This window comes from Rhamphochromis longiceps, linkage group LG11, assembly GCF_057381845.1.
Source record: "Rhamphochromis longiceps isolate RC_006_pf linkage group LG11, R_longiceps_female_GT1.1, whole genome shotgun sequence".
NCBI classification, from domain to species: Eukaryota; Metazoa; Chordata; class Actinopteri; order Cichliformes; family Cichlidae; genus Rhamphochromis; species Rhamphochromis longiceps.
Genome location: NC_140567.1, coordinates 20,338,095 through 20,568,745, shown reverse-complemented (window position 1 = coordinate 20,568,745; position 230,651 = coordinate 20,338,095). Strand labels below are relative to the sequence as shown.

Sequence of the window (230,651 nt, the reverse complement as noted above, 5' to 3'; positions counted from 1 at the left end):
GTGCGATTTTACACACACACACACACACACACACACACACACACACACACACACACACACACACACACACACACACACACACACACACACACACACACAAACAAACAAACTGCATTCCTAGAAACTGTGTAGTACGGTAGTTGGCTATATAGTTCTTGTAATGCTTTATAGGAAGTTGCTTTTTGAACAGTTTGCCTAATTTAACGCATGGAGTTTGCACACTTGGCTTGACTAATTAATAGACATCGTCACTGCAAATATTTTTCCTTATATTGACTTATTTGTATACCTTTTCTTTCAGTTTTCAAATTACCTTTAATTAAGTGCCAGGTAGGATGTGCGTCACTTCAACAAACTAAGTGTCTGCCTTCACCGGAATCGTATTCTAGAACTGACTGATGCTTGTTACATTTGCAATTATGTGCATATATTTTGTAGTAAATGTGGGTAATTAATAAGTCGTGCTGTGAATTCCACTTTGGAGCAACAAGTAGCTTAAGAGCATCTAATGGCCACAGAGCGGCAGTATTGGCCAGTGAATAAAGGTAAGTCATGTTCAGTGGATTAAAGGTCTCCCAGGACTATCTCTAACTCAGCCAACAGTATAGTCCTACAAGAGGTTTCATCCTTCCTAAGGATTTTATTTTTATATGTTTTTTTTCCTACTATCAACAGCACTTCACATGCCTTGTTCTGCAAAGTGATTTTATTTTCTGAGGTAGTCTGAGGTAGAGACAGGCTGGAATTAAGTGCATGCTGCCATTTTTCATCGTTCATTAATGCATAAAATCAATTTGAAAATGTGCACAGGTTCTGAATAACTACAGCATGTGTACGCTACATTTAATTAAATTACTTGTCAGAGTAACAGATCTGAAACATTTTGTGCCTTGTCATTAATCTAATCTGGAGCTGGTTTTCTTCCCCCCCCCCCCCCCCCCCCCCCCCCCCATCTGACTGTTTTCAGGAGAACAGAGTGACTGATGCAACAACTTGTAAGAGAGAAACACGGGTCTCTACAATGTATATGTGACAATATGCAACAAATGTTCCTTTTTAAAGAGGCAAAAAAGTGAGTGGAAGAATTCTTTAGTTACTTTTTTTGCATCCATGGACTGTGTGGTATCTTTGAGTCTGTGCCTGATGAATGTGTAATGGGTCATAACTGGGCTCATCCAAATTTCAGACCAGTGATGGTAAAACTTTTTTCTTTTCCAGTTATGCATGAGAACACTGTGGGATATTACTATGAAAGCATTACATCACTCACAGCTTCTTGTTTGAGGAAACTGATGGGTTTCTTTTAAAAATCCTGGCATGGCTTATCCTCTGTTATTTATTGAAGTTTTTGCTTGATGGGTAAGGCTTCACCTAATCATTACTCTTAAGTTTAGAGATGAGGTAATAGATATGTTTGGGATTCTTTGGGCTTAGGATGTACTGAATAGACTGTTCAACCTCACTGTGGAAACACATGCAGGCAAAGTCACGTTTAATAGCTGCTCGTAAGTGACCAAACCCTTCTGTTCTCTGGGAACTGCCCAGCAAGTTTGAGTCAACCAATAAGATAATTTCCTCACTCCTACACTCTACAGTAAAGAAAGGGCACCTCAGTCCTTCTGGCTTCATTTTTGCATGGAGTGGAGACTTATTTCAAACAGCTGAAAGTGAAAACAGCTCCCTAGGGACTTTATTTCTAACTCAAATCATCAGTGTGTTTATTTAAGTGATTTGTAATAGGACCGCGGGTCCCGCAAGCCAATATAAATCATATAGGGATGACTAACACAATGGAAATACCACTCACAACATATTATCCATGCAGTGTTGTAATGTAATCTAAAGGTGTTATGATAGTGTTATTGTTAGCCTCGCCATATAACATTTAAAAATTGTTATTGTTAAAAATGTTATTAATAATCCCCTTTAAGTAACACAGAAGACAAGTTCATATATCATTAGACTGATAAACTTTCTCGCAAGTGCTGTGCAAAAAGATTATCCTACACAATTACAAATCTCCATAGCTTTCACTCAGGCACCACCATTTATCGTCCACCTAATGTAAATGTTATAGGGTCAAGTGTTTGAGCGAGAAAAAGCCACTAAGGTTATCTACTGAGGACCCTCCAGAGTATATATTTTGTTGGACAAGACTCCCAGGGCCATTAGAAAGCTCAGCAGAGATAGTTGACATACCAAGACAGAAATTACTGAGTCTTGACAGTTTCAAACCACTAGCTTCATTTCAGTATTTCAATGATTAATCTGAATGCTGAAATTTGAGTAACTCAGATGTTGCAGTGCACAAAAGTAAATTTACTGGTTAAACAACTGCCTGTAGAGTAAAGGGTTTTCTATCCTTATTTTGAAGTTTAATTGCAAAACATCCCCATAAACCAGTATTGAATTTTTTATTACTGTATTGTTGTTTTGCAATGCAGTGAATTACTGAACATTCTCATTTTTCAAGTAACACAAATATTTCTACTTTTTTTCTTTTACAACCCACAGACCTTGACATTGTCAGAGTGTCAACACTGTGATATTCAGTATGTCCTGAGGTTTCCCTCACCACATAGTAGTTCCTGATCTTTAACCACTGAACAGCAAACACTTGGAATGACATTCCCACCAGTTCAGAAGCAATGTCTTTCAATATTTATAGTCAGCTAGGCTGGTATATTTTCCTGGCTTTGTAAAGATATGATTATGTTTTCAAATCAGACAAATTAGTAACTCTACATTATTTATTTATTTATTTTTGACATTCAGACTATATACCAATTTATTCTGTTAAGTAATTTAAAAAAATAGAACATTTCTGAAGAAAGTTTGAATCTGTCAACATAACTACTGCTGTGGAAAGCCCAGACTATCTTCTTTCAGATGCCAGTAAAATTGACTTGGCTGCTTAGGTCTTATCTTACATCTTTCCCTCTGCCACAACAGTCATGACTTGCTTGGTCTTAAATATGTGATAAGAGTTCGATGGTGAAGCCTCTGATTGAAACGTAGCGATTTTAAAACAAACACACCACTATGGATGATCTCATCTACAGACTAAAGTGACTGCTTTGATATATTGTTGGTTAAAATCAGAGTTTTAGAAGTTTTTTTTAACCCAAAATGTAAGGTGAGGATGCACCAGTAGTGCGTGAAAACAAGAAAACACCAGTTGACAAAGACCTACAATCATTTGTTAGTTTTATATTTCTATTTTCTATTTTGCTTTTTCTACCCCAAATTTTGGAGAAGTATTTGCTTATATGAGCGGTAACAGATAACTAAATATCTTAGATTTCTGTTGTTGCACAGTTACTAAGAGCTTTATACTAATATCTCTTTGGGCGTAGTCATCTCTGTTTGAGGTATGAAGAGCAGCATTAATCTGGACATCTATTTCCTATAGCTGACTGCTTTGCAAAGTGGAATATTCATTAAAGTGCTTTATATTTTGATGAAAATTGAAAACCTATGAGACGCTTTTGTTATTAGCCTCCTTCACCTTTTGCACCTGCTACAACAAAGCATCATCACTGGTCCTTATCTTCCCAAGGTGATCTTAGCTAGAAGCATTGCACAAAGGCATAATAATAAAAGGTTTAGTATAATATAGATCAAGTCCACTTTAGTGTGGGTCACTGACCCAAACTGTATCGGCTCTTTCCAACCTTAATAGTCTGCTCCTCTGGGAGCATAATGTTTGGATTGGTTGGGAAATATATTGGCAATAAAGAGACAAAAGGATGTCATAAATGTTGATTAAAGCTCTGGTTAAAAGACAAAGGCGGAGAGGCTCTGAGTTATGAGGGCTTTTCAGACTGCGTTATTGTTTCAGTGACAGAGCTCTTAGTGTGTCTAGTGGAGTGGCGAGTGGTAAACATTTCTCAATGTGTGAGGAGTCATTAATCCCTGGAACCGAGGATGGCTTCACTACCAGTGTCTGTGGCCCAAGAAATCACAGCCAGTTGGCACCAGCAGGTCGTGCAGAGCTCCAACATAAATGCTTTGTATACTTCAGAGCTGTTTAAATCTCTTCTATGTGCTGTAGCTAAGGCACACTTTAGAAAAGGCAACAGGCAACACTCTGTGTTTTGCACATTCAGTTCATTTGCCAGTCAAGCTGTTGATGATGCATTGAGTCCTGCCAGGTTATAGTCTCACTGTGAAACATAAGCAAAAAATGAAGCCAGTTTGACGAAAACATGTTTCTAAGGCCCTGACAGTAACGTCAGGGAGTAATACAGTATGCAGATTGTCACTGAGGCTGAATCGTAATTCTGGCAAAAAGTAACTTTCCTGTTTCTGGAGTCATTAGACTTGGTCATGTATGTTTATTATAATTTATTTTGAAGAGATTCCCAGTTTCATAATTACTTTAGGTTCTTTAGGTTTGTAGGTAGTTTTCCCAAATTCTACTTGAATTTTTGAATTAGCAAATCCGAGGACTACAAGTCTGAGAAAATTTGTATTCTTGCATGAAAAACACTTCACTCATCATGTCACACAAGCGCACACAAGGTACATTGTAAAGGTCAGTTTCTGCTTGGTTCCTTTTAAAGGGGGATTTTGTTGTGTTTCCTTGTTTTCTCGCATGTACATAAATAGATAATACTGCCATAATCAAAGCTCCTGTGAGAGGAAACAGCCCTAATATAGTCATCCCAGTCATCTAGCCTGATGTTCAAGCCTTCTGTTTGCAAGGGGGAGTCAATCAATAGAAAGCTGGCGTAAAGGAAGTGTAGCTTTTAAAAGAGGAGTTAAAACGTCTTGGTTCAGCAGTGGATTTGCTGTGAGGCTGTGGCTAATGTTCAAAGCTACTGAGTCCAAGAATAAAGATATGGAGCTGGAAATCAGCAAATAGTAGAATTATTTTTATTTACTTGTAGGGAGCTTCCTATTATAAAGTTTCAGTTTTGTTGGTTAAAGTTTGCAGGGTCTTGATTATACTTCACGCGTGGGACTGTTTAGCAGGTTTTCCCGTTTATCGCTCTCGCAGTTGACAGATAGAAGCTGCAGCACCGCACGTTTATTTGCACTCATTGCTCTGTACTGGCGCTCCAGCTTTGGACCACACCCACCAAGGGCCAGCGGTGTTCATACATGCCCCTGGGCGTGCATTTGCAAACTCCGCCCCCGCTGGCTCCACCCACCAGCGGACCACAATGATTTAGAAGTTCAGGAATCCCACGTGACGTCACCCAGGGTGACGTTATGCTCTCTAAATAGATCGTATTGTAATCTTTTCTCAGTCCAACGTGGTTTCTTCTGAGAGACTGCTTCACATTTTCTGCACTTGTTTGGTAAGTTGAAAGCCTTGCCACCATGCAGAGGACCGTGCACGCGCCTCTGCAGGTTTGTCATCTTTTTATTTTTATTCTTTTAAAAAGCGATTCTTCTCACTTGTCCTTCTCCCTTTTTCATGCAACAGCTTGTTTTCTCGTTCGCTTCAGCAGTCTTTCTAAAGATGTGATTTTGTTTTATTTCTTTCACCTCCTGGTGTCTGCAGCTTTGTGTCGTGCGAGTTTTGTTTGAGTGAGTGCATTGTCATGTCACTTCGCGCTCCGTGTGTTTGGCCTGTCTCTTACACTGTTGTTGAAGTTGAATCGCGGAGTCAAGTGCCGCTGCAGCTCGGTCTGTCAAGTAGCAGCTAAGGCAAGTCTGCAGAAAATTATCTGAAAGGACAAAAACACGAACATTTTTATTGCAACGGGCGCTTTTCGTTGCACTTCACACCAATTTGGCACGTCTTCTAAGTTTTCATTTAGCTCTAAATCTCCGAAGCTGGACCCCTGCATCATTGTCATGCCTGTCCCATCCAGGGATACGCAGAGCAGGCTAATCTTCGGGACTCGTGCGTGCTGCGGTTCACCAATGACTGTCTGGAATATAATGGGCCGGTGGTTACGCTGTTACCCCAGGGTATCCTTGTTTACGTTAAATTTATGTTCCTCTTTTTCTCTTGAACAGCAATGTTCATCAAGATTACGTCATTCTGCAGGCCAGTCGATATTTGATTAAGCGCTAAGATGTTGAGGGTTACTTTGAGTAAGGTTGTGCTGACGGTGCGCACTTTGTGACGGAACGGCTTTTTTAAAAAAAGAGAAAGATGCTTTAATTATTTGATTGCTCTCCGGCCGCTATCATTATGTTTATGTGACAGCACTATCAATAACACATGTTTCTCGTACACGATTCCACTTATTGTGCCCGAGTTTTTATTCGGTGTCGTAATAACGCCTGTTAAAGTGTTATTTATGCCTGTTGCGACTTTTTTCAGCATTTAATGTAGACTGGGATGGAGTTTCTTTCTATGAAAGCTTTTGCAATAATTTGTCTCCATAAAAATATGTAGCCTATCAGATTGAGTAAAGTTAACTTGCTGGACAATTTTTTTTTATTTTTAAAGCAAAAATACATAATCCAAAAATAGTTCATAATAATTATTAGGATTTACATAAACTTAGACCAAGTATCATAAGCTATAGTTAATGCATTTAAATTCACTTGTTTATTCTATAATAGTGTTATTTACTAACCTTCATGGATATATGTTTTTTACATGTTAAGCTGGATTGCAGCAGTAAACTGTTAGTTGCATTTCTTGTGCTTGAGGTACCCCTGGTAATGTCTCTACTAATATAGAAGGTGTGAAAAGGTAGCAAACATAAAGGCAGTCTCAAGTCTGAGCAACAAGTACACCACAGAAGTTAGAGCATTTTATTTTAATACTAGAGCTTTCTTTTCGCCTTTACCTGCAAAGTTCTGCAAAGTGAATGCTAAGAATAATACAGTTAGAATAATGTGAGCAGTGCTAATCCCATGCTAGACCTCTGAGGGTTAATTTTTTGATTTATGAGTTTATGTTGAGTCAGAGACCAGTAATTGAAAGCTTTTGAAGTTTATATTTCAGTCAAACCAGTCTTCTAGTCATGCATTGAGTTTAAGAGCAGAAGTTCAGTGCAGACATTGTCAGAGAGGTCCCGTGTACGTTGTCTCAGGGTTCGCCGTAATCCTTCCTTCAATTTGTACTCTCAAAAGCCCAGGTTATGGCACTGGAGCTGGAGAGTTGAATTGCTGTGCATGTTTGTGCTTGCTTTAACCCCATATGCCTTTGCACCCCAACCCTTCTTTTCCTCACCATATTGTTTAAATTCTAATATGCGTTCTACCTGGAGAGTTCTTCCCAAGTTCCTCTTGAAATCGAATGCCGGACCCTAATCCTTCCCCTCACTCACATCAGGATGCAGTTAATGTAAAGTGTAACCAAATTTCCTCTGCTAAATGAAAACATCTATATTAAATGAGAGCCAAGTGCCCTGTCCAAGGAAAGGGCGTTGAATGCTGATAATTTGAAGTGTGAAAGCTATTGGATAATTCGCAGAGGCATTCGCAGAATTAATGGCTGGAAGTTTTATGTATCATATGGTTTGAATTTCCTAGTAAATGTGAGGGAATGATCGAGTCCCGTTTTAGAAACAGGAACAGGAAGGTAAACGTTTCTGTTTTTTACAGTTATGGAAACAATTTTTCTCTTATTTTTTTAATGCCTTGCTTTAAAGTTTTTATGTTTCAAGAACTGTTTCAAATTCATACTGGCAATCAAGAAGGGAGCTAGTAAACAACAGTTCCAACAAGAGTTGAAACACAACAGCTGATTCATGCTGTTTCATGAACATTTGGGGCCTTTATTTAATACACGAGTGAGTAGCGCCATATCTACAGACACTGTTTTTGTCATCTAGCGCTTAGTTTTATTTAATGATCAGCAGTGTTGGTCGTGTTTGTTGTGTCAAAATAGACCAGGTGAGTTTTTAGGGGCCCTGTTTTAGAGAACTGAACTGGTGATAGAAAGAGAGACCAGGTCTCATTGCTCTCTGACAGTGAGACCCTTTCCAGACCCTGTTCAAGCGGGCTTGGTCATGAAGTACAACTTGTTAGGAAAACAGGACTGCTTAGCATAACACAATATTTGACTGTTTTGACTGCGCTTAAGGAAATAGCCTGTACCTATGAAAAAGACACACATGCACATAGTGTATGAAAGTATTCATGCCTGACACTTGACATGCCGCACTGACTTATTACAGACTTATTACAGAATTACAGATGTGGTGCGGTTCTTGTGAACTGGTAGGAGGGAGAGGTGATAATAATGCAAGCGATAAAAGGAAATGTTTAATGTGCCATTAAATAAAAATGATGTGGTCCAGTATCAGTGTTGTAAATACTGCAGATGTTTTAGTTGTACTGAGAGGACACATGATAAACCACAGACCTATTTGATGATCATCAAACTCTTAGTGTCTTATTAAACCCCCTTCTCTGATTACATTTAAGTTGTGCAATAAAAAGCAGATAAAACTAAGCAGAAAAAGTTTTGTGTCTCATTTTACGTCATAATGCCAAATTTTCTTTATTTAACTGCAATTCTAAGTTATTGTAACATAGAAGAAATAGGTTTCTGTGAAACTATCATGCAGCCAAGACTCATAAGGCTCATAAGGCCAAGAATCATTAAATAATTAAATACAAAATCCATTTCTTATATGGCTAGACACCCCAAGCGCTTTGTGGGCTTTGCATTGAAACCACACATCAGCCAAGTGTGGTTTCCATGTGTGGGGTGTGAAATAGGGATGCAAGAATGGTTAAGAAATTTTATGTTAAAATAACAACTTGGAAAGTACCAATGCAGCATATATGGGTTTTTTTTTATCGGTATGTAATAATTTGTGCCGGGAGACAATGAAAACTACATTAAAATCTTTCAGTTCTCCACAACTTGGTAAATGGCAGCCAGCAAGGCTGATATAAGCCAGTACTGATGTTCCTTATATATAATGGTGCATCCCTGTTTTGCATGTTTTGCATGTTCATGTCCACCTTCACCCTAAAAGACAAATAATCGTACTTACTTAACATCTGGTACGACATCCGTCTAAAAGTGCTTGGCATTTGTGTTATTGAAATGTGATGACTGCTCAGAGGCTCTTTGTTAGTGTTTATTAGAAGAATAGTTTATACTTTTGCACTGTAACAATAATAAGATCTCGAAATACTAAATAAGCTGCGAACCAAGTATGATGTCGCAAAAAAAAGTACAAGGATTGCACAAATAATATTTTTTGCTCAGTAGTTTGCAGACTGTGACGAAAACCGTTTTTCTCTTTTACACAAGTGAGATAAATTTCTGTGTTTAATGTTGTCTAAACACAAAGATCTTAACAAAAATTGTTTCAGTAAAAATGCAAATGCAAGCAAAAATTTAGCTCAGAATCTGACCAAACTTCAAGTATACTGTGTGTGTTGCCTTGGTAAGCTTACAAGTGGTTGGCATCCTGAATATCACTTTTAAAAAAAAGTCAAACGTCAAAATAAAATGTAGTAATAATAATAAAAAGATATATTCCTTCCTATTCCTGCCTAAAATAATTTAAAAAAATTATTGGCAGGAACAATAAAGTAAGATGCTGTAAACCTGTGCAATATAAATGTTTGAATGTGTGCGCTCCATCATGTGGATATCATATTTCACATAGGTGTTGTTTAATGCGTTTGATGTTGATCGATATATTTTAAAATCCAACTGTTGTTTCCGTAATTTATTTGAAATGTATGAAAAAAATACAGTTGAAAATTTTGACTTCTTTAACTGGTTTTGCCTGATTGGGTTTTTCAAAGTTAAAAGAGGAAAAGGATAAAATTTGAAATCATTTGTAGAGGTTTATTTTTAGTGTTTTTATCTTTTACCATCACTTGTCCCATTTTGCTTTGAATTCTTAAAGTTAAAATGATATGGGTGCACTGAGAAGTTCCTAAAGTGCACGTTAAAAAACCTGAGGCCCGCTTATTTTTAAGCTTTAAAACTAACACCAACTAAAGTTCCTTTTCTTCTTTCTATCAAATAAGCTGCACTTTCTGACTGTGCACGGCTGCACAGCCGCTGCTTCCTTTTCTTGTTCTCACTAAAAGATGTATAACCAGCGAATCAATTCATTAAGAAACCGATGACTGTATGGCTGAAACTTAAATGTGGAGCTATTTTTTCCAGATGTAAGTGCCTTTTATTTAAAGTCAATTTTGTCTTACTACATAGCTGCCTTAATAAAAAATATATAAGTACTGAGAAGCAATGTCTATATAGATACATTTGTTCATTTTGTTTATTACCAGCTTTAAAGTGTGTTACAATCTATGTGGTAATGTGCAATAAAAACGTGGATATAAAGAAAATCCATCTATCGAAATATTTAAAAGTTTTCCCAGTGGTTGAGTTTTGCTGAAGTTATTGGACCCAGTGTTTCCACAACCTCAGCCTTGATGTCATTTTAGTGGAGCCCAGATTACTGTAGCGTGAGAAAACTAGTGCAGGTGCAGTAGCAGTTTCATGTCTAGCATGACACGAGCGTATTTTCCCTCGTCTAAGGAAAGCAAAATTATTCAGCTCTCCTCACTGCTTTCTTCTTTTGTCTTTTTCTGTAGTTTTATGAGAAGTTGGCCAGAGTGATGAACTCGGACCAGGAAAGGCCGTTCGTGTGCAACGCTCCTGGCTGTTCTCAGGTGAGACTGTCGTGATAAAACTCAATGCGTACATGTGCATGTGTATATGTATGTCTGCCTGTGATATCAATACACCAAAGAGGGATTCGGAGTAGATTTATCTCTCGCGCATGAGGGAGAAGCGCAATACCATGGAAGTGCTTGAAACACAAACTGTGATCGGGTCTAGTGTTAAAATACCTAAAGAAAAAAAAGTTTCTTTTAGGATGTAGTCAAGAATGACTACAATAACAGTGAATGTTATTTTAGGGTAGTGCTTCATTTCCTATCAGTTACTCATACTTGTCTCTTTACATATGTACAATTCTTTTTTTTTTCAACAGCGATTCCCCACAGAGGACCATCTAATGATACATCGACACAAACATGAGATGACCCTTAAGTTCCCCTCCATAAAGAACGACAACATGTTATCAGGTGAGTTATGCTCCTTCAATACAGACTACCTCACTATTTGAGCAGGGTTTGAAAGAAACTTGGAGTTTGTTTGCAGCTGTGTCTTTGTGACTCATGCACAGACACACTCGTCTATCATCAGTATGCTTTACAGTGCCTCCAGAAGTTGTTTGCAATAATGTAAATCATATGAGGCATGCTACCCTACAGCTTAGTGTCATTCACAATGAACACTTCAGTAACATATAAAGAAGCTGCCTGACAAAAACTGGACAAATGAGCATTTTATGTGTGAGCTTGTCTTTCCTGTTACTTCATGTGATTTGCGCTTTTCTGTCACTCGGTGCGTCATCATTCTATATATCACGTCGAAAGAAAGGAAGTTTTACAGGGTGCAAAAGCCCAGTTGAGCCGCTGATCTGGACATTAATCTAGAGTTTCAAAAGTCCAGTAAGAGTCAAACCAATAGTAGCGGCCAATCCAATAGTGTAGATCTCTACTCCTTATAACATTCCTAATGCATCAGCCATCGTCTAGTAAAAATTGCTACAGCCAGACTATTCAAGTAGTTTCTTCTTTATTGTTTACACTCGGTAGTCAGTAGGATCAGATTTTCTAAGCCAGGCGTCTTTATCGCTTTTCGCCTGAGTTACAACTATGACTACTTTCTTACTGATACACTGAACTCAGGATAAAATAATCAGTGGTTATGCAGCACACAAAGTCACACCTCAGACACACAATGTCACATGCAAAATTGTCTACGCTTAACTTTTAGTACTATAATTCATGACCTAAAGTTGACCTGCTCTATTTGCTTTGCATTGACTCGACTAAAAACTGACATTACTCGGTTTCTTAATAGAGCTTGAGTAATATCGTCAGTCTCTGCAGATCGAAACGGCGCTGTATATTTGCAGAGTAAAACTGTGTTTTGAGTACACACGTCATGACGAAAGTTTGAGTCAATCCTCAGTCTAGCCAGAATGGATAAACACGCCATGGAGTATGCTTTTAGCCTTTGAAACAACTGTGATCCCAAAATCACCTTCAACAGTCTGAAACCCGATCTGCGTGCACCCCCCACAATGTCAAGCTGAATACCACAGCTTGACTGAGCTCGACAAATGAGACCCCACTCTGTAGGTGGGATCTGTACTTTGTCAGCAAAAAACTGGGCTGTCAAAAGTAGTGTCTCTCATCGGCTAAATACAAGTAATGCTTACTTAAAAACACAATGTGCAACAACAGTGTACGTTCATTATTCTTTTTGGATTGGTCTCCATTAGCTTGCTTAAAGTGCATGCTGGTAAAAACTTTGGCTCACATAATTGGACATCATTTTTTTAGAGTAAGGAACAATGAGGCAGAAAATACAAAAAATACAAGACATAAAAATCGGAGAGTACAAGAAGAGTCACAGAATCAAATTAAAAGTTAGCAGTAAAACTATCCAAATTATCAGAATAAAACATGCTGCGCTGTCAAAACAGATTTAAATGCTTTCTCGTGTCTCATTTAACTTCTTGCAGACATGGTTCCTGTTTTAAATACTGTTGTGCGCATATTTGCATTTTGGTTCATTTTGCCTGCGTAAGTTTTTACATTGTATATATGTTTCAGGTATGCAAATGAGAATTAGGCATACATCTTTTACAAAAGCATCACACAATATCACAAAATGGAAAAGGAAAAAGACAAATATGAAATCAACTTTTTCACGAAAACACTACGCTTGCGGATATATTTTGCCATTTGGAACCCCTTAAAACTCTTTTCCCTCTAACTTTTAAAGGTCCACATTCTACTTTTAAACCTGAAAAACATTTTTTCTTCGTTTACAGACCAGACACCTACGCCAACACGTTTTTTAAAGAACTGTGAGGAGGTGGGCTTGTTCAGTGACCTGGACTGCTCAATTGAGCAGGAATTTTGCAAAGCCCAGGAAGAAGAGGACAGTAAACAGGTACTGGAACAAAAAGGAAAAAAAACTCAGACTAAAAAAAACAAAACAAAAAACAGATGAGACCAAAGCCACAGAGGTTAGGTGGTTAAGAGCTCTTATCTGGAGTGATCACATGAGTAATGTCGCTAACAGCGGCTCACACTGCATGAGCTGATAACACATTTTTTTTATAGACTGGAAACACATAGACCTCATGCAACCACATTCTGCCCATTTGTTCAAAAATGGATAGCCACAAGTGTTTATTCACCGCTAATATTTCTGCTATATTTCTCTCTTTTATCCAAACTATATGTTCCCTGTCTAGTTCTCGTGATGCCACTAGTGCCACGCTGCTTTAACCTCATCTGACTTGTCAACAGTGACAGACAGGGCTAGCAGGTGGAGATTTGTCACCCATCACAGATGAGGACAAAAGATATCAGGTTCTCCACCTGCAGCTTCAAACAGATCTTCATCGCTTAGAGAAGGAATCCTATTTCTCCCAGACAGACAGACCCCTGAGACATCTTTTTCAGCAGTAATCAGGAAAAAATACTGACCAGACAGTCTTGTATGTGAGCAGAGTCACAAACACTGACGTTTGACAAAGAACATGATCATTTATGCATTATACATCTGCCCTGAAGCACCTTGACCTGAAACATGGGTAATAGTCAAATCACCACAAGACAGACTGCTTATCTAAGGTCTGGGAGTGTGTGCAGTCCCTGCTGCAGCTAAGCTGTTGTCTCTGTGGTTTGGCTCTGGAGATCGTGCGTGCTCAGGTCAGCCATGTCTAGGCTGCCCAGCCTGTGTGGTTTATGATGGGAGGCTTTGCCAAGTCAGCAGGAGGCGAGTCAGAGCAAGACTTGCAGGGAGTGTAAAGCACAACAAGATAAGAGTTAAAAATTTGAAACTTTAAGAAAACACCAAGAAGACAGTATGAAATAGTCTTATTTCCATATCCTGCAATATACTATCATAATGGTGAAGATTAAGTAATTGTACTGCAATGCAAAATACTTTATGGCACTGTAAGTGTGTGAGAGATACGTGAGTGTGAGTATTCTATCACTTGCAGCTATTTTAGTATGAATATTCATAATGTGACAGTTAAAAACTGTTGGTAAAATAAAAATAAAGGAAATATGGTCATCAATAAACTCTCAGCTCAGCACAGAAAAGCTTGTAGATGATACCTTACTTAGTTCCTCATTACCCATTCCCACCCACTGAATGTGTGAAGTCCAAGGCCAAATGGTTGAAATGCTTGTGTTGTTTTGCACTTGAAAATGCTCTTTATAGAGTCCTAAACCTCTATACTGTGCTCACTCGCCTCCTCTCTTCTCTTTACAGAACATTTCACTGCATGGCCAAGCAGGCCAAGGCCAGCACCAGCAGTCCCACTCACGAATGGGCAATCATGATACCAGCATAGTGATCCAGCAGGCCCTGCCCTCTCCTCAGTCCAGCTCTGTCATAACTCAGGCTCCATCAACAAATAGACAGATAGGGTAAGCAGACCGCAGTGGCCGAAAGATGTCGTGAAACATCAGCAGCGTAAATACAAGTAACAGGTACAAACAGGTTTTATGAAACTTGCTACTGAGAGAGGCATTTTCTCTTTTCTGTATGACATGAAACAGCAGTTGTTGAGCACTGCTGAGAATTGATGACAGACTGAAAACCGCCTGACAAGCGCAGTGATCTTTGGGGATTCTCTCACCTCAAGTGTGCCCCTGTTATACTGACAGCCTCAGTCTCATCCTGGTCCCTCTGTTTCTGTGCCAGCTGTCATCCCCCCCATTGTCTCTGAGGCAATGTCAGTGTTTCATTACATTTGGAGCAGTGTGTGTGGGACTTGCCATTCGTGTTTTGCTGTTCATTCACTGTTGTCCCATAGCGGAGCATGCCAAAGAGGGTCCCAGAGGATAAGATGAAGTCATTGTTGAAGCCTAAGCCGTGACCGCTTTTACACAGGTTTAGCATTTCATGTTCTAAAATAGTTCTTTTCACAGTATGGGAATGGCAGCTGCCTTAGAGCTCTGCTTCTCTGGAACCTTTGCAGATAGAGAAACCATATTAATTACAATGTGTGTGGGTTGCTTCTTTGTGCTTATTACTTGTATATGCACACTGTACGTAATGATTGGGGTATTGCATTGGGTATTGATTGCATAAATTTTGCCAACTCTTGCAGGGCTGTCATCTCTTTGAGTGAAACGTCTTTCCCTCTGCTGCAGTTCTGTCTTAATACGTCAGTGACATAACGGTTATAGGAAACGCACACAAACATTTATGCACCTTTTTTCCCACATGAGGACTCTCCACTGACCTCATTCATTCCTTGTGCTTTAACTTCAGCCACCTTCAAATCTGTGCCAGGGCTTTGTTACTGTAAACCAGGCCTGTGGCAAACTTGTTAGACATTGAGATGGCTCAGAGTTAGGCCAGCCCTGTGTTGAGGCTGTCTTGTGTAGATTTACAGCTTCGGGAGCTAGTGAATATTGGATGGGAGGCCCATCACTAAGTCTGACTGACACCCCATCAGGCTCTTTGTTGAGGACAGGGATGGAATTTCAACCCCTTGGAGGAGCAGCAATCACTGCCAGTAACAGAGACGTTGTCAGGCCTGCTTCACCTGACTTTACCTGTCATTGTAAACTCTTTACCTGACTCACCACTTCACTTCGCAGCCCTTTCTGACCACAGAGCCCTTACCGGTTTGTTGAGAGAGCTGTGTTATTGTTTATTGTCGTAAAATCGCATCACTCAAAATTCAGAGACGGTATGCCATGTGGTGGTGGTTGCCAGCCACAGAACTGCACCAAGTTGCCAGCTGCAGTGATCTGTCACACATGATCTGAGGCAACCTCTGAGCAGCAATTGTATGGTCTAAAGTTGCAGATGCGTCACTTGTTTACGAGGATGGCGGAATCCTGAAACATGAATAGGATGGGAATATTCACACAAGAGAAAACTGATCTGGAAATGTTCACATCAGCAGGAAAATGGGCTGAGGAAACCCCTCCACTGAAAAGCAGAACTTCCACAGGAAGCCATTAGGGCTCACCAAAGCCTCTGTGCACAGGGTCTCTCCACAGGAACTTCCTACATAGAGACCATGCTGGACACTTCACAGACTGGTGTACTCAGTCCAACACAGTCCAGATATTAGCCTGTTAATTCATGAGAATTGTAGGCTTCAATATGTTTTGATTTACTGTGCTTTTGTGAACAAGGTCATCATGTAAAACTAGAAGCACAGTTAGGTTCCCGCTATGTAAATCTTTGTGTTTAATTTGAACCATAATAACCTAAGAGACTATTAAAAAATGGTTATCCTTGTCACGACTGGTAAAGGTTGTGTATCTGATCATTGCAGGTCTATAAATCTTTTAGTATCAACACACTTTATGGGGCTCTGTGGTAAATATGTCTCTAAATGAGACAAAATCACCAAACAAAATCAGTTTAATCTCACTTCCATCTGCTTCTTCATTTTGTTCCTCTGCTCTGCTGAGTGCACAGCATGAGCATCCAATGAATTAGGATAACAAGTCATTTTCATTGCTCCACAATGTTTACTAAAGAGCTTTGAGGCTTGGAATCAATTAGGATTGGCTTTCCTCAAGTCCATTTACTTTAGGATTGAGCTGGGCCTGCAGCTGTGAAACCTGAGGACCTCTCTCGCTCTCGCTTTTTCTCTCCTTCCCTCAGCTCTGAGTCCTTAAAGGAGGTCTTGGGGGAGCTGCACTGACACAAACCAGTGTTAAAACCAGGCATAAGAAACAGCCAGCAGATCTTAATGTCACGGCTATCATTATCATGCAAAGTGAAGCGGTGTCCAACTGTTCTGAATGCTCTCTGCTTTTCAGTTACAAACATCTGGTGCTGAGTTATGTCAGAGTTAAATGTGTTGGACATTACTAGTCAACCATGTGAGATACAACATTCTGTGAAAACCTCAGCCTTTTCACTTGTAAGTGGAGCTTGCTGGGTGGATGGGTGTGGGCACAAGGCATTAAAAAATGACATTCTTCTATTTTGGCTGCACAAAGGAATTCAGCCTGATTGTTTCCATTACATAGCACAATCAACCTGAATGCATCTGGGCTACGTGAATACAGTACAGATGTGGCAGATTTCATCATCAGTTGCCGATAATTTGATAGTTAAGTACTGCTTTCAACTATTATTTTTTTTTTGTTAAATGTACAGTACAGATGTCTAAACCTACTAAAGTGTTAAAGACAATATTTGAACTTATGAGATGCAGCCCTCAAAACCACTAACTGCTGATGTCAGGCAGTGTTGGTTTTTCACCATTTAACCAAAAGGTTTTTCAATTTACCTTCAATAATGAAAATAGAACTTTGTCTCATTTTGTTTTTGTACAAATGTGACAATAACCACATTAACTTTAAAGCAGCTCTTTCTATGCGGAGAGTCTATTCGCTTTTCTAGATTGTGGATTTATCTTTAAACCTATACATCTATCATTTGCGGTGTCCCACCCTGGGCGTACTGTGTGCAACTTGTAAGTTTGGCTGTCACATTGTGCACAGGTTTGAAGGAAGTCAATTTGTGGTTGTGTTTCCCATGCTGCTTTAAATGCACAATATTTTTCACACCTTCAGCACCCTTCTACTTGTGGTCCTTGTCTTTGCCTTTAAGGGAAGTAGCAGAAATAGATGTTGGTCTTCATGCCTTCTTAACAGCAAGGTTTCATGCAAAGTGTAGAGTGATATTAACTTCCTGTGTTTTTGCAAAGAGATTTGCTAGTGTGCTGATTGATCATGAAGAACCACTGGGTAGAAGATTTGGTTTTAATAGACTGAATTGTAGCAGTTCAATTTATTAAAATGTATAAGTGTCTGTGACAAAGTACATTTGCATTTCTATTTGATTGCGAAAGCTTGCGATCATCCTGTTAATCCACGATCATTGTCAGATATTATAGCTAGTGAGCACTTATTGAGAACAGATGTTCACGTCTAAACACAATGTGTACATGCTCTTTTACATACAGTGTAATCTGATACTCACTACTTCATCAATTGTTTAAAATAGCACCGCTGACCTACTATACTGAATTAATATTGATACAGTGGTGCCGATAGGTGGTTCATGATACACACTGCATATCGTATAGATTGCATAATAACTCTTTCCATGCCTGTAATAACCCAGTGGTGCTGCCTTCTAAGTGCACTGCACTGGTGCATGAGCATAGAGAGAAAGGATGTTATGGGCTGTTTATGGATAAAGTTTGACCTCATGAACTTTACAATTTAAACAAGATGTCTTTTATTATTGTTTATGATTAGATTGCATTCACAAAGTTGTGATAAGGAGGGAGGTCCGTCCTGCGTATACGAGTGTGTGACCTCTACAGAAAGCTTAAGTTGCCCCCGTGCTCGAACTTGTTAGTTCTCCGCAAAAAAAAGTGGCTATTGGCTCCGAATAAATTGTAGAGCTAATCCAAATAGAAAGGAAGGAGGTAGACAGAAGAGAAAACTGGTAAGCACGGTACAGACGAATAAAGCTCAAACTATGTAATCAATTAAAAAAATAGTGAAAAGACAAAAAGAAAGAGAGAGAAAGCAGGATGTACATCTGACCTGAATTAAGATGAGCTCATTGTGTACTGCACTGGGTTTAATAGTGCGTTTTTAGAGGAACGCCCAGACTCTGTTCCCTCTCATTCCAGCGGGTCTGTGTCATCCCTGCCCTGGGGCCACCACACATGCAGGCTCCTGCACAAGCAACTCACACACAGGGATGTGCCTCAGAGCTCTGGGGAGCACAGGGATCACAATGTAGGGAAGTGTGGAAAAGAGGGATCAGAGGTGGACAGAGTAGGGGAAGAATGGGATCAGAGGTGGATGGAGGAGCGGAAGAAGGTATTAGGAGGTATAGATGGCGGAGAGGAAATGACAGATCCTGGGGGTAAAGGAGAGAGAGTGAAGAGTGGCATCAGATGGTGAGGACATGGATTTTGCTGGATGGTGTGTACAGAATTAGAGGAAAAGATAGAAGCATGAAGAACATGGCATCAGAACAACGTGGGTGTGGGAAAAATGTATGGAGATTCTGAAAGAGAAGGGAAGATGGAAAGCTGAATGAGAGATGAGACTGACAGAAGACAGGAATCAGGTGGCAGGGTGACAGGAGCCTAGGTTGGCTTTACAGCAGAGACATAAACATGTTAATAAATAGTGAAGTTTTAGTAGATGAAAAGGGAAAAAGATGAAGTATCTCTGAAAGTGAAAGGGTCTGTTTATGCCAAATGTTACAGCACCAGTCAGGTGCTGCTGACAGATCCCAGGGTAGCTTGTGACAAGATGACTCATTAGCTGCTGAAGAGTTTTTCCGATTCACCGCTGATATGAATGCACTGACATGCTTTCGTTAAAATGAAAGCCAACCCATCTTTGCTTTCCTCAGCCAAGAGCATCTGATGATTCAAAACAGTATCATATTTGGTGAATAAATACCGCAACACTTATACTAATTTGCTCCAGAGTGTCACTCCCCACCATTCCTAAACTGTGCTTTGGCATGCCTTAACTCAGCTTGAGGCACCCTAATGTGAGGACACCCCAGCCCAGATCCATTCCAGTGAAGCACCCTCCCAGCATCCATCCCTTCTCTAGAGCGCTAATAAAAGTCAGCCTGTGTCGTAACCCATTATAGCTGATTTATTTGATCAGATTCGTATTATTTCCTCAGTCCAAACCCCATGGCACTCTCCTCCCACCAGTGATTAAAGGCAGTAAATCAGGGGCAGGTCCTGTGTAGTGTTTACTCAGAGAGCCAGGCAGCTGCAAGCTGTTTGAGGCCCTTGTTTCTCCTGGTATTTACCTCCGTTCCCATGGTGACTGCACCACCATCTCCCAAACGTCTGGAACTTGGCCCTAGGCTGTTTTGGTTACGTTCAAAAGTTTTTAGCTGCTGTGTCTACCCAGAGCTTGCAGTGACTTCACCCAGCGAGGAGTGAGTACAGTGATGCTGGACTGAGTTGAGGAGGGAAAGAGAGGGAAAAGTGAGAGGAGGATGGGAGGGAGGGACAAAATCTGGGGGTAGGCAGGCACAGGGTGGGGGGAGGGCGAAAAACCAAGAGCATTACATCATTGCTGGAGCCGAGTCAGAAAGGGAAGGATATGAGTCAGTGGACTCTCTCTCTCTCTCTCTCTCTGTTGGATGGCAGCCAACCCCCTTGTGTATAAGTCCCCAGTACTTGAGTTGGAGTTGGGACTGTTGGGATTGGGACAGTAAAGCACAGTGTGTCTACAAAATTTGTAGATTACACACAGTAGATCAGGGGGACGTGGGTTTAGGCGTGGACACCATGAGGGGTCCGTGGTGGAAAGAAATATCATAATGATGTGGACAATTAGAAATAAGAGAGCACAAGAAAAAGTAAAAAAGGCATAAAGAGGGATGAAAGTCTACTAATGATGTCATGGTGGAGTGAAGATGGGTGGGTTTGGGCGGCGGCGGTTCTTGGGCGGGGATTGTGGAGGAGAGCTGGGCTGAGAGCGAAGCACTCAGTAATGTGAGAGCGCAGGGTCAGAACTGCAGAGTGTCTACCTGCTCTCCCCTGGGGCCCACAGCCCAGGCTATTATCAGTCCCCTCAGTGGAGCCGAGCCTGTCATTATTCACTCACACACACACACACACACACACACACACACACACACACACACACACACACACATGCATATGTTCACACGCAGCTTAATGCAAAAGTCACACACTCACATATGCACTTATTCACATATAAACACTTTGAGCAGGAGGATGTAAATACACAAAGCAGGAGGGAGCATGAAATATAGAAAGTTTCTTGTTTAACTCTTTATACTGTATTTGATTAGTGCCTTACTGACGGTGTACGATGGTGCTATATTAAAATGCATTATTTTGTAGAGTATAGTATTTATCAGAGTGAAAAAAAGAATAAATGGTTTAGTCTGTAAAACGCACAGGAAAAGGAAAGAGTGACACAATACTACATATTAAGAGTTCATCAGAAGCAGGAAATCTTTCATTTTAAGTTGCTGGAAAAAGCTAGAAAAACAAGTTCAGCCCTTTTTCAGAACTGTTGCTGAGGCGCTTTACAGTGTGGTTCTGACACTGTAATGCATAAGAAAAGTTGCCATTGTGTTCACTTCAACAAGTAAGTTATATTTGTTTCTTCTAGATTTTTGGATTCACCGTTAGTGACTTTTTGCCAGCTGTCTGAAATGTCTTTATTTATCAGCAGAGTCAGCACAAAGCTCGGGTTAATCCCTTGAGGAAGTGCTGTCAGATGTTAGTGTTGTTTTTTTCTTCCCAGTGGACAAGCAGGTTGTGTTTTGGTGAATGTGGTCGTGATGGACAGAGCGTTCGTCTAACAGACAGGTACAGAAGTTACGGTCTTCAAAAGGAGCCTTTATTCTCTGTGTCACAGAGCCTGTGTGTCTGCGTGTTTTTTTTAATGTTGTTGTTTATTATGTGGCTGCCAGGATTAAGGATGAAGTATGACTGAAATAGGGCTAATTAATAAAAAAATAAACGTATAAAGCTTATCCTTCTTACAAAATACTGTTTGTTTAAATTAGTAGAATAGCACACATGATACATGTGGGAAACGAAAGCAAATACTGTGACAGTTTTAGAACAAAAATACTTTAAATGAGCCAGTTTTGTTTAGCTAATTGACACATCATAATGAGATACAGACGTGCTTCAAGTTAGCATTCGTTTTTACTTCAGTGTGTTGCAAAAATCTGTTGAGAAAACTTCAGTCTGCGTCTGAATGAAAAATCGAGTCATCACGTAGTTATGAAAAAATGATGTAGTCTTCATCTACATAATCAACAGCATGTACCAGCATGCGACTGTTCATCCTTCTGAATGCTGGCAAAGTCTAAACACTGAGGGAAACTGTTGATGCAGCTACACTGCATACCTCATTGTACTTTCATGAGTTTTCCCATGTGGAAATGTTTGAATTCGCTGTGTTGCTCAGATGTCATACGCGCTGTTAAATGAGTGTGATTGTGATAAATTGGGATGTTATACTGGCATGACACATCGTCAGGATGGTAATAGTCCTGTGTGTGTGTGCAGCAATCTAAAATGTCTGGAGCATAAATGCACATATTTAGGTCTGGAAAAATACAGGTATTTATTCAGGTGGTGGAACGTTTGCCCTGTTACCCCCCCCTCCATTAGGCCATCACTCCTTCACCACTCACTATTACCGTAATCCAGGCTGTGATGTGGTGAATTGATTATGTTAACCCGTTGAACACAACTAACCTAAATGCTTCTTGTTTGCTTGGAGGAAATGGAGCTTAAATAGCTGGTGAGTGGCAGCGCTGATTGTGGCGATACAGATAACTGGAGATTTATTGATTCTTCTGATGCAAGTTGTTGAAGAATCGTGCGGTGAATGCTGCTTTTAGATGTGAGGATTGAATAATTGCTGCATTCATGTGGGTGTTGCAGCACCTTGCAGCTGGGAATTGTTGTTCTTAGAAGCAGGGATTTGGTGACAGTTGTATAAATGATGTCACCGAGCGCAGATGTATTGGTCTGGGTATTTGTATGGCCAAGGCCTTGAGCCAGTGACTGAGACAGGACTGCTGTCAATAGTTTAAGCTTAGCCTGGGCCCTCTGTACATGTGATTTATTGATGTGGCCGTGAGTGTGGATAAGCCCGTTGGTCCGCCCGCTCTTGTGGTCACTGAAAGAGATTTTCCCCACAGGGCTTCCATTGCTTTAGCAGTTTCTAAATATGATTCTCATCATGCTCATCTCATGTGGTTGTTATGACAAATATTAGTCATTTATCATCACCAAAATCATTATTCATCCATTGTTTTTGGATATACTTTACAAAAGTAAAGTATATCCAAAAACTCATGAGATGATTGAAGTGCAGCATGCGCACAGGCTCACTAATGTTTTTTTTGGGGGGGGGGTGGTTCTGTTCTGAGTTTGTGGCTGTAGAAAGAAGAGCAAACTAAAAAAGAACGAGCTTGCGGAAAGCATTTTCTCTCAAAATGTTAAATTTACTTTAAAGTGTACGAATAGATTTCCTTAGCCGCCCCACTTTGTAGAATTACGATAATACAATAGTTTTTTTTTTTAGCGTGCGCGCTTTCAGCTCAGGGCTTTCCGAGAACATGGGGCAGCAGCCAACTTGCATGTTTGGAAAGTGATTACACTTTTAACCAGAAATACGAAAAATGAAAGCAATTCATTGCATTCAGAGACTCTGAATCTTTTGATATAAGCACCAACATTTCTCTCAGTATCTATGACAGAATCAGCCCCTTTAGTCTAAAAGGAAACACTTGATGAAGTTTTTTCTTTATTATTGTCAACGGAGCCACAGACCCTTAGTTTTTATAAGCACATCAGTGCGTCACATCAGGTGACAGCAAAATACCTAATCCTCTAAACTGCGATTGACAGAAGTCCCCTATATTTTTTATATTATTATCATGTTATGAAGTAATGTAATATATAATGTAATATATAGTAATATTCGTGCTCTGTTTTTGATGTTCCTGTCTTCAGAGTGAATGAGCTTCAAACCAGAGAGCTAGAATTGAGTATAAAAGTTAGACATGATCACCAACTATATCAGTGGGTAATCAAATTCCCTTTAGCAACTGTAGTTTTTAAACATACAGTTTTTAAACTCACAAAGGTGACTTAAGCTAAGCTTGTCGTGCATTTTTTCACTTGCCTTCTTTCATGCCTTTGTATATTATAGTAATAATTTATTTCAGCACTTAATTTGTAGGAAATATAAAAACAGTGAGTCATTTATATCACACTATAATGTATAATACAATTATTCATACTCTGAAAGTACAGAAAGATAAAATTAACTGAGAATTAAACTTTTTTGTGTGTGTAAAAAAAAAAGAAGAAATTAGTAAATGTCCATTAATATACTAAAAAGGGATGTTACACTATATTATCACTTCTTTCTTTAATATATGCTTATACATTAATTTTGTGCTTATTAGGACACGTTAAAAACTAGCGCTAAATTTCATGCTGGATTTGGTGCTGGTGTATGAAACAACAAAGAATAATATTCTTAGATTGTGTGTAGCAGGACAAACCCTTAAGTTCCTTGTCTGTGTCCTTTTAGGCCCGTCCCCGGCTCGCTGTCCTCACTACTGCACCTACGAAACAGACAGAGGCAGCCTCTGCCAGCCTCCATGCCTGGAACTCTGCCAGACCCGACCATGCCCGGCTCCTCTGCTGTGTTGATGCCTGTGAGTACCACAACAGATTACAGAGCATATTCACTTACAGCGGCGCTCACGCATGCAGAAGTAGACTCGTTTACTCCTGTGATGACAGTGCACTGTACATTCAGACTGAACATAAGCTGTGTTGGTGTTGCTGTGCAGTTTCGACTCTTCCTGCAGAAATGAATGGTTTTTTCCTGTGAGTTCAAAATGTAAATTTTCACTACAATTAAGCCAACTAAATTCAGAACAATCACATTGTGTAACAGGAAATGATAACAACATAGCAAAAGGCCCTCGTATCAGGATTGCAATGATACAACATATGTTCCGTTTGTAACATAAGACGGCTCAGTTTTATGGTGTGGAAAAATCCTTCCCATGTTTATTAAATTAAGGGCTAAGCGATTTTTGGGAAGATTGACGGTTCAGGAAAGGGGTGCACGTTTGGGTGATATTTTTACACAAAACACACTTACTGCAATTAAGATTGTGTGTCAGGTTCTAGACCCAAATCTCTGTGGACCAGGGGAAGGGGAGGGCAAGGAAAAGGTCCAGCCAGGGGTGGGGGTGAGAGGGCCCATGCCTCATGGAGAGCACCGCAAACTTCACCAAAACTTCAGCAGCTAAGAGGCCGCAACACCTTACACGCACACATGCATGTAGATGTTCAAGCAAACATATCTTCTTTCCTGTTTGCACCACACGGTGAACACGGGTCACCTTTCACCACATGTCATGTGAATTCTTCACATTCAGGTCTCAGCTATGACACATAACGACCAGACTAGAATCAATCAGAGACAGGTAGTGAGCGCATACACACAAAGACAGATGGTTAGAAATTTGTAGAGCTAACTAACCTATGTCCTTATTGAAACATCCTGCAACTAGACGACTTTGATGTTAGTCTGACAGATACTCACCAAACTGCTGTTAGAAACTCTCTCACACACACACACACACACCCCAGTTGCCCAGCTTCCTGTGTTAAGTCCCTGCATGCTGGCTTCCTGTTTTGGGTCAGCTCCAGTTATCATCACACAGAGCTGTGCACAGGGCAGCCTGTCATGTGAAATCAGGCTCTCATGCGTTCTCATCTCATGCTCCATAACCTCAAAGGATAGGTCTCACACTTAAAATGCTTAAAGGTTTTTGGTGCATACCTGTGAGAAAGCAGTGATTGCATCTCTGAAAAATCACCACTCTTAGCATAAATAGTACAGCATGATTGATATGTGTTTAAATAAAGCCCTGTTTACACTTGCGTGATTGTTATTGTATTGTTGTAATCTTCAGATGGAGAGACAAATGTCCATGGGCTCCAATATGATGGGCATGCAAAGCCCCGCCCACAGCAGCTCCTGCTCCTCCACTCACATTCCCTCCATGCACTCAGAGGCCAAACTGGTGAGTATATGCAAGCATTCACATGCATACATACACTTTTATGCCTGCACACACACACAAACACACACACAAGCTGAAAAGTGTTGCAACCTTCTTTTCCACTGGGCTCTGCCAGCAAGGCTGCACTCTTAGGCCTGTGTGGATTTCATCATTTGGTGTGTAATCAAAGCTGTGTCTGAACCTGCCAGTGCAGCACCGGAGACTCTGGCTGGAATAAAGGGCCCTTTATGTGGTTGTGGCTCGGCTGCCCACCAACTGCCTGATGTATATCTTAATGTACAGAACATGTTCTGTAGGTCCTGCAACTTGTTAGCACTAGTTTAACACAGCAGGGAAAAAAATCAAATGACCTCATCCTTTCACAAAGCATTTAGTTGTAGAAGTTGGAATAATATGTAGGCACAGGTTTTGAGAGTCAAAGAAGGACTGGCAGAAGAAAAAGCTCAAAAAGAAAAGATTCTTTGCACTGTTCTTGATTTTGAATGCCAGTACTGCTGCAACACTGGTTCATGACAGCGCACCTCTGATTAATGAAAAATAGCTAAAAAGTTACATTTAAGGTGACATGAATTGATTAATGCTGTAGCAACGTGACCAACTGCCAACCTTTGTTTTAAAAATAAATAACTGGAGTGTCATGACATGGATATCGAGAAAAAAGAAATTATAAACCATAATGAAAAGAGTTGGCTGCTCTTTGTGTTTGGAAAGGTTCATAGATAGCTGGGTTTACTGGAGAGAAACATCCTGGAGAGGCAAAGACACACACATAGACAGAGAGAGAGGGAGAGAGAGAGGGGTAGCAGAGGTCATTAGAAGAGTTATTGGTCTGATAGAGGAGAGCGGGAGCAGTCCCAGGGCATTTAATTCTCCCTCTTCCTCCCGTTCTCTCAAGATTGATCGCCTTTGTAGTCTTTTGAATCTCTTCAACTGTTCCTATGGTAACACACTAGGGTAACACAATATTAGTGTATTAGGCTTATCTCTCCCCTGGCCATCATCCAGACATGTCTTACTCTTTTTTTTTCTCTTCCTATCTGTGTAATTGAATTGTAAATGCTCTGTTAGGCCTCCTATAAACATATGCAGTCACTAAATGGCTGCAGGCCCCCTAACCATGCAACTTTCTGGTTAGTTGGCCATTCGGGCACGAGGCACAGCAACCCAATGTGTATCAATTGAGATTCTGCTCCCTGATGTCTGAACACAACTGATGGAATTTTGTGATTGTGGACAGAAAGTGAGAGACTAATTGTGTTATCCGGGTGCGATCTCCAGCGTGGGTTTCATAAGCATAGACGGGGTCTCTAATGTCTCCAATATCCTCGCCCGGGCCTGGTCGATAAATACGGCCTCGCTATCGGATAACTGGGCCATGATCAGGCCCATGTGTCCCCTGCGACGATCTCAATCCGGCTCTAATCGCATTACCCTGACCATGTTGACTTTCCGCCAATGGGAAATCTTCGCACTGTAACCCCACACCTCGGAGGAACGGATCTGGATGCACTCTTTGTGCTCAACGTTTACATTGTGAGAGCAGAAGAGGGGATTGAGTGGGACTTTGATAGACATGAAGGAAACGGACAGACAGGCAGAATAGGCAATAGAATTAAAAGGCGAGAAGCAATATTGATATACTGCAAGATCAAACAATGAATAAGAAGGGAGAAAATAGAAGACTTCTTAGGGAAAAGTAGAACCAGTTTCCTTTGTCTTTTCATGTTTGTGCATGCATGTATGGCCATATGGGTGAGCTTGCTGCTGTTTGATATTTTGTGGTAACTGGAGGCATCGGTAGCAGGATTATCCCTCCCCTGTCAGAGAAAGCATGCCCTGAGCCTGGGCTAATGAAGGCTAATTGATTTTGTGGTGGGCCAGAGCAGTAGGGAGGCCTGTCTCTGGTGTAAATAGTTAATGAGCCAAAGGACTGCTGTGGCCCCTTGGGGACTCATATCTTGCTCTAAGCTCTCTGTTTGTGCTCTCTGGGCTAAAGACTGTATCTGCATCAGTGCCCATCTTTGTTCTTCTGATTTTCTACTTAAGTGCCATCATTTAAGTGGTATAGCAAAGCTTGATGGTGGAATAATTGATATGTTTTTTTTTCTTAATGCTTTTAGTTTGTTGCCTGGGAGGGTTGCTGGGATTGGAATGTTTTATTAGTTTTAGCTCAAGTGTTTTTTTCCCCCTTCTTGTTGTGAGGGACTGGGTGCTCTTGGTGCCGGGTGTGGTTGAATTCTGCTCTGTTGTGGTCTGGGGAATTGAATAGTGAGTGTTGTGTGCTGGAGCTTGTGGGATAGTTGACCCTCGCAGCGTGGAGGAAACGCAGTACAGAGGAGGCCAAGTTCCACAGCATGCTGGCCAAAGCATTACATCACCACTCCTTACGAGCGCACGCACACACACATATATGCACTGCGTGTGGACCAGCACTGTGTCATCTTGCTTGTACAAATAGCTGCAAAATCATGCACACACGTGCACCCACACATGCATGTACAGGCAGCCAAGACTACTTGAAAAACGACTGACAGATGAGATGCACACACAGAATACATGCATGCCTATAAAGGAAAACTGTAAAACATTTCTGAATACTTGTACTGTTTTCTACTCCCCACACCTACACCCCCAACCCACCCCAACCCTCACACACCACAGACCCCCTATGCTTAAATTTTGATATTTTTGTTCATGCAATGAAAGGTAATTGCTATCATTTTTCATCTGTAACAAGAAAAACCCAAACAAGCCCTTATCAAATTTCCCCTAAAAACAAACTCGAGTCTATGAATGCCCGCTGTGGCGCATGGCTCATGTCAGTGGCACTGTTTTCAGCATGGTGCACTTTGGCATTGTTTTATTGTGTCTTTTAACTGAGTCCCATGCTTTCCACACATCCTGACTGCTTGCTAATTTCAGAAAGAGGGGCCTTGAAAGGGCTTTGTGCTGGTGTATGAAAATGTTTTATTTATTATCTCCCAATTATCTATTGTTTATATTGTTACTAAGGACAATAAATTTGTCACTAAGCATCGGGCTAGGTGCTGAGATTTTTATGTGGTAAACAATACTATATGTTCTTTCACTGCAGCCTGCTTGGCTGTGGAGCTGGCACTAGATTGGTGGATGACATAATTCCTGGCATGCTCTAAATATGCTCCTTTTTACTTGAAGGGGGGGAGGGGGGGCAAGCAGTGCTTCTCTTAAAGGAACATTTCATAGCACACAGGAGGGCCAATAATCAAAGTATTCCACGTGCACTGATGTTGAGTTTTCATTTCACTTGCACAAACCTTGCTGTTAGTTCTTCAGGGTAACTCTTTCGTACATGTTCACTGTTTAGCGAAACGCTTGATCTTTAATCCTGATAATCCAAATACTAGTTGCAATTCAGTAACTGCACTGCACTGCACCTATTTTGCTCACAAATTCCAAAAAAGTGAGGCAGCTGCAGATGTTACAGTTTTCATCTCTGCCATGTCATGATTGATGAAATGATTACCTTAGTATAAAATCATTTGTAAGCAGTTAAACCATTAGCATAAACTGTAACCCTGTTATGTGTTCCATTCATTTTCTTTCACCATAGTAGGGGAGCACCTCTGGCAAATTCTCTTGTTGTGAGGAGGAGCAGTACACACAATGAGAGTCTAACTACAGGTTTTGTAAGCAACATCTGTATGAATGGTGGCATTGTCGGGGTATGATGTCACTGAGCAGAGACGCTGAGCTAAGAGCACAGCTGAATCTGCAGACTGCTTGCGTTAACTCTAGCTTGTATGTACATTGTGTGTGTTTGTATGCATGGTCATGATTGTGTGTGTAAATGCCTCTTTTTTCACTGCACTTGGCACCCCGTCTGGTACTCATTGTCCTTGGAGCCAAAACACATCTGTGGACAAAGTGGGCTAAAACAAACCATGAAGTCAGAGTTTGCATATGGTTTGTGATACAGATCAGTTATATGCATATGTGTGGTTAGTTAAGTAAACGTGGAAGATGTGCAGTCAACTAGTGACAGGGTACAAAGGACACATAGAGAGAAGGTTAAATATTTTGGATGCAGCAGAAGTTTATATGACTAGTGGTGGTGGTGGTGGTGGGGGGTTCTACAGAGATGAGTCCTTTTAGCAGCGTAGAGTGTGACGCAAGAGCTGCTGGATCAGTGCAACTGCCACATAAACCAGAAAGGAACTTCTGCTTCAGTGCGACTAAAATTGTACTTAGATAGATAGATGAATCATCAAAAACCTCACGACACCACAATTTATCACCTTTTTCAACTATAAAATATGCCTGCCAACATCTGTTTACAGAAAATCCAGAAGAAAACATGTTAGATAAAAGTTATAAATTGATTTCCATTCCACTGAATAAACCCAGCCAGAATTTTGGTTCCCAGGATTCTCTGTTGGATGTACTTTCAGCTGAGCCGATTTAACAAAAGTTTGCTCGGCCAACATTATCTCAGATTGGTGGTGAATTAGATGAGCCCTCTTGTTAACAGTATTTTGATAGTGTTTTAATGTCCCTGTAAAATCGCCATGGAAAATATTGGGATACTACGCTATGAGTGAGAACTCAACAAAACAACTCTATGTTTATATATATGTGTGTGCGTGCATGTGATTGTGTTATTGTAAGATTATATTTAGAAAACTCATATTCACATTTGAATAGTGAGTGAGCGTGGCAGGAGGAATGAGTAATGTGTTAGTTGATGAGATTTCCTTCCCATTCTGTACCATCGGTTAGTTAGAAAACGATTTAAAGGACAAGTTCATGAAATTTACGTTTCATGTCTATTAGTTTATCGGTCTTTTAAGGACTTTACACAGTGGTGTCTGTGAGTGTATTAATTTTATTTATTTTTTTATTAAATAGCACTTTTTAAAATCAGAGAGCTTGACTATAAGAATAGAGACAAATTACAGCAGAAGCACGTGCACAGTTACAACAAAACAAAACTTTGAAATAAAAGATTTTACCTGATAATTCAAGCACAAATCCACTTTGTAAATACAAAGGGTCTTGAGCTTTGATATAGAACACAACCCCCAAAATTTGCTGACCTGATTCTTAGGGAACAGATCCACAGTTTGGGATCCTTTCTGTTTTCAAGGTACAGCCGTACTGACGCATATTCATCTTACAACGTGCATGCATCCATACTTTTACCACTTTATAACCATTAACAGATACTTTTGGAAATGCAGCTGATCAAGTTTTAGGTTAAAAACTCTCATTACAAAACAGTGACAGAGAGTTTGTTTTCTGATTGTCATTAAAATGGAAAAAACCCCACATTATAGTTCTGCTCATATACCTTTGCGTCGGTACACATTTGTCATCACCATAGTTTTCTCTGATGATGGATAGCGCTCAAAGCATCACTTGCTTTGAGACAACAGCTGATCTATGATTTCTGCTGCCATGGCTGTTTTATACTAATGTGTTATATTTCGCTTCACTTCCACTTCATTGTGGGGCCAATCAAAATAAATGCATTAAAAAAATAAAAATCTATTTTTATACTTTTTTCATTTCTGTTTGTCTGTTTTTGTGTTGTTGTGTTTTCTAGAAATAGCTGACCTTTTGCTTCATTTTTACCCCAGCGCTCATGTGACCAGTGTATGTGAATGGTGATATATGTGTAACTGTAAATGGAAAGTATTGTTGAAAATGTGCTAAAGTGCTTGCCTGGGCAAAGGATTGGTGTGAAAGCTTGTGCAAGGTACTACTAGTATGATTGAGGGGCTGTAGGGGGCCTAGCAGGAGTAAAACATGTTCCTGGCTCATAATACACTCTGAAGCAAGATCAGCAAGCTTTATGGAAGAGGAGGAAACTTCTGAGTAGTTTTGTGTGTGTGTGTGATTGTGCGCTTCTATGTTGGGTTGAGTTTTCGTGACAAGAGTGGCGTTGGTGGCACAGAGTGTCGCATCTGTTTGTCTTTGGATGACTGCTTGTTTTTTTTAGGTGTGCTGATGGGTGGTGTATGTGAAGGCCATTTGGTTATGGTTCAGGGCCTATGAATGGGAAGGGACACAAGCAGAGCCAAGCTTGGGTAAACCAGCTGCCATCAACACTGCGTGATCCAGACCGGACTGGTCCAGCCACCATTAGCACTCCTGGAGCCTGAGCAAAAAAAACAAGACACTCACACCAAAATAACTTTAACAATGCTGAGGAGGTGATCTGAATCAGACAAGTTCGTGCTTCATGTTTTCAACAATTACTTCTTGGAAATTTTGGCATGTCGAAACACAAGTGGCTTCTCACACCTGTGGGTGTATTGACAGTGCGGGTAAAGAGGGGCTATTTATTATCAGAGAACAAGAACCAAAACTCAAACCATTAATAAAAAAAAAGCTATTGTGAAAGATTTGTAACGGCCAAAATACACTAACATTAGAGATCTGATATTTTAAACATCTTTCAAACTACATTTGATTCCACTTACGTTTATCGACACAATGACTCGTGATGCCTCTTTTAATCCCACAACTTAAGAGTATGTAAGTGTTTAGCATTGTATTCATGCTCTGTCTGTCTCTCTCACTCAGGGGCATTGTCTGTATTCAAGATTGTGACAGTGGGTGTAGTGATAACCATGTAGGCTGCACTCGAGCAGGGCTTTACAAGAGAGGGAACAGTGGGGATATGCAGACTGGAGTCAGAGGCCCATCCATTAACTTGACAGGCTGCAGAAGCTGCCAAGAGTATGAGCGCATGCTTTGGAGCACACTTCTCAGTGGGCGTGTGTCTTGCTGCACCCATACTGCCACGGTTCCTCCGAGCACCACCGGAACGTCTGGCCCTGGCTGAACAGTCAGTCTATGTCCATCTCCATGTCTGTGTCTGGAACCACAGGGAAGCTCTGATCAGCTTGGCCCAGAACCTGAGAGAGGAGAGAGGGGGCGATATTACAGCCCAGCACTCCCATCAGACTGTCTGCCTCACTGTTCCCTGAGGAAATCAGTTTAACAGTCCCCAGCTCTTGGCAAGCAGAGGGAGAGGGGGTGGAGGAAAAGGCAAGAGGTGTGTGTGTGTGTGTGTGTGTGTGTGTGTGTGTGTGTGTGTGTGTGTGTGTGTGTGTGTGTGTGTGTGTGTGTGTGTGTGTGAGAGAGAGAGAGAGAAACAGAAAGAGGAGAGAGAGAGAGGGGGTGGTAGATGTTACTGCCTCTCTGGGTGAGAGGGAAATCTAATAAAATTGAACTAATGGGGGTATGGGCTTTTTAGGGGACAGAGAGTGGGTTTGTAGACAGGCACTGGTGGGTAGTGCTGGCGGTGGAGATGAGGAGGATGGAACAGGATCCGTGGAGTGCTTGGCAAAGCAGCAGAGCCAAACTCCTGCTTTCAGCTGCAGATGGTGAACCCGGGTCGGGTTTAGAGTGCAAGGTAGGGGGGCCGAGGCATATATAAAATACTCCCGGAAAGTTACAGCTTTGATATATTATGCAATTAGAAATGCTGTGTGCTTACTCACGATCACTGTGCTTGCCTGATGTTAACAAAGAAGCTGACAGTGAGAGACAGAAGCTTTAATGTTTCTCTGCGGACCCTTAAATGTGAAGCGAAAGAGCACCATTTGAATCTTTGATCTTTTTGCAGTTGAACTGTGACTCCACAGACTGATCAAATCTTTCAAACCTACTGTGAGGCGCCAGAGGGCCACAGGTCCCCTGATAGTACAATGCTCCACTTTTAAGGGGAATAAAAGTGCTCACCCTGACCTTGCTAGGTTTGATTTACCCATCCTTAGGCAGGCGTGGTCTCTTCCCTTTGTACCTGCTTCATGATCATGGTTTCTCCTCCCAGGGTTAATAGACATGAAGTCATCTGGTGAGCAGAAACCTGAGTGTGTTCTCAGGATGTGCCCAGAGCACTCACAGGGACATCACTCAAAGCCCCTGTGTCAGAGAGGACACAGCCATTAATAAATATCATTAATGGATGATCACCTGGTATCCCTGAAACCACATAAATGAGAGAGGCCTAAAAAAAGGAGAGGGAGTGGAGAGGTCAGGGGGCAAAGGTCTGAGAGGAGATAGCTCCCCTCTGGGCAAAAGATGGCTGAATCAGGGATGGTGGAAAATCAATAGCACTGCTACTTTCAGTATACTGTCAGAATGCGTGTATTTATGCTGCTACTATATAAAAATTATTGTGAAGGAAGCTGACCACTTTCTAATGGTGTCACGGAGACTTCATTTTCCTGTTGCAACTTGGCAGCAGGGCAGACGGTGGTAGAACAGGATGCATACCGTCCCATCTTTGAGCGCTCTGCACAGCCGCAAGCTAACACCTGCACTGATTTAATGACTGTTTTCTGTGGCAGCCATGTTGCTGCAGGAGAAATGTATATGTTTGTGTGTGTGTCATTAGAGTAAAATGCACATGGTGGTTAAGTTCTTGTGCTTAGCACAGTCTGGGGAAATACAACCATGTGTTAAAGAGTCATTAAGGGGCTGATGAAGGTGTTTGAGAATCACAGCCTGCTCATCATCACTCTGCTAACGTCCCTTAGTTGCGTCACTGTGGTTCTGGATACAAAGACTTAAGTTTTGGCTGAGCTGGGTTTAACTGAGCTGTGTCTCGACTTCAGATGCAGGAGAGGTAGACACTTGTACAGAGCTAGCTTCAGGAATAGGGTTATATCACGGTAAGGGTTTTCTCTTTTAACTGTGTCCTTTTCTTTAAACCTATCAGTTTAAGGTGGTGCATTTATATATTCATACTGCCTATTTAAAGAGCTGGATTTTCCATTATTCATCATGTAAGTGGGAAGGTCCTGCCAGCTAATCCAGTCAAAGAGAGTGGTTTAATTTCTATGCGTGTACTAAAAATTTAAGTTGTATGTTGTCAAGATGTTTCTGTAGTTCTTTGATTGATTTTGTTATGTGTAATAGCTATGCTGTCTCTGTTGAACTGTATTATATTAACTTGTGTTGCATTACATTCAGTTACTTTTGTACTTTGTTGTGTATATAACCATCGCCACTAAGGCTTGTGCATCGGCCCCTTGGCTCTTTGACCTGCAGTCCCTCTGTACTTTGACACTCGCAGGCCGCTTTGAATGCAGGCTAATTGAATTAATATACAGATAGTGCCAGCTGGACAGCTCGCTGAGACGCTGACAAATGACTAAATGCTGTTTCAGGCTAATGGTGTGTGGGGAAGAGACACTGGAATCCATCTAATCTCTTCCCACCTCTAGTCTTTGTCTCTCTTAATACTCCCCTTCACCATTTATGCTCTCTGTCTTCCACCTGGCGTCCTCCCTTTCTAGAAGGGAGTTTCAGTGACACCAAAAGAGCATCTTACCGGCCATCAGCTTACTAAACGTCTTATAGAGACTACAAAGGTAGACATGCTGCCAGCAAACTCCTCTGGCTTTTATTCATTTAGGTGATTCCCTGCTTGAGTGGCAGGAGCTTGCCAGACCTTGATTGGTTTTCTCTTGCACAAAAGGCGTGGGTCTCACCTCTCTGGTTCATACTGATCGACTGCAGGCTGCAGGGAAGGTGCTCAGTGAGAGCTGTCAAACTCAGAATTCATCCTGTGATGTACAGAAGATGTCCTTGTCAACACTGGTGACTATGATTGATCTGTAAGCACTTTAAATCCCTTTTCTGTTTCAGCTGCATGTCAATTAGCTGTCGTGTTTTAAGATGTTATTTCCAGATAGCTACCCTTTGCAGATTGTAACTATTTGTAGTGTTTGTAGTTTATATTGCCAGTGTGTGAATGGGTGAATGACTGAATGTAGTGTAAAGTGCTTTGGGGTCCTATGGACTAGAAAAGCGCTATACAAATGCAGGCCATTTACCATTTTACCATTTATAGTGTGTTAAAGAAAGTCAGAGACTTCTCAGTGCATCAGTAAGACTCAGTGTGACTATGATGCCGCTGACAGCTGCAGGCTTGAAGACACTCGCTGTGTGTAGACTGTGGTATTTTAACCCATGTCTCTCTGGTCACAAAAAGGAAGGGTTGTGGCCCCTGAGAACAATTCTTAGAGGTTTTGGTGAAGGCCGTTAGTGGGGTTAGGGTGTGATTATATTGGTTTACGATGTGTTATCTATGACATTAGAAGTGTAGAAGTTTAAAATAACATTCATAGTGAGGTACAACAGATAAAATCTCGCGCTTCCAGAAAAGTACCTGCTTCAAAGTGTCAGGCATACCTTTCTGTGACAAACAGAAACTATAGTCAACTAAAACTGGCTCGACAAGGTCATAAATTCACTGTGCCGGTTTCATGTGCAATTCTCTGCATCCCACACTGTCCGTAGAAAAGACAACTAACTCCAAACGCACACACACACACACACACACACACACACACACACACACACACACACACACACACACACACACACACACATATAATGTGTAAATATGGTAAAACACAGTCACTTTTTTTGTTCCCAATCTTCTAAAATGATTTATTGGACTGTGCTGCCTTACTACTTGTAAAAAGCTTTCCACTCATAGACAGTGTGAGCGGGAAGTGAAGGGATGGTGTTGTGCTCTGCTTATGTCCTAGCATTGTGATCCAGACCAGCTGGATGCCATTCCCTATGGGAATCATGAATGTGAAGGTTGTTAAAAGATATGGAGCCTTGGACTTACTGACAGCAGCTGGGAGAAGGGGGAAGGGAGCAGAGAGGAAAAAGAGAATACTGGGAAAGGGAAAAGAAAACGTGGAATTCACAACAGTAGCCTTAGACACAATGTCTTTCTTTTCATTTTTGCTGCTAACTTTTTACTAAACATGTCTCAGGAGATCAACTGTAAAAGGAATAATTAATTTCCATGTATTTTAGTGTTAGTGTTTTAGTGTAAAAAGGTTCTTCATTAAATAAGGTTTTGCAACCTGTTAAAAGCTATTAAACTGTAAATATGTCATGCATTTTTTATTTATGTCTAGGTTTGTGCTGGGTTTTTGCGCTTGCGGTCGTCTTTATGCGGTGCCCAGAAAAACACACTCTAGTGGAGAGGTGTATTTGGTAAACATGAGGAACACAAGTGCACTTTTAGTGTGCTTCTCTCTGGTTCTCATCTCAGACTGCTCAGAGACACCGTCTCAGTCAGTGCTAAGTAGACCACACAGTTAAAGCAACAAACCTGTTGCTGGGTCAACAGTAAGGGAGCGTTCTGAGGTCTCACACCTTACCGGCGATCTCATCTCACCAGCAGAAATGCACAAACAAACACACGTGCTCCATAAGAGAGAGAGAGAGGGGCTGTTGTGAATATGAAGAGCAGGGACCGGTGGGATGCAGTCATGAAAGGTAAAGAGCAAGAATGACAGGACTGAAGGAGAGATGAAGGACAGCCTAAGTGGCTTTGACTTGTCCTGCTGACATGTGGATTTATGAAGCCATTTGTCACGTCGTAGTCTGCGCTTAATCATCACACTGATGGAGGCGAATATGTACAAACATAATGACGAAATACTCCCAGAGATTTATATTAAATGTTGTCTTTGGTGTCCACTTTGTCTCCTTTAGAGGCTAAAGGCTGCACTTTCACACCACCCCGGTGCCATCGCAAACGGCAACATGAACTCCATGGGCCACATGATGGAGATGATGTCATCACGGCAGGACCAAGGCGCTCACCATCACATGCACTCGCACTCGCACCCGCACCAGCACCTGCAAGCCCCTCCGCACGCATACCAGCACCACGGACACCACCACCACAACCAGGGCCACGCTCAGGGTGGACACCATCACCCGCAGGGACACAATCCCCATCACAACTCCCACAACCCCCATCTTCATCCTGGGCACCCACATCAGACATCACCGCACCCTCCGATGCACTCTGCTTCACAGGTAAGCAAATCGTCTCCCCGAGAGAGCTGAGAAGCTTTTAGGCAGCCCAAAGGCAAAGCCACAAGTTCAATAACACATTAACTACACTGCATATTAAAATCACTCACACAGCTAGAAGTCAGCGTGTATGCAGCATGACTAAAACAAGCCAGTCCTTTGGAAGGCTTTTGAGTAGTTTTGAAGTCAGCTATTAGTGGTTTAGTATAGAAGCATGGCTAAAATGATGCTTAGAATTCACAGCGAGTGAGTGGATGAACGCATTTTCCCTTGCTGCATCCTTAATAGCGAGTTTCCTGGCACCCGGCGCAAAAGTATTTTTTCCTTTTTGTTTGGTCAGCTACAGGTCAGTGTTGGATGCCTGCCATGGAGAGAAGGGGTCACGAAGAGTTCAGAAACGGTTACAAAAGGATGTTCAGGACTGTCTTTTGAAAACTTTGCTCCACTGCACCAACCACTTGCAATTATGTAGTCACGGCATGCTTCAAGCGCAGAAGAAGTTTTACAAACCAGAGGAACAGATAGCCTTGGCTTATAGTTCTGGGACGTCTTATCTGTGAATATACCTGTTTCAGTATTAACTGACAGTATTGCTCACGGCATTAAAAAAAGAGGCATTTTGTCCTTGCGTTCTTTGAAGCCTTTTTGCAGCACAGAGTGCCACATCATGAAGTGCATTTCACTATATGTTTTAAATGTACCATTAAAGCTTTAAAACAACATTGTCTGTGTGTGCAGCCGCCATTAAAGTGGCGTGCATTTTCCATGCTTCTCATAAAAATGTAATGTTTTGAAGACTGAAAACACTTGACCTAGCCAAGTATATGTCAAGATTTGTCAGTGCATAGAAATGGGCCTTTTGACTGCGTCTGGTGGTGTTAGTCTGAGTGGAAGTGGGCGTTGGAAAACTGCCTCCTGACACCTCTTTAACAAGGTGGGCAAGCTAGTGAATCAGCCCAGTCAGTTAGTCAGTCATTCACTCCTGACACCCACAGCCCAGCTTCTTAAGGCGGTACAAGCAGATGTTGTTTTTGGGGAAGTTGCCAGACATAAAATACCTGCAGGAAGTAATGTATATATTGTTGTTTAGAGGCAGGAGGCTCTGAGGCAGCATAGCGGCTGCAGCAGACAGCTGACTGGCTGCTTTCCAGCTGTGTCAGGATGCTTACATATGTGGTCGGATCGTGGCAGGCAGGCGCTGCCCCATCGGGGACGTCAGTAATGTTAATGCCATTTTCCCGTGATTCAGATGTCACCTGCAACCCAGCAGATGCAGCCCACGCAGACGTTGCAGTCTCCGCCACCCAGTGGTGGACGGCGCAGACGAGTAGTGGACGAGGACCCGGATGAACGTCGGCGAAAGTTTCTGGAGCGAAACAGAGCGGCTGCAACAAGATGCAGACAGAAGCGAAAAGTTTGGGTGATGTCATTAGAGAAGAAGGCAGAGGAGCTCACACAGACCAACATGCAGCTTCAGGTAAAAACCAAAAAAATCAAAAAACACCTTTAGAGCCTCTAAATCTATGTACAGTAACAACTGCAACTCAGGGCCATCACCATGGATTTTGATTTGTTTATATTGGGTAATATGACCTGGGTATTTTACTGTTTGTTTTTAGGTAGTTAAGGATGGAGAGTTGCCAAGAAATGTTGATTCGCTGAAATCTGAAAATATTTTTCTTTTTCTCAGAATGAAGTCACAATGCTAAAGAACGAGGTGACACAGCTCAAGCAGCTTCTCCTCACACACAAGGACTGTCCCATCACCACTATGCAGAAAGAGTCCCAAGGTTACCTCAGTGAGTAGCTTAAACATAAACACACTCACACACCTTTAACTGTGTGCCTTAGCTCTGCGGTGGAAAGGAATAAACCCTACAGACACAAGTCTGATGGACACACAGTAACTGGCAAGGCTTTTCGTTCCAGTGTGCTGGTATCCAGCTCCCACGCTCGCTGCAGGACTCTTCCTTTGACATATGGGTGTTGCACACTCTGGTAGCTGGCTGTCTGAATCCCTTTTGAGACTTATTTTTTCCATCTCACAGCAGCTCTGTGCACAGAAGCAGCCGTGCCTCAACGTGAGAAAGACATCACAGTCTGCACGTTGACATCACAGCCCTAATGGATGCCTGGGATCTCACTGATTTTTGGACTGTGCTTCAGCTCAGCCGTACATGACATCAGAGCCCCACCCTTTGATACGGATTCGAGTGACATTTCCATGTAATTAGGATAAGTCACCTCCCTGTGCAGCTTTAGGAAAATAAGGCTCACGTCCCCCCTTGGCTGAATGGCTCTTTTGTACAAGAGAAAGCCAACTCCCAGCCTGGGCTGGAATGACTTTCATCGATGAGTCTAACTGGTGTAAAGATGTCACCTACAATGTGTCCAAAATCCATCAGGCGTATTTACGGAGTGGAATGATTCACGTTTCCATTTTTGTGTTATCCATTATCGTCTATTTTGAGATGGAGGATGAGACATTTGGTGTAACCTTAGGTTGTCACATGTTTGAAATAAATGCTCTTCTGCTAATAAAGATTTTTTTTGTAATATAATGAGAGATCCTGTGTTTATTTTGCTAGATTTTACCATTATGCATACTTTATGTATCCCTGTGTGCAGCTCCTCGGTTCTATCTTTTGTACTTGCACTCACACATGCGTGCTTTACGCATCACTTCTATCTTCAGTGATGTCTCTGCTTTCTCCTCAGGTCCAGAGAGCAGTCCTGCAGGCAGTCCAGCTCCAGTGTGCTCCCAGCAGCAGGTCATCCAGCACAACACCATCACCACCTCCACTACGACTGTAGGGGGCAGCAGTGTGCACGGGCAGACCAACCACTGCACAGACATTAACCCCATCCACTAGGGACGAAGGAGACCGTAACCTCGGCTGCAGCCACGAATCCCCCCCCCCCCCCCCCCCCCCCCACCACCACCACCCATGCTTTTTGAGGGTCGCCAGCTGCACGTGCTGCTCCTCATTCTCCATCAAGAAAAACCTCAAAGGCCTGTGAGGCTGTTCTTTATACAGTAGCTACAGTATCTATTTTTATAGACCAATCCTATTAACGCATAAAACTTTTATGTTTTTTGGCGCGTTTTTTTAATTCTGCTTTTTTTGTGCTTAGTGGAAAGACATTTTTGTTAATCTCATGCACCATTTCAGTGACTTTTTCTGTTTTGTAATGGTACAAAATTGATCACGATGCTCATGAAACCAGAGGACAGAGACGCGTGCCTCAGACTGTCATCTCTTAAAAAACAAAAATACAGGTCTTACATCTCTATGTGCCCAGTGGACTGAATAAAGAGTGACCGTAAGCTGCGTAAGCTTGCAGCAATGTGGAAGACACTGAAAAATCTGAAAAACTGAGGGGGACGTCGCTGCGTTTTATTTGTTGTTTAAAGTCAGACTTTGAACACGGATGTCTTGAAGACAGGAATATGCAAGCAGGTGAAATGACCCTTTTTCTTTTTTTCCAAGAAACATATATGACTGTTAACAATCTTCCCTGTCGGCAGTATTCTTTAAAAACAAGCAAACAAACAAAAAAAGCTTTATAATATACGGCGTGACAGTGAAAATACCATATGCTCAGACGGAAGCAATACATCACAGTGTTGATCATCTTTTTTCTACTGTACGCCCACATTAATGATCAGAATGGCCAAGGACATTTGATGCTGTTGCAGCGACAGAACTGTACACTGTGATACCAGTGAGGCAGCTCAGCAGCGGAGATCAGCGTCCTCCGCTCTCCAGGACCAACTGAAGCTTTTTAATCGTTGAGGCCTCTTGTTGTGTGTGTGTGTGTGTGTGTGTGTGTGTGTGTGTGTGTGTGTGTGTTGTGCATTCAGACCAAAATGAAATAACATTTGATTGAGTGTGTGCACAGTCTGGCATGTGAATATTGTTATATATATATTTGTGTTTTGTCCCTCTTTCCTGCTGCAGAACAAAGTTCGACTTGTATTAAGAAAGAAAAGTATGTGAGAAAATATATATCTGTTTATCTTTTTTTTTCTCTTTTTCTTTTCCACCACCACAACTTGCAATTCCTGAAGAAGAGCAGCTCGTGTTTGTGCTTTCCAAGATATCACAATGTGCCTGAATCTTCCTTAAAAAGCTTTTCTGGCTTATTATATTTAATAGCTTCGTTTTAATCACCATAATTATCTCTGCTTTTTCTTTTGTTTTTCTATGAATTTTTGTTATGGGCTTTCTTACAGATGTCTGTTACACCTAAGGCCAAATCTCCTGAGTTTCTTACAGGCGACCTTTTCTACATCCATCTCCTTTAGGCTGCAGCGCCTCTTTATTTCCACTTCCATATGACCAGGAATGTCAGTTCATGAGCATGATGACCACAATGCACTGTGTTTTTACAGTAGGACGGATGAAATACTTTCCACGCACAGGTGGAGCGATCGCAGAGCTGTCTATGCACTTTGTCCTCTGTTATGACGGAGGGTAGAATAGCCATATTAAGGTCAGAGGTAATTCTCAGTGATCCCCCCCCCCCCCCCTCCCCCCAAAAAGCCCTCCTCCCTGTCTTCACACACCAGCGACAACCTGTAACTATGTTTGGCTTTATAGAGAAAATATGCCTGGCTTGTTTCACATGCCCATAAAAAGAATAATGGAACCTGGAGCTTGCACTGCCAGGCATGATTAAGGACCTGATAGCGTTGAATTTGTTCTTTCCCGTTTAATTGAAAAATAACTTTCCCCATAACGGACCACATGGTGGTTTTTGTGAAGGCATTTGATGTATTCATGTTGTTTCTTACCCTTAAAATCTGTGCGTGCTGTTTAGTGTGTGTGTGTGAGATGATTATTGAGTGACGAGTCTTAGAAAATCCTTTGTAAAAGGGCTTTGTTGCACCGACCCTCTGAACTGAAGCTTGCCTTAATTTTGGCTGTTTGTAAAACCCTGTTTAGATCAGACCATTCCAAATTAACCTCATGCATGTGAAAATATGTTTATGACCTCATCGCGCTTTCAACTGGAATTATTAGGAGTTTTCATTTCTGATAGTGGATCCATGTTCATAATAAAAATGCATTTGTTACTATATAGGTATACAAAAAAAAGGAGCTATGGAAGTACAGCGTGAGTGTGTCTGTGTGTGAGAGAGAACAATTCCTACATATTAATGATGTTGTAATTGTATTATTTTAAGTCTAAAAGTATAAATATTGTACATAATATTAATTTCTATAATCCTGTACATGTAATGCAACCACCTTTCTTTTAGAAGGGAGAATAAACGTGTGGTACGTTTGTAAATAATGTTTGCACTTGTTGCCTTTTGCTGTACGTCGAGGCTCACCCCAGCGCTTAAGTACATTGTTGATATGTAACAAACGGATGGGATCCATTCCTGCCTGCATATCCTTGTACATTTTTTTGTTTGTTTCTTTTGGTCCGTAATTACATTGTCTCCATTTTATTTTGCATTTGTACAGATGTTAAAGTATCACTGCAGTTACATTACGGTATGAAAATAAAGCACTTGTTCTGTAACATTCATTCGCGCGACATGATGTCATTGTTTCTGAAACCCAGGAAAGTAATATTTCAATCAAAGGATCAACAGCATTTGCTGATGCTTGTCCTTGAAAAATGACTGCTCATTAAATAGTAAGATGCTTTAAAGGTTTAGAATGCTCATTAATTATTGAACTGTCTAGACAGCTTGATAGATGCCCGATGAAATAACATGGCAGTTAACTTCAGTACACAAACATCTTTGTTGAATCCTGTCAAAATGCCAAATCACTGCCGATGCAGAGAGACAATTAAATCTTAGCCACAACAATGAAACAAATAAGCAATAAAAATAAACATTGTTGTGTAAGAAATTCATTTCCGGCTGCTACTGTGGACACATGCGGAGGGACCTCTTTAAGTAATGAAGAGGACTTTTTCAGGACCTTACTTCGGATGATCAAGAGCTCCAGTGATTTCATTTTCAAAGTGCATTTAATGACTGACAGCAGTTTGGGGAGGCAATGATCTATGCCAGTTAGCAGCCAAGCAGAGACTTGTCTTTGGAGTATCATGACCCCTGGTGTACAACTTATTCACTTTCCCAAACAATACTTTCACATCGAGCAATGTTTTCAAATCCCACCTCAATTGGTTCACTTCTCAGTTTAGTTTCAGACCCACAGGGTTTTGCTCGCTCATTTCTTCTACTGAAGTTATATTTCTTTTCCATAGTTTCGTTTTAGTTTTCAGGGACTGGAAGCTATCCCAGTGACCAGTCACACCTTGGACAAGTTTCCACTCTATCGCAGGGTCATCACGCAGAGTTGAGAGTTGAATCCAGGTCCTTCTTCCTGTGAGGTGACAGTACAAACCACTGTTCCACAAACAGCAACACTAACCAGATCTGACTCCACTTCCTCTCCAAGATAAAGTGTGCACCACCATCATTTTTGGCTTTTCCCCGTCTCTCATCTACTGGGAGGTAGACCACAATATAACACAATGATAAAAACACTTAATGGCCTCAAGCAAAAGGTTGTAAGTAACACAATGTGATGTTTTAAAAAAGAAACATCTTTATTTCAAGTAATTTCAACACTTAAGGCTTTACAGTCCCTTCTGACTGTGACAGACATTCAAACACAAAACACAAACTTTAAAAAGAATTGGATATATTGAAGAAAAAGGTTCTTTAATACAAATCAAACTTGTGTTAGAAAAAAATAATTCCACCTTTAGTGACTGAAAACAAAGCATGCATTCATAACTGGTAGCAGTTGGACCAGAAACACCTCCAAGCTTTATTCAATCACTTTGCATATAATAACCTTTTATCTTAGTGTAAGTGCCACAGGAAGGTACAAAGAACTGCTTAGAACCTTTTGCTTCAATACATGAAATCATTTAAAAATTGTATGAACCGTTTTAAAAGTTCTTTTAAAAGAAATCTTGATATGAGTGAAATGTGTTTTGGCTGCATTGAATTTCGTCTCCGAAGCGTGCACTGATTTCACACAACATTCATTAACTCATACTGACCCGAGAAAACAAACAAACATGAACCCCTAAAATTTAAGACGTTAACCTGATTTATCAGTTTTACGATTTCTGTTTGCAACAATCCAGATATCGCATCCAAGCTAAGAGTGTGCATCAGAGAGCACACGCTTAGAAGAAATGTATCCTCTGGTTTTTAAAAAGTTCTGCAAAAAAATGATGAAAACAAAAACTTGATTTAAGTTAGCTGTGACAATCAGTCTTAAATCAACGCTCTGTGCTCGATGTGCTCTCTAAAGTGAAGGTGCTTGAACATTTGCACTTCTCCACCCGTGCTTTTCATTTCCAGCCCTGAGTTGACAAGAATCTGTCAATCATGTCAAAGGACCTCTGCGGTTGGTCGTAAGGCAGAATGTGCCCTCCTCCTCGTATGATGACCTGCATGAAGAGACAGACAGCGGATAACGGTAAACCTCAATAACGCCGAGAGATTTAAGATCATGCATTTGGCCTTTTATTTCACAATCCGCTCACCTGATAAAACTCTCCAACTTGCCGAACATAACCCGCCACCTCCGTGTCAGTGGGCTGAACCTTCCAGTGGAAGCGAGGGGCTTTTTTGTACTCGGCAGCCCCGGTCCAGTTCACAGTGGGCAGGAACCTCTCAGTCAGTGGAGCAGCCACAATCACATCTAGCTGACCACTATACATCAAGACCTGGATAAATACATTCAACTTGTATCAGTTAACTGACTCCATAGATTCACACACACACAGCAACTGTTGTTTTTGATATCAGACTGAATCCTCGTCACCCGGAGACGTGCTCTGCTCTTCTTCAGAAACAACCTCTCAGCGGCTCTTTCCTGGAAGTGTTGCATTCCTCCACCTTTCTCTTTAAAATACCCCAGAGTTTTCACTTCTCTTTTCTCTCCCCCTCCCTTTCACTGCGCTTTGAATCTTCATCAAGCTTTCCTGACTCAGTTCTGGAGACTGCGAGTCATCTCGTCATCCAGTATTGTGCTCCATCGACGGTCACGCCTAGTGTCATCTGTAGAAGTCATCCCCCTAAGCACTTTTTGCACTCACGCAGCGCTGACACCTCTGTGCTTCACACCAACCAGGGGATGAACAAATTTATCTTGATCTCATTGACCGAAGAATGCGCTTCCAGTTTTCATCAGGCTTCTTTTTGTGCTCCTACAGTCTTCTGTAAGGTTTTCCTTTTGGACCCCATCCATAGAAGATGATGTAACGAAGTTCAACAGTGTCTGAGTTGGGCTTTTTTTTTTTTAAGATTGTTTCCTGTTAAGACTTGAGAACGATGCCCAGTTCACTTGTCAATAAATAAATAAAGTGATAAAAGTAAAACATTTGTCTCACACTCTAAATATAAAACATCATGAGCAAAATCCTGATTTTTTTCTCCCCCTTCACATTTTCCCCTTGTGCGTTTTAGATTTAAAAAAAAAAAAAAAAAAAAAAAAAAAAAAAAGGATGACCCTGCAGTTTTTACCCTGTAGTTGTCCATCAGCACCCCCAGCCATGGTTTGATGGTCTTCATGACATCCTGCAGGAGGTGCTTCTCCACCTCAGAGCCATCGTGGAACGTCAGGTTGCCCACGTGGATGGCACGTCGCACTTCAGGCAGGGTCACAAACTGGGAGAAGTAGTCCTGATCCTCAGGCTCCTGAGGAACACAAAGGAAATTTGTGAGTTCTTTAAGCTGTTAAAAAGCAACAGTTTACAAAAAAGAACTTCAAGGAACTCCGAGTACCTGACATATCAAGTAGTTGAAGTAGTTGGTACAACCTGTTGCATTTTGGAAGAAGGAGGGATAAGGATCTACATCGCCATTCAGCAAACGATCAAAGACCTGAAGTCAGACGATTGAAATTGAAATGAAAAAGGCATCCATGACAGGTGTGCCTTCAACAATTAGAAAATACTGCAAATGTAGATGACGAACAACATCAACTCATTACCTCAAAAGCCTCCACCCACTTCTCCTGCTGGATGAGCTTAACTCCATGGTCTGTCTGCTGGTCAACGTATTGCTTTTGGAGTTCATCTATCATTCCCGTTTGGTACAGGAACTCACCGTAGCCACCCAGCATCTGATGTGGAAGAACAGTAAACTGTCACTATACTGTCACCTTTCTGCATCAGCATATAGGAGCAGATGGCATCAAACATGAGCAAAGTGGAGGACGAACGTACAGTGTGGACAATGAAAGCAAAAGACACAGCAGCCTGTGTTTCAATGAAGACACACATTTAGACCATATGAGGGAAAAAATGTGTAAGTCAATGAGTCTTGTTCATGAAACAGATGCTTTAATGCTTTATTAAACTCTTTCTAAGCCAACTCTAGACTTTATCCAGGAGATTTTCCTGCCGGTTACGTAGGGATATGGCAGTTTAGGTCACACATAAGTCCAAGCCTTTAGAAAACTCTTTTTGTTCTGCCACACCTCGCTCACCGCAGCAGCACCAAACCTTCTCTACCATCGTCACGATCAGGTCTTCTAAAGAGTTTGCTTTTCTGTTGGCCGTTTTCCGACTGCACCGTGAGTTGCGATGGCATTGTGCAACTACAAAATTGCAACACAGCTGCTTAAGTTCTAAATGTCATTCCTGCCTGAGCAAGTTTTATGATTAAGCATGTCTTATGAATCAAACATTAGCACTTTCAGGAACAATCTTAGGACAGAGTTTACGTCTAAATAATAAAATTCTTCTACATACGCACCAGCTCTGGATCACAGAGTCCATCGCCAATAGCCATCCCCTTGAAGTTGATTTTCACCTTGGCAGTAGGGTTGTTTTTATGAATGTAGTAAGAAACGGCAGGAACATACTTCCCTGCATATGACTGCAAAGAGAATGTATTGCATGGTGAGGAGGCCATCTTAACAAAATAAGACATTAAAATTTCATTATATTTTGCAAAAAGTATTAATTGGTTAGCATGGTAAGCATATATCTGCTAGCCCTGTAATCATGTTGCTCTGTTTAAATAGCTACTCGTGTCATACTGCTCTGTGAAGTGTGGAAAAATTATTTTCTGACCTCTCCAGTTGCGTAGAACTCATTGGACTGATATTCAGGAAAGATCTGGAAGAACTGTGTCAAAGCACTTATAAAAGAAAAGAGGAGAATAAGAAAAAGAGTTAGTAACGATCATTACTGTGAAGATAAATGAAATGACTACATGCAAATTAGATGGTCATATTTTACTTGTACAAATCTCTGCCAACATCATCCTGGTCCTGAGCGAAACCTCTGTCATCTTCAGTGAAGCTGAAACCTGTTCCAACCTAGAGAGAGAGGAGAAAAAAGAAAACAAAAAATCCCAACACTTCCTCAATGTTTCAAAAGCACCAAGTGAAAATGACATTTTAAGTAATACTGCTTTTTTTTTTTTAATGTGATGATAAATCAGAAATACATACTGGATTATCAATGTACAAAACTGAATATCTGGCTGTCCAGGCATAATCCCTCGGACCGACTGCAAAGACAGAGGATATAAACTTTATAAGAAGGTTTAAACAACCTGGGAGTCTTGCTGCTGCAAATCAGTTCTTACCCGTCATGTTCTTGTACACCACATACGGCCCATGTTCCACAAAGAGACCGAACATGGACGTGCCACCAGGCCCACCTTGCAGCCAGAGCAGGACTGGAGCTTTCTCCTGGTTTGCCTATCAGTCACATCAGAGCAAGCACAAAGTTTAAGAAACTAGCGCCACCTAGTGGACTTTTACCGCCATACAGTTGTTTAAAATTATGATTTTGGAATCTGCAGTGTTTAGAAATGGCCCCAAAAGACCTTCCTAACTTGTGTAAATCAATAATTCTCCTTCCACCGAGTTGCTTGGACTTTCCCCATTGTTCTGAGCATTGGTCTGATAGGTAGTGTCAAACTTTTTCCTATTTATGTTGAGACAGTGAACCTACCACTTGTCATCAATCAACCAGAAGTTAATAGGCCTTGTCAAGTTAAAAGACATTGTAGAACCTTCAGCGCTACTTTTTAAAAGATTTAAGTGAATGAATAGATTTGAACCTCTATGTATACTTTTGACCCAATTCCTGTTTTTTACGTAATTATAGATGTGTGTTGCACAATCATTCCACCCTAGAGAAAAAACAGTGCAAAGAAATCATGTTCATAGTGACCCTAACATTCATGCTCATTTTTAATGTGATTTAAACTCCTGATCACAGTTGTATATGTATTCTGGTCCAACAGGGGTAAAAGGAAGTTGTTTAGAACCTTTCCAGATTCTTTTTTTCCCTGGAGGCTTTTTAGTAAAAAACATTCAGTAAGATTCAAACTTTACTTGCTGTCATTAAATGCGTCAATCTCCACTGCTCTGGAGCATTTTCATAAATAAAATTAAAAAACTAAACAAAACACTCAGTTAATGATTAAAAGACATAATAAAAAAGGCACAAGTGTAAGTTAAAAAGTAAAACAAGCTCTCTTCCTGTAAGGATTTTTGCTTTAAAAATCAGCAAAGGAAAACCTGGGTATTCCTGGTTGCAGCTGACTAAATATCACAACTTCACAGAGGGACTAAAGATAAAGTTGACTTCTGAAAACCCCACACAGATTTGATCCTAAAATCTCTCCGTCCTCTCAGTGATTTCCTGTCACACTGCACAAATAAGAGTACTGTAAATTTGGGAAGCCCCTGTGGTAAAAGAAGTTAGGCCTACCATGGAAGCAGGGAAGAACCAAAAGAAGAGGTTGCTGTTGTATTTTTTGTTGACTGTGAGGTATCCAGCATAACTCTTGACTGACTTATTGCCTCCTGGCAGGTCTCCCACCAGACTCAGTTTCCTGGCTGGAAGAACGAGATATCGCCACATTGTGGATGTGCAACACAAAAAGCACGAAGCCAATCTATAGTACTTTACTTCGTAGTAACACAAATACAAGTTTACCTTCATCTATAGCGCCCTTCTCCAGATAAGGAGTGAGAAAGAGAGGGGCACCGGGGTCGACTCCGTTCAGGCCGCTGACGCGGGGAGATTTTCGGCAGAAAAACGACGAGCAGCCCCCGAAGGCGGCGGAGTGCAGACAGGCCCACAGTAAGAGGACACCCAGAGTTTCTCTCAGCAGCCTGCCAATATATGTAACATAGATATCACAATGCGGGCCTGGCCAACGATGTGTGAACCTCAAGCACCCCCAAGACACTCAGATTTCAAAACAGTGCGACCACAGCGAGGCTGCACGCCCCTGACTGCGAGCATGAACTTATCGTCATTCTTTCAAAACTCACCTCATTGTCGCAAACACCGGCAGCAGCACAGACTTCACCTTCTAACACAGGCGAAGGCAGGTGGAGTAACAAATCCGGTCTCACTGTGATTTTAGTCACATGATCGGCTCTGTGCCGGTCACATGAGATACTGGATCACGTGGTCGTTGTTGTTTAATCAGCCCTCAGTCGTGCCTAGCAGGAGACGCCATTCGACTGTGGCTTTAATGGCCACATGTGTCATTACACCAACGTCCCTAGACAGACCTTAACAGTATAATACAAACTACACCATGCAGCACCAACGCTGGCATGTTTTCTGTTAGTCTCCTGGTTGTAAATTGCAGACAGCAGTTCCTAACTTTTTTTTTTTTTTAAAAAGCACTAACTGACACTTTTAAACATACAGAAAATACCCTGATAACGACTGTGTTTAGTCTGTTCCTTCCCATTCCCTACAAGGCCACCAGGGTTGGCTGGAAGACTGTTTACTTAGCCTGGCAGGGCGAAGGACACTGTCTCAGCTGAACTATGGACACGCACACACATACATATACTGATACTGATAAGCACTCACCGACGCATCACCCTCCCTACCCCGGATCCAACACCACCTCCAACGCTTACCTCCCCTCTGATGTGGACATCGGGTCAGTTGGAGGCGCAGTCGAAAGATTGCAGCGGTCCCAGATCAGATGTACACACTGGAACTGTCTGTGTTTATTGTGCTATGGTGTGTTGATATCTGTGCATTCCTGTATTATCCTTTTGTGTTACACATTTCAATGTTTTTTCCTCGCCTGACCTGTCTCCCCAATGTGATGTTTGTGTATTGTATGTACGGTCGGCAAGGTCTGTCATCTCGGTTGTGGGCAAAAGACCTGCAACTGACAAATAAAGGCTATCTCATCTCATCTCCTCTCATAATTTGTTCACAAAGTTTCAAAGTAAGACAGTTTTCAGTAACTGTTTTGGTTATACTTTATCCACTGCTCAAAATAAAATGTAATTAGTTCTTTAAGTGACTACAGAGTAGATCCAATAACACAAAGTCAGTAAAACTTCAGGGATTTTACTCTGTCCAGTACACATAGCATAAACCACTGTGGTTAAGTGACAACAGCTGCACTGGAGAAGCAACAACTCCCAGAAAGGGAATGGTTTTGCAGGTAGTGTCCCAATCCCTCCTGATTTTTTTTCCTGTCAAGCTCTGGCAGATCTCCTCCTGGTCCTCCTCAAACAAAGGAGCAGTTAACAGTCCTGCTGTTGAAGCTGATGGTTCTGTACAGCACTCGTGTAACAGGGTCATTCTTACTATTCGGTGCCATTTGAGTCCTAATGACATAATATGGTATATTTAGTGTAAAACTTGTCTAATGCTTATTTCTAAACCATTTTCTTGTATGTTTAACCCCCCTCTACCATAGAACACATTGATATATACACAGGATAAATACATTAAAAGTAAATTACTTTTATTTTAGCACAAGTCACTAAAGTACTATGTCCCCAGTCATGCTTGCTCGACTTCAGTTACAAATATAACTTAAAAAAAAAAAAATAAATCTAGATTTTTCATCATTTCTGGATTGGCTTATTTCTAATGTTCCTCATCAAATGTTCTTTTTTATTATTAATGCATGTTTAATACTTAAAATCTTTAAAAAATGTTGTGTCCCTGAATCAACTGTCACCCCTGTTACTCTGATAAGAATTCCATAGAACACATCACCTGATTATTCTTTTAGTCACATGACACTCCCGGATGTAACATATTTTGGAGGGAAAACTTTCAAGAAGAAGACGAGTAAGTACCACTCTTTAATCAACCCTTTTTTCAATGTTTTAGCAAGATTTTGTAATGTGGCAAAGCATAACACGTCCAACCTGTTACGCTTATAATAGTGGAAACAATTTTTTTTTTGTAATTTTTATAATATGGCTAATAAACATGTTAAAAATGGTTCTTAGTGGTCACCATGTACTAGCTTGTTGTTCATCATACTAGTAGTAATGGCTAAGTTTAGCATAAAATCTCCCCCCTGTTACCGTCACCCCTGTTATTGCTATGCACTGTAACATGAAATTTCCTTGCAGATTTTAAAAAGGGACATTGTAGCTTTTAGAAAATGTAAATATTACTATAACTGTGTATTCAAAACAGTTATTAATAGAAAATTGAATGTCCTGTAACAGGGTGGACATTTGGCACGTCATGGGTAAAGACTTTGATTTTAAAAAATATTATAATATAATATCCTTAGCTGGACCAATACATTTTTCTTATAGGTTGAAAATCCCTCTTTTAGATGAAATGTTAAAATAATTCAAAATTTTGTATTTTTTGATGAAGAGTGATCACACTGAAATGGCACCGAATAGTAGGAATGACTCAACAGCTCGTGTCCTGGTTTCTCCTCAGGACTGTCGAGACTGCGCTGAGAGACACAGCAAACCTTCTGGTGATGGCACATATGGATGTGTCATCCTGGAGGCGCTGGGCTACCCGTGCAACCTGAATGTGCTGCAGGCAACATTTCATGCTGACAAGGACACTGACAAAAAGAAAAACCGGGCACTCTCCAGGATATCTGCTGTCACTTTTACTTGGATAAGAGCAGATGAAATAATGGTTTATGTTTACTAAGTTAGTTGTATACCTAAAATTTATTTTATGCTGTAATATATAATATACTTAATTTTTTTGAGCACTGTATATTTAGCCTTTGCCAAGGAGGTGTTTTAACCTTCACATAGAAAAATAGCAATGCACTGGCCAGCTGGAAAAAGGTGAAGTGGAAACTAATTATCTGGTGTTTCTGGTGAACACAGATGCAAGTAATAAATCTTTGAATGAGCCTAACAGTACTGCAAACTTGGGCAACATTTAAAATAGGAGTAATAACTCTGTTCTTCAGAACATTTTTAGTTTATCTGCTTTAAAGCATCAACAAATAGCTTGCACTCTATATTATTTGGTATCATGAAACAGGAATCCTTTGGGTTTGTTTCTCACTGACATCTGGAAAGTGCTTGGAGCTGATGTAAAGTGAAAGTGGCAGGCACCAGGGCTGATGTGATAGGTTGAGACAGCTGTCCATCAGATCTCAAACGGTTCTCACCTATTCCACAGCTGAGGGACTGAGCATTGTTTTAAATATAGTGATATTTTGCCTTTTGCTGAATTGAGACTCACTTACTTGGCGATCATTTCTGTGGAGGAGACCAAACCAGAGCTAAAAGATTTGAATATGGTGCTTAAACTCGTCGGCGTGTGAGCATCAGTCGGCTATTCTAGATGATACAATCAGTGTGTCAATAACCTGTAAACAAAATCACTCATTCTTTAACACTGATTGATGGTTGTGTTATTATTGTCCTGTTTCCACTATGAAGGGGAAAACTATTATTAATAAAATCATTGATGGCTGCTCTCTGTTGTTCAAGCAATGGCACGTGACAGTGAGCCTGGCATGTATCGTGCCAAGGACAAGTATTCAAACACACAACTCTGAAACAATGATGGAAATCTCTTGTGTGTGTGTGTGTCTGTGTGTGTGAATGACTGATCCTTCTGCCTCCGATGCAGTGAAAAAAAGACGGTACAAGGAGCTGCTTGCAAAAGGTTTTTGGAAAGAGCTGATGGTGAGATTTTTTCTGAGGCGGTTGTAACGTCATTAACAATCTGCTTTTCTATCAATTTCCGGTGTGTTTTTATTGACTGTTTTGCTTATAGTACACAATTCTGTCTGCAGGTGCAGCCACACTGCACACACCCTGCTGTTGGGCAGAGGTCAGGGTGAAGTCGTGAGCATGTAACTGGTGGATGTGCAGAAGCTGTCAAAATAATACAAAATGTAAGCCAGTTGATCGTTTTCTCCATCGCTCTTTTTTTAACTGATAAAAACGTTCATTTCTTCGAGCGATATATATTTTTGCACCACCAGATGGCGCACAGACACCGGGCTCGCCACAGCTGTTTCATCAAAAATGAAAATAAGAACTGCCAGCTCTGGAATAATACAATTTGCCCATTTGTGCCTTTTCATGAATCAAACGAGTGTGGTTTGAGGAAGAAAGTTCCGTCTGTTTGACATTCCGCAAGCGGAGCTGAGCTCTGCTGTTTTGGGCTTGTTTTTGCCTGTCAGGACTGCTTACATCTGGAAAACCTTGCTCCACAAAACTTTCACTTTAAGAAGGCGCGTCTAGGCTGCGGTGTGGTGTGTTTATTGCGATCCTTAAAGTGGCACATGGACGCCGTGGCTGGGCTCTGCATGGCACGACACTTTGTACCTACAGGTTCGGTCCATTGTGGGGAGGAAACGTTTTGACGAAACCGACCCACGGAGCACGTTCCTGTAGTCTTTTTCATCTTTCTCATTTATTTTTGAATCCACGGCACCCACGGTGTATGCGGCAGCGTGAACTCCTCGCCGAGGCGCGCAGCGAGGCGAAGGAAAGGATCAGCAGATTCAAACGGACGGACAGGGGTGGTGTTGGTGGGGTCGGGATCAAACAAGACATGAAATGATCACCAGTCAGGCGTCAAAGGTGAAGCACACTGGGGCGTGAGGGAAATGGAGGCACCGCCAGGGACGAGCTGCTGTGAGCCCACCTTGGCCAAACAGGACTAACCGAGTCGTGAAAGTGATTGGGATGGCAGCATCCAGCAACTCAAGCCTCTCAGGTTCATCTTTATCCTCTGGTAAGAGTTCAAATTCTCCCCAAACGAACAGACACAGAAGCTTTGCACTAAATAATAGAAATAATAATAGGATTGCATTTCCTCTTGAGAAGTTTCTAATGCTTTCGTTTGGCTTGAATCAAACTTTTCTCTCCCGTTGGCTTGTATACAACCCACGCATTATCTTAATCTCTATTAATCTGTCTCACAGATTCCTTTCATTAAACTTTCTCGAGGTGGCAGCTGTGATAATATAGAAAAAAAAAACCCTCTAAGTGGATGCAGCTGTGGAGGTACTGGGGTAAAAGGAAAGCCCTTCATGTGCACAAGGATTATAAGGTCGTGAGATGCAGTCAGTGTGACGCTTGGTTTTGGATGTTGTCCTTAACGTTGCCAATCATTTCCACAATTCCACTATTGACTTTCCACTTGGCTGTCTTCTGTGATTATCTTTGGCCTCCTTTGTCTACCATTTTCCAAAAATGCAACATCAACCAGGCTGAGGTGTTTTCTGATATTTTTTTTTAATCTAATATGCCCAGTTGAGTGATTATAATACATCTCAGACTGCTTCAGTTTGCAGAAAACTCCAGCTAAATCCCCTTTGCATAAACAATGGTATAGCTCAGTGATTAGCGCATATTATTTGTCATTTTTGTGTGCTTTGCTTTTCACAGAAGGAAAAGCAGAATGTTTGTCAGCAGCTGTTCAAATAAACCCTGAAAATGCAGTGGGAGCAGCAGAATGCTTTCTCTGCGCATAGTCCCTTGTGTGTTGATAAGGAGTAGCTCGTATTTGCCAGAGTATAAAGTACAACCTCCACTATCGCAGCACTGCTTGATGTGGAAGCCCCACCAAACAACCAGGGGCGAGCGTGTGTGACAGAGGGATGAGGCTGTTTGTAACGCTGAGCCTCCGCACGCGTGGTTTATGTTTGGACTATAAAATCACATCAAGAAAATGTGCAAAAAAGAGGGAAAAAAAAGCTGCAGCAAAAGTCAAATTCAGCATTGCTTTGGTGGATTTTCATTTAATTTATGGCAGGACGAGGACATTCCATAAAGTGTTTGTTTTACTTTCTCACTGTCTCTGCATCCTGACCACACACCAGCGTCACATTTCCCAAGGTACTGCCCAGTGGGAGGGACAGACAGTCAAGCTGATATAGCCCAGGGTGACCACAGGCTTCACAAAGCATTATCTCATGTGTGCGTTTCAGAAAGAAGTGGATTTATTGTTTGACCGCTGCTGCTTTAAGAGGAAAGTCTCTTCTTTCTGTGGCATTGGAGGGTTGTCATTACTGTTGGGCTCTCAATATAATTATCAGAGGTTACAAGCTGCACTGTTGCCAGGGATGGAGTGGTTGTCGCAAGGGTATTATTATTTTCGTGCAGAGCTCTTTGGCAGCCAGATGCAACATTTGAATAATCTTGTCTATGAGGCATATGACTGAAACATGAATCTCTGTGAAATTCCAGCTCCATATTAGGTCTTCTGTTCTTGCTGCAAACAAAGTGCTTTGGTATATTTGGCTAAATCCATCATATTTGTAAATCTGCACAATCGAATTGTAACTGATGGCAATTTTCTTTTATTTTCAAGTAACAAAAAGAGGTAACTGGGTTGATTTGTTTCTTTACTTTCTGCAAAATATCTACAAAACCCAATACAATGGGGTATTAGATTGTATGCAAATCACCAAAAAGCATGTTGTAGACATTTTTGAACTGAATGTTTAATATACAGCTGGAAGATAATAGCTATAGCCTCTATTCTTTGAAGTTGATTATAGCAATAGACAACCAAAATGATTGCCATAAGATTGCAACATAAATGTTGCAATCTCATCCTTTCCCTGGAAACATATCCTCTGGCTTTCTGTCTAAATCGGGGAGATTCCTACACATTCTTGGCGTGGTTAGGCATGGAAGCATGTAACTGTACCAGCAGCACACCATTTGGCAGACGGCTTCAGGAAATGAAGCTTTGAAAATGTTTTGTGAGGGCTACAGCATGAAAGTATGTCTTTAGATCCAGCCTTAAATGATAAAGTTGGTCAGGGAGGCAGACATGTCGCCATGCATTACAGACAGGCTGACTGTTAAGTGCGATCCTACACATTTCTTACAACATATCTCAACATATTTCTGTTACTTCTTTATTTTTCCTCATTTATTTGTTAATCTTTCAGGACTAGATTTGTGTCATGTTTTACTTGCATGTTTTCATTCACATTCTCCACAGCAGACTCAAAGAAATGTCAAAATCAGGTTACCAAATGATATTTTTCCTTGTTTAAACTCGCCTACACTTCTTTTTAACAGCCAGCTTTCCCTAAGGGTGTCTATGCCAGCAGCACACAAACACACTCCACAGAGAGAGAGACACTCTCCTACCTGTCACATGTTATTTGGTCAGCTAAGACTGTGTTGAGATACTTGTTTTGGATCACTGTAACACACAGATGGTCTCCCTGCTGCAGCTCTGATGTATCCCACTGACATGCTTGTGTGTGCAAGTATTTTTGTGAGGTACGCACACTTGGAGATCTTCTCCAGAATGTGTCGTTTCTTAATCCTCCTTATGCGTGTGGATAAATCTCAAACCTGTAACTAAAACTTCAAAGTGTTTTTTTTTTTCCCCACAAGTGGTCAACAGTAAAATTATTTTTCACAGTCACCTTTTGTTATGTTTATGAAACGGCCTTTTCTGATCATACATAAGCATCTTTACAGTCTTCACGAAGAACAGAAATAAGAATTTCTGTTCTCTTCATCTTTAGATGGTTAAAATGAGGAAAAATCAGATGGTATTTGAAACTGTAGAAGATATTCAAAGGACTTGAAATTAAGGACTCCTCCTGCCAGAACAAGACCTTGAAAGGTTTAAAAAAATAAACTAAAAGCAGTCGTGTACTGTTGGTCCATAATTTGCTTAAAAATCCCCACAATTTTTCTAGTCTGTACAATCAGCATGTGATTGAAGTCCGGTGAATAACTATTTTGGAATTACGGACGTTTTTATACACAGTGCCTGATTTTCAGAGGCCAGAAAACACCTAACAGAGCCCAAACAATACAAAAAAATCTTTAGATAAACAGAACAAAGCTGAATTTTTAGCACAATGATGGTAATAAAAAGATATGAAGGAAAGAAACGGCTCATGATCCAAACTATACCACATCATCTGTCAAACATGGCAAAGGGAGTGTTATGGTTATGGGCATGTATGGCTGCCAGTGGAAGTGGGTCACTAGTGTTTATTGATGATATGACTGCTAACAGAAGCAGCAGGATTAATTATGAAGCATACAGGGCTGTACTCTCTGCTCAGATTCAGACAAATACTGCAAAACTGACAGATCTTCACAGTGCAAATGAATAATGACCCAAAGCATAGTGTAAAAGCAGTAGAGTTTCTTATGGTAGAGAAATGGGATATTCTTCAATGACCTAGTCGATCACCTGATCTCAACCCGATAGAGCATGCATTTCAATCGCTGAAGACAAATCTGAAAGTAGAAAGACCCACAAACAAGCAACAACTGAAGATGATGCAGTAAAGGCCTGGTGGAGCATCTCAAGGGAGGAACGATAGCATTTGGTGATGTCTATTGGTTCCAGACTTTAGGCAATCAATGACTGCAAAGGATTTTCATTCAAGTGATTAAAATAATCCTTATATTCAAAATTGTTTTAATTTGTCCAGTTTCAGTTGAGCCTCTGAAAAATGGGGGACTGTGGATTAAAAAAATGACTGTAATTCTTAAACAGTTAATGAAGGAAAGAAATCCTTGAATTAAAACTGAAAGTCTGCACTTCAGTCACATATCAGTTGCTTGATTTAAAATCCACCGTAGTGGTGTCCCACAAATTTTGGGAGCTGACTATAAGCTGTAAAAAGGACTGCACAAATCAGATTTAAAGACATCTGCACGTACGATACAGTGACAGTGGGTCCCAGTTTCCAGTGAAATTACTGGCTCCATATTACCTCTGCAGATACGCCCCCAGATATGCAGCATTGCATTGCATGTTGGGAAACATCCCATCAGATGGTCAGGTATTGGTCTCATTTCTCCTTGTAATTGTAGTTTCTGTGTCACCTTCACTGTTGACAACAGCAGTGAGGATTGTGCACAGAAATCCTGTCTTAAAATACTCCAAAGTTGCTGTTGTCAGCCATGCATTCAGTGTACATCAACACAAGTCATTGTTTTAGGCGCTGAAGCGGAATATTTCTTTTGCATTTTGCACAGACAGTAGAGCGGACGGTATCTTGGGGGATAAAACTCTTAGCTTGATCTTTATTCATCGCAAATTCTCTTTGTCATCGAAGCAAACACCCGCTGGTAATTATTTTATTGAATGCTTCTGACTTGGTGAGTAATGGAGGGCAACGCAATTAATAGCTGTTTCTTCGGGGGGGAAGAGCCCTCTGGCTGCTTCAGAATTTTAAAATTCTCCCTGATCATCGTCAGAGAGACGCCACACAAACTCTGAGCCACTTGGAAATTCTTTTTGATGTTCTTTGTGTGTGTGTGTGTGTGTGTGTGTGTGTGTGTGTGTGTGTGTGTGTGTGTGTGTGTGGGGGTGGGTGGGTGGGTGGGTAGGTATTTGCACATATGTGTATATTTGGGCAAGTGTCTGCCAGTGTTTGCATCTGAACCAGCACTTACGCGCTCCCTCTTTTGTAGCCAAAGCTGCTGCTCAATTCCAGGCCGAAATGCCATTCGTCATTATTAAGAATTAGATTGAAAAGAGAATATTTGGCAGCCCACCAGATGAAATCACATTCTTTAAATAAGCTGCAGTGGAATAAATCTTTCAGGCTGTTGCCAGTGCAGTACACAGTGACAAAGCGTCAGTGTTGAACAATACATTTTCCAAGGCAGCTTAGCCGCGCATCAGCAAATGGAGCCCGAAGGTTATTTGGTAGTGTTGGAAGGCAGACACTCTGTGAAGGGCTTCAGCAACAAAATTTATCGGGGTCGGGCTTGTTTGCCTTTTCTTTTTGTCATTTACATATTCAGCTGTTAATTGTGTGCACCTGTCTTGTTTGTGCCCTGTAATAAACAGAGCTCTTTGCACAGTGACTGTGCCGCAATGATGAGCTTTTTATTTTATTTGAAAATACTGCAACCAGCCTCCAGTCAAACTCATGCTGCCACCGCTCGCAGAGAAGCCAGCAGGAAGGAAGCGCCCTGACTGTCTGCTCTTCAAGTGCTGTCAGACACAAAAAAAATCAAAGAGGAACATAGAGATGTTAGTGGAACAGTTTTAACACAGATGCACTTCATATGACTAATGATTTTCAGTTTAGCTGCCTGGACCTCGGTGGCCATATCCAGCAAGTGCTCACTGGTTTTCATTATCTGATTCCCATCCCCATATGAGGTGTGTTTTATTACTTTCCTTCCTCGCCAGAGGGGTGTGGTGCGGATTTGCTGATGAGTACAAAGGAATGCTTTACATGTATCATCTGGGCGCAGTTGGGTAAATCTCTCTCTCTCTGGCACTGGGAGTGACATTGCTGGCTATTTTCTGCATTTGGCATGAAGTCTAATCTGCCTATGTGATAGCTATAGGCCACCAGGACTGATATTGTATGACTGAGTCAGTGTCACAGTGTGCATGCTGAGCATACCAGGCATTCAGTAATTTTCAAACATGCAATTAATTGTTTCTTCTAAGGGAAGAAAATCTAATTTTTATGAGATTTTTAGCTGTAACTGGTGTCAAATTAGCATCTTTTAACTGACTGCAATTTAATAGATCGTGAAAATCTTCAGGTTTTTGTAATTACAACCTTGTAACACGATTAAAAAAACCAAACAAACAAACGTTTGAGTTTGAAGGTTGAAGCTTGACACGACCTAAAAGTCCTCGCCAGGAGCGCTGATTTGTTTGGGATCTTGCCAGACTGCTCTGCAAACACAGTCAAAAACAACAAAGGGATATCAGTTTCTACATCATGAAACTGATGTGTACAAGTAACAAGTTGCTGTGCAAAAAACAAAACCAAACACTCCAAAAATGGATTTTGCACAAATGTATTAAGTTTTAATGTAACAAACTGTTTATGGGGACTATATCAGGAAAACTGAAAATATATACAGTACTATAGTGTAACGCCTACAGTGCTGTAGTGTGATTTCCCTTTTTGCTGTACAGTAAAAGAAAACCTGACGATGTATATTAGCCATTCTTATGATTACGGGTGTCAACGTGTTTTTATTTTTTATGACTTACCTTTGGCCACATTTTAATTCATTCGGTGACGTTTTCTCAGAGTATTACAAGTCATTTCTTTTCTCAGTAGGAGTAAACTCTGACTTGCTGCAGAGAACTTACTCCACCTTCTCTGAAACGTTTCCTGAGCTAATGTAACATCGTGCTCCATAATCACATAATCATATCTCAGCCACCACATTTCCCACGGGGATGTCTTGCTGTGTGTAGCAAGATTCAAATTGTATTTACTTCTGCTAATTTTGATTGGCGTGTTTGTAGTCTCACCGCAGGGCAGATGGGTGCTGTCGGGGACCTTGGTGGTTGTTAATATAGATCAGGTGCGTGCCGACACAATGTTTAGCAAGCGGACATCAGCCCGTACCGACTGTCCTTGAAGCGCAGACGCTGATTAGAATTGTATTCACTGGTGCGTCTCAAGAGGCAGCTGCGCAGCATGAATCCATATGCATAATTATAGCGGAGAGATAAACAACAGTGACATAACAGTGGTAAAGGGCGCACACTCATCCCACTGGGAAAAAGCTAGAAGTGGAGTTTTTGTAATGAGAGAAAACAGGAGACTTTATTAACACAATCATGAGTTTGTGACAAAAGCCTGTTTTTGTATTTTTGTGTTTTGCAGACCCTGAGGATTATCAGCCACCCATATGGAAGTCTTATTGTGAGTAATTAATTCCCTTTATACACTGATTAGCAGTGCTTTCACCTAACTTTGCCTTTGGTGTGCTTCACCTTTTTTTTTTCCTGCTCCACATTTCACACAGAAATGTTTTCTGTCCTTTGAAGAATTAGGTTTGGTTTAGCATAACAAAATTAGATGCACTGCAGGTTCCAAAAGGCCACGCACACACGCTTTAAAGGCACACACTGAGAACACACTCGCCCACTGAATTCATTCACACAAGCGCAAATGCAAAGCAGCCAATTCCTGATCTCTGAGTAAAATAGGTTACCAGCAGCTAGGAAAATAGGATTTTCTACCTGCTAAAGAGCCTCATTTAAAACGGGGTCCTCAGAACGCCCACTTCATTATGCAGTGTTTTTACCATGTGGGAGGAAACGGGTTGGCTCGTCAGAATAGAGGTAAACGCACTGATTGAAGCTGAGCTGAAATCGTCTCTGCTGGGGAAAATGTCTGTCCTACATTTTGCTTAACTAATTACAATTTATAGCTTTTTAAAATAACTTCCCCTGTAATTAAATGTCTAGTCTGCGTAATTTTACATTAATGCTGCTCCCGTCTGACTCCTCTCGTCCTATGTTGAGGTATTTTTGGATTCCCTCTGTCTTGGGAATGGATGATGTCCAGATCTTGCTGGTTGGCTTAAGTCAGCCTGACAAAACATGAAATTTCACAGTCAGGAGAGCCTTCCCCCTGCCTGGAGAATCTGCTGCGGTGAAGACTTAGCTCAGCCTCACACAGCACTTTCTTTAGCACTGCTTGCCAGTAGTGAGGACACTGGAGTGGAGCCGTCATCCACACACAAGGCTGCCAAACGATGGGACTGAGAGCATTAAAACAGGAAACATTTTTGTTTGTTTCATTTGTTTGTTGGCGATTTTGTGAAGTTTGCTTTGGTAAAAGGGAAAGTGCACTTCTAGACTCAGTAGCTAACCATGATTTTTTATGATTCTGATTCTCTGTTTTGGCTGCTCACTTTTTTTTTAACAGCTAATTGAACGTGCTATTTCTGGGAGGCGGCTGAGATGTTTGTGCTCATTAAATCCCTGCCACAAATCTCTCATTTCCATTTTTTCCCCCGTTTCACTACTAACGCTAATAATAGGCTTGCACTTGCACCACGTGTGTAAAAGTGTCTTTGTGTTTCAAAGTTGAAAGCAATCTATGGAGTTATAAGTGCACATTAGGTAAACAGGTCCCAATTCACGCAAATGGATTTCAGATATATGGCCCTGTAAAACACTCACTGCTAAGCACTGCACACAAAAGCTAATGGCTCCTTATGTACCTGTTACTTCTGCTCTCTGAGCAGCGGTTAGAAGCTTCTTCCACAGGCTGCAGCCTATTAAGTGGAAATATGGCTTTACTCATAGCTGTTGTCCTTTGTGTAAATGCTGCACAGCACACTTTATTTCCTTCCTCTTAACTGTGTATTAACCACGCTTCTATTTGGTGGAAAACATGGAGCCTTCATCAATATGCATGTTTCTCTAACAGTGTACCAGCTACAGCAGGAAGCCCCAAGACCAAAGAGGATCACATGTCCTCAGGAGGTATGTGCAGCTTTGTGAACAACTGCATAGATGCTGAAAGGATCATAATCATATTTTTGTCACTGTAAATGTGAAAAACAATTCTTACCTCAGTGATAAATGATAAACAAATTCAATGCATTTAAATTAAGAAAAAGTCCAAATTTCTGAAACTGCTTGATTGCTCAGATAATTCATGTAGGCTTGCATTTGTATGGTTTAAAATTTCCAACGCACAGCAGCAGCGAAGCAACAATAAACGTTCTGATGCGAAACTAAGCCAGAATACAAGCAAAGCATGAATCCCATCTGTGATTGTATTCATTGTTTGTTTATTGCTGCCAAATGTCCGATATAACAATCGACCATATGGTCAGGCGCTGGAGCTAACTGACACAGTTATCGACACCATCAAATTCGAATTTATTATTTCTGAGTGTCTTTCCCTTCATGAGTCAGTCTACCACGCTACATGTACACCACTGCTCAGTTTTCACGCTCAGGTTTTTCCCGTGGAACACATTCGCTGACAAGTGATCGAGTCTGGCAGCTGGGAGCCAGACCACTCGGTAACCTGCGGGGAGCTGCTTGTTGAACCTCCCGCACCCAAAGTGTAACCATTTAAACTGCAAAATAAAAATTAAATAAGTGACGCTCCTTTCCTTAAAGTTTGTTTAGGAGCATTTTTTTCAGGGACTTTTTAAGGCAAAATTTAATGATATTTCCAAATCAATTACTATGTCGTTTTAGCTTGCACAGGGTTTGATTGTTCTCTCAATCCCGTGAATGAAAGGGCCGATTGAAGTGCTGCCATCACCTATAGTGCAGCTACAATTGCACATTTTATCCTATAAGAAACATCAAGATGTGTTACAAGTGTAGAAGAGAAATTCAAGATCAGGGGCGCTTTCGAAGGAGACTGCAGATTCGATCCCTTCAGTTATGTCAGGAAAGCTCATGGAGCAAGTTGCTCTACTTTTTACTTCCCTCGCAGAAAGATCTGTGAATTTTCTATTGTATAAGCGTCCAGAAATGATGCGTGTCTCATCCTATTTTGAGTCTTGCCACACTTTGATGAGCTAAGCGAAGCCTGTGGGCTGCTATTACTAGATAAGTAGTTGTCCAGTAATTCACTACAAAATGATGTTTGACATATTACCAAATCCAATGTCGTCATAGCTATTATCTATAAAAGATTACAGAAAGAAGGCCAGGAAAGAGGAAGAAAAAAAGAAGTCATGATTCACCGTGGCAGTGCTATAAAAGCTCAAATCTATGACATGAAAAAACCCCTCTTGTGTTATTGCAGGCGATCACTATAGCGATATCTGTGGTTATATTTACATTCAAGATTAAAAATAGGTTTAGCCATATCTCTTGGTAGACTTGTAATACATAGACACTAACAGGCTTAATATAAATTTTTGCAGCTGGCCATCTATCACCAGCTGTTTTAGTGCTTTGCCTCCAATTCATCTCCACAGTGTGTGAGCTGAATTTGTGGCTTTGGTAGCTGTGAATAGACACGGGGGTACAGATGGTAATCTGTGCTGTGGTGTTGGGCCTTTTATCTTTCACACAGGCTGTAAGAACAATTTGCAAAGCTATTTGATTGAGCTTTCATGTTATATTGCTGCAGCCAATATTTCTTCTTCTGGTTTACAGATGGAGAGCAGACCGAAATACTATGGCAGAGAGTGAGTGTAACTGAATTTCTTTCATCATTTCTATGTTGTTTTTCCCCCCGCGACGCACAGTGAATGGTTTTCAGTCGTAGATTATAAGTGGGTGTGGATATGTATCTATTTGTTTGTCTTTTGATCAGCATTCAATATGTAAAGCTTCATGAGTGAGGAGGAAATCACATTGCAGGACTTATATACGTTTTTTAAAAAAAAATAGATTTCATGGCGTGATCTCTCGAGATTATGCTGATGAGCTGCTGGTGGGAACAGAGGGTGCTTACCTCATCAGGGAGAGCCAAAGACAGCCAGGGACATGCACCTTGGCCTTAAGGTAACAAATCCATCAATATGCAGCACCGAATCCCTGAGAGGTCGGCTCTACCAGCATCCCAACACTCACCGAGTCTCCACTTTGATCGCTTTTACTCACCCGCTCAACCTCTAAAACGTATCTACCGACTACATCCTCATTCTCCATCCAGGTTTGGACACCAGACCCTCAACTACCGATTGTTTTACGATGGGAAGCACTTTGTCGGGGAGAAGCGGTTTGAGTCGGTCCACGACCTTGTGACGGACGCCCTCATCACTCTTTACATCGAGACCAAGGCAGCAGAGTACATCGCCAAAATGACCACTAACCCCATCTACGAGCATCTTGGTTACACGTCGCTGCTCAAGGACAAAATGGTGCACAGACTGAGCCGTGGACGCACAGAACCACGCAGGGTCACCTTCCAGAGAGATGAAAAGGTGGGTTTTATGACTGGATGTTGTACTGCGCTCATCCAGTTTGTAACAAGTGTATACCATGTAGAGTAAATAGAAGTGTGTATGTGTGAGATTCTGATCCTAAAACACTATCAGGGTCTCTGAGTCATTCAGAAACTGTGGGCATTCAGACTCGGAAAGAATCTGAGTGGCAAGAAGAATAAGAAATCCTACAACAAACTGTGTAGCTCCGCATCCCTTAATCAAAACATCTGGAATTACACGAAGAGTCAGAAACTTCTTAGAAGTTCCCCAAAGCTGAACTGAGCTCTACAAAATACCTTCAAAAACAATGTTTAACTGGGGGAATTTGTGCTGAGGGTGGTCCTGCCAAATATTTCTTTGTTTTGTGCTGCAGATTTTTGCATTTTGTGGATGTGGTACATGCGGTAACTGTAATTAGATTTTCTTTGAATTTTGCTTCTGTGGATTGACCTAAGCAAGCTAATTATTGACTCTTGGCTTGGGTAATATTCCAACAGGAAGGGAGCGGTGCAAAAGAAAACTTCTCCATTATATTGTTCACAATTCTGCATCCAAATGGTATAAAATACTAAAGAAGTATAGTAAATAACAAACAGACTTGTTTTCACTTTTTATTTTTTTCATCCAAATTATTTGGCTGCCCATAATCTTTCAAAACATCCACAACAAGCCAGCATTATTGCAAAGATTTAACGAGTTGCAGATTACAGTAGCTGGTATTTATCACCAGCACTGGGTAAATACTGGGGTTTTGATCCAGTTCCATACTACTTAACATTTCCAGTACATTTCCTGTAGAACGAGAGCATTCCTGAGAGGACACTTTGTCCTGTGAGTGAGACGTACATTATCCTTGCTGCCTCTGGGTGTGTTCACTGCTGCCATGCTTCATTGCCTTCACTGAAAGGTAATGATGACCAAGGGGACTGGGACTTTGCTCGGCCTGCCATCCATATCAGACACGTTGATCTTGGGTGAGACAGGTTTCACATTGTATTCGTTGGCACTCGCAAGCTGATGTCAGATTAAGGTCTGTAAATGATTTCTTAATCAGGATGAGGAATGTCTGCCTTCTTCATGTTTTTTAAAAGTGTCCTTCCACTAGGTGGCAATCTGAACTTAGTTCTTGTGCCTTTTTTAAGAGGTGATGGCAGCCAGAGTCACAGCCGAGCTTTAATGTTTACATTTATTTACTATTTTTATATTTCTTGCTGTTTTGCTGTGAGCGCGTGAGCTGTATCGTTAATGTGTCTCTCAGCTTTGATTTATTCTGGGATATTTTGTCTTGAAAATGTCAGCTTCTAGTTCATCACTCAGCAACAGGCAGATGGCAGCCTGTCAGGAGGACCATCATTGCTGTGTTAACATCATCAGTCTTGAGTTCGATTTCTGTAACGTGAGAGCATTAATGCAAGCATTGGCTGCTGGTCAGCGAGTAGTCCATTGACTTATTGCTGTTTTAAATAAACTTTGACAGATACGGCTACACCGAGAACTCCTCTAAGATGTGCAGACACGTCTGCATCTGCATGAAAGGCAGCGCTTCATTGAAAAGTGTCCCTCGTGTGTTCGATCCACAGCCTGATTTTTAGGTTTGAATGACTGTGGACTGCATTCTGTAATAAGCATCCCATTTGGCAAGTAAAACTGGAGCATGTCTCTAGCTAAATGTCAGATTTTCAGCTATCTGTGTGTCTTTGAAAAACTGACTATGCATTCCTCCTGCCAAGTATCTCAGCCGGTGACAGCTGTGATAATGGCAGACTTTGTCAGGCACCGTTTGAAAACCACCTGCCAGTCTCTTCTCACAGAGAGACTGTCTTCTGTCGGCTCAAATATTCCGCGTCTGAGAAGCAGAGACCTGACCCGATGGCTTGAATCTGTGGTCGCTTTTAAACTTTGTGTTTACCAATTACACAGCTCCACCCCGAGGCCTTTAACAGCCACAGAAGCTTCACTGTACACTCAAAATTCACGCGTGTTTACTCGGTGTCGGGTTGACACCTATGTAATACCGTAACTGTGAATGCTTGTGTAATTAAAACCCTCTCACAAGGTGAAAGGGGGCACTTGAGTGAGCCATCACTCTCCTGAGTTTCTTTGCGTGTGCAGGAATTTACTTAGTGACTAAAGCCTCTCTAAAGCCACATTGCTCCTGATGCTCACCACACTGGTTTAATCTCAGTGGCGCTCTCAACAAGCTGCCCTGCGTGCGTGCCCAAGAAAGATTTTCAAAGGTTTCGCCATGTTTTTTTTGTTTTTTGTTTTTTTTTTTGTTTATTTGTTTGTGTTTTAGGATAATTACCTGTTTGCTCTGCTATAAAAAAAATGCAAAAACAACTATTTATGTCTCTTTAGTTGCAAAATGTCAAAACGCTACTTAAACAGTATTTTTATGTGGTACTTTTCCAGAGTGTGATAGATGCATGTTCGGTGGTCCTAGCCCAGACAAAAGTGACAGTTTCCTCCATTTTCAGTATCTTTCAATACTGTGTCCTTCACAGTATGCCTATTTTTCCATTTGTTAGAGCAGTTTTGTTTTAGTCCCCTTTGTCTCACTGTGCCAGTGTCCACTGTGCTGTTTTCCTACAACTCTAATCATAACTGAGTTCACTCAGCTGCATTCTCACAAAAGTCCTGAGGGGAATAAAAGAGCCAAACTGCTGAAAAGAATGCAGAGCTTGTTGTGGGACCACCTTTTGTGTCCTTTCTTCCAAGCTCTTCTTTAAGAGACAAGAAGCCATCTGCCTGCAGACAAAGAGCACAACCCTTGTCTCCCCCTCCCTTCCCCTGCCTCTCCTCTCCTCCCCTCTGCGCGGCTAAAATATCACGGAGTGGTCTATTCCTCATCTGTCTATACAGACTTAGCTGCAGAGTTAAATTGTACCGTATGGTATGCGTAGGTTTGAAAGAATGCTTGTCACAGTGACAAATTTCTTCACCTGTCTTGTCCCTCTTACAGCTAAGGCCTAGTTTACCCAACAGATATCAGAGACATAAAGGAACAAGCTGGTACACAACATGTCCACTGCCTTCCCCCTCCCTTGTGCTTCTCTGTCTGTCAGCCTAGCTTCCTACCCCTTCATTTTATCTCAGTTTTGCAGTTACCCTTTGGGTCTTTTGCTCTCTGCCTCGCCACTCTGCTTTTGCACCAGCTCTTTATCTCACAAATCCAGTGCCTACGGGCTTTCCAACCTTTGCAGTAGCTTAATAAATCACTTTTTTAATGATGTCATCCAATAGATGGACTGATCTGTTTTGTAACCTGGAAGCTGCTGGACATGAAGTCTTGCTGATGTTTATTCGGAATGTCATGTGATGTGTCGTTTGTGTGCAATACCTCGTTTTAGAAATTGTGACAATTGGAAGCAAGTCTCGTGGTGCTGTTTACTGGCTAATAACGAGCACAGCTAATGGGGACAAATTCAGCATGAACATGGCAACAACCCCCCGCCGGCAAAAAAGACGCTGCTGCAGACCTGCAAATGAGCTTCCTATGGGATTTTGCTAGGATTTGGGCACTCCTGGATTATTCCCTGTGTAAGGATTATTACAGTAATCCCTGTGAATACCAGTTAATGGTCTAGCTCTGCTGGTCTTCTGACACAAGTGATTGTCACAGACTGGAGTAGTCAGGGCAGTATAGTCAGGGCAGTGCAGTCTGGGTGTCTGGAAGATCTAGTTTGGATTGCTGTGTGGGGAATTCCACCAGCTGACAGACACAGCTAGAGGTCAAGATCTGTTTGAGTTATGACAACACAGCCTCAGCTCTGACAAGGCTGACAATCTTGGGTCTGTCTCTGAGCAGGCGAGTGACCTGTTTAAAGGATCCAGTGCTGAGTGAGAGCTGCTGGCAGTGAAGTATTATCTGCAGTTAAGTGAAGTGGAGTGTGTCCGGAAGGCACTGTGCTAATGGGAGTGTGCTCAGTGCTATAAAGAGGGCGTCTGCACTATTGATCCTGCTTTAGAGAGCTGTTGAGCTGTGTGAAGTGGTCCTGACAGCACCCGGCTGCCCTCACTCTCAACCTTCTAGCCCCTGCCCATCTAGGACCCTGCTCTATCTCTCGCTCTCTCCCTTTTCCTCCCTCTCTCTTTCTCTCCCTCTTTCTGGGTGTGTGAAAGAGGACCATTGTGCAAGGCACACTCCTGCCCTCAGGCCGCCCACTACCAGTCCTCTTCCCACTGCTGCTCTTGCTTACTGCTGCCACTGGATTCAGATCAGATGCAGAGTCGAGGCTGCGCTGGCTGTCATCAGTCGCCCTCCTGGGTCACAGGGGAGTGGAGTGTAGCTGCTGCCTCTGCTTTGGACAGTTGCCGACAGCGTTTGCTGCACAGCACTCACGGATCCCCTTCACACCTTCCCTCAGAGGAATTGGAGAGTCTCTGGGAGCCCGATCAGTCAAGCATGGAAGCTGAAGAAAACATAGGTTTAGCAGCCGAGCTGATTACCCACAAGGCTAAGAGACAGGAGAGGAAGCGCCAGGAGCTGCTGGCTTTGGCTCTGGGAGTCAAGCTGGGGAGCAAGGGGACTCTCCTGTGGAAGCCTATTAAACTGTTGGCCTCTTGTCCTCAGATCTCTTCACCTCTGGTGCGACGGAGTGCCTTGAAAGATATGCCGGAGAAGCAGTGCTCCTATGAAAAGATCCACAACTTCAAGGTGAGCAATTTCTTCTTAGACACAAGGAATGAAATGAGTCAAAGTGTCAGCTGCTGACAACATTGTTAACATTTCTCCTAAATGACTATTCATTTATTTTGTAGTAGCTCACTTTTGTTTTTCCTTTGGTTAAGCAACTCTTTAGCGAGATGCATCTCCAGATCCGCAGATGTGTTTGGATCACAGACCACAGTGTGTGTGTGTTGCTGTTTTGATGAGAACACATGCAGCTGACACCCATATGCATTGAGGGCAACTAATGGATACCACAACCCATTAACAACAGAACACATTGATTAGCATTGATTTAAAAGCTCTTAGATCTGTTTTTGTTTTAAGCTTCTGATTTTCTAAAAAAAAAAAGTGTTAGAGTTGCATGCAAGTGCAAGAGTTATGGCTCTCTTAATACACAAATGAGAACTTGGACATACTTGCCTCTGGGCACCTTAAAATTCTTGCAGTGGTGTCTTGGGTTTCAGTTAAGAGGTGAGCTACAGTGATCCCCAGCTTTTTGTTTGCTTTGTCTTTGAAAACCGAACAAAAACTATCCACTCACCACCTGCCATGTGCCCTCTGCACTCATTAATCCACTCCTACCTATTCAAAGTAACAATGAAGGTGTGTTCAAGTGCACATCAGTGTAACTCCATTTGCCACCTTATCCTTGTTCTTACCATAGGCGTACATCTGTTATTTTGACTTTCAGGCTTGCCTCTGTGCTCCCCCGCATGTATCCAATTGCTCAGGACAGATGCCAGACGCTGTAGTAAATCCTTTAATCTGCCTCGTGTATACTACAAATGCGCTCATTTGGTGCAGAGTTCCATCCAGTATGGCTTGGCATCACAGTGTAATCCAGCGCATCAAAGGTGGAGAGGTCTCCTGTGTGAACTGGTCATTGACTTGCGTGTGTGTGTGTGTGTGTGTGTGTGTGTGTGTGTGTGTGTGTGTGTGTGTGTGTGTGTGTGTGTCTTCCCAGGTACATACCTTTCGAGGGCCGCACTGGTGCGAATACTGTGCTAACTTCATGTGGGGCCTCATTGCACAGGGAGTCCGCTGCTCAGGTACTCTACGCACTTCAACATAAAATGTTGCATGTGGTAGACTGTTTGAAAATATCCTGTCCCGTAAGTCGGATTACACGAGGCATTATAAGATCTGCGTCTTCTCACGGATGTTTCAGTTATTTAGCGTGGTGGTGGTGGTGGTGGTGTTATGTATTTTCCCTGTTACATCTGTGGCAAACAAGATGACATCGTCCTGTTGCTGACTCATCAAAAGACATTTAAACACAGTGAGGAACAGACATCTTTATAGAATCACAGCTTTAACTGTTATCACTCCTTCTGAGCACTCCACTCACTAATATTTTGTACCACTCCCACCAAATAATTCTAATAAATGTTATTCCACAGCACTCCGTAGCTGCTTAATAACTGCCACTGTCCAAACTAATTCATGCTGATAGAATTTATATCCAAATGTAGGTTATGTCAACAGTAAATGCTACAGATAACCTATGACATATAAAACTCGGGTCAAACACAGGCCAAACGCGGTGTCGCTGTTGTCCAAATATAGCAGCATAACTGCAGGTTTTCAGGGCCTCCACGGGGTTGTTTTCTTGCACAGACGCAATCCTGGGGCTGATGTGCGCTCTTGTGGACTCTGTTGCTCTCTCCCTAAACAGAGAGTTTGTTGTTTAGACATTTGCCATGCTGATAAGCCAGAGGCAAACGGCGGTATCATCAGACACCTCATGTGCTATGGGAAGCAGGAGAGACTTCTTTGTCTCTCTCTCTGTCCCTCAGTTCTCTGCTTATCTCCTCCAACACTGACTGAGAACGAGGACCCCAATCAGCCGACCGGCGTTAACGCTGCTCGGGCGGTTACAAACAAGTTTGTGATGAACGATTTCAGAGTAACATCCCCCAACCTCCCCCACACCCCCACGCCGCCTGGTCTACGAGTACCACTCCTTCAAAAACCTTTATTTCAAGCTGTGCTGCCACACAAGCAGGCATTACTTTTTACACACACTGCTTTTGCCAGCTGTCCAGCACAATCCACGTGACCGAAACTACAACAAGAGCCCCCCGCCAGTGCTGCCTTGTCCGCTGATATCCACCGTTGGCGCAGTACACCGAGACAGCTTAACAGCAGCTGCACTGTCTGACAGTGCAGTTTATCACTGACTCTGGGAAACCTTTTCAAACTGCTGTCTTAAGCCTGGGATGATGGTTGTGTTATCGTCTCTCTCTCTCTCTCTCTCTCTCTCTCTCTCTCTCTCTCTCTCTCTCTCTCTCTCTCTCTCTCTCTCTCTCTCTCTCTCTCTCTCTCTCTCTCTCTCTCTCTCTCTCTCTCTCTCTCTCTTTTTATCTCACTTTTGCTCTGCTAGACTGTGGGCTGAATGTACACAAACAGTGCTCCAAGCTTGTTCCCAGCGACTGCCAGCCGGACCTGCGCAGGATAAAGAAAGTGTTTAGCTGTGACCTCACGACACTTGTCAAAGCTCACAACGCAACGCGGCCCATGGTGGTGGACATGTGTATTCGAGAAATAGAACTCAGAGGTAGATCCATCACTTATTACTGGTAAAGGAAAGTAGAATACACAGTTATTTCTATTCCTTTACTCGTTTGTAATGTTTAGAAATGCCATTGATCCCTTTTTGTACAAAAGACGCCTGCATTTTCTTTGATTCATTTTTATGTTTTTGTGACAAAGAAACAGACACAAACCTTCCAATTTTCTCTTGCAGGTATGAAATCCGAAGGTCTCTACAGGGTGTCTGGCTTCTCTGAGCACATTGAGGATGTGAGGCTTGCTTTTGATCGAGGTTTGTTGACAGTGAATTCCTTTGCTCTATGCTCTGGGTTTTAGTTCAGAGGTTCGAACCTTTGAGTAAAGTGTTTCAGCTGCAGAGGAGCGTGATACAGTGCTGTATTTTATTTTGGAAATGGCAAAGGAAACCTACAGCAATGATTTTGTATTTTGAACAAATACAAAACGGCATCTTAGTCATATATTTTCTGTTTTGTGTCAACAGATGGCGAGAAGGCTGACATCAGTGCCAGTGCCTATGCAGACATTAACATAATTGCTGGTGCTTTGAAGCTTTACTTTAGAGACCTCCCCATTCCAGTCATTACATTTGACTTGTACTCCAAATTTATTCAAGCTGCAAGTATGAGTGCTTTGCTTTTGCTATTCCGCACCATTACTGTGTTAGTACTTCTCTGCAGGGCTCTGATACTAATCATTTTACTAATGTGATGCAGAACTTCCAAATGCTGAATCCCGACTGGAGGCCATTCACGAAGGTTTGCTGCAGCTCCCTCCGGCCCACTATGAGACCTTACGCTACCTGATGGCTCACCTCAAGAGGTAACTTCGCCCACTAATCAGTTATGCTGTTGCAAAACTGACAAAAAGACAAGCTGTGATTGGATGACACTGGGTTTCTTCGTAACCATGAATATGGGCACTGTAGGTTGTTTTGAGTCAATCCTACATACCTGTAAAGATGCTCCACAGAACAAACTGTGTATTAACCTGCAACTGAAAATAGTCTCCAGTAAATGCACTATTTACATAAGTTTATAAAGATTTGTTGAAAACTACAGTGTCTGCCTAAGATTCAGACTTTTTTTTTTCCGTCAAGCTAATCTGTCCACTAGCTTCCTAGCTACTGCAGGAACCCCTCCTCCCACAAGGTTCATGTGCCCTGGCTGGAGACACTGAATGAACACATGGCTCAAAATAAAAACATGTCAAAACAACACTCGTCTGGATGCTTCATAAATCTGTTCCCTGTGCAAACTTGATTTTTTTTTTTCTTATTTTACAGGGTGACAATGTTTGAAAAGTACAACTTAATGAATGCTGAAAACCTGGGGATTGTCTTCGGTCCAACTCTTATGCAGCCGCCGGAGCAGAACGCCTTGACAACCCTGAATGACATGAGGCAGCAGAAGCTAGTGGTGCAGCTTATAATAGAGCATGAAGATGTATTATTCTAAGGAGCGAGGCGTCCGCCCATTACAAAAGAAGAGAAGGACAACTATTTATTCTATCAGAGGAAATTCAAGCCACCTTAATTCTAGTGAAGAGTCTGAATTCATTGTCGCATGACAGTTTCACTTTGTCGGTTTTAGTGTTGACATCGTCTTGTTACTGTAAGTTTTGGGTCTCTACGCTCAGCCAAGACCATCATTTAGATATTAGGAAAGGATCCTGTGTTTCTAACTACCTACAGTGCAGTTCCCTCCTCTGTTTAATTTGAAGACTGTCACTACCTGGTGTAGACTCAGTCATAATGACAGTGCTGTGTGAAATCTGCTCTGGGCACATTGTCAGTCAGTGAAAGCTGTGTAAACTAAGCCTCACAGATCAGCCAAGTTAATGTTTCTAACATGAGGTGTGCATATGTTGTACTGTTTGCGAGAATGCTGGTTTAAAAATGGGATAAAACAATGCAGATCCTGTCATTGTACATAAAATCAGATCATCCAATGATCGATATTTTGACTCTGTGTACAAACAAAGAGAAATAATAAGAAATGAGACAATTGGGCGCTCATAAAGCACTTTTTTGCAACGTGTGTATAGATTTATTTTGTACAGATGTTTATTTTTGTGTTTCTGCATTGTTCTTTGTCACAAATAATATATTCTGTCGGGGCCGGTTGTTTGTGGACTTGTTTGTGTCGATGCAAAAACGGTCCTCGAAAGAAGAGTACTGTCAGAAAAAGCAAACGTGCGTGGGTGCACCATTTCGACTTTCATTGTATTCAGTGTTATGTGAGGAATACACATGTGGATTAAACACTGGTCATTTATTCATGTCCTATTGAAGACTGCAACAGATGAGCAGAGCTCCTCTGTATACATGCTGGTTGCTCATGTTGCAGTGTTTCAGTATTTCATGCTGTAATTTGGAATATTTTCAATAATGATCTGTTTTTTTTCTTCTTTTTTTATTGCCAGTAACATTGCTCTGTGCAGCTTGAGTTGCAGTTTGCTTAACTGTCATACTAAAGCTGTACCGGGCGTGTTTCTTTCACACTTGGTTCGATTGAATCCTTTCTACAAATCCATTTTATCAAATTGTATTTTTGTGACAGTTGATAATGTAATTTATGAAATGATGATGATTTATTAAAGGTTTTAAAGCTTGAGTTTGAAATGGGGTGAGCTGCTGCAGTTTAGTGTTTTATAGGGATAGTCTGCACTTCAGTAAGTTGCAGTAGAAGTGGTTCAGGCAGAGTGAAGGCCCAGCCCTGTTGCTAGTGATGATTGCTTATATCCTGAAGCGCAGTGATTGGAAGAGCTTTTTAAAAAAAATCTCGGTTAACCAGTAACGCTACAGTGTCTTAACATTTAACCTCATTCTTGCTACATAACCCTCCCACTGATCCACTTTTACCTGTAGGTGTGTTCAGCAGGGTGGAATTTTTCTGCAGTGAGGGGGAAAAAACAGTCGTTCTCTTTGTGAGAAAGGACATAGTTGCACCACAGTGTTCACTTCCTGTTTGGTTGCTTAAATTCTCTCTCTGGCTTCAGAGCATATCACTGGTTCATGGCAGCATTTTATTTAACTGGAACTACATTTTAGCAGGAAATGATTGCTATAAAAATATATCGTTAATCCATCACAGTTTATCTAGATCATTATTTGTAAGATTATTAAGCGATTAGTTATAAACATCTAAAAAATTGTGGCGTAAATTACTTGCGCTTTATTCATGCATCCTGGAAAGCTTTCTGCACAGTATCATCAGATAACTTCTGGAGCCGTTGAAGCTTAGATTTACTGACAAGATATATGCCGATTTGATCCATGCTAAGCCAAAATGACAGCACTGACAATAATTAGTGACTTCTTTCATCTGTGAAGCATTGTTCTGCTGCATAACAGATTGCAACTTAATATTACCAGCCTGCTGAATCATCCCTAAACTAAACTTCTGCTCAACATCCTGTATGGCTTAAATATCCTGCAAATGCCGTGTTCCATACTGTGATACTCCATACCCACCATCCTATCCAGGCCACACTGTCAAGTTAACTAGTTTAGTAACAGTGGCCGCACTTACTGTCTGCTTCTTAATGACAGCCGGATTTTGTGTATATATGATTAAATATACACTGATAAGTGCTGTTGTATACTTAGGATTGAAGAAACACTAAAACACATTTTAGGCCTCAGCGCTGAAAGAAAATCAGTACTGTGGATGCCACTAATATAACATGATAGTTATTGAAAGCTTAGTAAATATAAATGAACTGGAAAAATATGAAGAGATAAAATTATTTTAGCCTCACCACATGGAATATTTATATCAATCATTATAAGTGGCTCAAACTGCATTGCAACTGTCTGATGATTTTCTCTCGACAGTAAGCAGTGCTATATGGGACTGTACTGCTGCATTCTCATTTGGGTAATTAGGCAGCCAACATAGAAACTCAGGGAGAACGCTGGCTTTGTTATTTGGAGAGATTAAAGAGTTGCAAGCATTCAAGAAAACAAAAGAAGGACAAGAGTGCCCTCTATTGACTGCTGAACAAACACACAGAAGAAAATACAGACATATACTCACGGGCCTCTACACAGGTTCACCTACTCATTAACACAAACATCTAATTGGCCAGTCACATGGTAGAATTTCAACATGTTCAACACGACCTGCTGAAGTTCAAACTGAGCATCAGAAGGAGGAAGAAAAGTGATTTAAGTTACTTCTTACACAGCGTGGTTTGGCGCTAGATGGCCTGGCCTGAGTATTTCAGAAACTGTTGATTTACTGAGATTTTCCTGCACAGCCATCTCTAGGGTTCACAGAGGATTATTGAACAAACAAATAAATAAAAACATCCAGTGAGTGGCAGTTTCCTGGATGAAAACGTCTTGTTGATGACAGAACAGAAGTCAGAGTGAGAATGGACAGACTGCTTTGAGCTCATAGAAATCCCGAAACAATTCAAATAACCCCTTATTACAACCCAGGTATGTGCAAGATACAAAATGAATCCAATACTGAATGCAAAACAAGTTGAACCTCATTGCAGATGGTCTACAGAAGCAGAAAACCGCACCAGGTGCCACTCCTGTTAGCTGAAAACGAGAAGTTGAGGCTATAATTTGCATAGGTTCACAAAAATTGGACGATAGAAGATTAGAAAAACGTTGCCTGGTCTGATGAGTGTTGATTGTTTTGTGGCATTCATACATTATAGGCTATACCTTGCATCAACAGATCAGGTTGTTTTCTTAATAATACAATAAAGCCTTGTTTAAACACCACAGCCTACCATTATCATGCTTTTATGACTAGAATGTGCCATTTTCCTGATGGCTACTTCCAGCTATGTCACAATATACTTTTTCGGGGCATTAATTATAAACGTAGTAAAGATAAATTAACAAAGATTTTTTTTATTTTCAAAATAATAGTTTAATGAATCCAGAACAGTGACCTAAATGCATTTGTGGTGGCATTTTCAGTGTATGTACAATAGAAATATAAATTAAAAAGTCCTTTTAATATAAAATAACACGACATCGAGCTGATATTTTCAAGTTCAGTCACAAAAATATGAGAGTGGAGTTCAAATAGTGTGAAAATATTATTTTAAAAAAACTGATAAAAAAAAAAAAAGTCTTTTACAGTTCATCGTGCTGGTAGGTGAACTCCCTGGCAGATATAAACCCATCTTTATCTTCATCCTCGTTTTTGAAGATGTCATCCACCATAACTTCATGATGTGTGTCGTTGGGTGAGTAGCCATGTTTCTCAAATTCCTTCTTCAAGTACTCTTTTACCTGAAAGGTGTGGAGAGAAAATAGTAATGACAAAATAGATAGCCAGATAGCCAGGCAGACAGATCGCAAGCTAGCTAGCCAGATACCTCCAGTCTGGAGAGCTTCCAGTCATCATTTAGATCCATATCCCGGAAAGATTCGTGTGACCTGGGCCCATTTCGAATCTCCATGAGTTCAATGTCAAAAATGAGGGTGCTGCCTGGAGGAATTTTCCCTGTAAACCAATAAAAATGTCCAAGTGACAGAGATGTAACAGTGGAACGTTTTGTTTTGTTTTTTCTGTATGTGTTGCACATAGTTTGTGTTACCTTTTCCTTCCTTGCCATATGCCAGCGATGGAGGTACAGTCAGCTTCCTGCGCTCCCCTGTGCACATGTTCTGCAGACCCTTATCCCAACCCTTGAGCACCTCTCGGATCCCCAGGGTAAGCCACACAGGGTTTTTATCCCCATGTTTGCGGCTATCAGGAGTCAAAAAGAGACATGCAGTCAATATCCGGATGCCATACAGAGGACTGATATGCCAAATGTAAGTGGAATGAGGGTTAAGTGAGTGCCAGCCAACTATGTGAGGATATAAGTGTTGAGTTTGACTGTACAGCTGCACAAACGCAGAAATATGAGATGCTGCACATGTTCAGCGGCGTACAGTTTTAATAAGCAGTTGAGACTAAAGTATATGCAATACATGCATCACTGTTACATTTATTACCTGGAATGAAACATGGTGCCATTACTCTCCAGAAATCCCTCGTAATGAACAAGAAGCATGTCTCCGTTTTTTGACTTGCGGTGACACATGAAGGGTTTGTGTATCACCTCAATTTTCACTTCGGGCTCGGGCAGTTTTCCCCCAGTGACCAACACAAACAGTGATGCCAATAACGAGCAGAGAGAAAACAAGATCATACTTATAGATAACAGCACTTACTCATGAGAAGTGGATGAGATAACTTCAATTTCACTCTCTCTTTCTACAGAATTTAAAATAAAGACATGTAAAGAATGCCATACGTGGCACCCAACTTCTGCGACGAATGCACCCACTGTTGAGCTGTCTGCCCTCCTCCATCTGCAATTGGATAGCGTCATTCCTAAGCCCCGCCCTTTCTTTAGAATCTCTTCTTTCATTGATGCTTCCATGTGCCAATCACTACAATCCACACCTAGGCTACTTAAACCCATATGACGAAGGAGGGGGGCGGGGGTGTGGTGAAGAAAGGCGATAGTAACGCTCAGGATCGGCTAGTGGCAGATTCACGAAAAAGTTTACGCACTTTTATCGACGTAGTTGGAATGCAAAGCGGTGGACGTTACTCCGAAAATCACACTCGGGCCCAATGGAGTCGCTACAGTCAGCTGGGCATCACGTCCTGTTGTGATAAACAAGTAATGAACGGGAAAAACACGCAATTAAATAATGGAAGGAATGCTGTATAAGTGGACCAATTACATAAGTGGTAGGTTAACACTAAAGTCTTTGCGTGCTTTCCGTTGTAGAGCTCGTTTTGAGGCTGCTAGCTAGCATGACAGCGAGTTTGTGACGTTAAAACGGACGAGCTACCGTTAGCTGCCCGCCAGCTTTGGTAGCGTATTGACCACTAGCATTCCTATCTTTGATAAATTAGCTGTTCAGTGAATTAGAGTTGAGCCGTTACGTCAGTCTTAGCTAGCAGCGCTCGGTCATGTCCACCACCTGTCGTTATAATCTGACTTCACAACCAATTAGTTGTTGCTAACATAACTTAAGACTCGTCAAGTTCACGAAGCTGGGTAACGCTGTATGTTGATGACTTTTCTAATGCTAAAAACTAAGTGCAGTTTACAGTAATGCCACAGCATTGATTCACTTATTTTTCCCATACGCTTTATAGGTTGGCAGCCTCGCTGGTTTGTGCTTCATGGAGGAACTTTGTCCTACTATGACTCTCAAGAAGATGCCTGGAAAGGGTGCAAGGGCAGCATTAAAATTTCCGTTTGTGAAATCCAAGGTCGGTGTGCTCCACTTTACTCTGTGCACGGTTTAACCAGAGCAAGCATCCTTTGGGTGCAGTACTGACAGGCATGTTCCCTTGCTTGCTGCTGTTTTTTTTTTTTTTTTTTTAGTTCATTCCTCTGACTCTACACGAGTTGACCTGACCATACCAGGAGAGCAGTACTTTTACCTCAGAGCCATCAATGCAGCAGAAAGGCAGAAATGGCTGGTGGCGCTGGGAACAGCCAAAGCTTGCCTTACAGACAACCGAACCAAGAGAGAAAAAGGTATTTGGATACTTTACAAGATACTGTTGCAAGTAAAAACAGGGTAAAAGCGTTTAGACCTGGAATAGTACAGACCATACTTACATACAAGTGTTGTAAGGCATTTGCACGACTTCTCAAACTCTGATCTGCTGTCTGTGTGCACAATGAATACAGAGCTTCAGGAGAATACAGAGGCGCTGAAAACTAAGATGTCAGAACTCAGATTGTACTGTGACCTTCTCCTCCAACAAGTAAACAAGATCAAGGAGAATGATGAGCTAGGAGACACGCCAGAGGTAAGGTTAAAGTTTGGATGAGCTGATGAAATGTGATATGCTGCTGTTAGTGTGAAACTGCAGTATAGAGTAGCTAGTTTGCAGTTGCTATGTACGTATTAATAGACAAGAAACAGTTGTTGTATACGTCTTGAATCTTTTGGCTTGGATTTCAGCAGATTTCGTTAGCAATCTACACCCAACATGTATGTTTGTGTTTCCTTCTCAGATGGGTCTAGACACTGGGAATATGGTGAAGTCTACATGCACGACTTTCCTTAAGACTCTAGAGGAATGCATGCAGATAGCAAATCGTACTTTCACTACAGATTTGGCAACACAGAGTCCACCAGGAACTCCTCCAGTAGCACCCATCAAACCTCAGAAGGTATACTTCTCTCACCAGCTCTGTGTGGGCAAGCTAGTATAATTGCTCTGGGATTGTTTTCCAAAAATCAAAATATGCGTAGTCACCCAGTGTTTGTCTGTGTTGTGCTGTCTCCACAGATTAAACACAGCCATCATTTAAATCAGAACCTTGGAGAAAAGTAGGTGGCTTCTCTTACTGTATTGAATGATTTTATCGCTCATGAAGTGCCACGTAGGTGCTAAAGGTAGCACAGAGCAAAGAGATGTTCAAACAAAAATACAGTTTCAAAAGGTTTCTGTTGATATTCTGCCATTGTTGTTGCATTTTGTCAAGGGCATAATTTCTGTCCCAGCTTTTTAGAATTGACACATTGTCCTGAAACATATTACAGGTGGAAAGATTTGTCCGAAACCTCAGGAGAAACAATTGCACATGACAGCCAGACCCTTGACTCCGGGCCAGAGGGACCAGATGAGCCAGGCAGACCAGAAAACCAATCTTCTCCATCAGGTAGGTCAGGTTGCCAGCCACTCGCTTTTCTTGCTGGGGAAGTTCCTGAACTAAAAACCATTACCGCATTCCACAAAGGAAAGACTACACAGCACTCAAGGGCCCTGGTTGTTGTTTGTGTATTCTATGAACTGAAGTGAATAGATTATTGTCTTTTAGTGAGTACAGTGATGGATGACTTGTTCCATTATTACATTTCCCTTAGCAGTGACAAAGCCTTTACACAAAGGGGCCATTGCTGAGAAATAAGACTAGTCTTTTCATACTTTATTACTTTGATTGGGATCTATATAGTAAGTCAATGGAGATGCAGAGGTTTTTAATGTTTATTTTCTTATATTGTATTTTAATGTAGCATAAGAAAATAAATTAATATATGCAATATAGCCATTTAAAAAGATAGCTGTCTCTTTGTGAGTGCTCGTATTTCTTCATATTGTCATCTCAGCTATACAGCTCTGGCTCTGGGTGCAGCTGCTTCACCCACCTGCTATTCAAATCTTCTATTTGCAAGCATCAGCCAATAAGAAGAAAGTTGTCTTACAGGGAGAGATGAGGAACCTAAAATGGCTTGAGTTGCTGTACCAACTGTGAATTTGTGATGCTACTGGAGTAGCTTTCTCAGGGTCATAGGTCGTGTTTAATAAAAAAAATGTGTAGACACTAGACTGATTTTTGACAGTCTAATTTGCAAAAAGACTCATGCATCGTTGTTTCATGCAGACACTGAAACAGCCAGCAGCTCAGAAGTCCACAAGGATCAAGTTAATCCTAGCTTACCTACTACCCAGACCACCCCTGAGATTGAACACTATGACCAGCCAGCAGAGGGGGATGACGAGAGTGAAGATGATGAACAAAAGCAGATAGGACAAGAGCAGATGGACAAAGTGGACCAAAGTCAGACGCATGACAACAACAATGGGGACGTGAAGGATTTTCGACTTCAGCACCAAGAAGAGGGTGAAGAAGAAGGCGAGATTCCCAGAAAGTCAACTGAGTCAGAAGACACAGAGCAGGTGGAAACATTCTTCAGCACAATGAGTCACAGGTATGAAAATGCCACTCAGGAAGCTCACATCCCTTAGGACACTTTACTTACTGTGGGAATTTAAGTATACAATTGTCTGTGATATTTCACTGCTGCAGTATTAAACTCATTTAATTTATATGTATAGTATATTTGTAACTAAGGCTCTGCGCTTGTGCTGTATCTTCTGACTAGACTGCACAGTGACTTAGTTTGTTAATAATAATAGTGCTGTAGTATTGCACAGAATAGTTTAATAACAAGTTTGAAAAAGTCAGTTTTTAAGATCTTACAGTCAAGTGTTTTATATCAGTGTGTTCTCTCTTGATCACATGACACAGAGAGGCCCTCGTCTGATATTTGGGTTTGTAAACCTGTTTTGTTAACTTTTCTTTCTTTTTCAAATACTTTTTTTTTTTTTTTTTTTTTTTTTTTTTTTTTTAAGATTCTGAGAGTGTAATCGAACATGTGGCTAGAGTGTGATTTACATCTGTACTGTTTGAGGTGAATGTTATTGTAATGCAGGAATCAAACAAAGGGAAAGATTAGTGAAAACCACAGCTCTTTTAAGTTTTAGATGAAGTAGTCTTGGGTACTTTTGTCAGAGTTGCATGATGTTTTGTGTGACTTGTCTCTCTGGCTTGGTTTTGAAATGTATGCTCCTCTAATTAGTGTGGATGTTGATTAAGCATCCACAGTATTGTTCTTCTAATCTTTATTATCATGTTTTCTTTCTGTTTGCTTTTGGTCAAATAAAAACTGATATGGGATAGCTTCCCTCTAATATATTCTGCTGTTTGAATCTATTCTACTTCTTGTTTTTTGTTTTTTAGATTTAGTGATATAAGACTGGATGACGACAATGGTATCCCTACACAAGAGTTTTTGGACTCATGCTATGCAATAGTACCTGTATTAGGTAGGCCGGTTACTTTAAGCCTCTCTTCATCTTTATCTGACACCCTGTTCCTAATTCTCATGGTTCCCATTTGCATTTCTTGTAATCTCAGCATTTTTAACTCCGATAAAGAAAAAAAAGACAATCACTTTCATTTGCTGTTTTCCCCCTCTTTTATGTACATGTTCTGTCCTTCATAATCTTTGCAATTAATGAGGTGGCAGCTTTCTATCACAGGTTCTTCATCACACTTTTCCTTCATGTCTCTGTTACTTTCTTTTTGCACATGTATGTCTGTCTTTAGTTGTTCTTTGTAGCCCAAAATAATATCATATGACAAGGTTAATCATAAGAATTAGGTCATGCACATTTTTGTGCTGTGTGCACACTTTGTTACTCACAGTGTATTACGTCATGATAAAAAGTCGCCATTCACAGAATTACAAAGTGAAGAAGTGCAAGACCTGAGTAACATGGAGCCAAAAACATTGTTTTTTTGTTTTGTTTTATAAAAAGGGTCTGCCTTGTTTGTCAGAGTTATTCCTGTGTTAACAAATACCAAGGCTGAAGTAGGATTATTAGGAATTATCTTTAAACAACAGCTTTCAATTAGCACACATGTAAGAGGTCGAAGGGAATGTTAGTCTGTATTTCACATGAACTGACATCAGTAAAGGTTACTTACAGTGAGCTGTTTTCTAAAGTTAAAATTACTTATAAGAGAGAAACTTGATGTATGTAATGGTTGTCTATAGATAAACACATAAAACATCTCAATAAGCTTAAATTTGTATCTGAACTAACGTGACCTCTTAGCTAAAGCCTATTCCCAGCTTTGTTTGAAAGTTTACAGCCCACAGTGATGGTAACCTATTTTTGTCTGTGTGTGTCCTATACTTAATACAGTCCAGTAGGTCTTAGAGTGCACCGTAATCCCTCATTTCAGTGTTATATTTAGTTTAAATCTGAAGGACATCTAAGCAGCCTGTTATTACTTAAAAACATCAAAACATTGTGCACTCAAAGTAGGACACAAGTTGAGAATCTGTGCTTCAGAACCAGCAAAAAAAAGTTATCATAGATTCTCTCTTCTCAGACAAACTGGGATCCACAGTGTTTGCACCAGTTAAAATGGATTTTGTCGGAAACATAAAGGTAAGAGCACATGATTTTGGTTAATCGAAGGAATAACAGTGAAGTTGGTCTTTAAAAGTTGCTCTAAATTATTCAATCACATTTTCAAAACTGCATTAAAGAGTAGAGTCCAATCAGTCATACAGTTTGTCAATAATGAGGTATTTATTTCATTCCCCTTTTTTGTTTAGCTTTAGTGTTCTGTCCATTTCTTGTTAATATTTTTTGTCAACAAGCATATTTAACTATATACTGTGTATTAAATATTCATTAATTGCAGTTAGTTGTTGAAAGTCAGAACAGTCTACCAGAGTAGAGAGTACTATGTCACAGTGTCTCGTGTTCTGTTGTAGAAAATTCACCAGAAGCTGAGGTCAGACCCTGAGAGCTTTTCTACACTACAGTCTATTGTGCTGCATGAAGTAGAGACAGATGTTGCCCAGGTGCGCAATTCTGCAACAGAGGCTCTGCTGTGGCTCAGACGAGGGCTGAAGTTCCTCAAGGAGTTTCTGTCAGAAGTCAACGCTGGAGAGCAAGACATCCAGGGAGCACTAAGTAATGCATTTCTGTTTTACAATGCACATCTTAACATAAGTTCAAACACGTAAAAGTGTTGAATTGTTCCTTCTTTTCTTTCACCCAGACAACGCTTATGGGAAGACTCTTCGGCAGTACCACGGGTGGGTTGTCCGTGGTGTATTTGCTGTAGGTATTTTTATTTTTTTACCCAGTCCAGTATTAATACCTTCTGAGTATATTTATTCTTTGTGTGACAAGTACTTGACTTTTTTTTTTTTTTTTCCCCCCCAGTTGGCGCTCAGAGCTTCCCCGTCTTATCAAAGTTTCACAGCTGCTTTAGTGTCAAGAGAAGGTGACAAGCTGAAGAGCGATTTTATCAACGGCATGCACAGGGATCTGGGAGTGTATCTGCCTGCCATGGAGAAGCAGCTGGCCATTCTTGATGCATTATATGAAGAATACAACCTTGAGTCTGACGAGGTGGTGTGAAATAAGAACAAGAGATGCTCACGGTTCAGAGAAGAACAGAGCCCCTCTGAATGGGCAGAGTAGTGGCTAACTGCTGGAAGAAAGGTGTACAAAGTAGTGTGAGACTGTCTCGTGTCATTTTGAGACGTTTCAGTAGTTTTTAAACTCTACAGCAGGAGAGGTTTTGGTATGAAGAGGGTGTTCATGTGTGTACTTACGACCCGAGAAGGGTTTAACTGAGCAGTACAATTAATTAAGGTTGGTTTGAGGAGATTTAAATTCCAAGTCTTGTTCCAGAGACCGGTGACAGCGAAGGTGTTTCTAATCTGATTATGCAGACTCCAACCATAATTATTCATTGTGACATTTGTTTCTGGTTGTTGCTGTATTGTGGCTTAAGGCGTACTCTACATGCTTTAAGGTATTTAAGCACAGGGTATTTGGTTCTGGTCAGTTCCTTGTAAAATTGTTTGATTCCCTTTGAATTGATCAGTATGATCAATATGAAACTATTATCAATGTTGTTTTTTTTCTTCTTGGCTTCAGTGAGATACGATGATGCTTCCAACTAGCACAAAGCACTATTTTTTTTTTTTTTTTTTTTTTTTTTTTTTTTTTAGCGCAAAAAAAAAAAAAAAAAGCAAAAACTATTCCCAAAATGTGTCTTAAGTATGTGATTGAATTACGTACTAAGCTAACTTTTAGTCAGTTATATAAATATTTTCCTGTACTTACTATAAAAGCTTAGTAAACATTACTATGTGTATATATTTTTCCCTGAAAATGAATTCAGATTGTGCAGTTTGACAATGGATTTGTTGTGTTTTACATAATGTCATTGTGAGCTGTTGCTCAAAGTTTCCAAGTGGACCAAAAAGGAACTGTCATGTGAATGGCTTTAGCCTCTGCTGCCTACAGTAACTGAAAACAAGAAAGGAAACCGCATAGCTGTTAAAAATATTGACAACTGCTGTTCATGTGGACATCTGCACAAACCTATGCATTTTTACAATGTCTATTTATTATACCATAAGTTATAAAGTTCACATTAATGACATGAATTGTTCTGTCCAACTTTTGTGTGAATGTATGGACATTTGTATTCATAAGGCATGCTTTTTACTGCATGTTTGGTGTATTTAGCAACAGGTGCCAGGCCAAGGGCTTGAAGTGAGTAAATGAGTAATCCTAAAAGTGGTAGTTACAGAACAGTAACCATTTTCAGCTTATCGTCCATGCTATTGTACATACCATTGTTAAGTGTTGTTACCAGGTGTACTTAATATTTTATTGATGTCCAATTAGTGAAATGATCAGTAAGACTGCTCTTGCAGGCTGGGTTAACATTTGACTGCAAATTCACTGAGCCATTTGAAAAAAACAAAACAAAAAAGCAGGAAAATTATCTTAGGGCTTTAAAAAGAAGCTTACCGGATAGTATTTTCAACTTTATTATTGTTATTTTTATTTTAAGAATGCAAACACTTAAAAACTCCTGTACAGTAAATAAGTCATTTGCAGTAGGTTTACATCACAGGTGTGCAATAGGCTTATTTCTGATGAGTTTTAATATTAATCCTTTAGATATTCTGTTGTAATATTACAACAAATAATTGTTTTTTCTATGGATGTAAATAAGATGCTATTTGATTTTTTGCAAAATAAACATAATTAAGTTGCAGTTTGTCTTCTGTCATGCTGAAGTTAAATATGCTACCATGTGGTTTACGTGCCTAGAGGTAAAGGCTCTTTACTTACTGTGCCAACTATACACTCACTGTCCGTTTATTAGGTGCACCTGTTAGTGCAGATGACCTGCTGAAGTGACTTGATTTAAGTGACTTTGAGCGTGGCATGGCTGTTGGTACCAGATCAGAAACTGCTGAACTACTATGACTTCCAATGAATTTCCTATTTTGCATGACCATTTCTGGGGTTTACAGGGAATGATCTGAAAAAGGCAAAGACGATAGAAGATTGGAAAAATGTTGCTTGGTCAGATGAATGCCACTTCTTTTGTGAAATTCACATGGTAGAGTCCCTTGGATGTTTATTTTGCATGAAAGCATGCATCTATTCTCCCTTCCAATGGTCATGGCAGGTGGTGGTGGTGTAATGATGTCGGTACACTTTGGGCATGTTAGCATTGTTTCTGACCATGTCCATCCCTTTATAACCACAGTGTACCTAACATCCGATGGCTACTTCCAGCAGAATAATGTCCCATGCTACAAAGCTTAAATGAACTCAAACTGGTTTCTTGAACATAACAGTGAGTACACTGTACTCAAACGGCCTTCACAGTCACCAGATCTCAACGCAGTAGAGCATCTTCAGCAACATCAGTTCGTACAGAGCTTGGGAAGAAGGCATTGTCCTTTTCTGCCCTGTCTTCATGCAGTACATTGCAGAAGCTCTCTCAGTTGATTTCACTTGCAGACTTTAAAAGACATACAAATGTTTTTATGAAATCATCTCTGGGAACTTGTTCATGTTTTAATATGACTGTGTATGTTATACATATTTAGCCATTTTATTGCTTTTTTATTGTTGTAATTTTAATATGTTTGTCTGGAGCAGGTCTCTTGGAAGTGAGACACTCAGTCTCAAAGGCTAAATTAAAAAAAAATCTTTTGGGGTGTTTGGCATAAAAGGAGATTCTCATCACTGATGTACAGCTGGTAAATCTGCAGCAACTCAGTGATGCTATTATCAATTTTGACCAAAAGATTTTGGTCAAATTTTTGAAGGCAAAATAAATTCCAACCCAGTGTTTTCAATATGTGCCTAACACAGTGACTGTTGAGTGCAAATAAGAAACAGATAGTAAATAGTTTGTCGTAACAACTGTGGTACCAATCTTAAATAATACTTCTGTATATCATTTTCTGTTTCAAGTGATTATTTTGCATGTGCATTAATCAGCACCACTGCACCCAGGATACCAGCAGTTCTTATCTATAGGTCAGGGATTTTCACTTGGCTTAGGTGAAGCAGTTGGGTCTCTGCCAGCTTCCTGTCCTGTGGTTTCCTTTGCATCGCCCCATGTACCACAGCTGTAATGCTACACCAGTCAGTCTACACTAAAATAACCTTGTAGTGGAAAAAAAGAGTGTCATTTTTCCATAGGTATCATTTTAATACCTATGTGAGCTGAACATAGACCAAGCTTGCTATAAGTTACACTGCATGAATAAGTTAATAAAATGCATGGGATACAGCTCATAAGTTAATTTGACCTTACTTCACAAATGGTAAACTTCACTTGAGGGATTCTTCTGTGACCACAGCTCATCTTTTCATTACAGAGCCAGTAAAATCAGGTCAGCCCTTGAATTTCAGTGACATTTAGTGCCACACTGGGACATTTGTTTGACAAATGTGATTGCCCCGGTCAGGGCACTGCACATGATGGCATAAATACACCAAGGTAAGGTTTTACTCTGGCATCTCGGTAGACAAATTGCCCTGATGTGATTTAGAAGAGGAATACAGCATGCTAATACAGTTATATGGTCTCATCCTGCTTCAAACATCTTGGTTGCAACAGTGGCCGGCTGGTCTGTCCCCAACCTGTATCGCTGTGCCTCATCTCCAGGCACAGATTCAGCTCTGAAAGGCTTCATTAAGATGGAATAAAAAGCCGAAAAACCCATTGCCACGTCTGAGAAACAGCAAGAGTTCACTGTGTGGTCTGCTTTGCATTTAGACTAACGCAGCACTCAGCAAACGGCTGACTGCTGCGATACTTTGATGTCCCCCTTACTTTTTTGTCTGAGTGTTGTATCCTAAGAGAACATCAATAGCCTCTCCATCAATGCCAGTTAGGTTTGGGTTTTTTGTGTGTGTGCTTTTTTTCCAATAACAGCAGACATGACAAACCGCTAACCAAGGTTTAAGTTTAAATAAAGAGAGTGACTTAAATATCACTTTTATTTGATCATTTTTTAAATAGTTCACAACTACTGTAAAAATCATATCAGAGTATTAAAACAAAATGAACTACCCCAGTCACAATGCTTGCTACGCTTCATAAAGCCTTACAGCACGTCACCACATGCACGTTTCAGCATTGCTGTACATAGGCAGTCTAAGATAGAACACAGCAGCACAGGCCACAGACACAACACTCAACATAGTTTCCAGAACGGTACTCGAGCTTTGTGCATGGCACAGTTCATAACTTTAAGGTTTGTCATTCATACAGTGCTTTGCTTCTCTCTGAACAGAGCAAGACTGACAGTTCTTAAGACACCTGCTATGCTGATGAATGCAATGATGATTTACAAAACGGTATTTGACAAAGGTGAAGCATTAGCAGAGTTTCACAAGCATGCGGACACAATATATTAACAGTCTTCATCTTTTGATTGCTTTTGTAGGCTTTATAGACCTGACTACATCTAGGTATGTCTGAGAAAAGGTCTCCCTTGGCACCGCGACTCAAAGAGTAGCTTATGGAAAATGTCAGCTTATATCAGCACAGTCATTTTCAGCATTTGTGCCCAACACACAGCGGACTACACCTACACTGTTAAGTTTACTGTTGCTGTATATACTGTAAGACAGAAAGACTGGATAAAGAGGTATCAGAGTATTTACAGTAATGATCAGAAAACTGACTGCGATATGAGTTCCTCTCCCTCCCCCCTTTAGCAGCTACAGACTAGTCCAGCCCTTCCCGTGCACCGAGAAAATTAAGGACATAACAGTTTCAAGCCTTCGTGTACAGTATATTTCATTTCTCACTGCAGCACAGGAGGGGAAACTGAATCCTGCAGTACTGCGCATTGTTGATGCGTTAAAGCTTTTGCTTGAGTTGCCTCAGTGTACAGTGACTGCCGCGTAATTTATAAAGAGCAGTAGAGGATACCTGTAAAAGGTGCTTTGTTTGTTGAGCTACATTACCTGTTAGCTAGTTCCTGAGAAGATTTGGGGATTTATTGAAACCTTGTCCAGACTAAATGTCCCTGTCAGTACGGTACCACCACAAGCTAACAAAGCTGGGTCAACTTCTAGGCTTCAAGCCTCCTGGAGTAACAGTCTCACTCAAAGATTACAAGTGCATAACTCGCTATATATACAGTATGTAGTGCACTATAACCACCTCTATCTCCATCCCTACCTTTGTATCTCGACATGGTAGTGAGAGGACACAGTACGAAAGTTGTTTTGACAGTAATAAGTAAACTGATAGGTTACATGCTTTGATAGTGACAGCTGCTGTCGTGGTTTTAGTAATCCCAGATACATGCAAATGCTGTGCACTGTCATTCACACTGCAGTAGAATACCTCGGGCCATCGCTCTGGATGTCCTACTGCTTGTTATTCTCAACAGTAACTGGGTCAAGATTAATATGCCTCTGTTCCAGCTACTGCTTCTCTGCAACATCGTCCACTGGTATGCGATTGAGGCTCTCAACTGTTGCGTTGAAAGGCTGGTTCGGGTCCAGTTGGGTATGTTGAGGAAGCCAGTCCAAATCCTTCTCGTTAAGACAGCGTGCAGTCTTCCTTTGCATTTCCAGTGTGCGGATTTTCACCTTCAAAGACTCAAGCTATAACCTCCGGGATATGTGGCATCTCAGCAGCAACACAGATGAGTTTTATGTATGTTTGTATATTTCTAGGTTTTGTTCTTTCTTTCATAACAGAATCACTGGCAGCCTCCATGTTTTTGCTTGGAGCATTGTTGTCTTTTCTTTTTTTTTTTCTTTTTTTTTACATGTTAAGTCCCAAGCAAATAACACACAGAGGAGCCACAGCACTGTCCAGACAACTCCTCAAGTAAAGTACTTGCAGTTTGTTGAGTCAATAGTACAGTATCTTGTGCACTTGAGGTGACCATATGACCTACAAATCATAAGAAAAACGTTTTCAGGGTCAAGTTCATAACCTACATCTTTTCATGCAGTACAAGGTTGTGTACCCAAATGCTGTATGCTTACCCTGGAAGATATGAATTACATGTCTGGTATCCAAAGTCTTTTCCATCACACTCCTCAGCCCCTTCATAGCGGTATCCGTCTCCACAGTAGGCATGTTTACACTCTATGGTAACATGAGACAGCAGGGGCACAGGGGGGTCATGTTATATGTGCACAGCAAAGTACAGCTAATGAACTATAAAAGGACCGGTAACATAGATGCATGACTTACTGACGCAGCCATCGGTGACAACTCTGTTTTTGTCATCACACTCCTCCCCGGTGGAGATCTGCACTATGCCGTCCCCACAGTAACCTTCATCATCGGGGGCATTTTCCATGGACTGGTAGGGCGTGATCTGGAATGGAAAGGTCTTTTGCAGAATTTAAAAAATGTGAACATAAAAGGAAAAGGCTGTTTGAAAGTCAATATCTATTGTTTTTTTTAAGGACACATTGCATTGTTGCTACATGCATTTATACCTGGATTGGCAGCCAGCCATCAATGTCTTTGAAATAGAGAGATTTCTGGTCTTTACGGAATGCAAGAGCGTTATCTGTGCGGAGGCGCTCCAGTTCCTCCTCATTGCTCACCACAAATATCTAAATAAAAGGCAAAATAATAGGGTTCCGTGCATTTTAGCACTTTATGAAATAACATTGAAGACCATCATTTGTCATCCCAGCTGGTAACATTTGTCTGCAAGCATTATCTATCTCTCCTGTAAGTGTACTTTAACCTTCCTTTTATCTTTCAAGCTTATTTATTTCCAGTTGTGGTCTAAAGTTTAATAGATTTATCACAGGCATGATGCTTTTAATGATATCTTTGAAGTGTTCTTTTTCTGGATTGGAATGATTGTACAAAATCTTTTTTTTTTTTTAAATTTTTGTATTTTGTATTTTCTCTAATCCACTCACAGCCAAAAGTATAAATAAAGGTCAAATATATACTTCTAACTTGATCCCTAACTTCTCGCTAGTTATCATGATTGACCTCAAAAAGGAGTTTCTCTTCACTGTCTTTGTTTTATAGCAGTCATTGGATTGACCAATACTTGGAACAATAGGAAAATCCAAGGAATTCTGTGAAGGTCTTAGAAGGAGACTTTTAGATTTATACAAGTTAGGAGGGTCTCTTGAAGCCATTTTTAAACCACTGCAGATTTTAAGATTATCAGTTCAAACAACTTATTTGGATGTGTCACTGCTTTGTCCAAGAAAAACCAAATGTCATCTGCAAAAACGTTTTATGGTCAGATCAGATAAAGATTGAGCTATTTGGCAAGAATACCAAGACATATGTTTAGAGTAAAGGTGAGGCTTTCAAAACTAAAAATACTGTACAGGCTGTCAAGCATGGTGGTGGTAGCATCATTCTGCAGGGCTGTTTTACTGCCAGTGGTACCAGTAAATTGCACAAAGTGGATGATTTTTTTTTTTTTTTTTAGCTCAAATCAAGAGCTGAAACAGCCTTCCTAAAGCCATTAAAGGTCTATGTTGTACAATCACTCCACCCTGGAAAAAGAGGACGGCACTGCCGTCATTTAATGCACTTCCAGAAAGCATTCGTTTGCAAAAGGTTATTAAAAAGCTACAATTACCATGGCATCGATGCCTATGATGAGCTGATGTAAACTTCTGACCACAACTGTATTACCCTTTGAAACTCTTTACATTTTAATTTGGTGGATTTTTCACTGATTTCACAGATGATTCTATATTTGACTGCAAACCATTCATCTCTCACCGCTGGCACTTTGAGATAATTTCCTGTAGAGGCATAATTTTCAAATGGAGGACTACTCAAAGAGCTGCAGCTACACTTTCCAGGAGGCCCTGGTGGACCGCGCGCACCCTTTGCTCCAACCATGTAGACTCCTGCATATACAGGAAGAGGGGGAGAAAAAAAGGAAGGATAAACAAACAGTGGGTCTATATTTAGTCCAAAGTGACAGAATATAGCAGCATTAATGAGTTGTGTACAGCCTACACAAGCTGATATAAATACCACATGTCAGTCTAGCGTCTTTGATTTATCAATCAAGAAGCAAACACAATCAGGATAATTCATACAGGAACTTGATCAAGATAACAAATGTCATCTTGATGATGTGCTGACATAATATTTGTAAAACTGTAGGCTTGCCATCTGTCAATCCATTTTAGCCACATGATGTCATGCTGAGAGAATCCTGTTTCAGCTCGGGGGGATTCGATTTCTCCGGTGCTAAATAAGACTACTGGTGTTACCTCGTACACAGTTTCAAAGTGGGCTTCCTTTACTCACCGGGCTGCGAGCTTTCCCTTCTCACTTTCAGCACAAGTTTTCACGCGCTCACAACGGAAAAAAACACACGACCATCCACAAACTAAATCTCTCCAGCAAACACTTAATTATGACCACAGTTTTCAAGAGTTTTAAATCTACTTTGGGATTTCACCTGTTGCAGGTGGACCAGGAGGGCCGGGGTGGCCTGGAGGTCCCTGCGGGCCTGCTGGCCCTATAGGACCAACGCTTCCTGTGTCTCCTTTCAGTCCCTTAAATTCAAAACAGTGCAGGGTCATTTCCTTACACCACATGTCAAAAAGTACAACTGTCTTGCTATCACTACTGTAAAACAGTGCAACCCACAAACTCCTCACCTGCTTGCCTCTCTTCCCCGGTCGGCCAGTGGGTCCTCTGTTTCCTGAGGTTCCAGGTTCTCCTTTTGGACCCATTTCACCCTCAATAACAGAAAAAAAAATATCTATATTAGAAAAATTCTGAATTCAAATACATGAATTTAATTGGTTAGCTGGTTAACACTGTAAGGCAGAACCCTTACTGGCGTGAATGAGGATTACTCACTTTTTGTCCAAGCATTCCTGGGAAACCCATTGCACCCTGCGAGTGAGGAAGAGTACGTAACATGAATTCAGAATTCTTACAAAGTGTATGTACAATTTTCCTGATACACTCTCCCCACCTTGTCTCCTTTCATCCCATTCTCGCCACGGTCACCTCGGGAACCCTGACAGAGCAGATTACATTCATTTAGTTTACTGTCAAAGTAGTTAATCAATAAATCCTACGGTATTTACAGCTGAATGGTGCCACTTACCTTTTCCCCTTTATACCCAGGTAAGCCCTAGGATTAAAGATTTATAACAAGCATGAAACACGATGAAACAAAACTCACTAAAGATCACTAAACAGCATATGTAAAATTTTACCCTCGGCCCAATTGGTCCTCTGGATCCAGGCAAACCCATCAGCCCCGGGTCACCTTTCTCCCCCTGACACAAAGGTAAACATGAATAACCTGAATGAGCTTTTGTCTTTAAAATAAGAAATGTCATATGCGGACATTGAACGTTAAAGGTTCTTTTATTACGTTTACAGTAAAGCGTTCACCAAAGGAAAGGCTGTTTGCATGTTACATAACTGGTAATCCAGGGTTTTAGTTTATTTGACTGCAAATCAGACTTGTGTAATAAACCATTCTGGTTCTTATTGGTCTCATATATTGACATATTTTATAAGATCTACATTATGACTTACTCACTTTGGCCCCACTTGGTCCTGACCATCCTGTTGGTCCTCTTTTCCCAGGAAGTCCAGGAGGGCCTGTCCGACCCTGACAGGAGACATAACTGTTTTTTAAGTTAATGAAATCAGAGCCTTTTATGCCTGTTTGAACATACATATATATACACATATATATATATATATGTATACATATATATATATATATATATATGTCTGAATGAATTATTTGCTGCATTAGCTGACGGCCAGCTCACTACAGCATTTTTCAGACGCTGCTGCACATGTAGGGGGAGAATGGCTTTAACGAGCCCTGTCACTTTGCTCTCTTTAATTAAATGATGGGCTGTATATAGAACAGGAGTCTGTGCTTGTGGGAAATAAAATGATTAATAACCTGGCTGAAACACTAAGCTAAATTGCTCTGCGGTGCTGCAAAGCTGCTCAGTCAGGCCGCTTGCAAAGTGAAGCTCCCCCATTGGACAGCTTTGATTCATTTAGGAGGACGCTACTCTTCTACCTGTGCTCATCACATAGTGTGTCCCGAGCTTTCAATAAAGCTTTATGTTAGGAGAAGGAGGACCGTCGGACAGGCTAGCCTGATGCGGAATGTTGATAGGGAAGCAATATGCTCCGCTTCGGTGAGAGAAACAGACTGAGAGCATGTAAAGTCCCTCAGCCACAAAAACAGCCTGTCTCAGCAGCCCTGCACCCATTTGCCTCCTGTCAGTGTGTCTGTTCTGCCTCCTGTCAAGGTTGTATATCCTCACAATTTCGGGATGTACACAAGCAGGCACTGGCAGCACTGTGACTTACAGCGAGCGAGCAGGCGGAGGCATTGTATCTCATTTTTTGAGTAAATCCACTTAGCAAAGAACATGGAGTGATTAATGGAGACTCTCACCTTTTGACCAGGTCTTCCTATTTCTCCCTGACAACAGGATGTGGAGGAGGGGACAAGGACGGCAGTCATTTAATGCACTTCCAGAAAGCATTTGTGTGCAAAAGGTCAGTTGCACTTTAGCTTATTAGAATAATAAGCAGACAGTCTAGTTTTATCTAATTTCGATAAGTACACTCCTTACCTTTTCTCCTTTAGGCCCTGCTATCCCAGGTAATCCAGGGGGACCCTAATGAACATAAAAAGAAAACATTAGATTTGTGCTATATGCTCCTAAATCACAGAGATAGCCATCTAAATTCATTTTATTGTCCACAGCATCCCACCACAGATCTGTTCTGTTTCTGGAAGCTGCAGTTTCAATTAGCTAAAGGCTGAGTGGCCACTATTGATTTAAAAGCTGCCTTGTGGGCCTCCTTTGATAAAGAGAAATGCTGCTGCGGTTGGACCTCTGATGAGCAACCGCAGCAAAAGCTTTAACAATCAGTTGGTAAATCTGCTTTCACTTATGAAATGCTGGAACACAGTGGAGAACAGTGGAGCAGGTTGGGTTATGAGGGCCTTTTGAACCGAAAGGTCTTTGCATCTTTCAATCACTAGAGAACACAAACACCTGGACACAAGCATGTTTTGGTGAGCCCTGGAATTTACGCGACCCAGTGCTCGTTTCCAAGCAGACAGCTCTTCAGACAGTTTCTGAGAATGATGTGTGGGACACTGGCAGCCGGTGGAAAAAGGCTATTTGTGTCTCAGCTAAAAGTGGAGCGTTAATAGGTTGCTGTGTTGCATGGGCCAGAGAAATCCCCATCTCCTGCTATACAGGAACTATCAAGTTGGAGAAGACATGCGGTTAATATGTAGTTGGGGTACTAATTTTTAACACCTTAAAACTACGTAGACTCCAACATGAAACAGAGACTGACGCTTTAGTTATAGTGGTGATGAATCCTGTTACATTATGAGAGATTTATTGGAAGAGTCCAATAACAGTGGCACGGTTCCAGATACAAAAGGATAGCCATGATGTTTTAGGAATAGCCTGGTTTCCCACCTGAGGTCCTGGGGGGCCAGGAGGCCCCGGAGGGCCTGCTGGGCAAGAAGAAACTTTATTGTTATTGTCCACATCAGACTCGCGACCACCACGGGAATTTCCATCACTCTGTAAAATATAAATAAAGATGCAATTCGATGACTTCTTCGGTCTTGACAACATTTGCAAGAGCAGGTTTGATGCTATTCATACAGTTGTTGACATTAAATTCGAGAGACTCTTGACCAGGGGTCAAAAGGCTGTAAGAAATGTGGTGTTTTTGGATATAAATCAAGGACATGTCAATAGTTAGAGATTCACAATAGAAAGTCACATGACTTTGACTCACATGAGGGTAGAGGCGCCAAAGTGAAGGGGGTGGAGGAAACAGCGGTGGTGGAGGCGGACTCACTAAACAGCATGGGTTGAACCTCTTCTGCTGATCCGGTGATCTGAGAGCTGCGCAAGGTGGGCATGCAGTCACAAATTAAACAGGGTATCAAAGGTATATGAAGCCAGGAAGGTTTTTTTGTGTGTTGTTTTAACTTCTGCACCCGCGATAATGAATGCGAGATGAGAAAAACTTCATTTACGACAAATTAAGGCGGGACAGATCAAAAATTTGACAAACTGAAGCAATTACAGCATGCTGGAGCAGCACAAGCAACAGAGAAACAGGTGCAAACTATCAAATCATGACACCCATCCAGCAGAATTCCTAGCACTGGACGGATATGAAGCCCATGTGCCTCTCACTGAAGAGCCGGAGCTGTTCTCGCTATTTATAGAGGCCTTTCCAACCTACCTCATGGACAACAAGAAAATAAAAACAAGGGTATTATCATGAGTGCCACGTGAATCTCAAATTGAGACTTTCAGAATCCGTGCTTTTGCAGCTCAAATCCACCAGCTCCTGTGCACGCACAGTACAGTATACAGTGTTCAAGCTCAGGATTAAAACGCTCTTACCTGCTGGGAATGAATCAAAGTTGTCCAGAAAAGAAGGCTGAGCCAGGCCATAACAAAACCACAATGGCAGATACAGTCCAAGTGTTAGAAGAGTCATGCTGCTCCGGATAGTTGCCTGACTTTATTTCTGATCCACAGCAGCTCTCAAGCTGTCTTTTTCCACTCCCTCTTTTCTCACTGTCCTCTCTCTCTGCCCCCCTCCCTCTGCGTTCACTCTGCTGTGTCTCCTTTACGCCCTCAGAAGAGGGTACGCTGACCAATACCCATTAAATCTTTCCTCTGCATCAGTGTGCACTAAAATTACAGGAGACAGCCTGCCAGCTGCTCCTGGTGCCAATATTAGATCTCTACTACTGCAGTGGGGGGCTTTTGTTATTGTCTCTCTTCAGGGAAAGTTGTGAGACTCCCTGTGTGCTTTTCTGCAAGACATGCTGAGAGCATTCTGAATGAAGATGTCAATATGTTACAACTTTCTTAGATGTATCAGTCTACAGTCTAATTATGTTTAGATGAATGTGTTTTTTTGTGATGAAGTACACTGTGCATCAAGTTATTTAGTGCGCACTATACTGCTGTGGCAAGTCTTTTACACAATGTCAAGTGTCTGCATTTCCAAAGGACCTAGAAAAACAGACTCCATTACTTCTCAGCAGCACTTTAACCTCCTAGGACCTGGCGTCCACATGTGTGGACATCACATTTTGGGTTATTTAGACTAAAATACTCAATTTTGCTCTACATGGGCCTGATATCCACTTACAAGGACATTATACTGCTACTGTTCTATCAAAATTTTAAACGAATATCCTCATATGTGGCTCTGATTTTTCTTAAAAACAAAAATAAGGTAAAAACAAAAATCTGGTAATTCTTTGTTTTTACATTCATCGGGCCCCAATATGCCCAAATATCAAAGAGAAATTAAAAATGCATGCTGGGGAAGAGTTCAGGTCCTAGGAGGTTAAGATAAATTATGCTTTTTCTTTATATAAATTACAAAAAGCAATCATGTCAAGCTTGCAACTTAAGAGATACAAAGCAATGCAATTTTCTACCAAATTATTTTAGCTTGCATTGCTTTTTTTGTTGCGCATTTAGGATTTTTCAGACAAGTTGTGGAAAAGGATACAAAACTTATGGAAATGAGAAAAATCCTGTTGATTTCATCTAAAGTTTCCCCATTACTGACAAATCTCTACATTCAACTGTAAAGATTAGCTGGTTCATTTGCAAAAAGAAAAAAAAGTTTGTCAAATGCGTTTATTTTCTCCTTTTCTCCAGATTTAATTTTATTACATTTCATTAATGTAGGCAATACTCAACAGGGCAACTCACAGTTGCAGTCCAGATTAAGAGGGGAAAAAACTGACATAAAGAAACAGCATGCACTCTGTGTGAAATGTTTTATTGTAGTCATATTTTTCATATTATTCACAGTATAGTAATAGCAAAATATTAGATTAATTAATGGAAACAACCAGAAAAACAAAAGCAGTTTGATATTTTCCAGGAGAAAACCGTCACTGCTGTTCTGAAACGCTCTGGAAATCTACAGGTTGGAACGTGTGAGCCAAGGAAACTCCTGCAAACAGACAACACAGTGTTTATATTAGCTATACGGTGTAATAAGATCTAGAGGAATATTGTACTGTAATGGAGATCTAAGCAGTAAAACAGAGGTTTTTCCAGGTAATAAAAATTAACTAAAAGTTTTCTTCAAATTTTCAAAACTAAATCTTGTCAGCTTCAAGTCTGACAGGAATGAATTAAAGTTGGGTGTCGAAAGGTAAAGGCGCAACACTAAAAGTCAGGGACAAGTCTTTCTGCTGGCACAGCCGTGGAGCTCAGCGCTGTGGATACATTACTCAATACAACCTTCAACCGTGTCTGCAAAAGGTTGCGTGGATACGTTCAACATAAACACGGAGGGCCTTGCTTTCTAATTATGGGAGCCCTGAAATAGAAAGGTCAGGTTGGTGTTAGGTGGAGGGATTGTGAGTGGAATACAACAGTTCTGGTGCACCTGGAGCAGGAGGATTACGGCTCAGCGAGGCATGTTGGTAACATAGCCCTCAAAGGATGAGGAAGAGTCAAGTAAACATGAAGCTGTTTATTGTATGCAAAGCAGAGACCAAAGAAACACTGGATTAAATCAGGCTTGGCTTTACTGCTGTGTCTGCTGGTGTCACTCAGTCTCTTTATGCCTTCTGTGGTGCACCAGGACCAAATACTAAAAACATTCTGTGATCTGATTTGCAGCCTTTTGTCATATAGTACCGCTTATAGTCTGCAAGGACTCAGGGCTGCAAAGGTGTAAAACATGCTATGAGATGAGATTTCTGATATGAGTGATATATGTCAAGTCTTTATTCCAGACTGTGTTAACATGTTCGGACCGCCTTAGACCCTCCATGTTTCTCCAGTGTACGGCAAACGCTCCACAGCGCAGAAGTCCAGATATTTGATAGAGCCACAGAGATGCTCTGACTATGGTAGGAGTTGTTATTACAACCGTGACCACAAGGTGGAGCATTATTTTTCTAGAGTTGCCTGTGCATGTAGAGAATTTTACTCCAGGTGCACCTGGGAGACGCTCACCCTCAAGTCTGTCTGGCAGGCAAGACGTGGTTAATGTTGTTGCATACTTTATAAACATGCAGACTCTATAAACATGTGCTCCTAACAGTTGTAGTTACCTGCTGCTTCCTGTCTGAGGAAGGGTCAATGAGCACATTGATGAGACTTGGTCTCTCCCAGTCACTCAGGCTAAGCTGTAAGGCACTGCGCAGCTCCTCCACCGTCCTCACCAGCAACCCTCGACCTCCGAACGCCTTCATCACCTCATCATAGCGAGCGTCAGGTAGAAGGGACACGGGAGGGGCCCTACAGTGTGACGATGTAAGACAACTTTTGCTACGTCATAGCATAAGACATCAATAAAAACTATCAGTGAATTCACTTTATGATCATTTTCTCAAAAGTATCTCACTCACACAGAGGTCAGCTCTCCCATTTGTTTCATTGCTTTCCATGTTTCAGAATCTACTCCGCTGTAAATGCCGTTATTATTGACCACAATAACAACCACGGGTAGGCTATACCTGATTTACAAAACACAAAGAGAAGAATGTGAAGTCAATAGACGGTTAAACTGCAAATACTAAATAGAAACACTGGACTCAGTTCACCTGCACATGGTCTCAACCTCCATACCAGAAAACCCAAAGGCACTGTCTCCCTCCACACAGACGACCCTTCGGCCGGTGTTCTGGCTCGCCTCCACAGCAGCTGCTGCGATAGCAAACCCGAGACCTACTCCCATTGTTCCAAAAGTGCCTGCATCCAGTCTGAACATCATCAAAATTAGTTTACAGCAATCTAATAGATATACATTAACTCACAGTTTAGTCTAAATTGATTTGTTAGCATAAAAAAAACAACAAAAAAGTCAGTGCGCTTGACTGGCTTACCTGTGTCGAGGTAGGTAGTTATTTAACATGGTGCGTCCGATGTCCATTGTGTTTGCACCCTCGCTGACAATGATGCAGTCATGTGGCAGCAGCTGGGAGATGTGATGAAACACTGTGTAGTAGTTCAAGGGCACTGTAGACTGTAGAGCAAGTGCCTATTGGCAAGAAACACAAAAAACAGAGACAACATCTAAATGGATTAAATATATAATTTAATGTCATCGGCAGGCTGATACAGTGTAACCATGCACAGAACAACAATGTAAGCTTTCCATTGGTGGTCCAAATTCTAAGGAAGGATTAGAAGAACTTTGGTGAAACCCACCTTTGATATTTTTGCATTAGCAGCAATCTTGCTCTTTAACGTGCTCCACCACTCAGCGTTAGAGGGGTATTTCCAACCATCTCTACGGACACACAGTAGCAGCTGAAGAAAAAAAAACAAAAACACTGCTATTACAGTTGAATGTTACTGTACTCGTGTCACTGATATAGAGAATATAGTCGAGCTAAAAATACAGCACAAGACGTTTCAAAGAAATCATCTGGTCCTTACCTGGTCTTAAAATTTGGTAGATGCAACCTCAGAGGAAGAACAACCCCATGACATTTAACACAATGTAATCGTAATAAAATGCAAAAGCGGTCTTGTGAATGTCCTCACTGTTTCCATAGGAACTGAGAGAGAACGTAGAAGCCAGGTGCTGCTAATCAAATGCATTTGATTAACTGATCATCAGCAAGTGGTCGTGTGTGAACACAATGCCGAGGAGGAAAGACAACACCAATCTCAGCAAATGTTGCTGTCCATTAATCTGGGAATGATTATAAGGCCATTTGCAAACAATTTCAAGTCCATCATCGTACTGTGAGGAAAATTATTCACAAGTGGAAATCTTATTAACAAATTCACCCCAAGGTCAGACCATGCAGCGCTCAGAGAAACTGCAAAAAACCCAAGAAGTACATCTCAGGCCTCAATTAACATATATTAGCAATTCAAACTCCTCTGTATATGAAATACGCTTTGTTTTTGCCATTTTGCTTTTTACAGACATATTTTTTGTCGCATATTTCAGTCTGAAAATTCAGTGAGAGGAGCAAAGAAAATATAAAAACAAACAAAAAACTCTGAACAAAGTGTTCAGACCTCAGTGTCGTCAGGCTTAAAAACCAATGATTAAAGAAGCCATTAAGAGCTGCACAAGTACAACCAGATCTTATGCTATAGTGAATTATCTATGAGAGAAAAACATAGTTCTACACAGGTTCTTACCATTAGCGCAAATGTTGATGAAACAGGTTTGCTTTTGATTCCTAAATTAACGTTATGGGAAAGACATCAAAGAGAAAGATGAGCCAATGGGCTGAGTTGCTGAAAATGTACCTGAGTGGCAACAGCACTGATATCTCCAAGGAGAGCAACAGCTGGCCTCACGTTATTGCCCATCTCCTCAGCACAAAGGTCAACCTGCAAACAGATCACAGTGGGGTTATATCATTACAGCTTTTGCAGCACCAGATTTGGCAAAACTAACTCTCTCATGACAAGGCAAAAGATTAACAACCAAATAGACTACTAGCTTTAAACCAGATCTTTTAATGCTGATTTTTCTCAAACCATAAACTCGGTCATTTACATACCTGAATGATCTTAACATTAGGGTTAAATCTAGGCGAAAGACCAAAATGGAGCATCCAATTTAGCCTGGCTCCAAACAGAAGTATGACATCAGCCTGGAGAAGAGCTCTGGGTAACAAGGGAAAAAATACATAAAAAACAAACAGCAGAAGAGGTCAAACAATGGATTCTCATTAAACAAGACTAAAAATTTTAGATCCTGACTAGTTAGAAGATGCAGAATTTAGGAGCCAGATAGATGACCATGACACAAATGTTTGTTTGCCATCTAAACATGTACTGTCAACTATTCTTGGCCTAAAAAATATAGAAATAGAAACTTCGTGCCACTTCTCCCTTAGGCAGAATGTTTTTCGATCCTAATAATGCATATAGAAGGTGAATTTTGTCTTCTAGCTAAAAACACATTCAAAATAGGAGCTGCACTCAAAACACATCCGTCTGTCTGGATGTTAGACTGTTTTCTTTTTTGAAAAATCTGACCATCGCTTTTAAAAAACAAGTACTTTTATAAGTGTATTATTATACACTTACCTAACACTTCATTAGGTACACCAGTTCAACTGCACATTAATACCTAACCAGCCAATCAGTTGGCAGCAGCTCAATACATCAATACAATCATCAAAATTGTAAAAATGTTGCCCGGTCTGATGAGTCTGGATTTCTGCTGCAACATTCAGATGGCAGGGTCAGATTTTGGCACACACAGCACAAAGGCATCAATCCATCCAGCCTTGTTTCAACTGTTAATATCAACTGAGCATTGATTAAACCCCAAAGCCTGCATGGGTATTGCTGAGCATGTCTATGCCTTCTACTTCAGGAAGATTAAAACACACTAAAGTTACAGAGTTCTGCTGGACTACTCTATTAAGGAGAAGCTCTACAGATTGTTACAACTTTGTCTGGTTACTACCAGGTGTGATTGTGCAGTGTGAGGCTTACCTTGAGCGTGCAGCAGCTACACAGTTGGCATGGTCATCAGGAAGAACCCCTTTTCCCATCGGGGTGGGCAGGAAGGGAAGGCCACTCATTTCAATAAGCTCCCTCAGCACAGTCTCTGCTCTGCCGTAGGCTGCTCCTATTGGCGGAAAAACACAGGTTGGTTAGGCTTAGTTAATTTGAAAAGAGGTGGCAATTGCTTCTTTTGTTTCAGTTACCTTTGCCGATGATGACCAAGGGTGTCTTGGCTGCTTTTAAGACAGATATGGCTTCTGTGACTGAACCCTGGTCAGCCAAACTCACTGGTGGAGGCGGACAGCAGGACACCTCTCTGAGCGAGAGACACACTTCTCTGAGAGTCTATACACCTGATGTTTAACGAGTGATACTGTGCATAAAAATGTATTTATTTATTTTTAAATCCAAGAATGACAACAAACCTAACTTTGCTCCTCTCCACTTTAGCATTAACCATGTCGCCTGCAATATCCACATAACAAGCACCTGGACGCCCATAGATGCTTGTGCGGACCGCCTGTGACCAACCAAATACCAGAAAACTTTACACAGACGTGATGAAAATAATCATCATCATCCAGATCTGTTCGATACATTAAAAGAACAAAACAGACAGTGTGAGGGCATTGTTATACAACCTTCTCTATCACTGAGGGGATGGCTTCTAGACTGCTGGGTCTCGCTGAAAACTTGCTGTACAGGCGGCATGCTTCCACCTGGCAACATGGAGAAACAGAATCAGCGTAGAGAAGCGGTGTCAGGCAAAAATCCACATCGAGACACGTGTTACCTGAGGAAACTCCTGAAAGGCTCCTGCAGTTTCCTGATTTCGATCCGAAGACCCTCCGATAACAACCACCGGCCTGTGCAAAGCCAGCATCACTTCATAAACACCTTGTTAGTTGTACAGTACACAGCAGTGGTTATGGAGTCATACCAGCAGTTCATGTTGGCATTGGCCATTCCACCCAGGGCATGGATGAGCCCAGGTCCAGAAACCACAAGACAGGCCCCTGGTCTGGATTCAGATAACCACAGGAAACAGCAACATGTGAATAACAGTGCTGGGCACCAGCTGTTCACCTTATTCGGTACAGAATTAGATTTTACCTCCCAGTAATGTATCCGACGGCAGACGCTGCATAGCACGCCTGTTATGCGACAGAAATTATTTGATGTCAGCATGGCAGTGCAATGCTTTTGTTAGGGATTACTAAGGTTGTACAAAACAACGAGTTACCGCTTGCTCGTTGCGCATTCCTACGTATCTGATTCCTGCAGCCTGAGCAGCCATGGCCACTTCGATAATCGGAACTCCAACTATCCCAAACATGTAGTCCACTTTCTGCAGGGAGATTGGTTGAACGTTGGATTGAACAAGTTTTGTAAAAAAGTAGCATTATTAATAAGAGGGGGAAATGCTTTTATGAAAAGTTTAGTGATCCTGACCGCACCGCACTTGGACTTTGACACATTGCTCAACAGTTACATCTGAGCAAAGACACAAACAGGGAGAATATTTCTGTTGGAGTGCCACATGTTTGCAGACGACGTCATTCCTACCTGAGCCTTTAGAGACTCAGCGATGAGCTGAGCTCCTGTCACTTCGTCCATGACCGTGAGGAGACAGCAGGCAGCGCAATGTCAAACCGCACTGTCACAAACCACAAGGTGAGGCTGGACTGCGACTTGAGCAAGTTTGCATCAGAGCCCTTGAGCAAAGGTCTCTGCTTGGTTTGTTTTTGGACCTGCATCCGCCCCCTTACTTCCACTTCCGAGTTACGAGCCAATCACGGGAGCCAATGCGTGTGACCTCACGTCCTACCGAGAAGTGCAAAAAGAAATTCAGTTGTGTAGACTAGATACTATATTTTATTTAGTTATTTCTAATAAATATTAGAATCTAGAGTTTAAGCATAGACCTTGTAGTCGGTCTTTGGTTTAATGCATCATTTTAAATAAATTAATAAATATGGATGGAACAGAATCATGCAGCTCTTTTCATTGGCTGCCAGTAACATTTCTACACCATAAAAACAGCAGTTGTATGATTTCTATATTTGTATGACAGAATAAAAAACAAAAGTATAACTAATAATAATTGAATGATGGTACACCAACAGGCCCCTGAACTGCTCACTGCCTCATCAGAAATAGTCTCAGTGGAAAGGTAGCTGTCAAAACGTCATTCTTAAAAGTGAGAAACAGTAAGAATAGACTGTGGTATGCCAAATTACACAAGAACTGGACTGTAAATCAGTAGCATAAGTCTTATAGAGTGATGAATCGTCATCAGTATTTACAGAGGTCAGGAGAAAGGTACAACAGTGTCTACAGCCACCTGTAAAACACAGTGTCTCTGTCATGGTCTGGTCCTGCATTTCTGACAGCGGTGTTTGGGATCTTGTCAAAACCGATGACATTATGAACACAGAAAAGTGACTTTCAAGCTCATTAGAATTATGCAAACTCTGTTTTTACCTTATATACGGTACTGTATTTCCATATGTTTTTGTACACTTGCACCCATTTTCCCAGCAAAACAAAGAAATGGAGATAGTTGCAATCAGAAATAAAGACAGCATTTAACAAAAAAATAAATCAAGTTCATCATTAAATAACTCATTTCTTTATTACTCATAAAATATACAGCAATCTCAGTACTGAAAGAATTCATTGGAACTTGAATTCACAGTCATTTTCCCTATATACATGCTAGTTTCTTTCCTCTTCAAGAAAAAAAGCAAGGAAAAGAAAAAAACACTTTTCCATACTAATGAAATTAGCGAATGTATTTTACATAATTCCAGTTAAAAGCATTTGTCAACAAACAAAACTGTGAATTCTTGAATCAGGGTACAATCGAGTGGTTTCTCTCTCTTTTTTTGAAGTTAAAGCAAGCAAAAGTCAATACTTTGACTAAGATAACAGCAAAAATATCATTTAGACAGAAGAAAAATCAAATGCCATCCTATCATTGGTTTACAGTGTTTCTCCTCGCAAAGCTCAGCCTAAATACCTCAGTAAGGGATCAGTGCTTCTCACAAATGTTTAAATACTTACCTAGTGTGCACCACTGTACTTTCACAGCTGCCTCTACAAACCCATCCTTTCTCAGTAACTAATGAAGGCACAAAATGAACACATAAAAAGGGACCAGAAGTACACAAATAATTTATTCTTCAAAGACTAAACCGCAATGGACAAGTCAATGTACAAAATTAAGGTTGCTCGACCTAATAATTAACCGGTGCACATATCAAATTTTTTGAAATTACTCAGATCATTAAAACCTGACTTTTTTTTGTTTTCCTCTAGAGGATAAGGAATTTAAGACATGAAAAATGGGTTTAATAAAAATTTGATCTCAAAAAATAAATGATCTTTTCCCCCAGTATGACTTTTACAGACTTGAAGGACAAGTGCATTCTGAAGGGTGTAGTGTGCGGATATAAACCCATGAACCCCCCCACCCCTCCAAACACACGCGCGCACACACACACACACACACATTAACAGAAACAGCGAACCGCCGATGAACCCAAGCCTTCTCAGTCTCATTTGCACAGTTAAAACTGGGTTAAAATGTATCCATGTCTCTTGGTCCCTGTTGGTTTAGCTCTCTGTGATGTGCAACCACCAGTCTACAGCATGTTATTGCCTTAGAAAGGTTGCCGTCTACCAAACGAGTCCAGGTTTTAGCACTCAAGAAGTCCGTGTTGGTAAAGCAGTGGTCACTGAGGTCCAGTATTAGTTGAAAGGACACCTAGTGCTGGATGAGGTGGTGATGAGCGTTGGCCAGCCTGCTGAACCTCCTCCCTCACTTGCTCGCTCTCTGGTGGTGGTGGTGATGAAGGGGTGGGGTGGGGTGAGGGGGACTCTTAAGGCTCCTGTGGGGGCTTGTGTCTCATTCTGCCCTCCCAAACTCATGGTGGATGATTTTTAAGACACAGCGTGTGTTTATGCATTTATCACTTTCGCCCTTCCTTCAGTACGTCTCTGAATCAGAGTCGTTGAGCTCCTCGTCTTTGTAGAAGCCGTCGTGGTGGCTGATGTTGTTGAAGCTGCAGTATGAGCTGTGCTCGCCACGCAGCACGGGCAGGCTGTCGAAGGTGACGCTCTTAGAGGGGCTGGTAGTGTAATGGTTAATGGCACTGAATGGGAGGGTTGGTGCCGGGGTGCAGGGAGACACAGGCATCATGGTGGCCAGGATGAGGGCTAGGCAGTCTGCCACATCTTTGTTGGGGGCACAAGCCAAGGCGGGCGTGTAACCTGAGGAAATAACAACACAACAATATTTTATGCTCCATAAAATTAATGCAAAGAAAACATTTGCAGTCAGCTTCTAATCCTGCTGTGCCCAAGGATGCACACCAAAACCCAGAAGTAAGACAAAAATAATAATAATTTAAAAAAAAACTACAGTGAATTTACCATTTTCATCAACTGCAAGGACACTGGCTCCCTTTGCAAGCAGCTCTTGCACTACCACAGTCAGGCCATTTCTTGCAGCCACGTGTAGAGGCCTTAAAAGACAAGATAAATCTTTGAAATCGGTGACAAGCTAGTCAACACTTACTAATTTGTTTTGTACATTTTGACATTAAGAATTCAGTTATTAACAATAATGCACTAACAAGCGAGGTACTAATATGATATGAGTGATACGTACGTCTGTAAGGCGGCATTAGTGGCATTTATGAGGTTTCTGTCTGTAATCTTCTCCAATATCAACAAGGCACTGGTTTCATGTCCCTATGGATGGGTATAAAAAGAGCCACACAGAGTGGTAAATGCTCATCCTTTCTCATATTTAAACACTTCGGCAAGACACTGTGCATACTAAGAGCACAGTGCCACCATATGGTACTACACACCTTACTGCAGGCCAGGTGTAGTGCAGTGTTCTTTGCAGCATCTTGTAGAGTGAGATCTGCTTTTGCACTGCTCACCAGCACCTCTAATGGTGACATGATCAAACACAGGAAAAACAAAATGAAGTTAATTCAATAAAGTAGTTTATTAATTCAATCCTCCACTTGATTATTATGTCCCGCTGTGATATTTGCCAGGGTAATAGTTAAAGCCTTCGTACCGACAGCGTTGGTCTGGCCGTTCTCAGCAGCCATCATGAGCGGTGTCTTCCCCACGGCGTCGACACTGTTGACCTGAGCGTTGTGGCTCAGCAGCAGCTGGAGACACTCCACGTGGTCAGTGAAGGCTGCGGCGTGGAGCGGGGTCCTGCACGTGCAACATCAAAGCAAAGCTCAGTATTTATTCAGTGATATGACCCTTCACTTCCTTACGCTCGTTCCCAGAATCAGGTGCTTTACAATTCTATTCAGGCTTGAATTAATATTTTTCTTGTAACATCATACATGCCTGTTTTTACTGTCTTTGGAATTCACAATTGCAGGGCCCAGTGTGTCTATCAGCATCTCAGCAGCACCTTCGTTGTCATGGATCCTAAGGAATAAAAAACAGCACTATTTAATCTGGTAGATGCTCCGTCCTTACACAAATTGATCGAGAGAAAGCAGCTCTAGGTCTTACACAGCACAGTGGAGGGGGCTGAAAGAATTGCCATCAGCCTTGTGGAAAACCTCTTGCTCCAGCAAAACCTCCACACACGTATCGTGACCTGCAAGAATGAAAACATTAGCTAGTTACAGCATTAACATAGCAATAATGACCAGGATGTGTCAAAACTAGCCTAAGGGTGTGCATAAGAGACCTGTGCCAACGAGGAAGACTGTATTAGTCCCCCTATGAAATGCAAAGTTCGGGTCAAAAGCTTCCCAAGTGCCATTTTTAACAGAAAAACAGAAATTTCAACATAGCATTTCTTAACATACTAGTTTTCTTTAGAAAGCATGAAGGATTTCTATTTGTGCTGCATAATTATTTCACTTTTTTTGTTTTAACTGAGCCATAGCACGAATCACTGCCGTGGAATGATGTCCTTTAATTTACAAGCTTTGAGCAGCTTTGAGCACAGTACAAAAAAAACTTCAGCAAGAGTTTGAGTTTGAGAAAGCATAATACCAAAACCAAAACAAATCAGTTTAGACTTGAGGAAAAGAATTGTTGATGCTCACAAAGCAGAGGAAGGATATACAAAGTTATCACATCATTTCCAAGTACTGAGAACTGGAGTGAGAAGCATCAATAAGAAATTCAAAGAGAGCCACACAGGACAGAAAAAGTCTGGCAGAGGTAGGAAGCAAAAGATTTCAAAATCTCTGAAAAGGAAACTGGTGAGAGATGTGTCTAAAGACCCCTTAGCAACTGCCAAAACATGAGTGAATGTTTTAGCTAAGCTGGGAATTATACGCTCAGAAGAGAATCACTAGAACCATGCAAAGGAATGGACTGTGAGATTGCACACCAAGAAAAGCCAGACTGAAGTATGCTAAGGACAACTTGGAGAAAGAGTATGCATACTGGAAGTGTGTCCTTTGGTCAGATGAGACTAAATCAGAGCTCTCGGTCCACAGAGACACTGTTTGTGTTCGGGGTAAGAAGCATCACGGAGGCTAATAATTTTAACCGTCTTAGTTTTTGTGAAATCATTTAATCTCTGTGTGCAAAGTAAAATAATGTAGGCATCCAAAAAAAACAACTTGGATGCTTGAAAAAACTATAAAAGAAAAATTCCTTTCTTTGTTTAACAGCACCTGGGAAACACAAAATGTTTAAAGACGGGACTAATAATTCTGTCGCCATCTGTATGATGAGCAAGCAATAAACATGGAAAAGATGTGCTTGGCTATATTCCAACCACATTTACTTGGGTGCTTCATTATACTAATCTACTGCACTTAGTGGCAGGCTTGCATGTTCTAACCATCACATGTAAATGTCTTTATCTACACGGAATGTCATCAAAGCCCTCTTCTCTGTACCATTGTAGCAGGCCCAGTGCAGTGGGGTGTAGCCTTGGTTGTCTGTTAAGACAGGGAGTGTTTCCACTGATTGGGCAGCATGCAGAAGGCCTCCCAGTACCCCTATGTGTCCACACGCCGCTGCCAGGTGGATCGGTGTGCGCCCTTTACAGTCTCGCACCAGGAAGCTGGCGCTGTGCTGAAGCAAAGCTTCCACACATTCCTCATGGCCAGTCACCGCCTGAGAACAGAAAACAGGTTTTACCAATGACTGGCTTACATCCTGAATGACAACATACAATATGTAGAAAAAAAAAAAAAAACAAGGTTTCAGAGAAACCTCTCAGATACTCGCAGCACTACCCAGTTTTCACAATATTTCCTCCATGAGTGTTGCTTCTTTTTCTTTAAGTTGTTTATTGTACATTTTGAGGGTCTACGTTGGGTCACTGCACTATAGTAGAAGTCAGCCTCTTTTTACTTTCAGTATCTTGACTGCCTTTTGGGCATCCCAAAGCAGAATATTTCCACATCGATTCCTAACATGATGCCTACGTTGCCTTGATGGCAAGGTTTTCTTTTCAATATATGCTGGCATGTCTGTTGTCCAAATAGAGCATATTTGTGTAGAAAGCTGGCACAGTAGGAGTGTTGTAAAGTCATACTGGGTAGAGAGTTTTGCGTCTCAGACTGGAATTCAACTATCGACCTTTCGCTTGCCAACTAAATGTGTAAACCCATACATTATGGAAAATCACACAAGGTCCTTTATATAACTTACAAAAAATATTAGTACTAAAACATTCCAAAAAGCATAACATTAATGAATAAAGAAGATATACAAGCAATAGACAAAGAAAGCAAAAGTAAAAATGTAAGAAAACAACATGTAAAAGCCAGTCCATACTTTCCTGAAGTTCGTTTATTTATTTCTAAATGGGGAAATGATTGTGCTGATAGAATTGCGAGAGGAAGTTTGTTCCACAGAACTGGGCTAAAACAGTTTACCATTTGTTTTAAGCCTTAACTGTAAAATATGTAACAGCAACTGATTCTGAAGGGTCTAGGGGTGGTATGAGGTATTAGGAGCTCTAACGTATCAAGTAGAGCCAAAATCTTGGGATTCTGAAGCAAATGGGAAGTTACTGTCGTTCTGTGAGTGATGTGTTCCCTGTGATTAGTGTGAATATACTTGCTGCTGTTTTGTACCAACTGTAGATACTGCCGCATCATTTAGGCATGTACACAATGACTTGCAACTATCTAATCAGGAGAAAATGAGGATGTTGACAAGCAATATTTCGAAAAGCGAGACTGGACTACATGTCTGACATGCTGGTTGGTTGGCAATAAGTGAAATGTGCCTTGCAACACAGTAAAAAACAAAAAACAAAACAAAAAAACTGTTGTGATTATTGTGTTGTTGCGATATTTGAAAGACACACTCATTCCACAAAGGCCAAGAAATACACATGTAAATTCTGATAGTGGTAGCAAGATTTAGGTATCCATACTGAAAACTGTGAATAAAGTTATGCACAGAAATATGAGTAAAAATAATGACATTTACTTACTCCTCTGTGCAGGGCTGTCCTGCCCCATTTGTCTTTGGCTTCTACATTGGCTCCTTTATTTAGCAGAGAATACACACAATCTGTGTGTCCACTCAGGACCGCAAGCATGAGAGGGGTTCTAGGAGATATGAGGCAATAATGTTAGCAATGACTTTAGAATAAGAATGGAAATAAAATAAAAAGATTTTCATTTAACTTACTGTCCATTCCCATCTTGAATGTCTACTGCACTTTGAAGATCAGCATTTCCAATGAGCAAACGTAAACACTCTGAGTGACCATTGGTAGCTGCGGGAAAGATTAACTTATTACTTATGTTGTATTTGGGTCTGAATTTTCAGGTTCAGGAAATTTTATTTGTAACTCCACGTCTAACATACCTGCAGCATGTATAGGTGTTCGCTTCAAGGTGTAATCTTTCACCAAGATGGAGGCTCCCTGGTTGATTAGGACATCCACACACTCCACATGCCCTTTGAAGGCAGCCAGGTCCAGGGGTGTGCGCCCTTGGCTGTTTCTCACATCCAGATCCAGCAGAGACTGCACCAGAACCTCCATAGCTTGATGGTGACCATGGTATGCCTGAAAGGTGGATTCCCCCATTATAAAGTTACTGCTGACGCTGGTGACATGTACTGCTCACCAGAAGGATAAAACCAAGTGTTTCAAATTACTCACAGCAAGATGCAGGGGGCTGACAGGGGCTCTGACATCCGCGTCGTTCAGGATGTCTGTCCCTGAGGTTTCCATTAGCTGAATAAGCCAAGACACACATGAGAACCTGATTCAGATATTGTTTCCTTTCCTACTGCATGACTCTGTGCCCTATTTTATATACATAAAAACTACAAAAAAATATGTCAAGCCTTGATTATACTCTGTTATAGACAGAGTTACAGACAGCTGGAGACATCACAGCAGAAAAATCCTTCCTGTTATACGTCTTTGAAGTTTGGCTGAAATCTGTTGCTTGGGGCTTTTGTATTGTAATGAAAATGTTTCTGCAGATGAGTTTGGGCGATCACAAACGAACATCTGTAGGGACCCTTGTGCTCACTGACTAATGAAAAAAATTCCATCACTTGGACTCAACCAGACCCACAGGTCCAGAAAATAAGGCCTCAGTCATAGAGTTTTGTGGTACTTCTTGCTAGTTTTATGAAGAGACTCCTCAGTTGTGAGGCTTCTTCTCTTCTACGAACTCAAGAAATTAAATTTAAAAAAATCTATCAACTAAAGGGATAAAAACATCAAGGACACCAAAAAAAAACAGGTTACCATTCAACCGAGGGAGATAGTAGCCTGAACACTGAAATTTACCAGAAACCCACCATAAACTCTGAGTCCCACCACCCAGTGGAACACAAACTTAGGGTTATCAGAAGCTTACACAACTATACAGAAAACGTTCCCTCCAAGGTAAAAGAAAAAGGAACGCACACATTAACAGAGTACTTTTAGTTATCAGCAAAGAGGCATGAGACAAAATGTCAGACATTCACCAGGGGAGAACCAAGACGTCATCCAGAGAACACAGACGATTCAAGGAGGAGTAAAAGAAGTCATCTATGCCCAAACAGAACAACCATTTCAGAACAGGTGGTTGCCTAAAACACCAACTATAACACACTTTTGAGATCCCCTCCCAGGTGATTCACTCACTCACATGTTGAAATGTGCAACCCCAATAACGTAATAATGATGACAACAACTCTCTGGACTAAGTCCAAGGTGAAAGCACCACTAGGGGCTGAATAGCTCATAATCCCCATGATAGGATTCTTCACTGTTATAACTGAAGAATCCTCTCAGACAAGAGGTGAAATGTCTTCAAGAGCCTAAAAAGAAGAACTAAAGAACTAAAAATCAACTTACCACATCTAGGGGTGTTTCACTTGCAATCTGTTAAAGAACAGGAAAAAAACACAAACAAACAAAAAACAGGCAATTCTTTAAGCAGAATTCCACAAAACACAAATATGAAAACAGGGACATGGTGGCTGTTAAGTGTCATGTACTCTGGATTGAAGTTCTTACCAGCTCCAGACAAAGGCGATGTCCATACGCTGAGGCGTAGTGCACAGCATTGTAGCCCTGATTGTCCCGGATCCCTGGATTTGCATCATTTCTCAGTAAATATTCCAGGCACCTGCAGACACAACAAAAGCGCTGTAGTCAAGGAAACAACATGTTGGCTTCTAGTCCTAAACCACTACTCAGCATAATGGATAATGCAGGTGGTTATTTTTACTTTTATCTGTGAAAAACTACAAACATGAACCACCTCCCACACAACATCCACCATTTTTAATAGAGAGAATTTACTGACTTTCCATCTGTGTCAGACGCAGCGGCGTAGTGGAGAGGAGTGCAGCCCCGCTCGTCTAGGTCATTGACGCTGGCCCCAGACCCCACCAGAGCAAACAGGCACTGGTAGTTACAATTGGCAGCAGCGTAGTGCAGAGGGGTCCTGGAAAAGCAAACACAGCTCAGTTCCCTGTTCAAATTTGACTCTTGATCCAAATCCACCAATAAATACTACAAACCTGCCAAAGCTGTCCTTTCTGTTGAAGTCGGCCCCAGTGTTGAGGAGAAGATTTAGACATTCCAGGTTTCTGAGGGGTTAGACAGACAGATAGTCACTTGATTAAAAATTACACAATACTTTAATACTAAAGGCGATATTCAGCCATCGTGTACTGACCCTCCAGCAGCTGCAGCATGTAAACAGGTCCTCCCAAAGTCATCAGGAGTATCAATATCAAAGCCTGCACAGGGTAAAAGTGATTATGAAGGAGACACATTCAGGATATATTATAAAATGTTTTACATTGCACATGATATATTTTTGTACTTTTTTTCCTGTCAGGAATTTCTAAACTACTTAAACGTGAGCTTTGTGTCACGTTGCACTGAAGGTTGTGACAGGGCATGAGTGCCGTTCACCTGAAGACAGGAGCTTTCTGCAGCAGTCAGAGAAGCCACTGAGAGCAGCTAAATGCAGTGGGAACATGCCATGGATTCCTCGTCTGAATGAAAAAAACAAAAAACTTTGTATCATACAAACAGTACACAACAATGTTGCTAATGTGGGAATAAAAAAATGACTATTACTAGCACATTACCATTTATATGAGTTACACAACAGATACTACATGTGTGCTTTCAGAAGGAAGGCTCTTCAATATATGTTCTAAGACTTGACTGAAAAATCAACAGAAAGGCTCACGTACTTAGCTGTGTCAGCTCTGTTGGAGATGAGAGTGTTAATGAGGAGTTCGTGGCCGTATCGAGCGGCAATGTGTAGTGGTGTATTTCCGTTCTTGTCTTCACAGTCAATCTCCGCACCTTTAGGGGGAAAAAACAAAAATCAAAGCAAGCATTTAGCCTCTGTTACACTAAAAAGCAGTTTTTGCTTCTGGGTCCAGCATGAGAAACAGCTCACCTTTCTCAATGATTGCTTGAGACCTCGAGAACCTCCCATGGATCGCTGTCATGTGGAGTGGAGTCTTCCCATCTTTACTCTGAATTGAAACAAAAACTTATTATCTGACAAGTTATGCCTTTTTACAGTAAAGTTTAATCCCCAAGTCAATCAGCTTCCCTCAAACAATGAGAAGACCTATCACATGTAGGAAGCAGGCACAATAATACACGTTTACACACAAGGAAGCAAGACGTTAGGGCTGTGCGATTTTATACGCTATCGTTTAATTTGTGGTGTCGCATTTTTTCATTGTTTGGATGGCCACCAAGTGAATGCAGGTACAGAAAATACCAGCATGGCCAGCGAAGATGAGGCAGAACCAGGTAGCTCCAAACAGAAATACTAAACTAGGGGCTACCTCTGTAGCATGGAAATGGTTTGGTTATGAAAAGTCTGACACAGACCAGAAAACTGTACTATGCAAATTATGCCGCAAACCGGTCCCCAGCACAAACTCACACACGACAAACCTCTACCACCTACGCAAGAATCATGTGAAAGAGTATGGAGAGAGTTTACGGATGGGAGGCCAAAAGGAGCCGTCAGGTGCTCAAAATAAACCTTAGACTCAAAGGTTACAACAGGCTTTTCCCCGCAGCATGCCATGTAATAAATACTCACAAAGAAAATGGTGGTCGTTACAAGTTATATCTAAAAATATATGTAAATACTTAGTTGTTTAATAACAAGCTTTGCCTGGTTTTTACTCACTTTAATGTTGACATCTGCCCCATTGCAAACCAGAAGCTCCAGGCAGAGTGCTCCGTGACGCGAGGCGGCGGTGAAATGCAGAGGGGCAAAGCCCTTCTCGTTCACCTGGTTGACGTTGGCTCCACAGTCTATGAGCTCGTTCACAACCACATCTTGCCCGTTGTAGCAGGCCACGTGGAGGGGTGTGTTGCCATATGCATTGGGCTCATTGATCTAGAAAGTCAGGAAAACAGCAGGCAATTAAAACAATTAGAATAAAGTGCTACAAATAAAAGAACAGTTACAGTTAGAACAGTTGTAACACACAATTTAGAGACACCACTGAAAAATATCTCTCCTGTTGAGCTCATACAGTATAGCAGTGTCTACAGTGCGATGGCAAAAAGCTTGTGGGTGGAACCTACATCCACCCCCAAGTCCAGGAGGTATTTAACAACGCTGATCATTCCACTAGAGGCTGCCGCATGTAGGGGGGTGTAAGATTTCTTATCTTTGCAGGCCACCTCAGCTCCATGTGATGCCAGCAGCTTCACCACTTCTATGTGTCCTGAAGATAAAAAGAGATTTAATTACATAATGCTTACACAAAGATATTAGACATGTTTTTTGTTCATATGGCATCTACTCTAATGTAAACATTTAAAAACATTTTAACAGATGATTTTTATTCAAATAAAATTCTGCCATTTAAGTTAATATTGACCACAAGAAGAAAGGAATGTCTAAAGTTGCATAAAAATGAACAAATACCAAAACGTAAAAATCTCTATGGCTGCATTATTTTTTACCCATGTAGGCGGCCCAGTGTATCGCACGGCGGTCCTTCTTGTCAAAAGCATTGATGTTGGCCCCTCTGGAGAGCAAGAGTCTCACCATCTAAAAGTAGCAAAAAAAACAAAAAAAAAACAAACAGGGGATGAGAAAAAACATCAGGGGACGCTGCAACATCAACCTACCTATCTACCATTTGCAATAAATGTAGCAACTTATATACACTGCATGCAGTGTTTACATATTAGACATACGAGTTCAGTGACTTTATCTTAGCGCTCTTGGATCAATTGTCTTGTCAATGTATGCGTATCTTCACTTTAATATAATAGAAATTATTTGAACCTGCAGGGGTTTCTAAAGTTATTTTTTAACTTGCTGAGCAAACATGAGTGGTGAAACCTTGTCACCCTTTTGCACAGATTCTGTGCAGGTATGCCAACCGAACAAATATAATTAAGATTAAACAAGAAAACATGCATTTCCAAATATCCTGTCTTGTACAGCCAGTAGTGTGGCATTCTTCTCTTGGAGCATACCTCCATAGACTCACCTTTTTCATATTTATATGCTTAACTTGAATCCACTGTATACCTAAAAGATGCTCCAAATAGCTTGTATGCACTTGCATTCATTTGCATGAATTTTTGATAATTCACTTTTAAGATAGCTAATTTGCATGCAAGTACAAGATTACAATGGGTAATTTGCATCCAGACACATGATTGGTCAAGCACTATCTGTGCATCCAGCACCCTTAAGTATGCGACCACAATTTATGACTGCATGCAGAGAGCCCACTCAGTCTTAAGCCATGTCTGAAAATGCAGTTTGTGCTCTTTAATTCAATGTAGCTGGCTCATTAAACATTGAAAAGCTGCCCTCTTTAACTTAAGAGGGTGCCCTGATGTCAGGAAGCATTTGGATGACTGGACCAGATTTTGCGCAACTGAATCCGGGATCAAACGGTCGGGTCGGTTAGTCATGCGCTACTAAAATTCAGCAGACCTATATGTGGATGTTGCTTGTCTCAACTAACACTTGTTAAATGGGCAAATAATGTGACCATTATTCTGCACTGCATGGCAGAGTGCCCACCAGTGTTTAATCATTCTTGAGGCAAGCAGAAACACTTCTTAGAAAGAGATCGGGAACTTCTAATAACAGTCAGGTAAACACACCCAGTAATGCTAGCATACTCTGACAGTTTGCCAGCAAAAACAATCTATGTAGCACACAGCAATTTAAATCAATCAATATGAGGATTACTGAAGAGGTTATACTCAAAGACAATGCACACTTTACAACCACAAAACCTCACCAACCCTCTACATTAACACTCTGCTCCTTAAGAAAGCTGATACCAAATGTTCAGCTGCTATTTCAATTCATTAACGCGCAACCACATCGATTCCAAAGATGTTAAAGTGCCTCCTTAAGCACAGTTTAATCTAACAATGTCTTAGGGTTTAAATTTACCTCCAGATGACCGCTGAAGGCTGCATGGTGCAGCGCGGTGCGGCCTGCTCTGTCTGACACATTCACATTGCTGAGTAGTGGCACTAGGGCTTCGGCGCAGCGGACCGCCTTATTGGCGGCGGCGATGTGAAGTGGCGTCTGCCAGTTTTTGTCTCGGGCATTTACATCAGCCGAGTGTTTCAGCAACACCTGGACAGCATCCTGTGAAGAAAAAACAACAAGTAGGTTTACATTGTTTGGATATGCAAACCTGTGTCTTGTAGTGTGTATGACAGAGAACAAAGGGAAAATTCACATACCTCACTGCAGGAGGCCACAGCTCGGTGCAGGGGAGTGAGCCACTTGTTATCTTTGGCATTTACTCTTGCACCTAGAAGTGAAGAAGCAAAGGCTATTTAAACTCATATGGTTTTGCTGCATATGGTGCAACGTTTCGACAAGAAGGTATTCAACAGTTTTTGAAGAGACTAAATTAGAAAAGTTCAGAAAAGGCTGAAAGAGGTGTAGAGACATTTCAAATATCTCATCATACTGTATGCAGAGGAATGATTGCTTGTATTCCACTTTGCTATTAAAAGGTGCCATTATGTACACACACACACACACACACACACACACACACACACACACACACACACACACACACACACACACACACACACACACACACACACACAGCAGTATGTCATGTGCTCCCAGCATTAGGAAGATAATTATAGGCACATCTGTAATATTTCTAATATTTCACATTTTAAGAGCATGACTTATTTTCTCTGATTAAAAACTGTTAGATAATCTCTCCAGACACCTGTGAAACTCTCATTTCTACAATCCAAAATTCACCCAGTATTTGTGGCTTCAAGCACTTTCTTGTGATCATTGCATTAATACTAAGAAGAAAACATACCAGATAGAATCAACAGCTCTATAATTTCTGCATCTCCGAGATAGGCGGCAGCATGCAATGGAGTTCGCTTCTCATTGTCCTGTATTAAGTGAACAGGAAGAAACTGCTGAGATTACAGAGAAACAAAACAACTTGCAGTAAACACTGCAATCTGTCTCTTCATTACATGTGCATTGGTCTGGTGTAGCAATACAAAAACACATTTTCCTTAACATTTGCAACACTGTAGTGTTAACAGGAACAAATATTTACACAAACACCACATTGTGGTTTTAACAAATTAATAAAAATAAAAATAAAGAAAAGCCTTGCAGTGAAGGACGAGCGAGTACAAAACAGCCTTATTTTGAAACAAACACCACCACTTGAATATGTAATATTGACGAGGAATGCAGTAAAGAAAAAAAAAAAGAAAAAAGAGGCAGGTCATGCAGTGCTGTTCTGTATGCTACAATATCTGTAAGAAAGAGCTGCACGAGGCCTTTCAAGGACAACTGCACATTAGGCCCCCCCCAAAAATAACAATAATATGAGGAAACAGATGCAGATATTTGTAACTGTTGGGCTTACCTGTGCATTCACATCTTCTTTTTTGAATATAAGCGAACGTACTTCATCAGGATCTACATTGAAAATAGCTTTCAGCAAAGGAGGCTGTAAAAGAAAGAAAAAAAAAAAGCACACAATAAATAAAAAGGACAAAATTATCATGATTTTGATACTTTTCTTTGTGGACATGTAACACCATCTCAGATTCCATCACTACAATTTGCATACAGAGCAAACCCAATGAACTGCGAGTAACAATCTTGTCTGTCTGACGGGTATTGTTGAAATCTGAGAAAACCAATAATCCGCCAAACTTAAACTTAAGGACTTCAGCATGCTTGCAACACAGGACATACACAACACTCATCTGAAGACCAAATATTGGCATTCAACAAAGCACAAATGAAAGCAATGTAAAAGAGCATTATTCTTTGGGAGAAAGAGAACAAACAATGAAACGATGACTCCGCATGTCACAGACTGCCAAGGCCACTTTTTAAACACCGTTCTGCACTTTCTGTCTGTTGATAAGTAAACATGCCATGTTAGCAGAGATAAACATCGCAGTTTTTGAATGAAGACATTAAAAAAGACAGACCCAAACCTTGTACTCAAAATGAGAACTGTGCTGCTTACTTTCACACAGCCAGGAATCAAAAACAGGAAAAAAAATAAAAGTACACAGCTCCTCTCATTCACCACATCCAACATGATCACAAGATCAAGTTATGGCATAAAAATGAACCAAAGTTCTTTGAGAAATCTCTCTTGTTGATCATCGTGTAGACAGAGTGCTAGCAGTGTGTTTTTCAACATGAGTGTATAATGGAATTTTTTCCATCATAACACTTGGGATGTTTCTAAAAAGTGACAAAACATGTGAACACAATAAATTTCAACCTAATAGACATGTTGGCCATTGAATTGGCAACACCTTATAAAAATAAATTGCTGCTATGCTCATTTTCTCAGTTTCATACTGATGACTCCTCACTTGTCCAGTTATGTATAAACACTTGCTATGTGTACATAGGCTTTAAAAACATTTTTGCTTATGCTTAAAAAACTGCTATACCCTTCACATTTTATACATATTAATAATTGCACAAATGCTTTAATATAATTTATACTATGCCTTCTACATAATAAAGTTATGAATAATAAAACTGACTTTGACTTGAAGAACTGGCAGTGTTGTGTATCTTTCTATGACTTCAGTGCAAGCCAAACTCTAAATGCCAAACTCAGCATTTAGAGTTTGCCACACCATAAATGACAGAACTGAGTCTTGAATGCAGCGTTACAATATTCCCTTCATGTTGGATAACACTTTCTGATGCTAGCTTCAGTCTTTTTATGTTTTTTGAAAGAGTCAACCACTCCTGTAATTTTAGACAGACGAAATGCTTGCAATGCTCAAATAAAATCATTGAAAAAACAAAAGAATAACCCAAAAAACAAAAACAAATCCTAGGTAAGTAATATGACTAAAATATATCATTTATGTTTAGCAACACTGGATCGCTTTAAAACCAGAGCAAAGATTTTGGAAACACTGGAGTCTTTGATCAGGATGTTTTCATCTGCATGCCCTGTAGCAAGAGGCTGGGTTGGACAGGGACAACAGTGGAGAGGAGGAGATCCCTTCCAGGCAGAGCATTCCTGACATTTTAAAGTGTTACAGCTGAACCCCCAATTAAAAACTATATTCCTAAGAAATACACTATAAGTGAGAAATCTTAACCTGAATGAATAAGACAGCATATATGCAAAACAAAATGCATGAACAAGAAGTGGCCGAGAGAAGGAAACTGCTTTTAAAATAATCTGCTGCCTGCATCATGAAACATTGCGTTATCTACTAGTGACGTGCGATGCCACTGATTTCCTTTCTGATCAGCTACCAAGTAAAATTCAGACTGGTATTGGTGATTGTGATCCAATACAGACACTTTGTACAAAAACTTAATGTGTTTAGAAAATCCAAAGTATTGTCTTTCAAAATATACCTTCATAATGGATACATGACATCAGACTTCTTGCTCTTATCATTCAATTATGAAGAATTATATATAAGAAAAAAAGCAAAAAAAGGCAAAAAAAAAAGCCTGAAAATTCAATGCCTACATTTTAAAAGGATTCAATTAACAATTAAAAACATATATGACTGATTTAAAATAATAATAAAGCTGAGAAACATTTCCTAGATACATGTTATTATCTATCTTATGTATGTTTGAATTGTATTTTTAGTGTTACACATCACCAACAGCTCCACATTTTCCCTCTCTGTACCTGGAAAGTATCTGCCTGTAGCACCAAAGGACTTCCTAGCAGCACCTGTCCCTCACCTCTTCTTCAGTTAGCCTCATCATAAACTCATCATCATATTCCGTGTAATGATTTACTTTTGTGTCACAAACCACGTCTTGGCTGTTTGTGGAGCTGAAACGGCTCCACGCATGACTCTGCTTACGATCATCACCTGAGCGAGCGATGCATTTATACAGCTGTATTTCGCATCACTATGACAAGCGGAAGGAGGAGTAGTTCCTACAAATCATTTAGAAAATCCTAATAATATAGTTACTTTCCACTGTGTTCCTGTTAATCATAAACTCCTAATTTAGCCCAAATTAATAAAATATTGATATTTTAATATGAGCATGGATTCTAGAACATAAATATCTGGTATTGACAGAATCAATACTTTAGTATCGATCCTCACACCACTATTATGTACTCATAACCTTTACGTGCCTGAAATAGATTTTGGCTTAAAATAACTCAAAACATACCAAATAAGTCTACTAGCTGAGAGAAAACAAAAACACTGAACTTAATGACTCCTCTCTTTGCTTTCCATTGTACAGGTAAAATGATGCAATATACAGGGTACATGCATTCATTAGTATTCAATCATTCAACTTAGCAGGCTGCCCAGCTAGTCAATTAGGTTAATGTGCATGCATGCAGTTTGTATGTGCAAAAGACATTTGGTTTATGAAAGTGCATCTTCAGCAACCCACTTTAAAACATTAATCAAGCACAACTACGTATACTTGCAATCATCTGGTTTTGCAGTACTACTTCCTGATGCCTTTTAGTGACTCATGCTTCATGAAGTTAAATACAGAACCAAGAATTTATACCTCTACCTGACAGAAAAGATATACAATAAAGTAAGGGAAATTGCTGAGTTTACTTCATATAAGCCAAATGTCAAACATTGTAAGGGTCATTGTTGTTATTTCATTTTTTTTTTTTAAATCTATCAAGGTCACCCTGCTATGGATAAGCCCTCAACAGCTATTCAACACATATGCGGTGCCATGGGTGGATTATTCCCAGCGACATATTGAAGCAATCACGACATTACAAACTTGTACAACCACGACTGCCATCTCAAAAGCGAGCAAGCAAGCAGCATACAGTGGCTTTTTCTTTCTTTTTCTTTTTTTTTTTTTTTTAAACACAAGGACAATGAACTCGTTTAGTTATTATAATGCCCATGAATGTCTGCAGGGCACAAAGCAGGTTAGAGTTACTGGGGACAAATTCAGCCAACAAGCAGACTCTTGTGGTTCGAACACTATTTGCGCCATGTTAAAAACAAAAAAGAAGGACAGATCTGCATTTTGTTGTTTTCAGTTCTCCGTGTCCTGCATGAGTGGTGGTGGTGTAGGAGATTTTCTATGCTCTTCTCTCACTGCTGGACTGTGTGCCTCCTCTCCTCATACAAGCCAAGCTAGTTAATACCATCACCATGGAGACAGCTCTTTGGCAACTTCCACCGGCTCACAGGAGCCCAGATCATTCAAGCACACACAGACCATAAAAGACACATGCGCGTACATATGTCACAGAATAGCAGGCATGTGCAAAACAAAACCCTTAAAATGATAACACTGAGCTATTCTGGTTTTCACGAAGTAGGTGTCAAGTGTTTTTTTTGCAGAGTTTAAAATGACACGTCTACTGTCACACTGCCATTGCCCTCATATATTAAAGCATTACACAGCAGTTTACCTGCATTTTTCCCCAGTAACGCGGTACACATGGGTATAGAGTATGCGAATACTAGCTAATAGAAACTGTCTTGTTTTATATATTTTTGAGTTTTTCTATAAGGGCACACACTAAAGAGGTCTGATTACAGGCATAGCTTAACTGTAACAGTGTTATAAATCCTCTTGAAAACAATAAAGTCACCAAACTAGCACAAAGCTCCGCTCAGATCCAATCACTCCATTATCCTGCCCCACTGTGACACCAAATAACATAGTTTGGTGAATCAGTGAACAAAAACTATATCGTTATTTAAGGGTTTTCTAAACCTACAGCTGCCACAAACATCACTAGTTGGTTTTGCTAACATAAATATAACCACAAACGTTTAGCTGTCACAGTAATGTCACAATCAACAGATCGCTTTGGCTGTCATGACAATAATCTCACTGTAACAGCAACAGAGAGGAAATTATTGTTTATCAATAACGCTAGAATTGCTCGTAAGCGACTGCACAAACACAATTTAGCATTGTTGTCTCACAATATGCTAACTAGTCACTTCACAAGTGAGTCGCTGGATGCATTTCACGCAGGCTCGGGCTAATTGCTGGAAATAAATACAACATCATTAGCTGCTTTTTAACTCAACAGCCATTTAAGTACATGTCGGTGTGCAAACGTGATGGGAACAACAACGGGGCTTCGAATGTTACACGCAGTACTTCAGCCAGCTTTCACCTCATCGAGGACAATTCAAATTCTAGATTAAGGAAATGCTTCCGTTTCAGAGTCAGGCTCGAAAGACTCGAATTACATTGCGCTGGCGAGCGCTGAAATCGAGGCTAACATTAGCCGGCCACTTGCTCAAACTTACGGTAAACCTCTAACACCAGCCATTACTTACCTGGTCTCGAATTTTGAGAACCACCATATTTGTGGTATTTTAACAGCTCTCATGCAGGTTCATAAAGGAATACTTGTCTCCTTCCGAACAGCAGCGTGTGATCTCGGTTGCTTCTGCCGCTGGTTTTGCTGGAGGCCTAGCGTGACTCTAGCTTAGCTCGCTCGCTAGCTAGCTTCCTAACCTGATGGCATGAAAGCGAGAGGAGTAGCGGAAACTCCATAACATTGCCGCCACCATATTTCACCTCGCCGAAAAGACGCAATCCGATAGGCTAAGAGCGCTCTAGATGTCAGTAAGGGAATCGCTGATTGGTTGTTGCCAGCTGCATTCTGTAACAGCACAGACGCACTTTGTTGAATATTGCACTGCCCTCAGCGCTTATAAGTGTAGATATTTTCTATAAGGAGCAATTTTAAACTCTATATTCCACGTGACATTTATTAACATTGTAATTTACCCATGGTGCACTGCTCTGAATAACGTGGTTTTGAGAACAGCTGAATGTTTTTCTATTTACTAACTGTGACTCATCCTGAAGTTGCACAAGTGCGACAACCATGCAACCGCTGCAGCAACTCCATGGATGCCACTGGGAGTCAAGTGTTGACAGCAGTAATACGAGTTCTCCGGGCTGACGGGGGCCTCCTGGAAACTTTTTTTTTTAAAAAAAGGTAAGCAAACACACAACACAAACACAAAACAGTACTATCTATTTATTTTACGGCGACAACAGTAAAATAGATCTGAAATTTATTAAAACTGACTTATTAAAACTGTGAATTACTGGCGGTCCTAAAATGCGAAATGGGTTTCAGGTCTACTGATCCAACACCGAAATTTGATGAAATACGGCCACCTAGTGACTTCCCTTTTAACTACAAGCAGTGGAACTCTTTTAGCTTATGGCAATCAATTTAAAACAATATTTTATTTTATGTATGTGTTTTGGTGGTGGGGAGTGATTTGTGATTTAAATATTATTTTTTGTCGGCTGCCCTTCTTTTGCATTAGTTAAAAATATTCAGAGCACCCCTATTCATGTACAAGTGTTACTGATCCTAGAGCTTTAACAGGATTAGACAACAAAATCCTTTTACACAAAACAAGTCTCTGCATCATTAATCCTGAAGACAAGGCTGCCTTTTTTGTTTTGTTTTGTTTTTTACATTTGAATCATTTGTGGAATGCAACATTTACATCATTTCCTCTTTTCCGGTAGGACACTACAGACAGGACTAACAGGAATGACAGGAAGCACAAAACAAAAGGGCAGGGATGCAAAAGTTGTCTCTTTATGGTGTCCTTACTGACTCTGTGGTTCTGTCATAGAGGCGAGGATAGCTCTAGGCATTTCTGGTAGAGTCAATAGTTCACAGAGTACATAGCATTTCAAGAATAGCAGAATGAAGAGGAGTTTCTATCTGCTAGCAAGCAGGGCATCAAACGCCCTGATGGCACCATATGTAATAGTCATTATGATGTGCATTAATGCAACACGTGTGGTGGTGTTCTAATAAAATAGTGTTATGTGTTACATGCAATGTTGTATTGTGTAAATGACTGTCACTGCAAGTAAGGCACCTAATCTAATTATATTTCATGTATTAATAATAACAATAAATACTAATTCTAATTCATAGTATTCTACAACAGTAAAAGATTAATAACACTTGTACTGATTATAAAGTGCAATTGTTCTTTGTGAGAAAATCGTGTCATTAATATGCTTTTAGTGCAACTCTTTCACTATTCAGGCATTTGCCTAGAGGTGTAAGAGGTCATAGTGTTTACTATCCAACCAATCCATTAGGACTTCAAAAAAAAAAAGCGGCATGGCACAGCCAGTTAGTGATGAAGGTAGCAGGGCTTTGGTGAAAGAATGGGGGCTATGTTCACTGACTTTTGGGGGTAGTTTCACATTTCAGTGCAGTGGATTTACAGGTTGGGGGAGATGGAAAAAAAACACCGTTGCAGCTATGTGGATGATTTTGGATATAGACTGGTCACCTTTGCTTGGGGTAATCCTCCTGGATCTGTCTCTAAGCCCTCCCAAAGGCCAAAGTATCCCCAGTGGGGGTACTTTCTCACTGCCAGGGCTGTGACGGAGGGGAGGTTCCCACCAACTCAATTAGGAAGAGAAGAAACACAGTAAAAGCATAAATGAAGAAAACAGATGCTTACACACATACCTCCCCAATTTCCAGCATGCTTTAAAAACTGCCCCCTGACCTTGTATTTACATTCTTCTTGTTTACAGGACCCCTTGTGGGGCGTGCTTGTAAAAGAGACGGCCACAGAACGAAGGATATATACTACAAAAAATATAAAATAACCTAATAACCTTGAGCTTTTGATATGGAATAAAAAAATTTAACTATGTTCTTATATTAAAGTAGATGCATAACCTAAACAGTAGAAACATTTATTGAAGGTTTGAAGGAATATTTTAAACCATAGCTTGAGACAATATGTATAATGTCATTTTTTCAAGGTTCAATTAAGATTTTTCTGCTTCTGAGCTAGATTTCCAGTTTTACAAGATGACTCTATTCACTAAAACCCACCGAACGTATATCATCATATACCTTTTTGTCATAAATATGAGAGAACCAGTAGAATAAATCCTCTCAGTACTTATGTCAGATGGGACTGTTATAAAAAATCTTTTTAAGTATACATATCTCTCTTGGTTTTTCCAGACTGGTAGATATCAGTATCTTTGTTTCTAATTTGTTCTTGAGTTTCTTTAGATTGTGGCATGATGTGTTGCATTTTAAGATCTTTTTGATCTCTACTTTGTCAGACAGGTCCTATTTAAGTGTTTTCTTGATGCAATACGTCTGGCAGTAATTGGGCTTGTGTAATTGAACTTGGCTTTGCAAAAAATCTGGTAAATCACAGCCAATTTCTGATTTAACAAGTGTGGGCAATTCCCTTTTCACACTGGGCCAGGTAGGTTTGCATAGCTTCTTTCCCTCAATAACTGAAAGCATAATTTTAGAAAGGCATTTTCTCAGGATATCAGAAACATGTACATGTTCATATTGTGTACATATATGAACTATTGGGAATAAATAATTTTTCATTGCTATGCGTTTTTATTAATAAGTGTTATAAAGTTATATAGTGTAGTATTAAGTGGACACAGCCCTGAAAATAAAGGTATGAGACCATGTGTCCTTGGGGAGTAGAAAGCTGCAGACTCTTGCTCACGTTTGTCTGGGAAAAAGTAGATAAGAGGAGACCATCTCTAGTGGAAAGTTACTGAGACACTGTTGTTTAGACTAGAATGAGAGAGCTTCTGTAATAAAACTGTTATAGGCACACTGCCATTTTGAGATCCGCGGCAGCGTGTCATGCAGGACGCATCTCCCTTCTAGAAGTAATAAAGTGTTAAATGGTCTACTGATCAGTGTTTTGTCTTCCATTGGAGGTCTCTGAGGAATCAAAGGAACTCGGTGAAGTGTTGATATTAACGGTGCAAATACTTTTTCACAGCGCTGCATTTTTCCCCAAGTAGTTCAAATGCAGAAATTCTGATTGGTTGTATATATACATACCTGTGAAGACAAAGCTCACATAATATTGCTGTCAAATGACACGGTCTTTAGAGGCCAGATGCGAGCTCTGGGGTCCCTTGCAGAGACACAGGCAAGCTGCAGGATCATGCCTCAGATGCACTGATATTTGGCTGTGCCCCTGCCTCTCCAGATGTCAGGATGAGAGATAGCACACAGCTGGACAGTAGGGATTCTGGGATGAAAGTGGTGTCACCCACTGGGCCAGTCCCAGCTGCTGGAGGAAAGTGACAAGATCGGAAGAGATTTCATCTCCCTGTTTCCCACCACTGTTCTTGGAATGCTGATATAGACCCAAAGCTTAGATTTTCAACAAGTTATACACCGTCTTCTTAATGTTTGTAAAGAAGAGAGCTCAGCAAAACCTTAAATGAATTAAAGTAGCATTGATTTCATGAACAAGACCAAACTGGAGACATATAAACATCTGAGCAGTGATGTGGGAAAAAAAAAGTGAAAACAGATGATCTGGGGTTTGTTCTCTTAAAAGGAGGACATTTATCCGTGGGTCTGAACAGTAAAATAAGGCAAGCTACTGAAGAATGCTTTGAAGTGACAAATAAAAATGTGAGTCCACGGACAGCTGCAGATTTATAACGGTGACAAATCTGCATATAATTTCTGCTAATCACATAATCAGTGAGGCATTGTTCCTGCCTGAGATAAAAGCATCTCCTTTTTACCAAATGGTAATCAGAAGGGGGGGATGCAAAGCTTCATTGTTCTTTCATGACTTTGAAGCAAGGGAAGGAGCACAGTGACAGTGACTGAGAGCATGCTTTAAAAAAAAAATAATAAAATGACAATGCGAACTTGTCTGACAACCGGGCATCTCAACATTTGTTAATATGTTCTTAATTTATAGCTGAATGCATTCAATGTAATTACCAGTAGATGGCGCTGTTTCCATTTTAATGATCTTGTTATTAGACGCTGTATGTGCTATTTTTAGATGGTGCATCACTGCAAAGTGTATGCAGCTGTCAAAACACTCACTTTGGAATTTTATGTTATGCAATAACAAAAAAACAATAGCCCCTTAACAACAGACACTAGTGTCCCAAAGCCCTATTATCAGTACTAGTGCTCTGATTTCTAATTAGAGTGACTGATAATAATAATAATAGTAATAATAATAATAATAATAAAAGAGTAAAGGTTACACAGATTATTTGCACACTAGCTGTAAAGCTCAAATTATAACACCAGTTAAAAGATCTTTTTTCCACAAAGGAAGTTGATTTATGAAGTTAGCGATGCACCTGCTGAGGACACTCAGCGACCGGAGCTGCCCTCGTTTCTCCGTCAACTGCGATTATCAGAGGACAGCGGAGCAGACAGACTGCTCAGTCTGCCACTACCCTGGCTGGGATTTCTATGCCCTGTTTCGACGAAGTAGCTAAGGCTTTTTATAGCTTCATCCCGTTGCATCCTCATCCCCCTGCAGAGAGCTATCTTCACATTCTGCACATCAAACCCTCAACCGTGCGCCCGAGGTAGTGAAAGAGTTCATTTAAGCCTTTTTAAGTGACAAAAAATACACGTATAAAACTAGTGTGTTTCATACAAGTGTTGCTGTGAAATATTTAAGAGTATGTGAGAGCTTTCATAAGATAGCTTAGAGGGTACAAACAAAGTATTAACTAATATATAGGTTTTAGCAGCCAGCTGTGTAAGAACAATATGCTGTATGTTAACGGCAAGTTCGCTGTACAGTATGCTAGACAGCGAGTTCAGCGCATTAATATTTGAACGGTTAACCGTTGTTCTGCAGTCACAGGTGGTCGTCCTCTAATCGATTGTGAGTCCGCCAGTAAAAGTGGACCGGAACTGTGAGTATTAGAGCAATTCGTGACATTCTTCACACAACCACAATACTGGAAATGTTTTTTTTTCTGAATTACTAAGTGACCTCATCATTGCTGGTTTCGCAGACTGTTATTAGTTCCAAGATGTGGGGTATTGTAGTGCAGGCTGGCGCCTATAAATAGACTCGCTTGCGAATGTATGATCTCATCGAAGTCGGTTGAAGCGTTAAAGTCATTATTAAAGAACTCGTCAGCCAACCAGATAGCATCACTCCTTGTCACAAAGTAGACTATTCATTACTTAGACGGGCTAATATACGTATAGCTTTTAAATAAGGAGCGGAATGACACACTCACGGGGTTAAGAGCAGAAACTAGGAGTGTAATTAGAACTTTAAGTAGTCTGTTTGTGAAAAGAAAAATCTCAACACAGAACTTCGGTTAATTAATTCTCAGAGCTGCTTTGCATTAGAGGTGAAAGAAGCATTCAGAGCAGGGAGCAAGCAAACGACACTAATAAATACTCCACTGCAAGTGAAAGACGTAAAAAAAAGTACACAGGCCTACCCAGAATATGCTCACAAGGCAGAATGATTCATTACACTGTTATAATATTATCAGAACAGTATTATTGGTTCTTCAACATGTGAACAGTGTTTTAATAATATAATTGGCAAGATAGATTCATAGGTAGAACTGAGATAGCCAAGTAAAGTATCTCATGGTGTATCTGAGCACTTCAATTTTTGTGTTTTACATATGAAAATCTTGTGTGTTCTCAGTTTTAGCATTAGTTATACTGGTTCAGTTGCTCATTAATGTGAAAATCTAATCAGCCAATCACATGGCAGCATCTCATTCCATTTAGGCATGTAGACATGGTTAAGATGACCTACTGAAGTTTGAGCCGATCATCAGAATGGTGGCTTAAGTGTCTTTTAAGTACCAAGTTTGTTGGTGCCAGACAGGCTGGTCTGAGTATCTCAGAAATTCCTGACCTACTGAAATTTTCCCGCATAACAACCTCTACAGGGAATGTCTGAAAAAGAGAAATTATCCAGTGAGCAGCAGTTCCCTAAGTGACAAGTCTGGCCAGACCGCTCAACCGTAACCCAAATAACCACTCGTTACAAAGTGTGGAGAAAAGCATCTCTGGATACGCACATTGAATCTCAAAACAGAACAACAGAAAATTGGAAGAAAAAAGTTGCCTGGTCTGAGTCTTGATTTCTGCTGGATGGTACGATTAGAATTTGGGGTAAACAACATAAAAGCATGGATCCATCTTGATTTAAATCAACAATTCAGACTGTTGCTGTTGGTGTAATGGTGTGGGGAGTATTTTGTCGGCACCTTGTGAACCTCTTAGGATGACCTGAATATCGTTTAAACACCACAGCCGACCTCAGTGTTGTTGCTGACCATGTTAATCCCTTTATTAACTACAGTGTACCCATCTTCTGATGGCTCCTTACAGGAGGTTAATGTATCGTGTCCAAAATTTCAGATCATCCCATATTTGAACATAACAAAGAATTCACTGTAGTCAAATAGTCTCCACAGTCACCAGATCTCAATCCAACAGAGCACCTTTGGGATGTGGTTGAAAGTGAGAGTCACATCATTGGATGTGCAGCTGATAAATCTGCAGCAACCATGTTATGCAGTCATGTGGACCAAAATCGCACCTTGTTGAATCTATGCGACGCAGAATTAAGGCAGTTCAGAAGGCATAAAGGGAATCTAACCTGGAACTAGTAAGTGTGTAGTAGTGAAAGATTGCAGAGATAAACATTTCTCAGCTTGCTGCACTTCATATGCGATAAATGCAGATATGAATCTACAGCTTATTTTTTGCATATTGTCTTTACAGATAATGAAGAACCAAAACCACAAGACAGGCAGATAACATGGCAACATCCATGACTGCTCAAAAGTAAGACGCTTATTTTTTTTAATAGCTGCCAGTAACTAAATGAAAGTTAACTGACAGTGCTATGTATGAAGTTTGTTTGGTTCTCAGTTTTGCTGGACACCCTGTCACTCCAACAAAAACTTTGAGCAGATGGCTTTGGTAAGCAGTGCTCTTTCCCCAGGTGTCATGTGTTGACAGCAGCGTTTCAGTCTTCTCAGAGCGAGGTAAAAGGGAAAACACAAGAAGCACAGAGCCTCCAGTGTACACATGACATTTTCACTTAGACAAGAAAAACTTGGCTCAAAGTTGACATAAAAGCCTTTCACAGCCAGTCAAAATGACCCTTCAGCTGTCTTTCCATCTCAGAATATTTATGATATTTTTACATTAGACTTGTTCTTGGCAGGTTAATGCTCACAGATGTCTACACTGCTCAGATGGCTTGAGGGGGCAGGTACCATCTGAGCTGTGTCAGGGAGAGAAAGTCATTTTAACAGCACCTTACACTTAGCCTAACACATAATTTCATAGTACCAGTGAATGTGTTAATGAGACAAAATGTTTTTGATAGAACACATTTTGGCAGGCATCTGTGAATTATTCACTGGACTTGATAAGTTACCATGTTCAGCTATTCTCTTGGCAAGAACTATTCACAGAAGCAGCGTGTTGCGCGAGTTCCCCGCTGTGCGATGCATGTTAACTATAGCAGAATATTATCATTGTCCTATAGCTGACGTCTGCCAGATTTGTATCAGTAAAAATATTCTGTTGATGCCGCAGAGTAATCTGTCAGCTGCTACCAGTGATGACATAAGAAGTGGGAGTGAGCTTGTCAAAGTGGAGCGAATACAATGCCTTTTCCTTTTTTTTCTCCTGTCTTTTTTTTCCCCACAACTGAAGTGATGAAAGTGATGAATTACGCTTTGTCACTGTGGATTTATTTCCTGTGTTTGTGTGCCATCCTCGACTGACCGTGACAGCGTGAAGGCAGCCTTCATGTCACGCAGCATAAATTGCAGTTCTAATAGAGAAAAAGAATGCGGTGGTGTTTTGTGCTGGATGACATGACAGAATGATAGAGCTAATCTTCTGCCTCAATTGGGCACAAAGACATTAAAGGAAAAACACAATTGGGCACCTTTGTGCATGTGCTGTCATGCCAGTCTAGCAATACATTAAAATATCTAGAGCATAGCAACAGTTGGAAGAAATTCATTAGCCATTTGGTCTGTGAAACAGCTATTTATTTATGACGTCTACGCTGGAGGCACCTGATTATCTCGCCAGCAAAACTCAGGTCAAAGTTTTTGAGTTTTGCTTCTTATTTACATTCATGCATTTAAATGAATTCCAGGTGTAAGTTTTTTGCACCCCTGTCAATGAAATGATTTCCTCCAAAACAAACGTTCTTGTCCACATATGTCAGAATACATTAATGGCCCACAATGGCCTCCAAATGAGGTGCTGCCAATTTAATATTAAAGTGGGAGCATTATGTGTTGATTTGTTTAGTACACATTAAAAGCCCTTAACACCTTCATTATATTAGCCTCGCAGTCATTGTTATCATCATTCATATTCTGTGACCAGATTATGGTCATTACAGGTTTGTTTGTTTAATCAGGATCCCCATTAGCATCAGCGTCGGCCTAGGCTATTCTTCCCAGGGTCCTTAGACACTTAATCCAACATCCACAACACATAAACATAAAACAAGGAGGGTCTTCCTGTACAGATAGCATTGAGTTTCATAGAGCAAGAAATGACTACCTCAGAAGTAGGATGTGTATGCTGCACCAATGTGTCCTCTGTAGCTCTACAGCATATGGATGTTAATCAGTGCCAGGATCTTTTGTTTCATGAGAGTTATTTTATTGATTGGAAATTTTAAAGGCTGCTGAGCTACATTATTCAACATTTGTAAGAGTATAAATTAGAGATGGACCGATCCGATATTACTTATCGGTATTGGTCCGATACTGACCTAAATTACTGGATCGGATATCGGAGAGAAATAAAAAATGTAATCCGATCCATTAAATGTCACGAAAGCGCCTCACAAAACTTACAACACGCCGTAACTCGCCTCATAACCATAGCACGTCGGAGCAGTGTGCTCACGTGATAGAGTGGCTGTGGCTTGCAAGACCTGTGGTGGTCTGGTTGAGCATCTGGAGCTTCGCTACCAATGTGGCATTTCATCTCCGACAAAGTTATCCCAGAGAGAAGTAAAGCAAGTGTGTAAGTTCATCTCTGAATGTTTGTAAAGCATTCCAGCTTAACAACCGATATATGGAGCGACTGCCTCTCTCCCTCCCTCTCCTGTTGCTACTTCAATCGTGAAATGATCAGCTGATCGGCTTTTCTGTCGCGAGTCCGTCCCTCTTGTTTGTTTTTGGCCCACTTTGCACCAGAAAGAAGAAACCAGACACAAAGACATACTTTTCTTTCTTATTCTCATTTAAAATGTCTAGCTTTTATTAAATAATTATCTGAATGTTACACCCAAAGTTTTAATTTGATGTAAAATGAATAGAAGTCCATTACTGTATATAGTAACTATTAAGTCTAATATATACCCTTGTAAGCTATAGTACTTTTTGCTTTGGGAAGGCTGTGCAGTCTGCAATTCTGTTAAAGAAAGATGTTGAATCTATTTAATATTTCTTGAAAAAAATGATTTCTGTGCATTTTTTTTTTCACACTGCATCAAATTAAGGTTGATTACATCGATTAAGCATCATGAGGTGGAGCGTGAGGGGTTGTTCCCTGTTTTTCTTTGTTGTTGTTGCTGGGAGTTGAAACCCTATTAGTTAGGTTGCTTAATATTTACGCTAAGTACTCTTTAAAATACCAGAATAGGGAGGATGGTGTAGGTTTAAGTTTATTAGATTGATCAGTATTGGTGAACTATGAAAAAAAAATTTGCATACAGGTATAACAAAATAGCTTTAGTGTTGTTGTTTTTTTTTTTAAAACTTGAGTATGAACTTGGGCAAAATGCAGCAAGATATTTAAAAAACAGTTTTATCGATTAAAAAACACTATATCGGATTCATATCGGTATCGGCAGATATCCAAATTTATGATATCGGTATCGGACATAAAAAAGTGGTATCATGCCATCTCTAGTATAAATATTTATAAACAGTATGTTGACATATTTGTGTAACCTAAGCACTGTTAAATATTTAATTCCTAAGCCAGGTTAAAGAAAAAATGGCTAGTACCAAGTTGGACCTCTTTTTGCCTTTTGAACTACCTCAGTTCTTTGTGTCATAGATTCTTCGTGGTGCTGGAAACATTCCTCTGAGATTTTGGTCCATGTTGACATGATAGCATCAGACAGCTTCTGCATATTTGTCAGCTGCACATACATGATGCATATCTTGTGTTCCGGTAACATCCCAATGGTGCTTTGTTGGTTTGAGCTCTGGCGACTGTGGAGGCCAGTACAGCAAACACATTGTCATGTTCAGGAAACCAGTTTGAGATGATTTGAGCTTTGTGATATGGTGCATTATCCTGCTGTAAGCAGCTGTCAGAAGATGAGCACACTGTGGTCATAAAGGGATGGACACAGTCAGCAACAGCACTCAGTTAAGATGTCATGTTTAAACAATGCTACAGCAATGTGCTGTGCATTCAGAGATGCTTTTCTGCATACCTTTGGTTGTAACGAGTGGTTATTTGAGTTACTGTTCACATCCTATTCTGTCCATTCTCTTCTGACGTTTGGCATCAACAAGCCATTTTTTGAAATACTCATCTTCCCTTAAATCACATATCTGAATGGCTAAATGCACGTGACAGGCTGATTAGAGGTTTGCATTCATGAGCATTAGAATAGGCATACCTAATAAAGTGTCCAGTAAGTTTAGTGATATATATATATATGTTTTTCTTTTATGATAGGCAGGATCTGTAGTCTAATTGTCATGAGCTAATGTTGAATGTATAAAAGCTAGATCAAAAACAGGCACTGTTGTAGGTCTGTGTGAGGCTGTCACGTGTAGAAAATCTGTAAAACATGCCTCACAAGTTTGTCATGATTTACATATTTCAGAAGTCGGGGGACATTTATGTAATTCTGCTGGATCCAAAAAGCCTTAAAAACAGCATTAGTAATTTTTACCCAGCCGCCAGTGGCAGTCAGCATAATGTCTTCTTTAGCAGCATTTCACACTTGGAAATAAGCTCTCATTTCATCCATCATTCCACTCATAATGACAGATGAACCATAATTATGTAATTTCACCAATGACTGCTGTTACAGAAACACTTAAGCAATTCCTAAAAACACACCAAGTGACATGTGTTTCTTAACCATACACCTCTCATGATATGTTTCTCAGCTTCATGATGGCCATGCCTGTTGACACCCTTAAACTATTTTTGTGTGGTCCAGGATCTATTATTGGCTTTGGCTGTAAGTGCTTTCTGTTCCATAACAAGATGAATCCCCAACATGGCATTAGGTTACCAGGCAACAGTGTACACTCGACTGCTCGCTTATAATTTTCTTTGTATAGTTAGGATGTTTAATAGTAAGTGACTACATGACAGTGTGCCAAATTTAACCACTGGTAGCAGAACCCGTAGAGCCTGATGTATGTCAGGAGGCATAGAGGCGAGCGGGCTATATTTGGCTGCTATGTTCCCTTCAAAGAGACGAGTTCTAGGCCTGGACTTGACATTTCTCTTAGACTGGAAAAAATGGGTTTGGGTCAGTGAGTTTTCGTGGGAGGAGGGGTGTTGTTGATGCCCAGAGGAAGGTGCCGCTCTCTGTTCTGCAGCGGCTCATTGTTAAAATCAGCAGTCTTTATTAAACAAAAGGTTGTGAGGGCTTACCAGAGGATTCATATTACTTGAATGTACATAAGCTACATATAAGAACAAGAGCATTAAGGTCAATAGCTTATTAACTTCTTTCTTACATTTTCACTTGAAACAGGACTATTTGTCTTGGTTATTGAAAAGATTAGGACAAATTGTATCATGAATGGAAGGTGTCAGTGTACAAGGCATATCCTCCAGCTGCTCAGGAGTTGTGAGCCTCATTATATTAGGAACAATGCTCGCAATGTTAGAAGACAGTCAGAAAAGATCTGCCAAGGAATCACAATGAGCAGCTGTGGCCGCACCTTATGAGATTGTTTTCATAGCCTACTTGAAGCCTGTAAAGAGTCTCATCATCTGAGTATTGAACAAACCTAACAGACCCCCCCCCCCCCCTCCGACAACCTAAGTGATGTGACATTATAGTTTTTATTGTCCGAAAGTTCTGTTTTTCATTAGCCTCTTCTCTTTGTGCCGTATGTGTTTTGAGGTTAAACAGAATAATGTGGAGGACAGCCCTGGGCTTTATCTTAGTGTGCTGTCATGAAAATGAAATGGAGAGTCTTGTTCACACCTTTTATCTATTTCGCTGCTTTTGGCTGCTGTTCCAGTGTGTGCCTGAGAAGACCGGACGCCGTGCAGACAAACTGAACGTAGCCTACAAAATCCATTTCATCTCCAAAGTGCGTTTTTCCTCACTTGCACTCTTAGGGTCTTGTTTCTATTATTTATTTATTTTGCTGTTTCAGGTCATTAACAACAACTCCGGTCAATGCATGACATTCTCAGGAAAGATTTAATTCACTTTCAAGTAAAAGCTTAATCTGCATACACTGAATCATAAATGTAACTCTTGTTCAGTCAAAAAAAACATACAGATTCTCTTATACGTGTGGAAATGTGCCGATCTAGGGCCAGGACTGAATAAGGAGTGAAGTATGTGTGAGGAATATTTTTCTCTCTTTATAGTAAGAGAGCTCTAACCCAGAGGGAGAGTATAGCTCCTGTTGTAGCAGAGATACAGAGCTTTGGTGGGTTTAGCCTGCTGTTCTCAGTGTTGTTCATCCAGCCCCACTGTAGACCCCTAGGCTCTCTGGGGGATCCTACTTCCATTTATTTTCACTTCTTGTCTAAAAGGAGTTGGAGAGATGAATCATTCATGTCTCTGAGAGGCCTCTTGTGTGGATGAAAAATTGGGAAATTTAAGGCTCCTGCCTCGAGTATTTAAGATAGATTAATATGGAGCGCTTTCTGTCAGTGTCCTGCTTTTTCCTCCTTACAGACATTTTAATTCTTTGGTTGAAGTCCGTTAAGTAGGAATTTTGCCGGAGTGGTCTGGTTTTGTTGCTCTTCACTTGTCTGCGTCTCAGTACAGCCAGTGACAGGTGCTATAGACAGTGTCCCTGCCCTAACACGATACGAGACTTTGAGAACTTTGAGGTTAAATCAGTAAATGTGATGAATGAGATGTGTGCTCGGCCTCACGGACAGATTGTCACTAATCTGTCACGGGGTGAGGATGTTTACCTTGATGGCAAAACCAAAAGTTCACAAGCCTTTTAGTTGTCAATTCTTGCCATCCCATCAACTTATGCAGGCGAAAATGGCCTACCATAACTCATATTTAAACATCTCTTTGTTGTTGCCTTTCCTTTGCGGGTACCCACCCTGCTAGTGACAGGTCTACAAGAACAACCCCCTCCCCACTTGCCATGAAATGTGCTGAACAAATGGAGCCAGGAATTACACAGAGATTGGACACACTGGCTATATATCTAAGAGCCCGCATAAAGGTCTTGGTAGTCAGATAGGTGTGAAAGGGTTAAGAGCCCATCTGTTTCCAAAACAGAAAATTCTTACCCCCTTTGAGTTACCAACCTTAGAGCATACTCTAAATCAGTGGTTCTTAACCTGGGTTCGATCGAACCCTAGGGGTTCAGTGACTCAGTCTCAGGGGTTCGGCAGAGCCTCCGCCATGACATGCATGGCTCATTTTGTGCACCAGTAAAAAAAATCACATTTTATTTTTCACTAAAGAGGGGTTCAGTGAATGCGCATATGAAGCTGGTGGGGTTCGGTACCTCCAACAAGGTTAAGAACCACTGCTCTAAATGATCCCTTTTAGTATCAAGTAGTATTATCTCAGAAGACTTGCACTAAATAGGGAGGCTTAAAGGCAACAGAAAAAGGGAGTTTTATTCACGCCCTCTAGATGCATTTAAAAGGACAGAAAAACATCAATGAATAGCATACTGCACTAAAACGCGGAGCAGAAAAAAGAAAAATGATGCTATGAATGCTTGGAGTGTTTTTTCTTTCTACCGGGTCTGTTTTGCTCTTTTGATAGTAGGAATCTCAACACTTTGTAGTTCAAAAGAAAACATCAATGTTCACTTCATTATATCTTTTATTATTTATTTTATTTTTTTTACACACACAGCTTCAAAGAGGTCGCATAGCTGTAACAGCTTTTGTTTTGTGCTGGGATTTTTTTCATTTATTTTTTTTTACATATTTTATGAAAGAGGCAGCCAAAGCTTGTTAGGCTCTGTGTTATTGAAGCGGCTGGGTTGAAAAGTCATTTTGGTCATTGGATCTAGGATGAAAGGAAAAGGTCGGGAGTGATGCGGTCACTCCCAGCAGGATGGCAACACTATGGAGAAGTGTGGATGAGTGTATGGAAGTATGCAGGGCTGTCTGTTTGTCTGCAGATGAGTGTTTGCTTGCACTGGATCTTGACTTGTATATATGTAGAGGACCTCTGTGGTGACTCTGCCTGTTTTCTCGGTTGTGTGTCGGCGTATTTGTCTTTGTCGTCCTTGAAAATTGCTTTGGAAAGTTCACAGCTATATACCTGGCATCTCTCACTGTTCTTGGTTTCTAGATTTCTTGTCTCTGTTCTCAATCAACCTGCAGGGTGCACTGTTGCTGAAGGATCCACCAGGAGGTTTTTACCCCACTTGGACAATGTCCCATAATTACAAGCCTTAGTTACGGCTTGATTTTCCAGTCAGAACCAAGCTGATGAGCCCGAAAGAACAATGAAATATGAAGAACTGATTTAGAGAGAAAAGAATAAGGAATTTGTAATATCATCTTTATTACAAACCATGTAATTACACAGACTACAACACGTGTGCTACATGAAGATTAAAAAAAATTTAAAAAGTAGAGAGAGGTGATTTAAAACAGAATGAGAGTAAATGCTCATATTACACAACACACACAGGCACATGCACAGCAATGTAGCACAAACAAGTGAGATGACCCCTGAACTATTTCTTTGCCTCCCAGGGGAGAGAGGAAATAGAAACCCGCGTGACTCGTTTGGACATTCTCATAGGAAGCGCAAGGTAGAATACTGTTCTTACAGTGTACTTATGAACATGAGTCTTTATCTTTAGCTGCATGAAATGAGCGAATACATAAATACATGGATGCAAATATAGCACTTTGCCATGGTGAAATAAATGTATATGAATATGATGTTGTAATAGAGGAAGAAGCTACTTTCGGCTGCGCCCTTATTCACAACGGGTCGCCACAACGGGTAGCTCCGCATGTTTGATTTAGCAGAGCGTTTTCAAATGCCGGACGCCCTTCCTGAAGCAACCCCAAAGGGATTTGTGTCTTCCCCTGGGATCAAACAAGAGATCTTTGGCTTGTTATGCAAATGTGTAAACCGCTATGTACAACATGATGTGTTATACACAAACACAGAAATGCAGGGTCACCTGAGCAAAAGCATTTAAAAATACATGCGGAGCCCCTCTAGCTTTATGCATATAAAGCAGCCTGGACATTAACATTGCAACAGAGGTGGTTTATGCACCGTGGGGCATTTCCTGGTATGCAGAGCGCTACCTTTATAATCAGAGGAAGAGCTATTTTTCAGAGGTATTGTTGTGTCTGAGACCTTTGAGACACCACAGGAGGAGAGTACTGGAGCTGTTCTGCGGTCAAGTAAAGAAGTGATGGCGTAGGTGGAAGTGGCTTGGACAATAAGCGTCAGCCCTCCCTTCCCCATAGTAAAGTGGATTTCCTGTTGCACTTTTTTCAGGTGGACCTTTTAAAATGCATGAATGAAGTTTAGTTGGATTCTTTTAAATGTCATCGACAAATCCAGTCACGCAGAACGCTTTATTTAACAAGATCCATTTTACTGTGTTATCAGGATATTCCTCGATGAGTGTGTTTCTATAATGGTCGTGTCTCAGAAGTGAGATTTGTCCCTTAAAAATAAAATAGTGAGTGAAAACTGTCTGTACTTTTTCTGTGACTGAAATAACTCGGCTGATAATTTGCCAAAGGACAAACAGGCTCGATAAAACGTGTTTTCTCAAAAGCAGTGGCGATAGCAAAAAAAAAATATATTATGTTATCATATTAAGAATAATAGCTCCAAGGCAACTTGGGGGATGATGCTATGATTATCCACTCATAAATGGGCTTGACTAGCAGGATGTGGATTAGAAGGATGCCTCTGAACAGACAACCTTTGTTTTTATTAATCCCTGAGGGATTTTCTAAGGTCAGCTAAGCTTGGCTGTATTCCATCAGAGTCACATGTGTGCACTTGGGCCTTGTGTTTGTGTGATACAGATGCCACATTTGACTTCTGCAGGCTTTTCAGTGATGTAGGTCTGAAAGCCTCTGATGCAATGATTCTACCCAGTATGGTTCCAGGCAAAAAAGTGCCCTTTTATATTTATTAGTTAACGGTGCATTAAAATGCCAGCTGACATTAAGAGTTGTCTTTCAGAAGGTCTAATCAATGCTAAGCCTGTTGATGTAACAATATTCTTAAAGGATCAATGGTTTGTGTTAATATGAGGGATGGTGCTTGGCAAAAGAAACAAAGGAGAACATAAAGCGGGCTTGTCAGGAGTACATGTAGGATGGAAGCTGTACAACAACAACATAGTCAATTTGATACAAACAGTGGATCAATGGTTTCCAGCAGAGATGAGCACATTGATCAGTAAAAGTACTGAGAGCAGCCCTCTTTTTCCAGTGTGCCTTTGTGGTACATGTCTATTTTTAGAAAGCCTATGGCAGCAGATGAAGGCATGGCATCAAGGACCTATTCAAAGTTTGAAAGTAAACTGACCTCAATGTCAGCTCACAATAAGCGGATGCTTTGAAATTGTGTTTTTGCCTTTTATCGTTCAGTCTGCTCTTACATCTCAGATAGAGGGTTCGCATTTCTCAGACTTTCTTCTTCTCTCTCTCTTTTTTTTTTTTTACTTCTCTCTGTTTTCTTACCCTTTCATTACACTTCCATCACAGAAGTACCTTCCAATATATCTAAACTGTGTTCTCATCAAAAAAATGTCCTTATGTCCACATAAGGAGGTAGATGAAGTGGTGGAGGTATACCTTGCAGGATTTTTTGACACTATATAAATATATATATTTTGCAGATATTTTTATATTATTTATATTATATTTGAGTTAAGAGTTTTGCTTTAGCTTTGTGTTTGGTTAGGTCAAGAAAATAGTTGTGTGGTGATGGATTCCACCCTGTCTAATATATGATTGACTCAATAAACATAAATGCAGATTGCAAAAAAATATGTTTTTCACAAACACAATGCAGAAGAAGACACGCTTACTTCAAAATCTAGTTGAAAATGCAGTTTAGTTGTCTGGATCGTACAGAGTCTTCACATGAAATGCAAAAAACTCCATGTCTGTTTTTGTGTTTGGAGCAGCACTGCCAAACTTTGTCGGCAGTGTTTCAACATTAACTGCCAAACATAACCGCCTTTCAATGCTTTTCATGTTATTTGATCCAACCTGTTAAGTACAACCTATATCACCCTGAAAAGTCCAACAGGAAATTCCAGAGGAAGCCAGACAAAATAACCCAATAAAAGCAAGAGCACCCAGAATCATTAGTGGGGAAACATGCTCGCATAACTCACCCAGATATACAGGCTAATTGGATTTTACCTTCAAATCAGCAGTTGTAGGGCCTTTGTGCTTTTATGAGACTGGCTACAGGGTAAAGGGAAAATGGGCTGTTTTGAAGTGACAAAACTTCAACCCTGGCTTTCAGCTGGGACACTTTCTGAGGTCTGAGTATGCTGCGCTGCTCATGTAGAGTCTGGCATGAGTCTATAAATTGATCTAAGATTTCTTCCACAGTTAGCAATGGTGACTCATAAGGGGCTGACGTATGGAGGGTGGTGAAGTAATTGGTGTGGAGAGGTAATTTCCCTCATGTACCAGGGGTGCCCTTGGAGCTGCGTGGTGGCCTCTACAGAGAGACGAAGCTCAGGGGAGAGGGTGGTGCCATTTAGGTGCATGGTAACTTATGAGAAGTTGCTGTTATTATGCAACTCCTCTCTGGGGAGGAGCATCCCCCTCTGAATGGAGAAATAAGTACTCGACAATGATAACATCCGCCACAGTCCTCCCAAGGTGACATGATGAAATCTGAACCATTGCAGGCAGAAAGCCAGGGAAATGAATTTTATAGTTTATCGATTAAGATCATGGAAGAGTGCTTGGATATCCACTGTGTAATCAGATTATTTAACAGTAGATGACCCCCGCCACCACCCCCGCTGAGCTGCATGGTTGCCTTTGAAGTTCAAATAACAGAGAACAACAAAGCAGACCTGACTCATTCCTTCCCACACGCAGGTCATCCTCTGTTAAGGAGAATAAGACATTTCCTAGCCAGATCAAATTAGAACGAGTGAGCTTCGTCCACCTCCCATGTCTGTTGCAACACTTTACTTCTGCTCCCTTCTTTCTTCACTCTGCCTCCCTGCTGGGTTTCATCATGCACAGTGTGTCACAAGGCATCAGTGCTATAGTGATTATGCCAGAGAACTTCAAGAGGTGATTTGAAGCTGCTACAGTGATTGTAGTATTGTGAGTAGACTCATTTGAAATAAACAAATCAATGGGTTAAGAGCATCAATTTCTTTCACATAGCATGAAAGCTGCACGTTAATTGACAAAGTTAGAGTCAATCTAAAAACGGCAACAGCATAATGGTAATGTGCATATGGGTGCTATATGTTTGTATAGGGTGTTCTTTAAAACAGCTTATAATGGCCGTTCATTTAATTTTGGAAAGCGCTATGAGCCCTTCACTGATCTAGCCCACTTGTTCCCTCATCACTAATAATTCCCCACTCCACATTAGTGCTCTGGTGACAAAACATGCACACACACACACACATACACAGAGAGAGACACATAGTTTGTGTTTGATGTGAGGGAGGTGACAGACAGTCGAGCCCAGGCACCCGAGAGCAGAGTAGAGTGGCTCTCCAGCAGGGACGCTGACGTTCACACTTAAATGCTTTAATAGGACTAAAGTAGACAAAGGCCGCCAGTGACGCAGTAGGAGCTATAATGGGCTTGCCACATTGCAGGTTTACTGGACCCTGCCTATTGGACAGCTATTTCCAATCCCACAATCCCTCATCAGCCTCAGGAAGCTAGTTATAAATAAAAAGTGTAGGTTAATCTCCGCTAACATGTCCCAGTGAAACGTTTCTGTTTTGTTTTTCTGACATGCACCAGGGCAGGTTGACCTGAACTTCTTTTCAAAAAGATACTGGGACTTAAACATGTGTGTCTGCTCCCTGTAATAGAGCAGAGTAATGTGCTTGTGTTTTCTACATTTGTAGAACAACTGAAGCATAAATCTGTGTGTACGTTTTGTCGTTTCTATAAAAAAATGAAGTAAATCAAAAAATAACACTAAGCCAGACATGATCTTTAGTCATCCTAATGGCAAAAATATTAAATATAGTATTTTGTTGTGTAGTAGTGGAAAACACACACGAACATTGCACAGGGGCCTTTTAATTTTAGGATTTGATGAAGAAATAGAATATAATAAAATAGGACTTTAAAATAGAAATCTCTTTGTCATAATAATTGTCATTCACGTGACAGCTTTACTTCCTCTCTTGATTAATTATGCTTTAGCCTATGACTAAGGCCAGCCTACGGGGTCAGAGCTTGCCCGGTGTGACGGATACTGTGACAGATGGAGCTCTGGGTCTTTAGCCATCCTTACCTTGAACTTGAAGGCTTGTTATCGCTCACATATCTGACATAAATTCTACCATAGTCTGGAGTTTACTTAATCTGTAAGGTATCACTCGCGCTATAAACATTCACTCAATCATTCGTTGATTGTTTTATGCTGTTGGTATTTTTTTTGTAGAAGCAATTTTCCTTACTATTGTACAGATTATATGAAGATATGTTTTCCATTATATGTTTTCTATAAAAAATAACCTCCCCAAAAACTGTAAACACTGTTGCTGATGGCTCTGTGTATAAATAATCAAATCAGCCAACATGCTCAAACATTAGCCCCAGAGTTGTGTTTTGTGTCTGGGCTAAGCCTGCAAGCTGTGCATTTCCTTCTTGGCTTCTTGGTTTGTGCTTTGATAAAAAGGATTGAGGGGTTAAATGTTTGTCCAGCTGAAACAACACAGTAAAACTCCTTCTCTGTGTCTCTGTAGCCCAGTCGTCAGAGCTCGGGACCTAAAAATAGCCATGCTGGCTCCACGCCCCTGGCTGGGGGACAGGTCAAATTATGAAGGAAGATGAAAAATTTAAAGGCACAGGCTGCTTGGCCACAAACCCAGCCCTGCATCAGTGGTCAGCTAAAACATGTGACTTGGCTTTTATGGGCTACAGTGGGAATATATAGATCTTTGTCTTGTAATATTAATGAAAAACATCCAAGTATATATAGCAGCTTAGTGCTTGAATTTAGAATTTAGGTTCTATTGATTGTAAATGGGGAGTGTAGTGTTTTGTTTGTTCTTAAATCCTCCATTAAACAGTATCAAGAGTGTTTCAAGGGAATGGGATTTGCAATCCTGGAAAAGTGCTCTTGACACAGTTTGAGAGGTTTATGTAATTACGATCATGCTGTTATGGCATCTTACAGTTGGCTTCCTTGGTTAGCTGAAAGCATGCTTCCTGAGTAGCATCACTGCCCTGAATACACACTGAACCCCACACATATACCGAGCTAATGCAGTGAGGTAACACTCCACATGTTAAATCATCTTAAATGAACACTCTTCTGTTCGTTTAAGATGTCTCGCTCGTCTTAACACGTCCTGTTGCGTTTTTGTCACACATGCAGATTACGCCTGAGAGCACCGGTGTTTGGTTGCATTTGTCGAAATACCCCATCGCAAAAAATTGTTAATACACCATTTCACTGGTTTTGTGATTCATAATAACAGGCAATCAGTTGCTTTGCAAAACGCCTGCTATCGAGTGCACATGTAAAGTTTCTTTCCCTCTCGCGGGTACATCAGAACAAAAATGCATCATTCCATCCATATACCTGAGAGGACAAAATGAAGACATAAATAGAGTGAGTGTGTGTGAGAGAGAGAGAGACAGGTTCAACAAATCAGAAAAGAGAGAATAGAGGATTCAAGCCTCCATCTGCAGAGAGGGAGTCAGGAGACATGCCTTCTGGCAGGAGCTGAAGAAGACAGCTGTGTTTGGTGTGGTATTTTTAAACGCATCAATGCTGCTCCAATCCCTGCGCCTCGCCTGACCTATTTTTAGCCAGGGCTGGCCATTGTTCTATTTCTGTCACCTGTGGGCCACGCAGTTGTTGATTCACATGCAAATGAAGCTTGCTCCCTCCCCAGCTTGCATTACTGCCTCTGCGCGGTGCTCAGTACACACTACACGGCTTTCCTAGCAACTCAGCTTTACATTTTTTCTCAGTCTCTGATCAGACACTTTGCTGAAGAGAGAGGAAGAAAAAAATCACAGAGAGTGAGAGAGAGAGAGAGAGAGAGAGAGAGAGAGAGAGAGAGGCAAATAGGAAAAGAAGCTGGATTCTTCTCCAAACACTGTGTTAGTGTTTGGAACAGACTAAAGCAGGGCACCCGGGAGAGTACCAGCCCTGCAGAGAGAGTGTATGCTGCTTGTGTTATTGCGCTTCAGTGAGAGTAGTTTCTCAGAGGAGGAGACAGAGGAAGGGAGAGAGTTGCCTGTTGTCGTGGTCTCTCCCCTGGAGTGGCTGAGGGTTGGCTCTTGGTGTCAGGAAACACAAGGCTTGCAATGAGACTTGAGTGCTGAGTGGAGTATGCTGCAGACGATTTACGAGGGCGAGTCAAGTTTCTCCATAACAGAAGGGCGCGTTGGACACCAGCAGTTCCCCAACCCGAGCAAGATGCACAACGTGAACAACTCAGGTGATCACACAGCCTGGTGTTTCCACTCCCCTTGAGGAATGCCTTATCCTTTTTTTTCCACCTTCTTTGCATCCCAATCTCTGTCTCCCCTCTGTCTTTAAATCTCTTCCTACTTCCCTGCTGTCTTACATCCACTGTGCCTCTCGTGCACACATTCGCTCTGTCCTTCTCTCTCACTCTCCCGTACTCTCAACTCTTTGCGCTCGCCCGATCTCTCTCTTTCTGTGCGAAAAGAGAACTCAAAGCTTCTCAGCACAGCAGCGTGGTACGACCAGGCACTTCTTCCTGAATCGAGGTATTTAAGCTTGCGATAACATGCGCCGCTTTAAATATTGTGCTTCTCTATTTAGACGCAGAGGACGCTTTGAGTTAAAAAGTGCTCTGCTAAAATGAGAGAATGTGTGTTAACGCTGTTCCCATGCTCTGCTTGTCTGAAACGAGTCAGTGTGAACATGACAGGGATGCTGTGTTTTTCAAGCTTCCATGTCAGCATGCACTTTTCAGGGAACAGGAAGAACTGTGATAGAAATACTGAGGGGACATGTGAAAGGTTTCTCTCTCGACTGTTTCTATTTCTGACCTGAGAATTGAATTGAGTACATGACATCAGTATGAGTAAGCTCTATTCTCTGTATTGTCGAAAGATGAGTCACACCGTATTTGCATTGGGTTTTTGTTTTTTTTTCCCTCAAAGCGGCTATTGATAAAATTCAAAACATGTTTGGAGAAATTAGTTTAGAGTTAAAAAAACTCCATTCTTGTTTGGATCGCTGGGAAGCATGAGTAATGGCAAAGTCATACCATTGCTTAATTTAATGTGCTATGACCACTAAGTTGTTACTACTTCTGAAATAAGCCCACAATGTGAGGAACAGGATGTTGAATAATTTTAGTTTCATGTACAGTAAGATTTTTTTAAGCATATCCAACAGAAAAAAAAAAAAACACCACCAAAAACCCAGAGTGAAATGTACATTTTAAAAATACCAAAAAGATTCAGGCAAGCAAACTGAAAACACGAAGAGGCAGTGGGGTAAACGTGAAAAGATTTAAAAATAAGTCCCGGGGATGACACAGAGATGACACATTCCACGTCTGTCAATAGAGCAGGTTATTTGACTATCAGGCTACAGGAGCAGAGCTTTCTTCCTTTGACTTTAGCGGCTTACGAGCCAAACAACAGCTATACAGAGCGCCTGAAATCGGGCTCCTTGCTTATTCTGTGGGTCAGCTATTCTTAGGTGAGTTATTTTCAGCTTATGGCATTAGCCTGCTAAGATTAGGCGTCTGTGCGTTATCATTCCATCTCAGCAAGGTCCTGATATAACTATGGTTTGGAACAGATATTTATAGAGGATTCTGTCATTTGTCTGTTTAATTTTTTCTTTCCACTTTACAGCAAATCAGTCCACAGTGAGTAACATTATTTGTCTAAGGAAGCTGCTCAGAGGTGTCTTTCCGTGAGTTTACTGCGTGTTGTGAAAGAGTTGTAGACATAGCAGGTACAGTGCCTTTAGACACGGGGAGAGCTCAATCATTGGCTGTTATATTTTCATGACACTCTATCTGTGCGGATTCTTGTTGATGACGCGGTCCTTGCACTGACTGAATAGGTTTGTTGTGAACTGTTTTCTAAAGAAAACTGCTTGACCTTTTATATGATACTGTACTTGTCTGCCGTTTCAAGCGGATCGGCAAAGAAAGAGGGCTCCGTTGCATTTTTGTTTTGCTCAGTGACAGCACCATCAAAGTTGTGATTAAAACAGTCTTCAGATGGGCTCTTGACAAACAGGGAAAAAAAGTAATTAGTTTTCCCTGCATGTAAAATATTAATGGGGACCTTTCAGACAATAACAGTGGCCTACATTTCAAGTCCCCTTGTCCATATCCTTGATCTATTCATCTGTGTTTGAAGTGCTTACTGCAAAAGAGATGGTTCAAAATAATACAAAGAATTTTATTTTGTTTCACTGCATGAAAATGACTCATTATGAGAATGAACTGATTCTGCTTCTGAAATGTTGTAGAAGTGTTATAACAGTTTGATCATCAAAAATTAGAAATACAAGATGCATATTTCTCACTGTTTATCTCGATATTCATGTTGTTTATGCTAATGGATGGTTAGAGGGTTTGCGGTTGTGCAGCGAGCTAAGGTAATTGACTCTTGCTGATTGATTTATTTGGAATTTAAGTGACTCTAGGATCAGCTGGCCGTGTTACAGAAGGACTTCCCAGTTGTTACTTGTCCTTTGCTGGGCTTTCTACATTGTGCCTGGATAACAGTTTCATATATATGTTGTTTTATAAGACGATTAGCTATGACGGTAGGACGGGAGACAACTGGACTCCTGGCTCCTCTCAGTGAGAGGCCTGTGGTGGCTCAGCTCAGTTCTCTTTGTTAGTAGATAGCCTGCAGACCGCAGCTCTGGCTCAGCTGCAAGGACGAGCCTGAGTCTTAAAAATAAAGACCTGTTTCCTGGTTTAGACATGCCAGCTGCTCAAAATAACAAGGCACTTAATGAGAGATCCAGCACCACATTGCAGTCCCAAGCATCAGCTTATTTTTGCCCTCAAACATCTTCTGTATCTGGTTCTATTTATACTGTCAGACAGGGAATTTAGATCAGCAACCCTCTCTGTTTCACACGAAACGTTCACAACATGCGCGGTTAAAGTGCAGTTCATAGTGTTTCGTTATTTTGATGCTCAAATGGGCAAATAACTAATAAAATGCAAATTATACATAACGGTCTAGGAGCAGTATCAGCAAAGTGAAGATGGTATCCTTCTTGTTGTGCACACTCCTGTGGTTCAGTGGAAAAACACAACTACAGCTGCACTTGTAGTGATGTTTTTGGCCTTGTACGGGTTTTAATTTCATCAAACAAAAAAAGCAGTTATTGGGAAAACTGGTGGAAGTCGAGTTACATAACAGCAACAACCTCTAATGCTGCATTTATATGAATTTCATCCTTTTTGTTTGCTGAAATTTTTTTACGCTAATTTATTGATCTTAACTTTTAGAATCAAAGTGCTAATATTTACAGAATATTAGCACTTGGTTATTTCATTACAGAATTGTAATGAAATAACTGGATGTGTTCTGAATAGACTCCATAGTACATGTTGCACGAGTGCTATTGTTATTTAAACACATCTCTGAAACTAGACTAAGCCCCAGATAAGCCCTAAATAAGCATTTATGTTAATACTTGTTAACTGGTTTACCAACAGACATTTTTGAACAGAAGTGAGTGAACAGAAGCTTTATGTGCCTTTTTTCTTCAGTCTCACACAGTGGCACCAGAATATACCCCCAGGTGCAAACAGCTGGTTAAGAATACCTGCAGTATTTATAGTCAGAAGACACCGTTTACCATATTAATAACTCCATCCTCATTTTAATAGTCAGTTTAGAAGCTCTCAAAAAATGCTAAAGCATTATTTTAGCCTGGAAGTCAAACAAAGCCTGCGTTATTGATTTATTGTGTTAATATTTTGCAGTGTGCATCTTCATATGTCTTTTGGTATCCTCATGTGTAATAGTAGTGTCACTGGTGATGTGTCTCTCTACGATGGGAAGTCTGCTAATGTGGCCTGAGGCAAAAAAAGATAACCATCCAACATCTCAAATTAAGGCCGTGATTGTCACCCTAACCGCCACCAAGGCTAATGAGAGGCAGATCGGTTATAGAAATAAACACTTTGGGGACACTGGCGGTGCGACGCTGCACTGGGAGTGTGGTCACAGGCCATGAGTCACCCAATCCCCCCTTGGCAGGCCCTCCACAGGGAGGAATTTGGGCACGGGGCAGGGTGCTTGTTGCTCCCTTGTGCTAAAAACAAATTTGGGACCTGTCATTCATAAATCTCATGTTTACCACCGCCTAGAGACACTTCTGTGCGCTTTGTACCAATCAAGACTCATCAAAATTATCCATGATCTCCAGTCAGACCACTGAACCAGAAGTGGAAGGCTCTTCCTTGTGAGTGATCATTTAGAAAAAGGACCTGAAAGTTACATAAATGTGACACTGCTCTTTTATTTTTGCCCATGTTAAATTGAGCAGGCGGCCTCACAACTGTGACAGCCTCTCGCACATTGTCTATATTAAGACCCTGCTCAGAAAAGCACTTATATTTAGACCTAGTTACTGGTGGTTCCGTATTTTTTTGATACAGAAACAGCACATTTCGGTTTGGGTAGTTTCGAGGTGCATTTTATTTAAATGCATCTATATAACTGTAAATTTACAATAGCGGAGACGATATCCAGGACTGTTCACGGACGATAATATTGATGATGAGAATTGTTAGTTGCAAATTGTACTTTAAAAAGGTAGATGCTTCAGTGTGGTTGGAACAGTGCCACCCTTGCTTTAGGGCTTTACTTTTTTCCTTTAACATTGTCTTTCCATTCAGCTTTATTCTTGCCAACAGAAACCAGACAAGAATAGAACAGGCACATGAGGCTGTTAAGGTTTCCTCAAGGGCCATCGCATACAGTCCTGGTTATCAAAGGTGGCTTAAGCTTTCATGGTCCTCCTCCTCTCTCCTTCCTTCCTCCCTCCCTCCCCCTTCCCATCATGTTAAACCACTGTATGAGATTTTGTGATGGAGGCTCAGCTTGACGTGCAGATCAAAGTGGAGGTCCTTAATGCCAGTCGCAGTAAGAGTACGGAATGAAATATGAGATTAATTAGGTATCACAGTAGTGAATTCTCTCAGGCAGCAGGTGTTTTTTGTTGCTATATTTAGGTCCATTATGAAAAAGTAGCACTAATGTTGTCTGACTCTCCGAACCCTTCGACGGTTCACAGGGTCACGGCTGCTCCTGGAACAGCGTCCGCTACAAAAGAGTCCTTTGTAAAGTGCTTGCAAGCCATGATTAATATTCCCTGTCAGACGGGAAGGGTTTGTTCTACAGGTGCCTGTTCTCCGCGCCTGCCGAGCTGTTGCCCTCTTCTGTCTTTTGATTGGAGCTGTTTTTAGAACACAGAGAGGAAATATACAGCACGGGAGTCCCCTCAAGCTGCCTTCACTTTTTTGAAAATGTTTTAAGACAACTTATCACCTAACCAACGATTCTCTCCCAAATATGCGTGTGTGTATTTGTGTGTGTGAGAGTGTTTGTGTTGGTGGGTTTTGTAATGCTTTCTCTCTGTCTCTCGCTCTCTCTCTCTCTAGTGGGGACTCCTTTCTTATATAAGAGGCAAAAAGCTGATATAATAGTCAACATGTCACAATGTAGGCAGAAGATGACATGCAGTGAGACTCGATCACTGCAGAATGGGGAGACATAATTACGTCGCCAGCGTTGCCATGGCAGCGGCAAGTTACGGTGGTGGATACTAGGGTGTGGGGTTTGTCACAGACCAGGATTGCGCCACTTGCTTTTATGTTTCTATTTATAATCATCACCGCCGCATACACATGGAATGGTGGCAATGAAAAACAGGCTACACGGCAAAACAAATGGACGCCAGTGAGCTTCACAGCATCAGTGAACGGGGTGGGGGTGGAGGGTGGGGGTTTCTGCTTCCTAACTGTTGGCTACTGGCTCTTTTTTTTAGCAGGTTTAAACCTTTTTTTTTGTGGCATTTTAGTGTAAAAAGTATTATTGCGTAACAGAACCCAACGAAAGATTATTATTATATGAAGTGTCAGTTTTCGCTCAGCTTTCAAAGAACAGGTGGTGTGGTATTTGTTCTCTCAGATGTGACCCTCGAGAAGATTAAGGCAATGAATGCACTCAATAACTCTCCCCTCCAGCTCCACTGGAATTTTAAGTAGCTTTGAATATTTCTCTGGTTTAAAAATGGAAGCGGCATTATACAGTCTGGACAATGCGTATCTTCCCTTGAATGTCACACCATGATCAGCATGACTAACATGTCTACTTTTCTAGCGATTGGACATTTTTATTTTATTCACTGGCCAAATGTACACACGAATACCTTTTATAATACCTAAAGCTGGTTCAGAGATGTGATTCTTCAGAAAAAAAATGTTACTTAAACTGGATAGAGTAGTGTGGATTAAAGCAAAGGCAAAGCAATAAGGAAAATATTGTACAATCACTAAACATCCTCTATGGAGAAGAGAGATGAAGTAGCCCTGTCTCCTATGTTCTTAACCAGCAATCGATTTTCTCTGTGGAACAGGCTATATATAGAGCTTGGAGACCAAAGGGATGCCCTCTCACTTTGTATCTGGCAATTACTTATAATAGAGGCAGCTCTTACCAATGCGCACATTGCAGCATCTGCACTCGAGAACAGAAAAAGAGAGATCACAGAAGCATGGATCTGCAAACTTACAGATTCCCAATCTACTTCACCTTAAATTATTTATGTTAAAAAGGGATATCTGCCTGACAGAATCCCTTTATTTATTTATCAACTGGGAAGACAGGGCTTATATAAATACTCTACATAACTACTTAAATATTTTGTTCCAAATGTCCATATGCAGCTACTCCCAGTAGACTCTGCGCTGACGGATGTGATCCCGTGTTTGTTTATAGAAACTATTATAATTGCAGGTTTCTGAGGATCATGGGATAGAATTTGCTTTTCCTTTCCGAACCTTGTCTTTCTCTCCTCTTTAGTCTTCACTTTGCTTCTGTCATCTGTAACTTTTAAGATTCCTTATAGATTGCACAAAGCCTCCTCTGATTCCGACTTGAGTTGTTGAGGGTACAATTAGGACTGACAAATCTCTTTTTGCTCTGCCGTTTCTGTGCCACAGTGGATATTAAACCAGACGTGCCATTGGCTGTGGAGCCCTTGTCTCCTTTGGACCTCCGCACAGATCTGAGGATGCTGGGGCCAGGCTCGGACCCAGGACTGTGGGAGAGGCAGCTGCAGCAGGAGCTGCTCCTCATTCAGAAACAGCAGCAAATCCAGAAGCAGCTGCTAATCAGCGAGTTCCAGAAGCAGCATGAAAAGTTGACCCGTCAGCACCAGGCTCAGCTCCAGGAGCACCTCAAGGTTAGAACAGTTGTACGGAGACACAGCACAGCACAGCACAACACAACACAACACAACACAAAACAACACAAAACAGCATGACATATAGCAGATCACTAGAAAACTGTATAACTAAGGAAAACATCAAAAAAAGTGCAAAAAAGGGGAAACAACTCAGCGCAGCAGGGCAAAGTGTTGAGCAATACATTAGCTCAGCATGACTTTAGTTTTTTACCGTCAAGTTAGCCATCACTGCAAAATAGAAAGTGCAAAATTTAGCCAAAGCCACTGTGATTTATTTAAAAAAAGTGCTGTGTTCATGCTGATGTGATGCCTACATGCTTCCCAGCTTCAGCAGGAGCTCCAGGCCATGAAACAACAGCAGGAACTTGCAGAGAAGGAGCGCCGTTTGGAGCAGCAGCAGCAGCAGCAGAGCCAGCAGGAGAAGGAGCAGGAGAAGCATCGACGAGAACACCACATTTCCAGCCTGAGCCTCAGGGGCAAGGAACGCTCCAGAGAGAGTAAGAGCTCGACACCGTCACCGCTACCAATAGTTTTTTAATATATTTTTTAAAGGACACAGATGAAAGCAAGCATGGGGCCACACGTTTTAACCCATCAATCCTCTTTTTAACACATCACATTAGCTGAACGGCTGAAGAACAATATGCATACAACAGCTGGATAGGAAAGCTTCACTACAGTAAAGCTTGGTGTTACACTCGTTAAAATATTCCCTTTGGACCAAGAACCTCTTCTGTCACCACTATTATAAAACTTTTATAAATGTGGAAAGCATCACCTTTGTAGGCATCATGAACCTAAATATTTATTGTAATAAACACTTTCACAAAATCTTTTCCAATATCTGCTGTTATAACTAATAGATGTACTATACAAAACAATAAAGATAAGTTAATATAAACACATTTTACCTCTTAATCTTAGTCAGGCAGATGCTTTGGATATTTCTGTGCTTAGGTTGGTGATAATCAGTTCTCAGTCATATTAGATGCGATACAAAAGATAAATAAATACAAAATCATGGAAAGTATAATTTTCAGACTGCACAGGTGAGCGTGACTAGAGGAGAAATTGCCCTCTGGCTATTGCTTTTCTCAGTATTTGCTCAAACTGTTGGATGACGTCTGGCAACAAGGTAAACCACGCAGCTCAAATGTGCTTTAAACATCAGATAAAACGAAACAATAAAACAATAAAGCAATGATGGCAGCGATACTTAACCAGCGAATGACATAAAGTTGGCAGGTGACATTTAAGTTTAGTGTTTAGGGGAAAATGTCTTTGAACAGCACAATGAAAATCGAGCCGGATATAGTATTTCATTTCTGTTTTTACCTTATACCTAATAATAGATGAGATTTATGACTTTGTCAGGGCAAAGTTGAAACTGTACCCTGCAACTGTAACCACCTGATTTGAAAGAACATCTCTGTGCAGGATCACTCTAGCAGGACTAATATAGTGCTCTTAGACCACTAGGGGGAGATCTTCCTACATAATTTTGTTGGAGAGTCTAGTAAATATATTCTAAAAGGATTATAGAGAAGAGGGCAGATCTGAATCTCAGTTTTATGGTGAATGTGATATAGAAACAGATATCTGAAAGCAACAAGCATGGAATTATATGTTGTTAATCATAGCCCTAGGTTAACCCCAATCCCCTCCGTTCCGTGTGTTGGTCTCACAGGTGCAGTGGCTAGTACGGAAGTGAAGCAGAAACTCCAAGAGTTTCTGTTGAGCAAATCAGCTAAAGACTCTGCTAGCAATGGAGCTAATCATTCTTTCATTCAGCACCCAAAACTCTGGTATACGTAAGTGCTTTCCACTGATTTAGAGCCCGATAAAATGCCATGTTTGGGTCACACAGAAACATATATTACAGCTATTTGATTTATTCTTGTATTAACAGGTCCTCTCACCACACATCACTGGACCAAAGCTCTCCACCTCTGGGCGGCACATCGCCCACTTGCCAGTATACTCTGCCGTCGCCCGTAGAGAGCAAGGACGACTTCCCCTTGAGGAAGACAGGTTTGCTAATTTGCAAATGCAGACACCACTGAAATAAAAATGCAAATACATATGAATACTGTACATACATAAATATACAGCCATCTAATTTAACTATTTCAGTGTGCTTTCTTCTGCTAGTCATTTTATTACTTTCTAAAGATTAGGCTCATTGCGCCCACCCCCGTGTTTCCTCCAGGGCTCAACGCAAAACATGCGAAAGTTAACTTGTTTTTTTCTTTTTTTGTCTTCTTGATTCTTTTTTTGGATCATTTTAAAACATGATAGACAGACACGGGCACTGCAATTTTCACATGTTTTTCTTTCACAAGCATAGATCTGCTGTTTTTTTGTGCTAATATTAGCTTGCCAATATTAGCTTAACAAGGCCCACATTTTTCCCTATGTTATAATAATAAACCCAGTTCAAAGGCCTCTCTGAAGCTGATTAGCGGTAAATGAAAGAATTATGGCAGAATAATTTCTCCTGACTTACGGGCTTTAAAAACTATTTTAAAAAAACACAGGTTGTCACTAAAAAGCAGCTCAGGTTTGTTGGTTTAAAGTTTGAGGAGTTCCTGCAGCTCTTGGTTTGCAAAAGCATAAAAGCTTGCCAGGTTAAAAGCTTCATAATTTGGCAATGAGGTTATCAAATTATATTGTCTTCTTTTCCCTTCTGTGTCTCTTTTAATTACACTGGAAAACAGTTCTACTTGTTGAGTTATTTAACTACAGGCCTGTCGTGTTGTGCGTGTACACAATTTGGAGATCAGGAAGAAGAATTATACCTTATAAAATAAAGCCAGTTCATGTCAAGAGCAAATATTAGAAAGGTAAATGAAAGCTGTGTGAAATTTTATTTATATTGCATCTTGATCTCTGATGTGCGTTACCGTTTTGTGAAGTGGAGGAGGAATATCTCCTCTAAATATCTATTTATACTTTTGAGACGTACCTTTAGACAAAGACACGATGTAAGGGGTGCAACAAGTGGAAAATCATTTATCTAACACAACAGAGAGACTGTTTATGGCATTGTTTGCATTTCAGTGCAAGTACAGAAAGGCCCATTTAAACAAATAAAAGGGGGAAGGATAACAGTTCGTTCTCCCCGCTTCTCAGACACATTCGTGCATCCATTTATGGCTCAGTCGCTTGCACTGATAAATCTACTTCTAACCCTCTAACCCTTTGGATTCCTGGATCTATATGTGGTCATTTCCTGCTCAGGCCTTCCTCCCCCACTTCCTGCCTGTCTTCATTAAAGCCCTCTGAGAGCTTGGCACGCGAGGGGGATGCACAAAGGTAGTGTTGTTCCCCGAACCACCGGCTGTCACTGATAGCTGATTGGCAGGTGTTGCCGTCTTAGAACTGGCACTGGCAGGATGAACCTCGACAGGACTGTTTGTTTAAGCAAAGATAGCTCTCTCAAAACAAAGTGGAGAAGACTCGAGTGCGCCGCGTTAGACTCCCCGCTGCTTCAGTCGGCCGGGCGGCTCAGCATCCTCTTTTACTCTTTGACTCTGAGGTTAACGATGAGGTTTGCGATGCATGTGCAGCGTTTATTTCACAAGCTCATAACTTGGTGATCAGTAGCTGTCTTTTCTCATATTCAAGTAAGCTTTTTGCATTTAATTCCTCACCCTTAAAAAAGGGAACCAAGTGCTTACCCTAAACAAATGTTGTGTTTTTTAGGAAAACCTTGAAACTAACTGAAATTTAGTAAATGAGTAACAGTGAACGAGTGCAAACCTGTTAGATTATTAGTCTCTAATTATGACCTCTGCTATTAGGTGCCCTGATAATAGTTGGTAAATCTTGCCTAAAAGTAAACAATAGTGTTAGTGTCATTGTCGCTATTTTACTCACTCAAGTAGTTTAAAGAATTTTACATGATTAACTTGTTTACTCGGTATATATCCTCTTTGTTTCAATTCCTGGTACTGCAACAGGCCGAGGGCACGCGATAGTCTGTGGCAAGAATAGTTGCAGCTTAGCAGTAAGAAGTGCAACACCCTCCCTAGTCTTGACCCAGTTACTAAATGTGTGCATTCAGCAGGTGCAGGAAAGATTTTCAAAAATAATCCTGCAAAGGTAAAACTGTAAAAAGCCCAAAGTAAAACAAAGTGAGGTTTGTGTGGAGCCTGTGTGCTAAGAATATAATCGGATTTTTGTATCTGAAAGATTTATTAAAAGAAATTAAGGTGCTGATCCTAAAAGATTGAACGTCTAAGGTGAAAAGGAATGCACCTTTGGCTAAAAAAAATGTTTCTGAAATAATGAGCACTATTATTTTTTTTTCTGTTCAGCATTAATTAAAACAAGGATGCCCAAAACAATGCGTAGCTGGCCTCCTTATGTAGAGAACACACACCTTAGCTTTCCACTCAGCCATCTGTCCAGGTCCAATCTCTAATGGGTACAAGTGCTCACAGTGACAGCAGAGCTAAAGTTCTGATTAAGTGGCGATAACGTAAGGAGATTGATTTACGACCGCACAGTAATGTTGTCATTAACTGAGACGTCGGAACAGAAGTGACCCAGGTGCTCAGAGTTTATGCTTTTCCGCCGCCATCATTACCTCCTGTTGCACTGCGTATCCGGGCTTTTTTTTCCCATAGAGACCAGTGAGAAAGTGTTTGTTCACAAGCTGCTGTCTGGCGTTCCCGTGGCGACCAATTGGGATGCGTAGCTTGGTGGCAGCAGCGTGTAAAAATAGAAAGCAATCAAGGCAGCAGGGCGTGAAGCAAATTCATAAGACTCCCAACAGCGTTTTCTCTCCATTTATCTCTCCTGCCTCCTTTCTTCCTCCCTCGCTCTCTTTCATTCTACCTCACACCCACAGGATTAGAGGTCTGTGCCACGTATTAGGGAAGAGGGTTTTGCTGCTTTTGACAAAAGCCAGAAATAGCAGCATTTGGCCCACTCTCCTAGCTTTGCCCCCATCGCTTCTCCCTCTCCTCCTCCCCGCAGTGTTCCCTATGTAAAGTATATCTGTATATTGTACATGTCGGAAGGCCTGTTTAATTATTGATCCGCTAAATAATTGAAACAGGTTGGCTATTGTGTAACAGAGGGTTTACATAACTTTAGCACAGCTTTGTGCTCTGGCTTTCAGTCAAAAAATCAGCTTATCCATTCTGCTTATTTATTTATGTGTGAAGGTAGCTGCAGTTTTTCATTCCTAAAAGGTTGACGGGAAGTCTTTGCAAGACATAACTAACAGAGTCACGGTTCAGTGGTCGTAAAAGTGTTGCATCCATATAAGCGATGGTTACATGATTCAAAATGAATTCTTTTCTATGATTCATCCTCTGGTCCTTGTTTATCTCTTTCTTCGTCAAATGCGTCAAAGATATAGTTCTTCCAACAACCTTAATGATCATGTCATCAGTACTTATTTAAAGGGTCTATTTGTTTTTTGCTTCCCATTCTTAACATTTACCTCCAGTCTGTTTATCTATAGGCATTGATTTGCATGGCAAAAATTTATTCTCAATTGCCAATTTTTGTCAAAAATTTGTAGAAAAAGTCATCTCGGGTATCTTACAAAAGTTTGGTGATTATATTGAAGCATTATTAGAATAGCAGTCTTGGACCAGACCATTCCTGCTGAGTAAATTTGACCCACTTAAAAAGTGTTCAAATAAAATAAAATGAGCCAAAACGTCAACATTTGATCAACATATTTAATCCATAATAAAGAAAAATGGGAAAGTCTGAAAGCATTGTCTGTCATGAAGGATACTGGTGGTCAGCGCCGAGGGGGAAGTGCATTAATAATAAGTCTGGATCACTTGAGGCCAGGCTGTGTGTGAGTGAGGCTTTTTGGTAATGTGCTCTGATTGTGTATTTGGGTATCTCTGGTTCGCATTAGGAAGAGGAGAGTGTGGGGAGAGCCTCAAACATCTGCCATGTTTTTGTGTTAGTTTAACTGTTGCTACTGTATCAGACTGTGGTCACCAGGGCGGCAGGTAGCGGACTATTTCACTTAGAGCCTGTGTGTTGCTCAACCTAATTTAGTCCAGATGAGGTGGAAATGGGCCCAATCCTGACTCATTTAATTTATCTGAAACCTGCTTGGAAATTCTACGAAACTGAAGTTGTAACATGTCAGGGCATGACAACAATGCTTTTTTTTGGACATATTTATTTTTTGTTTTATGTTAGTCTTGTTATTTATTCTTTCATTGATACATTCCCTTACTGAGGCTGTATAAACACATCCTGTTTGAATACACTCACATGATAGCATAACTTATCTCCATACGATCCAGACTTACTGAAAAATGTCTTTTATTTTTAGCCTCCGAGCCCAACCTAAAGGTACGATCCAGACTGAAGCAGAAGGTGGCGGAGAGGAGAAGCAGCCCCATGCTAAAGAGGAGAGATGGAAACATCATGACTCCTTACAAAAAGAGGGCTTTGGAGCTAATGGGTGTGTAACATAACCGACTACGTGTTGAATTCCTTTTTTTCTGTTACGTGTGCAGACAATCTTCAATAGCTTATTATCACTTCTTAAAATATTATCTAAAAGCAACACAAGCATATGTTGTAGTATTATAATTACATGATGGCTATTGCACTTTGATGTAAAAAAATACCATTGTAATCAGGCAGCTGTGACCATACGCATTAAGCTGTCGTGAGGCTTACAGCTGTTTTGCTAAGCCTCAGTGCATGTGTGTTGTGTGCAGAGTGTGAGCACGCATACTGCGTCTAACTCCTTGATGTTTTGTAGATTCTACGCCCACTAACAGTGCCCCTGGCTCTGGCCCCAGCTCTCCCATAGGGGCTTCAAGTGCCTTGGGGGCTGAAAATGGACCCTCCTCTCTGCCTACTACCACAAAAACGGAGGTATGTTTATAAATCATATGCACTGCAACTGTTGTGCCAAAAAAATAAAGCAGCAGGGTCTAAATTCTTAAGCGTTTCTGCAGGCATATCATTTGAATAGCAAAAAATAATCATTTAAAGTCAGGGCACTAAACGGCTCTCTGCCCTTCTGCTTGCAGCTATAAAAACAGCCAGTTGTCCCTCCGTCTGTTACACTTCAGTGAAAATGGCTCCCTACACTGACATTAAATGGGCACAGCTCGACCCACATGCTGATTGCCCATGTTTTCTTTTATAAAGATGGCACTATGTAGGAAAATAAATTTAGCCCGTCTTAAAATGCTAAGCGTAAAAGCAGCTAAGTGTACATCTTTTTTCTATCAAACATTTTTTTTTCTTTCCAGATGTACTTTAGAATTCGTTTTATGCTTTGCAAAGTAAGAAAATCTGTAGTTTGACTGCAAGGCTGCTGTTGGCTTGTCGTTGTGTTCCTGTCACCGGCCTGGCTGCATTCCTATACTGATTTGTTCTGAGGCGTTTCCCAATAGATTCATGGCTGAGTTACTGACCAGAGCTCCCCTCAGATTGAGTTCACAAAGCAGGCCATTATAAAGTGTGGCAGATATGACACATCTCTGAACAATCTTAACAGAGCAGCTGTGTTTTGCTTAACCATCACTGTTTACTCTCCCTGGGACCTCCAGTGACACAGAGAAGGGAGAGACGCCCTGACATCGGGCTGAAGGTTGGGGCTTAGGAAGACAGTCAAACTGTGGATTTTAATTGATATCCCAGGCACTGGTAGCCAAAGACACCCAGATGCTAACAACATAAACACACAGGACTGCTATTGTATCGGCCCTAGCCGGGGCTCTCATGCGAGACACCGGTGGACTGCGGGGCTGCTCATGGACCTCATGCCTGTTGCAAAAGCAAGGCGTGTTTGTGCACCGTTACATTAGGTATCCTTTTTCAGAGGGAACAGGTCCCTTGGGTCAAATACGGGCCGGATATCCACATACAGGTCACTGAGTACTGGTAGGGGTTGGAAGGATAAACATGGCTGTTCCAAAACCACATGCTGGTCCACTGCTCAGCTGGGTACAGGAAGTATGCCCCATTGCTGATGTTCTCAGAGAGAGTAGCTTGAGGGTGGGGACTGGGGAGTAGGAACAGGCAGAGGGCTGGCTAGGGACTGAGGAGCTGAGGATAAAACGGTAGATTTAGAGGTTTGCATTGCTTTATAATAGCATACCATCTTCAGTGGTGCCATTATTTTCCTAAACGCCAAACATTAAAACTCATACCTCTTTGTTTGCAGTGAGGAGGGCTGTTATTTATCATAGGTCATTATGGTCATGGCTGTGCTCATGTTGGCTTGTGAAACTGTGCTCAGCTGGATTCCTAAATCTGCAACCTCCTGTTAAATTTTGTCTCTTTCTCTCTTTTGCTTTATTCCACATGTTTGATGTAGAGATGGCCTTCCCAGCCAAGACTGTTCCGACCAGAGGGCTCTGTCCCCATGCTGAGCTTATACACATCTCCCTCTTTACCCAACATCTCCTTGGGGCTTTCTACTGCATCCTCGCCAATTAGTGTGAGTACCACTTTTGCACACTTACTCGTACAAGAAATCTTTCTGCATACACCAGTGTAGCCATTTAGTCAGCGTCAACGTTTCAACTCGCTCTGTAGGTTGTAAAACCTGCCATCAGTGACTGTCTGGGTGCACAGGTCACTGACCTGCGGCCCCAAATGATTTTATCGACCTTAGATAAACATTGTTCTGGGTCAGGCGTGCTCTTATCCTCCCCTGTTACCTCATTTATCACAGCTTTTAAAAAAGTCCAAGTCCACTCAAGTGCAGCTCCTGATAGCACAACACGTGATATATCATCTTTTAGTTCTCTGGCACATTCCACAGCGGTCTGTGCATCAGCTTCTTCTAACCATCAATGGTCCGATTTCACCCTTAGCTTTACTCATATATGCAACAAGAGCAATTTTCATTCATAAAAAAAAGCTATTATTGAAGTAGACGTGTTAAAGAAATGGTCTTAATAATAACATATACTTCATTGATCCCCGTGGGGAAATTACTCTCTCTGCATTTGACCCATTCACTCAGTGAAGCAGTGGGCAGCCAATAAGCAGGCGCACCAGGGAGCAGTGTGTAGGGACGGTACCTTGCTCAGAGGTACCTCAGGGGAGCCGTTCAGTGGATTAGAACCCCCAACCTTTCGATCATGACGGCGGCCACTCTACCTACTGAGCTATCCCTGCCACTAACTCACAGTTTTAGAGATTCACTTCTGTTTCCCTAAGATTTACAACTTTTTATCTTTACTCTTCTATCAGGCTGCTATGGGGTTGAAAGACAGATCAACAGAAATCAAGCACGGGCTGCCTGGGCACCTGCTGGGCCCTGTGCCCCTTCAGACAGGCCTGGAGTCTAAGGTGAGCCCCAGCCACCAGGCTCTCCTCCAACACCTCCTCCAGAAGGAGCAAATGAGGCAGCAGAAGATACTCTCCTCTGGTAAGATTGTGCCAAGTATATTATTTTACACATTGTACAACTTTATTACGTCATTTATATGTCATGAATTTGGGAGAAACTTAATAAGAGATTTTGTTTTTCTTTTGACAAGGCCAAGGCTCCATGTCATCACACTCTCAGTCCCCCCTGGCCATGAAGGATCGTCCCTCCAGCACTCGGCCAAAACTACCAAAACACCGGCCCTTGAACAGAACCCAGTCAGCACCGCTGCCTCAGAACACACTGGCTCAACTTGTCATCCAGCAGCAACACCAGCACTTCCTGGAGAAACAGAAACAATACCAGCAGCAGGTCCATATAAATAAGGTACAGTGCTAGTCATCAATATTAATGCGCACGGAAGGATTTTGACTTTCAAATATCTTTTCACAGCATTTTGTATTCCTGTTTGGGCCTCACAGGGTCTTGTTTTACTGCAGGGAGTCTGATTTAATCATTTTGAGCACACAAATGCTCCTCTATTTTTAGCCTTTTGTAAAAGCATCCGTGGCCGCTCAAGTTTACTGACCTGGGCCGTTGCCTGTTCTTCCCTGAAGTCCTTGTGTTATTTCTGCAAGGCCAGGACCTTTTGCCTGACTTCAAATGGGGAAGAAATCCTTCCCCTGCACTAATTTTGTTATCATAACTTAAGGCATCAGTGCTGTTCACATGCTAACTCTGTGAAATTCAATTCATCTTAGATCAAATGAAGAAAAAAAGTGCCCAGAATGCATTTTGTTCCTTTGTGGCAATATTTGTGTTTCTGCGAGCTGGCCGAGGCGACCTCCCAATACACTGAGTCTAATTATGCTGCTGAGGGACGTGTGCGAGGTGGCAGACACTGTGAAAGGCTGCATTGTGTGAGCTCTCATACTGATGTGTCCCAACACTCAGCCCTGCTAGAGCCATGGGAACCATAGAACAGCTTAAACCTTGAAATAATAAAAAGCACAAAGCTCCACAAGCTGGATTTTGGTGGTGCAGTACAGACGCACAACTTTAACAGTTTTTGTAACAAAACATGTGCCTGAAAGCCAAAAATTTGTTTTAAAATCATATTATCATCTTATTAAGTATTCTGTGAATCTGATTCTATTGGGAGGTTTGGAAGAATAGGGACATATTGTGTAGCAAAACGTGAACAGGTTTGGCTCTGATCACTCAGGCCAATGAGATTGCAAATAAAGCCTCTTTAAGTGGAGGTTATAAATGGCCTCTAATCAGGGATGAGCCCTCAGTGTTTATTGAGAGGGATCTCTGAAACATTGCCCTAATTAATTTCCTAGCAGAGGCTTGTCTACAGCTGCTTTGAAACATCCTTTAGTGCCAGCAACAGTAGGGGGCACTAATGGAAATTTAGAAGCGCTTAGGGATCTTAGGAAGGGGCATGAACTCTGATTACTAGTGCCAAGCTAAGGAGGCTAATTCCTGTAGCTGAAAGGGTATTTATATACGGATTCTGTAGGCTGTAATGTTATTTGTTACCAGCCATTTAGAGGGAAACACTTTCCTGTCTGTTTCTGGAGCCCCCCTGTGGTCAAATAATCATATTATGGCACTGTTAGCTGCCATTGAGCAAAGCCCCAAGACACAAGTATGGAGAATTGTAGCTGTGATTGGTGAAAGAACATTTGTAATGGGAGTATGAAAAAGAAGAAGAAGTGCTATGCTAAATAAATAATCCAGGTTGAGAGTGTAATATGATGTGCTCACAGATGCCAGTAGAGAGGATGCTGCAGGGAGAATGTTGTCTTATGTTTTCTCTTCTCCCTGCAGCAGAACTGTGCAGAATATAAACTATTTTTTAAAGAATAAAACATGATTTGCAGTTGGCAAGACCTTTTTACGTGTTAGGCTTTATATTATAATGCAACTAAGTGACACTAATCCCCTTTAATGGTCCAGTCACTGCTACAGAATATTTATTTATGCACATAAAAGGCAGGAATAATGGCTAATCTACCCGCAACCCTCCTAAATGCATCAGTCAGAAACATTTCATTCATAGCTGGCCTTACATTAAACAGATATTGGTGTTTGATTGCGCTTGTCAAAAGAAATACAGAATTTAGTTTTCTATTATTCCAAATAATGTACATGTCAGGGTCCTTTCCAGCTCTAAAGTGTTTCTTTTTTGATCCAGTGTAAGAAAAACATATTTTTGTTGCAATACATGATGTAGAACCATGAAATACTTGAAAGACATTGTGTGTTTTATTTTAGTTTTTGTAGTTTTAAAATGGGGAATGACGTAGTTACAGGGACTGTGAAGTGTTTGCTTTATTTGATTACCAAATAATGACTGAGGTTTTTTTTTTTTTTTTGCATGTCTTATTATTATTATGACTATAAATAGACTTATGAGGACAATACCTTTGTTTTTAAAAGCTGCAATTCTGGTTATAAAGCCAGAAACCTCAAGTTCGAGTTATTTTTGCTTTTCTCTCATTGAAGATTGATTTTTGGCGACCGTTGACTGTGGGATAGCACCGTTAATATTAAGGCAATATGTTTTGCAGCTGTTGTCCAAGTCCATTGAGCAGTTACGTCAGCCCAGCGCACACCTGCAGGAATCAGAGGAAGAGCAGGAGGAGCAGCACAGAGAGGAAGTAGAGGGCATGCAGGAGGACAGGCTGCCCCCTGGAGGTGTTATCCGGAAGCACACGCTCAGCAGTAGCAGCAGCGGCTCGAGCAGCGAGCTCCCAGACACTCACTACGGGGTCATCAAGGTCAAAGAGGAGCCAGCTGATAGTGAGGATGAGGCTCTGACCAATCAGAGCTTAGAGTCAGAGCAGAGCACCTATCTCCACCAGGTCAAAGGGAGACTGGTGATAAGAGCCATGATCTGAGAGGGGAAGAGGATGAGATCACACACTTGCAACATTCGCAAATAAAGAAGTCTTTAAAAAGATGCACATCTGCAGACAACACATGCACACATACATACGCACACACACGCACGTGCACACAGCAGCTATTGCACAGTAGGCCAGCTCTCCTTGTCATGACATATGACCCCTTTTCACTCAGCTGCAGCCTCACTCGTCCTACACTCTTAAAACTCTCCATTTGTGATTTTTTTGTGCAGTGATCTCTGTAAAATATGTACGTTTCACTTGTGTAAATATGAAAAAAAAAAAAAAAAATTAGACCGTTGTTTTTAAGAGCTGCTTTGGTCTTTTTGAGTCTGCTCAGCCGGCAAAACGTTGTGTGTACATATCCTGTGGATTCGGCATCAAAATGATTTCTAGAGGGAAGTTTGAGCAGGTGTACAGCTTTAAAGAGCCACCTTTTGTTCCCATTGTGTATTTTTTTGTTGTTTTTCTTTTGTTGTTTTTTGGATAAAATATTTGAATTCTCTGCTATCCACTCCATCATTGTGTAAGTCAGTAAGTCCTCACAGTACATACCGCATTGTTCTCGAAAATCTGTGATGATGTTCCATGTTAAATGGTCTCAGACCTGAAATAATAAACATCTGTCTTAGAAAGAATGTACACTTAAATCCTAAGGAGGACGCTCCCTTGGGTTGGCTTTTGTGCTGGGAGTGATATTGCCACTGCTCACATTGCAATTTGAAGGATAAAGCACTGTAGCCCTTATTGGGTGTGCAGACACATCCCGAGTCTCCATGTCTCTTACTCTCTTAGCAGTACCAGAGCCGGGGTTCTGTGTTAAGCTGAGCTCTCCTCCCTCCGGCTCTCCTCTGGGTCCAAATCAAAGCTCGGCCCAGTTCCTGCCCAGCTTTCAGCAGAGGAGTCAGACAGAGAGAACGAGAGAGAGAGAGGGCCGGGCAGGAAATGCCTTCTAGAAGCCAGGAGTTGGAGTGATTCATGTGTGCAGGAATGTTGAGAGAGGAGGACCTAGGGTTGGAGGAGTCCAAGGGGCCAGGCTTAAGAATTGATTTACTGTCAAAGCGAATTACAAAGTGAGTGGGGATATGGTTAAGGGAGTCCTTTTTAAAGGGAATCGCTTCCTCTGTATTCCCCTGTGGCATGCTTACCTCAACATGCAGGTTTGATGTTACTTCAATAAAAAAAAAAATCTAATTAAAAAAAAACAAAACAAAAAAACTGGACGGGACCTCGCTTCTCCGTTATTTTTTGTGAACCCGTTTCCCCCGAAGTGCCCATTGCGACATGTATAGTCTGTCTTAAGGTGATCAATCAGTTGTATTGCATAGCTGTGAACCTTCCTGTTTCATTTATGCTGTCGGCTAAATGTTTTAAAAAAACAAAACAAAAACAAAAAACCATGAATAAAAACTAAAAGAGGTAGTGTAAGGTTCTGTGTTTGGATTCATGTGAAATCAAAACTGTCTGTCTTATACTGTACATTCAGATTGTCCAGTTTTAATGTTTTTAGTGTAAGTAAACACAATCAGAACAATGTGAGTCTTGTTCTCTTGCTCCTTTGATTTGGTTGTAATGAGAACTCCTTTGCTGCCAGTGTGTGGAGGTGGGGAGGTGCGGGGGTCCTGTGGTCTGTTCATAGCAGTTTGCATTTCTTCTCTTTGTTGCCTTGCGTGATAAACCTTTCTTTTTTTAAAAAAAAATAAAGTTAATTTACCTCTGACTTTTTTTGTATTTTTTCTGATGAAAAGTGAAAGTAGAAAACATCATAAAAAAAGCCCCCAAAGCATATCCACAAACACTTAAGGTTTTTAATCATTTTGAAATTAACATCACAAACAGGTTTCCTAAATCATTAGCCAAGCTTGCTTTTCCCACACTACGGTCGTATTGCCCAGCCTTATATTGCAAGGAGATCTACTTTTTAAAGGGAGCTTAAGGGACTTTCAAAACATTTCTTTGATGTGAGCAAGCGAGGCTTCTTGTTGCGGTATTAGAACAGTCAAGATAAGGTGAGCTCAGAGCAGGTGATATATGACTTGCGTGAATACTTTTCAAACCAAGCTTAAGCAATTTCACAGCAGGCTTAGTTCATGGGCCTGACCTGATATGCTATACACGCAATGATGAGACCAGAAAACTTCAGTCACAGTCTAATGTTGCTCTCTGCAAAAATGCTACTCTGGGAACTTTCAAGTGACAGAAGCAGGAAGGCCTGTTTTTGGCGGTTTCATCTAAATAACAGATTTAAGAAAATGAATGATATAAAACAACAAATTTTACCCAACCTTTTCTTCTTCTTTTTTTTTAAATGAAACTTTCATAAGAGCTCCTGGAGCATTTTCACAAAGGTGTAGAGTTACTTCAAATTAGGAAGCATTTGAGTTAAATTAGACACTGACTCTTTCTTAAGTAGATTCCATCTGTCTTGGGCTTCAGGCTCTCGTGATTTTAAATGAGCTGTTACAAAGGGAGAAAAAATAACGAAGCCCAAATCCATCTGCGCTGCCCCTCCCCAGCTGCAGACAGGGCCAGTTGTAAAAGCAAACAAGCATTTTTAAAGGTGTAAGGAAGTAAGAACGACAAAACTCTACCTATTTTCTCTAAATGGAATAAACTCTAAGTTAGCCCTGTATTTTATCACCAACTGTGCTATTTCAGAAAAAAATATTTGGATTGAGTGTGCACATACATATAAGAATGTGCGATAGTGGTGGTAATGATGACTTTGTGGAGTCATAAATTTTAAGGCAGAAAAGCAACAGAAAAACACATTCTTAGCTCCCCAAAATCAGCCAAATCATGAAATACTGTTCAGAGGCACTTGAGTAAAAATGGCAGAGACTAAAAAGCACTCCAAACACTCAACTGCTGAGAACCCTCAAAAACCAGGGTTTATATACAAGGACTGCAAGCCATAACTGGAACGACATTAATCAGAGGGGGTTTTTTGCGCAGAAGTTTCCTTATTGAGAAAATAAACATGTCTCCTTACAAGTAAAACATATTGAAGTTAAAATGATTTCTGATTAACACCAAGAATACAAAGTGGACGCAACTAATGAATGAAATGAAAGACTAGAAGAAAACCAAAAAACTCAGACCCATAAATAGAATTTGGATGGGTTAACCTGTGAAACTGTAAAACTCTGACTCATAGCTGAGAGAGCTACTGAACACATCAAGGCTGTCAGATAGATAGATAGATAGATAGATAGATAGATAGATAGATAGATAGACAGACAGACAGACAGACAGACAGACAGACAGACAGACAGACAGACAGAGCTGGTATAATTGTGGTTTGATGTTTGACTGGCACAGTAGGGTTTTCAGTTAGAGGAGCCCATTTCAGAAGCCTGCTTTCTCCATTCCAGAAGGAGTTTTCATGTGCATTTGGGATCATTGTCCTGTTGGAATACCCAATCATCTAGCTGTTAAGTTGAACAAATTTTGTTGACTTTCAAGTTAAAAGACATTTTAGAACCTTTAGCACCACCTATTAAAAGATTTAAGTGAGTGTTTGTGTATATTTGAGCCAAATTTTGGTTTGATTGAAGAAAATCCATTCTTTGCACCCAGTTCTTGTTTTTTAAAGTCATTAAAGATGTATGGAGTACAACCATTCCACCCTTAAATGTGCAATGCTATAATCTGACATATTTGATGTCTACTACTTTAACAGTGCAGAATTTGGATCTTAATAGCAGCAGAGATGTCGTGTTGAGCACTTCACAGTCTGCTTGGGGAAAAAAAGTGGTAAGCACCACAGGACAAAATGTCTACAACTTACGAATGACAAATCTTTGATATTTTCTGATTCATCTCTTAGTCTTCTGATTCATCACTTGCATAATGACCCTGATGTTCATCAAAAACCTGCCTTATCCAGAAAATAACCAGATATTTCTTATTGGTAACCATGTGTTCCCTCGCAGTGTCTCTGTACCTGCAGAGAACATTTATTGGGCATCTCTGGAATTTAAACTGTCTCCTGATTTTTTGAGGTGAGACTTTCAGACCTAATGACGTGGTGCAAAATGTAATGTTTTCATCATGTAAACCAGAAAGGTCAGTGTGTGAAATAAAACGACAGAGAGAGGCTGTGAAATAAGGGCACCTATAGCTGATATGTAACAGAGAGTGGGGAGATTTGACTTCTATGACATTCCAGGAGCATTATAAAAAGGGTTATGAATATATAAGAATACTCCACAGTAATCAAAACTCACATAACAACCAGTGTTGCCCATAAACATGGCTATACTTCAGGATGTAAGTAATCTTGTTGAGGTGCTCAAAGTGATACTCACAGAGATGGACTTGCTAATCAGGAGTCAGCTTGAGGTTGAAAAACATATAATGGAATTATAAAGAATATAATGAACCCACTGAATGTCTGCTTTAGCAGTACTGATGATGAAAAACATAAAGTAAAAATAACTGTCAGTATTTCAGGAGCCTGTTGAGAAATGACATGGCATCCCACTCATGCTCTCAAGTAACTGCTTTGTACTGCTGAAGATACAGTCAGATTTTCCTGCATTAAAGATTCAGGTTACCTCACATGCAAAGACTAATGACAAGAACTTTTAGAGGAAAACACTAATGGTAATAGAGTTAAACTGCTTCAGTAGTGACCCTAAATTCACCTGCCAGCCCTGGTCATTCTGACCCAGCAAAACCCAAAGTTTCCCAGTTAACACAGAACAGCTGTGGAAAACTTTTTGTGGCTTCATTCAATCAGGATTGAACAGATCCCGTGCATGGCTTTGCTCGGCTAGAGTAAGAAAGAGAAACATGCATTTGTGTTTTCTCCAGCCAGTCTTTCTAGACCCCTTTCATCAGGTCACAAATCTTAAAATGAAGTGCTTCAACAATCTGGGTCCACAGCAGGGTTTTTGTGAAAATCCAGTGATGTTGCTTGAAGGTAAAAGGAATTAAAACAGGCTGATTTTGACCAAAAATTGTACTTTTTTTTAATTCAATGAATAATTTTACTCTTAGTTGAAGTATGTAGGGATCAGCTAACTCACACTGACGCATACTTGGCATCATTATATGTGCCTTTAGGCTCCTTTGAGAGTCAAATGTCAGAGAACACACATCATTTATTTCTTTATGTATTTGTATCCTGTAATAAGACATTTAATAGGCTAGTTTCCCCCCATGTGTGGATTCATGTAGACGTGGCTACACTATTTAAAATACAACAAAACTGCAATGAAGGACTTGTTTGATGCTAACAAATTTATTCAGTTTAAACTGTGACCATTTTGCTTATGTTAGAGTTTGACATGACATTTGCCTCCTAAGTTGAGACAAATGAGGAAGTCATTTGTGGGACAAACTTGTAATTCTTTAAGCCTTGCCCACCAAAGTTGAGGATGAAAGGGAGCTAAAACAACACAAAGAGGGAAATTTCCAGCTTTCCTTTGTGTCTGTCAAGATTTGTGCAAGTCTGCCATGCAGTAGTGGTGTTTTCCTTTCCATGTGCTGCTAACCATGTTCGAGGTGTAGGGCAGCGCAGGTTGGCAGCAAATGAAGGGGCTGTTAAGTGCGCTGGTGTGAAAAACAAAGGACACAAAAAGTAAGATGTCAGATTTGTGCCCAGTACACTCTTTTACTGTTGGATCATCTGTGGTTTGTAATGTCTGTGAGGCCTTCATTTCTTTCTCTGGTGGCATGTACGCTGTCATTTAGTGTTTAGTTTAACATTAAACTGCAGTTCAGTGGAAAATAAAGCTTCATTTGTTCATTCTATCTTGATAAAATTGTGAGTTTTCCCATTAAATAAAAGTTTTCCAAAAACATCCCACAGAATTTCTTCTCCTGCCCACTGAGTTAAAGCACTGACGTCCCAACGCAGATAGCATTTATATTACTGCTATTTGCTGTGACTGGTGTCATCCATACTGTTATCATAGCCTTTCAAGGATTAATATCCTTTTCAAGTTTAATGAGATAAGAGACCTGAGGGAGTTTTCCCCCTGCTATGTTCAAAGACCATCCAGCTTTAGTAACTGCTTTATCTCAGCCACTGATTGACCTTTCTGATAGGTGATACTGAGGAACCACAGTGGCCAAAGGAAGTGGCCTCTCCACTTAGGGGATGGGGGGGGGGGGGGGGGGGGGGGGGGGGGGGGACTGGCAAATCTGGGCTCTCCTGTCTTTTAGAATCCCATCAGTGGGGCTCGGTGTCCCCGGGATGCTGACTCTTCTCTTTGATTTCAGCGACCAGGCACTTTTACGTGCCTTCCTCCCTCACATTGTAGAATCCAGAGACTGTAAAGCAAGCCTGCCGTTCTCCAGCTAGTTGGATGGGACGTGTTTGTAAGCGTTGCCTGAATGCACCGCCAGGCAAAATGACACCCCGAGGGCTTGTAAACTTGAGATTTCTTCTCTAAGCGTATGCCAAGAGACCCCTTTCAGTTTCAGCCCAGACCTTCTAATATATTGCTGTTTGTGGCTTGTGACCATGAAGCAATGGGATTTTCCTTATGATCCATACAGTATGGCAAGGACATATATTAACTAGAGACACAATCAGGAAAAAAATAATAATGAGCTGGGTGAAACATAACATGAAACGTCAGACTTCAAAAAAAGCTCTTGATTCATAAAAATGTTAACTTCTAAATAACAATTATAGAATTAATAAATAAATCATTCAGCAAATGAAGGGCATTACCAATCCTGTGGTTCATTTCTATGCTTCACCATATTCCAAGGCCAAACAAGAGCTGCTCTGGCTAAAGATTTTTTTTTCCAAGCAGGGTTTAAGGGCTCTCTCATTATCACTATATACTGAGAGAGTAAAATGAGGGCCCCAGAAAAGGTCCCGCGGGGCATCTGCGTGTGAGGGAGTTGATTGTCCTTCACGCTGCACACTATATCACAGACTAATCTCCAAGGGAAACATCTGTGCGTGAATCGAGGCACGTGTTGGTGCAACTGAGTAGAGCTTTGGAGAAAGTGGGAAAAGCAGGGCCTCAAGCTCCATTAATGTTGCTGCTGCCATGTTCGCTCATCTGTGCACTTTCCAAATAATGTCATCCCTCAAACACACTGAAAAGTACCTGGTATGTGCCGTGGATTTATAGGTGTGATGTGTTATACTTTCTAAAGATACAAATGGGTTATATATATATATATATTTTTTTTTTCTTCTTTCTTTTACTAAATTTAAAAATAACATTTAAAACAAAAACAATGATGTAGTGGAAGCAATTAAAAGAAAAGTTCTCCTTCAAATGTTTATGAATGACAACACGTTGCCATACCCGTTGCCATAGCAGATTCCGTGCTCACAAAAATGAGCTATGGAAGTTAACACGGGATCCGACTTGCCTGTTTTCAGCCACATTTAAATGTCTTTCATCAGCGATAACCAATCCTCAAAGGCTACACGATGTGGGTGAAAACTGCAGAAACAGCAAGTTGAATGTAGTGTTTACAAAAAAACTGTACAAGTCTTTCAATCTTCTTTAGGTTGTTTATGACCTCATTGTTGTTTTAGCTTTAGAGTCTGTTACTGAAAGCATGGATTGATGCATGGCATTCATCTGGGTTCCGTTCTTCTCGAAGAAAAATCAAACTGAGGCCGCCTTGTATTTAAATTATGCTTTTGTCTGGCACAAGTTGTTTGTCTTCGCTGTGTGAAACCACTGTGGTATCCTGGGGGACCATGAGCAGTTTGAAGTAAATGTTTCTGGACAATATATGAGCTCTAAAAAAGTTTTAGAAGTCGGCGTGCTCTTAACGTGCCCCAGAGAGTCGCTGTATACACATAATTCATAATGAGGAATGAAATACACATTTTCATCTTGTGTGACTGGTCTGGGTAGAAGCCAGACTGTGAAACAGCACTGTGACACATCCACGGTGCTACATCACAGTTTCAGCAGAACACCACAGCGTAGGGATGTTGTTGAGCGAACATAACACGCTCCTAATGCAATATAAGAACGTGTTATCCAACCAGACGGGAATCTGTGCCCACGCTGGTCGTCAGAGTCGTGACAGAGTATTTCTTTTTGACAAAGTGGGAAATTGCCTTTGACATGATGGGATCATGTGATTTAGATGCATAGGATGCCACAAATTATGGTACAGTAAAGTTAATGGCAGCTCGACTCATGTTTTGAAGCTCAGCTGGCACTGCCACCTCATATGGTCTGGTGTTAATCTGCCATGAACAAGCCTGCATTATGCCAGCAGTGTAGTAGAAGTGAGTGGGAAACAGGTGGCCTTGGCTTTCTCTCATTCCTGTTCTGAGGCAGGCTTCTGGACACGAAGTTGGACAGCTTGTAGTCTTTTAGGGAAATTGCTCCCAAGCCACTTTATTAGTAAGTGAAAATAAACCTCAAATATTACACAAGTGTTTACGTATGTGCATTTGTGCAATTCATGAATTTTCATTTTCAGTCACTGGGATGAAAGGAGCTGTTTGACATTTTGGGGAATGAGTTTATTTGCTCTCTTGTTGTGCGTTCGATGAGAAAATTAAAACATATATGTGTCTCTACAACTGTAGCAGAAATTTATAACCAATTAGTGCAGGCCCGTAATGAGCTAGAAGTTTCTACTGCTTTGATATAAAATACCGGAAATAGCCATAAGCTCTGAATCCATCATGAGCTTTCATGTTACATTTGACCAAACTAACAGCCGTGTGTAGAAATGGATGATTTTTTTTAGCCTTCCAGATCCATAAAAAGTTCTATTTGATTTAATTAGCTTGCTATATGTAGTGCACTGTTTAGTGGCTGTTTCCCCTCTGATTTTAGTGCGGATGTGTGTACATGCTACTCAGAACCATAGACTGTATATAAAAGATGGACTGAGCCACTGTGGTATCATGCATTGGTTCTTGACTCCACATTTTAAAGCGTGTTTTTTATTTATTAAGTTATTTTCAGAGCAAGTAGTAACCAGTATGTTGCTGTTAAAGGAACTGCAATTGTTGTCACTTTATTTTCCAACCCTGGATTTTACTGCCGATTCAGAACCTTCACTTGTATATTAGAGTCCAGGCACTGATTTATGTAGTAATGGAGTTTTGAAGCATTACCTAAACTAACTTTGATTTAAATGGTCACCAGACAATGAAAAAAGCATGCACTGAATCACGGAACAATCTCATTAAGAAGTAAACAAATAAAAATTGTAAAAAAGTTTTTTTTAAAAAGTGAAAAAGAATATTGATGACTTGATGACAAGTTTTCCCCAGAGGTTGGATATTTCTTTGATTTCTCTCTTGAATACTTCAGAATTTTCTGTACTTATTGTGGGTTATTTTATTTTTTCAATGTGCACCTTTATTCCTTAAATGAAGGCGCACATTTAGAGGGCAGAACAAAAGGCAAAAACAGACAAACACATCCCTCAGTGCAACAGGCAGTTAGCTCAGCAAAGGGAATGTTAATTAAATCTGCGTAAATTAAATCTTTGCATTAAGCTTCATAATTAGCAGTTGGCATGTTCATTCCCAGGACAAATTTAGCAGTAACAGTTCTTCTGTAAGAATTTTGTAATAAGTGCCTTTCCAAAAATAAGTATTTCTTTGGGTTAAGCAGGCTATGTTTCCTAAAGTTTGAAACTTTTATGCTCTTGTGGGAGAATGTAGCAGCATTTAGTGATTAAAACAAGCTAAACATCTATTGCACTGACTAAAAGATGCCCTATTACAATACATTTTCAACAGTTCTGTAAATAAATTAGTAAATAGTGTAAATAGCATGTGTAATGCATCAAAAGAGAATAGAAGTATTACAGTATATAAATTACGCCATATATGCATGAAAGAAAACGGGCTGTCTGCTTTGAACACCCATCGTATCTTCAAAAGACCTTGTTCACTGTTATCACTTAAATCTTGGCGGCAGCACAAAGTGTAATTTCATGGATTTGAAGAAATTGATAGCAGATTGTCTGCAAGTCTGTCTCTAGCATGAGAGGATATGTCATGGCACACTAAAATATTCTGTTTTCTCTACTAAGTGGTAAAAGAAAAATCAGAAATCTCACTTTCTCCGTTATAATATTAAGATGATGGGCTGCTGTGTAGGATTTTAGGCATAAACCGATTGTGTTTAGTTAAAAACCCACATGAGAGAACTCTTCAGAAATGCTAAAAAACAATAAGTTATTACAAAAACCAGCAGTCATACAATCCTAACTTTTGCACAGGTAGTACTTAGTATGTGCTGTAGCTCTGGTTTTTCACACTAATGGACACAGTCAGGTGTCAGTCAACAATTCCCAGACAGCCCAGGGAATCATGGCAACTCCAGTCCTCTGGTGCTGTGCTTGGATTAAGATGAGAGAGCATGGGGAGAAAGAAGGAGGTCTGCTTTCCATAAAGTTCTGGTATCCTGTGAGGCAGCTTCACTTCATAATCATAAATTGTCTAGATGGAAATTGGGGAGGGGGGTGTTCATCGAATCCCCACATAACAGGGAAGTTTCAAAATCAAAAGATGGCCTGGCATCTCTCATGACAGTTTAATATCAAAAGACACACACAAAAAAAAAAATATCAAAAGATTTTTTTTGAGACTTCAAGGTTTGTGTTTTTCTTTTATTTGAAGATTTGGTACAAGGGAAGGTAGCTACGGAGTGTTTGCATGTCCACAACATGTGTTTACAAAAAAACAACTTTTGGTGATGTTGGTATACCATAAATGTCTTCTCTTTTCCTCACTCTCTCTTTTTCATGGGTATATATGTATATATATATATATATATATATATATATATATATATATATATATATATATATATATATATATATATATATATATATATATATATATATATATATATATATATATATATATTTGGCCATCATCTGACAGACCCTGCTCCTTCATCTTTCTGCTGGATGCTTTTGAGGACTAAGGTCCCTGGCTTCTCCCTGGCTTGTGCTCTGGCCAGCTCCAGCCCATGCATGTAATGCTGTTTGTAATGAGAAATCTAAACAGGGAACAGCACTGAGGCATGACAGGAATTTGTTTCCATTGGAAGGAGCTTCTTGACAGAAAAAAAAGACAGAAGAAAGAAAAAAGTAAGAGGAGGCAGAGATGTGTCCAGAAGGAGCGCTCACTTGGACTAGAGCGGAAGACCAATGTTATTGTACATTGGCTGTCACTCTGCCAGCCCTCCCTTAACTATTGGTTCCTGGTGTCCTTACTAGGCCCCCTCCCCTGCCCTCTGTATGTTTTCTCAGGTGGACGGTGACACAGTTCTGAATGAGCCCCAGTCGTACCCCCGTCTGCATGCACGGCTGAAGACTGTGTCATCAGCTCAGAGTCCGGAGGGGCCTGCAGAGAAGCTGGAAGTTAAAGCTCCATGCAAAGTTCACTTTGGATGGGGGAAGCAGGAAGTTGAGGGGTAAACACTGAGAAAAAAACGAAATAGCAAAAAACTCAGGGAAAATGCAAAGGAAAGAGGAGAACAAGCTGCATTAAAATAAGGATAAGAGAAGATGACAGTCAGATGGTTAAAAAAAAAAAGATCAGACCACCCATTTTGCAAATTAGAGAGTGGTGGTTGTAGGCCAGCCTGTAAAGACTGTCTTGGTTTATGGTCCACGGAGGATGTCTTGAAACAGCACTGTTTAGAGTTTATTTTATCATGCCACGCCGTCTCAGGCCCTCTGTCAGGAATCTCATCCTGCAAAGACTAATTACAGTGTAAACACTGCATTAAAGTCTGTAGGCCACTCCACTTCACTATTTACCTTTTCTTCCAAACAATCCTGACATCCCCCCACAGATTGATTTTGTCCATAGAAACCTCCTCTGCTGGTGTTTATTTGTTTTGAAACTGGCATGCAATTCATGCTGAAATGGATGGATACAGATTTCAGTGAGAACATGAATAACACGGCTCCGTTTGAAAGACAGCACGTTTGGTCCCACCTGCAAAATGCAACCTCAGTTCACCGAGCGTCTGAGGATAAGCAGGTTTTCTATGAAAAAGGAGGAGGACGTAATGATTTTCAAACTGCTTAAGGCTGAGTGAAGAGTGAAGCAACAAAGTGCAAGTTGAACAGCTTACACCTTACAAAAAAAAAAAAAAAATGGACAACCAGGAAGCTGTGTTTCATTAGCACATGCATGGGTGCTGAGGAGTGGTCACTCAGTGTCAGTCACCTGCATGGCCAAGCCAGAGAACATAATTATTACCACATGGGCCCAAAAGGGCCGGAAGAGAATGCTTTTAAGGCAGACTGAGAATTATGACCTCCCAGATCTTTTAGCATATAAAATAAACAAGGGAACTGCTACTGCAGGCAAGTTTGTGTGTGTGTATGTGTGCGTGTGTGTTGCTGTTTGTATCCTTTGTATTTTCACTTTGCAATAATTGCCAGCATACCTAATCATACTGCTGTCTGAATAGCGCTTTACACATGTTTGGTAAGATGCATGCTCACATCTTCAGTATGTCTGTTGATGCAGAATTTATTTAGAACAGTGGTGGCGATCTGTTCCTTGAGAAAAATGGGTAAACACTGTAACATGTAAAAGTCCCGCATTCATACTTTTACACAAGAAAGAGAGCAGAAGTGTCATCATTACACAACAGCATGGCTCACAGTGTGATGGTGTAAATCTGCCAACAGCAGTTTAGATCGTGGAACTAGTTTTAGCTGCTATATTCACTCCTGTTTTTTTTTTAAATCTGCATCAATCCAGCATCAGCTCTTTATGCTTTTTTGCATTGTGCTGTATTGTGTAACTGTAAATGTATCTAATGAGAAGTAACATTAAATGGAACTACCCAAGTAAATTTAAGTACATGTATTTATTCCACCTCTGCCTGACCGTATGACAGAGTTAGAGAATAAGGTCTAAATGGAGGAGACTAGCATTCTTGCGTGTTGTGTGATTCTTACACTGACACCTGAGGAGTGTTGACATTCAGGCTGGGCCAGCGTAGCCAGCAGCTGCCTGGGAGGTGTAATAGGTTGTCTTACAAAGCACAGACAGGAAATGAACCCTGGTATCTCGCTTGAATCAGCTACATCTGGACTCAATTATTCATCCTCGTTGTTTTTGGCTGGTGATAAATGATTTAGTCACACCGCTGACACCATTTCTCGAGTACAAATATAACTGTTATATAGCGCACTGTACAAAAAGAAGAACAAAAAAGTGAAAAAGAAAAGCAATCTCGGCTCGTAAATTAGGAGAATACTGGAGTACTTCACCTGCAGCTGCACGATTAATGAAATTCTAAAAATCCAATTAGTATCTTGTTATTTATCAAAGATGATTCAGCCCAGGAAATACTTGTGTTGTTTCCAATGGTTTTGTGCCTTGATTTGTCTCCATATTGTGTTTTGACTGTTGTGATAAACTGTGCTCATGGACACTAAATCCACACGATGCCTTCTGTACTTTCAAAACTAAGCAAACACATTATTATCTTTATCTTGACACAGTGATCTGATGTTGAAGCTGATTTGAGTATTTTGCTGCACTTGCACGCAGGGTGGAGAAGAGCACAAACATTCAAATTTCTTTCCAGTCCAAATCAAACACTGGCATTTCTGCTGTGACCACAGGAGAAAGTTTAATAGCTCCTTGGGGGTTATGAACTGTTGACAGTTAATAACTCATAAAATTTCCCCTTGAAGAGGATGCTAGATTCCATCTGCAGGGCACCCAGTACAAAGAACAGGAAAGTAAATATCTCGCAATTGAAGTGGACTGGAATTGCTCAGTGGCTGCTCACGGAGAGTCTCTAGAGCACGTCCCTCGAGGTTTCCTGATTTCTAGATGCAAGGAGGGAAAATGACCACATTACAGAGCAATTAAGTACCCAGCTTTTCTTTCACTTTTGGAGAACGTGGGGGCTTTGAGAAGCATTGGAGGCAACTGACCTTCGTGATTGCACCTTATTTTATTGTACTTGTCATCTATTTTCTTTGGCCCTTGGGATGTTTGCCATGGTAACAGCACACAGCGGGTTGGTTGAGCTGACCCATGCTGTCCTCTGCATTTCCCGGCTTGGCTGTGATGAAGGAAAGTCTCTGCCCATGATCCCTAACCCCTGATGAGGAAGGTTCTCAATTACAGCTCCGGGTTCTACGAGGGCCTCACATCCCTCTCTGCTCCTTTGCCACCCCCATCCCGCCCCCACCAAGGGCATCCTGTCCAAAAATAAGCTGCTATTTTCTAAGCCAAACTGTACAAGATTACCTAAATTTGTCAAAAAAAAGTGCAGGTCCCCAGAATCTGAGCCATGCCGGACATTTTCTGACTGAGGTCATAAGTTGTTTTATTTATTTATTTTTTAGAAACTTTGTAGTTTGGACTTAGAAAGTCAGCATGACTTGTGTTAAATTTAACCAAGTTTGCTTAGCTGATCGAGGATGAAAGAGCAAGCTTTAGTCTTTCCAAAGGTAAGCAAATGAAACCATCATGGTGTCTTTGTAAAATTCAATAATCAACCTGCGATAGTTTGCTTGTTTAGTCTTTATAAAACTGTAAGCATGACATAATGTTTTTCAACCGTCAAACTTTCACAAAAAATGATGAACTCTATGAACAGTTGATCCAGGATATTCAAAAACCACAGTGTGTCATTTTACAGAGATTGACGTCTCATTTGGAGTAGTTTTAAGAACAAATATAGTCTATATAGATATAATATAACATAATAGAATAGAATAGAATAGAATAGAATAGAATAGAATAGAATAGAATAGCCTTTTTATTGTACATGTACAACGAAATTGTGGGTGCTTCACACCAGCTGTGCATTGAATAAAAAATCTAAATAGTAGGACAGCAAGAATAAATAACAGACAAGAGGAACACATACAAATCAGGAGGAAAGCACACAACGGAAAGGCACACACTAGAGGACAGGGCTGCAAAGTAATTAAAAGTAGTCCAATGGACTTGGTCTGAGTACAGAGTCCACGTGTGAGTGGTGTGATGTTGTGCCCCATGCCATAAGTCATCTTAAGTATTCCATAAAAGGCACAATCTTTCCTAAACTTATGCAACGAGTTAAAAAAAGCAGTACAGATTTAAAAAACTGTAGCTGCTATAAACTGATTGTCACTTAATGATACAAACAATCATGCTGCATACATTGCTTTAAAACAGTGTAAAGTGTGTATTCATCCCCAACCATGTGTCCTAGAAATTTCATTTCATCGGTCTGTTTTATATTTTCAGGCAAATTGTTGTGGAGGGACCAGAATTATCAGTGCAGAGAGTGAAGCTGTAAGTTGATAGCTGGTGTGGATGGTGGGTACTAGACACCTGAGCTTGACATTCAGTTCATAATCTAAAGTCACTGGATTTTTCTGTATCATAAAAATGACATATCTAGTCTACATTTTTTTTTTGTTTAGGATAGAAAAGTCGTTTGGTGTACATATGGTTGTATTACATTTTGACAGAGCCAATGCACCTTTCTATATTTATATTGACTTTTTATGCTAAGCTAATTGTGTCCTGGCTTTAGATTTATATTAAACAGAGAGACGTGGAGGTGTAATCTAACTAATTGTGAGCTGACCATCAATTTTAACTGATTAAATTTGACTAACAGGATTTTATTTCTAGAGCAAACCATCAGTGACGAATACCACCATCACCATTGTATTTTACATGCTGCGTTGACAGGTGTGTGACACAGGCTTTAACAGGTTGACTGGATACTAGAGGAGCCAGGCTCCATGGTGATGATGAATAGCAGCTTTGCTGGAAAGTGAAGTGCAGGCAAACTAATTCAGCTTCACCTGAGAGCAAAACTAACATTTTGGCTGACTCCTCTTAAAACTGAGGACACTTTTATCCCGAGCTAGAAACTTTGTGTATCTTGTGTCCTGTGGGGTTAAAAGAAGAAAATCTATTTACAAAAGCATGAAAATATTTTATCACTAGCAGCAGGGGCAGGAGTGTTTTAATGACCTGATCCACAGGCCTCTGGCTGGCTGCAGGCTTTCTCAAACTGCAAAGAGCCCACTGGTCTGCCTGCCAACCCTTGGGGCAGCATTGAGATGAAACAGATAAGATAATTGTCTCTAATGAAATCCAGATCTGTTGGTCTGTCTGGACCAGGACTAGCTGGGCCCTTTTTCTCCCATTTCTCCCTGTTCCATATAGATTTTGAATTTGAAGAGAGAATGTGGAAGTCAGGCCCTAATTCAAACCAGAGCTCATGTACCAGCCCGCGGAGCTTTGATACCGTTTGAAGTTCTGCAAGCGAACCCTGCTCCATCAGCCCGCTGGACTCTGTTGTCATGACAACCCTAATTATCTTTCTTTACGGGCTAGTTTTTACACAGGAAGGGAGCCATTATGTTCTTTGGGCATTTGCATCTCTCTGGGGCAAGTGTTAAAGGTCAGGGAAATGAACCAAAATAAGAATACAACTGAGAAAACTTGTGCGTGCGTGAGAAAAGGTGACTCACTGCAACACATCAGATACTTTGGCAGGCATTTCTTTTTGTTAAACATCTCTTGAATTACTCACTGAAACACATGGTTGCAAGGACAGTTGAAACTCCAGCTTTCTGCATTACATTTTCAAGGTTCAAGTGAATCAAGGCTTCATACTATGAGAAGTTGCATTTTCTGAACGGCACACTAAAGCTGCATTTGTGCTTCTCTTTTGTGCACCAAACATCAAAACTCGCTTCCTTTTAAACGCTACATTTCCTTTAGTTAATAAAACATAAGAGCACAGAACACACACACACACACACACAAAAAACAGCCATTCTCCTGCTTCAAAATCTCATTTTATTAATACTCTGATTTTTCTCCTAAAATAACAGGCGCCCGATCATGATACGTTATTCATTCTTATAATGTGATAATACACTTGTAATGCAAAAAAAACACAGCGCTGTTTTTCCTGATGGGTTTCCAGTTGTGTTCAGACGTTGTCCGTGGAAAAATAGTGTTCCACATATATTTCTTTGCTCTTGGATAACGTTCACTTGTACCAGACTCTTTGGAACCAAGACAGCAGAAAGTAACCCAGACCGAACTACCGCTTTGACATGACAGATGTAGTTATGACATCTTGTTCATTTTAAAAGTGTAAAATCTTTCCGTTGGTAAACGTATGATTCATTGTATGAGTTTTGAAGCAGTACTTTTCCATCTTAACATGGATCTGAAGCCAACCAATGTTATTAGATCATTTTATATTAATTACACCCCAAGTTTTGGGGCTTTTATTCATTAAAAATGTTTACATTACACTTTCACACAACCTTTTATCTAATGAAAATTAGTTTTGCAATAGACTGGACTGGTTTTTCCTATAATGAAATCATATATCTATATATCTATATATCTATATATATCTATCTATATATATATATATATATATATATATATATATATATATATATATATATATATATATATATATATATATATATATATGTATATATATAATTCAGAAAAATTATTTCCTTAAGTTGAATAGAAAGTAAAGTCAGTCATTTCACATGTTTCATCAGACCGGCCACTGTGACCAAATGAAGAGCCTTAAGTGGTGTCACTGTGGCAGGGGTCAAAGATAGCTGCGAATCAAAGGGGGAGCCAGAGGTTGACCAAACAAATGGTCCTCCCTCTGCCCTCATGTAAAGCTATCTGCCAAACACCAGTGGTCCTCTTTGAACTTGATTTAGCACTAAGGTCAAAAACAGCCGGTCATCTCTTGCGGAGGACGTGCCCAGCCCCCTCCCCCTGATGACATGGAGATAGAGGAGATAAGATAATGTTTATGTTGTCTTACACTCGTAGCATCAGTGACTTTGTGACGGGGTTTCCACTCCATTCGTATAATATTCTGTTATACAATCTATAGTTCAGACTTTTTAAAGAGTTGAAAATTATGTCAGCGAGCACAACCGCATGACAGCAGCTTCAAAACACCTAAATTAACATTTTGTTAATGAGTAGTTGCTCAGCATGGTAATACATCATAATTACAGTGCAGAGAGTCAGGGACATCCCACACTTCTAGTAACACATACAGTACAACTGTTCTTTGTTGTTATCTGTACTTGATGTCATTTTGTTGATCCTCTGGCCAGTTGGCTCCTCTGTCGACAAGCTGAAGGATCCCGGCGGTGGGACTGAAGGGGCAGCCTTTTGCACCAATACCCCTGCTGGGATGGCAGGAAATATATTATGAGTCATAGCTTAAACAGAACATGAAAGCTGAGAAACCTTAAAAAAAACTATTGCTTAATACGCTGTATAACCAAAGACCCTTTAGACATTCAAATATTTGAGAATTAGAACAAAAGATAGATTTCTTTCAAGTATTGCTTCATTTTTTGTAGATTTAATTTGTTATATCTGTCTCTTCTATAAATTAAAAAAAAGATGAGAGATTTGGTTATAGAAAAGGTGCTCTGGACATGGCTGTCTTCACTTCCACTTTTACAGATGATACAAATACGTCTTTTTTCCACCTTCAGTTTATAAACACATAATAAATTGTGAAGAGTTGCTTTGTCCCGCATGCTCAACAAAGTTTTGTGGTGATGGTCAATTAGATTTTCCCTGCTTTGACATAATGCTGCTTCCTGCTGAGAGCACAGATAAGAATAAAGTATTGAAGATGGTTGGGGAGGAATAAGGAGATCATTGTAAACAGGTAACAACAGATCAATTATCAACATGACAGCGTGGTGCTGGGATTCAGCATTTGAGGGGAGGGGGACACTGGTGGGCCAGCAGGTTAATGAAGGCAATGGGATTAATACCCAGGGAGTGGAGCGCCCTAGGGACGAGAGCAGGGATGCTGAATCATTAGAGGCCTATCGACCTCTGGGCAATACACAAGGACTCCATGTTTTACTCTGAGTGTGAATAAGTTGTGCTCTCCTCTAATTAACATCCAGAAAGAGGTTACTTTAACTAGATAAAGGATGTTAATAGCTTTTGTATCATTTTATTCATATATGTTTGTAGTGATCATTTAGAATGACACAGGATTTTATGTAAAATAATGTAAAGACATTTCAGTGTTTATTTAATTAGGGAGCTAACTCAAGGCTTTATGACTTTTACTAGATGTGGCACCTTAATTGAGTGAAGCACTCTTCAAAAACTTTACCTTCTGCATGGAGTTTTTTTCCCCCCAAACAGAATAATTCTTGGTATTTCATGCACAAACTCGGGCTACAGTTACGCTCCATCCTGATTGAACATAAACAGCGATGTTTGAAATCACTGCACTGGACTATGACTGCCCTCCACTCCATCGGTATGTTTATACTTCCTGTGAGGGGCCCTCTATTTATGGACAACTGAAGAGCACAAATAATCATCCCCCTCAAGTGAAAAATCTGCTTTTATTATCTGCAAAGTTTCGCAATGCCTTTGTGTACGCTCACGCTGCCTTCTGATTGCCTGTTTATTATTACAGTGATTCTGCTGAGCCAATGGGGATTTGGCCAGTTCCTGAAGGTGCCAAGCCTCTTCCAGCCTTTTCCTGTCATCATTGTGTATACCCTTAAAACACAGTGATCCGTGTCTTGTCTGCAGCCTGGGTGGCACACATTACACGCAATGAAGGTTAAACACAAGGTGCACACGTTTTCATTGTGCCCTCTGGATAGTTTTGATCCTGGAAACAATCAAATGGCAAATGCCAAAATCGTGATGTCATTCCTCAGGATCAGTGTGTCTTTTGCTGTTATAAAGTGGTGACCTGTTGTGGTTCAGATTTGAAGCTGACATCCCTAATTGGCTTAGACAGTGTGTGTGTGTGTGTGTGTGTGTGTGTGTGTGTGTGTGTGTGTGTGTGTGTGTGTGTGTGTGTGTGTGTGCCCACAAGAGTCCAAGCAAATGCAAAAGTATCCGTTTAACTTTTTCCTGAGGCAGTCACATACAGTTTCTTCTAATATGCACAAAAATGTCAAGAAATTTTGATCAAACTACGACATAAATCATTCACCATAAGTTCTGTCATGGTTTTAGACAAAATATTTGAACTTTTAAACTGTGTGTGACTTCAAAGTAAGAAAAATAAATCTTAAAAAATTCCAAACTAACTTTTATTTTGAAGAAAAGAAACAAATAACCCACGAAAAAGTTTTAACCTTCCTTTTTCCACTTTTTCACAAATTCATTTTTTAAAATTGCATACAAAAAATTCTATCTGTCATATCACAAGACTGTGCATTCTTTAAAGGCATTAATCAGCAAAATTAAAAAAAAAAGAATTTTGTCAACATTTTTCCCTTCACAATCTTTCCTTTCACTTTTTTCATCTCATGTCTTTAAATCAAGTCAGTGCACCACAGGTGCCTGTCTGCATTATTTAAACTTCAAATGCTGCCGTACCTGGAGAGCAATGTGTTATGGTCTGAACACATGTTTCTTTGGCAGGTTGGAGACACAGCATTAGTGGCTGTCTTCGATCAAAGTGATTTATTTTAAATCCAGGGGAAAAATATATATGTTGAAAGCCTCTTCTCGATGTAGTTCTACAGCAGTTCTCAGCACTTGTTACTGTAACTGAGGCTCTCTGAAGAACTAAAATGAGATTTTTAAAGTGCAGTCTGAGATATTTTCAGGAGATTATTACAAAAGTGGGAAAAGGTGACTTTCTTTCAGACACAACAGTCAGAAAGGGAGATTTTTGGCACATATAGTTCTGTTTGGGTTCACATGCACTGACATAAATTGTAAATATATTTTCAAACGTTGGGTGTGCCTCCACTTGTGCCAGTGTGCATTTTCTAAAACATGCCTGACTGTACGTAAAGACAAATCAAACTTTTTGAAGATTCATTCGTTTTACATGAGGGAAGATTCTTGTGAGCTGAGGGTACGTTCACATTGTAAACTGACTAAAAAACTAAAAAAATCTCCACAGAAAAATTCATCTTCTTTTAGCACGTGACGCATTTTCAGTACCAGCACCAAAAATCAAAGGAATTCAGACTCTCCCAGAACGAACCATGATTTTATTTAATTGTGTTCTTGTATATCTACTTTAGCTGTGAATATATTTTAATGTAGAATGAAATCAAAAAAGTTTATTTTGTTTGACATCTCACACAAAAAAAATATTAATGCTCTTTTTCCACAATAGCAAAAGTCAAAGAATCCAGCAGGTAATGCAAGGTGCCATCTGCTGAGAGCTCATCGTTGAATACAGATTCTCCCTGTCACTTTTTTCTTTCTTTCTTGGACTAAACGATGTTTTTCCATCTTTAAAACGTATCTTGTTGTAGTCACATGTTAAGAGCTTACTCACATGTATCCTTGAAGATGTCGGTGAACAATATGGCTACTTTATTTATTTATTTAGTGGTGAACAACTTAACCTTACATAAAATCTCTTCTCAATTATTATAGACGTTAATGCATTCAGTAATCATCAGACTCCAAACGCAGGATTATGCGCTGTAGCTGTCTCTCTGTGTTTAGTCTCTCCTCTGTTTCCCTTCCTCAAGTGCAACCCTGAGATCTGATCCCGACTCCAGTTCACCCACTCCTGGCTTTAATATGTTCGCGTTCTGGGGCATTGTTGAGGGTGTCTGTGTGGGTCTGAAAGGAGCTTGTGCTTTTCGAGCTTCAGGAAACAGGATTTGGTCTTAATAACCGAGGAAGCAGTCAACTCCACCTGCTTCTTCTTTTTAGGGGTAGAATTAAAAATATTTATAGTATGGCACGAAATAAAGAAAAACTATTGTTGTTATTATTATTATTATTATTATTATTATTATTATTATCATTATTAAGTGGACAAATTGTTGAGCTTCTTATTTAATAAATTATCAGTCTTTGCTAAAATGGGCTTGCTAAAACGAATGAATGAATAAATAAATAAATAAATAAATAAATAAATAAATAAATAAATACTATATTAATTGTAGTCTGATTTAAGAACAGTAACCTGAGTAACAAACTGCCATCAATTAAACTAAACAACAACGATAAAACAATCAAAGCCCAACATAAAAGTTAAAGTTTGAAAGATTTTTGGCTATAATCTAGCATTTCAATAATAATAATAATAATAATAATAATAATAATAATAATAATAATAATAATAATAATAATAATAATAATAATTATTATTATTATTATTATTATTATTATTAGTAGTAGTAGTAGTAGTAGTATTATAACTTCATAAACTGTAATTAAAAGTTTTCATAGTTTCACGTTGACACAGCTTATACGAGCTTCACTGGTAACTCGTGAGGTTTCTATATACAAATTATAAGCGAAAGGGGGATCGGAACAAAAATGAATCGCAGCCGATGATCACACGGCAGTAGTGCTACAGCCTCTGTCAGGGATTTATGTGTGCCATGCATTTCTTTTCTTTTTTCTCTCTTCCCCAAAATGGCTGGATGATAAATTCTCTTCCCCCCCCTCCCCCCCTCACACACACTCACGCACGCACACACACATCGCTTCAAAGAAGTGTGAAACTTTGACTGCAGTAGGCCTGGTAGCGGTGGCAGCTTTGAAAGAAAAAACATTCTGTATTTTATTTGCCTGCATTTTCTTACAGACAAATAAACAGCAAGTGTAGCGTTAGGCAACAACATCACGAGCAATGCAGAGCGACCTTTCTGACAGCCTACCTTTGTCTTTCCACGGTCAGTCACATCCATATTATTCCCTTTAATCGATCCACGTTAATCAAACCTGTACTAGATGATCTGAATGTAGTGCCACAGGCTGCTAAGAGGAGCTGCTCCGAGCTCTCTGTGCACAGCACTGCACTGCGCTGCACGGCGAGTCTCTGCACAGTCTGAACATCTGCTCATTTCACGTGACTTTTTTTTAAAAAAAAATACTAACATCTGTTCTAAATAGGTTTCATTCTGTGCCTCTGCACCGTGTCAATTGCCAACTCCTCTCCTCCGAGAAAGGGAGAGGAAACTTATTTAAGGTAGCTTCTAAGGCCTGAATTGGAAATTATTGTTATTATTTTAAAAAAAAGGAAATTATGGGCTTTTTGAAATATGGGGATTGGTCACAGCTTCTATTTGCTGTGGGCCCTGATTATTTATCTGATGCTATAGTGGAAATGGTTCACAGTAAACATTTCGGGGGGGTGGAAATGCTGTTGATACATAGTTGGGAGGCATTTCCCCTGAACGTCCAGTGCTTCCACGCGGGGACCCACAGCCTACCTTCACGGCCTCCTTAAGTTTCATAGACATCTGGGAATTCCATACATGCCTCCCAAGCCAATTACACACCTTCAAACGGGCACGCACTTTGATTTGGACAGCGAGAAGGACTTTCCCAGATCACCGAGATCAATCACAGCACGATAGCACTGTGAAAGATTTATTTAGTGACAATGCGCAGGAATACATTTCAAGGCTATACAACGTGGGGAAGTCGCTAAATTACCGCTGATGTAATATGTGCAATTACACCAGACGTGAATCGATTTTTCCCCTCAGTTATGATCTCATAAGGCACGTCCTTTGTAACTGATGACAATTTCTAAAGAATTTCTGAAATCCTATAACCCCTGAAGTGAACTTCTGCTGAAGTTCAGCTGCTGGCAGAAAGGAGACTGTAGCAGGAGTCCAGCAGCGGGCTCATCTGACCTCAGTGTAACTCATTTACTTATAATGGCGAGTTTCAAGCACAGGCCTTAATCCAACTGTAAACAAAGCCAGAGAAAGAGAGAGTGAGAGAGAAACTGGAGACTGCACGGGGCTTTCAAAAAATGTTTTAATTAAAACGCAATTTTAGATTGACTGGCGCTTTTTTAACAGCACACACTGTGCTGCAATAAAAACGTTTCTGTCTTTTAAATCACGAGTTGACCTCAATCTTTCCTTAAATAGTTTAGTTATATGTGAGAAGCGTACCAAACTATGATTTAAAAAAATTTATTTTCTTTTTGGATGTGCAACAAATAATAATAATTTAAAAAAAAACATATATCCAACACTTCTATCCATGCCAGTAATAACGCCATCTGTTTTTCTTAGCTGGCAACAGTGGGAGGTTTTACCATTAAATTGATGGATATGCAAATACAATCACCCTCCACGCGATGTATGAAAGCTAATTTATTTCAGATGTAATTTATGTTGACTATCAAATGTAAGCGTGCTTTACTTGGCAGTAGTTTCGCCCTCCTCACTGGCAAGCACGCTGGGTAAAAAGAAGGGGGGAAGTCAAATGCAAGCAGCTTTCATCGTCTTTCTTTAATGCAAAAAAAAGTTATATACAAACATTTACAAAACTGAAAAAACGATAATAAAAAATAGGAACGTATTTATTTCAGACACAGGATCTATTCTCCAACACGTTTCATCAATAAATAAATAAATGCATTCTGAAAAATATTTTTTTTGCACAGGTTAGATCCACAAAGTCAGCCTGTAATGTGAGCCACACATTACAGGCTCCCTCTCTCTCGCAAACACACAAAAACGAGAAAAACAAAAAACAAAAAAACTGAGACTTCAATAATGCACTTTGACCTCCACAGAAATAAAGCCCAAAGGCATGCATTTAAAAAAGGCGAAATTTTAAACATTCGTCGTCAACAGCACGAAAACACACCAGAATTGGGGTGTATGGAGCTAACACACACGGCTGTGAGTCCCTTTCGGGCCTCTGCACAAAATTCTGATGTCGTTAGGCGATCCCATGTATCCAGCATTGGACTCCAGATTGTCCCTTTTCAGAATGTGAGTAGTAGATTCAGCAGTCACCTGTAGGTAAAATAAGGCATTCGCTAAGTCACGAAACTCTGCAGAAAGACACAAGGAAAAGTGTACAAAGTAAAGCTGCTTAGGTTGAATTACACCACTGTACTGTGCAGCCATAAAACAGTCTATTTATTTATTTTCCAGTCATGCAGTTTTAGTTGAAAAAAGCCAAGCGTACCATTTTGGGCATGATTTCTCCAGGTGCTAGTGAGATGTTGACATGGACCAAGCGCCCTCCATCCTCCACACAGAGAAGGCGTAGCTCAGCCTCTCGTGAGCCACATAACTGCAGCTTGACATTTTGGAGTCCAGCTCGTCGCTCTGCAGCACCTGGCAGAGGAAGTCGATGTATCTGGCTGCAAGTTTTAGGGTCTGTATTTTGCTGAGTTTGTCCGAAGGTAAAGTGGGGATAATTTTCCGCAGAGCCGCGAAAGCCTCGTTCAGAGACTGGGTCCTCTGTCGCTCCCGGACGTTGGCCATGACCCGCTGCGATTGGAGCTCCTCGAAAGACTGGGGGCTGCTGCTGCTGGACTTCTTCCCTCTTTTCCCAGGGGTCGGGCTATCTGAGTCCTCCCCATTTTTCCTGCTCGGTCTCCTCTTCCTCCCACATCTCTTCGGCTGTCTGTCCAGCTCCCCCTCGCTGTTGCTCAGGCTGTCCACAGGAGAGACTGGGGAGCTGCCCGATTCTTCCCCCAGATTTTCCTCAGACATCTCCACCTGGGTCGATGGCGGCCAGAAAGTGTCCCCCCAAAATTATTTCCCTCTCATGAAGTCAAAGAGTTAGTCCACCTGTGGCTCTACCAGGCTTTGAAGGCACCAACGAATCCATAAATGGGTTACGGGAAAGACAAGTCTTTTCTGTTACTTGAGATACTTAAGCAGTTCTTATAGGCTGCATGGCGTAAACTTTTTTGGGGGAACGACGGGATTGGTCAACAAGATGAATTACGTGAGTCGAGGGGCGGGAGTATCTCGGCAACTATCAGCACAGCCCTCATTGCAAAGCCAGAGCTGGGAAAGGCAGCTTAAGGTGCTATTTCTCATGATTGCCTGATTATTATGATTGCAAAATAGACATCAAAATATAAAATGAAGTGAAAAGCAGAACACGAAAGAAGAGCTTAATTTAATTAGGCTCCTAGCAGTGAGGGAGGAATCGAAAAGTCAAAGGCTGATCAAGGCATTTCCCCCGTTTTCCTTTCCAAGCAAAACGGGGAAAAAAGACACATGAAGAAGTTCACATAGCAAAATGACACACAAGACATGAGAATTAAAAACATAAGTTTGTAGTTGAACAGGAGAGAAAATCAAACTGAGACTGGAATAAAAAACCAGACTAAATAAATTAGTAGAAACGGGCGCACACAACAGATATAACGCTGGCACGTGTGCAGGTGTCATGTCTTGTTTATTCCTAAGAATCGGTGTGTATCACGCAAAAGTTCCTTAACGAAAGAGATTTAATTCACCCGCTTAAGCATAACATGCCTCTACACGGCTGGGGAGTGCAAAAGGAAGACTTTGCTAGGATCCTGGTGTTGATGCTGTTTGTGCTAGAAAGGTCTTCAAAATGAGAAAACACAGCAATAATGATCCAGGATGAGGTCTTTCTTTCCTTTCACCAATCCATCATTTAAACAAGCCAACTGCTCATCCATCATCCAACTTCGGATCACTGTGTGTGCTATAATCTCCACTAACTGTTCTCTTTTTAAGAATCAACTATAGTAAATTGTGGGGGTATCTGTAGATATTGGCCATATAGATTTGCATGGGATAAGTGATCCCATCTCACATTTTACCATATAGTGTAAAAGTTTATCTTTAAGAACAGAGAGGGCTATTTTAGTTGTAACATTGGGGGGAAAATTCATGTAAAACAGTGTTAGATTCAAATTGTTATGTGCTTGCTCACTCTGGACAAAACTAAAGGAAATGATTTTTTTGCCTGTTGTTTCCAGTCAGAGAGATGAAAAGAGGGCAGCTTTGTGTGTTTGGCTCTCTGGTATTTACTAGGTTGGTGATACAATATCCATCTTGTTTAGTGGAGGATTACTTTGTTTAGGTTGGGAAGAGTGTAGTCCACAGGAGCAGCATCTGATTCAGGAAACAGGGGGGGTCAGCCAGGGTCGAAGGTCACAACACTACCAAACATCCATTTACATCTTCGTGGAGGCCTGAGACTTAGTAGACGTATTGTTCCGAGGGAAACAGGCTTGTTTAAGTGAGCGGTTTCCTCCTTGTATCAAAACTTTTACATTTTAACTAAAGAGACAATAAACTGTGTTTGAAATTTGTTATTGCAAAACATGCATGCTCATTCATTCACTCATTTTCCTTTGTTAAAAAGTACATGTGAAATGTTTAATTAAAGATTGTGACTTTCAGAGATTTGTACAACTTAAAAAAAAAAAATCAGAATAGCTAAGGCCTCATCAAGGTGAGCGTATCTGTCTAGTATAATAAATCTCTGGTGTAAAACTTTGCACAATCATCTCTGCTGTACAAAAGAGATAATCCAGTTTTATATTTACTGTTTTTTGAGCTGTTTCCTTTAAACTGAAATGAAATAAAGTGTTCAAATGAATGAAGCCTTCATCTTTTTAATGTCAATCCATGTGTCATGTACTTAAACTGTCGCAAAGCACATTTATTCAAGTGCTGGAAAAAATTTGCTTGAATAATTAAGTGCTGCAGATCTCTCTCTTAGATAAAAACCATGATAAATATATAAATTATGATACTCAACACTTCCACTATCGTGCCTTTAAAAATAAGTTACAGCTTACAAAGGAAGTGTAGCGCAGTGCTTCGTTGCTATTTGTTATCTTCTTTTACAACTCAGATATTTATGACTACACTGTATTGTATCACTGAGGAGTTTCAGTCGGTTGCCTTCCTGCGTCTGCACACGTGAACTAAGCTTTGTAACTTCTGCAGCCACACTTGTGCCAGAGGAGTTGTGATTTCAAAGTGAGTGCACACTTAGTTCACGAGGAGTCCACATCTTTCCTCATTTTAAAAAGCAGTAATGCAGAAACTGGGATGGACACCCATGCTACATTTACATTTCTTGGCAGATCTTTCTCCAGAGTTCAGCTCTTTGCTGCTGAAGTAACTCTGAGAAAACACAGCTGCTTCTCGAGAATATGATGTCATCACAGGACAACTCCTCCAGTGTTGATCTTCAATAAGGACAAAACCTTCATCGGTCAGTTACAGACTCTCAGGGCTTGAAGTGCACGAAGAGGAGATAAGCAGCACCGACTGCTTTCTTACTGCTCAGCCTAGAGTAGTGGCACGTGACAGATGAAGAAAGCCTTTTCCCTTATCAATGAGCAATGAGTGGCTGTTGTGATAAAGTCAAAGGCATATTACTGATTCATGCAACTTGACACGCCAGTCATGTGTGACCCCAGAGCGTCATTAACCACCCCTCCCTGAGGTCACATCAAGGCAGGCGCAACTCAGGCTCTCACTCTCGAAGCACTGAGTGAGAGCGAGATCCACAGAGACCTGTCTATTTTCTCTGCTCAGGTCTTGGAAGGCCGTGTTTCTCTATCAACCTTCTCATATCTATTGAAATAACAAACCACAGCCCTCCACATGTATGAGTCTCCCGCTATTGACAGTGATATTCATGTTCACTCCATTAAAGTGTAACCGCAATGAGTCCAGTGCCAGCTCGCCAAGATGGATCAACTGCACGGAATGAGAAAAGACAGAGGTGCGCTCTTCAAAGAGCAGCTCCAGATAGCGTCTAATCAGCCCTCGGGACTAACAAGGTCAAGCAGCAGAGTTGGATGACCACATTTTTTCCTCTGAAATACTCTCAAAATGTCCCAGTCTGTGGAGAAACCAGACATCGTAATCAGGGTTCTTTCTGATAGCGGGGGATGGCGAGATTTGGGGTGTTGAATTGGGAAGTGATGATGAAAACAGCCCTTTATAAGCTGTCTGGACACATAGGAGCCAAGACTGCTGAAGTTAGCTGTAAAAGAAAGCCTTTGAAAGCCTCGGCGCTTTGATGTTACAGGTTCTAATCGTGGCTCAAGCCAGATTTCACGGAGCAGAATACAAATTTACTTTGAGAAATGCAGCAAAGCCGAGCCCATCTCTGCCCCTTCCTTATCTAATAAAAATATCATTTTTTGAGAAGCGAAAGGCTCATGTTGTGCACAAAGAAGTGCAGATGTGTAGAGGCATGAGTGTGAGTGTAATGGATGTTCTGTTAAATCTCGTCATGTGATCCTAATGACTCTGCGGGATATCAGACAGCTCAACCGGACAATGACACCTTATTAGCCACTAAGAACCAACAAACGCCCAGTATGTTTTCACAGCTTGGAAACTCTGGGTGATGTGGGGACTGTGAAGAACTGGCATCCCAGCAGTATAATCTCGGCTTAAAACACACACAGACACACACTTGCACACACAAAACAAACACAGACCCTCCTCCGAGAGCTTGAGGAAGAGTTTCACTGGCCAAATGTTACTCACAAAACACAATTTATGTATTCTCTGTATTGAGAAAAAACAAGAGCTCACTGATTTCTAAACTGTCAGTGAAAAACTAGAGCATAATCCAAATACATTTTATGGTCCTGCTTTATCTAATGCCTCGGTACCACTGAGTCATGCCTTCTGCTGGCTATAAAGCATGCTGCCATCCAGCAGACCACACACGCATTCACCCATGCTGCTGCAGCATGGAGACCAGTGCACTGACCCATGCAATGAAAATATCTGTTCACAGAGCTACAGTAGCTTTATCACATTTTGCTGGGCTGTAGTAGATCGACAGGTGCTGCACTGTGACATGGCACATAGTGACCAGTCTAATATAACATCATTGAAGGAACTCAAGTCAAAAAATTATACATCATAATCTGATTACATGTCTGTCAAAGCAGAGTATGAAAATGGTCCTATGAAGAGTATTGTACAGCTTGGATTAGAAACAGACAACTGACTTCAAGAAAGTCATACAGGGCACAAGCTGGAACATCACCAAAGAAGAGGAAGATCTATTTGTTTTCATTACATCTGATCTTTAAAAGCCTGTCAGTAATATCCAGTGTGGTTCATGCATTGCTAAAAACACTGCTCACAGTGCAATAAACAGCTGAGAAGAAAATACATAAAGGCTCTGGAGCTGACTTTCACATAAACTTTTTTTTTTATAGCCTTTCAGACTCTGCTGTTTGTTTGCCCACACTACTGGCACCAAATCCTAATCCCACCTGGGGCACCAAAGTAGCTGGAGCAGGGCCTTCACTAATACACTTATACAGAAGTGCATTTGGATGGACATGTGTTTACTTTCTCACGTATATAGAAATATGCCTTTTAACAACTGTGAAATCTCCGGGGAGAAAATAGCAACCTGTAGATTGTTAGTGACTATGAAACTTTACAATAAACTAAATTACAGTTTTCCACAGTTACTTTTCCAGAGTTGAAACTATGCAAACAACTGCACAAGCAATTTAATGCTTCTGCATTTAGCAGGGTTACATAGTTGTGCATTTTACTCCTTACTAGACAGTACAATTTATGAAGAAACTGTGGTAGGATTATTCTGACAGACCTGGTCTAGGCCTTGCTGCTTAAAAGGTGCAGGTTAACAGGTTGGATAAAAAGGATGGAATTTGAAAAAGTGCTTAGCCACTTTACTAGAGCACAGATGTACCTAATAAAGTGGCCATTTGTACTTAATATATTGGCCAGCAACTTTATTCAGTACACAGGTGTCCCTAAAAAAATTGGTAATTGTGTACCTAATCAAATGGCCTCATTTATACCTAATGTTGTGGTCAGAGGTGTACGTAGTAAAGTGTCCAGCCATTTTTAAAAGACACACAGATGTACCAAAAGTGCTGCAACTTTTTTAAGGCATAAAGTGGCTACATATATAGCTGCACCTGATTACGTGATAACAGGTATACATAATAAAGTGGTGTTTTTTTATGCCCACAGATATACCTAATAAAATGGCCAGAGGTGTATCTAATAAAGTGGGTGGCCATTTTAAAAGGTGCATGGTATACCTAAGAAAGGGTCCAAAGGTGTACCTAATAGAGTGGCCACAGATGCATACACAGGTTTGCTTGCTAAAATGGTCGCAGGTGTACCTGATGAAGGTGTACCAAATAAAGTAGCCAGTCATGTTCACTTTATCTGAGACACAGAGTGAGAAATTGGTTCACCAAACATTTTAGAAGACAGCTGAACGCGCTGAACCACTAACAATGTAGGAGCACTAAGATTAAATTCTTCCTTTTCAAAATATTGTTTGATGGTGCTGTACATTTAGGAGTGTCCTCCACTTCATATTTCATGAATGCAAAATATACATGAAAAGAAAAACAGACATGTTAAATTTTACATGGACATAATAGACATATATGACTGATTTATTTCCCGCTCAGACACTGAAAAATAACATTCATACAACTTAACTACAGCATTTCTTTCCAGAAACAGTGTAATTACTTGATAATAAACAGACCCAGCTCTCCTCAAATTTTACTGGATTTTTATCTGCTGGTGAAAAAGCTACAAATCTTGAATAGGTAAATGCCTTTGATCTCTGATTATTTTTCCCCCAATTTTGTCTCAACTATCTTGACAACAACAAAAAAAACATGTCACATTGCTGATGCTTTATGACTCTAGAGAACATAAATTAACCTCTCAGTCAAATATGTTTCCATAAAAATACTCAAATAAAAAATGTGGGACAAACTCTACAAAGCACAACAGCATAAAAAATGGGCTTTCTTGCAAAACCTTTACGGTAAATTGAGGTATCTGTGGAATGAGCATGAGTATTTTTATTGGAGCGCTCCCATATCCAGAAGTGCTCTGAAGGTGCATGTTGGCTCACAATCATGCTGTCAGTAAAAAAATAAGAAAAAATGTAACTGATTTGACACCCCCCCCCCCCCACACACACACACACACACACACACACACACACACACCATTAACTCATTCACTGCCAGCCATTGGCAGTGAATGAGTTAAACCCATTGACTCATTCACTGCCATTGACGGCTATAGACGTCAATGGCAGTGAATGAGTTAAAGTGTAATCGGTCTTTGTATGAAATAAAGTAATTTAATGTTAGAAATGTAACAGCTGCATCTTTATCTCTGGCTTCAAGCCCATTAAAACAACACTGGCAGAGCACAGGCTGGACGACAACATAACATGGCATGTCACTGAGACTTGCAGTACGTTAAGTGATGAGGGTGGCTCTTCGCTCTAACCACACGTGCTGTGGGGACTCCCACCACAACTCCAATTAATAAAGCCTCTATGAGGAGAGATGAGGTCAAACAGAGTGCTCCAGCTGCACATGAGAAAGAACACTTTAAAGAGGGATGATAGGCAGGGATGCGGGGGTGGTGGTGGCGGTGGAGTGATCAGGACCAAAGACGCAAAGGAAAGCATCATATCCAGCGCCAAAAACAACAGAGGAGGGGTGTGAAGGGTGTCAGACAGACAGACAGACAGACAGACAGACAGACAGATAGATAGATAGATAGATAGATAGATAGATAGATAGATAGATAGATAGATAGATAGATAGATAGATAGATAGATAGATAGATAGATAGATAGATAGATAGATAGATAGACTCATCCCTCTATGACAGTATCATTAGGTGGCTTTCAACCAGTGGGCACCAATAAATTCAGACTCCCAGGGAAGCCTTTGGAAGTAGACACTAACTCTCCCCTGAACCGCAGCTGTGTTCCCATCTCCTCCAGATTTCTGCTCACCTCTGCTCCTCCCCATGTGTCAGTTAAGGGCGACCTCCTCCTCCTCCTCCTCGTTCTTTAGGCAGACCAATCTGTCAGGACCCAATAGGCTACCCTTCCAGCTATGTTGTTTTTGGAATAGGAGCCCTTCAGCCCCACTTGTTCTCCCTCTTGGTTGACAGAAATTAGTCAAGAGGACACTATTCTGTGACAGATTTATCCCCCATCCCTTATCTCCATTGAATAGTAGATAGCAGGTTTTGTGTTGCTGGTGTTTTGTTTTGGGTTTTTTTTTCTCATGATGTGTTAACTCATCAATGTGGAAGTTGTGTGGTCATGATGGCCACCCAGCTAGTTTCAAGATGTGAAGTTTGACTTCAAGTTAGGTATGAAAATGTTATCTGACTAGACTTTCCAATACATAACCAACAGTCATGGCAGAAGTATGAGCTTCATTTGGATGATGAGGGCTTGCTTGTTGTTGTAATATGTAGACATCTGCAGCTTAAAACTGCTCTTACCATCTGCTAGATTTTTTGAAGTCGTAAAACAGAGATGAAAAAAGGAATATGTACCATGCAACCACCGGCAGTTGTGACATTAAATAGGCTTTTACTGTAGTTAAAAACACCTTGCAGTAATCAGGTATAATATTATTTTGATTTCTTCTAGGCTTCTGAATTTCAGTGGAAATTATTATCTGTTTTACTCCAGCATGATAATTGGACTACTCTGCAGAGGCTTTGAGTCAGCAGCTCAAGCAGGTCATCCACTAATAAGAAGGTTGGTGGTGCAACTGCTGGCTGCTCCAGTCTGAAAGTTAATCCTTGGCCAAGAGACCAGACCCAAAGTTGCTCTTTGCATCCATTGGTGTGTGAATGTTAGATAGAGAAGCACTAAGGTCTAGAGAAAAGTTCTTGTGTAAATGAGGCATGTCGTATAAACCTCTATGTGTTCAAGTAGACTATAAAAGTAAAGAATGGGTCAATTTGCCATTTTACCACTACAGTTAAAATGTTGTCAGGGATATTGGTCAAACGTACGCAAAAGTCAAGTCATGAAATGACTCAGAAAACCTTTCATGATCTATTTACTTTCATGATCTATTTACTTTCATGATCTATTTACTTACAGGCAATCCTGTGCCTCATATACTGTATAATTATAAGACCACTTCATCCAGTAAGACCTGAACAGTAACCCTGAACTGTTCAGGTCTCACCGTCTGTTGTTGTGATTTGGCACTACATCATTACATAAATAAAACATAATTGAATTAAACAACTTAATTTAAATGGAAACATTAAAAAACTGCTAAATTGTTATTTTTTTAACCTAAACATTGTAATCCCATGAATCTTTGGGCTGATAGGTGCTGAACTTTGTGTGTTGTACATACTTTAAGCAAGAATTTACTTGTAGTTTCAGTATTTAAAAAAAGTTTATTAGTAATTAGCAGTTTCACCAAAGTCCATCCTGCTTCAATGCTCTCACATTTGGTTGTCACAACCTTTTTTTTTCTTTTCCACTGCATTAATTATCACATGACCACTCAGGTTTATACATACTAAGGGAAAAATTTCCTGGAGTTGCACATTGGGAATCACAGCCCTCAATAAAACAGTTACAAGTAACCACCTACAACAACACAATAGTACTGTTGCATTCACTGATTAAACCCCCCCCCCCCCCCCCAAAAAAAAAAAAAACAAACCAATTGTGCGATTACTTCAGAACAAGTTTTATGTACTTTAAAAAGTTACTAATTCATAAAACATCCCTGCAGGTACTTCAAAGGCCTTTAAAGCCCTTGTAAAAGAAATACCCCAGGTCTGACGAATGAATGGAGCCATGATGTAAAAATCACAAACCTATTAAGAAGAAAAAACACTACTAGAGTTTCAGTAGTGATATGCTCACTGTCAAAATCTTATGCCACAATCCTGCACATTCCCATGTCTCATTCCCAGCTCTCCTCCATCTGGTTTGTACATTATCGATGGAGTGGGAGTGTCACAGTTGGTACGTCAGCCCCGTCAGCAGATACACTCTCTGCACCTCCTCCACACCGTCATGGTACACCTGACAAAACCTAATGCATGATAGGATGTGATCACATCAGCAAAAATAAACCAGTCTGCTAACTAGGGAGCAGAAAGAGAAACACTTTGCCACCATCCCCTTGAAGGCAAAGCAATTGTGCTAAATTGAGGACTTTGGTTTGAGTTGCAGATGCGGATGTTTATAAATAGCAGAGCGGGTTTATTTGTGTGTTCTAAATTTCCTCAGTTTTTATCTCAGGGTTCTGGCATGATGAAACTAGGGTTCTGCAAAGTTGCTTGATGGAAAAAGTGAGAGTGAGAGCAAATAAAGTGTCCAAGGATGTGGATGGCGATTACTCACAAAGCCTCTCTGAACACTGCCAAACACTTCAGGTTGTTTTTTTTCCCAGTGAGTCATTTGGTAACAGAGCTTCCTCCATCCCAGCGGTGGTCATGGGAAGAGGCTCCGAGCGGGGCTGTTAGTCAGAAGAAAGACATTGATCTCCGGGCAACAATCGACACCTTGTAAAATGCTTGTGCACTGCAAATCTGCTAAAACTGCAACTCTGCAAATCTGCTAAAACTGGAAACTTTCCAAATCTGTAAAACTGCAACCATCTCTGTTTTGTATTAGGGATTTGAAGACTTTTGTTTTCGCTCATGTTATGCAATGGTACAGGATGCATGTTAAATGCAGCTATAAAATTTCTGTGTTGGTGAGAATAGAAACAGCTGAATTATTGTGTCTCTTATTGCTGTTGAACCTAAACCGATACACCTCTGATTTTCTACCATCATTTTTTATTGTAGATATTCTTTTAGTGGTTTTGTTTTTGTTTCTCTAATATATGGAGTCCAGCTATGGTGCAGGTTGCTGTGGTCTCGGCACTTCATCATGCTCTGAGTGACTATAACACTGGTGATAAATGAAGTGCAGCCAAAGAAACTGTAAACCCATGTTTTTCTGCTGACTTTTTCTAATTGCTGAACTTTCTCCTCTTTCACATCATCTATTACCAAATTATTAGAGTCTAATCTGAAAGTGGTGGAGAGCAGGGGACAGTGGGGGCTGGAGAGAAGGAGTGGGAGACACCACTGCTACCTTTGCAGCGTGCATAAATCACCAGGCTAATAAATTGAAAGCTAAATGACTTCTTGCCCTCAACATATATCATGGACGCAAACCAAATGAAGCCTTATATACCCTGGAGGACAGAGGAATGCTTCTGTTCATAACAGTGATTTGTGGATAGCTCCCATGGCTGCTGGCTTCAGAGAGTCACACTCTGTGGACTCTGAGCATGCCCACTTATAACAGCAGGGATACTTGTTGAGATTTTTTTTTGTTGAGTTAAAAATAGGAACAATCCAAACTGCTTGCAGGTCAGAACAAGATGCAGGCATTGGAGTATAAAGGTGCATTACTGCGCATGCTTTATTTGTCTTCCTGAGAGAGTTTCAGAATGTTGATGAGTTATTATTATTCCCTAAACGGAAATAAGACATAATTAACACATAATTTAGGATATTATTTTTATTTATTTATTACAAGAGTGCTGTTAGGTAACGACATGTCAGAGCTACGTAGAATGAGGAACTTGGTCAATGCAACAGTGCCACCCACTGGACTGGACTGGAAGTGTCGGTTTTGTAACGATGGAGGTTTGAACGAATAGATAAAGTTTTCCTTGTCAGTCAACATTACATAATATTCACAACAGTAGAAAACTATGAATGTTAGCAAAGGGAAAAGCTAAAATGCATTTAAAATGTGATTTTTTTGTCCAATACAGCACATATCCCAGAGGACTCCAACGTTTAAGGAGCTAGATAAATCATCTGTATCTGTCAGTAAAAGGAAGATTTAGTGTTGACAAGCGCAGAAATGCTCTCTTGATCTTGTTCTGCTCGGCTTTATCGGCTTTTAACTGTGAAGGAATGAAATATAAGGTAGTGCATTTTCTCCTTAATGAATGTGAAGGCAGCATAAATGGTCACACACCATAAGATCTGAGGGCAGGTAGAGGATACTCAACTGTAATAATGACTCAGTTAATTCATCATCCAAATGTACATGGAAAAAAAAATTAATAGGCCAAAGGTTTCCTTGGCAGATAGTTGGGAAAAGAGAAAAAGCAACAAGCAATAAAGAATTTTTTATCTCCCTGGTCAGAAATAATATTATGCCAACGTCTCCTTAATCCCACGCAGATCAGCGGAGCAGACTGAGCAGCTGAGATGAGCGTTGCTTGTGGGATCTCATGCTCATCACTGCAATGATGAACAGGGTTAAAATCTGCAGTGGGCTTTGGCTCTAGTGAAATGAGAGGAAATATATGAATGTGTGCTGTACAAACATAACCTGAACGTAGCAGAACAAGCCTCCCCTGTGCTTAGATTGATGATGAGAGCTTAAAGTTTTAAGGGGTGCAGTTGGTACAAGTGTGGGAACATTTTCAGTGTCTCATTTTGTTCTCAACTACAACTCCAAGGAGCTTAACACCGTCTTCCTTGACACAGTTGAAAATGTTCTGACTTATGAGCAGGACTTTGCACAGAGTTTTGGCCGGGGTGTCAGTGACAAAGACTTCTTGATGTGCTGATATCTAATGAGAAGCACTTAGTAGCTCCTGTGGGCTCTGAGTTTTGAGTGAAACAAAGCAGAAGACGGTGTGAATGATCGGGGCAAATTACTGGAACAAAGTCTCATTTTATGGATCATAAACTGTAGTTTTATTGTCGGCCTGCAGTTAATTCATAGGAGAAGTATGAGCTAGTTTGCAAACATAAGAAAAAGACTCTGACGTGCATCGATTTGAATGCTATAAACTGTTATCTGCACTGTCACACTGCTGCTATAAAAGACTCCCAAAACAAAAGTGGTCACATCGTGTTAGCTTCAAAGTTTAACGCCTCAGCGCACCTAAAAAACAGGGACTCGAAAACACACTGTCCATTTTCAAACTGGAACACTTTAATTGTTGAATCACTTCACTGTGATAGAATCAGCACAGACTTTACAACATTTCCTGTTGAGACACCAAATCTGAAGCACATCCTTCACTATTAAATGACTAAAAAATGTCTATAAAAAGCATTTGTTATCCAATATATATATATGTGTGTATATAATAAAGACTAAACCACTATATTATTTCACAGTTTTGCATATTTTTAGCCCTGTTTAAGTTCTGTAGGGCTCATTTGTAATTGGTACACTCTGAATGCATCTACTTCCTATATTAATTGGATGAGTCATTCTGTGTCCTGAACACATCACATTAGTCAATAACTAGTATGTTTATGGATATTTAATTACAAATGTTTCATTATAGCTCACATTATTGCTTTTTTAAAAGGATCGAATGCTTGAACCCAAGGATCGTGGAGATAATCTCACAGAGAAATCATTTCTCTGGACCTACCAGTGGTTATTATGACTAAAACAGGGAACCTTTTGTCCCATTTCCTAATGAAGGATGAAGTGTGCACAGAGCAGCGCTTTAAAAATAGCCGTGGGGATCAAATATTCTGGTCTTCTCAAAATAAGCATGTCAAATTTAAAATGTGTTACTAAACCTTTAGTTCTATCTGGGGCCATTCTTGTCTCTGGGGATAATTTGAGTGTTTTTCTATGAAGAATTTGACTGTTTTTCAGATATGCTGTGAGTTTTGATTTCCTCACTGTCCCACTGTCTTGGTGATTTGACCTGAATGAATGTTTTTTTCTTTTTTTAGAAGAAACAACAAAGTTTGATTAATCTTAAAGAAAAAGCTTCTTTTCTATGAAGTGGTAGCACTACTGAAAATGGGGGATAAGGCTTGTGTGGTGTTACTATGAAAAATAATCTGATGCATACAAAAGTAGGCTGTGTGGTTTCACTTTTCACCATCAGAGGTGCCGTAATTCTTTGTGCCACAGATTCAATAAGCTGCTGGAAACATTCCTCAGAGATTTGGGTCCATATTGACATGATAGCATTACACAGTTCCTGCAGATCTGTCAGCTGCACATCCGTGATGGTGATTGTGGAGTCTAGTTGAAAACAGTGAGCTCATGGTTGTGTTGAAGAAGCCAGTTTGAGATGATCTTTGCTTTGAGATGTGGCAAGATATGGTTATCCATCTGGAAGCAGCCATCAAAAGATGAGAACATTGTGGTCATAAAAGGATGGTGCTTTGTTATTTGACCTCATCAAAAACTCAGACTCATGAGACCAGGCAACATTTTTCCAGTCTTCTATTGTTCAGTTTTAGTGACCCCTTGTGTAGCCATAGTTTCTTGTTTTTAGCTGACGGCGTCTTCTACGGTAGCCCATCTGCTTCTATGTTGTGCTTTCATAGATGCTAACTACCATGCTACATTAAAAGTCTCTTAAATCATCTTTCTTCCCCATTCTGGTGCTCAGTTTGAACTTCAGCAGGTCATCTTGACCATGTCTACATGTTGAAATGCATTAAGTTGCTGCCTTGTGATTGTCTGCAATAGATATTTGTGTCTTTTGTTCCTAATGTTACCTGTAACATTTGTCCTGCTAAATTAATATTATGCAGGTTTATCAGTCCTTAGAAAAAGCATTGTTGCATCTTATACAATCACCTCAGCACTTCACTCTGCTGCCTGATACCACTTTCCTGTCTTGATTTACTTTTCCCGCACTGTAATCAGTGAGCAAAAGGAAAGTCAATTCAGCGTTCTCTGCTCTCTGTTTAACTGAGAACTGGCACATAATGCTTTCGACTGAAACTAGCTTAAACAAACAGGTAAAAGCAAACAGCAAGAGAAGATCAATGGAAAACACTGACACACAAGATGTGTCGTTTGACTTCATTAAAACTGGAAAAACAGGAGACACATATAAGCTTTGAAGTATTCAAATATTGTTAAAATATCTATCTTTATCTGTCTGTCTATTTTCATCACTGGGATGCACAAAGACCTTACTGTTATGATGCAATCATCGGAGTTCTGTACCTGTATATTAAAACAAAAGATGATCACAATAGATTTATATATTTTTATATTTATTCACATCTTATTCTTCTTTCTTTTTTTCTTTTTTCTTTTTACATACAACGTGGTATCAAAGACTGAAGGCAGTGTGTACTGTACATGGCACCACTCTCCATTTGACAAAAAAACCCAACATTACATTATGAATTATGAACACACTGCAATTACAATGTATACATTATAAAAGTACTGTTTTTGTGCATGTCTAAAATATTACATTACATTAGAAAAATAGCACTAATATTTAAGAAAACAACAGTTTAAGTTACATTATAGTAGCTCCTTAACAGTTTATTTACTGCCATCAAGGTACTTTGACTTTGGTCGTGCGTTTTTATTTTCAGCACGCAGACCTAACACTTCATTCACGGACTCAGAAATGCAACCCTAGATTTCTTTCTTTTCTTTTTTTTGCAACAGTGTTCACATTTATCGGTTTCATGCAGCTACTTTACATTATATTACAGAAAAGCCTTAAACTTTTTTTAAACTCCACTGATACAAACACTTAGAGGAGCCTTGCTGTGGATCCTGTTTCAGAGAACTCACCAATTATTGGTTACAATAACTATGCAAAAACTGTTGGTGGAAGCGTCTTGAAAGGTGTAGAAACAGCACATGTATTGGGAATGTATTTTTAATAATACAAATTTGTGTAAAATTACCTTTCGACTGAAAGGCAATGGAATAAAAAGACAAACAAATAAAGCAGAAGGAGTCCTGAGGCACTCTGCTGGTTAGAATTTTGGAAACATTTATAGAAAAGTTATAGAAAGATGACATAGTTGGAGGAAAAAACAAAAAACCCTTTTCGCATATCAACGATAGAGGATGGATTTGTGTAACTGTAATATTATTTTTTGTAAATAATTTTAACCAACAGAGTGCCTCTGGACTCATTCTGCTTTTATTTAGTTGTTTTAACTGACTCATGAGCAGCTTTTATCTTTTATCTGACAAATAATTACACATCAGGAGCATTGTTAATACCCAGGACACCTGATGGTAGTTGGCTAACCTCATGGAGATTTGACAGAAGGAAAATTAACTTTAACGACATGTGGCATTTCACTATAACAGACATCACACTTTAATTTTCTCATATTTTTCTCAACAGTGTGTTAGCTGTTCTAATATATAATGTAGCTGTGTGAGTTCTAATGCTCTGTGCAGAAAATGAACATCGAGACAAAGTAAGCAAAGCCACAAGACAACCAGAAAAGATATGTAACATGACCTCACCACCTTGTAACAAAAGATGTTTTGATTGCTGGAAGAGGAGGTTTAGGCTTTTGGGTAAGCAGAGGCTCGAAAGACATCGAGGCAGTTCACTGTGACGAGCACACCGGTCAGGTGCCTCCAATGTCTCGTGGCAGGGTTTTTCATTTTGTCCAGGGCCAGGTGCAGATCCTGGATTAGGTCCTTGTAGCTATCTCCATAGCGAAGACTCCAGGAGTACAGAAAGTCATAGGCAGGCTTCCACATTGACTGAAACAGAACACATCGTTATTCTTTTTTTAATTGTCAGATGTGAAACTTCGAATAACTTTCCTAAAACAAAACATTTAACTGACCTGGGGACCGACTTCACCGTTCTTCCCTCGATGTGGTGCTTCATGCGTAGCTATTTGTGTGCTTGAGAACTTTCCCATTTTCTCAGCGAGCTCCCGCCATCGAATTCCCAGTTCCACGGCGGTGGACAGAATGACAGTGTTCTGTATGACCTGGGCAACAAGACTCACTGAATCCATCCTCAGCAGGCCCTTGACAACCATATTAAAAATACAAATTAGCTATAATGAAAGCAATTAGAGAGTACAGTGTGAGGCAAAGCAGAGGGGATTTTAAAGGAATAGTTCATCCCAAAGCTGTCAGGTAAAGGAAGCCTGCAGCGACCTAATGTTGCTCAGGTGAGCGGAGGGGGATGTAGTTCCAGGTCGGGTAGATCCATGCTGACTTTTTCACAGTGTGAAGTCTGTAGTTTTTAGACAGAAAATAGTTCCAACATCAAATGAGGTTTGTGGATTTTTTTTGTAATTAGGTCACATTTTTCCGGAAATAGGACTTAAATGCAAATTTCTGGTGGATTTTTTTGCCTGCTAGTTCATGACGTTAAAGAGAAGAAAAGTCTTTATAGCTAGTAACTCAAAGATTAGTCAACATACAAAGACAAAAAAAAACATATATTGATAAACTGTATTATAGACCAGAGGAAAAACACAAACACTCAGCATTGATCTAAGATAAGGCAGCATGAGTATTAGGCAGCCACTATAGCTGCTAACCTGACACTGGGGAACGTGACATCGGGATGAACCTAGCATGTTGCAAGCATAATGAAAATGGACCAAAAACAAGGCCACTATTTACTTCCTGTACTTACAACGATGAGTTCATGCAGAAACTTCCTGCCCCTCACAGTGTGGCAGTCTTCCTTCAGCTTCTCCAGAATGCACGCCACTTTATCGGGCTCAGTTTCAGCATGCCTCCGTATGAGTGCGTCCTGAGGCAGCTTGGTATACCCTAAAGCATCTGCAAAACATCTCCAGCTGGTAATGTGCTCGGTGACCAGTGTCTGGATGGCAGAGTACATGTAAGTAAGTTTCTTAAAGGGCTTCGTCATGTTCTCCAGAAGGACTTCTGTGGTCACTTCAATGTCATAGAAGTCCATCACCTGGTCCCTAGTTATGAGTTTGATGTTTTTGCAGTGAATCAAACCAGTCTTCCCTCGGAGGAATCCGATATACCACTCTTTGACTTTTGAGTTTCCCACAGACTTAACTGGATTTCTGGAAAGGAGAGCCACTGTGTCACCCTTGAAGTACTCCAGGAGATATTCTACACGTGGCTGACGAAAGACAGACTTTAGGGCCACACCGTAGCACTGCAAGTTCACAGGCCTGTCTGTGAATTCTGGTAAATTTGAATGACATTCCTCAGTGATGGGAATAGGTTTTATCATTTTGACCGGCCTTTCTATCTGTCTGGTCGCTCGCTTTTCTGATCTGATGGGTGCAGCAGGAGGGGAAGGCACCTGAAAATCTGCAATAGCTGAACTGTTTGATTCCTTCACTTGTAAATCTAGTTTAAAAGGGGTCATGTCTGCATTACCAGAACTAGATAATGCAATGGGCAGATGCAAAACTGTCCCTATTTTCAGCTGACTTTCTCTCACTTCTTTCAGTTTGTCTTCAGCTTTGATTTTAAACATCGAGTCAGTAATGCCGACTTCAACATGAAGGTTGCTGAGCTTGTCTGGTTTAAAGCGATGTTTTCCCCAAAGTTGCAGCACAACAGGAGGCAGGTATTTGTTGCCTCTGCAGATATCAGAAAACGGGAGCTTTGGTGGAACGTCCTCATGGCAACAGACAACTATCACGATCTTAAATGATGGGTGGATGTATCTGGGACCATAAACTGCGACAGTGATTTTGCGGTCAAGGTAATCCCAGACTGATGTAGCAGGGGACTGCAGTGCAGAGGCCTCTGCAACTGCAATCACAAAAAAGTGTGTCTTCAGATCCTGGAGCTTCAACTGCATCGTATTCTTGTGAACGTAACAGTCATTCAATCTGTTGTAAGGGCCTGTTCTTTTGTTGGACACCAGCCCGTATAAAGTGGTCATCACCTGACTTGAATCATCACTCTTCACCTCTCCTGACAGTTTCATCTCCAGGGACAAAGTTTCCTTTGTGTTGATGTTGCTGAGAACCACCTCAACGAGGGGACTCATGGTTGTCATGTAGTTGTTGTTGAGTCCAGGGGGAGGATTTAGCACTGCTTTGAGTGTAACTTCCTGGACTTCTCCAGGAGGAACATGTCCTTCTGGTATATGGATGGTAATTCCTGACTCCGGTAACTGTACTGAGCCACCAGCGTGGCCAATCTTGCAGATAACTTGAAAGTTAGTGGCCTGGGTCTGAGCCCATCCAGGGCTCTGGCTAATCACATTCAGGTCCAGGCATGAGCGTGTTAGCTGCCTATGGCTCAGCCAAGCCATTTTATAGGCCTCTCTGTCATTCTTTAGCCACTCAAAATCTGGACTCAGCACCGGCACGGGAGGTGCGAAGGTGTTCTCCTGTCTCAGCACCTTTCTTTCTATATCATCCATGATGTGTGAAGTACTCCTCCATCTCCCAGACTTGTTGCTGATGTTCTGTCTGCTCTCCAGAAAGTTGCTCACGTTGCCTTCATCGGAAGAAGTGCTGATGGCATCGTCGTTACTTGTGTACTGATGCCCTTTATGGTCTTCATGTAAATCTGATGAATCAAAACTATGCTTGTCTGTGCCGATGTGTACAATATCTTCTAAGAAAGGGTTTGACGCAGATATCTTGTTCCAAAAAGGATTTTTAGTCGGAGATGAAAGTGAAACGTTTGACTGCAAAAATGTCCAGTCAGAGTTTTGTGTCTGTCCTGACACGAGCCCACCTGTGAAAATTGAGATGGGGGTTAACATTATTACCACATGTTCAAATTCAAAGCACAGGTCACTTAAGCTTGAAACTGAGCTTTTTACCATTCAAGTTATTGCTGGGTGGGGCGCTGTCAGTCAGATCAATCAGGGTGCCCTCGGATTTACTCCGCACGAGACTCCCAACACGACGGAAGGACCTGGTTCTTCCAGCTGCCATATTTTCATCTGTAAACATAAACATGGATTCATTATTTTGGGGCGTAATTACATTACTCCTCAAACAATATAATAGGAATCCCAGTGCAAATCAGCTGCTCATCAGAAAATGAACAGCAATCAGATGACAATTAAGTCACTACTAAAGCGAAATATTTATAAACATTTGAATATTTGCTTTTTTTTTCAAACAAAACAAGAAATAATCTGGAACTAAGGATATAATAATCAAGCTATACAATTTAATTATGAAGATAATAACTAAGAAATACCTTGGTATTAGAGGATGCTTTTAGCTGGATGATATTAGACTGAAATGTAAATAACAGCTTAATAACAAAAGCAAATGTTTGCTGTAAGGCAAAGACAGTTAAAAAGAGTATGGTACTGTTAAAAAAATATAACCTCTGTGCAAGAAAATTATAATTTCTGTGTAAATATTTGGAATTAAAAAGTTCTTGGCACTTGTTTCTATATTATTACATCTAGTTATTATCCCATTATACACATTTCTGTCTAATATAATTCTGCTGAAAACCATGCTTGATCTCAAACTCTAACTTGGTAATTAAACGCTAATTAAATTGTATTATGTAGCTACTGTCTCTTTATTTCCACAATATTACCCCACTATTAAGACTTTATTAATGGGATACCATTATTTTACTTCCAGTTTGGATTTAATATAAAAGCAAGTGGCAGCCCTACAAATATCTGTAAATATAGATGAATTTGAAAGTGTTGTGACAGGTGGCAACAACCTTCACAATAAAAGTAAAGCTACAGCTTTGTTCTGTCTCACAGGTGTTTCGTCAGGCAGAATGGGCCCCAGGGTTTCGGCGGAGCTTCAGTCTGTTACAGAAAGCTGCTCCAAACTGTCTGAACTCTTCAGTTTGTTACTTGTTTGCGTAAAATGACACTACCCATTCAATAGTTGTCACAGTGAGTCAGTCATTAATAATGTGGTTTCTTACACCAGTGCACAAAAACAGGTTGGTCTTGTCAAGCCTATGACACACTAGTCACTTCACAAAGAGCTTCTTCCTATGATCAAAGTCCAGTCCTATTGTACTACAGACCGTGTATTTTCCGAAGAAACACTGCTTTACTTGATCTGCATTGCATTTCCTTTCCATTATTATTCGAGGCTGAGCAAACAGCTCCAATTAAATTCACGCGAACATTATTTTTTCCCCTCTGATCAGATGAAAACACTATCAAGCAAATCTTTGATTCATTCACAATCCGATCAGAAACACTTTAACACAAAGTCCCTCAGCTCCAGCTTCTCTAAACACATCTACAACATCAAGACACGCGTCACTGCCATTTTCGCACCTGAACAGGTGTAGACTTCACTGAGTAGCGACAAAGTCATAAAGTCTAACGCCTCGGCTGTTCATCTGAGTGCTCCTAATATTAACACCAAGACGAAAAACTATTAGATACGAGACAAAGAAATCAAAGTTTGATCTAACCGTCAGCACGAGATGTTTGTAGATTTCCTTCAGCTCTTTGGCTAGAAAAGAGGTCAATCCAGTATCATCAGCGCTGCTTTTTAGGGCGTGAAAACGAGAACCCCGACCTCCTCACGTCACAGCTTCTTCTTAGTCTATTTGCCTTTGGCCACTAAGCATTTTGGGACTGGAAGTTTAAATTATTACCGGAATCCCGGAGGAGGAGTGGCCTTAGGTAGACAGTGCCTACAATATCCACAATGCAACACAGTGTTTACGCACGCATGAAACTGAGCGATACTCGTGGTTTCGATGTAAGTGTGACTTGACTGATAAGCGCTATAGGGGTTGCAAAAACATATTAGACAGGCTGGTGCACCGACATGAAATAAGGTTAATTTACACAGCCTGAAGAAGCATAACTGGTTTTATGTATTTATATATATATATTATATATATATATTTTTTGTACATGGTTGCAACGCATGAAAGTCACGCAGTGTATAGTTAAGCCAAAAACAACAGAAAAACCTACCATTTCTCTTGCTTCTCAGTTTACTGAATGTGTTTGCTGTTTTTTCATGGTCTTCACTGTGGCATTTTATCGCTGCATTTCGAGTAACAACATAAAAGGAGCTTAATCGTTAGCACAAACTTAAGGATAAGTTACAGTGTAACTTACACTGATGATTTAGCGCTCATATAAAAAAAAGATAAGGGCAGAGCTCGGTAGTAGACGTGTATGTAAGTTACAACTTGAGGAATCTTCCGGCTGTTATTGTTGTTGTTACTGAATATCCTGCTAAAGCTGAAATGTTCCTTCAGAACTGTTCGACTGGCCTGTGGTCTCTGATGTAAGCCCTTTCATCCTCAAGCAATTCTCCAGGAATGCAATAAGCACTCTTGAGTAGATTATGACACTGGAAGTAAAAAAAGAAACGGCCTTTGGTTGCTGTAGCTTGGATTTCGCTGTGGGTAATAATCATCTGCTGATACAGAGTGTATAGGTCTAAGTAGCAAGCATTTGCAAACCTGTTATATATAGCATATTCATGCTATATATTCATGTTTCTATTTTACTGAAATGTAGTGCATTCTCCTTCATATATGGTGACTCAAAACTGCCCATCGGTGTGAATAGTTGTCTGTCTGCACAAAACAAAAAAACTTTGCACAGATTAACTTGGTAACCTGTCCAGAGTGTACCACACCTCTTGTCCTATGGTAGCTGGAATGGGCAACCCTGAATTAGACAAGTGGAAGAAAACAGATGGATGGATGTTGTACAATATATTTATGTTTTTTGTTTGTTTGTTTTCACTTTGAGGCTTTCTTGTTCTTCAGTGTAACCAGTGGCTTGCATCATGTTGTTAACTCTTGGTATTTACATTAATAAAGGTATTAATGTAAATGTAGAGACCTTGACAGTGGCACTCCTACCTTCTTGTTCTTAACTTGGATGTTGGGAAGTTGTGCAATTTTGTTGTCTTCTTTGGTCTTTCAGGCCTTTTGATGTTGTTGAGCTGGCCAGTGCATTCCTTTGTTGTATGATTGTTGATTTGGCCCCTCCTAAAGTTTCGGCTGCCAATCGGGTTGGTTTACTTTGTTTTTTCAATCTAATTATTGTCTTTTTCACTATCACCAACATCTCTTTGCACACTCTATTAAGAGCTCCAGTGAAAAGATACAAAATACAGGTTCAACAGGAATCAACTCCAGATCTTTTATCTGCTTAATCTGTGATGAAATCAGGAAACAGGTTTGAGCTGCATGCTTGTCAGTCAATAGTCCAATTATTTTTAAGCCTGTTAAAATTGAGGACTGTGTACAGAAATAGCTGCGGTTCCTAAACAGCAATACTTAAAACCCCTTGAATTAAAACGCAAAGACCGCCGTTCAATCGCATCTGGGGCTTTTTGGCAAAAAAATTAATAATTGTCCAAAATATATGGACGAAAAAGTCTGTAGCCTACACTGCCTGCAAAGGTCTTCACTGGGCATTTTACAATCTGTAGTTTCTCAAGAGTCTTTTCATTTGGAATATATATTTAGCTTGATTGTGTGACACGGTTAATTTAAGATACTTGAGTTTAGAAATCCGAATTAAAGTGGATGTCTAATGTTTACAATATCGTGCCACTTGATGGAGCCATTTCTCTACCGTACAACTGGTGAGCCAGCGTGTGTTGTTTCAAACAATGAAGTTGGGTAAAGTTGTTTTTATGTTGATGTTTTTAATGATCCAAAACTGCTCTGATGAGATTATATGAAACACAAATCTGTGATTTTCAAGGTTTAGGTAAATAGTGGTTGTAAGAGAAAAATAAAGCTAATTAAATTATTTTCAAGCATGAAGTATTGAAATACAGGGAGTAACAGATTTGAAAAGGTACATGACTTCCAATCTGGCATTTTCTTTTTAAAAGCCAGTAATTGCTGTCCAATGACAGTAAAGACGAAGCTTTGGTTAAGTTTTTTATGGAAGTTTCGCCATTTGATTACAAGAAAAAATGGAGGGTTGTGGCTCAGATCTCACTTATGGCTCAAATGTTCATTAAGTAGAAATGAAAAACGTCAAATCAAGAACCTTGTCTGTACTATAGGTGATCATTCCTATTTCTCTAAAGTTGTACATACTTTTGTCTGTTTCTGGAAAACAGAAATTTACCTTACAGATAAAATATTATTTCTCATTCACTCATTTCTCTATCTATCTATCTATCTATCTATCTATCTATCTATCTATCTATCTATCTATCTATCTATCTATCTATCTATCTATCTATCTATCTATCTATCTATCTATCTATCTATCCTCCAAAAGATTTGGCTTTAGATTCATTAAACAACCCTAAAATCATAAATCGATGCTAATTTTTAGCATCATTGGCATAATATTATTTCTTTCCTGTTTTCTAGGTAACCGGATCAACGATAAACTTGGCTGCCAACACACTGTGTGCTCTGACCATAGCTGTTATTGTGGCCTTCATCCACAGTTGGCAGGCCCATCCTCTTCATCCTGGCATGCGTGCACTTCCTGTGGCCAGCTTAATTCAAATGAGGCCAGCGGTGGGACGTTCCTCTGAGGACCACGCGATGCAACAACAGTCTAGTAAGGTGCTAATGGTATGACAACACGGAGTGGTGCACTGAAACGTTTGGCTGAGATGAGTCTCTCATATTAACTGATCACTTTTTGGCTGGTTAGATTATTTTGGAGGCGGCTTTTAAAACTACAAGCCTGTTGTGTTCTGACTGAAATGTTTAAAACGATTTTAATTAAAAAAAAATGAAGATGCATCACTTTATAAACTTAACTTGCAGTAATATGGTAAGCCACAAATACAATGCTGGACTAATTAAAAATTAGTTATTATTATGATATTATTTTTTTAAAACTCAGTTTTAGGTTTACTTTATTTGAATCATGAAGTCTTTTCACCCTAAATGAGCCAGAATTTAAAAAACAAACAAAAAATGTTCTACATTTTATGCTTAAAGGGAAATTTGACTGCCTAAACATTTATTAAGCAGACCAGCTACATATAAATCAGCTACAAAATCTTTGGTTAAAGCTGTGTAAGTGCTGTAATATCTCTATATTCAAATCCCACATGCCAAAGCACTTTGGGGATTCATGAACTCAGTAAAAGCAGGATATATCATTTGTGCACTCCTCTGTTTCATTTTTCTTTCATCCTTGGACCACAGTAGAGCAACTTTATTTGTATGAAAATGTGCAAATGAGTGTGGAAGTATTTAAAAATAATATTGAAAAGCAGATGAAACTGAGTCTGTTTGCTATTGTGAGTCTTTTTCAGATCATGTCAGCAAAACACCTGGAGACTGTGAGCTTGATGTACCCAGAAAATATCCAGTCACTCTGATGAGCTTTCCTCGTGTACTGCTAAACGGAGCAGCTGTGAGTGTAAGGACTTTATTTTTTTAATGATCACTTTAACCTTGTTTACAAGTACAAAGTATGTTTAGGAGTCTTACAACTGTCCGAGTCAAAACTTTGTCTGAAGATTCAGTAACACTTCACGAGGACGAGGTGGGTAAACTTACAAAAGCGCATAATCCATTATTAGACGATTAGCTGAAATCAGAGGCTAAACTTTTAATCAGGTCTGGCATCAACAATTATAAATGTAACCATGCTTTAATATCAGATATGATTATATATCAGAATTGCTTAAGGCATCGCAATATGCTTTCTACGAAGTGAAAAGAAATCCGAGCTTTAAATCTGATCAGGATGATCCAGGGCTGGTCTTTAAATACTGTCGGTTGAGCAGAATAGCGCTGGATGGCGCTACAGAGCTTTAAATTCAAATCCTCCTTTCTGAAGTTTAGAGATTAAGCTGTTTCTCAGAGATCCGAAGGAAAAAAAACTCAGAATAATTCAGTTTTTATTATATTAGTTTCCCTACGCATCACTTTTTATTTTTTGTAAAACAGTTTAGAAGATGGGAAATGTTACGTCAGTGCGCACTCTGTATGTTACAATCGGCTCTTAAAATTTGACGCCTTAAACCCAGAAACCAGAAAGAGAAAAAAGAAAAAGAAAGACAGCTGTAATGACATGAAATACGATGTTCAACTAAATGAAATAAAAGTCTCTGTGTTAGGCAAGTAAAGTAAATGAGCACATCTGAATGGAAAAGTCCACAGATTTCTTGTGCTTTTGCTTCGAATCTTGATTTTAAGTAATTTTCTGACTTGAAATGAGGTCAAATTAAGTCCAGCCTGAAGGGAAACAAAACTTTCCGCAGAAGAACGCGCGCTGTCCTCATTAGACGATCTAAATGTTTACACACAAAAATAAATAACGTAGGCACTCAACCTGCTGTGCATTTATTAGTAACATTTACAAAAACGGAAGAAAAACGAGTGTTTTAAGAATGACCAGTGAGAAGGAAAAACCTGAGGATGAAAATATACTGGAGATTTGGATGGAAATAAAGAATGAAACAAAGAAGAATAGTAGCCTAGTGATAAATACAAAATAAAAATGCTAATTACAGTGTGTTGCTGCGAGTATTTACTATACGCAAATTAACTCATCATAAACCGTGGTTTAATGGTAAAGCCGCGTCCTCAGAAAAGTTAAGAGGCTGAATTTTTCTGCTTAACAGATTTTTTTAAACGATAATGACTTATTTCAAGCTAAATAGATTTCTTTTTAAATAACACTGAATTTTCTCCCCGTTTCTAAATAATTGTTACATTTTATTATTGAAATTTAAATTAAGCTGCGAGCAAGGGCCTGGTGTTGCTGGAGGCCGTTACGGAGATCACGAAACTCAACAGTTTTTCACATTAATAGCAAACACACGGACTTGTAATGTAACATGAAGGCAAAGTGTAATTTATGAGTTTCTTTTAGGCGTTTACATTTTTTTTTAATGACTCAGCAATCCGACAAACTGAGTCGATCAGGTGCTTCTGATTTCATACTGACTTTATTGAGTGGCTCACATAAAAAGCCATTCTCGGAGTAAGAGAGAGAAGGAGAGAGAGAGAGAGAGAGAGAAAGAAAAAAATATCATTGTAAAATTAAAATCACTTTACAACATGCTTACTTAAATTAAACGAGTGGGTAAACAGTAAATGATTTCAAAACTTTACAAATAAATTCGAAGTGCGCCTAATGATAGATCCCTAAATACAAGAAAAAGTCGTGGTTAAATATAACTCCCCACAATACATTTTATATCATATCAAAGAAAATCCAAGTACATTTCCGTATATTTTCAAATATTTACTAGAGTCCATATACAGCTAGAAATACCTATACAAAATCGTCTCCTGGACAAATACATTGCTCACCTTTACACTGGGCTGTAATTATTCTAACCTACATTTGTAATTATATACAACACATTTTGCAGCGAAGTCTAAGTAACCTCAACAGGCCTAGTGATAAAGTTGGCGCATAGTGTAGGCTGCGAAGAGAATAGCAGTGATATATATATATATATATATATATATATATATATATATATATATATATATATATATATATATATATATATATATATATATATATATAAACCTGCTCTTCCTTTATCACTTTATTTAATGGGATCATCACTCCCGTGTCTCACCGCCATACTCTACAGGTATTTGTTCCTATCGAGCAGTCCATCCACATTGACAGCAACAGATTCCCCTGCTCGATAATAAAGTGCCAGTGTTTGGTTTTCAACAATATGCATGATAGCAGTTGCTCAACTTTTTCAGGCCCTACAATTTTGACAGCAGTGTTTTCTGTCTTTCGCGTCTTATACCGGACAAATAAAACATCAGGCGTATTCAGGATCGGGCTGCAAAAGAAAAACAGTAAGAAACATAAAAAGTTTTGATCGTGCCCTCCCACAGTGTGTCACACATCATTAAATGACAATGATGATGCACCAAAGTATGTCCACTTTCATGTCCTCTCGGACAATTCCATCACGACACTTTGCTGTTTTACAGTTTTCACTTCACTGGGGGAGTTTTTTTTTTTAGAGCCCGTTCATGCCTACTCCCTGGGCAGACTCAGGTGGGTGCAACAGGTCTGGGGAATGGCATGGAGGGCTTCCCGGTGCACTGTGCTCGCTGTCGGTATCACTCCCCCTCTTCCCTCCGCTGCCCCCGGAGCCAGAGCCGGCAGATCCCCCGGCGCTGTGAGTTTTTACGTGTTTACTCAGGTGATCGCTACGCATAAATCTCTTGTTGCACACCGGACAAGCGAATCGCTTCTCCCCTGTGTGTGTGCGTAAATGTCGCTGGAGCTCGTCGGAGCGAGTGAACCTTTTTCCGCAAAAGAGCCAGTTGCACACAAACGGCCTCTCGCCTGTGTGCCACCTCAAATGCGCCTTTAGGTGCGAGGTTTTCCCGTAAACCTTCCCACAGCCTGGAATGTGACAGCTGTGGAGACCTTTCCTCCGGAGGCTGGCGCCCGCCGGTCCCAGTCTCTCCGCCTCCTGGCAGTTTGGACAGTCGCAGGTGGCTCTTCCCGAGTACCGCCGGGCAGATGACCTCGGAGACCCCGCTAAAGACGCAGGTGGACCCCCGGAGAGCATAGTCCCTCCTGCCCCGGTTAAAGGAGAGGGGCTTGTGTCGGGATAAGAGGATAACACCGGCTTGAAACCGTCCATCAGGTGTTGGCCGGTTGTCAACAGGTGTGGAGATGGACTTGTACTGAAAGCAGAGTGACTTAAACTCGAGTAATCAGAGTTATATCCGCCCAGGGGAGAGTGCAAGGAGGTCTGGAGTCCACCGGAATGTAAGGACGTCTGTATTGCTGCTCCGTTAGGGTTCTGAACGTCAATCCATCCCGCTCCCACATCCCACCATGCAGAGGCTCCGGTGGTACCAACGTCTCCCGTGGGGATCCCGGGATGAGACGATTTGAACCAGGACTCGTAAGGATGCGCAACGCTCATCCTCGGATAGATGCCCTGCAAACTGTCCACTGAGGTGTGCACTTTTGAGATGAAGACCGGCTGGTGGCTGGACTCTTGAGAGCTGCTCGACACGGACGCTTGGAAAACCGAATAATCGTTTCCAAAGTGTGAACTAGACGAGGTACCGGACGTGAGGGAAAAGGCACTGGATCCGGTGGAGCTGTTGGTGCCAAAAGAGTCCGAGATGCCAGATCCATTACGCGATACCCCGAAACCGGGCAGGCCGGATCCGAGACTGCAGCTACTCGCAGCGGCTCTTTTCCACGGGTGGAAACCTTTTCCAAATGACGAGGAGTTATCCGAAATTGTCGACGGTGAAGGGCTCGGACTCCCTATTTTGTTACATGTTGCAGCTAACATGGCTAAAGGAGTCGATCCTAACCTCGGCTCCTCCTGAAAGGACAAGAAAATATGTAAGCGACTTACAAGTTCCACAGATTAATTACAGGCATTTTAATGCATTCTTTTCGGATCGGGAAATAGCGTTCAAGTAGAAACAGTTTCCCTGTTTTTCAGCAGACGACTAATAAGCTGTATTTTTGTTTAAGTTTTGGTAATCAACAGAGAAGATTATCTTGATTTCCTACCTGGATGAACAGAAAGTAGACAAGTGAAATGCGTCAGACGGCGCTTACAAATGCATGCCAAACGGGACAGCAGGGAAAACATGCGTGTTTTGAGCGCCGATGACAGCCAAACTCAGCCTATATGCAGTTTACAGAGCCTCGTCTTTATCATACAAACCGCTTGCTGGAAATATAACCAACGCACTGGCTTTGCTGCTACTTTGCGACCGATGTAAGTTTAATCCCCCTCCGCAGGACAATGACAAGAACTAATTAAACCAGTAAGAAAGTCCTTTAGACTCACCCCTAGAAGTGAAGTTGCCATCACACAAAAACACAGCCCTCCTCAGAGGATCTTTTTATATTTATGAATCAGAGCACTGTTTTTTTAGAGGTGTGCAATACAATGATGTGTTCCGCCCATTCTTCCACAATTGTAGGCTCCTCTCCGGCTTTGAAGTGCCGCTGTGACACGGGCGACCAATCAGCGGCTTCGTCCCGTCGCACTGCCACATACTACCGTGAGGTCATCAATAGAGCGCCTCAGACAGCTCTCCACTCCCCCACCGCCACCCTCCCACCTCCCCTCCCTCATCCACCCCACCGCCCCCTCCATAATAAAAGACAGCGGAAGGAAGGTAAAGTTAAATGAGAGTGAATTGGGAAGGAGGTATTAGGGGGCCACTTACTGAAATTTTTACAGAACATCACATTCCATAAATTTAAAGAAGGAGGAATGATGACCCGTGTCTGGCGATGTGGGATGCTGCGTAGTAAATAAAAAGCTTGGCAAATTATTCGCCATCGCCTCCGCTGCCTCCACCAAGAGGCAACAAACACCGCGATGTAGTAGACCAAGTGCGTTCAAACTCCTCTTTCTTTTCCATTTTTCAGAAGCCTTTCGCGTTCTGAAGCGCAAGCTTAAAAAAAAGTTTTCTGCTTTTTCTTTTCCCGCAAATGTACTTGTGCGTAAAAGTTGACCGACTTCATTCTGTCCTCGGTCTGTGTTTTACAGATTTCACTGCAGCTTTAAGTGCTTGTTTTACAAGGACCTCTCCACAGTTTTCTCTATCTTTCTCATATCAGACAATTACCGTGCACTCTAGTGCAATTTAGCCCCCGCGGGATTCAACATGTTTTAACTTCTTAAGAGTTAATATACACAAACTATTACAGAAGATATAAAGGGTGCATTGTTCTGGCCTCGGACCTCTATTAGATCGTCTCCAACTTTCGCATTTACTGTAATTGTGTTCAATTATCTTGACAGTTTTGATTAAAACTGCACATCGTTCACGGGAGGGATGGTTCATTTTATCATGGCTGTGTTAGTTTAAAATAAAGACCTGTGGGGATCCTGACTTCAGAAAGTCTGCTGCCTTTCTGTTAACAACTAAAACAGAATTGTAGATTTATTTGAGGAGATACTGAGAATTTCTGTATTGTAATTAATTTAAATTATTTATTAAAGTAAGCGATGGCGCTCCGTGCGTATAACGCAGGTTGCACTGAATAGGTTCATTACTTTACCCGCTGACATTTTGTAAAAATCTATACAGGAAGCTCATGTTACATAATAAGAACCTGTAGGGAAAATGTGTGTTGAACCCTGGACTCTCTGTTGGAGCTATTAGCATGCAGTGTGCACGGGAAGCATAAATTTCATTTGAATTTCAAATTTAATAACGCAGGAGGTTTTTAATCATCCTCAGTTTTATTTGTTTGATATTAACATGCTTATTGACCGGGTCTGTTGACCAGCTTGGTCATTACAGGACAGGGAAAAGTTAATTAAAACGACCAGGGATTATTCATCAAATCATCTGCCTAACCCATGTCGCTTCCTTTATTACACAGTGTGATAGATGGACTCCCTGATTAATTCTTGTGTTTCTAGGATTGGACAACAGCCTTTTCTTTTTTTTGGATTTACTTTTAGGTGTTTTTTCTTCTTCTTTTTTTAAAGAAGGATTTAAAATTGTTACAATTATTCATAATGTTGCTTCACCTCGTATAACCCATCAGCAAAATGTACATATGTTGCGTCTTACTTAATAATCCCACAGAGTGTTATTTAGTTGCCAAGCTTTGCCAACATTTAGAGGTAATTCGGCCATATTTCTGTAACTTATTACGCGTAACATCTATCCCAGGTTTAAGTTGTGTTAATGCTTTTTCTCACATTGAAGGCGAAAATCGTTAATTAATATTCCTGGCGACATGTGTGGCGATAAATAACACGTAAAAATATTTATTATAATCGTTAATTTATATGAAAGTAGCGATTAAAAAATATCAAATGCAGACATCTTAACTAATTGGACGTTGGAGGTAACACATTAGCCGTATCAGGGGGGTTTGGTCATTCATTATTATTACTATTATTTTTTTTTTTTATCTCCCTCAACCTAACCAATCACACCAGCTTTAGAGAAAAAAAATCATCCGAATATTGTGTGATCGTGGTCGAGGCGAATAAAATGTGACGAGGAGAAATAAAACCTACATACCGTGCTTCTCCGCTCTGCAGTGCATTGATTGACCCTCCACGTTTCGCTCTCAGCAGAGAAAACACAACATCCACCGCTGCCGGTGAGATTGTGGACCTTGCCAAATAAATGTTTCACTGGCAATTCAATTAGGAATAACTTTGAGAGGGAAAAAAAACAACCACTGCCCCTACGCGTTTACCTCTCATGTACCCGAACGCATATTATATGTACGTGTAATTCACGTTTATATTTGTAAAACAGTTGAACCTCGTGAGTGAGATGATCGGTTTCCTCCTTTCTTATTCTCAAAATAATGCTCATGTATTATACTGGACAATTTTTGCGCATTTGCACTGCAAATTATGGACAGGGGACGTGTTGGCCTCTGGTGACAAATTACCCAGTGATCATACCAGCAAGACAGATGTCAGAGGTCAGTGTGATAACTCCCCGACTAAAGTCTAGTTCCTGAGGCCACAGAGGCTGGAGAGATATTAAACCCAAACGATCTAATGTATTCTTAGGTCACTTCTTCTCCAAAAAAAGAAGGGAAAAAATCTTTTGTTGCCTGTTGCGTTCAGTAAGAGTGAGAGGGTCGGTCCCGGTTCATATGGTGCGCACAGGTTGTTCCTATCGCACGGCTGTAACAGTAAGCCGCATTGAACAGATGTCCCCATTGAAGGCTTTCTTCTTCGACACACATGGGCTATATTACCATCATGAAATCAAACTCAAAACCTGTCCCTTTCGCCACCATAATGACCGAGTTATTCTGGGCCGCTGAGCATGAACAAAGTGTGTTCAATATTGCGTGCTCCAGAATCGCTCTGCTTAGAGAACCGGGAAAAGGGAGTCAGGCCATAGATGCAGAAGTGTACTTTAATGTGAAGGTTTACAAAGCAGCTCAATAATCTGACCGCAGTGGTATTAAGGATTTTTTTTTTGAGAAAAGCATAATCACTTGTGGCTCACCAGCAATTAGGAGAGCAGTGTGGCTAAGACAGCGTATAGTCTTATTACTGTGGTTATTATTATTATTATTATTAAAAATAGATTAATTAATCAGGAAAACAAAAATAAAAATATATACAATATATGTATATATTTTAAAAGATAGATAGAGCGCACTGTGTAAATGGATTGCTTAGCAAAGGTGCAGAGAGCATAGAGCATAGAGTAAGACAGCAGGGTCTGTTGGTTGTTTTCTCTATTCACCGGGAGGTTGGAAAGAGCAGATGTCCGTCTGCACAGTGGCTGCCAAGTGGGTCCGGAGGAGCAGGGCAGCCACAGACACAAGAGCCCAAATGGTGTGACAAAAGATGTGCAGGAAGCCCCTCTCCGCCTGGGTGAGCCACAGAGAGGGTCTCCCCTCTCTGCCAGCCTGCAGGGGCACTCACAACACGAGCCAGAGTGGTGGCAGCAAAGCCATGTGTTACCGGCTGGAGTGCATGCTGCACCAACACTGTTATTCACACAAATATACACATGCATTTGCAGGAATGCGCACTAACAGTCCAATCCCAGACAATGCATTGCCATCGGTGCATGCTCTCAGCTTCACAAACACATTTATCTACATTTATACAGAACATCTATCTATCTATCTATCTATCTATCTATCTATCTATCTATCTATCTATCTATCTATCTATCTATCTATCTATCTATCTATCTATCTATCTATCTATCTATCTATCTATCTATCTATCTATCTATCTATCTATCTATCTTGTTTTTTCCTGTGCCCACTAGGTCATGAAAAGTGGCTGAAGAGACCCTGAGACAGTTCCAAGCACAGGTGTGCATCATGGCCCATACTGAAGGGGTGCGCTGAACCATAAACAATGATATAAATGTCTGGCAAATAAAATGGCTAGTTAACAATCTTTTGACTGCTCTAACCTCTGAGCCTTTGTCGGGTATCGATCAGCCAGCTGTTCCTGGCTTTGTCTGGCAGGACGGCAGCCTCTGGTTCCTCTTGGGATGAATGGACAAAGCCACCAAAAACTTTCTGCTGCCTTTCAAGTTCGGTCTGGCTGAAAGAAAAAATTCAAACGAGGAGCCGTTCATCACTTCTAGCGGGTCAGACTTTATATATTTATCCTATTCAAATGAATTAAAATCATGAATCAGTCTGCCGCGCTCTCCGAGCTGTTTAAAAGCTTTAATATAAAGTTGCTTTTTATATCTGACAACCCCTGGCAGTGGCTTCTTTGTTCACAGTTGCCATGTTGATGGTTTACATGGAAACCATGTAAATGGTAATTTGGATGGGAATAATTTGTCTCCCTATATTAAGATAATTGTATGTTAAATAACGAATATCCTCACAATTACAGTGGGTGTCGTATGATGGGTCTTGTCACGCAGCTATGTCAGGAAAGGGTGCTAATGATCTGTCTGAGCACCTGTCAGTCAAAGTGTTGGCTGACAGCAGCAGAAGCAGTGAAATGCTCTGAGGTTTTATAGTTCAGGTTATATAGTGGGTGTCAGTGCTGCCCTCCTTCCACTGTTAGAGTCCTTCTTCAGCCACCCAAAGACTGCCTATTTATGATCAAAATGAAATGAGTTTAGCAATTTATTTGGGAATTTGTTGCATAGCCTTATTAGATGTTATGATCAGTATGTCCCAGACCACTTGTTTGCTTGCCTGAGGTGATAGATTACAGTTTCACACAAACGCTGTTTATGATAAACAGTGATAACAGTGTATTTTGCCACCATTTGGCTTGACTGCTGCTGCATATGTGGGCCATGAGGTCTTCTTATTGACTTTCACTGAGCCCAACATTGCACTTTGTCAGAGTGAGCGGCAGTCTGAGAGACAGGCGGGCGAGGCAGTCATACAAAGTGAAGTACTTAGGATTAGCCCTGGCTCTTCAAGTTTCAGTAATTATCCTCCTGGAGGCATTCTTGCCGTGTTGGATAATAATGGAAGTCCGGGTGTACGCCTGTCACCTCTCAAGTGTGGGTGGAGGAAGCCAACGAGAGGCGCTGGACAGAGAAATGTTTGCTTTTCTGTTATGTCATCCGAGGAGCACAAGAGTAAAGCAAACTTGTATTGTTCGCTGAGCGCACACGGAACTGAATAACAGCACTGAGCCTGTAGTGCTTAGCGTGTAACACACAAATTGGAGTCTTCTCATTTGTGCATGTGATAATGAGACATGTTCTTCAAAAGTGATAATTTGTTTGGGCATCGAGTGTAATTATGAAGTGTCAGACATTTGTTTTTGATAAACAAGCCTCTTAAAACACACAGTTTTGTTATTTGTTAGCGAGCGAGTATCGTCTGATTGGCGCGTTGCTGCAGAAATAACCAACCCTTTTTCTTCTGTCCCTGTCTTGTCAGATATTGGCGCAGAAAGAAGAACTAAGTATCTCTTTATTTTTAAAGTTTCCATTAAGTGTTTGGAATAACAGACAGGTGTTCCTACACAGCAGGAAAAACACAATGCTTTAATTAAGAGTCAGCCCGATTTCCCAGAGGGCAGATTGTCTTCTTCCATTAACTTAGTTTATCATATAATAAAGAGGTTGCCTTGTCCTTCCCTACCCAGACAATTGGTTTTAATCAGCCAGAAGCCCTTTCATGGCTGATAATTTATGCTAAATTGACAAGGGTGGAGGATATCACAGAAAATCATTGTGACGGGGCTCAGGTCACTTGCCTGTCACCACCTTGTTTTATCCCATCCTGTGAGCTGGACAGCAGAAAAGTTCAGAAAAGTCAGATAAATGAGCAACATTTGCACTGGAGCTCAATTTAAACTTTTAAGTTAACTATTTGTGATTTAGTATTTATATAACATGTAAAAGTAGCCACTATGTCTATGGATTGACATGAAGCGAAATCAGTAAGTAACACTTGGAAGATATATTCATTTTAGTACATTCATAATTTTTAATGTACATGTTAAAATCATTCATACGAAAAGTTCAACCACAACAAACTGCAATGAGCTGTCAGTTTTGATCCTTTGATTTTTACCACAGGCCGCAAGTGTGAAAGTATAAATTGTGATTTGAAGCAAAGAGGGTCGGTCGGGGAAGGAGCGTGAGGAGAGGGAGATGCACGATGAGCATGAGGAGGAAGCTGGGACACACTTCTCGCCTTGCAATTTAATCACTGTATACCCAGGGAAGTATTGACAGTTGTCCTGTGGAAGCTATTAAAGTTGCTGTCCAAGGTTAAATGAAATTGCAGTTTATCAAGGCAGCATTGAGAAAATAAGGGAATCTGTTCATGGCTGTTGATTAATATGGAGCGTGATCAACACAAGGGGTTCATTAAGCTATACATCACCAGGGTAATTTAACATGTCATCAGGCCTGCTGTCGCTCCCCTTCACACATTTTGCGCACCGAGGATGTTTGGTGTGTACGTGTGAGTGTTTGTGTCTTGATATCGAGGGCACTGACCTCACGTTTTTTGTTTTTTTTTAGATGTTTGTGCTAGCGCACACTTTGTTAACTCTAAAGTGAACAGAACATCTCTGCAGAGCTCATCAGAGTCCAGATAATCAAATTAATTACGTATGTGTGAGGGCGTCAGCTTTTTAGGGAAATTATATGAATCTGCCTCCAGCGTGGCTTCGAAAAATGTTATGATTTTGATCCAGATCCAGATCATAAGTCTCTATTTTTCCTGATCATCATCTCTTCTTCATCCTTTACCGTGCTTTTCATCTGATCACATCCCTGCTTTGGTCACTTCTCATTGCTCAACAGCTGACGTGCATACATAGAGGTATGCTAATCAGGCCTGGGACCTGGAGCTGTGTGTGTGTTTTTTTTTTTTTTTTTGCCTGGTGTTTTGTTTACTGGTGGATAATTGATGGTGCTTGAGGGACAGGCGTGAGTCCGACATGAATCACAGGCAACATGGCTCCTGATAAGGAGCTGAAAGTCTCCTGTAATTAAGCCGGGCACTAGAGACCAATTGTTTGTGGAATGATTTGGTCGGGGCTAATTGACACTAATTGTTTAATCAGATTTTCTTCCTCTTCATACTGCAAGCAAGCGTACTAGTACTTCAACCAGTGATGCATTGAAAGAAGCCCACGTTCTTGACACAAGAGGCATCTGGTGATGGTGAAAAAAATCTAAAAGTCTCTCCATGATATCCTGTCAGGTTCTGAAAAATATACAATAATGAGTTTTGAATAAAAAGATGATAAAATTATATATAAACAAATTATTTGGTTGGTAGAACAGTTTATGGCTGTGTCTTCTCATCAGCAAAGACATATTAGAAGTTGAGGCTGCAGCACATGCGAAGAGCTGTTTCAGTTAAGATTAAATGATGAAGCGGAGCAGATAATTAGAGACGTGTCTTCCTTCTCTATCTGATTAAACCCAGCAAGTCTGCGTAACGAGCTGGTGATGGGTGGAGATGAACACATGAACATGAGATCTAACATCGTTACATTTAACGGCAATTAAACCTGTAGATTTTTTAATTAACACAAACTATGATGGGAAATTAATGGTTATTACTCGAGGTGGGGGAGTGGGGCAGCGGAGGGGAATGTTGTAGACTTAATGTAAAACACACTCAGTACGTTGAAAAGCGTGGAGTGTCCTGAGAGGTTCACACTCAGCTGGTCAAGCTGAAATGACGAGGTCACCAATAAATTGTTGTCTTAGTGTTATATTTGGTAACATAGATGTTTACGCCTTACACAAATACCTAAAAGGTAATGTAATACTTACCAAACACCGACACGCAGACAGTTTTGCTTTCATTTTGGCTCTATCTATCCAAGGAATGTGAAATGATTGTTTGAAAAACATGGTTGTTCGAGTTAGTGTAATCCGAAAATACCTCAGAGGACAGACTGGCAATAAAATGAATAGGAAGAATTTTGTGGGTAAAGATTTTTAATAGTTGAATCTGTCTAAAAATCTTCTATATATGTCTGCAGACATTTCTGGATAACTCTTTGTCTTATCTTTAAATTGTAAGAAACTACTTTTCAATGACTTTAGTCCGACAAATGAAATTCTGTTCATATAATTTATGAGGCAAGATTCAAATATATATTTTAAATACTTGTTTTGTTTATTTTTTGTACTAGAGCCTGACCGACATAGGGTTTTTAAGACCAGTACCAATATTTGGTGATGTAAAATCTGATATATTGGATGATATTTTTTTCTTTCAGACATGCAAACATAAACAGATTTCCCTATTTGTTATATGTAGTTATGTGGCAGTGCAGTTTAAAAATAATCTTGTTTTCTTTTCACACCAAGTCGTGGATTAATTGTTTACTCTCTACCGACTATGCTCGGATCAGCTGGTTGTTGTGTTGTTGTGCCAACAGGGAAGTTTGGTGGACAAACTAAGCAGCATCAACAATCATAACATGGTTGAAGGGTGTTTCCTCTATCTCTTTTTATCTTTATAATTTTTAAATATAAAAATATGTATTATTATTATTATATATGTAATGGAACATAGTAAAATATATTATTATTTGTAGTTATTATATAAAACTTTTACACATTTTTTAAAGTAAAGCTAATTGTTTACACTTTACAGATTTTACACATAGTTTGAGCTACTTCTTTGAAACTAATGAAAAATTATTAGATATAAACAGTATAGAACATAGTATCCAGAGTTTCCGCCTTTAACAACTTTTTTTTATGGTAAACGTCTCATCCACTGATTATGAAATTTCTTCCTCACATGCTAAAACATGGAAAGTGAAGCAAATATACATTTAAGTATAAGGTATTAATGCAAAATTAGGCCTGAAGTTAATCCTAAAGTCTTATTATTCTTATTTTATGAAATATAACCCAAGTTGACTGATCTTAATCATATAGTTTAATATTGCACATTAGTCACATTCCAATTAGCATTTATCTTGTCCGCGTCGCTTTTCAATAAAGTTTTCTGATTTATTGTGGAAGCCTGCCTTTACTTTGTGCTAATAATTGGATGCTATTGAAAGGATGGGTTTCATTGATTTTGTGGATGACTGGGAGCATTACTGGCCCAGACCATAGATTGTCAGCAAGGTCTGTGTTGAGCTGGGATCGATGCCGGTGAATCTTCCCCTCTGGTTTTTATTTACTTCTGTCTCCATTGATTGAAACATGCAATAGTTCAGGGGCTATTATCACACTGACGCTAAGTTTCTCTGTCTCCCCATTGAAATAGCTCCCTCTGTTCCTTGGCAATATCTCACTCCAGCAAGTGCTCCCATCTTTCCCTTTCTAACTAATGAGTTAAGAGTATTGCTATGACCTGTAAACATCAATCACGGAGAAAGAGGGAGACAGTGACTAACTGCACCAGCGAGAGGGGGATGAAATGAAATGAAAGTATACAATAAAAGAAACATCCAGCTTGGTCCTTGGAGAAGCTGAAATATATACCACCAGAGAAGAATTTTGATAATCATCAAAAGACCACTAGACTGTGCCTTCATGGTTAATCATCTCTAGAAGAAGAATTCCTTGAATTGTGTTATGAATTTAATGGAGGGTGACTAATAATACTTTTGGACTTCAGCTGAATTTATTAAGAGACAAAGAAAGTGAAACTTTTTTGTTCATTCATTGTGAATTCAGCTTTGTGCTCTTAATCCAATTTAGTGCTCTGTGAGTCTGAAAACAGCCATGAATTTCTATTCAGCTGTTAAAATTAAACTTCTTCCCAACAGACAACTTGCACCGTTTGCCGTGTAGTAGCTGCCTCGCTAGATTGTTTCCGCAATACAACATAAAGATGGTCCCATGCAAGTGGCCCATCCTACGTTTACCTATCTTATTTCCTGACAAGACAGCAGAAAGGTCAGCGTCCTATCCAACTGGGACTCTCATGATTGAATGTAATCTGTATGTACTTGTTATTCTGAGTGCCAGGCCTTTCTTTTATTTGCTGGCCCAGAAGTTAATTTCCCCCGTGACCTTTGTGTAATAAAACAGTATTATCTGTTTCTGCAGCCACAACAAGGA

The 230,651-nt window shown here is 40.6% G+C and overlaps 12 protein-coding genes across 25 annotated transcripts; 4 read left to right on the top strand and 8 right to left on the bottom strand.

Annotated features, from left to right (window-relative positions):
* The first annotated feature begins 5,213 nt into the window (after positions 1-5,213).
* On the top strand, positions 5,214-43,089 carry creb5b (cAMP responsive element binding protein 5b). Of its 6 annotated transcripts, none has more exons than XM_085422745.1 (11): positions 5,214-5,306; positions 10,489-10,566; positions 10,890-10,983; positions 12,807-12,928; positions 14,267-14,424; positions 24,076-24,202; positions 25,478-25,588; positions 37,109-37,438; positions 38,685-38,912; positions 39,126-39,234; positions 40,154-43,087. In XM_085422745.1, exons 2-11 carry the CDS (start codon positions 10,513-10,515, stop codon positions 40,306-40,308), a joined length of 1,488 nt encoding a protein of 495 aa, XP_085278871.1. In that variant the 5' UTR covers positions 5,214-5,306; positions 10,489-10,512; the 3' UTR covers positions 40,309-43,087. The 6 variants fall into 6 exon arrangements, with proteins under 6 accessions (XP_085278871.1, XP_085278869.1, XP_085278870.1 ...); XM_085422743.1 differs by having other exon boundaries at positions 5,228-5,358; positions 38,703-38,912; positions 40,154-43,089; XM_085422744.1 differs by having other exon boundaries at positions 5,228-5,358; positions 38,706-38,912; positions 40,154-43,088.
* A 924-nt stretch (positions 43,090-44,013) lies between these two features.
* cpvl (carboxypeptidase vitellogenic like) lies at positions 44,014-49,886 on the bottom strand. The gene is made up of 13 exons (XM_085422739.1): positions 49,732-49,886; positions 49,391-49,569; positions 49,163-49,290; positions 48,027-48,141; positions 47,890-47,948; positions 47,675-47,754; positions 47,507-47,573; positions 47,187-47,309; positions 46,420-46,551; positions 46,212-46,310; positions 45,951-46,124; positions 44,969-45,151; positions 44,014-44,872 (listed from the first exon to the last, which is right to left on the bottom strand). The coding sequence occupies exons 1-13, from the start codon at positions 49,734-49,736 to the stop codon at positions 44,774-44,776; spliced, it is 1,443 nt and encodes a 480-aa protein (XP_085278865.1). The 5' UTR covers positions 49,737-49,886; the 3' UTR covers positions 44,014-44,773.
* A 3,937-nt stretch (positions 49,887-53,823) lies between these two features.
* Positions 53,824-75,163, top strand: chn2 (chimerin 2). The gene is made up of 13 exons (XM_085422737.1): positions 53,824-54,415; positions 61,272-61,310; positions 62,829-62,884; positions 64,529-64,560; positions 64,766-64,879; positions 65,031-65,301; positions 69,878-69,961; positions 70,941-71,025; positions 72,360-72,533; positions 72,723-72,800; positions 73,011-73,148; positions 73,243-73,348; positions 73,812-75,163. The coding sequence occupies exons 1-13, from the start codon at positions 54,367-54,369 to the stop codon at positions 73,981-73,983; spliced, it is 1,398 nt and encodes a 465-aa protein (XP_085278863.1). The 5' UTR covers positions 53,824-54,366; the 3' UTR covers positions 73,984-75,163.
* A 2,439-nt stretch (positions 75,164-77,602) lies between these two features.
* Positions 77,603-78,854, bottom strand: fkbp14 (FKBP prolyl isomerase 14). Its single transcript, XM_085422738.1, has 4 exons — positions 78,501-78,854; positions 78,098-78,249; positions 77,876-78,003; positions 77,603-77,789 (listed from the first exon to the last, which is right to left on the bottom strand). Exons 1-4 carry the CDS (start codon positions 78,695-78,697, stop codon positions 77,631-77,633), a joined length of 636 nt encoding a protein of 211 aa, XP_085278864.1. The 5' UTR covers positions 78,698-78,854; the 3' UTR covers positions 77,603-77,630.
* Positions 78,855-79,016: 162 nt separating this feature from the next.
* plekha8 (pleckstrin homology domain containing A8) lies at positions 79,017-85,883 on the top strand. The gene is made up of 13 exons (XM_085422736.1): positions 79,017-79,248; positions 79,663-79,779; positions 79,895-80,050; positions 80,207-80,328; positions 80,537-80,695; positions 80,815-80,855; positions 81,069-81,187; positions 81,911-82,238; positions 83,051-83,136; positions 84,212-84,270; positions 84,603-84,804; positions 84,893-84,954; positions 85,060-85,883. The coding sequence occupies exons 1-13, from the start codon at positions 79,209-79,211 to the stop codon at positions 85,255-85,257; spliced, it is 1,689 nt and encodes a 562-aa protein (XP_085278862.1). The 5' UTR covers positions 79,017-79,208; the 3' UTR covers positions 85,258-85,883.
* A 3,288-nt stretch (positions 85,884-89,171) lies between these two features.
* Positions 89,172-97,958, bottom strand: colq (collagen-like tail subunit (single strand of homotrimer) of asymmetric acetylcholinesterase). Of its 3 annotated transcripts, none has more exons than XM_085422734.1 (17): positions 97,591-97,958; positions 96,971-97,080; positions 96,643-96,750; positions 95,776-95,820; positions 95,595-95,621; positions 94,710-94,781; positions 94,378-94,440; positions 94,266-94,292; positions 94,131-94,175; positions 94,013-94,048; positions 93,808-93,888; positions 93,606-93,702; positions 92,912-93,042; positions 91,645-91,764; positions 91,394-91,520; positions 91,183-91,285; positions 89,172-91,087 (listed from the first exon to the last, which is right to left on the bottom strand). In XM_085422734.1, exons 1-17 carry the CDS (start codon positions 97,685-97,687, stop codon positions 91,018-91,020), a joined length of 1,359 nt encoding a protein of 452 aa, XP_085278860.1. In that variant the 5' UTR covers positions 97,688-97,958; the 3' UTR covers positions 89,172-91,017. The 3 variants fall into 3 exon arrangements, with proteins under 3 accessions (XP_085278860.1, XP_085278859.1, XP_085278861.1); XM_085422733.1 differs by having other exon boundaries at positions 91,394-91,535; positions 97,591-97,951; XM_085422735.1 differs by lacking the exon at positions 95,595-95,621 and having other exon boundaries at positions 91,394-91,535; positions 97,591-97,951.
* An 889-nt stretch (positions 97,959-98,847) lies between these two features.
* Positions 98,848-105,423, bottom strand: hacl1 (2-hydroxyacyl-CoA lyase 1). Its single transcript, XM_085422732.1, has 17 exons — positions 105,229-105,423; positions 104,906-105,010; positions 104,776-104,816; positions 104,603-104,683; positions 104,456-104,528; positions 104,304-104,381; positions 104,088-104,182; positions 103,866-103,978; positions 103,651-103,786; positions 102,705-102,810; positions 102,448-102,531; positions 101,386-101,487; positions 101,061-101,215; positions 100,779-100,937; positions 100,584-100,691; positions 100,287-100,473; positions 98,848-99,172 (listed from the first exon to the last, which is right to left on the bottom strand). The coding sequence occupies exons 1-17, from the start codon at positions 105,277-105,279 to the stop codon at positions 99,140-99,142; spliced, it is 1,707 nt and encodes a 568-aa protein (XP_085278858.1). The 5' UTR covers positions 105,280-105,423; the 3' UTR covers positions 98,848-99,139.
* Positions 105,424-106,822: 1,399 nt separating this feature from the next.
* ankrd28b (ankyrin repeat domain 28b) lies at positions 106,823-125,188 on the bottom strand. The gene is made up of 28 exons (XM_085422728.1): positions 124,943-125,188; positions 120,049-120,132; positions 119,479-119,557; positions 118,871-118,941; positions 118,572-118,772; positions 117,110-117,197; positions 116,726-116,868; positions 116,322-116,534; positions 115,569-115,647; positions 115,357-115,471; positions 115,070-115,152; positions 114,828-114,891; positions 114,670-114,738; positions 114,453-114,593; positions 114,161-114,272; positions 113,999-114,025; positions 112,802-112,876; positions 112,504-112,705; positions 112,324-112,411; positions 112,124-112,241; positions 110,571-110,790; positions 109,219-109,306; positions 109,048-109,131; positions 108,761-108,906; positions 108,543-108,625; positions 108,338-108,420; positions 108,100-108,191; positions 106,823-107,937 (listed from the first exon to the last, which is right to left on the bottom strand). Exons 1-28 carry the CDS (start codon positions 124,967-124,969, stop codon positions 107,654-107,656), a joined length of 3,159 nt encoding a protein of 1,052 aa, XP_085278854.1. The 5' UTR covers positions 124,970-125,188; the 3' UTR covers positions 106,823-107,653.
* Positions 125,189-146,721: 21,533 nt separating this feature from the next.
* hdac9b (histone deacetylase 9b) lies at positions 146,722-168,248 on the top strand. 2 transcript variants are annotated; one of them, XM_085422731.1, is made up of 11 exons: positions 146,722-147,296; positions 154,050-154,291; positions 154,620-154,791; positions 155,982-156,105; positions 156,204-156,325; positions 160,611-160,742; positions 161,049-161,164; positions 162,618-162,740; positions 163,502-163,679; positions 163,792-164,006; positions 166,199-168,248. In XM_085422731.1, the coding sequence occupies exons 1-11, from the start codon at positions 147,188-147,190 to the stop codon at positions 166,526-166,528; spliced, it is 1,863 nt and encodes a 620-aa protein (XP_085278857.1). In that variant the 5' UTR covers positions 146,722-147,187; the 3' UTR covers positions 166,529-168,248. The 2 variants fall into 2 exon arrangements, with proteins under 2 accessions (XP_085278857.1, XP_085278856.1); XM_085422730.1 differs by having other exon boundaries at positions 146,729-147,296; positions 154,620-154,793; positions 155,975-156,105.
* Positions 168,249-190,710: 22,462 nt separating this feature from the next.
* twist1b (twist family bHLH transcription factor 1b) lies at positions 190,711-192,105 on the bottom strand. Of its 2 annotated transcripts, none has more exons than XM_085422727.1 (2): positions 191,418-192,105; positions 190,711-191,280 (listed from the first exon to the last, which is right to left on the bottom strand). In XM_085422727.1, the coding sequence occupies exon 1, from the start codon at positions 191,948-191,950 to the stop codon at positions 191,444-191,446; it is 507 nt and encodes a 168-aa protein (XP_085278853.1). In that variant the 5' UTR covers positions 191,951-192,105; the 3' UTR covers positions 190,711-191,280; positions 191,418-191,443. The 2 variants fall into 2 exon arrangements, with proteins under 2 accessions (XP_085278853.1, XP_085278852.1); XM_085422726.1 differs by having other exon boundaries at positions 190,711-191,242; positions 191,418-192,103.
* Positions 192,106-206,088: 13,983 nt separating this feature from the next.
* macc1 (MET transcriptional regulator MACC1) lies at positions 206,089-212,314 on the bottom strand. Of its 3 annotated transcripts, none has more exons than XM_085422724.1 (5): positions 212,181-212,314; positions 210,589-210,711; positions 208,453-210,500; positions 207,644-207,832; positions 206,089-207,557 (listed from the first exon to the last, which is right to left on the bottom strand). In XM_085422724.1, the coding sequence occupies exons 2-5, from the start codon at positions 210,701-210,703 to the stop codon at positions 207,354-207,356; spliced, it is 2,556 nt and encodes an 851-aa protein (XP_085278850.1). In that variant the 5' UTR covers positions 210,704-210,711; positions 212,181-212,314; the 3' UTR covers positions 206,089-207,353. The 3 variants fall into 3 exon arrangements, with proteins under 3 accessions (XP_085278850.1, XP_085278851.1, XP_085278849.1); XM_085422725.1 differs by lacking the exon at positions 212,181-212,314 and adding an exon at positions 212,041-212,070; XM_085422723.1 differs by lacking the exon at positions 212,181-212,314 and having other exon boundaries at positions 210,589-210,721.
* Positions 212,315-217,608: 5,294 nt separating this feature from the next.
* On the bottom strand, positions 217,609-220,644 carry sp8b (sp8 transcription factor b). 3 transcript variants are annotated; one of them, XM_085422720.1, is made up of 2 exons: positions 220,490-220,644; positions 217,609-220,012 (listed from the first exon to the last, which is right to left on the bottom strand). In XM_085422720.1, the coding sequence occupies exons 1-2, from the start codon at positions 220,508-220,510 to the stop codon at positions 218,675-218,677; spliced, it is 1,359 nt and encodes a 452-aa protein (XP_085278846.1). In that variant the 5' UTR covers positions 220,511-220,644; the 3' UTR covers positions 217,609-218,674. The 3 variants fall into 3 exon arrangements, with proteins under 3 accessions (XP_085278846.1, XP_085278847.1, XP_085278848.1); XM_085422721.1 differs by lacking the exon at positions 220,490-220,644 and adding an exon at positions 220,207-220,483; XM_085422722.1 differs by lacking the exon at positions 220,490-220,644 and adding an exon at positions 220,391-220,413.
* Between the last annotated feature and the right edge of the window lie 10,007 nt (positions 220,645-230,651).

What these genes read in the sequence shown, in the direction of transcription:
- ankrd28b (XM_085422728.1), bottom strand. Translation starts at nt 124,969, where the DNA reads ATGGTGGTTCTCAAAATTCGAGACCAG. An exon ending in GCACTGGGCCTGCTACAATG is followed by an intron (nt 109,307 to 110,570) that starts GTACAGAGAAGA and finishes TCATTCTTGCAG; the next exon opens with GTCACGATACGTGTGTGGAG. An exon ending in CCTTGCAGTTGATGAAAATG is followed by an intron (nt 107,938 to 108,099) that starts GTAAATTCACTG and finishes TTATTTCCTCAG; the next exon opens with GTTACACGCCCGCCTTGGCT.
- cpvl (XM_085422739.1), bottom strand. An exon ending in GTTGGCAGAGATTTGTACAA is followed by an intron (nt 47,574 to 47,674) that starts GTAAAATATGAC and finishes TTCTTTTATAAG; the next exon opens with TGCTTTGACACAGTTCTTCC. An exon ending in TGCTGATGGACAACTACAGG is followed by an intron (nt 45,152 to 45,950) that starts GTAAAAACTGCA and finishes GTATTTATCCAG; the next exon opens with GTCTTGATGTATAGTGGTCA.
- sp8b (XM_085422720.1), bottom strand. Translation starts at nt 220,510, where the DNA reads ATGGCAACTTCACTTCTAGGG. An exon ending in TGGCAACTTCACTTCTAGGG is followed by an intron (nt 220,013 to 220,489) that starts GTGAGTCTAAAG and finishes TTGTCCTTTCAG; the next exon opens with GAGGAGCCGAGGTTAGGATC.
- creb5b (XM_085422740.1), top strand. Translation starts at nt 5,329, where the DNA reads ATGCAGAGGACCGTGCACGCGCCTCTGCAG. An exon ending in ACGCTCCTGGCTGTTCTCAG is followed by an intron (nt 10,567 to 10,889) that starts GTGAGACTGTCG and finishes TTTTTTCAACAG; the next exon opens with CGATTCCCCACAGAGGACCA. An exon ending in TCAACAAATAGACAGATAGG is followed by an intron (nt 14,425 to 24,075) that starts GTAAGCAGACCG and finishes GTGTCCTTTTAG; the next exon opens with GCCCGTCCCCGGCTCGCTGT.
- fkbp14 (XM_085422738.1), bottom strand. Translation starts at nt 78,697, where the DNA reads ATGATCTTGTTTTCTCTCTGCTCGTTATTGGCATCACTGTTTGTGTTG. An exon ending in ATATGGCAAGGAAGGAAAAG is followed by an intron (nt 78,004 to 78,097) that starts GTAACACAAACT and finishes ATTGGTTTACAG; the next exon opens with GGAAAATTCCTCCAGGCAGC. An exon ending in GGAAGCTCTCCAGACTGGAG is followed by an intron (nt 77,790 to 77,875) that starts GTATCTGGCTAG and finishes CACACCTTTCAG; the next exon opens with GTAAAAGAGTACTTGAAGAA.
- plekha8 (XM_085422736.1), top strand. Translation starts at nt 79,209, where the DNA reads ATGGAAGGAATGCTGTATAAGTGGACCAATTACATAAGTG. An exon ending in CACCCATCAAACCTCAGAAG is followed by an intron (nt 80,696 to 80,814) that starts GTATACTTCTCT and finishes CTGTCTCCACAG; the next exon opens with ATTAAACACAGCCATCATTT. An exon ending in TTGTCCGTGGTGTATTTGCT is followed by an intron (nt 84,955 to 85,059) that starts GTAGGTATTTTT and finishes TTTCCCCCCCAG; the next exon opens with TTGGCGCTCAGAGCTTCCCC.
- twist1b (XM_085422727.1), bottom strand. Translation starts at nt 191,950, where the DNA reads ATGTCTGAGGAAAATCTGGGGGAAGAATCGGGCAGCTCCCCAGTCTCT.
- hacl1 (XM_085422732.1), bottom strand. Translation starts at nt 105,279, where the DNA reads ATGGACGAAGTGACAGGAGCTCAGCTCATCGCTGAGTCTCTAAAGGCT. An exon ending in AATGCCAACATGAACTGCTG is followed by an intron (nt 104,529 to 104,602) that starts GTATGACTCCAT and finishes GGCTTTGCACAG; the next exon opens with GCCGGTGGTTGTTATCGGAG. An exon ending in AACTACCTACCTCGACACAG is followed by an intron (nt 100,938 to 101,060) that starts GTAAGCCAGTCA and finishes GATGATGTTCAG; the next exon opens with ACTGGATGCAGGCACTTTTG.
- macc1 (XM_085422723.1), bottom strand. Translation starts at nt 210,721, where the DNA reads ATGTTTACAGATGAAAATATGGCAGCTGGAAGAACCAGGTCCTTCCGT. An exon ending in ACCCAGCAATAACTTGAATG is followed by an intron (nt 210,501 to 210,588) that starts GTAAAAAGCTCA and finishes CAATTTTCACAG; the next exon opens with GTGGGCTCGTGTCAGGACAG. An exon ending in TTCTGCATGAACTCATCGTT is followed by an intron (nt 207,833 to 208,452) that starts GTAAGTACAGGA and finishes ATGGTTGTCAAG; the next exon opens with GGCCTGCTGAGGATGGATTC.
- chn2 (XM_085422737.1), top strand. Translation starts at nt 54,367, where the DNA reads ATGGCAGCATCCAGCAACTCAAGCCTCTCAGGTTCATCTTTATCCTCT. An exon ending in TCGAGAAATAGAACTCAGAG is followed by an intron (nt 72,534 to 72,722) that starts GTAGATCCATCA and finishes TTTCTCTTGCAG; the next exon opens with GTATGAAATCCGAAGGTCTC. An exon ending in CAAATTTATTCAAGCTGCAA is followed by an intron (nt 73,149 to 73,242) that starts GTATGAGTGCTT and finishes AATGTGATGCAG; the next exon opens with AACTTCCAAATGCTGAATCC.
- colq (XM_085422733.1), bottom strand. Translation starts at nt 97,687, where the DNA reads ATGACTCTTCTAACACTTGGACTGTATCTGCCATTGTGGTTTTGTTAT. An exon ending in CAGGAATGCTTGGACAAAAA is followed by an intron (nt 93,889 to 94,012) that starts GTGAGTAATCCT and finishes TCTGTTATTGAG; the next exon opens with GGTGAAATGGGTCCAAAAGG. An exon ending in ATTATCTCAAAGTGCCAGCG is followed by an intron (nt 91,765 to 92,911) that starts GTGAGAGATGAA and finishes CCTTTTATTTAG; the next exon opens with ATATTTGTGGTGAGCAATGA.
- hdac9b (XM_085422730.1), top strand. Translation starts at nt 147,188, where the DNA reads ATGCTGCAGACGATTTACGAGGGCGAGTCAAGTTTCTCCATAACAGAA. An exon ending in CTACTACCACAAAAACGGAG is followed by an intron (nt 161,165 to 162,617) that starts GTATGTTTATAA and finishes TGTTTGATGTAG; the next exon opens with AGATGGCCTTCCCAGCCAAG. An exon ending in GCAGAAGATACTCTCCTCTG is followed by an intron (nt 163,680 to 163,791) that starts GTAAGATTGTGC and finishes TCTTTTGACAAG; the next exon opens with GCCAAGGCTCCATGTCATCA.